Source organism: Anopheles nili, chromosome 3 (genome assembly GCF_943737925.1).
Source record: "Anopheles nili chromosome 3, idAnoNiliSN_F5_01, whole genome shotgun sequence".
In the NCBI taxonomy this organism is placed as follows: domain Eukaryota; kingdom Metazoa; phylum Arthropoda; class Insecta; order Diptera; family Culicidae; genus Anopheles; species Anopheles nili.
Genome location: NC_071292.1, coordinates 30746015 through 30960869, shown reverse-complemented (window position 1 = coordinate 30960869; position 214855 = coordinate 30746015). Strand labels below are relative to the sequence as shown.

Genomic DNA, 214855 nt, shown 5'->3' with positions numbered 1-214855 from the left:
AATGGCAAGTGATGATATAAATTATTGTAATTGATCCCGAAAGCAATTACCGATCGCTCGTAATTATCGTTTCATTCACAGGTTCCCTTTTTTCTTCCTTTCCCTTTGGCCATGTTTTCTTCCCCCTCCCTAGAACAAGTTCCCTTTTTGCCCTCCGACGGTCCCCGCGGACAATTTGAATACACCGCCTGCACTGGGTGGTAATGATCGCGATCGCGCACCAAACCCGACCCCAAACCGGACGCGATCGCGCCACGGCAACGATGACGATTGCCGTTCATCATTGTTGCGCCTCGTGTCCTGCCTTCATTAGGCCTGCGGAACGACGACGGCCCTTTTTACCGCGGACAACATAATCCGGGGCGGAGATTCACCGATTGATACCGGACCGATCGGTCTGCCCTGGTCTGCGCGTGCTGATTTATGGACCGATCGGTGATCAATCATGCGCCGGACCGCGCGATGACTGCGTGTGTGTGTGTACGTGTGTGTGTGCCATCCAGAGCTCTTCGCGGGTCTTCGTGTGAGAGTAAACAAATAATTTAGCCTACAACCGCATTAATGGTGCGCCTCGGCGAGCTCATTAACATTTCTGTCGTTAATTTAATTACACCCCCGGTGGCGGTGGCATCCTGCCCGCGTGCGTCCTCCCACCCCGAAAGGTCCTTGTCCGGGGATGATTTTAGCAAACGACAAAGTTTCTCGCGCCAGTTCCCGTCCGTTCACGGCTGTTCCGTTGGGTTGATTGACAAAGTACAGTTGCGCGCGCGCGCGCGAGCGTCGTGGCGTGGACGTAGCAATTTGCATAGATTCAGTGCGCGACAAATGTGCGGTTGTCTCGGCGGTTGTCGGGCGTGCCTGGACATCGTCCGGTTCCGCGATGGTTGCATCGAGATCGAGGCCGCAAGCAGGCTGTATGACAAATGGATCGCGGTGGCGGCGTTGGTACATGACCCGTTCGGGCTGCGGGAGCTAAAAGCCGGAACCGGTGGGCGGTGGGGGATGGCGAAAATGCTCGAAAAATTAAGGACACCCAGCCCGTTGGGTCAGTATGGGTGGCACTGGGGTGAAATCGCACCGATGAAAACATTCGTCTCATAATTAAGCGCATGATGCATGACGCAGTGGACGCGTTGTGGCGCCTCGACGGCCGCGTAACGTGATATTTTCGCCCGAACATGCTCACAAAAGGTCGGTTGGAATTTGGCAGATTGCTGCTGCATCTGTGGTTTCGACTGACGTGTCCTCCGGCTCACGAAGTTCGCCTTGTTTCGTTGTTTTGTACACGTTTTGGGACGACGGGTGCATGCGAGTTTCCCTGTAAAGTTCAATGTTGTGAGCAAAGCTCTCAAGCTTAAGCACATTCGCCTAGAAAAGTGAACGAACGCTCTCGAAATTGAGCATGTTTTCTTTTTTTTGTGGCATGAAACACAACATACGGTTGAGGTGATTGCGAAAGAGGATGTACATGTACTTAGTCTTGAACAACGTCTCATATTTGGGACAAGGAAAGAGAAACACCCGAACTAAAGCTTGCATGCAATTGGTGCTTATTTAAATTGTTTCAAAATTAGTGAAACAATGATCATACAACCAGCTGTAAACAGCTAACAGTACTTTTTTCCTTTATTAAAAGGCTCGATAGCTTTGGGAAAAAAGTAGATTCTGATGTATGCCTAATACCGCAGGTAATTCCTTGAACTGGATAATTTATTTGTTTAAAATAAATTACTTGATTAATTCTTTCAATTAGATTTGTTTCTTAATTTAGTGGTTTAGTAAAACAAGTTTATTATTTTTAGTTGGCAATTTGAATCCGAAATAATTCAACGTTCATTGAATTGAAATTTAAATCAATCACTGACTTTTCTTCTGTATTAAGAAGTAAAATACCGAAAAAATCTCGAATAATTTTTCGATAATTTTTCGAATAGTTTTTCGCTTCCATATATGCAAATGCGAGCTTCCTTCACATTCATATTATTCAATTGACTAAGAAAAAGCGTAGCTTGATTTACACGATATGATTGATTTCGCTGCGCAGGAAAACGGCCATTACACACGCCTGAATGATCGACGCCCAGGATTTATGTGGTACTCAAAAGCAATGTTTGTTTTTCCTAGCAAAAAATCAAATTTATCCTCATCCACCACCATCGTACTGTCCGCTCTTCTCCACCGACAGATAGTGTCCATAAATTCGGTGCTAAGCACCTCAGACCCGTTCGCAGCTGAACCGACGCTAACGGCGACAACCCGCGGAGTCGAGATGAAATGTTTTATCGAATCGCCGCCACTTGAAATCGGCCAGAAGTCAGCGTTCGTTGGCGAGCCACCGAACGCTCGAAGTTCCCTTTTCCGGCCCGGTACCGACCCAGTCCGGGAAAGGTGACAAAAATCGACTTGGGTGTCAGCAGATTTCGACATCCGATACCACCAACCACGAATTCCGGGCCCGCCGGGAAAGCGCGCACCCAATAATGGCTGGCTCCCGCCCCGTCATAATCGCATTTGCGTGTTGGAGATAAAAAAAAAAAGCCCGACGAACCCCGTTTACCAGAACAACCCCCGGTGGAGGCGCGATCCGTCGGGCGTCCAATAAAATAAACATATCTACAATTTTCAACAATGTCTACCCCTTCGCGTCTCGAAGCCCACCGGTGAAGCCCGCTGTGCCTACGGTAGTATCATATTCATAATTTAATGTGTTTGATCGTTACCGATCGTTGTCCGCTGCATGTCACGCGTTTTGGGAGCCCACCTAGGCGCGAACGATCATCCTCCGATGAGCAGCTGGCTCCGTGATCGGGCGTATGAATTGCTTCAGGCCTCGCCCAAAGGTAGCCGGGCGCTAATTGATTGAAGTGCTGTTCTTGGCCCGAACCGAGACATCACGCTGTTCCCATAAAATACGCATGATTATCGAGCGTGTCGTGCACGGTTTCTTGGGCTAAATTGAAAGAAGGAGAGAGGGAGAGAGAGAAAAAGGAACACCGAGATGAAATAAACCAGCGCCGAAAAGTCCGGAGGCGAGCTGACCAATCGAACCGATTACGCACCCACCGGAGCCGTATGACAGTCGCGATCGCACATTTAAGCAGTGATCCTACCTCCAACGCACAGCTGCCCGGTTTGTCTGCATTTGCATAATCCCAACGTGCGGGTTTGGATCGAGTTGTGGGCTTGAGACCTAGCATTCTTCACCCTGTCGTTGTTAAGAATCTGCCAGATTTGTCGGCGTCATCGAACCTGCTGGCCCACTACCGTTTGGTTTGGCGTGGTTTATCGTCGAATGAGATGTCGCCTCGTGAGTAGGCTCTCTTCAATAAGCGTGTCACAATGACGCCGTCAATTCACACTCCTTACGGAACCGACGCTCGATGGGCCGCCCTTTTGTTCAGACGCATCTAAGCTCACGCTTGCGCCCAAAATCCACAAACCACGGTGACCGTAGAGTGAAGCATCGATTTTTCGTTGGCGAAGCTTTTCGCCAACGGCCCTGGGGATGCTTTTTTCAGGTTTCGGCGGGTTTCGCCAGTTTGCACGCCAACAATGAGAACAATTGTGGTGACAGAACTCACCCGTGGCAAAAACGGGAAGCCAGCTTGCCAGCCCCAAAAAAAAACCCGTGCCAGTCGTCGCTAATTTAGTTGTCATTTCGGGGTGGGTTCGAGGTTTTTAGCCATGGTTCGAAAGTGAAAGCCGTTCGCACACCGGCCGGGTGGCCAACAGCGTAACAGGCGTGCGCATTGTTCAATGCGGTGAGCCTAGGACGACGATTTGGGGTATTCGAGACCCCACGAATAGGTCAGGGCGATGCGCGGCCGCCGAAAGGAAAGGTGACAAAAATTATTTCATTAACATCGCACCATCGCAGCCTCCGGTGTCTCGTTGGGGGAGCCCAACGAATGGGCGCCAGGAGGGAAAATACAAAGGTTTGTTTTATCGTTAGTGCCCGGAATGTTGGGGGTTTCGTTTTCGCGCCTCGTCGGCTGTGAAATTCGATCCATCGGTGATCGCGGTCATCGCGATCTGTTCGGTTTGGGTCCTTCGATGATAAGCCCGTCGATTGGTGGATCCGTATGCGTTTGTGTACGGTGTGCGGAAAGCTAATCCTGCCCCGGGTTGACTCCCGCGCACTGGGAAAAAAAACGCCAGCTAGTAAACGGATCCGAACCGAACCCGGTTGAGCGGAACTTGGTGAGTCTCCTGACAGGGGGTTCGATTGGAAATTCCATCGTTTGACATTCGATAACATGATGAACGTATCGCCCGCGCCAAAGGCTACCACTCTACAGGTCAATAAATTGTGTCGTGCTACTAGACATACGAATTAGCTTTCGCACCCCTTCGCCACGCACCAGCACCAGCCGGGTATCGGGTGACCGTTTTTCACCTTTTCCTAGCCTGCGCGCGTTTTAAAACAATGCTCTTATCCAAGCGCTACCAGACACTTGTAGCGGGTTTGGTTGTGGGAGAAAGAGATAAGCAAGCTGAACAAATGGCCGATCATCCCGTCGATTTGCATTCCCTCTCAATTAAAGCGCATTTAAATGCACGGTGTTTACATTCGAAACATATCGTTAAGCGAAGATGTCAATAAAGCTCGCCGGCCTCTTAGGGCAGGCTTTCTGGAGAACACTCTTTTGGGGAGAAATTAAAAAAAAACACACACACACACCCATAGATTCTAGCGCTGAAACTTTCCTATCCAAAAGAAGCTCCTTGGCATCACAAGCTGAAAAGGGACCGATCGCAAATCTCTCCCTTTCCGATGGTAACATCTCCTTCGGAAGCGCGACAGGATGCTGAGCTCTATGCTGGCGGCTTCCAAGACAGCGGTGGCTTATCACTTATTTATTGAAGTCGTTACGTTTTATTTCCGTAATCTTCCCGCACGCTATCGTATAACCAGTTGCACAGCGTATCATTTCATTAGCGTTACTTCGGATGGATTTTTAAGTAGGATGTGTGAAACCTAATGTGATCGTTTCGTTGGGGTTCAATAAATTGCGCGGTTTAGAGAACCACGTAGGTATAATGGAGCCGGATAGAGCAACGCTTTTTGGCCCCATTCTAAAGCTGCACATAGGGGCTCGGCTGATCGCGTCAGTCGTTGGCAACGACGGTCACAAATTAAGTGCATTGCTCCACCAAATATGGTGCCAACTGTGTGGTCGCGTGGATGCGATATTCCTAGCCCGATTAACAACGTGGCAACGACGGACGGGTCTTCGAAAAGGCCACACGAAGAAAGCACCTCCTTGGGGTGTCATTTGGGTCCGTGTAGGCACACACACACACAAAAACACACAGAGCCTCGTACACGAAAACAGGCCATTTGAAAGACCATTTCGGTTTCTTTTCCCTCGCCTTGCCTCGAAATAATAACGTCAAAATGAGATCATAGATCAATGGAAATATGCAAAAGCGCGCGCGAACCGAAAACATATCCCCCCACCGTTTGCTATATACCGAAAATGCCATAAAACCCACGTACGGATAACGCTTCAATGTAAGGCACTAAAACAGCGCTGGCTCGATCGTGATATCGCCCGCGAATGGGACAGGCACACGCCGGACGGCAAAGATCACCGGTCATTATCATCCGGCCGTCACCGATGCCGATCATCCAATCGCGGTTTGACGACTGTGATGTTGAGGCTTTTTCTTTTCTTTATTTTTTCCTGCTCTCGCTCTCTTTCGATTTGGCTTTACTTTTGTGGCCTCTGCCCTGTCCGGTTCGAACGAATCAATTTCATACCCGAACGCGATGCGCCTCCAACCCGCGGACCAACGAAGCCAAACCCGAAGGACATCTCATGGGGGAAAAGTCATCATCGTACAAGAATGTCCGATTCGACAGCGCACTGATCGTCCCACGCAAGATCGCGACACGCCGATCATCGGTATGGACCAGAACGCATCCCGAGTTGCGCCGTTGCTCACCTGTGGTCCCGAGCACGAGTCGATCATCCATTGCCTCAGCTGCAGGCGCGATATAAACGCGATCGCGCAAAGCAAAACATTCGCCGCGATCGTGCGTTTGTCTCGTTTGCGCATGTGAGGTATTTTTCGTCTTTGTTTTTTTTTTTGCGCTGCCATTGATGATCTCCCAGTGGTAGGTGAGAAAATGACAAACGAAAGACACCCGAAGCCATCCTGCTGAATCCCCCCAGAAGAAGCGCGATCGCACGCACAGGTCTCGATCGAGAGCCCAGAGCAGATGAAGCTCCACTCGATCGCGATACTTTTCTCACTCGAATGCCGCACCAATCGCGCGCGCGCGCGCTAAAGGTGTGAGATTCATTCACCGACCACCGGTTCCGATCTGTCGTAGCATCTTCGCTCGTGACACTTTCCGTCGTTTGCTATCAACGCGTCCGGGCGCCCGAGAAAGGTGGCCTGGCATGAATGGGAGCGACACGATGCGCTCGACGCGAAGAAAATAATCGTCCATCGCCTGTCGGCCATCGCAACGGCCGCTTCGGAACGGTGGTCAGACAGAGCGCACAGCATCCCACTCGGTCCGGTCCGGTGGTCCGAAGAAAAAGCCTACCCAGCCTTGCAGACGATTCGGTCGGGCTTAATCAAACAGTTTATCTAAGTAAACTGACGTTAATGGTTGGGCGCGCGCGCTCGCGCGAACATCGTGTGCTTCGTCCCAGTGTGTGGTGTGTGTTCGCTACCGAGCTTTCGTCCGAAAGCCCTACGATATCCTGCCCTTGCACCGGCGGATTCTTTCGCGCCCCAAACACCGCTCCATTTCGTCGGGTTCGTCGCTTATCTGACGTATGCGCGCGCGCAAGTCTTTTGTTTCCGTCGCGTGGTGCAAACAGTTTCGCCTCGTTTTGACCCTCGTGTAACGTGGTTTTGGGTGGTTTTTATCATTTGCGGGTGTTGTTTGTACATCCCTCCGCCTTCACACCACCTGTGACCCGCATTCCCAGCATGGGATTTAGTGACAATCGCGGCAAAATGAGTGACCTGAACCTGCTGCCCAAGAAGCACACCAACTTCAGCATCGAGCGCATCCTGCTGAAACCACCCTCCGCCGACGGCTCACCACCAGTGGCCATGGCACACTCGACCTCACCCCGTCTCGACCTAATCGCAGAGCAGAAGGTCGACATGACGGTGAAAACGTGCTTCAAATTGGTTCAATCGGTCGGCGAGTCCACGCTGCCTGCGGGACTTACTTCCGCCTGTACGGTCACTCGACCCAGCGGCACTACCGGAACACCGCCGGGGTCGGTACCACCCGGTTCCCCGACACTCCTACTCCCCGGTGAACGCCAACGACCGCTAAACCGTGTTCTGGACAATCCCTGGTGTCCAAGAGGTCCGCTTATGTTCGATCCCAAGCTCATCTCTGCCGGTCCCGGTGTTCACTGTGCTGGCGTTGGTGGCGCCGTCGGACGATCTTCACTCTCCTCCTGTTCACCCCGTGCCCCGTGTGGGGACGGCCCCACCCTACCCGGTTCCCCAACGTCGCGCTCGTCCACCGCATCCTCGGTGTCGTCATTGTCGTCGCCATCATCGTTGGCAGCGACGCTCGTCAAAGCGGAAGTCGAGAGGAAAGTGGTGCTAAGCGCGTATGCTAATAATAGTGTAATTGAACGAAACAGATTATCTATCAATTATCCGTATCCGGTCGGGTTGTTCAATGCGTACGCGTCGGCAGCGGCCGTCGCCGCGGCAGCCGCCACCGTATCATCGGCTCACTTCCATCATCATCATCATCAGCAGCAACAGCAGCAGCAGCAGCAGCAGCCCGACGGCCCGATTCCGGCCACCTTGCTGCCTTCGGTGGCATCCCCGTCGGCATCGGCGATGGCTCCAGTTGGGTTGCGATCTGCGGCCGCGATCCTGGCCAACTCGGCACCGGCTACGACCCCACTTGCGGCAAGTGCCGCTCTGCTTAGCAGTCTCTACCAGCTGCGGAAAAGCGATGAAAATCAGAACAGCATCTTTGACGTTGGCAGTGCGGACGAAGGAGCCTCCGATGGGGGCACGACGGGTGCTTCCGATGGTGGCAAGGATTCGAAACAGGAGCTACTGCATGCGCACCATCTGCATCATCATCATCATCACTTGCACCATCATCACGAGCCGGGAACGGCCGGAAGTGGGGGTGCGGGAAGTACCGCACTTTGCTCCCTCATGTACCCCGATTGCTCGTATCAGTGTGCGATTTGTGACAAGATTTTCGGCACTCAGGATACGCTCATGGTAAGTCAATGCATCGATGATTTTCTTTCACATGATCTTTGTGTTTTGGGTTGTGCTTGCTTGCTAAAGGCATATAGAGTGGTTATATATCATGTTTGGGTTTTTTTTAGTTCCTGTGATGAATTTTGATGGGACTAAGTCTTTTTTACTTGAAATAATTTATTCTATAGCACATATAAACCAAAAAAACGACAAATAGTGCATTTTCTATTGTTTGAAGCATGTAATTAAGCGCCTTTGGTTAATCATCTGAAAACAATGTAATTGATCTGTAACGCACATACTCTTATGCGATTTACATATATTTATACCTGATTCTTCTGGTTTCTGACCACAATGAACCATGATTATTCTTCATTCTGTAGAAAAGTATTCACCGTTTGCATAGCAATCGCATACGACCCATTACAAACCGTAACTATTTGAATGTTTAGAAATCATTTAATTCCTAACATGTCCTTTTAACTTCAGGATGAAGTGAAAGCTGTGTAGCTATATTATGTTTAGTTACACCAGTAGCTTAATGTTCATGCAAAATGCATGGAACAAAATTATGGACAACATGTAACATCAGTTAATCTTCGGAAAGATATAAAAATATATTACATCGCGCTACATGAGATGTTGGATGGATAAAGTATTGTAAATAGTATAACGCATGTCATTCAACAAAACAAAGTTATAGAAAATAATTTATAAATATTTTGTATCCATGCCAAGCTTACATTATTCGCTAGAATATAATGAGCATTGCTATAACAATGGATATTTATTTTATCCTTTGCATTGTTTTTTTTATTGTATACAATAAGATTATATTTTGCGACCAAACATAGGATATAGAATTTACTCAAATCCTCTAATGCCATTTTACGGTTCTTCTGTGATACAAAAAGATTGATTTTAACATGGTAATAGTCCTAGTTGTTGTACTGGACAGTGTGATGTTATAAAAAAGGAATTGAAAAATAATGAAACTCTTTAATATCAGTTAATTTGAGCATTCTATTATTTTTTTATGGGTTGCAGATTGCAAAATTTACAAAACGTTAATGAAAAAAATTTGAGCATTTCGGCTAGACACGAATTCTTATTGAGCATTATGTTATGTATACAAATATACAGGCAAACGTTGAAACAACCATACAGTTTTCTCACATGCTTCTACTACCATGTGCGAATACCAAATGTTGTTAATCATTTTATATAAGAGAATTCCTGCATGAATGATGAATGAAGCTAATGACTGATCAAAATCAAGCATGCCAAAATAATATATTTTCTGCTATTGTAAAATCTTATAGTAGGATTAGATAGAATATTCTCATAGATAGAATCTATAAAATTATAGATTTTCTAATAAAATGCTTGCTGAGCTTTAATACATTTGATTGAATAGATTCATATTCAAACTAGTATTATAAATATTGTTTAACACGGTAATGCTTTAATTTAAATAACACCTTTTTCAAATTTTACTCGACTTTTTTATAAATTTACATTAAAATTTCTAAATAATTTCTCTATTGCTTTTATCGATTGAAATCACAGAAGATTATTTTTCATTGTAATTTGATAATAAGTAATATAAATATAATGATATCATTGTAATAAGTATTGTTTTATTCACTAGAAAATCCTTTTAAATGTGCTATGATATGATGTTACAGCAATCAATATGATTTAACTTATTATTTATTCCATCTTTAAAATCCTAGCTTTCTTCAAAACCCAATCCTCTGATATATCATTAAAGAACCAAGACGTACTGGTCTTATAAATCTTACTCTTATCAGCCCTAAAATGTAAACTATATGGTTGAAAAAATCAAACTTTATCATAGATGTTAAACATCTTCAACCACCGGAGCAGAATTTTCAAACATTTCTTTTTTATTTTTTCTACCAGTCTCATGAAAAGAGCCACAAAACGCCTCGCTTTGAATGTGAAGAGTGCGGCAAAGGATTCTCCCAGCTGAGGAACTATAAATATCACGTATCGGTTCACCGCGGCACCAAGGAGTTCGCAGCCAAGTGTCCCGAGTGCGGCAAGATGTTCAACGACAAGGGCTACCTGAGCAGCCACCTCAAGATTCACCGCAACAAAAAGGAGTACTCGTGTCCGCACTGTCCGAAATCCTTCAACCAGCGGGTGGCGTTCAACATGCACGTTCGCATACATACCGGTACGTATGGCACAGGGATGAATTAACACCGGCAAGGATCTTACCTCGTTTTGTTGCACTTCCGACAGGCGTGAAACCTCACAAGTGCAACGAATGCGGCAAACGATTTTCACGCAAGATGCTCCTCAAGCAACACCTGCGCACCCATTCGGGAGAAAAACCGTATCAGGTACGTGTGTGATTATCGCTGCGGTGATGTGGCACGTTTTAAGTGTAATTCTATTTCCATTTTACCCATCTGCAGTGTTCCGTGTGCGGTAAGAGTTTCGCAGATCGCAGCAATATGACGCTGCACCATCGGTTGCACTCCGGCATCAAACCATTCGCGTGCCCGATCTGCCCGAAAGCGTTCACCAAAAAGCACCACCTCAAGACCCATCTCAACTACCACACGGGCTACAAACCGTACAAATGTCCGCATCCCAACTGCGGCCAGAGCTTCACCCAGTCGAGCAACATGCGGACGCACGCGAAAAAGTGTCAGTTCAAGCCGCCGGATTCGGAGTTCGTCTGATGCTGAGTAGTTGTGATCCTTTCTCCGTAGCTGGGAAAGGCATTCTCCGAAGTGATACTCTTTTTTGACCCCGCTCTTTTTTGTAGCTGTGTCAAGTTGTAGCAAAATATACATTATTTATTTATCGTCAATAAATACGCATTGTTTGTAACAAAAATTATTCGTCGAGTTTAGTTAGTCAAAGCTTATCGTAAGAAAACGCACAAAAATCATAGCTATCTGCTTTGGCCTAGCTATCTAACGGCTTCAGCCGTGTGATAAAATTTTTCGAAACATCTTACGCATTGACAGAAAGCTGTAAATGCTCGCTCAATAGCCCCAATTTTACAATCTGATACAGCGCTATAGCTATAGAATTATAGAAACCCGTAATTCATGTCTACACTGTGACGAAAAAACAACGATCAGGAACAGAATTCATACATCACACGTTTATTTTAAACGATCCTGTTCTGTTGGTATATCAAGTGCTCTCGCTTTTAGCCATCCTAAGCAACTGCAGCAACTTCCTCTTTCACCGGTATTTCCTCGTCCGAAGAGCACACGGTCGGTTTCGCATCATTCGCTTGCACTACTGACCAGGCGAACTCGAACGGGTATCGCATCGGCTTGAACCGTTCCGGCGTATCGTCATCGATGGCAGAAACAACATGCGCCGGTTCGCCCTTCATGTGTATCCGTTCCAAGACGGCCGCATTGTGCGATAACGGATCCAACCCGGTTATGTCGAAGAAGAGGTCTTCCTTGGTTTTCACACCGCTTACGCCACGTTTTGTGAAAAACTGCAAAGAAACGACGCTAGTTACAATCGAAAGGAGATACTCAAAAGGGGAGCGTAACACTTACCGTGCTGATGTTGTCGCAATCCCGCATGAGGAACTCCAATGCGCCTGGATGCGAGGGTTCAACGGATTGTGCCACATCGATGATCCAGCACTGGCCATCGTGAACGAGTATGTTGTACTCGGACAAATCCGCATGTACCAAGCGAGCCTCTTTGTATAGCTTGTGCATGATTTCCACAATCTCTTCGTACTTTAGGCTCAGTTGCACATGCGACAGCACCGCCTCCTTCAGCTTAGGTGCTGGGATCATGCTGTCCCCGACAAACTCCATCACCAGCACGTTCTTCTTCAGTGCTACGATCTTTGGACAACGGATACCGACACGCTGGATTCGATTCAAATTTCGAAACTCCTTCTCTGCCCACATGTTGATGACGGTGCGAGCGTTCTGCTTCGAAAAGCGACCAGCAAATCGGAAATCGTCCTTAATGTATCGATCGCGCTGCTTGAACTCGTTCAGCGTCGTACTGAACACCTTGATGGCAACCTCCTTTGGTGGGGTTGGTTCGTCTTCCTTCAGGTTTGGATTGTACGGGTTCGTCTCGGCGTGGAGAATGACGGCCTCCTTTCCGGTCGAAATCACACCTCCGATCGACTCCAGGAGCTGGTTGTTGATCCACTTGTACAGAATCAACCGGGTCGGTTCGTCCAAACCCATTTCGGCGGTGGCGATATTTTCCTTCCTGTCCTGCGCCTTGTGCTTCGCCTTAGACGTTTTCTTCGAGTGGGATTTAAGCTGGTTGAACACTTTGTTGGATAACTTCATATCAAACCCGGCCGCATCACCGGTAGAAAATTCCGGTGGAAATGACATCACTTTGCAGGCGTTGCTACGACCGCTAATGTCCAGATTGTGCTTCGTCAACATCTCTCCTTGGTCGTTCAACCGAAAGCCCATTCGCGGAAGCAGTTTTTGCTCCTTCTCATTCGTCTCGAACCGGTCCCAGTCTGCTTTCGGATCTATCGGGATTTCAGCGGGTTCCTCGTACAACAAACCTTCCGGAATCACACGAAAATTCTTATACGACACCTTCACCTTGGAATCCTTGTTTCTGTGATTTTCCTCGCGCCTTATCTGATCGTCATACTCAGCATCAAACTGCGCCTGCAACATCTGCGCTATGAAAGCATCGGAATCGATTTCCTTCTGATCTGCCTGCTCAATCGCGCGCAGCACATCGTCCGGCAGGTTTTCCATGGCTTTCCCAGGATCAATCGCTCGGGAACAACCGGCCACCGGCTCCTCGAGCGGTTTCATTACACCCGACGTAGTACTTTTCGACGATGACGGCACCGGTTCTGGCTGTGGTTTCGGTGGGCTCGATAAATTTGGAGCCGGATTCTCCTTCGCTATCAGCTCTTTTGCAAATTCCTCTGACATGATCTCTTGCAGATCCACCGACTCGACGGGTTGTATTTTGGCCCAAGGGGAAGACATTTTGTGTGTTCGTACTTATCGGTAATTTGTTAGTTCTTGCGTGCTGCCTAAAATTCTACTAATGAATATATTTTGCACGGCGATGAAATTTGAAAACGTGACGAAATAGAAATTTGTGTTAAGTGATGAAATAGAATCACAAGTTTGACAATCTACATAAACAATGAATCAATTCACTCGTTGTTTGGCATCACTGCTTGCAAAGATAGTGTTTATACTTTATGTAATAATCTAAAATCATGTTTTAAATAAATCAAATATCTTTATTAAGCAATTTTAAAGGTAATGAAGAAATAAATAATATTTTAAACATCTCATGAATACCTAACAAATGCAATAATAGATGTTTTCTACATAAATATTACGGCACCAACCCTCACTTCTCAAAAGCATGTTTGTAAGACACATGTTCCTTGGATTCATTTCATGCGTTCAATCATGTACTCAAACATAATCTAAAATACATTTTTTGCTAGAAGTTACATATAGGTTCTTGTTACAAACCAATGAAAAAAGTGATAATTTTCTTCAGTCAAGAAAACCATAACGGAAATGAATTTGACATCAATGATATTCAAACACATGGCAGTCAATCTACTACTGCAAATCCAAAGCTGAAAATGTCAACATATGTCGAATTGTGTGTGTATGTTCGGATTGTTTTGGGTGCCATTGTTGATAGTGAGCAAACCTCTTATTCACGTTAGAACATATTTTCAGCCAATTTTCTCGATCTGAATCACATCTTAATTAAAAAGCTGTTATCAAGCCCATCTACACATGGTACGTATACACAACGAGCATGTCATTCGGAGCTAGTCGCTCTGATGCAGTTATCATGCTGCTGATTTTAATATTGTCCTCACTGCAGTGGGTTGTGGCGAAAAAAAGTAACGAATTCTCAGTTGGCTATACCACTTTGCCAAGCAAACACCCAGAGAAAGCTTTTATAATATAGAACAACGCAACACTGGCTACAGTTCAGCCTACAAAAGTATAGGCGAAGGTTATCGGGCACTGGACGCGTAAAACTGCCCGAGTGTGACGCGCTGAAAATCGAAAAATGACGTCGGCTTTGTATTTGGAGCATTACTTGGATGGTGAGTCCGCTGTCTGGCGTCAGGATATGCATCGATATCAAACCACGATAGGTATGTAACGATTGTTGGGGTTCATTTTAGGGTTAGAACATCTACCGAACGAGTTGAAGCGAAATTTCACCTTGATGCGAGACCTGGACTCACGCGCCCAAGTGCTTATGAAATCAATTGATGAGAAAGCGGACGAACTCATGAAGTCAATTATGAACGCGAAGGAGAACATTTCGGACGAGGTGAAGAAGGAAAAACTCCAAGCCATTCAGGACCTGTTCAACAAAGCGAAAGAGTACGGCGATGACAAAGTACAACTGGCGATACAGACGTACGAGCTGGTGGACAAACACATACGTCGGTTGGATTCGGATCTGGCCAGATTCGAAGGAGAAATCCAGGACAAAACCGTTAACGCCCGTGAAAAATCAGAAGAAAATGTCACCAAAAGTAAGTGCACCCTCTACTCGTGGAGAGAGTTTCGGTTTGGTTTTAAATAGAAGTTGTGGTTTTTCCCAATGACTCTGCAGAAGGACGAAAGAAGGTAAAGGATGGGAAGAATGCAGCGAAAAAGAAGCGAACCCATTCCTCCGAAGACGAAGCCAGACCAACCGGTAACGGAGGCGCGGCGAGTAGTGGAACGACCAGTGGGGCTGCCAATTCCAACGGCAAGGGTAAAAATACTAAGAAGCAGAAGGTAAATCAAGAAAAAGAAGGTCGCAAAGGGCAAAATAAGGTAAAATCATTCTTTCATCTCTACATCAAACAAGTATCACACATTATTACGTTGTGTGATAATCTTTTTTTGCTGCTGTTTTTTTTGATAGATTTCTTTGGATTACTTACATTTTACTCTGTATAGTACTGCCTCACATATCGTTGGTTCAATCGCTGATTGTATGGTTTTACTCTTTTAGTTTGGTGTATACAATTTTTCTTGTATAATTTCAATAGTCTAGCTAGCGTCGCATAGTAGCGTTTGATGTTTGTAGTTTGTGGCCGTTTTTTGTAAGGCCAAAGTTACGGGGCTTTATATTTTGCTTTCGTTTGGCTCCCAGCCCACACTACCAATGAAGCGGATCTTCGCTGCTGGGTTTGTCAAAATTCATCTCATACTCGCATGCATGTGGTTCGATAAAACAAATGTTACATTGTTCTGAAGCACCGTGGGCTGCCGAGAAATTTTCTTTTCACGCACTGCTTCCACTTTCAGAAGGGCACAGAAAACGACGACGCTACGCAGGACGGTGGGCATGCTACTCCACATCCCAGCGACGTGTTGGACATGCCAGTGGATCCCAACGAACCCACCTACTGCTTATGCCACCAGGTGTCCTACGGGGAGATGATCGGTTGCGATAACCCAGACGTAAGTCACCAGATTTTACCCCTGACACGGAAGTGTCTTTTTCAACTTTTACTGCTTTACTTTCAGTGCCCCATCGAGTGGTTCCACTTTGCATGTGTTGGCTTGACGATAAAACCGAAAGGAAAATGGTTTTGTCCAAAGTGTTCACAGGATCGGAAGAAAAAGTAAACTCCCTTCACACACACACACACTGCATCGACGCGCGCACGGGGAATCCCGACGTTCGAGTATTCCGTATTAGGCACTTCAATTAATTTATACATACATTTTCTTTCCAATAATACATTGTGCGTTCTCTTCAGACTAGCTTTTATTTAATTGTACAGAACCATTAACTTGATTCGGCGTTTGTCGAATTAGCACTGAAGTTGATAAGGAGTACATAGTTTGTATGATAGATATTGTACAAGAGCGAATGCTGTTGAGAGGCGGAACGAGGCGTAGAAAAGATTTTTTATACAAAATAAATGTTCTGATCTAAGATTTAATGAAAACCCAAGTTTATTTATTGCTGTTAATATTATCTTTATTTTGGTTCATGCGTGTTTACGTCTGCTGGCTACACCCTCAACAACTCCATTTCGCGAACATTCTCTTAAAATTACAAACGATGCCTATGTTTCAGCTCTTCCAATAGGATAGAAGGTGGGCTTCCATATATACCCTAAACGAGAATATTATTTGCTCAAAATTACGGATGATGGCATACTTGGCTGGAATTTCACTCACATGGTTCTTTTTATTTTTTTGTGAAAGAAAAGCTTCCTCCACTTCGGAATATGAATAAGCTTACTGCCGAATAACTTCCGTTTTTCCTATCAAAAATAAACAAAATTTGCTCAAACATATAAGTTTGAATTTGTAAGTATTATTCGAAACGATATGTTTGTTTACCTATAAAATAACGATACATAGAAAATCCTAATCGATGAAATTTCTAAAGGATCAAAAAGAATGAATCTAGACTGGAAATCAAAGGAATCCGTAGAGCCACAGCAATGACTGTATTATAAAAACTTTCGTAAAAATGCTCCTGTGTTCTTAGAATCCTTTTTTAACGATAACGAGACTGTTTTCATTGCGAGATCAGTCCGTATTTGAATACAATCTCGTATGCAATTTAGTATAAAAAGGAATTTAAAAAACATTTCCAGCGCTCACGAAAAAAGGGCCCAAACGGTCTAAAATTGCCGAGATTCGTAACAGGGTCGCATGACAAAAAGAGGCTACCTTTCCTGATCGGTACCAGTTCTGCGGTAGTAAATTCATTAGTATTGGATCTGCTAGCCATTGTCTGTTGACGTAGCACAACCATTGGCTTAGCAGCCTTATCAACCAATTAACATTTTCGAACATGGATTGGAAGTAGCAGCTTATCAGTGAATGGGAGGGGATAATCTGTTATATGTGGGAGTGGATCATCTGTTATATGTGGGAGCGAGACAACCCCATCTTCAACAAGATCGAACGCGTGCAGCCTCCATGCAGCATGATCTCCTGTTACTAGCGTAGCCAAAACCCAGCAAAAATCACTCCGATTTGAGGAGGCATTTTGGAAGATTTGTGGAATATTCAAGCGTTCGACGACTATCTGCGGTAGAGCGGTTTTTCTAAGGGAATCTCGTGGCCCTATGAGACAATGCATGAAGAGAAGGTAGCGTTTGCATCCATCGTTTTTATTTCAAACAGTTTCATAAAATAAACATTGATAAACATTGAGTTACGTCTCAAAAATGCATCAAACACAGCTTACTACTCTGTATTCTGTTCTAAATGTATTATTAATGCGCTTAACTAATGTAACTTCGATTAAATCTACACGACTTTTGGCCACTTAGATCGCTGCCGCCGCCACGTTGTGCGCCTAGAACATAGAAAACAATTGCAAAAGAGATAGAAAGCGGATTACCACGCGCCGGAGCGATCGACGATATGGTATGATAACGCTAAGAGAGCAACCGATTAAATTGGGCAGATGCGTGAAAGCGAGAAGGAATATACGAAATATCGCTTGAGTGACAAACAAAGTTATTTGCGACCGCGTACCAGCTGGAGCAGCCTCCTTGAGTCATGTTCTCCTGTTATCATTTACCGCTTTGGTAGCAAAATCCGACATCGAAAAAGTTTACGCGGCGGAACCTTTTTGTTGGTCGGGTGCTGATGAAAACGAGATTTCATGAGTCAGTGCAAAAAAAGTAGCGAATAAATGGGGTGGCCTGGAGCAGTTGTTAAGGTTTGTTTGATTTTTGGAAGAAGATGACTTAAGTCACGTTTTTTTGTATAAATCCCCCCATTTGCATCTAAAAGCCAGCCCTGATTAATTACGGACAAGGACGGAAAATTTTGTGAAATCAAAGCTTTTTCTCGAAATAGTGTTGGAAAAACGGAGCAATTTTTACAATTTGATCGACAGGAGTACCACCGCCAAGCAGGTGTACTTTAGGTAGCACTTTCTTTATTTATAATTATTTATCTTCGATTGCCTCTACGCATTCAGCAGGATATGAAAGGACTACACACGCTTGCGTTGGTTTATAGAAGGTTTCTTTTTAAAATTTATTTATTTCTAATACTACACGCTAATAAAAAAGATAAGCCATCAGTGTGATCGCTACAGTTTCACTCGTTCTTTGCAATCTCCTCGTTCAGTAATGCTTCGCGACTCGTGTAACCGTCCAACTTGCGGATGATGTACTGAAAGAAGGCAAGTATCGAAAAGGACATCCCGAGGGGCAAGTACGCCGCCTTAATCCAAGCCCACAAGCTGTCCGAAAGTATGAAAGGAGAAAGCAGCAGAATGTAAGTCCTGCATGATGATTTCAACACCGCCCGAGCTACTCACTCGTAAGGATCATCGGAAACAGTAAACGACTCGCTGATCGGCACATCACCGCAATCATCAATGATGACGGGCTTCACCGGATAGTCGTCCGTGTCCGTACGGACCTGTTCGACTTTGTGGACAACACCGTGACCATCCAGGACCTTCCCGAAGATGGTGTGCTTACCATCCAACCAGGGAGCCGGCATGGTCGTGATGTAAAACTGGCATCCGTTGGTGTTGGGACCCCGATTCGCCATCGCTATGAAACCCGAGCAGGTGTGGTTGATGTTAAGATTTTCATCATCAAAGTACTTCCCGTACATGCTGATCGCTCCGTGACCGTCACCGGAAACCACATCACCTCCTGCAAGTACACACGCTTTTCCATCATCAAAGCAACCCACGCACACACGTCCTTACGATGTCACGCGCACCTTGCACCATAAACTTCTGGATGACTCGATGGAACCGGCTGCCCTTGTAGCTGAACCCATCCACACCGTCCATGCACAGGCGCCGGAAGTTGGCCACCGTTTTGGGAGCTTCCTCACCGAACATGCCAATCAGGACACGTCCCGCTTTCTCACCGTCGATGGACACGTCGAGGTACACCTGCGATGTGATCGTGAACGTGGCTGCTTCGATCTGCGGAAAATAATGGTTGACTATTTCCCGTTTCTTAGCAGCAGCACTGGAGTGCAGCAACGTACGTTCGTTGGCAGCCACGCGGGTGATAAAAGAAATATCAAACCAAACCAGTGCCACATTTTCCACGTGTTCGAAAGCTCCTTGGCTCGTTGTTCCGTTTTCGGTTCCGGTCCCAGCACAACGTGTCAGAATCGCGTCCAGCAGGTAAATAGCGGCGTCCGGGTGCTATTGTCCTTCGACAGGCCGCCCAGTACATTAGACAGTGGAACAGGATACCCTAAAAGTGCTAGGCGTAATATCGATTTTAGAGCGCTTTTCAAACGTACATTTTCCAGGGCGGAAAGGCGCCAACGTAGCGTGAGGGAAAATCTCAAAAGGCAACACACAGGGCAGTATTACATCACAACTGCGTGTTAACATCGCGGCATCAGTCCAAAAATTACATCAGCCAGTCGATTTCCACAGTAAGACGGAATTAGAGTGTCGCCTGCAACAGATTATTTTGCACCCATCTTTTATCGTATTCAATGAACATTTTTATCCCGCACTGGCACTGATCATTTCCATCCAACGACGTTCGGTCATCATCACTGTTGCATCATTCGATTCGCGTCGCATTTTTATTTGTTACTTTTATTTTCTGCAATTATCATGTAATCTATATAATTAGTTCATCAATCAATCGGCTTTTGTTTTGTTGTTTTTCGTCCTTTGTCGTCTGCGTCCTGCTGCAACTCTACCCATTTCCATCCTCCTGCTCTGCCGACTAATTATTTTATACCTTCTCTCGCTTTCCTCCATTTACTTATAAGACTCCTATGTACACAATATACACACAAAAAGGTACTTTCTTCATTTGAATTTTGGATGATCACAATTAGTTAATAATAATGTGTATTATTATTTATGCTTCATGGTTTGGTTTTGTGGGGCTATTTGATTCTATTTCACTTGGTATGTTATTTTGTGTTTTACTTGTTCTGTTGTTTGTGAGTTTTGTTTTATGATTTGGCGCAGGTTTCACGCTAACAGTATGCTATGTATCTGCTAACAGTATTCTATGTTCGAGCTAGCCGAACACCACCCTCAATCTCTGTCGGCCACACTTTGTTTTTCACCATTTTCCATAGTGTGGTGTGTTTCAGGATTGGGTAATTAGTAGTAATTCGGTTTCATTTTGCTAGTTTCACTACTTTGAACCATTATCGTATCGGATGGTAGTCGAAATTTGTAGCCCCTGTGTTACAGCGGGTTTGCATAATCGCCTGCCTCTATCTCTCTATTTAAGGTGGTATGTATGTTGCCATGTATAACAACCATCATTTGGCAGATTCGCAACCGCCAAGCCATCCACCCACACTATATGCCAGCAGCAGCGGCAACCGACATTCGATCGTTGTAGTTATTTTGCTAGCTAAAAACTCATTTTACAAGAGCCTCTTCCATCGAGGCTCATTTAAAATCGGCGTGCCACTAGCCACCAATAATCCGGCTGTTTCGAAACAGTCCCCTCTTTGCCACGCGATCGATAGATTTACAATCCAAATGAAAGCATGCGCATAAAGCGCTGCGATGGGGTTTCCCGGTGCTAAAAAAATGAGCTTTTTCTTTAATGTGCATGAATGTTCGCATTTTTACAGTTAACAGATTCGGCACGCACCTCTATGATTAATGCGTAACTAAAACCATTCAACAGCGGTTGTTGTGCTGAACGGGAACGGAAGTAAACTTATATTTGCGCATAACGAAAGCCCTAACTTTCGCCGGAAGGTTGAATGCCACTTCCGTATGAGGATGCCTGATCGCTTAGCCCTGCTTATCTGTTACTCGCTTTTTAAAGTATTTTACACTACCATTTCAGTTTTAGTCTAAACATTCGCAAACTCGCCATTTATTGACATTGCATTTGCGTGCATTTACGAATGGAAAGAAAAAACCAAAAACACAATGAAGCGCCACAACACAATGAATGTTCACGAAACAGCTATGCGTGTGTGTTTGGATTCATCAATTACAGGATTATTCCACTGGATATAGACCAACATTGCTTTCTTTCGTACAGTCTCCCCCGTCAGTCCATCCCCACGCGTCGTACGCTTCCGTCCCTTCCAAGTATATTATGCTATACATGTGTGATTTTTTTTATTTTTGTGGGTTTGGATTTTATTGATCTCACCTTCGTATATAGCTTATATGTACAACGGTTTTATCATACGAAAGTTCTTACACATATCGAAAAACGAAAGAAAAATAATTACAACGAGAGTAAAAAAAGAAAAGGATACAGGGATTTTGCGTAAAAGAGTAAAACAATCACTACACAACTGTAGGAAACTGATTATAGTGTAGGTTCGGCGATCCCTACACAGAACCGGTTAGGTTCCCCTGAATCATGTAACTCCTATTTGCTTATCCCTAGGTATTATTACTTAGTATTTGAATATTTACGACGCCTCCAGATGCCTCTCCATTGACCGCGCATTGCATGCGTTGATTTTATGTTACACTCCCTCCTATGCAATGGTGCCAACGGAAGCAACGGCAAGCGATTCGAATTATACCTTTCTGCCACGTGTAACTCTTACTCGGTGTGTGTGTGTGTTGTTTGTGTGTGTTTATGTATGTGTATATATTTATGTGTGGCTCGCGCATCTCTCTGCCCAGTGTACATATTAATGAACGTGTATTCTTTTTATCTGTTCGTACTGCGGTAATAATATTACTAATGTGTTCAAGTTCACCATACAACTGTTTACTCCACTCCAAACTCGCGCGAACATTCACACGAAGAATGCGAAACAACTATAACCCAACTCTCACTCAAGCTTTCTATCCATCCACTAGTCCACTATCCACGCCCTACAACATCCGGTTGCTGTCACCTCAGCTTCCGCAACCCTCTTAACTTCCTTCACGTGGGCTAACGATACACAACATCATTATATCGAACCTTAGACACTAGATATTATCAATGCGTTTTGTTTTTGCTTTGCCTTCCTACTTTATACAGCTCGTTTTTTTTTAAAGTTTATTCGTCTCCTTAAACATTACGTCGCGCGGCTGCTCCTCAAACACCTATGTACGTGAAAGTGTGTATGTGTGGGTGTGCGCGTGTGTTTGTTGTGTTGTGAATGAGTGTATGTTTGCAGGATAGTTTTTTAAATTTTTCGTTATTATCATCCTTCGAGCGTTTGTTGCCGGATCGAAGGGTATTACTTCTTATATTGTGTCCTCTCTTTGCGGTGTTTCTCGTCGATTTCTTCCTTTTCGTCAAAATTCGGTTTGTCGTCCAACTAAAGAAGTGCATCGTACTAGCTACGTTCGTCTGGTTAAAATGTAGCTACCGCGCTTACACAAATGTAGGATCCGGGAAAGGATCGTGAAGGTGCACTACTAACCCTCTTCTAGTAGGATTTACTTATGTCCGCTATTTATCAACACGTCCAGCGGTACCACCTGCCACGTGCGCAACCAACACAGTCGATAGTCTTTCTGCTTGGCTGCCAAAGCAGCATCATACGCCATCCTCCTCTTTTGCTTTCACTAACACTTCGCATTATTTAAAACCAAGATTTACATGAAACAGCCAATAGTTAGTTGCGCATTCTATGCGACAGTTTGAATTCAGATAATTGTAGTTACTCGTTGTTCTTGCTGATGGTTTGCTATTAACTCGCATGGATAACACACCACTGAAAAACAAAAACGTGCCAAAACGCGATCATCGCCGAAACGTTTACCGAAGCGATGTCATTTGCCTCGATACCTATCCTTGTACTGCCCATCCGGATCGAAGAATCTTTCATCAACATGATTTGCGAGGCAGCGTAGTAATCCACGATCTCAACATCATTGTGATTCGTTCCTTTTTAAGATGGGTTAAAGTAATTTTTAGTAGTTCCATTTTCTTTTCCCTATAGCTTGATGTTTCGCCACGACGTTGGCATTTGTACAGCGCAACATGCCGTGTATGACCGAGCGTGGCATTCCTAGGCCGTGGTGGGTGGTGGTTGCATTCAGAAGTAATACTTAAGACGTATGATAAATCACATTTTGCGGGGCCTTTTGGTTTACATCCATTATATTACTGTTTATATTTTTCTCTCTTCGATTTTAGATTAATAAACGTTCCTTTTACAAACTGCGTGCGTCTTCATGAAATGCCTTGTAAAACCTGTTTAAATTTGCACCTAAAAAGGGACACACTTATGTTGCTTAGTAAATATTTCCTTTCACAACACAATCGCAACGCTTCCACAACACATGTGTGTTATTTCCTACACCTGTAATACCAATTTCATCTCATTTCTCCTCTCTCTCGCTCTCTCTCTCTCTCTCTCTCGAATCCTCTTCATCTCTCTAGCGTTACGGTGAGTGTCTAGTTCGGTTGTTTCTGATTTTTGTTTGATTGTAACAAAATATGTATATCCTTTTGCTTCGCAAACTTCCTAGCTTATTTACACCGTCGCGATGACGATCAACAGATACTGAATGTTCGCCACCCGGTGCATGAGATCCGGTGCGATACGGGCCAGATTTTCGTTAGCAAACTCGCACGACGGGAATATGTGGACGACATAGGCCGCCTGGGCGCTTCCCGGTGGAGCTACGTTGACGATACCGGCTGCCTGCTTCTGCTGCAGATAGGTGATGAAGCCAGTCTGTAGGTTGTTCTGTTGCTGCAACACATCCATTCGGTCTCGCCCACACGGTAACGCTAGCAGCATGCAATGTTCATTGACCATCTAGTGAATAGGTGAACGGAAAATCACAACAACTTATTAGTATCGTTCAAACTGCGAAAGATCTGCAAGTCCGCATGTGCCGGCACTATCATAAAGGACACACTTACCTGCATCTTTCTAGCGACTCCATCAATCTGCGCCGGTTCCAGACGCATTCTCTGTGCGATCCGCAATGGCGATGTCGAACCGTCACTGTTACTCGGCAGCGAGCTTCCAGCCACGTTGGGATTCCCGTACACGAAGTGCATCTGTACTGCGGCGTGATCATTCTTGAGCGCCAACAGTCCTTGCCACATGACCGGGTAACGCTGGAGCAACGCGTCGAGTGAATCCTTCTGCACTGGCGGTGGTGTGGGAGCCACAACGGGTCCACCAACACTTCCGCCAACAGCACCGCTACCACCGATAATGGCTGGGTTGCCTGCTCCGATGATCGGTGAAGTCGCAACCTGAATGTTACGGCCTCCCACAGTCACGGTTTGCGGAACACCCATTACCGGAATCAAACCGGCGTTATGAGCCGGCAGTGGACCGGATGCCGCAGACGAACCATGTCCGAGGGCAACGGGATGAAGCTGTTCGGATAGCTCATGGTCCACGTCAGTACGGTAGTAGTAGCCACTGCCTGGCGGTGGCACCGACGATACTCGTTCCCCTATCAAACGCTGACCGGCAGCCGACTGGACAAGGATCGCTGCTGTAGAAACCGCCTGCTGCTGTTGTTGCTGTTCTCGCTCACGCTGCATATGCAACATGGACGCTGGCGAAGCCGATGGTGGAGGTGTTGGACTCGGCGTGACCGAATAGGATGGCGCTCCGGCGTAGTTCGCCGTCGACAGGTTATGTGGACGATGTGCCGGTGGAGGTTCTGTGCTCAGAGCACGCGATCCACCACCGTTGGGTCCTCCAATCGTTGGTTCGTAGTATCGAGCATTCAGTGACTCCGGATAGGGATGCGGTATCCGAGCGCTTCCCATGTACACCTGGGCTCCTTGCGGGGAATCTGTGGGGAAAAAATTCAGAACATTAAACACATGTTGAAATCACGTGTCCACTCTGTTCCAGCGTGCGTTTGTTGTACTTACCGGTGACACGATCCCCGGGACTTTGCAGGCTGAGCGGCACGGCGGTCGTGCGGGGTCCGCTGGAAGGTCGGCGCAGCTCCAACGGGGGACTGGCAGCAACCGTTTCCTCCATCTCGGACAGCTCCCGCATGGGTGACCTGCTGAGGGATACAACAGAGAGATCGATAGTACCGTCGTGATTGCTGACGATTCGTTGCTCCTCTTCGATCTCTGACCGGTCGAACTGTACCGTGCCATACCTTGGAATAGGGATGTTGCTACGGTACATGTACTTCACGTAGTCCCTAGGCATTCCTCCGCGGAAACCACCATCTGGTCCCTGTTGGTGTTGGATTACGACGCGACGCAAACAACAGGGCACATAAATGAAGAAAAGATGAAAAAAAGAAAAGAATTTGTTAATATGATGTGCATTTTTTAATCATCCAGGAATTTAAATGAAACAAATTACATCTAGCTATTGTTTAAAATAAAGAGAAAAAAATCTGGAGCAACAACGAAACAAGTCGAAACGTTCTAATGACAGAAAACAGAACGATAGTATCGTACATGAACCGGTGTTATGGGAGACGTTTGCTGATGAGCTGGTGGTGGGCTTTGGCCTCGATTGATGAATCCACTCAATTCACCGCGCTGCAGTAGATCAAAAAGGTGCAGCACAGTAACGAGAAATGGGCCAAGCAGCGTCCACAAGTACGAGAGATTAAAGTTAACGGTCAATTGATTATTCATGCAGGTTAGCAATGTGAGATAGCCCCCTGTTAGCATATTGAACCTATTCTAGGTGACGCTACTTACCAAGTTGGTCGCTTCGTAGACCGTTCCCTGCGGTGTGAGAATATGCCGCTGAATAGTAGCTTGCGGTAGCTGCGAATGACCCGGTTGTCCTTGGGGGCTCATCGTTGGCAAAGCCACACGTGTGCTGCTTGCACCTGTGATTTAAAATAAGAAATCATTTTGAAACCGATCGTTTAACAATCTCTAGCGCGCTGCTTATCTACAGAGCCATTGATGAGTTTTAATACATACCCGTAACAATCGGTTGTTGCCCTTGAAGATGGGATTGTTTGAGCGGAGGACTGGCAACCGCACCGGTTAATATCTGCGGAGCCTGATGCAGATGTGGAGACATGCCTTTCGTCGGTGGCACTTGCTGCTGAGGCTGCTGTTGCGCCGGAGGCGATGGTGTCGATACGTGATGGTTGGACAGCTTGGTTAATCCGACCGGTTGTAGTGAACCTGGCGGCGGTTGATGTTGTGGAGCTGACGCAGAAGTCGGGCTAGACGAGTTGACACCCTGCTGCTGCTGCTGTTGTTGTTGCAAGGGAAGTCCCGGTGCTGATTGGATTTGCACAATCTTGCCTCCAGCTGTCGGTACCTGATGTATGATTGGAGTTTTCCCGGCGATCATATGCAACGCGACCGGTGCACCTTCAGTAGGTTTGTGGTGTTGCAATTGCGGCTGTTGCTGCACTACTGAAGTAGCCTGTTGCACTATCTTATGCTGAACCGTAGTTATCGCACCTTTATGCACGATCGTCGGTTGCCCAGCCTGTTGCACTGTTTGGTAGTGTACAGGCACACCTCCTGGTCCACCGGTAGTAATCTGAATCGTTTGACCAGTCGTCGTGTGCTTTCCGATGACATGTTGCTGAACTTGTGATGGTATAGCACCAATTCCAACCGATGACGGTGGTCCTTGCTGGCCAGCGACTGCTGGTTGTTGAACGATTTTACTACCGCTTTGTAGAACGGTCGTGTAACCGACCGGTACCGGTTGCTGATGCATCGCCCCGCTAGGTTCACCTGCGACAGCAACCGCTGCCTTTCCACGGTGGATTATTATTTGCTGAGGAGAGCTTCCGACAGTGCTTTGCACCACGTGTTGCGATGGTTTGTGCGATTGTTGTTGTGGTTGCTGCTGAAGACCCTGCTGTTGTTGTTGCTGCGATCCTTGCAATTGTTTTGCATTGCCAATAACAACCTGTTGTTGCTGCTGTTGTTGTTGCAAACGAGGCGACATTTGAACAGCGGTTGCCGGATGCATAGTTGACGGGATGTTGATCAGCAGATTGCCTGTGCCAGTGTGTTGATGCAGCTGGATATTATTTCCAACACCACCAGGGACTGGTTGCTGCACGTTCGCACCAGGCATGGCTTTGCCACTGATAATGGTAGTTTGCTTCCCTGCCACTGCCATCGTATGCTGTTGCGGATGGCCCGGAAGCGCGTTTTGTATTATAATTTGTTGTTGCTGTCCACTGCCGAGCGCTGTTGTAGTTGTGGCTTGCGTAGTCAACTTCAGTGGTGTTGATGTTGTTGTTGGATGAACCGTCTTAATGCCGACCATGGAGCCGGAAGGTACGAATGTTGTACCTTGTTGCGGTGTTATCACTCCAGCTTGTTGGCCAGGTTTGATTACAATCTGTTGCTGTTGTTGTGGCAAGGGGGACTGTTGCTGCTGTAACGCTTGCTGAGAATTCAACACATGCGCCTTTAGCGTGTGTGGCTTTGTGGCGACGGGCTGTTGTTGATGTTGCATGGGCACAGCCGCTATCGTTTTACTGGCAGGCAATTGCATGCCTGTCGCAGATGTAGGAGACGAAACCGATCCGGTTGTCGGAACGTGATTCGGGATATTGGGAGAACCACTGTTTGGCAACATGACGGGTGGTGTAGGCGATGCGGCATTGGGTGTACTTCCAGCTGATTTCAGCTGTTCGGCGGCAGCAGCTGCACTCTGTACGGCAGCCGCTGCTATCACCTTCTTCAGCGGTTGTGGTGCATTCGGCAAAGGAACATATTGGCCTTCCTTGCTGTGGCGCATAACTGCCATTTCACCCGTTACGGGATCGACAAGTGCGAGAGAGTTCGGTTGCGATGTGTTTCCGATCTCTGCCGGTGCCTTCGCTTCATCCGTTGATTTAGATTTCTCAGAGATTGATTTGTCCGCCACGGACGCAGTTTCGTTAGGACGGGACACCTGCACACTAGGCGTCACAGGGGTGGTTGCAGATAGCGTACCGGCTACCTGCTTTTCGTCCGTCACCTTCTGATCGGCCTGTGTTTTGCTAACGACCGTAGTGCTGGCACCAGGTGGAGTGACTGGTGGTGACGTTCCTGCCGCTGTTTGCTGAGGTTTCTCATCACTGCTATCGGTAGAGGTTTCGGAAATCTTCCTGTCCTTGTTCTTCCGCGTGCTGCGAGGCGATTTACGCATATCACCTCCACTGGTAGCGACTGAAAGCGAAAAATAATCATCGTCAGATGATAAACTCTTACAATGCGTTATTATTAAAGGCTTACCATTGACAGCCGTTGCATTCTGCCGCGTTGTTCTGCGTGTCGTGTGTTGTTGCAATTCACCTGTTCCTCCAGGCGAGGCAGCAATAATCTGCTGCTGTACGACCACCTGTGGTTGTACCAATCCTCCCACTTGGTTGACGGTCACAGCAGTCGACTGTGGTTGCTGCTGCTGCTGAGCAACAGGAACTGAGGACGTTTGTGAAGACTGAATGTTGGCCGGGACTGTGGGTCCCGTTTGATGTTGTGCTTGCTGCGATACACCACTTCCTGCTACCTTCGGCGAAGGACCATTACGTATTACGTCCTCAATTATATCATCCACCGTGCTACGTCCATCCTTCTCCAGCAGTCGTCTAGACTTCCTAGTGTTTGCTGCAGCAGCGACAGCAGCGGCTGATAGTGGACCAGGTGGATTCGCAGCGAGCACAGCTTCATCCTTCTCGATGTCCAGTGGTACGCGAACAGCATTTGCTTCACCAGACGCTTGAGACGACGCTGTGGTCGACGGTTGTTGTTGTTGGTTTAACTGTTGTTGTGTTTGTGACATCAAGAGCACATTTGCCGTTGAGGATCCTTGTTGCGGAGCCATTGTGACAGCTGTGGTTGATGGCGTTCCCACGTTTGCTGATGCAGCGACATTGCCCAATGTGGCAACTGACGAGGACGTCACAATCGTGGTGCTGTTAGTGCTGGTAGTGCTTGAGTTGGTCGAAGCTTGCGATGTCACTGAAGCAGTACTTGTACTAGTTGCCGTAGATACCGTGGTAGCTGCGGCCTGGTTCTTGATGGTCAAAATTAACCGTGGACGAGCGCCATCTGCACCAGCACCTGTCAGCAGCTTCTCGGAATTGGACACTTCCTCTCCTGAATCGTCGTGGAACTCATACACATCTGAGGAACCGCCTTGCATGCCAGCTGCTCTAGCACCACCGGCTGCTCTAGGTGTTCCTGGTGCCGGTGATGTTCCGGATGGTAACACCGGAGTAGTGGTCACAGTATGTGGTACGTTTACCATTCCTGTCACTCCTCCACCACGTGCTCCACCACCTCGACCACCACGACCCCGTTTAACACCAGGTGTTTTACCACCACGAGTTCGGGTTTGGATGTTAGTCTCCGTAGTCGCCAGTTCTGAGACAGCCGGAATTGTTTTCTCGCTATGAGCACTTTCGGACGTTTTGCGACCTCCTCGTCGACCACCACGCTTGCCAGTGCGAGTTACATTTTCCTTCTCTATTTCACTGCTCGCGGTGTCATCACACTCCTCTTCATCGCCCGTCGGTGCGCTGGACCCACCAATGGGACGCTGATGTATCTGATCGTCAGTTGGACCGGAAGCCACCTTGGACGTTTCCTTTGTGGATTCTTCGACACTCATGGCTTCTTCGTTAGCCGACGATTTGGTGCGCTTACCAGCGTTGTGGTCGTCCTTTGCCAATTCTTCCTTGTTGGATAGCGAAGGCTTCATGGCATCCTCGCAACCACCCTTAGCCACCATTTCGATCGTGGATGCTTGTTTATCCACAACACCAGCACCACTTGCGGTCGTAGTTGGTTGCGAAGAAGATGATTCGTCTTCCGAACACAGCGCATCCACCTTTTTGATCACCGAATCGATGTTGATCTCCTTCGCAGACCAGCAATCACTATCTTCCTTCGAGTCCGTCTCCTGTTCATCCACGTTGATCGACTGGACAGATGTTGACGGTGGTTTCGTTTCGTCCAACAGCGACGTTGGCTTGCGGCCAGTGTCGTTAGGACCTTTTCCTTCCACGCCTTTGTCTTTCTTCTCCGTTATTGATTTTACAGAGCCGGCATTAGCTTCATTGGTTGGTGTCTTCGCTAAGTCATCGGAGACAAACAGTGGTTTTGAAACCAACCCCGTCGCGATCGGTGTTCCCGATTGATGGTTAGGGTTGCTCATGATCGTCGATATGACGTTTGTGCCAACACCGATCAGAGGAGTTGTTGTAGTATCGAGTTGCTTAGCCTTTGCAACGATCACGTTGGAAGCCTCAGCGAAAGATTTCTGATACACTGGAGCCATCGACGTAACCACGATGGGTTGTGATTGCGTAGTGACGGTGTTTGTACCAGTTCCAATAGCTTGAGATTGTTGTTTCGATTGCATAACAGATGGAATTGTTGTTGGATGGGAAACCTTAACAGGCGTTCCTACTGGGTTGGACGACGTAGTGACTGTCGTATGAGCCGATTTCATCGACGATTCTAGCGATTTGGTGGCGGTATGCATGGCATAAGATGTCGTTACAGACGCCGTAGAGGTCATTGTATTGGAATTTGAAACATTTATAATGTTAGCCTTAGTTGGAGTGGAGTCTAACCCAACCGTAGCCGGCACCGACGATGCTCCCGGAACTGCAGCAATGGCCGTAATGATGCGCGTCATCGACACAGGACTTCCACCGGTGTTGTACTGCGTTTTCATCGGTGGATGTTCGTTGGTCTTTGAGGAACCACCACCAGCTACAGCTGTAGGTTTTACTTGCGCTGTTACCACCGGCAAACGCTGTCCCGGTGATGAATGATGATGGTGAAGGTACTGTTGTCCTGCCACCGCCGTAGGTGTCAAGGATTTCTGTGCAAGGAAACCCGGTTGTCCAACTGACGTACCAGTCGCTGAGGAAGCGTTGGGCGAGTGCATGACAATATGCGCACCATGGTGAATGATCATAGGACTTCCACCTGGTTGCATGATGGGACTCAGTTGTGGTGATTGACGATTGCTCGTGCTGGATCCTTGCCTCAAGGTGGTTGGAGAGGACGTTCGTGCAAATGGAGAATGTGGCGCAATCTGTAGTTTGGGCGATTGTACGCTGGTACCACCGGTTATTGATGGCGACGACGGTACAATTGCACGAGGTGATGCATCTGCTGCTGTCGCCACTGGATGGTACATAATTGGGTGCTGTTCCGGAATGGTGATAGTTGGCGGTGTCTGCACAACGTACTGTTGTCGAACGATCGGTGGTGTTGTTGGATGATGTTGAGCCGAAATGGACACAGTAGTTGGCGGTTGTTGGGGCGACTGGCCAGTATTGATTGGACGCGTGCTTGGCGCGGTAGCAACCTTCACAACGGACTGATTCATCGTGGTTGCTGCCGTTGTACTGTAGCTGCTGACAACGACCCTTGGTTTCAAATCGGATTGCCCGATGACGGAATTTATCGTCGTACGGTGTTCGCGTTCCTTTATCGCGGTAGTAGACACTGGTATGACGACTTTTTGATTCGACAAGTTCGCCGTATACCCTCCGTCACTCACAGCGCTTGATGGCTTCGAGGTTGGGTCTGCTTTTGAAGATTCTTTCGTAGTCACCGTCGTTGTTCTGGTGAATTTTGATGATGCTTGATCACCCATCAAACTGCGCGAAGGAGACGAATCGTTGCCAAGATCCACATTCTTTCCTGGTGTGTCGGGCATATCCAATTTTCCTCTTGAATCATTCTTCTTCGCAGAACTGCCATTGTCAGGAACAACGTTCGCGTTAGTAGGACTTCCACTTAGTTTGTTGAGCTGCGCTCCTTCGATCAACGGTTTGCCTAGTTGGCTAAGATCGACATCAGGAGTTTTCGGTGGGTTGTCAAAGCGCAGCAAACTAGACGGATGGTCGTCATCTAAGTTTGTATCCTCTGTATCGGTATCGATCTGCAGATCGTGCTCTGACTGCGGAGTATCTGCTTCTTTGATGTCGAGCTCCTCCGCATTCAGACTCATGATTGCCTTCTTCATTTCTTCGTCGTCTTCCTCCGGTATCTGCGGTGGCTCTTCCGCGTGCAATTGGGACGATAGCTGCTCCTCCTCTACCGGATCGCTGTACATATCGCAAAAATCGGGAGTGTTCGAAGATGTACCAAAGCTTTCGCCCAACAATGCCGCGACAGCGTCTTCCGTTTCTTCCTGAGAAATGAGCACCCGAGATTTTTCCTCAGGGAGAAGATGTTTCGAATCATCACCCTTCTGGTTCAATTGATCGCGCTGTTTGTGATCAACATCTTTACCGGAGACCACTTTGCCATGTTCCGATTTGACCATCTTCTCGGTGAATTCTCCGGAAATCGACATAACCGCCTTTTCGTGTAGTTGCTTATCGAGGTCGACACCGTGTCCAGCCGGTCCGAAATGTTTTCCGCTTCGCCCGTCACCTTTATGCTTTACACTTGCAGACACCGACGTTTTGATTATGGATTTTTCATCGTGCCCGAAGGAGTTTTGCGATTTTTGCATACTTGATGCTTCTTCTAGTTCGTAGGTGGGCGTAGAACATACTATATCGCGATTGCCTCTTGTCAACGATGGCAACGGAGAGGACGAAGATGGAGCTCGTCCATCATCTGTTGCTGCGCCAGCAGATTCGCGGGCATTTGTTTGTGCCGTTAACTGCTGCTTATTCGACGGTGGAGGGCTTTCATCTAGCAAACACGGCAAACTTGGTGAAGGTTTGCTGAGGTTGTGCTTGGAATCCTCCTGCTGAGCTGATATAATATCAAGTGAAAGCTTGTTAATGGAGGGAGTAACGGGCGTCGTTGTCGGTGGTTGCGGTTGTGGATGACTGTTTGCTTGACTGCTGCTGGTGTTAGATGCACTACTCGCCAAACCACCCTGGGATACACTACTACTATTTCCGACCAGGGTACCTACAACAGCACAATTCAACCCAGTGCTATTAATGGCGGAACTATTGGTAGCAGCGTTACTACTGCCGATAGTTCCTGGGTTACTAGTGGTATTGTGATGATGTTTATGCTTCTCGTCCTTTCCGCGTTTCTTTTTCTTCTTCTTTTCCTTTCGACCGTGCTCAGACGATGCAACTGACAGCGATTCTTTCTTTTCGCTGTACGACATCTCCATGCTGTCATCTCCGTCAGTATAGCGAAATACATCCAGCACATCAACGGACGGTCGCTTTCCACTCAAGGACACGCTGACCACCGTCGAAGCGGGAGATATATCGTCCGCCTTCTGATCAGTATCGCTCATCAGTTGTGCCTCTAGCGCTCGTCCTGCCTCGTCAAGATCGACACTATTTTCGTCCTCTTTAAGCATCACCATAGAAGCGCGCAGCTTTTCACGATCACGTCTCTTCTTTTCCTTGCTGCGTTTACGTGATTCCTTGTCAATTGAGGTGTCTCCGCTGGTTGCCGATGCTGATGCAGAGACTACTTCTAACTTTTCGCTCTTATTCAGATGTTGCTTTTCTTCTACAGCACCACTAGCATATCCGACAGTCTGTGACTCAAGAGGTACAACAGCCACATTGGGTTTAACGGGTTCTGGCGTATCCTTGACATCGGAATGCTTGACAACCGATCGCGCATCCTCATCTTTTGTATCGTCAGGCTCTTCCGAACCCTGCTTGCCACGGGAAGCTTCCGTTTCCACAGACGAGTGTTGCGATTCTTCATCTGAAATCGGGCCAAACAATTCCATGTCGAGGAATTTGCTGTTCGCACTGCTAGAACCATTTCCACCACCAACTGCACTACTAGTGCTACCGCTCATACCACCGCTATTCGTATCTTTATGACGATTTTTCGACTTCTTCGACCGGCTCGAAGAGGAAGACGATGTCTTCTCACTTTCCTCCTTTGTGCGGTCGCGTCGTTTGTCCTTCTTGCCTCCGCTGTGTTTCTTCTTGTTGTAAGACGTCGAATGATGATCTTCTGAAGACAATTTCTTTGGCTCATCTGCCAACGATAAACCACCTGTAGCAGCATTACCAGTAGGATGACTACTCTCAATGCAAGATGGGGTCGCCAACGGTGCACTGCTCGCATTTCCACCAACAGTAGCCACTGGCATCGAGGAGTTCGTGGTTGAAGCTGTAATTCCACTACTTCCAATGTTCTCGGTTTTGGATGTTGAATGACTCTCCTTTTCAGATTGCTCGTAGCTGCCACTTCCGTCGAGGGTTTTGTTACGTTTCTGCTTCTTCTTGTGGCGTTTCTTCGACTCAGAATGACTCAATTCCGTTTTCACTGCCAACTGCAGCGTTAGATCACCACCATCCGAACCTGATTGATCGCATAGGTGTTGCTGGCGTTCTTTGAACGCTTTATACGAAATCACGTTATCGATTGGGTCACGTTTGATCGATGTTACCGGCATTGCCATATGTGCCGAAGAAGTAGCCACAATAGCATTCGGCTGTGGATATTCCGATTTGATCACTGTTTTTACCAGGTCGTCATCCGATATATCACTGGCAATGAGTGTGAAGGCTGATTGTGGTTTACGTTCACTACCGCCCACGGTTGTCAACGGAGTACCAACATCAGGCTTCGTAGAGGGTGACAGTGGCGTCGTCGACACGACCGTCATAGATATTAATTTTTTATCCTCCACTACGCTTTCATCCTCGCTTTTAATTTCCTTTTTGATCTTAATGTCCAGTTGACCACCAGATTGGCTTTGCGTATCATTCATTGCAGCACTACCAGCAAACATACGGCCGATGTTATCGTTGATGTGATCGAACTCAGCATCCGAGATCATGCTGTTTTCCAATCCAGCGCTATCCAGCAAACCTTTGGACTTTGTTCGTTCGCGTGCCATCGAATCGTCGTCCGTATCCGTATCCGATTGAATCCGCGTAGAACGCGAGCTTTTGCGAGATGATTTCTTATCCTCACCTGAGCTGCGGCGACGATTCTTCTCGTGATACTGTAGCTGCTGCTTTTGCTGCAACTGACGCTCTCGATTTTTGTCCCGATCATCATTATTGTGAAGCATCATGTTACCACCACCCTCACTGCTCTCCTCATCGCACAGATCGTTCAAACGATCGCGATTCAACATCGCCCGATGCTGATGGTGATGATGATGCGTATGATCCTCGTCCGAATCCGAAGCTAACGAGGAGTCTTTGAAATTTCGCCGCGAGCGAGGAGTCGTCGGTACGTGATCTTCATCATCGGTTGTAGTCACCATGCCACTCTTGTTGTGGTCCTTGTGATGATGGTTGTACTTGCTGTTGATCGTCGTGTCCGAGTTCATAGCTTCCGAATCGGAATCATCACCCTCTTCCCAACTCTTTGAGCGGTTTTTACCCTCTCGCTTGGCGCGACACTGCTTGAGCTGGGAAAATTTGGCTTTGATCTTCTTTTCCTCTTCCTGTTTTTGCATATTCTTGCAAGAACGAGCCTTCACTTTGTCGTACATGGAAATGTTTGGACCATCGTCGGGAATGTCGAAGATGGAGTGCTTCTTCGGCTCATCCGAATCGTCCGTATCGGAACTGTTCGCCTTCCGGCTGCTGTTTGAGCGACACTTTTTCTTCTCTTTTCCCTCTTCAGCTGACGACTCCGCGCGGCTGACGGGTTGCGAGGACTTGCGATCAATTCTGCCACCAACAGTACTTCCGCTACAGTTGAGCTTGCTCGTTGCCAATTTGTACTCAGCCGCATCCAAACCCATTCCTGCAGCTAGCAAACTTGAACCGTGGTAGCGCTGCTTCGCAAACTCTTGCAATTCTTTCCGCTCTTTTTTGTAACGTATGCGATTTTGCTCTTCTTCGTCGCTTGTCGATCGGTTTTCGGTGTAGCTATCCGCAGTAAAGTTAGCACTGAGCGTGTTTTCCTTGTCACGCGATGGATCACGATTTTTCTTCGACTTGTGCTTGTCGTGGTAGCGCTCCTTACGCTTATGATGGTGCGAAATGCTGCCACTTCCGCTTCCAGCTGTGGTGACACTGGCACCTCCAGCACTAGCCGTAGAGTGATGATCATCACCTGACAGCATGATCTCCTTACGACGCTCTTCAAGCAAATATGCCTGCTGCTGTTGGTGCTGGTGTTTGTCGGAGACATGATTTTCCGCATGCTTGCCGGCACCTACGGAAGAAGATCCTTTTTCGCTAGCGTTTGTAACGTTCGGTGTCAATGAGTTAGTAGTAGTATTCGTTCCACTTCCACTACTCGATTTGGACGACACTTTCTCGGAGCGATGATTATGATGATTGCTTCCTCCTTCAGCCACTCGACTGCTCGACTTGTGATGATGGTACTTGCTGCTTTCTCTCCGGCTTTCTTTACCAGAGTCCCGTCTTTCGCTGTTCTTCGAACCGTTACCACTAGCAGATCCTGTGCTGATTGCGTTACCGTCTTGTGTGCTAGAGCGTATCTTTTTTAGAACCGCAGCATCTTCCAGCGTCGATTCGATGCTGTCTTGCGAACTAAGCCGCCGCTTGGAGGAACTTCTAGCTGGGGATCCACTGCCAGCCGAGTTCACGCGATCCCGGCGATCTTTATCGGACGATCGCTCCCGGTGGTGATGGTGATAATGCTGCTGCGAAGGATCATCATGATGTGGGTAATGATGATGATTCTTTTGAGTAGAAGAGGAATCTTTTTGCTGTTCACTTTCACTAGCGATACCACCACCGCTTGCTTTCGTCGAACGGCGATCCTTTTCCTGCTCCTTCTCAATCTCATCTCCGCGTTTTTGATTATCTTTTCGGTCCTTTTCCTCACCATGACGATCGCTATCCTTTTCGCGATGATCCACATGACCACTTGTGCTATCCTCTTTGTTTTTCCGCGATTCTCCACCATCGTTACTAGGACGATCCTCACGATCTTTATCTCTTCGTTTCGATGATGTCGTGCTGTTGCCTCCAGAAGCCGCTGAAGCTGCCTCTTGCTTCAAACGATCAAACTCATCACGATAGTTGTTGTTGACAGCCGAGGATCCACCTCCGGTAGCGAAATGATCATTACCAGCCGGCGGTAACACGTGGTTGCGATCATGTTCCTTGTACGAACTCTTCACGTTACTGTTTGCTGTACCACTGCTACTGCTGCTATTGCTACTGACACTGTCACTATGATGACGGTGGCTGTGATGGCCACTGCTACTTCCGCTACTCCGGTGCCCATGATCACCCCCACTGTGATGGTGGTGGTGATGATGATGGTGATGGGAATTCGATTTACTTGACTTGCTGGAGTGCTTCGATGACGATGATGATGATGGTGTTGTCGCAACAGGTACTGCAGCTTCCTCAGGTTCGTCCACTGCAGGTAACGCGGCACTTCCGCTGACAGACCCGGTAGCAGGATTAGGTGACGATACCACGCTCGACGAGGACGTCGATGAGGTAGACGATGCGGTGGACAATTTTCGGCGATCTTTGTGATGCTTACTGCTGGCGCTCTTGCTGCCACCACTTGCGGGTTCTTCCTTTTGCGAGGAGGATCCGGTTCCCGATCCGCTATTACTACTGGAATGCATATTGGGTAGCTCATCGGGCGGTGAAGGGGCATCACCGACGCCACTTTTCACCGTACCCACGTTTGTACTTCCCGGCACGTTGTTCGTTCTCGCATTATTGCTGCTACTGGTACTCTTCACAACCGCTTTAGTGTTACTACTATTGGACGACACTACCGTTGACGATGACGAAAAAGAAGAAGCCGACGCGCTGGCAGACACAGAAGAGGACACTTTCTGTGGCTGGGTGGTGGTGTGTGTAATATTCGCTACTGTCGTTCCTGCTACGTCCGACAATACGACAGCAGACGCTGAAGACAAATGATTAACACCAATATCAGTGCTAGTGTTGCCGCTACTGCTACTGCTGCTACCACTATTTAGATTACTACTATTGTTTATTAAATTATTGTTGTTACCGCTAGCGTTTGTACTTGTTTTTTCCGTTAAACTAATACTTTTATTTAAAACATTGGTCTTTGGTTTACTGGTTGACGACGACAACGATGACGACGACGACGACGACGACGACGACGACGAAGATAGTGAAGTGGCGACAACATGAGCAACTGTTGCGGTAGCTGAATGCGTCGCATTGTTCGTAGCAGCATTTGTCGATAGTATTGTCGAAGAAGCAACAGCCACAGCTGAAGCAGCCGCTGACACACCGCTTCCAGTGTGCGATGAACTTCTACTATTTGTCGTACTGTTACAACTATTATTAATATTAACGGACGGGGACGACATTACTGTTGTGGCGGCGTTGTTGCCGCTGCTGTTGCTATTGCTATTGCTGCTACCGGTGTTGTTGTTAGGCAGTGTACTAGAGAGGTTGTTGCTGCTGCTAGCCACCAGAGACGATTTCGACTCTGCCGTCGTCGTCGCTTGTGACGCGTTTGAAGACGCAATTGAAGTCGTAGTTCCAGTGCCACTGCTGCTGCTCGTGGTTGTCGTCGTACCAGCAGTGGATCCAGAAGACGGTGATACGGATTGCTGCGAAGCCAATGGTGGATGACTGGGAAAAGGATACTGGAGGCAAGATTTTACCGACGGGTTTGGGCTATTGTACGGTTGTGGGCTATTCATTGGTGACACGGACGCACTGCCCACACGCTGCATGTTGCTGGCTGCTGCTGCTGCTGCTGCCACCGTTGCCGGTGAAGCTCCAGTCGTTACAGTGGTTGCAAATGCTGCGATTGATGCTGCTGCTGCTGTTGCAGCCGCAGTTAGAATGGGTACACTTGGTTGGGCTGGTGTCGTCGGTTGTGGAACAGTCGATGCGGAGAGTGTGGATTTCACTGAGCTTAGGTGTACCGGGGATGCGCTAGTACTGGACGATGACGCAGCCAGTGAAACTACTGGGTTTGCTATAATTGGCGCATTTGTCGGTGCCGGGCCCATTCCCGGTGCAGGTGATGCACTGCCAATAGCGGAAGATGGGGCGGTGTTTCCCAGCACAGCTGCGATCGTACCGGCTGCAGCCAAGGTGGTACTGTTCTTCGAGTAGTTGGAAAAATCACGTGGCTCATACTTGTCGTCAATGTTCTCTAGCCGCTTGAGATCTTCGTCAAAGATCGACTTCTTCGAGAGCACGGATTTGACGATATCCGATGGAGGAAGTTCATGGACGTCGAGATCGAGAAACTTGTGCCGGAAGGAGGACGATGCCGTGCTCGCCAATGCAGAGGAGGAGGTAGACGACGATCCAACCGACAGAGGCGATTGTAGATGATGAGCCGATTGGTGATGGTGGTGGTGGTTGTTCAGCAGGTTGCTACCCACGCTGTTGGCATGATAGGACTGCTGCTGTTGCGGTTGCTGATGATGGTGATGGTGGTGATGGGAGGAATGATGGTTTGAGTAGCCTTTACTGCTTCCTGAATGTGGATAGTGATGACGATCGTTCAAGAAGTGAAGATCATTCGAACTGCTGCCACTTCCGACGATTCCAACAGCATTGTTCACCGCGGAACCGGAAGTGCTACCATTACCACCAACGACGACACTGTTCGTTGCCAACCGACCAACAGAAGCGGCTTGCGTGCTACCGGACCATTTTTCAAACTTTTCGTCCAACGTCTTGATGCGTTCGTCAAGTGACAGGTCAAGATCACTCGAATCGCTGGATGTGGAACTGACAGATGGAGCACGAGGTGGGGGACTTGCCGGAACCATTTCATTCGTTGTCTCCAACAGCAACGCATTGCTGGCGCTCGCTTGCACTAAGCTGCTATTTCCGGTCGATGACGCCACCGATGCATTCGTTGTGCAAGCGTTCAGAGGCAATTGCAATTTGGACGATGCAATGCCAGCCGGCGGTGGGCTCGACAGGGCGCTGTTGCTGTTCTGCAGACTAGAATTGTTTGTAATAGTCGAATGGCCATGATTGCTACCGGAATTGGACAAGCCTCCCGTCGTACCAAATGACCCCGATGTCGTGGAAGCAACAACGGAATTTGCTCCTGCGCCCTGCCTATCCGCGGAGGACGACGATGAGGACGATGAGGACGACGAGGACGACGAAGACGCCGAGTTCCCGGTGGTCGAAGTTCCCAACGTCGTCGACGATGAGCCTCCCGCCGTCTGCTGTTGCTGTAGCGTATTGAGACGGTTCTGTTGCAACACTTGCACCGCAAACCGGGGCAGAGGTAATACGAGCGGTTCCTGATTGTACGATCGCGCCGTCGGGATCCGGCGGGGTTCGCTCGGGAGCAAGTTTTCCGGTCGCTCGTCACACAGTGGCGTCCCGGGACGAGATCCGTCCGCGCTTTCTCCACCACTAGCCTCATGAGAATGTATCGAGTGCAGCTGATGACCGCGTCCTCGTGACGAATGATGATGTTCGTTCGACGTGGATAAGCTACCCGCTCCTCCGCCACTACCACTAGTAGATCCTCCCGTAACTCCCGATCCGCCACTTCCTGCTGATGTGCTGCTGCTGCTGTTACTACTGCTGTTCGCATTGCTAGCTGCGGTTCCGGACGGCATCGCCGACAGATTGCTACCAGCAGCGTTTCCTCCACCATCGGAGAGCATTTTTCGTCGCTTGCTCAGGTGATGCGAGTACAGCGAATGATTGTTGCTGCTGCCACCATCCAGGTGTGATTGTTGCATATTGGAAGCACTGATACCGCTAATGCTACTGCTGCTACCGTGTCGCTGGTGGAGCGATGAGTTATCGGTGGATGGTCTCCGGCTGTGGCTGCCTGATCCTGAGCCGCCCATCGAGGAGGACGACGAGGACGATTGCTTCGATGACTGCAGGAGGTTACATTCGGACAGCCGGCGGACTTCCATCGATTTTCGGTGCGTCAGCGCGGACGACGATTGGATGCCACTGATGGACGAGCCAATACTCCCCACACCACCGGGGCCACCACCACCACCTACTCCTCCTCCGCCGCTATCACTGTTACTATGGTGGAGGTGATGATGATGATGATGGTGACCGTAATGGTGCAGACTACCGCCACTGCTACTGTTGCTGTTCATGGCAGCACTGCCACCGGAAGTGCCACTACCACCGACAGCCGTTGTGCCGGGCGAAGGATCGCGAAGATGGTGATCCCGGTGGTCGCGGTCTCGATCAGAATCGCTACCATGATGCTGATGGTGGTGATGATGGTGATTGTGGTGCCCGTCCGAGTTGTATTTGATACGCTTCTTCGGGCTCACCAGCTCATCGCCACTGGACGGGCATTCTTCTAGCTGTTCTAGTATATGTACACGCTCCTTCTGCAGGTAGCGCATGTTGCTGCTATCACCACCTGTAAACGAGAGAAGCAGAACAATGTTTAAGATGTCATCCCCCAACCGTAAGGTGCTTCTCAGCAAGATCAATCAATAAAGATCGCATAGATACCTGAGCTTTTTTCACTGCGCTTTCGTAGACTACTTCCGGTGGATGACGGTGACGAGTCGACATCCCCACCCAGGCGGGATTGGATCGAGGATGCGAGAAAGCTACTTCCTCCTCCAAGGACACCACCACCAGTAGCTGGAGGTGAATCGGACGATGCTGGATGATGGAGATGATGGTGATCATGGCGACTTCCAGACAATCGATCATGGCGACTGTAGCTACTACTCGAGCCAGAAGCAGCATTTCCGGTACCAGAATTGTTGCTGCCTCCTCCGCCTCCGCCTCCGCCGCCGCTGCCAATGTTGTTATGCTCGTGATGATCGTACCGATCATCCTCATGCGTCGAGCTTGCAGCTGATCCTTGACTGTACTCGTCGTAGCTGCGAAATCTCCGTTCACTGACAGCTCCCGGAGTTCCACTAACACCACCTTCCGCGTAGTAGTCATCACTCGAGTACCGCACTATTCTCGCTCGCGAGGACGACGATGACGAGGATCCACCATTGCCACTTCCTCCACCTACACCTCCGGACCCACTGTTACCGCCCCGTGCACTACCACCACTACCAACACCGGCGCCAACCGCCGCGGATGTCGCAGAGGACGCCGATGAGGACGAAAGTGATAGCGGGTCAACGCGGGGCGAGGCACCACCTGCCACCGTGCCAGCATTTGTACCCGACCCGGAACCACCACCGAGACTGAGCGGATGGCCAGGCCGGCTGAAGGAAGAACCGGATCGGTTCCGGCTCGAACTATTGCTACTACTACTGTTGACGCTCGCCGAGTTAGCGCCACTCGTGCTGTTGCTATTACTAACACTACCACTACCACCGCTATTACCATTAGCGCCGCCGCTTGTCGCGATTCCTGTAACGCTCCCGCCGAACCGGGGCGATCCGAAGGACGACGATATGCTGCTGCTACCAGCGATACTACCGCCGCCACCACTTCCGGGCTGCTGCTGCTGTTGCTTATCTAACTTATCGAAAAATGCCTCCTGACACTCGCGTGACGCAAAGTCCACCTGCAGCTTGCGGCCGCGCAACATCACGCCGCGCATCTCCTTCACAGCCGCCTGCGCCTGCTGCACCTGCTCGTAGTACACGAGTGCCAGCTTGCGGTCCCGGTCGACGCTCACCTGCGACACCGTACCAAAGTGGTTGAACTGCGCCGCCAGGTAGCTCTCGCTCGCACTATCCGATACCCCGTCCAGCCACACGCAGTTCGTGGGCATCGATTTGCCGAACCCGAGCTTAATGCGATTGCTCCCGAGATGCTCACCGTCCATCTTCCGTATCGCTTGCACTACACTCACTATGTCCGAATATTGACAGAACGCGTACGCGCTCACACCCTGCTTCTTGATGTCTATCTCAATGATCTCACCGAAACACTCGAACTGCTTGCGCAACTCACTCCCGGTAATGTCCTTCTCGAGGTTGCCGACAAACAGCGTCCGCGTCGACTTCGGGTGGTACTCATCCAGCTCCGCCTCGTACGGTCGGAACTCGTTGTCGTCGACGTCGTAGTAGCCCGCGTACGGTGCCACCTCTATCTTGCAGCCGAAGAACAGCTTATCGTGGGACACCTCCAGAGCTTTGTCGACATCTTCCGGCTTCTTGAAGCAGACGAGCGCGTACCGGTCGGTGCTCTGGCCGACCACCTTCACCCACGTCACTTTGCCGTGCTTCTTGTACTCGTGGAACAGGCCATCCTTCAGCGAGGTGTCGGATGAGCGAGCCGGCAGGTTGCGCACGCAAATCGCCAGCGGCCGGTTGTCGTCCGAGTGGCAGTTGATTAGGCTCGTGCCGCTACTGCTGCTGCCGTTGACGAGCCCACCACCTGCTGCTGCTGCTGCTGTTGTTGCTGCTCCTCCTCCTCCGCCGCCGCCGCCGCCTCCACCAGCACCACCGCCGCTAGCGGGAGTTGTTGCTGCTCCGCTAGCAGTCGAAGTTGTCGCGGTGTTGCTGCTGTTTCCTCCTCCACCACCGCCGCCAAGCGCAACACCAGCGTTGATGTTGATGGAATTACAGGCGGAACCGCTAGAACTGCTGCTGCTGGAATTGCTGCTGCTGCTGCTGCTGCTGCTGCTGCTGCTGCTGCTACTGCTACCTTGATTGCCTGATCCGTTAGCTGCATTATTAGCGTTACCGCCGCCCAAGCCGCCACTGCTGCTGTTGCTACTTCCGACGTGCGGTGTTGTCGCTGCTGGCAAAGCAGAAGATGCTGCTGCTGCTGCTGCGGCTGTTGCTGCTGCTGCTGCGGCTGCCGCTGCTGCTACTGTTGCTGCCGTCGAGATGGCCGACTGCAGCAGAGTTCGACCGCTGTTTACTGCGGTGGTTGCTGATGGCGACGAGCAGTTTGCAGCAGCATCAACGCGGCCATAGGGCGACGGCAACGATGGCAGCAGTCCACCAGATGATGCCCCTCCGGTACCACTACCGCTGCTGCCACTGCCACCACGCCCCCCTGAATGGTTCGTCGTCGTGCCAGCTTCAACTGCTTGGGTCGGCACCCCACCACCACTGTGCGTTGATGAGGAGCACGAGGACGAACTGCTGCTGGGCGAGCGGGATCGCGATCGCGACGCAGACCGCCGATGGTGCCTGTGGTGATGCTGGTTTTGATGCAACACCGGCAGTTGTTGTTGTTGTTGGTGGTGGTGTTGATGATGCAGCCGTTCGTTGCGATCAACACCGCCGGTTCCACCGCTATTCAGCAGATGCAAATGATGCGTCACTGGTGGCTGATAATGGCCGTGGGAGGCCGAATTTGACAGCACCGGAGACGAGTGGCGCGACGACGAATGATGGTGGTTTTGGTGGTGATTGTGGCCGCTGTTGTGGTGCGTGTGTGGGTGGTGGTGATGCAGGTGCAGCTCGTTTGGCGCTTCCGACTCGGAACCGGCCCGATGGGACTTCGGGAGTGATTGTTGCGATTTTTTCTTCACAGCATAACCATCGTAGTTGTTGTTGTTGATGGTGTTGTTGTTGTTAACATTGTTCACACTGCTTGCACCGATGCTGTAGCCCTGGCCAGCAACTCCTCCTCCACTGTCTGGCGTCTGTGTGGGTGCTGGAATCGAGCCGGAGGGATGCTGATGGGAGCCCTGGGAGATCGATGTTGGGCTGTTATCGTTGCTGCTGGCACCACTGCTATACCAACTGCTGCTACCGCTGCCAGATGGTAATCGCGGATGGTTGATCGATGATCTGTGTTGAAGAATTTCGGGAAAGGGGAAAACGGATGTTAGAAGCATTAAAACTGCACGAAACCGTTCGGCTAAATATATGATTTGCTGTTTTTGTGCTTAAATGACGAAAAGGAGCCCTGGGCAGTGTTTAAAATTATTTGCCAAACTTGGGAATATGAGAAGGCAAAATCGACCCTCAGTCAATTGAATTCGCTAAACCTCTCGATCGACTTCACTAAATGATACCCGACAGCGCAATATTCTGTTACGAGGTTTAATTTGGGGTATAAATTTCATATTAAGCTTGCCACTTCAGCATTTTTCACGCTCTTTCATGAATCCTTTGTGTCAAATAGTTTGAATACTAATCCTTATAATTTGTTTCATGCACACTTTTCTTTGGTAACACCAAGCACAATCTTCTGCATTGTTTCGTACGGTTAACTGTTTCATTCATAGTTTCAACGCACAACATAACAAGTTCTATTTTACGTACTACACTTTCAGCTTTAAAAAAACACATTCGTCCTTTTCGGACGGGATCTTTATGGCACTCCCGCACACGAGCTATCACACAAACAATTATTTTTTCTTTTTCTATTCGAATAACATATTGTTAACGATAGATCATGGAATATATATATGCTATCGTTTCGATTAATATACGATTTAGCTCATTTCCAAGACAGGGACACTATGAAAAAACGGTGGAAGAGAAAATGACGGCAACGGGGGCGGTGACGGCGGAACCAAATGAAGGGTTTGATGGTGAAATGTCAGGAAAGTGATAACTCTAACACTTTGGACACTGCCATATCTGTAGGTAGAAAAAAACGAGAGAAAAAGAGAAAAGAGAAAAAATAATAATGTAAAATTTATACTGCATAAAAAACGAATAAGTAAAGCACAGCTTAACTTAGGATACAAAATTTGAAAAAATAATTCAAAGCAACTCGTATCTTTGCAGGAAAGAAAGAATTTCAAAGTTTAATCATTTTAACAGAGGACATATCATAAAACAGACTGAATTTCAAAACGATAAAAAACAATATTAGAATGAAAGAACAAACAAACCCAAAACAAAACAACATGTAAATGATAAGTTGGATATGGTTATTGGATATTAGATTTTCTGTACAAAAAAACGTACAAACGTAAACAGCTTCTATATTAAACCAAATAACCCAGATATTATAAGATACCCATCACAAACCTTAGAAACTGTAGCAAACGTTGCATTGCGCTACTAATCTAAGCAAAAAATGCATCTGTAACATTTGATTTAGTGTTCCACAGCCTTATAATACATCGAACCATGTGTACATTAATAAATGCATCAAAAAACTGATAGAAAATATGCGATAATACAAGGTATTGTAGATTAAATGTAAATTAAAGCATCGTGACAATAAATGGAAATCAATATACACCTTTGCAGACCACACTAGGAAAACTTATGTGAAATATTACATGTGTGTATTTCAAAGCAGTTAATGTCCATCAACTTAAAATTAAAAAAAATGACATATTAATTCTGCTTGTCTAACATTAAATTTGAAGAACCACAAAGCAGCTTAAAAAAGAATAAACCCTTTGGTTATTTTTTGTAGCAATTCGTTTCAAAGCATATCCTCTCTCTTTCAATAATAATATCGTATTTAGTCTGCAGTCACTTCAAAATTTCTTGCAATGCAATAATTTAACAAACGAAATCATTCATTCACAGTTCATTAGGCAGACTGCTTTTCCATTCTATGCCGAGCCGCATTATTTTCTAGTTTGCGTTTCTTTATCCTACTCCTTCATCATATGCCAATGGAATATGGAATTATAAACGTCATCAGTTATGTGTCTGTAACTTTTCGATAAATTTAGTTACAGAATTCTCCAAACCTGAATAACGTAGCCCTCTTCATTACCCTAAAATCGTCGACGTAAATTCATCGAAACATTAGCAGCACGCAGCACGTGAAGTACCAGGCGCCTCCATTTCCCAGCAGCTATTTTCCCACCGGTGACTCAGACTCAGCTGCCTGATCAACCGGAACCGTGTAACAAACCCAGAAACGCAGAGAATTGCCAACCTGCTTTGCGGAAGTATAAATATATCCATACGCGAATATGCACGTGTGAGCGAGCAAAATCTCATCGCAGCCATTATCTATGTTTCTTCTTCCAGCGCTCATCTGTTCGTGCTTGGCATTCCGGGATAGTAGCTACAAAGTATACAGCACACGACAACGTTTTGTATGTAGCCAGCAACCGACTGAACACATCGTAATAGCTCGTGTGAAGCAGAGCTATCGAAAAGGCACACATTCCGTAAAACTGAGACACTGAGCATGGAAAATATGTGGTCTTCTTGATGATATTTTACAGATAATTTCTATCGTTCCTCTGGTTCAAGAAGAATGAAACATTTTCGCCCGGAAAACATAACCAAAATCGGTCGTCCTTTATAGGGCTCTCAGACAGGAGACTAGATACGCACCCATACACCTACAGAATAGCTACGAAATATACAGGATAGCTTCCCCGCGACAGTTTACTGAACCAAACACACGAACTGTCATCAAAATCATCGAAATCAAGGTGGATGTTGAACAGTGCGCATGTACGTCCGTGTCACTGCCCATGGAGACCTTCATTTCCCCATGCGAGCTACGGTTTTCTCTCGTACACCTGCTCCTCCCTGCATGGGAACAGAAAAATGACTAGAAAACACCCCCACACGTAACCTCCAGAAACCGTAACTCTCGGTTGCTGCTCCCCAGGCACACAAACTCAATATTCGTTAAAGCCCCCTGTTCAGAACACATAAAGCAACGACGTCGTTCCCATAATCCGCGCTCCAGGCTGCGCTCGTGTCCTGGAAAGTAATGTGTCATGCGGCAGCTAATGCCACGTCTTGGTAGTGGTGTATTGGTGTACTCACGATGTGTGATGGGAGGTAAACTGCCCCGTTTTAGGGACGGTGCACTGGGCACAGCTGATAAGAGATATTGTAACGCAAAGCACGCGCGCGCGTGGTGTAGTTGTGTGCGAATTGTGAAGGTGTGTGTAGGTGTACATTGTACCCGTCTGTTCGTATGTGTGCGCGAGTGAACGCCTTGCTCGGGGTCAGTGGTCCTGCGCAGTACCAACCACCACGCTATTCGTCATTATCCTTCCTGAGAGCGCCTGGAGCCGCTTAAATTCTTCTGCCGTAAAATTAATGACTATCAGCCCTGCCCCGGCCAGGCCCACTATATCCCATTATCCTTCTGCACAGCTACTTCCACAGTAAAATTGGCGGATCTATGGAAAATGATGCATCGGATCGTCCCAACACGAGCGCAGGACGTGGATGAATGCAAACAGTATGACGTCAGTCGGGCAGGACAAGCAAATCTATCCTTTTCACCCTCCGGCTCCGGTTGGTATTAACAGGGTTTAGTGTTATTTTACCAGGCACCAAAATTGTATTTTTATCAATTGGGAACAAGGTATTCAATAAGCGGATAAAAGGATTCTAAACGCATTCGTCGAAATTCGTTCAAATTAAAATATCTTAGCCAAACAACAAAATGAGTCGAAAACCTTTCCTAGAATGATGAAAATTTATGAATTTCTGGATTATTTGGCCGCAGCTTATTAAAAGGTCCATTATTTCCATAGTTTCTATAATTAGTTCCTAGTTACTGGCTCTCATAATTGCAGTTTACCATTCTCTTTGAAGAAGAATTATGCCAGCGAAAACTTTTCTTAAAGCTTCTGTGGTGGTTTCGCATGTTCTCTTAAGAGCGAAACATAACAGATGAACTGTTTACACGAAGAATAAATTTAGCCCTCTATTGCTCTCAGACTTTTACAGTTTTCTGCCATTCCAACTTATTTTGGCTGGTTTATAGTAACGTATGTATACTCTTCTCTCACCGCGAGAAAAAAAAATCAAGCCTCTAGCATACAATGTTTTCTCTATCATATCTTAAGAACAACATCTGTTATTCATTTCCAGCCTATGTGCTGGTTGCTTCTATTTATAATTATCCTTTCAATCATAACAAATCCTTTTCTCTTTAAATTTGAGAAGGATCTTAAGATGCAAGCAATTACCTATAGTACTTAACAACATAATATTAAAATTACTAATCTATATTTGCACATACAGAAAACAATGTAAATAAATCAACATAAGATATTTTGTTCTGTTTCTTCTACAATGTTTGAGCAGCTATAGATTATATACGAGTCAGTCTGTTCAGTTATTTTCCGATAGACAAACGTTCATGCATTTCAGCAATAGATCCACGAAATGTGTAGACTCACAACGTTGAGCATCACGTTATGTATACAAAAAATCCGAACAAAGGCTGAACGAACTCTATACTCCGCTCATGGGGTCCGAGGCGAAATGGCAAATGCTAAGGATTACGGAAGCAATCATGGGAGGCACCCCCAGAGAATGCTCGTTAAGAACCTTAAGGGAGCTTTGTCCGCATCCATTAAACCCTGCTTTATGGAGCAAACCCATCGTAGCAGCATTAGATCCGAAACCAATGCGCACATCTCTCTCTCTCTCTCTCTCTCTCTCCCTTTTACTCTGCTTTTGTTCTCTTTATCTCTGCCAAATACCGATTCCAACATTTTCGCATAAGAACGAACTTTGTAAATAAAGAATCTGAGTGATATGTAAAATAATCAATTGTATGTTGCTACATACATGAAAATTTCGATCATCGTGAAAAATGTGCTTTTATATAGTGATTATGTGAACTATAATTAACAGAGTTCCTTCAAGTTTTTATTCTATTGGTTACAACTTGACCTCATAAAAGTAGTATTTGTTCCACTCCATGCTGCGCAGGGTAGAACTTTGCTGTCATTTAACGCTCGATCTAGCTATAAGGTTATGGTCACAGCAACACACCACTATCGTCAGCATGAAAGTTCAAAATGGTATAGAACGCGAAGAAGATTAATGCTGTAAAACGCAATATCCAGCAAGCCAGCAGCTCGAAGAAAAATGACACAAACCATTTGAGGGTCATTTATGCGTTTTAGACGATAGCGCAGGCAATTATGGACCATTATACCCGACTACTAGCGCAGAAAAAAAGATTAAAATCAGATACAATAAAATGATGATGGTTATGACGAGATAGATGACAATGATGATGAGGCGAAAATGAAATGCATATGCTTTTTTCTGGACGTTTTAGTAATCTAGCATAAGGTAAGATGAGATCCGAGGACACACTGAAAATTGCATACCGGGTTTCCATCGTTTCGTAGACGTACTTCTTTGCCTTAATAAAATGAAGTAATTCATTGGTAGGACTCTAGCTATTTCATAGATAATAACATGGACTAAAACAACGGTATATTGCAATAGATTGTTCCAATGTCACCGTTGTTTCCCGCTGCGTGAAACGGACAAACAAGAAATCTCTAGAAAGCGATATAAAATAATATAAAACCAAGGGCTGGTGGCATCTCCGAAACTGAACATTATATACAACAGCCATCGCAGTCACAACACGTGTATTTAACCAAAGTTATGTACATAGAAGAAAAATTCGTCCAAAAAAAATTGAAAAACAAATGATAAACATTCGACACGGGCTCTCGCTCCCTCTCATTAGGATTGCAACATCACTGAGAGCTCATGTTTTTACAAGAGAAACCATTACTACTACGTAGGTGTGGGAACTTTGGACTTTTCCGTTTTTCCGCAAGACGACTGCCGGAAAGGCCGTCCTTTTTTCGAGGATTCCGAACTGTCATTCTCGTTCGACGCTCACACCCATTCTAACGGGGTTTCATGGATCAACATCCTTTCAGAGACCATTCACAGGCAGCTGCCAGGTTTTCGCACACTACCATATAGCAGGAAAATCGCTAGAGAGTGCAACACACTGTTCAGAGCGGGAGAGACAGATGAGGACCACAACATTGGAGATATCTGAGAGGATTGCCACAGTGGTGTTAGTCGCCGAAACTAACACCATTTCGCAGGGAATGCTTTTCCCGGGACGTAAATATCTCATTTTACAGCATTATATGGGTTTAAAAAAAGCTAACAGACACAAACGAGATTTCCAAGTAAAGGAGCGGCTTTAGAAATCAAATGTAACTCCTCGGAAAAAAATGAAAAAAAAATTCATTGCTTCTATAGAGGTTTTTCCAATGCAATGTTTTATACCATTAAGAATCGAACTTAGCTGCAAAAATGGTATCGACTTTCATCGAATAATGAATTATTGATAGATAGATCTTGTTTAGATTCAATATCCATTCGAAAGAATAATATCCTTAATCCCTTCCATGCGAGCAGATAACAAATTAAATTCAAATTACATTCAAGGAAATTAGCATTGAGTTAACATTGATCAACTCCTAGAATTTTACATCTCCACGAACCTATGTTGGTTCGATTGAGGAAAAACCACTCCAACAGGAAATAATGTTGTGTTTTCCTCGATATGGAAACATTGTTCCAATCGAACTGCTACATTTTCGTAACGATCAAACAAGTTCGAGGAACAAAAAACAAGCCACCCATATTGAACGACAGAAATCGCTTTGAATCGATAATTCAAATCATTCTTCGCGGAAATTCCTATTGTTCGATCGCTGATGATGAGCCACTGCAAACAATCACCACATTCAAACAACTTGGTTGTGTAATATCTGTCTATTGACGAATTCAGGCACCCCCGGTCGGTGGCATGAGTCAGAAGCAGCTTATGTCAATTCCAACGCAGCTAATACACACATATAACTCGACCGGTACGGTAAAATCCATTCACCAAGCAGTGGCCAAGGTAAGCCACATGAACGGTATGCCGCCCGCCGCGTGCTGTGCATGAAAAACCGTTGTTTAACGATCGACGAAGCAACCGAAAAAGCCCACGAACGATCGAACTTGCGGTGGAAGAGGGGCCTAAGCTGAGCCAAGAAAACCCACAACAACAACAACGTCGTAGCCTCCTTTTTCCCGCAAACAGGCCCCACACCTAAGCTTGGCAAGCGAAAAACACATCATCCCCAAACCACCCCCACCCCCACCCCAACGCATACGCATGTGTGTATGTTTTATGATACAATCGGTACCTTCGTCTATGCTACCAAATACGACCGCAGACGGCTTAGAGAGTTGATCGAGAGGAACACACACACACACACGCGCCTCATGATGGACGCCAAGTGATCGACAACCAGAGGGTAGAGGGGGGGGGGGGTTGCCGATGGCCACGGGTGGGTGATAGCCTCCTTCTATTCAACCGAGGTTCAATGCACTCGAAAGTTGTCCAAGGCCTCCGTTTGCCCGAGTGCGCTCGCGAACCACCACCACCACCGCCACCCTACCCCACACCATCAACAATCGTAGAGGAGCCTTGCCTTAAATCCCCCACCCCACTAGCTGGCTTTTCCCGTACGCTGCCAAGCACCCACACATACATGCGCGCATAACGGGCCACACGAAGTGCATTGTGCAGACGGGTCCGGTAAGCGGCAGAAGGGGCTCGAGGCACGAGGCTGCATCATAATAAGGGGTGGCTTTGGGGCTCTCTTGTATGGGTGGCTTTGGCTGGCAAATATATATTGTTACGGTGAACGGTGTCCGGTACCGTTTGTTGTGACGGGCGAGCCGTGCCAAATAAAGAAAAAGAGAGAGAAAGACAGGACGAATGGGCTACGAGAAGAAGGATAAAACGTGAGGCACCGTGTAGTGGATACTAAAATCGAAGCGAGGAGTAGTGAGTACAAAAAAAAGTATGACTTAAAAATTGGACCTATATGCCATAGCTTTATGCTGCGTGAACAAATAAACGACACTTCATGATAAAAATTCATGATTTCTAATCCGAAATAACTCAAAGCACAATAGTTGCAATGCAACATAAAGCTAAAAATATTATTATGATATATTGCAAAAAGACTTCTTAAACAAATGATAATTGAAATAAAAGGTTACAATATTGTAAAAATGGAAAAAAGACAGCCTCTTCTACGAGAGCGTAAATCACCAAATCATGCCAAAAACCACCCGACTTGCAAGACAAACGAGCAAGGAGATGCTGCCATTTTCAGCTCCTTTCATTCCCACATGCACCTCTCCCCTGATCGCGACCACACACACACACACATGAGCTCCCATTGTTCGCCACTAAACCGTTGCATTCCCTCCGCCAAAAAAAAACTGAGAGGTGCAAAAGAAGCATGAACTCAAACGAAGTCGAGGACGCGGCCAGACAGCAACAACAGCAGCGCGCCAACAACCAACAACAACAGCACCACATACCTCAAGAAACCCGCCACAACCACACACATATGCACCTCTGTGAAGCTGCACATGCACACAAGCTAACGGTGCATTTAAGGGTACACGCGCGCGCGCGCGAAATGCAGCGTCTCGCGTGCTGAATCACGCGTCCTGCCCATGCATCGGAACCACGCGCATAAAAAGGTGCAACACGCGACTCGCGAGCACGAGGCCAAGTCTCAGCACCAGCAACGACAGTTGCAGACGGAAATAAAAGCCGCCTCGGGAGTGTGTTCGATGCAATTGGTGACATCCTCGCGTGGACGGGAAGCTAAATCTTGGGGGCTAATTGGTCGCGATGTGGACAAAGAGTGTCGCGGCAAGAAAACTAGAGCATCGCGTGGAGACTTCCTCGCCATTTCGCGAACGTTGATTGACTGATTGACAGGCGTTAGAAGGTCCTCCACTAGTCGGCGAGAGAGTACCGTTGAGGACAACGAAACACAACAAACCGTTGTACAGAGACGCGATAACATCTTTCTCGATACGCTTGCTTTTGTTAAATAATAAAATTTAGAACTACAAAGCCCAGAAAAAGAGAGCACGCTATTGAAGTAAGCATAACAGCACATAGTTGTTGTTTTTTATGCGCTAGCGCCATGCTCCAGCATCAGCGATCACACAATCGTTAAATCAGCAACGCGAGGCAGATGAAGAGATTAAAACACGCATTATGATTTTCCACGGCCCATCCCATAAGTGCAGCGCAACCATGGGGCCGGAACACAACGGTGAATATGTTTTTACTGCTCACATATGCGCGCATCCCTAACGATGAATGCATCCCGCCGATGATACACACCCAAGCGCATCTGGCTGAATTCTCGGTGTACGGGCAACTTCATTCGTTCCAAGCTGCAAACCGATTGCAAATGTGGTTTTTAAATGCCTTCCAGCGGGCTGTAAATGGCGAAAAATGTTTTAAACTCTTCGCATCGACATCGACACATGAAAGACCCCCTCGGAGGCTGCCTGGCGTCAAGCTTTATGGCCCAATAATGGCATACGGCAGGGCCCCAACGGGTTCTATTCCCATATTCCAAGAGGTACGGCTCATCTAGGGCCTTCGCAACTCCTTCGCACGAGGTTCGAGGAGCGGCCATAAAAATAACGTTCCCGCAAAACCCGTTCACAGACCATAGGAACTCGCGGAGCAATAAAAGAAACACATGCTCCAAAACAGCGAACGAGATGGGCGAGAAAATCCCAACCACCCCTGGTTTGCTGCACGCCAATGCACAGATCGAATGCATCTGTTTCGAGTGCATACGGGTTTAGAATGTTTGTGCATACACATGATTTCATGCACATAAATCATGCGCTAGTTTATGCACCTTGCTCCCTCTCTTGAGCCATGGGGGGTTGTAAAAATATCTCGTTTTATTGCATCACGAATCGGCGGTGTGGACAAATCGAAAATGAACTGTAACAGATGCAGCGCGTTCTGCTTCATAAACAGGATAAGGACGCGATCGTTTTTATTGTTATTTGATTACTCTTTGTGGCCATTTTGCTATTGCTTGCCCGTTGTGCAATCTTTCGTGCCGGCGGTTATGCCATGTGCTTGGTTAACCATGGTTAGTAGTCTTTTTATAGACCACTAGTTATCCGCAAAGTGTCATTTAAGGCGTATGACAGAAGCCGTGAGAGCTGCGAAGAGTGGGTTTCGATCTCTACTGGATCATACGTAGCATTTTTACGCTGATCGGTTGCAACTGCAGTTGTAAAATCAGACAAGAAATAGGAATCGAATCCACCCCGATGCGATGCAAATCAATTGCAATTGATGCAAAAAGTGGTGTCTCGAGGCAAATACAACCAACTGCTAATAATCGTTTGCAAGTCTTTTTGTTGGTTTGCTGATCAGATCAGCTGTTTGAACAGCACTGTGGTTTATGGACGATGATTTAGTTAGGGATTATTGGCGATAAAAGTACGGATGTAAACAAAGCTTTATTTGAAATTTAAGGGATTTATAAAGTGATAACTACATTATCATTTGCGTATCACGAACATGTTCTATATGTCAAATTCAAACCTTTTAAATAATTTTCCAATTACATACATAGTCAGCAATCGATATAACTATCGTTTCAACGCATGTGTAGGAAAACTCTTCTGCTTAGATTTTTGTAACTTAATAAGTTTTTCCCAAGCGAAAAGTAGTTCTTATGCACGGGAAAGTGGGTAATTTCATATTCATAATCGTTTGTTCTAAATTAATTTAATTTTTATCATATGTTGAGATATTGATGTACGCTTCACTGCTAACCCAGAAGGTAAACTTATGATTAAGTTAGTTTCATGTCATAAGGAAAGTTGGTAGCTATTAATGACAATGAAAATTATATTAAAAGGCCACACCCTTTAGGACCTTCACGAGCAGCACGACTTTGAACGTCGGTAGACGCTATATAGTTGCTATATCGCTATTAAATTGCAGTTAAATCTGCTTGCTCTTTCTTGTCTATCGCGAGTTTCCCAATTAGACATTAACCAAACCAAAAGGTTATTAAGTTATTAAGGTTATCGAATATAAAAGGTTCGATGCTTAAAATGCTTTGGGTGTCTTACCCTTCTACATAACACATAATGGAAAGACCACTGTTGTAGTGACATTCAAATCTTGAAAGGTGCAAGCAATCGATGCAGCCATTCGCTTCAAATCAATCTGCGAGTCTTCCTCTAAAATCTTGCCCTTCATAATACAATTCTCAGGTTACCTCCTTGACAACTGCTTCTAATTCCATTGTTTGCTGTTTTACAATTATTTTCTTGAGAGATTTTGATACACTGGCAAACTGTTCATTAAACATTAGAAAAGAAACTGTAAAATCCTCGCTGCACAGTAATGATAGCCTACAAAATTTAACCGAAGGAAGAGTTTCTACCCAAAAGACAACGTACAATAACAAACTAATTTTTACCGTAACCTTTATCATCTCGAGGTGAGTCAAAAATGGCACCTAAAACATCCGACTAAACATTGTCGTCGCACGATCGACTCTTGACTTAGTACAAGAAGTAGCTAAGGATGAGATTCCTTCCCAGTACAAGCCCGACATTTGATCTTCCTTTTGTAGCAGACTGATGCGGTTCCTTGTTGCAACAGCCGGCACGTGTAATCTCGAATAAACGACAACTAGGAACTCCTCCCTAGAGGTTGTGGTCGGTGTACATTAACACCAACCAGGTCATCCTTCCTCATGTTCCACAACCACGGAGTGCACGCGTGGTAAATGTCAAAAGTAACCAAAGTCAACGACAATTTTTGCTGTCGGTTCGGTATGTTCTGGCCAAGACAAGCCCCATCTTTCTTTCCAGTGTTCAAATGGGGGGGCACATAAGTAGCAACAAACAAGTTGAAAAACTATCGTAGAGAGAATCATTAAGGCACAACGGAGTGAGGCAATTTTTGCGGCCATTGGTTAGTTAAAGATCGTGACTGAAGCTTGCGGCACATTCGTCTAAAAGGTCAGGAAACCCATACGTGACTTAGAACGTGCCGGCCTGAGTTACGTTGCTAAATCAGCTACCGTGCGAACAATACGTAACAAGGGGAAAACGCTCATTAAGTGTTTTCCTATATGTTAACTAGAAGCAATATTTTGACCTGGATCAATTTTATAGGTAGTTTAAATCCCGTCACCGAGTAGAAATACCTCTAGAGACCACAACTTTCGAAGAGGGAACGGTTCTCACATGATGCATTGCTAGTTGTTTTATATTATAAGCATTTTCTAGCAAAACGTTCTAAAATATTTTGATGAAACAGCTTTCACAAGAGTGTAACGAGAATACGTGTAAAAGAAATCTCATCAGTCTTTACTTTGTGTTGTGACTTTGATGTTAGTAATTGAACTTTAGTATTATGTTAGTAATAAAAGCAGCAAAAATACAAAATACGAAAACAAAGACAGGACAGAAAAAAATAACAAAAAAAGTAAAATTTTAAGACTGCACCTTGTAACACAGAAATGTGTATCTTTAAAATACAAAATATACAGACACTTCGGTTTGTAACACGATATATATGGTTACGGAAAATACATTACATAATTGGGTTACACGAAACATACGCCATGGTACGGAGAGAAGGAATTTACACGATATTTCTGACTGACAATATCAGACTGGCTTCAGTATTGTAGGAAGCTTTAAAGATTTACTATTGGACAGCTGTGCGAGCCTTTTTGAATGCATACTAGACTAGTACATCAAACTTGCCAACTGGAACTTCAAAATTTACCTGAAACGACAAAGAGAAAAAATACATCATTAGGATACACATTTTTACAAAAATCATTCGAAATTATTAAGCCTACACGTTAAATTTACGAATTATAATATAGAACATGTGCATGAAACATAATACGATAGATTGTCAGTAGGAAAGGTATATTCTCACATGAAAAATATACCACAATAGATAAATAGAGAACTATTCGCAAAAGGAATTTGTCCGTTCGAGTAGAGGCTCTCCCACTCCTAAACATGTTACAAAAATGCACCTCGCCTTGTGAAGAAAGCTGCGTTATTCGTAACAGCACACAATTGGGCATATAATGCCACATGATGACCTCCGCCGAGTTGAGGTGACGAAGGCGAGAAAGCGTGATACTAGACCACCGACCACCGGGGCACAATGGGGTCCCGTAAGTTTTCCCGCTCCCACTCGACATTTCAGCCTCATTTGTAAGGCATTCGGATGGCCGTAAGTTGGTTGTTTCGCGGTGGAAAACCCGCCCCGATTCCAAGCGCCAAAGCGCGCGCTATTGTTTTTACGATGAAAGAGAAGGAAAAGGCAGCGCGCGGGTGTGTATCGTCATTTATCGGGCTTTGTTATTCCGCATGGGCTGCACACGTTTGGAAAGCGAACTTTAACATAGTTTCATGCTCGAGTATTTTCATTCCCGCCACAAACTGGGTGCGGAGAACCCATTCACGATCGTTCCACCGTTTGTATTTCGTATTTACCGCGAACTGACTAATTCCGGTGCGAAGACGTATACAATTTACAAGCAATGTCGTCACACTATTAATTGCGAGTCTTTGATTTGTGATAAAAAACGCCTTCCTTCATCTTATTCACATTTTAAAATTGCATCACACTACATATATCAAATATTAAAATATGATAATAAGCTAGATCTGAAAAAAACATATTTAAAACAACGAAAGTCATGTGCATGCTATTTGATAGGATTCTCACTATCATGTTCTAACAATATACTAGATTTGTTGAAACGCCCAATTATAAACTAATTTAAAATATTTTTCTTCACTTTTGGCTTACTCTTTCCCCTCTCTTTCTACCATCTTTCGTTCTCTTTACTTCTCTATTCAGACAACTAAACACCCTCCGAGACAAGGGAAATAATTCATCGTGCCAACAACGCAATCAGTCTCGCCGGCCAAAGAGCACGTGTTTGTAATGTCGCGATTGCTGCATCCAGCAAATGATAAACAGTACGAGCGTATTCGCACGTCGCATTTCGACAAGGCCCGCTTAACGTGCGCGCGCAATACTTTGCTTTGATGGTAGTTTCACGCGGCACCCGTCACCAACACCAAAAAGAAGCTAATCTATGGCTGTTATCAGGGAAGTGGCAGCGAATCGGGGCTGTTGCGGAAACAAGGCGCATATCATCTTTTAGGGGTCATCTCGGCCTGGTGCTTGACGACAACGTGATTCTTGAACATTCTTCCGAGCGCTATAAACGGTGTTGAAACACATGCGTTTTTACTGATGGGATCTATTCAAAATAGCTGTTTATTATGATGTAAAAACTCCATGACGTTTTCAATGCTAGTTGTAATGGAGATTTGTTTTTCTGTGTTAGTTTAATAAGTACTATTTCAACCTCACTTGTGATTTTTTTTTCGACAAGCCATGATCATTGACAACGTATCGTAAGTTATTTCGATCAAAAAATGTTCTTTAGGTACTATTTCAGGTCTACAGCTTTGTGTGACATAACTAATGCGATTGACGTAACTGATAAGCGTAGTACAACTACAACAACTTTAGTGGGACATCAGCCATATACTAATGGTCATCGATCAGCAGATTGATGGTTGAATTGGATTTCAGCTTCATGAATTACTGCTTCAATTGATGCCATTCTCTGTTAGCATACGCAATCTTCTTGTCATTAAGGTGACATTTAAAGCACGACATGACGTAACGCATACGATCCTATGTTTTTAATCACCAGCATCGTCGTAACAGCTAGTTTTCACGCGTTTGTTTGAAGCACAAAATATGATACGGACACAAGCGAACGCTGAAAGGCTCACCCTGTTTTTAGTCTAATGGAAGATAAACAACAGCTTATCATATTGCAAGCTTGGATGGTAGCAAAATTGCAGTTCTCGGCCACACGTCATTTGGGCAAGCCCATGACCAGTGATCGGAGCCAAAGTACACACACCCATCGAGCAGTGCTGGCGTAACAAATGCAGAATGTACATCGTTTGCTATCTTGACAGGTGAATCGATTTGTTAATGATCAAACCTATCCAAACCAAGCTGCCAGGCGATGGTACTGGTAAGAGGTTAGATTAATGTGTGAATCGCCTTGAAGATCCTTTGACAGCTGGTGAGCTGTTAATATACTTTCGCAAACAATAAAAAACTTGCTCCTTGAAGCATTTAGGCACCGCCTCATTTTACAAAAAGAAACTCGCCGAACAGATTTTCGTTTACGACTTTAATAGCTTAATATAATACTTAATTTAATACTTTCGCCTAACATCAATAAAAGTGTAAAAAAAGGTATAATAATAAATATACAGTGTTTCTTGGATACTCTGCTCTAAATGCTCCAAAAAATTACCAGAATTTATATTAAATTCAACTTAAATTTTAAGCCTAGTCGAATGACATTGACATTGTTGAAGAATACAAGCTGATTCAATCTGCATGTTCAAATAAAGAAAATAATATAAAAAACTTAGTTTTAAAACAGTTAACCTTGTTTCAAAACAAACAATAATGTCTAGCAATATTTAAAAATTCTTTATATTGAAGAAAAAATAATGAAAACAAAAAAAAACAAGCATAGTAGCCGTTTATTACGGAAATGCAGACATTTTAGTAAGATGCAGATATTTTAGTAAGATTGTCAAATGTTAACCCAAAAGGAAACGAATGCATATGACCAACGACTCTGTTAATAGATAGCAGAAAAGATCTCTTGCAATGGACGAAGAAGGAAGTGCTTTGAATGTTTTCGTTTACATTTCAACTCTCTCTTTGTGTATTTCTCGTATAGCATAATAAGAGCATCCTGTCTCTGTAGATGAAGTATTCCTTCACGTCAGCGCTATCGAAAAGAGAAGCCATTTTCATTCCTTCCCGCGGAAGAACAGAGCGCCTTCCGCCGTCTTTAGTTCTATATTGACAGAATATAAAAGATTCCCGCTTTCGTTGCATGTTTGCTTTGCCTCTTTCTCCTCAATGGCACCCAGCGATGGAAAATGCATGAAGTAAACCCTCTGCCCCTGTCAGAAGCTCCGGAATCGAACACCAAAGAACCTTCGCAATGGTGTGTGTAAAGAAGAGCCCCGACCACACCACTCGAAAAGAACAACGTTTTCTCAAAAGCAAATGCATTGCTGTGCCTTCTTCCTACTGGCGAGATAATGCACAACGATATTGCTGACGGCGCTGTACAGATGGCGATCGAAAATGGAGATGCATTTACCTCCCACGTCGAGCGGCCATTTAGCTGTTTGGAATCCGAAAAAAACCCTCTGCTTCGACAGCGCGTTTGCTCGCGTTTGTTGGGGGTGATGCAAGGAAAAAGAATCCCTTCTTAATCTCCACAACTCTCGCGTTCATCAGCCTTCTCCATTGCATCCAGTGGGCTGATCACTATTTACCGCGAGCGGCGGCAAATGTAGCCACGCAGACAGTCATCATTTGCATACAAAAATTACACTTAAACAGCTCACAGCATTCCAGTTTATCCCACTCCCAACTTTGACGAGCTGGAGAGAATTACAATATGTATTTTATGGTAATTGGTAAAAGCACAATTTACATTCCATAAATCCCCACGCGTACCTGCACACACTGGCAGCGCGAACTGCCCCCCACACACGAGAACATTTTATTGCTTCACTTCAGAATGTTGAGGTGGCGTGGTACAAAAATAAATCAACAAAAATGGCCCATCTGTATCCTACTCGGGAATGGTATCGGTACGCCAACAGAACAAAATAAAATGCTAGATGAAAAGCTGTACGCAAATGCAAGCAATGAATCTATTACTGCTTTTTCCTGGTACATAAATTAGTTTGCGAACCATTTCAATCAAGTTTCTTGGACAAAACGAACATCTGCAGCATTTCTTCTGTGATAATGTAAATGCGAAGGCGATGCATATTCTACCTCGCTTGTAGGTTGCTTCCGGTGAAGAATACGATTTTTTTTTAAATTTAACTGAGCATAACTTAAAATAAAATTTCCTCTCAAATGCTGCAACAATTCATCCCACAAAACCTCACTCAAGGGTAACTTTAGGCTAGAAGCTACATCACATAACATGATTGAGCCTACATTCTCATGGGTGCAGGACACCTCACCATGATCTCTCTTCAAATTCAAAGACAACTGCAGAAAGGTTCTTGCTTATCCTTGTGCCGACACCATCATGCTTATTTGCATAATAGTACAAGCAGTACATCTGGATTGCAGTCTCTGGGGACGAAAATCAAATTCTCCAAACAGGTCACGAGCTACAAGCGCTGCTGACCATCAATTCCAAAGGATAGGCCCGGACACCAGAAAACCATTTATTAAACCTTCGCCAACAGAGACCCTGTGTGAAAATGATTGCGATTGAAACGAATGACGAAGGATCGAACAGCAAAGCTACGCAAGTCTGCACACGAAGGTTTCTCCACAAACTAATGGGTGGTTGGATCCTACAATATCAAGCAGACGAACGGAAAGCAGTTGCTTGATTCGAGAGCCACTGTTACGAGAAGACAATCCGGAAACTTCCAGGGTCGGAAAATGTGTCGCCTTCTCGACAGGATTCACCACAAGGGAAAAGCGCAACGAGTACGGAGCATGGACGCTAAAACCAATTGCTCACTCGAACCAAGACATTCACTATTGGTTAGAAGAGACGAAAGAGGATTCACGGTTTTGGCCACAGGAGATACAAAGAAAAATTAAAATGGATGACGGGTGTCGATAAAACATATTTCCGCTTTATTTTTCATTGCATTTTTCACAGAAAATTAACTCCATTCTTGCTTTTTCTCTAGCAGGCAAACGGGGAAGTGTATCCTGTCGTACATCCGTTATAACAATAATCAAGCAATTGTGCCTTGTAGATTGAAAATATACATTAAAAAATCAAATAGCAATAAAAAATATAAAATAATCTCATGTATATAATATACAACAATATTAAAATACAACGTGAATGGGAAAGGAAATTCAAAGAACCACTACATCTAGGGAATTTTAAAAGCACATTCGATGAGAATTGATGGTGCTTAAAAGAGATATTGCTGCAAAAGCCATGGCATGCTGTGACTGCAGGATGACATTGATTCGTGATATTGATTGACAGAGTACGATGTCGAATCGAGGATTTTACGCGTTGTCTTTGGAGTCACATGCACGTACCATAAACCTTTACTCGTCCGAACGTTTCTGGTGTAGTGTGTGGGCTGTATCTACGCGAATACACGCGCATGCTGGATTGGAAAAAAGGACTCATTCGTCCATGCACTCGCTGTGTGTTCATCTATCTAGTTTGTCAGGGATAATATATCAAACCTGACCATTATTGGCGCTTCTGAAGCAGAAATTTGAAACGTGTTGGCAACTGACATCAGTACACAATTGTGCGTATAAGGCTGTCCTCTGTACGGGAAACAGTTTTGCTCTAGGATACAATTTTCAAATAATAAATACGATGGTTATGCAATATTCTAATTTAATCCAAGAAAAAGGAAAAATTATAGAAAATATACGACTATAAACCGATCTATTGACGTAATTGTCGTAATTTAGGGAGAAACCTTAAATAACAACCCATACTATTTTTCTGATAAAAATTGTATTCCCAACTCGAATTTAAATCACAAATGATAAAAGACAATACGACACAAAAACATAAGAAATTGACCAGGAGCTATTATGACTATCCCTTTGTTTTCATTTCATGTATCGTAACTGGAATGTAACAAACAAAATTAATAATATGTAAAAGTAGTAACATTTACATAAAATTATGTAGTATAAATACAAATTGTATCTTATTTGATTCATTTCAAACGGCTTAAAATGAGCATTGATCGTTTTACTTGAAAGTACAACATGAAGAAGAAATGGAGAAGAAAATGTGACTGTTTTTGTTTCATCTAGTAAAATCTTGTTACTACAAATCAACCTTATTTTATCTTATTGTCAGAGGAAGTGCAATGAATCGAAACCAATACGATCGCAACTGATCGTACCAAAGCACCACCAACTCAAGTAAAGAGAAAGTAGGCCGACATCTCACTGTCGGTCATCGTCGACACGAAACAGACTAAAGCAGAGAAATAACAATGAATCCATTGCCAAAGACAATCGACAAAAGCCTTCAGCAAAACCTTCGTCGAGTAAGTAATCATATCCTGATCTATGAATATGTGACACATTGGAATCATATGCTTTTTTTATACTTTGTGTTAAAATATATAATAACCTTGTTCACAAAACTAAATGAAATGCATTGCAGAATAATGGGTGCGGCGCTTAAAAGGGTAGCTAATAATAAAACATGCTGAAATAATTTTTCATGTCGCTTAGGACGTTTGACAACAGCCGCGAGGAAAAAGTAATCTACCAGACGGGTCCAGACCGCAAAAAACACATCCACCCATACAAGGAGAATTGACCTAAACTTTCTATGCAAATTACGCTCATTAGCAAAACCTGTTCTGTAAACCCGTCTCCGAAGAGACGACGACAACGACAACAACAACACAACCCCCGAGCGGCGGATTTGCTTCAGCACGGAGCGGTTGTAACCTGTTCTGTTTTTTATTAACGCGTGACTAATATATTCGCTAAGGGAAGATTTTTCGTCAAATGTAATGTTTTTTTTGTGTAAAGTTCTACGAACAAATGCCAACTACGAACAAATAGCACAGAAGTGTCGACAAAGTAATAACAAAATTAACAGTTGTACAACTTTTTGTGAATCACATTTTAAAACATAAATGATAACTGCTAAATTATAGATATAATAGATACTTAGAAATAAAATTCTACCTGCAAATGCCAACAATATAAGCGTGATTTAACAATTTTCATTAATATGATAAATTGTAACATATACAATCTGAAAAAAAACACCAAAAAAATGTACCAAAACAACAACTATTAAAATCTACAAATGAGTTATCGACCGTCCTTGTTATCCTCAGCAATAATAATTTTATATTTAAAAATATAAAGTTCTAAATATCTTTAAAAATGAACCATTATATGCAGCACCTTCAATTACAGCTTCTCGATTATATTATGTCTGATCCCAAGAATACTCCCATATAAAATCAAAGTGTTTTTAGAGGGTTAAAATCTATTCATCACAACAGGCTAATAATTTGTTCAACTGTTTCCTGTTATCAAGTGCATCGGGGCTATAAAAACTTGAACAAACAATTCCACCATGACGGTAACCAATTGTGTCTGGGTTTTGCTAAGCAATTTACTTCTCGGCCATTGAGAATTGCGGAAGTATCGAAGAAGAAAAACTTCCTGCATCAAAATGTGATTGCTATAACAGTAAAAAGGCTCGGTTTGAGGTGGACAATGTCCTATCAATAATCTGATGACACACAGTGTCGTGGTTAATAGAACCATATTGGTTTACTTTTCTAACTAATTAGTGGGTACTTCAAAATTCTAATTTCATAACAATAGATTACCATTAACGTAATAATATGTAATTCAATTAAATCTAAATGCATTGCAAACACAACGAAAATGGGGACAAATATTTCCAACTAATTGAATCGATTGATTTCGTCATATGGCAAATGTTCGTTTCGAAACGAACGTTCCGAAAATTTGCTACACCACAATTTACTCATCATTGAGCTTTATTATTTTAAAAAGGAACATTTTTCAGTTCTTACTTCCTACAGAAAGCAACCACCTAAGCTTTTAATAGCACCTTTATTTTAGCCTTAGGCATTCAATTTCACACATCAAAAATACAAATCTCGATTGGGCAGTACAACAATATATATTCAACTTGTTTTAACAATATAAGCATCATAAACAAAAATACGTATGATGACGGAAAACTATAGCAAAAATCGATCCATCCACGGTTTAGAACTGGAATCTTGGATGACCGGCTCCAGTACACATTCTACTCATCAGCATTCCTTTTATTTATTGAAACAAATATCATCGCTACCGCAAAAATATAAACAACCACGAATTGCACCTATTTTAATGGCACATTCCATTCGCTAGATCAAAACGAATTGGAATGTCACTTTATTCGTGCACGTTCTTCCGCAACAATGAACAAATGCAACCGAACATACACAAAAGCGTGTGGACGTTTGTCTACCATGAGTTCTATTCAAATTATAATTCGATGGAACACACAAATGATTTACAAAAGAAGAAGCAACAAAACGCATCGTTGAGACTGAAACGTGTCATGACAAAGTTCTTGCTTATTTATCTATTCTCAAGCATTAGATATAGGAAGCTGCCTCATGAAACCGTAATAGTACCTTAAAGAAGTTTATATATGTTAAGTATTCGGGTCTTCAATTTTGATCATTCTCTCGACCATAGATACATAACAAACATAAATCCATTTACATACATAACAAACATAAATATAGGAAACGAGGGCTTAGTAAAGCTTCTTTGATCTTAGTTAAAAAAAATTACACGCTACGAGATTAAAGAAATCTCGAACAGAGAAAGCATATCTTCAACTACAAAGTTAAGAAACGCTTTCGTAATCTACAAACACAATCTAAAGCAGCATTTGTACAGTTACTAAATTTACAATCAACTTTATCTATTCCTGACACCTATGTCTTAAATTGACATACCGGTAATTTCTCTCAACATCATGTAATTATAACCTGTAGTCTTTACAAATTTCATAATACCTTTAAGGCATTAAAAACAAGTATGAAAATATTATTGTTCAACAAAATTTAAATTATTAACTCTTATTATTCTGTTGCGTGAAGTCAACTTCAACCATTGGCGGAAACAATGCTACTTCTTGCAGTTGCATTTTTTGCCCTCCTCAAAAATGAGTACAAATTGCATGCCGCCTCTCAATTCCACGATCACTGGCAGGGGGTCAGGCGGTCGTTGCCCTCTCCTTGAGCCATGTTGGGGCTGCATGTTACTACCGTACGCATGTGTTCGTTTATTGAATGCTGCTGGTTTTTTCCTTCAACCCCATCAACACGGCTCCATTGGACCGTTTGGACTGGTGCACGCATTTTGGACTGTTTTTGGCAGCCAGCCAGCCACGAGACGATAAGACCCTCTCAGTTGGTTGGTTGCCCGCGAAATCTCAACCCGTGCGCCAAATTATCAAGCTTGTCTCAATTGGACACCAAGAAGAATAAAACATGGCAGTCTGCTGCGTGCTCTCATGTCGTTTTTTTTTTCAGTGAATGCTTCAAACCTCCTCGCTGGCAGTACCAAAAAGGGATTATGACACATACACAAACTCATCTTGACAACTCGCACGGACGGTGTTCGGTGGGTGGGTTATGTGGGACTATGTCACGATGAAGATTTTAACACAAAAATTGAACAACAAACAAGCCCATACGGCGCGCAGGGAGACCTTGTTTGGCAGATTTCCCCGCGTTTTCTGTTTGACCACCAACGAACCATGGACAGGGACAGAAGAACCATGAAGGTGAATGGACGCGAACGATGAAATGTGACGATAGTAAACAAACTGTAAACCAGCGGACAAAACGCGTACAAACACTCGGCCCTGGCCAGTCCAACCAATTGACGCTTTTGAAATGTACACACTCTCAGCTCGTACGCGCGGCCAAATAAACGTCAACAGGAACGCTCAAAAAAAAAGAAATCTCTTTACAGTGCCAGTTGTATTTACAAATCTTCAATTCGAATAATCATTTAGTCGTAAAGGTGAGAAATTGTTGAATCAAAACGATAACCCGCAATCACCTGTTGAATGTTCGAATGTCTTAAAATTTACATCGTTGGGAAGACGGTGTCTTAATTTTATATCGCAAAAGACTACAAAAATTTCCGACTCACGCCGGCTGATTGGCAAGCAGACGTGAATGTCTCATTGTAGATTCATTACTGTTTTCTTGCCACTTACATCACCTTTTCCGTTTGTTCAACCTACGGTGTCGTTAGAGGAATACCTTATGCGAACGTTAAACATTTAGGTTGGTGTGAAAGGGACAAAAAACGAATAGTACAGGAGACGATCGACAACTGCTCATTCAATAGCACCTCCAGCTGCATTGATATCTCTAACCCCTATTGGTAACGTAATCGCTTGTGAGTGGTGCAAGAAGGCATAGTTAAATATTTTGATTCGTTGCGACACCACTCCCACGTGTCCAACAAATCTGGCTTAGGTTGCTTCTGTTACTGCACCGACTAGACGAGTGGCTTTGTGCTCGGGGTTTATCCTCATTGTACGCTTTACCGATAAGGAGTCCAGGGTTGAAATAGCATGAATATAAATGCCCCGCTTCTTAAACAGACTTTCATACCTAGGCTTAAAAAAATAGCTACACTAGTTGAGAGAGGAAAAAAGCAAGATGGCGATTCAAATTTATGATACTACTGCCTTTAATATGCAAAGAGCAGCAATATTTATGAAAAAATATGATCCCCCGTGGCTGCCCTGTGCCTTCATAAAAATACGTACGCTTTCTCATGCCCCGAAGAAGATACAAAAACCTAAAGCCGTTAGGATGCGTCATACTTGATCGTCGCGAGACGTTTGAGAATCAAATACAGTCACATCTTTTCGCTTCAGAAGGGGGCCAAACTTCACTTCAGAAAGCGGCCACGTATTTAGAACCGCAAACGCAACGCATAGGTACAAAGGGCACTCGGTGCATCGAAGTTCAGCTTATGTCACGTTATACGATGACAAAAAGGGCGTCGAAAGGGGTGCGTTTGGCTGTTGGGTGGCAGTAACTCGTGTTTGTCCGTGAAGCCCTTCGCTTTAGGTCGAAAGAGAGATTTCAAAGACGCGAACGCGAACGTTCGTGTCTCGTTTAATCGCGTTCTATTACATGCATGAGATACAGACAGATGCTTCTTTTCGACTCGTCTCTCATACAACAGACGAATTAGAAGATAGTATTAAAAACGTAGACAAGAGTTGCCTGATTTAGGCTTCAGCGGATTGCACAAAAGGGCAACAAAAATGCACAAAACATAATTCCTCTGGCAGTATTCTTCAGGAATTAACACAAAAAAATGAACCATATTTTAGGTTTCAAACAGCAACGAAACCACACACCCATGCAACCCATCAAGAAAATGCGATCGCGGTGAAATATATTATTGTCAACGATCGCGAAGGTAAAAGGATAAGAAAAACCACCAACAGTGGGGGAAAACCGAGGCGAATCAACAGAGCTGTTGACTCACACACTTGTCATGCTCTTTTTCACAAAAGACGGCTCTTTTTGTGCCGGCATACGCACGAGTATTGGTGACCATCCGACAATGCACGCTCGTTGATGAGCGCGAGAAGTGGGTAAGTTTTCGGAAATATAATAGTAAAAAGCAGCTTAAACGGGGCCACTAGAAAATAAAGCATCATAAAAAACAGACGCACTCATATCAACGTAAAAATACGTACACATAGCCAGCAAAGCCGTACAAACAATAAATGCCTTGTGGCGATGGTGAAATGTTTCGAGGAAAAAAAGGGAGCAAAAGAAAAATGAAAAATGAACAACAACAAAATCAGACAAAATACAAAAAGAGAAAAAAGAAGCTTTATGCGAAAAATATAGACCGAAAGACGGAAAGAAAGTAAGCGAGGGATAACAAAAAAACCAACAAGACGATTCAAAGAGCAAAACGAAAGGCGCAGAAAACAGGCGAGAAAGAGCACGCAACATGACAGCAAAACACGCACGTTCGCACACGGCTATTTCAGGTGCTTCAGGCGGGCTCTGCCAGTCGTGTGGAAACGAGCCAGAGCACAGGCTCCCACTCTTGGAGAAAAGGGACAGAAAAGTAAATAAAAAAAAACAAGTTCGAGCAGGGTTCAGTGACCGCCAGGCGCGTCGCACACATGATGATGGAGAAGGCAAAGTGTGTTTAATTATGCTAATGCGGCTCTCCCCAGAGAAGCTGCCCTCGATGATCCTCTCGATGTCTGCAAAAGACCATCCCTGCCTGTAACAAAAGAGGGCGTCTTTTCGCAGACAGGATCTTATGATCCATCCTGGGGAAAGTCACCCTCAGTTGCTATTGCGAATAGGTTTATCTGGTGGACAACAGACATACAAGGACTATTATTATACACATTGCGACGATCAAGGCTCACCGTAGATGTTTGTTATACGTTTACCCAGAAGAATAGTAAACGAGAGAGCGATTAAAGCAAAAAAAATGAAAGAGCAAGACGGTGCGCCACCGATAGCAAAGGCGTGCATACTCCACCATGAAAAGTCGGAGATCGGAGATCGAACATGATCGAGTGTATGGCGCGCAAAAAGAGAAGAAAAAAACATCCAACCGAAGTCCATCTGATTGCGTAATTCATGAAATGCACAAGAGAATGGCGCGAACACACCAACACATGCCCACACAGGTGGTGGGTCAGCCATCGGTCGCGGTTTGACCAACATTCACACATGCCACTCGGGCAGCGCGCGCAACTTCGTGTGCAGCCTATTTTGGGAACTGCATGCATTGATCTCGCGTGAACCGAAACCGATCGATCTTCAGGGCCTTTGCGATCGGTGGTTTGAACGCTCTCTATCTCACGTGAAAGAAAAAAAAACCCACGAGAGCCACGCATCTTTGGAAAAATTCACTCATCACACGCACACCGCGCAGTGAAAAAATAGAAAATTAATTAAATTTTTACAACAATCTCGAATAACCATCTCGGAGTATATTTTTTAGACCATAAACTTATGTTCCAATGGCCTCTGGGTTGGCAATTCCGAAAACCCTCCGGCTCCAAAAAGCAAGTAGAAAGGTAGCCGAGATTGGGCAGGAAACAGAGCTCGTAACAAATAGCACTAATAGAAGAAAACCCAAAAGGAGAGCAACAAAGCGGTTGGCCTGCCGCTAGAAAAAGGTCAGTGATCTCTACGGAACAGCTGGTGCAAGAGTGTGTATGATTCACGATCGTGTGATGACAGAGAGAAAAAGAGAATCAACGATCCAAAGCAGAGCAATAAGTGGATAGTTACATTTTTTTCAAATTCGCTAGAATTATATAAAAAGGCTTTGTAATATATTTTTCATAACTTTTGTCTATCAACTGATCAACCCGAAAATAATATTACAAAAACCGGTTTTAATTTCCCCTTCTGTGAACAGATGGTAGAATAGCTAACATTTCTGTTAAAATTATCAAAAAAATATTGTCATAAAAGTAGTAAAACTCACAGAATATGGAATTCAAATAACATCAGATACACACCTGAAAAGAAAAAAGAAAATAGGACATTAGTAAAAGTTACAAATTTAGTACTTTAATCACAATTTAGAGTAAGATGATATCAAGATAAGGAACGATCATATATAATATTGGCATGAGTAAGATTAAACAATAAAAATGAAATCAATGGGGATGTCCTGTACGAAATAATTGGGAAAAATCCATGCTTAAAATGAAAAAATTCCTATAATTACACGAAATGCCTACTTAGAAATATGAAGCTAAGCTTTTCTTACACGTAATTTAATTTAATTATCTAGTTCTCGAATGAACCAGAGAGTCTAGAGGCTACTCTATGAAAAACCAAATTCCGCTGCCATAAAAGGAGAAGGCAATGAGCATAGAGACGCATAAGCACTTTCAACGCATTACTACATTACGCAACATTCATTCGCTCAATCTATTATGCTAAAGCATATTAGGCAGCTGGGAGCTCGATGTTGCGAAAATTCTACGCCAAAAGACGCATTTGAAAAAATGAGTTGAATGAAAAAGCACTACGAATCACGACGCTATGGTGTTGTCCGATTTGCGCTTGTGTTGACGACCTCTTCAACAAATGATCTGCGGTATTAGTGAGACAGTAGAGACATACTAGTCTTGTGACCTCTGCCTTGGCGACATGGCGACTGAGAAGAAGCTTCAAATAATTCCCATCTGCTTTTTACGTCTATGTTATCATGTTTAGATATGTTGTAAACGGACGCTCGATGGCAATGATTTTTCGATGAATACAAATAGCATAAGTATTATTTAATTTTGCCAAGCGTTTTCACATCAAGAAGTACCGATAAACATCAAACAATTTTAACAGTTGTAACATCAATAGATTTTACCTTTGAACAAGATGAATCTATTTACAAATTTCAAACATTTATCGACTAAATTCATCTTTGATTAAAACATCGACTAGATAATGTATATAGAATATATTTTCCGCTTACAGATCCCATTCCGAAAAAATAAAAAATATATGAACAACAACTATCGATCTACAAATAAACCGGATTCAATCAACAAAAATAATATCTCAGTCTACCGATTGATATTACATAAGCTTAAAAGTTCGAGAGAACCCTATTTCATCCTTTACTGTCTTATTTATCATTAAACACCGCACACTAACATGCCTGATGTACCGTGACATATGAGCGTCCTTTACTTGCTTTACCATCGCTTAAATAAACATCATAGATAAATTGCCAAACATCATAGAATATTTTTCGTCTCATTTGAGTCGTCTCCCCTGCAGCCTTGAGACAGGGAAACTCATCTTTTCTCGATGTTTTTCCTCGAAGACGCCAACAGAAAAATGACAGCATCCACCACAGTGAATGCGTCTAAAAATACACGAAGAAAACTCCGTTTAGGTGTCGATTTTATTCGGAATATGTTACGAAAAAATAAAACCAAATTTGAAATGAAATCACGCATCCCGACAATCTTTCAAGATGTGAGGATTGATGCGAAAAAAAATTATTTTCGAAAATTATGGGTGATATACAAAGCATTAGCAAAAGGTCAATGATATGTTGCACGTTTAAAGTTACCAGCAATTAATCTAATGTACTCAGACATGTCATGGTAAATTCTTTCAAAAAACATTAATTAGTTAAAGAAAGAAAAAATGAAACTTCCCATAAGGGTTGCGCGTTCTGTTCCTCGTCACATCCAACGCATTTTACACTCTCTGATAAATCGTCATGAAAAACAGATGTTACCGAGACTTGAAGATTGCTACGTTGCTCATTTCGCCTAACAAACACAGAAAATCTGAAGTAGGGGATGTATCGAGAAATGATCAGCCAAAAATGTGAGGCAAAAAATGGCAAAAATAGAACAAAAAGCCACACTGGCGGCGCACGTGACACATGACACGACCGAAATTGCTTCCCATCATTTGCCGTATGTGTTTTCTCGGCGAATACAAACGCGACAGGACGCGCCAATTAAGAGTAAAAATGACTTTGTAGATTTTAACGCGTCATACCTAATCGTACGACGGTAGCGCGCGCGTCTGAAACGGAATTTAAGTAATAAAATTGAAAACGATGTTTTTTCATCTCTAAATATACACACACGATCACTTTTGTGTGAGAGAATCATCAGACCGAACACCGGGGTCGCAGGTCTTTTGCCGGTAGCAAATTCTGTGCAAAATACAGTATGAAGCGCCGATGAGCAGAACTCTTTTATGCGTTTCTTGAGCAAAAATAACGCTTTCTCCATTCTCGTGAGCCAAAAATAAACAAATGAGCCCCGCATTTCCCGCGGCTTGGAAGGAAATACATTCTCCTTTTTCAAATGCAGCCGCGGCGCGACTTAAAAGAGATAAAAATCTGAACCCGACCAAAGAGAGAGACAAAAAAACAAATCCCCAAGCGCCAAAACACTTGAACACACACACTCGAAATGATCAGTTTGTAACATTTTGCTGTCATTGCGCGAACTTTCTGGGTTCGGTTTCGAATCCGCGCTGGCAGAAACCCAAATGGAAATCTTGAGTTTTCTATTTACTAGAATGTAATACATTGTTCCTTTTTTGGCCGCAACGTGGGCAACTATTTTAGAAAACAACAGCCATTATTGTGTAGCGATTGATAATGATGTTTTATTTAAAAGCAGCATGAATTCATGCAAAAATTGTTACTTATACTTTAAGCACACTGCTGCTAAATGTACTAATTGAATGAAATTAATTTTGAAACAGTAAAAAGATACGTAGTTTTTTATTATGAATAATTAAAATTCGAGAGACATTTCGCGACAGTCATATTTCAAGCAGTGTATTCCACGAAAAAAATCATTAAACCCTACCCTAACAATCCGCCTGCTCAGTTATGCATAGGTAGGTTCAGTTAGTTCGTTGGGGACTGCCGAATTTCACATTTATAACCCACCACACCGAGAGAGGGCACAGTAAGATAACATCATGACCCCGGGGGAGAACATTGAGCCGGCGAAAAATCCCTCCTCGGAAAGGGGGCTGAGAAGCAACACGATCTAGCTAAGTGGAAATGCGGACCACCCCAATTGGGAGGGGTCGACTGGAACGCGGTGTTGCCAAGTCACGCAACTCCTCTTCTGGATCGCGATCTACGCCGGAACAGAACGGACGCAAGGTGCGATGGAAAGTCACCGGGAGGAAGAGAGAAGTCCACTTGATCAAGGAATAAAAGAAGAAGCTGAGCTAGGAAAAAATCTTCCCCCGTGTGTTGAAAAGAGACAGAACCCCGAGAAAGAACAGATGATCATTCAAGAGGAACAGCACAGTGAAGCGAACGCAACAACACAATCAACCGAAGCTGTATAATGAGTGTGCGGCGCTGTTGCCAACAACATTGTTGCTCATCGTGGCTCGTTGGTTCACGAAGGCCCTATTTCAGTGTGTTCATTTAGTAGAACTCCGGTATACGTTTGATATTACCTGAAGAAGTGCAGTAAAAGTTTCCAGAGAGTAGCTGATGAATACTCGAGAGAAGAATCGCTGCTATTCACATGCTATCTAGCGTACTCACACACATGCATCTGAAGCCTAACGCAGATGAAACTCATCCGTTGTTCTAGCTTGAAAACCCCACAGAAGCTGTACTCGTTCTTTTTCGGGAGGTGATTGTGACCACCAAAAAACCCCTTTTAAAGCGAGGCAAGCTGACGGTTGAGTTTACATTTGAAACCCCTCCTTTTGCGCTGGACGTAGGTTCGCAAAATGGAGGTTTTTGTTTCTAATTGCACCGTAACAATGCAATTGTGGTGTACACGCATTCACATACGACTCAAACACGCCATCTTCCCTGACAAGGGAGCAGGAATGTACGATCTTCCCAGAGATACGCCAAACGAAAGAGAGATTATCGCAACGGGGCCCAGTGAGTGACGCATTCTCTCTAAAATTAATTCTTATCCATTCGACAAACGCAAATCGTAGCACACGTAGCAAAGCAAGGCTACGTTTACTAATCTGATGAGATTGTTCGTTGGTCGGCATGAGGCAGCCCAGACTCAGCTGGGGTTTTGTGCAACACGCAATTTCCTTGCGTCGGGTAGATTAGAACGTATTGTTAGAAAACCGCACGTTATGACAGCTGCTGCTGTGGAATGTTTTCTCAATTAGTCATGTGTTTACAAAGCTCCTGAGTTAAAACTGAGCGCAATGAGATACGCAAAAATGAGATACTTCAAATCTAACATTTATGTGGAGATGATACCAGCATAAAACCTCCAAAAAACACCTGCTTCATGAAAAAAGGAAATAAAATGGAAAACCAAAAAAAAGCGGCTGATTTTCAAGATTGTTATACCGTTTGTCTCTTTTTATTGTTTTTGCGCTTTTTTCCCGCCCGTTTCCATAGAACCAAAAAAACGCACTCAGTGAGTGCGCGTTCGTCTGCTAACGAATCAAAAGTTCTTACCGCTCATCCATGGCAGTGAAAATCCGCGCTTATCCCACCACTAGTACACGTCGTCGTCTTTCCACTTGCCAAAGAAACGACGATAGCGGGGAGGATAAAGGTACAGCGGAGAGGTACGGTAAAAAAACCACGCCACAATAAAGCGAAAAAGAAAATAAACGAGATTTCTTCGCATAAATATAATTGGCTCATTAGATCCGACAATCACCGTACTTCTCTCTTCCCACAACTTTGCCCATCCATCCATCAGCATAAAGGAACATACAGCACACAACGTCATCATCATCGTCATTCTTGTAGAGGACGAGTTTTCGGAAGGATGTGTGCGCTAGTCTTGCTCATTCATTCGTCTCCCCTTTCGCTCTCTCCTCAGTGTTGGAGGGAATATTTCTTCATCCTCTTGACGATCGCGCGCTACCCCTCATCTACTCTACCCCATCATCCCTGCAGCACTTTATTCTTGCACCCTATTCATCTATTACTTCAGATCTCGTATAGTCTGCGCGCGCCCGCCTTTATTCTTTTGCTGCTCCCGTCCATCGTATAAACCCCATTATCATCGCAGCACACAACTGTGTGAAATGGCGTAGTAGCTCTTGCGATCGAGAAGGCAATATCGCGTGAAGAAGATCACCAGCCGGGCAAACACACGGTGGAGTACCCAGTTGTAACTACGCGCGCGGCCAACGCCGCTATATACGTAACTCTCCCAATGGTTGTTCACGATCGCCGTCATACTCTGGCGAAGTGTGCGTGTGTGGGTTTTCCCGCGATCGACTACACCACATAACGAAAGAAAACTATCGCCCCACCGATGGGTCCGCCTCCACACAGAAACCCACCCAGCCGGAGAGAGAAAGAGAAAGAGAGAGCTTGATCGCCACACACCACACACCAGGCAAAACAAACAGCAGGCGCGATCGCGCGCTATATTTCAACGGTACACAGAGCGTGTGCGTGAGAGTGAGCGAGAGCAACCTTCTCATCGCATCGCAGTGCCACTTACGGTGCAAATCAACATCAGCAACAACAGCACCACCCGTCCTACAGACCAGGGGATGAAAAAACCCACCCCAAGCAACAAACACGTACACACACAGCAGTGAGCCACGGATTTGGCAACAGCGCACAGCTCTTGGTGGTTTTGTGAAACGTTGTGTATGCGCGGTGTGTCGCTCTTTCCTGTTTGCGAAATACACAATGTTCGAGCGCGTTTTTTTTTTGGTAAAGAATCGAAGAAGACGACCCCACTGGATAGACACCGTGCAAAGGGAGGCTGCTGGCGCAATGCATTGCTGTTGCTGTAGGTATGTAAACGTGGCAACAGCGCCAACACACACCACAGCTGGGCCAGCGAGAGCAACACCGCGAGGGAGTTTGGGTTGGTTTCTCGCTTGCCTTTTTGCTGCTGCTGTTGATGCTCCATTCGAAGCGTTGAAGTCGACGACGAGTGGCTGGGATTTCTTGGCCGTGTGTTGAGAAGAAAAGTGGTGCCCCGAGTTTCCGTTCTTTTAAGTGAAATGTCGTCTTGAGGTTCCTTTTTAAAACCACATTGTAACGCGAGGGGGTTAATTTTCGCCGGATGTGGGAGAGAGAACTTTGGTGCTATCGGTCTGTGTTTTTTGCTCTATCAATTCTACCCCAAACAAATGTCCTTCTCAAAACGATCTCTACTACATGCACACACGCCTTAAGTCAATCCCATCCACCACCCTCTCAAACAACCCCTTTTCTTACGTAAATATTTTCCCCATTTATTGCAAAAATACGGCTTCTTTCGAGTGCGTCAAATACGACGCTCACTGCACGTGACTCTAACCCGCCCCCCGTTTGCTCCATCATTTCCCCTTTTCCGAGCGCACCTTCCACACACATCTAACCTCGAATTCCACAAAAGCACGTGTTTTACACAACGTGTCACCCCCCCTGCTCGAAGTGTTATCAACGGTTTTACGCATTTTTGCAACCCTTTTCTGCGGAAAGGCACTGCGTGAGTGCACTTCCGGGACTGTTGTAGAAACTTCTCGCAAATGGGGCGAAAGGGACGAACCGTGGTTTTGGCAAATATCAGAACAGCCACGCGTCATTAAACACACGCGCATTGATTACCCACCCCGTTTGTGTGGTGGTGTTGTGCATTTACATCGCAAACAAAACACACTAAAAGCGAGGGGCACATAGTGTCGAGAACACCGTCAATTCCTTCCATTATCCTTCAAGCAAAGGATGCCAATGACTGCGTCCATTACAAAAGAGGAAAGCGTGCAAACGCTACTCAGTTCCCTCTTCTGTAGACGTGGTTGCGTGGTTGCCACTCGACGGTGTTATGAAGCAACAACGTAGTAACAAACTACCAAAACTCATTGACATAGTGACGTCATCGCGCATAGACACCCCCATCCACCCTCTCTAGTTACACCTGGCGCTTTTAGCGTAAAATACAGCGTTTTTTCTCTTTCCCTCTTTGGGGCCGTTCTTTTTTCTCCCTATCTATAACACGACGGAAGTAGTGAGTTGGCACACTCACGCACACCTAGTTGGGCAGTAGGGGGTGGGTTTTTCGAACAAAACACACGTTTATAATTAGTTCTGATGCGGTGCAATATGGGACGTGAGCGAGGGAATTAGCTTATGAGAGATTGGACACATATTTATTTACAATTTACTGAGGTTTCAGATAAACCCATTAAATATTTCATAAGTATGAGTTAAGCAAATTGTTATATAAATAAAATAGCTTAAAATAAAGTTTTAGAAAACATTCCAAAGCATGAAAAATAGCTTTCTCATTCCAATATACCAAAAATCCATTGTTAAATGAAACATCTTTTTAAAACTATATTCCTACTACAGCGCTTTTGTTTTCGAAAGCAAAAAATGCATGCCATACTCATATCATCAACAACGCCCCATTCATTTCGTCGATTCTGCCGCATTCTATTGGAAGCATATCCTGTTTCACGATAAGCTAGACATAGTTCAAAAGTATTGCCCAATCGATCGTTCGAAGTGTTGCGCCAAAATGTGCCAGAGAACGTTGTACAACAAGCTAAAGCGTATTTCGAGCATTGAACTAACGAATATCACCGTGAAACCGTTGTGTCTCCGTTTCCCCGATTTTCTTCCTCACACAACACCAACCGTACGTGCCCAGGTGTGTGCCTCATCCATCGCTATCACACGTTTGCCGCCGACTGCTATTTAATTAAAGCGAACATACCACCCCCCCACCCTCCACTCAATCATTCCTCCCCTACACCCACCCACTCCCTCGTAATCAATCATCAACTATTATTATCGCAGTGGATATCGGGTCGCTCCTCGCAAACTCCTTCTCGTGCCCTCCTCGGTAACGCCAATGAGCGTCAGTGATGACGATGACGTTTTGCTGATGGTTGGTGTTTGTTGTTCGTTTCTGCGTCCCATTTGTCTGATGGAATGAATAATTGTGTATAGCGTGGAAAATTTATTTGCTTTCAATTCCGCATTTGCCGTGCTCGATCGAACGAATTCCATCCTTATTTCTGTCTTGAAGGGGAGGAAATGGAGGTTTGCGGCAGGAGGGAAACATTCGAATCCAGCACACATGCTGGAAAACAATAGGAACGGAAATGTGGAGCAGCATAAGTGAAGTGTGCCGATATGAGTGAATGTCGCGCGTTTTCGAGTATGTGTGGAATTGTTCCACCTAAGCTGGAAGGCACAAATTTGGTCCAATTTAATTCGAAGTTACACTTCCGGTGTCACGGGAAGGGTTGGTAAATTAATGAACCTTTTTAGATATTAATTGCTCCAAGATGCTACTTTTGTTCTCGAAGATGTACTCTATTCCATTAAGTATATGTGCTTTGATAAATACACAAACTTGTTAGAGCACTTTTAAAAAATTCTTTCCATAAATAATCAAACATTAAAACTTGCAGAACTCAGCAATTGAACATTGCTTGAAACAATTGAATTTTGGGGTATGTTTTATAGTCTCTGGCAACATTGATATAGTTACCAGATCCACATATCTCCATCCATCATTAAAAGAGACTAAGTAAGTCAATAGGCGCACACAGATACCGATTCCGATACCGATAGTAGCAATAGAGCAACGTGAGCACAATTTCCGTACACAAGTGGTCGAAAACTCCGACCAAATTGCATGCAATGTCACTAACAGCAACCAATCCAAAAAAAAACCACCCTCCTAACCTAAAAAGAGGGTGGCATTATCCCAAATTCATGCTAGAGTCGTGTAGTTCTGCGGTGGACTCTCGGCCGCACAAACATGATTTCGCAATTTGCAACTTTGTTGCTGCACTTTCCGAGAACGGCGTGTAAATTGCTGCCGGCTCCCTTGGGTTGATGATGCGTTGGTTGCAGGTCCATTTCCTTCACTCGTTGAAACCTGTCCCTGCCACTGGAGACACATTAAATTTGGTGCTCTTTCTTCTCGTTCTCGTTTTAGTGGAGATCTGGCTCGATGAAGATTGATTATAAGTTTGGAACCTGAGGAAAATGGACTATTTTATTAATAGCATCTTCCGGAGGGCTAGCAAAAAGCAAATGACAATTCTCTTTGTTCTGATAAAGACGGAAGACTTGTTCTAAGCGCAAAATTTAGCAATGGAAATCCTCTAAACATTTACTGCGCTTTTCAATTTGCCAGCAAAAATAACTTTTGTTCGAATGTTCGTAATATATGGCTTGAAAAATACGATTAAGATTAAACTAGTTCAATCGAATGCATCAATAGTATTAAAATATTCAAAATGGTGTACAATATACCCCATAAGCTTGCAAAGATTATCAGTTATAAAAAGAGCTTCTTTTAAAAGAAACCTTTCCAAGAATGTTTATTCCGCTAAAATACCAGGCAGGCGCGCATGAAATGATCAACAAAAACAACTTTACCACAAAGCACAATAAAGCAGCGATCATAATACATAGCGAGTGAAAGAGAAAGAACGGCGTAATGTGATACGTAATTAGAAAGGCATAGTAATAGGCTCCCGGCAGAACAGGTTCACAATCTCCAACAAGAGAAGGCAACGGCAAGGTATCTACAGCTATAGTAAACACAAGATGAACACATCATCGTCACCCATCCATCAGGAGTTTTTTGTAGAATAATTGTGCGCTAAAAATGTAAGGTGTGTGCGTTTCATGACTGGATTTTCTCTCCCAAGGATCAACAGCATTGTGGAAAACCAAAACAAACCGGTCCTTTACGCTTTTCTTTGTCCAAGCTAGCTGCTGTTATTTTTTGTTAACGTAAAGCGAACCTTCAAAAGGAAACCGACTGTTTATAAACCAGTTGGGTGATGCACGATTCATGGTTATACCTATGTTTTCATCAGGCTGCTGTTATGCCTTGTAGTTAAAAGCGCTAGAGTCCATTAAGATAGCACCTTTGACCTTCTTGTGAAGGTTAATCTACCTCTAACACCTAAGAATACGAACACTTATCAGTCTCCATCAACAGCCTGGTAAAAGAAGATTTATTGATTGTCTCCTCGGAAAAGCAACGGAAGGTTCTTCCGTAAGCAAATTGCATTCCTTGATCCTTCACTAAGAGATGACATTGAGGGCAATAAATATGTAATGATACACCAATGCTAGCCAGAAGCGAAAGAGCACATACCATAACTCGATCAACAGGATCTCAATCATCAACTGCATGCACGGGGAAAAGCAAACCGTACATGAGATTAATCACAATGGGGCCTCATAAAATTGGCCCTCAAAGCGGGGTTGGCAATAAAGCCTGCCAGTTATGCTCAAGTGCTGTTAGAAGCTGACCTCCAGGAAAATCCCTCACAATCCTGCTTGGAGATAGAATCTAGAAAACAAACCCCCCAAGAGCTGCTGCCGTTTGTTGGCTCAAGCAAAGTCATAGCGAGCTACCAATAAAACAATCTTCCAAAGCTCACGATCAACTGCTGCACAAACCTTATCCGGTATAGGGAAATAACGATTCCATGGGCGCATCAGTCTTACCTGCAAACGAAGAAAACAGAGAAAAACTCCATGAAGACACACTCGCGAATGAAGACGATTAAGATTAGTTGGCTTGATAAAAAGGGCACGTCCTATCCGGTAGTGGTGGGTGCATCGAATGGGAGAGTTAGTGCATTTGAAAACGAGTGAAATGTGAAAATGCCAAACGGAAAACACACACACACACCGATATACGGCCAACAAAGCCAACACATGTAACAGCAAAGAGGAATGGAAGCAGAGCAAAAGAGCCACAATTTTGCCCTCTTTCAAATGTAGTGTTTTTTTGCGATTCGATTGGGAAGAATCGAGCGGGAAATGAGGATCACGGCAACAACCGCGTCACGACTGAAGCATATTTCACTTCAAAACACAGCTAGATACTGTGCGAAGATATAAGCCCTTCTTGGATGGCATATCCATTTTCTCCTCTACCTCGGTGTAGCTTCTTTTGAAGCCCCATCTCAGACGGACAGACGGAAAAACACAAGAAGCCTATGCACCAGCGGTTGCTCCTGTTTAGCCGGCTTCTGCAGTCATGGAAATGGGGAACGAGTTTTGTCACGTTTGCCTCGCGTGTATAAAGGGTTTAGACTTGCCTTCAACTATCAACCCGAGCCCCCTTCTTCAAGCTGATTCCATGCATCTAACACAAAAGTAATGATCTTTAAATGTCATCTCACGGGCGGAAGATACTGACGAGAAAATGAACATAAAAAGAGGACAATTTTTATATACGACATACTGCGAAAGAAAATGAAGATCATGTACGTTTATGAACACGTACATATATGAGGTTCTTTCTGATTTTAGTCAGTAAACTGTCCAGTCGTTTAACTCTGCCTCAAATATAGCAGCCTCTAAATGACATTTAGATTTTTAAACTGTCATTATGTTACATACAAAAATAATTTTAAAAACCTTAATATGCACCTTATTCTGCTCATCAGTGATATGCGTAAAAGTACAATATATAAAAGTTAAAAAAAAAACGGTTGCCCAAAAAGCAATACCGAAAGAGCAACTTTTTAAAAATAAAAGTCACGAACCGGAGCGAGTTCTTTTTTGATATAATAACCACACAAGAAAAAAAAACTCCCGGTGTGGCGAATGTTGAAGTACACGTTCCGATACCAATTTGAGAATTATTATTATGGAAATAAGCAATGGTACAATACATCATTTTAACGCTCGAAACCCTTTCATCTGAAATTCCGGCTTATTCCTGGCTTTTCGCCCTCCCGCCACGAGTTCTTGCATTTTCCGTTCAGCTAAAGCGACGCATCTACAAAGTGTATACTCTGCTTCACACGGTGTAGAATATTCAACGACGCGAAACGAGATCTCTACCAGATCCACTTTAAGGCCCTCCTTTCTTCTGCGCCCGTCAGCTAGCTTTAGTGATTTCTCTTTTTATTTCCTTTTTCCTGTTGAACCATAATTCTATTTGCTGCGGTAGGGAACGGAACGGTTCTCTCCGTGTGTTTCACTCATGCAGAGGTTTGTGAATGTTGGCCCTTGAATGCTAAAAGAAGACCAACAGCTAATGCGGACTCGTTGAGGAAGTTGATTAACGGAACAAAAAAAATATATTTCATAATTGAGACTAATTCAACGTTATAGAGTTTTGTCCGTCACCTCCATCTATATTTATAGAAATAAAATAACAACTATTCAAACTGACAAAGCTGTTTGAAAGGTGACGTGTCCACAGCGCGGATGGAAGCTTAACAATTCCTCTATTTTCAAACACAAAATTAAAAAAAAAACAACTCAACTATGTACATTATGCAACAGCTGCTTCGACAACCGTTACACGGAGAGGTTCGAACAGCATGGCGTGTTATGCTATAACAACAAATATGAGTGTACCCACGGGGTGCAGTGCCTCCTGGAAACAAAAAAAAACTGGCTACGAGATCCTTCGATTCAAGGTCATAACAACGGCACTCCCCGTGAGCCATTCTTCCTGTGGGTCGGGGTCTGTTGCGTGTCTGTCTATCGATCGGTCGCGTTGTCGGATAAAAATACAATCGTCTGGCTACTTTTTTTGTATCTATTCCATTGCTCTACCAATCAACAGATCGTATATTTTGGACTCGTATATCGACGCATACAGCATATGAAGTAGCATTCTTGTTAGGCATTGGTTTCCTGATTGTTGCTTCTTAAGCGTTTCATGAAAAAAAAAACATACGATGATCGACAATTATTTAGCATTTTGCGTCGTGATGAAAAAAGAGCGAGTTTTAACATCGAAAATAAAAGTCGACATATTTATTATTTTTTGTTTAAATACTCAAAATGTATGGCATTGCCTTTCTAGCGATAATCACGACATGCGTGACGTAAAACCCGCATGACTTGACAAACGATGGAATTCATGACATGAAAGCTTCATGCAGTCAACATAACACTCGTCAAAAACCAATTATATCCACGATGCGATGATATACGACACATTGATCTCGGTAGCGAACATTATACAAAATGGAATAACATCTTCCGGAAGTGAAACAAAGGCACAACGGTGGTGTGGTGGTGGCTTTTCTCATTCCTGCCACAAAAACGAATCTAGAAAGCTGTTGTGCTCTCTCTCTCTCTCTCTCTCTTCGTCGCATTACACTCGCCTTCCCAAACAATTCGTTGCATTATTCGCCATTGTTTATTTCCACCGGCCCGCATACACCATCACGTAGGGGGGGTGGAAAGCAGAAAAGAACACACGGAACGAAGGGCATCACAGCCAGCACTGGGCCGCTTAACCAGCACACCATTTTCAAGTGCACTTGTGCCCTAAGGGCCCCCTCAATACATTCCGTCAGACAGTAGGAGCTGGGAAAGCGATGGAAGGATGCGGGAAAAAGGGTCCCAATCAAATCAATCGACCCTAAGTGCATCACACATACACACAAACACATGCATGCGAGCGTTCGGTTGTGTCTGTGGAGGAAGAGAGGTTGTTCCTCGCATGCGTTTGACCATTTCAAGGACTTTCCACGGCTCCCAACCGGGCCAATGCAAACAACGCAGGCGCAAGTAAAAAGGCAAACATGAAGATTGGGTGGGGGCCCTTTTTGCGGAAAGGGGTGCGGTTGACGAAGGGCTCTCCGTAAGGGTGCACCACCCCACCAACCTACAGATTGGGCTGCTAGCAGGAAATGCAACGCATTCCTCCTCGCTACTACCTCCTCGTTACTGTCTTCCACCTTTGGGCGTCTGTCTCCCCACGTAACATGGGCACACACACAAGCAGGGAGGAAATTTAAATGCGTCACACTGCGACGCTGCCAAGGGGCAAACATTGCTTTCACCTGCTTTTCTCCACGAACAAATAAGCGGTTAGCTGCCGGTAGAAGGGGTGTGACGAGTTATTCTAACATAAATATAATGCCTCTGTCGCTTTCGACAAAATTAATTCAATTTATTAACATTAGAATATTAATAGTAAGTTGTTTTTATTTTATTTTATTTCGCATTTAAAATGGAGACAAAGCACGATAACTCTTAATCTCTTGCCATGCGCCATCGACAGCTAACAAGCCGGTTTTAACGTGGCGCAAGACGTAGGCGTGCAAAATTGACTTTGAAATCTGGTTCCGGGCTTCAACGCTTAACCATCCTCCGGAGCTCGATGCCAGGCAAGAAACAACAAATCCTGATTCAGCGACTCCACTAGTGTGTGGGCGGCTTTAGCAAGTGGCGCCCGTGGTACGAGGAAATAGGAGATGGAAAGGCAAAATATAGCTGCAGTAGCGCCGAAGGACCAGTTTTGAGGCAAAACTCGTTCCCGGTTTGACCTAATAAAGCTGCTAAAGTAGGTAAAACCGAGCGCGCGACCAACGCACCAAAATCGATTGAGTCACCATATTCGCGGATGGGAGTTTTTAGTGCAAACAAGTTTTATTGCTAGAAAACCGAGTATTTGCAGGTATCGCGACTAAAACAAGTTGGGCTAACTAACGATTCATCAAAAGGGCATATGAGAGGAAAGCCAATGGAGGTGTATAAATTAAACATCTGTTCTAACAAATATAATAAAAAAAGGAGGGAGCTTTTTTCTCTATTTCGTAAAAAAAAATAAAAATGCCATCAGCATATAAGTCCATTCAAATACTAATAATATATTTATATTTAGCCTCTACGAAGCATAAACATGATCAAAAAAAACATTAATGACCTAAGTGTTAATGCAATAAGTCATATCTCAAAATACAATGGCATCTATTCAGTTATAGAAGACTTGCTAGACAAATCATGCTTAGAAATAAGTTCAATGCCGAACTATGACACAGAAATTGAATCGGTTCATCTGGTCGCTCGTCTAGATAATTCCGTGCCTTTATGAAACTCCAGCTGTTCAAGTAAAGAACAGTAGCATATATATAAGAACCCTTCTCCGAAGCATTGAAAATATCTACAGAAGTTCCGCTCCACTTTTAGCTTCTCCTCTGAAACTCACTTTGATCGTGTTTGCTTTTGAACATAATTCAACAACCAGATAAGACATGCATCATAGACACAGCCCACAATCGGTGGGTTTTGTTATCGTGAACGGTTTTAAAAGAACATTTCATGGAAACCGAGTAACACGACGATGCCTTTCTGACAGATATATGCACAAAGCAGCACATTTTGCTGCAAAAATCTGCATTCAACCAGGCAACGCATTTATTCTAGACTTTCTGAGGCAACGATATCAGCGACGTTTTCATGACTTCTCCTTGTTTTATTTGTGCTTCATCTGCCATGTGCAAACGAATGACACATCCCATCGTTTGATTATTCTTTCAGCTGATTGTAACTCATTTGTAGCAGGGGTAGTATAACAAAATGTAGCTTTTAATCTACTATAACAATTCGAGCTAGCAGAGTACAGTGCCTCGAAAAAGAGCGTATTACTGTAAATCCAAATGGCGTCGTTAAAATACGTAAATCAGAGGCCCGGACACACATTGTCCATTTCCGGTCCTTCCGCCAGGAGCAGGCACACCACAAAACCCCACTGCCGTCGAAAAATACACGAATCAACCCCAGAGAGCCCGGTTAAATCCGGGAGCCCGCACAATAGTTTTTACATTTCTCTTGTAATGGAAAACCCATTACCCCACATGGGAGTGGAGTGAAATGGAAGAAGGAAGCTCGTGTCATGGGCGTACGATGTGTGTCGCTAAATGGACGGAAGTGGGCATTAGCATGTAGTCCGCGAACACACACCTCCTCAGAGACTTCTCTCTCTAATGCGCTTTTTTCCAACATACTCAGATTATTTATACTACCAAACGAACACGTGAGTCGTTTTGAACGTAGTTTTGGGCGTCGTTATTGGGCATTTCATATTCAAATTAAAGCGATTTAAAAGCAGTTAAGTGTTCAGCTACATCTCAGGCGAAAATCCTCCTCGTGGTGTTGCTGCTATACATGTGAGAGGGTAGTGTGTTGGATAGGGAAGAACGTCAAAAAGGTGTATAATTTATCATACAAGATACAAAATGACAGACCTTTTGCAAGAGAAGTGTGTATTTTATGGGATGTTGCAATGCAAAAACATCAAACCTTTCCCTCTAATGAAAGGGTAATGAGTGAAAGATAAGTCCTCGCTGCTTTTCCCAACATTACTGGACAGCGAATTTGAACGAAAATAACCTCACTTCCAGTTACGAACCCACCACCACACAGGAAGAAGGCGTTCTACAGCTGCCAGCCAGGGTGGAAAGTAGAAGAATCTTTTTACCTTTCTTCTATTGGCAATCGATTCTTGGACGTTACAACAAACCGAGGAAAAGCAGCAACCATCGGTGGACGGTGTGAGCTGCTTGCTGCTGGATCGGATGGTGCGATATGGAAAATTACGACACAACACACACACAAGCTAGCGCATGCAAGAGCTCGCTGGTCCTGTCACACAGCACCGTAGAAAGACCTCCGTTGGTGACGTGTTGGTGTTGATGTAGTAGTAACAGCGAGCTCTCCGTGCCTGGCCAAGTAAGTGCGCGCTGGCTGCTGCTGCTGCTGCTGCTGACCGTATCGATTCGTCTCCTTTGGTCAGGGAAAAAACGCACATCCTTGCGACATGTGTGTAAAAAAAGGCGGTAGTCAAAGCGAGAGCGAGACAAGGATATGTGCTCTTTCACTCGTATGGAACCGCACCGTCGTGCTTCGTTGTGCGTGCCTCATGGACAGGCACAGCAAAACCCCCCCCCGGTTGAAGGGCGTTCACGCAAGGGACGACGCACCGGCGAAGGAAAGAGAGTGGAGTGCTGCTGCAGCAGAGAAAGAGAGAGAGAGAGAGTGATCGAGAGAGCACAAGCAAGATAGGGTCGTCGATTGCCGCGACCGAAAACAGAGGACAAATAAAGTAAGAGAAAAAAAAGCACCTAAAAAGATGAACCACCGTTTTCCACTTTTCTCTCTCTCTCTCACTCACTCTTTCCGTAGGGCTTCCAACGTCCCACTTCCAACATACTCGCGTGCGCCCTTCCACAGTGCACACACTAATAAAGAAAACAAGCGCTACGCGCGGAAAGGATGGTGGTTGAGCTCTGCTGCCATCGGCGCGTCGTCATCGTTCGTCAAGTCGTTGCCTCATCATATTGCAACGCGCAAGAAATACACGGTTGTTTATGGGCCCAGAAGGTGGAAGGGGGACACAAGAGTGCAGCACTACCTCACGCGGGCGAATCAACCCACAAACCCCCAGCTCCCCGGCATCCAAAAAGGTGGTGGAAGAAAAAGCGCAAAATCATACACACAGCACAAGCGTCCATGTTGGGCGCGAAAGAAGAAGCAAAGAGACATTGAGAACGAACGGCGAGAAGAGAGAAGTATGACCACTCGAGCGCTCTGTCTCGCTCGCACTACAGAGTCGCTAAAAGCGGGTGAACACACCGATAAAATCCCAGGCATGACGACGATTGCTGCCGCTACTTTTCTGGTAGCGCCTTTTTGCCTGGCTGCTTGGTTGCATGCACACACACGCACACACATGATTGCGAGCCACACTAAAACCCTGGAATCAAGCAAAACCACCGGCAGGGCAGCAGCAGAGCACACACACAGCGCCCAAGGCACATTGCTATCCCTCGCGAACAACGGTCGTTGTTCGGCTGAGCGCTTATTCCAATCGCCATCTCGCTTACTCTCACGCTCTCAGGCTCGTGCATTTCGTACGATCGTCTGCGCAGACTCGAGCACGCACTCGCTCGCTTGCTCTCTCTCTCTCTAGCTCACGTAACAGCTCTCATGCGGGTTCGCTTACTCCGACGGGTACACAACGAGCGTCCAATTAAAATCAATATACTAACCCTACGGAAAACATCGGTCCACGTAGAGCGTTTTTCTCCCTTTCCATCAACCCGCCGCCATCGACACACCAGTACTTCTGCTACTTTCGCTCTCGCTCTCTCTCTCTCACTCGTCTTTCATCTCTCGCACTCGCGCTCGAGAGACCAAGGAAGCGGATCAAAAACAAGCATACACACACAACCCGCTTACCCACTCACCCCCAGCCCAACCCATACGATGATCCACCCAAAAAACCCCACATCTGCCCTTCAACTCCCTTTTCCGACGTTTCCGCACACACCAACACACATTGTTTTGACGCTTCAGCTCACTCCGCAAACCATGGGCCAGTGGTGCGAAAGAGAGCACGTCACCCCAGCAACGCCATCTGCCAGAGAGAGAGAGAGAGAGAATGTGCACGCACGCGATGGAGCACTGCATTCTCGCTCTCTTTCGCACTACTTCAAAACCGGCAATTCTCATCAAGCTCCCCCTTAGCGAAAGGAAGGAGGACGACAGAGAGGCCGCTCTCTTGAGGCTCAAACGCTATGACGCAGATAGCTCCGACTTCAAGCGGTACTTCCACACGGCGTTGAATTTCCGTCGACACGGAACGATGGACGGGCTTTGAGTCTGAAGGAGGGAGAAAAAAAAACAAACACAATCGGGGCCTCGCTAACAAGAAGACACAGCCAGTCCCAGCGACGGTGTTTTGCTGCGGCTGTTGTTGCTGTTGATGACACTGCAAATGTGCTTGAGCAGGCCAGCACTATGGTGGTTGGTGGTGAGAGCGAGACATACGGGCCCGAGAGTGGTGCCGCGCCATAACGCATGACGAAGCGCATCCGGGAAGGTGTGTAAAAGGAACATACACACACACACCGGTGGAACGCCAAGATGATCGGGTTGAAGAAAGGAGGACAGAGCGGATTTCGCTTGTTTGTCCTGCTTGCACTTGCTGCGGTGATCTCATGCGTGCTCTATCGCTCTCACACAGCACGCCTGTAGCAACCAACGAAGAAGCTCTCAACAAAAACAAAATGCCCCCAGTAAAATGCGATCGCAAACTGATTCCCACTTCTGCAGGGCGTTGTGCGTGTGTGTGTATGTGGCTCGCAGGAACACACGTTCTGCTACACTCCACAGAGCCTTCTAGAGTGAGCAAAAAAACATCAATCCACAACAAAAGAAGAAGCACACATTTCCAACAATTTCCAAACGCAAAAAGGTCCTCAGCCTGGCGCGCGCGTTCGTTGGTTGCTGCGAAAACAGCGGAGGAAAAAAAACGGAACAATCCTCGCAACCACACGCGAGAGAGCGAAAGCGGCAATCGAACAAGCTTTCTCGCTCACACTCCACTGTGGGAGAGAGCAAGACGAAGCACACCATCTGCGCTATCTCCGTTACGCTGCTGTCATTTTGTCAAGCTCGAATGGCGATTTCCGAGACGACATATTGAGCGCGAGCGTGTGTGCGTGTCATCATCGTCCACTGTCCACGGGTAGTGGTTTTTCGTCGCTGATATTTGATATTTCTCTACCGCTGCTGGCTGGCTGCTTGGCAAGCCAAATGTCCTTCTCGAATGGCGCGGGTTTAGCAGTCATCTTAAGGGCTTTGGAATTTTACTTATACTAGGAATAACACACACGTGGGGTGTTGTGAAGAATTTGCACGAAAAAGTAATGGCTTCATACAGCGCAAAAAAAAACATGTGAAGTCTCATCCGCAGTTAGCCGCAGCTTTTCCATTTGCGGCGTTCTTTTCTCTGCGGGCTCTTACGGTAAAAACAGACCCCGCCGAATTGTCCAAAATGTGTATGTCGCAGAACGAAGGAGGGTATTACAACATCCCATACAAAATAAAAGGGCAACGCGTCTTCAACGACAAGCACAAAAAAACAGGAACTTTATCCAAATGCGCCAGAGAGCGTAGAAGAAAAAAGGAAGCGCAAAAGCAAATCCGCAATGAAACTGGATCGGAAAAAGGGAACCTCTACTGTAGAATGTTGTACAGCAGCCCCGTGGCCACGGGGGGTGAGAAAAAAACGTAAGCTTCCTATACTTCCTGCCCTTTTCTACATCCTTTCTTTCCCTTCCACGTTCGATTTCTCGTACGGACGTCATAAACTCTCGTTTGTCTTCCTGCAGTTTTCCGCATATTCCCGTGCCCTAGCTAAGTGTGTGTGTGCCAGGGACGACGTGTATTTGGTATAGCCCGGCATTGTGGGCATTGCTTTACACGAGGAGAGTTTCATCTTCCCTTCAGGGTCCTCTCCACAGCAGCTTCCACTTTCTTACAACGACCTTTTGTGCAGGCGCGCCTGGAGTGTGGCCCTGAACAAAGTTGTGCTTGAGAAAACGGGGGAAAAAATGTCCTTACACACACACACACACATGCGCACGCGGGCTTCTCGTATGAAAGACTCCGGTACTTCTGCTGTGTGAACTTCTGCTTGCCCTTCTACTGCGGGGCTCGCAGAGATCGCGACCAAGGATGAGGCAAAAAAAACCCTCTCGAGAGGACTAAGGCTTGTTTGCACAGAGGACACGCGGTTCTCGGCTCAGTAAGATGGGAAAAAAATCCCCAGGGCGGAAAAGCCCTTCGCATGAGAGATATGTTCGCTGCAGCAAAACAAGCGACAAACACACACACACTCATACACACACCGGGGGGGGGGGGGGGCATGGTCCTAGCCAAGGAGAGAAATTCCGCACAGGGAATTTATAGAATCTCGTCGTACGATCTTCTACACAAGGCGAAAGGCCAGCTCAGAACAGAACCGAGATACCATCCAGAGTGAACTGGCAAGAACCGATTCGGGTGGGACCGTTCTGTGTAACATGTTCGTCAGTGGTGCGCAAGGCTGGCCGGTTGTGTTAGTATTCCTCACTCTAGAGACTGGGATTCATCATCTATGAGGAGAAGAATTTAATGCTTCCCAAAAGATGTACACTACGCTTCGAAGGATAATGATTTCGGAGTTACAATCAGCATAGCATGCAAAAGCATCCTTCAAGCAAGCGCTGTTTTTTTAAGCTAGTCGAATGTAATAGGATTCTAATTCCCAAGCCAGAGCAAATGCACCATACAAAGTACTATAAAAGTATCACACATTCGCAGAAGATGCAAATATTTTACAATGTAAAATTAGGCAACACATTGCCTTGGCAATAACACATACAAATTCAGACAACTTTACGTGGCAGTGAATGTCTTTACAGAGACGAGAAATAGACAATGTCACAGGCATCTCAGAGGCATTCTCCAAGGACCATAAACCGACATGAAACACCTTCCCCCCGAGATCAATAACATTCGCAACACAAATGCAGCAGCGAAGGATAGATAGTGTGGATATTCGAAAAGCGAACATCATTTTTCGTACCGTTTGGATTAGGATTTTGTTCCAACAACAGCTCAGGACAACCAAACTAAGCTGCAAGCAATACTTTCTGATTCAATGTCTCTCTTTCTCTCTGTGTCCCTCTTCCAGGGTAGTTCCAAGCGCTGTGGAAGGCAAATAAAATTGAGAACCCAAAGAAGCAGCACTTCTCGCGCATTAACAGGTGCATACCGCGGGTGCGAGCGAGACAGCGTATGGGAGTAAAATTCTGACGCGTGCAAAAACGAGACGCAAGAAGGAAACTGGCCCAGGCGCTACTGGAAGAAGAACAGCAGCAGAACGAGAAGAGCCTCTCTCTCTCTCTCTCTCTCTCTCTCGTATACGCACACGTTTCGTCCTGATCATTACCGGACGGACGTAGCGGACTACACCAAAAGCTGACTGTGGGGACTTTAGCGCGTACACAATTCGCTACAGAAGAACGAAATCCTCCAACATATGGGTAGTAAACTCATCCCAAAACGAGGAGGTGTTGGGGGAGTAAGCGGGAAAAGGAAGCCGCCCAAGAACACCATCGTGATGATGACGAAGAAACAACGGCCAAATTGGACATACCGCGCAAAATTTTCCCACCTTCGAATGAGTGCAAACGAGCCGGCAAAAGATGCTCTTTCTTTCTCCCTCGCTCTAGCTTATTTCTTCGAGCCACAGCCCTGCCAGCAGCAGGCTATGGATTTGCTCTATGGCTGTGTTAGTGCCGTTGCCAGTTAGTGGCATGGAAACAACACCGGGCTTTCAACGCATGGGAGAGATATTTGGAATATAATTTTTTCGACGTATTTTCGGTGGAAAAACCCATCTTTTTGAGGTGTCAAAAGCGTACTCCAAACTCTCCATCATAAAGAACTACTTTTCACCGAAATGCAGGTAAAATAAGCGTACAGCTCGAATGTTCCGCCGGGTGTATTTCTGGAAGTTTTCAACCGAGAGCTATAGACGCTTTCAGCAGGCGATTTCAGGCCGGACGAAATCCCAGTCCACGATGGGCTCGGGGTTCCGGAACAATCGCACAGATAGCTCGCTTCCCAGGAAAGGGCCCATGCACACATGCCCGACAAGGGTAGCTGCGGGTGTGCCTGTGCCTAAACGAAACGGATGTGCGCTCCAGCGAGAGCGAGAAAAAGAGAGCATCGAACTTCAAATTAATGATTTTCTGCAATGGCGCTGGGTAACGCGCGCGCCGCGGCCGGTTTCCTGCAAGAGTATGTGACACACACAACGCTCCGTGGCACATCTCCACACACGGTACGCGCGCTCCACATCAAGAGCTGCAAAACAAGAGACGGCGAATGGCCATCTCTCGCTCACTCCCGGGGCCGGGCACGGGGCAACGATTTCGTCATTCCATTTACAACCAACAACCCATTTCTGCTGCTGCTGCTGCTGCCTTTGACTGCCAGCGAGGCGCTTCCCATCGTTTACTTTCTGCTGCTATTCTTCTCCCGCTATCTTATCTACCGACGAGGCGAACATAAGCGTACGCAGCTCGTGGAAGGGAGAAACAAAAAAAAGAAGAAAAGAGCACACAACGGGAGCGAGAAGAAGAGGAAAAACAGGCTTTCGTCGACGCGGCCCATAATAATATCCGTACGAAGCGAAGCGGTCGTCTGTTGAGGGCTTTCATTCTCGCACACGCTTCGAGCTACCCATCCCGCTTTGGCCCATACGCACTCGACTCTTGGTTGTTCCGCGCGGCGCACACGCACACCAGCGCACAACGTTTGTGTACCCGTGCGGTGGCAATCGAACCGAAGCGATCGTACGATGGCAAGGGAAGAGAGAGCGCACGCAAAACGGGCTTAACAGCCTGCAGATCGCTGTTGCGCGAGCGAGACAGAGCGAATGAGCTGCATTAGCGCGAGCGGGAAAGCAATAGCTCCCGACCGAGCGAACGAACGATGCCGAGAGCCGAGGGAGATAGTGAGATACAAATAAAATGTACTAACCCTACGGAAAACATCGGTCCATGCTATTACGTGTGTGCTTTTTTTCATTCAATTATTTATCGATTTTCAACTCCAAAATTAGTAAAATTGTATAATTTCAATATTCTTTCGCAAACCACGGAGGTATACAAACGTCCGTATGAATTCGGATAACAAAAGCAGACACTAGAATTCTTTAAAAAAGCCACCACAAAACGTACTGTTTGACAGGCGCTCCAAATCCAGCGAAAGATATTTCTATCAATTTCAAATCAATGCTAGGAAGGGCTTTTGAGTTATATATATGCGTATTTAACTGGTAATATATTTGTTTTGAGCTTCGTGGTTTTACATAAGCATTGTCCAATGATTTAAACCAAAGCCAATATGTCAAAACAGGCGGCCCAGTAGTACATGAGGAAAAGCAATAAATAATCCTTCATACTTGGTGGATGCATCAAAAACTATTTGTTAGTGTCGATGGCACTAAAATACGTTAATGCGCCACTATTCGTGCCTCGACTTGTGCTTCATTGTATTATCTGATAAGCTCATAACCAACAAATGAAACAATCGTTGATTTCGTTGACAAAAGGACACACCAGAAGGTAGGATATTACTAAACGTTGCGAAATTCAACGAACCCGGCCGCCCTCTGGATTACGCGATTTCCTTTCGCGTATAGGAAAATGTACTCCAATAATGTAAAGCATAACAATCTCCCTCCGTTCGGTGTGTGGTAAGAGGATCTACTTTTGCTGGAATTCCCATACCGTGTGTGTTTGTGTGTCTTGTCTAACGAGAAAGTTACAGAACAGGAAGCCTGTGTTGGAGAATAATGGCAATATCTAAAAGCCCGGTAGCGACTGCTGTGTGGGCTTTTCTTGCAACACATAACGATGTGGTATGACAAATGGAACGTTAATTCGCGTTTTTATTGAACACACATCGCAGGATTGCCTTTTACTGCTCTCCCAGACTCACTGGCGAGGAGCAAGAGGGCTTTTCGTTCGTTTTCATAGCACTAGCAGCAGAAACATGTGCATCGCTCGTGCAAGAACCCAACCAAGTACGCCAGGGAGAAAGAACGATGTTGTAGAAATGCATCGGTTTTATATTTATTGGCGCTGGGCGCTTTATTGGTTTCACATATGAATTACACCAACCGACTGCCTGCATAGAACGAAGGATGAGAGGCTCACTCCTTGCTATTGCTTCACATTTGTATGCCTTATAGGTTCGCTACATTTATTGGTATCATTTTCCTTCATTCACAGTATGATAAAGTTATTGTTAGACCATTCCAACGGTGGCTGATGCAAGAATGTAATCATATAAACTGGGCTCAAGAATGGCATTCGAGAACCGAGATGTGTACATCTTTCACAAAAGGATTTATACTCAGCAATCGAAAAGAAATGCTTCAAAATTTAATAAATGCTCTGGTCTTCCCAGAATGAGAAAATCTTCTCAGTAAATTGTTGAAAAAATCGTTACGAATGCATTCAGCAAATTTCTTGGCAAGCAAAAACCTTCTCAAACCCTTCTCTTGCTTTCTGGTGCATCATAATGTGAGCTTTACTGAGACATGGATCCAGGGTAGTTATTCACACCCAGAAGGAACATAAAAAACACACACACCCAGTAGGTTGAGAAACGGTGGCTGATTTATATCATATGCCCCCTTTTTTCCCAGGCATCTTTCACTTACTCATCAGCACACGATCATCAATCGTGATGGAAGCTATTTTCCCCTAAATCAAGCATAGGAAAATATGCCTACCCCATCGACGAGAAGGAAGCTGCTGAACCAAGCAACGCACAATTCGAGGGAATAGGGATTAAACCTAACGAAGAATTCCTCTACTGTCCGCAGATGTTCGTAATAGGGTGTGTTATGGGAAATCGCTGTCAGCTCTTCCCGCGAGAAATTTTCCATAAGGATAACAAATACGACGTAAGCTGTTTCTTAATACTGCCACGGTACAGCAGCTGCATGAGGGAATAATACATCGTACGTACAAATATCGAGAACTATTATTGACAGAAAGCAGTTTAGAAGCAATTGGCTAAAATGTAATAGATTTAGCAAAATATGGACTGTTGCAAACTAGTCTGTTTCAAGTATCAGAGGCAAAAGGTTTTAACTAGAACATTGTAGGAGGAAATATTTCTTACTTTTAAGAAGAGAAGGACTTATCGAACTTAGTCCTTAGTGTAACACATGTGGGAGATAAGTAATAGTACGTATATGAGTTCTAAAATGAAACCTAAACCTAATACGAAATGAAAAATTGCATACATCTTCAGGCTGACAATCAGGACTACAAGTCATGTGAGCGTTTTTATACCATATTTGCTAGCATAAACACAATTTATACGAAAAACAAAATCAGCTTACCTTTTAAAATGATCCCTTATCTTGTCCTCTCGCACAGTTTCGGGTAAGTTTCCAACCCACAGATGTCGAGTCTCGCGAACCATTTTCCAGCCTCTGGTGCTTCATGGAGGCGGATCGTGCGGGGTTTGGTTCGGGCGCGTATGAGGGAAACAATCGATCGATCGGATGCGTGCGTGCGCGCGTGTTGACGCGCCCCACTTGCGTAGTTGTGTATGTATGTATATGTGTGCGTGCGTGTGTGTGCGCGCGAGTGTGATCAGCGACGTGTCCTCGCGCGCGCGTTCGCAAGCAAACAACAATTTACACGACAAAAGGATGGTCAGGAAGGAGCAAAGAGCAGCAGTAGTGTTGCAGCCACCAAACAACACCTTCACGGCGAGGTGGGAAAAAAATCAACTCCAAACCAACAGAAGGATCCGCACGGGGCGTATCTTGAGATGATTGATTGGACGACTGTGGGTGAGGTTGTTGCAAAAGCAAAAGCAAAAAAAAAAATGGGGATGAAATTGATGGGCGAAGGAAACGATTCCTTTCGGCCGAGGGATCGGTCTTCTTCTCGTCTGGGTTGTGTTTGCTCCTACCCCTTTTTGCGTCTGTATGTCGCGCGGTTTCGCCTAGCTTATTGCGATTTCCTTGCCTTTTTCGCACTAGGATCGACGTTTTCACGGCACTCGTCGGCACACGCACTATTTATCGCAACACCCTAACGAGGAGGTTTAAGGGAACGACGAGAAGGATGCAAAAAGGACGAATTCCTGCTTGCGTGGGCGCGTGCAACTTTTCTCGTTGACTGCAGTGTTTCTTTTTTTGTTGTTGTTGCGTGTATGTGTGTTATCGAGAAGAGCCCGCGCTAGTAGAATGAAAAAACGCACTGCTGCTGGCTGCGAAGATCGTGTTGTTGAAGGCGTCGCTCTGCTGATCGCGACACCTTCTCATATTCGCCGTTCGACGAGGATCCTCGTGTTTTTTAACGCGCTCCAACGCGTGGACGATGGGCGCATCCTGCCTTCATCCTGCCGCCCCGCCCGTAAGGATCACGCCACCATCGTGGAGGCGTTGCCACGTCTCACTGGTGAGGCGCAGCCCTTCAACACACACGTGAGAAACTGCACCATTGTGAACCCATTCGTGGGGGGAAATCACTCTCGTCACACACTTTAGAACCGGTGTGGAGGAAGAGGACCGGTGTGGCGGGGGACTGGGGGGAGGAGAGCTTCGATTTACAAGAACAAAACGACCCCCGCAGATTCTAGGAAGTAGTGGCCGCACCGCACCTACTCACTCGCACCGCACTCACCTTCTCTTTCTTCTTTTTTTTCTTTCTTCCACACTTCCTTCGACAAGGCTCAACGTGACTTGATCGATTTTTTGCTTGGGCTTGCCTTTTTTTCTTTTACTGCCCTTTCACTGGGACTTCATTCGGAGAGGAGTATCGCATTTGAAACTTTTTTTACTGCTTTATAAACCACTCTACTTTTTTTTGCCTAACACACACTTCCTCTCTCGCTCTCTCTCTCACAGGCGCGCTTTTTCTGCACTTTGCACTGGCAAACTTTTAGCGAGAAAAAAAAGGGTGAAAAACATGAAAAATGCAGCTCGATCGATTTCGCGCACTTAATACGCCACACCACTCTCGAACACGACGACGACGGCGACGTACACACACATCTCACTCGTTGCCTCCTTTTTTCGCTCGCTCTCTTTCTCTCTCTCTCTCTCTCTCACACACCGCCTTGCCCGCCCATACACTTCCGCTGAGAAACTGCCTAAACCCGAAAACAAAAAGGTGCGGCCAGGGCGAGGGCGCCTCAAAAGCAGGACTCTTTGCAGCGACACTTTCAGGATAAATTTGACGCAACCGAAAACAGCGACAACGACCGTTTTGACACCTTCGACAGCGCGAACCGACGACGACGCGGATGGCAAGGTTGGTGACGGTGCATCATCATTACTGCTACGACCGGGAAAGCGCCGCGTTTTCCATTCGTCACACAAAACGCAATAGACTTTTCCCGGTTTTCCCTTCCGCTGGCACGGTTCTGGGGGCTCGGTTTGCCTTTTTCCTTCGCACGGTCAGCGACCACCGGGGGGGTTTGGTGGAGAAACCGAACTAATGAGCGCACCACCGCGTTTTCCTCTCCCCCGCAGCTCCAAGAACTAAACAACACACCCTCTCCTTGCTTCCTTCCCAATTCTTTTCCGCTCGTGATCCGCCCTTCAACCGGGGCGCGCTGTCGCGGTGAAAATTGCCGCGATCCGGGAGGGTGGATTCCGAGTGGACGGAAGGCCCCGGGAATTTATTTTTTTTTTTACAACTAAACAGCACTGTAACGAATGACCTACCCCACCCACCGCGTGCACGGCTTATTGCCCACACCCGAAAAACTGCACCACTATATTACCTCCTTGCCGCCGTAGATTCGCCAGGCTTTGGCTGCTCACTTTAGGTTAAAGAATGCACACCACTACCTTTCGCTCTTTTCTCCCTGGTTCGAGCTATTGGACCAAGGAAACCGTCGAAGAGGGGGGAAGGTGAAAAATCAGCACGAGCGCCTTTCTTCTCCCCGCTTTTCAAAGGTAGGAGCCAGAAACAATCACACAATCACATACTAGTATCATTCTTCCATGCACGGTGAACACATTACAGCTGCTGAAAGGAACGGGTGGCACATAAGAAAGAGAGAAAAAAAAACTATTAAGCTTGAGGGCTTAAAAACTGCGACGACACCAGGCAGGCACACCGAGCAACGATGATGATGCCGATGTATATTCCCAAGAAAATTACGCCTTCTCAACGAAAGCTCTAATTCGTTGTTCGGATTTTTGGTATGAGGGTTTTCGGAATTATATGGCTAAATGTAAAGTCTATCGGGGACTGTAAACTGTGTGCACGGTGGTGATGATGATGGGAAACTTAACGCATTTCGAGCGACTTCCGACAGTCGTTGAAGTTACCTGTGGAAAAAGAGAACAATAATGTAAAATTATTTCCGAGCTAACGTATACAATCACTCATGCACACTAGCAGCAACGTTGACAGTTAGGAACTTATAAAACAATATGGCTGCGTTGGACTACAAGATATGGTTTACAATGAAGCAAGCCATGCATGGATAGATTGAGAATGTACATATTTGCATGATTTCTAGACAAAAACCAAAGAATGCAATTCCAAATAAGCAAAAAATAAAATTCAAGCTGTCTCGAGTGTTTTTTAACATCTTATAACTTAACGTTAACTAAATTATATTCAAAAAGAAGCAAATATAGAAGGCTCAAAAAAACAAAACGCTTACCAACGCTCACGTATCGTGCGAGGAAAAAAAAATTAATAGCACACATCTTTTTCCCGTACATCGTTACATGCCATTGCGCCTTCTCTTTCTCACTGCTACGCACAGCCGTTGGCCTGACACACCACCCGAATACCACCGTAGAACTCTAATGCCGAAAACTACACACGTTTCTTTCTCTTCGTTTTCTTCGATCCGTCCCAGCCAACGCCACACCAATGGCGGGCGATACAGACCCACCGTGTTGCCGTCAGGGCAATCTTCTTCTTCGTAGCTCGGTATTACGGAAGCTCTTCCTTGTACGTGGGGTCTTTCTCTCTCTCTCTCGCTTTCGCTTTAGAACAGCTTGTTCGCTGTTTCGGTTGCACTCTCACGAACGGGTACACGCGTTTTAGCCTACCCCTACCTAACCAATACGGTTCATTTGTTCTGGAGAATATCTCAATATATACCGGTAAATTTCAATTGGAGTTCTGTTTAAGGCGCATATTACAACTACACAGCTTATTTCACAATTCGTTTCACTTTTTGCTGAGCCACAAAACCGATTACAAGCGGATACTGTGACTTCCGTCGAACTCCTGATAGCGTTCCTTTCCTAGGCCGTATTACTGGCACGATTTTGAATTGTTCTTGATAGATAAAGGACACAAGCATGCTCGAACGCACGCATTACACACCGCAAATGTAATTTTCCCCTAGCACGGGTTCACACACACACCCCCTCACGTGCGCACGTAGGCAGGATTTCGAGCTTACGATCTTCTTCGGAGTGAAGAAACGGGAACCTTTCGCTTCAACGGTCTATTCACAAATAAATAAAAATGAGAGAGAGGCCCATCAGCGAGGCATGACTGTATCAAACAGTTCCGAATGTGGAAAAGAGAAAGCGCCACCACCGCACACACGCCAAACGGAGTAAGAAGATCTCTCACGAGAGAGAATTTGTGAGAGAGATACGAAAAAGTGGTACCTGTGTACCAGAATGAGCTGAGAAATGCATCGAAGCAACTTCTTAGGCCCTGGTCCATACAAATTGGTGAATACACTCTAAAAATGAAGCACATAAACAAAAACCTGGAACATACTATATGAAATATATTTAATTACAGTTGTTTTGAAAGCTTTAATCCTGCCAATATAATCAATCTCGGATTTTGCGCTTCACTGATGGCTTATATTAACTTATTAAATGATATAGAAAGAGCAAAATCGAAAATTCTAAACGTGATTCCCGGCAACGTGTTTGATACACGTTGGTCAACGAACAGTGCCTTAGAACTCTTTCTCGAAGGCCATCTTTCATTCTGTCATATTATTCGAATATCGAAACTCACGTGCCATACTCACCATAGTGAGCACAGATGATGTGGTGAATTTAGAGCACATTCGGTCGCCATATTCGTTTTGAATTGACGTTAAAGTGATCAGCTATTTAGCATTTAGCCGGCATTTTATTATTTATGAAGGAAGTTCATTCTATTAAGCTAAACAAAACAATTAATCCGGTTTTTTGAAATCAAACCAAAGCATTATTCTTATAAGCCAACAGATTTTCATTTAAATTGTTAAGGATTTTTTTTCTCTCATTTTGAAATGTTGTCAAGCATGTCCCTTTGCGTTCCCATTGCTCTCCTTGAGCAAAACTAAGTTGGACAAACGTCAAATCAGCACATTTATCAAAATAAAGTACGGAAAAGCTATTGAAAAATGTCTAATTTTGTGATAAATGGTTAGTCTAAAGCGCATCCCAGATGAAGTTTAGTTCTATGTTACATTAAACATTGCGATGTGTATTTATTTTTCAGGTCTATTAAAATCACGTAATCCATTGCTCACGTTTCGCCGGTTCCGGGGAAAGATAAACATCCAGCGACCGCGGGCGCCGCATTACGAGAGGGCACGGGTCCTCGAAGCTATTAAACCTTTCTATAAAACTCCGGACTTTGATGCTCCATGTATCGATGCAGAAAGGGAAAAGAAAAACAAAACTCTCGACAATCCTTATGAAACCATCATTGCGAGGGAGGCTCGAAATTGGTTTGAGCACAGTAAACTAGTCATACTGCTGCATGTCAATTCGATCAAGCAGGAGGATATGTTCAAGACACAGGTAGCACTGCATCGGCACAACGTTTCAGTGAAAGTGTATGGCAAATCGGTAATGCGTAAGGCGGTCGAAGATTCGCGGTTTGAAGCAATTTTACCCCTGTTCGAAGCTAAAACAGCTATCGTCTTCTGCCCGGAGCAGCAGAAAATTAAACAAGTGTTAAACATCCTTAAGAAGGCACCTCAGCTGGTTTTGATGTGTGGTATTGTCGAAGGAAGGCTGCTTAGTAAGAATGAGCTACAAACATATGCTACGATGCCAGATCTGACCACGGTTCGAGCGCAGTTTGCGGCCATACTGGATAGCGTCGGTGGTAAGATCGTCGGTGATCTACAGTGTCATCAGAACCAGCTGGTCAATATGCTAGATTCATACTCAAAAAGTGAGTCACAAACAAGCGATGCAAGTCCTAGTACTCCCGACAATGCAGCAGTTACCAGCTAAGTCGTAAATCATAGGAAAGAAATTAACAAGTAGTACCACGAGCATCGTCAAGAAATATAGCTGTAAATGTTTCGTAAGCGAGAAAAAATTATTTTTTTCTTTTTAGCATCAATCAATCAAAAATAAGTAAATTTTAGATTGTTCTTTGGAAATGGAAGAGTGTTTCGTTAGTAAAGAACCTTCGTAGAAAACAAGTAGTAAAAATCACACTTTTTAAAACAGCACGAAGGGCACGTGGATTGGAAGCATGGACCGTACATAACGTTTGTTGCTAGTCCTGACGGTCTAAGCCTTTATTAATCGTCATGATACGATCTTTATCAGCAAAATGCTCTATATTTCTATAGTCCTTCTTGCAAAAAATCATATAACATCTTGCTTAAAAGTTTTCTCTAATATTTTCTCTCTCCAACTTCACCTTATCAAACATGTGATCCAATGTTTCAAAAGAAAACGACATGTTCTGTTGTTTGTTTTTATTGTTTGCATATTTTAGCTCTACTACTATTGCATAAGTTAAGGAATGCACTGACGTAACCAAATTTTTCCTTCTCCGTTAGGTTGAAAATTTGGTTCGAAAATTGTTCGCCAGTCTCGTCAGTGTCTCCGCGGCATCGATTTCCTCCTTCTGGTGGCCAAGGGAGACCACAGTTGCAACTGGTTCACAGTACACCGAGGGTGACGAATAGGTATCACTTGTACCACCACCAATGTCGTAGTAAGTGCCGTCCGGTTCATAACGCCTTTTTGTAGACGATTGTTTGCTGCGATTGTGAAGAAATGGATAACATGAAAGTTAAAAGCAGTCCACCAAACCGTGTGATGGACGTGATGATTAGAACCAAACCTACCCTGAGCTTTCCCAATCGATGTAGTTATGCTTGGAAGGTGTAAACTTGGCGGCACTTTCCAACCACTTCGACAATGATGGTGGCCCACGCAACACGGCTGATTCACAACTCATTTGCTGCGTGTGCAACTGCAGTTCGTGACCGCGCACGTGAGGACAATGCTTCTGCTGAAACGGTATCGCAGCCATCAGCACCGGCATTACGGCGGGTGTTGGATCATCCACCGGTTTCAGCTCCCCGAGATCTCGCAGGTACTTCTCCATGATGCTGCTCTTATACTTACTCGATCTCGATCGCCCACTGGCGATCGTCGGTACCGTCGTTGACGACAGGGTTGTGGTTGGTGTGAGGTAGAGTGTTCCACCGTTTGGAACCTCTTTTGCGTACGTTCGACCATAGTGAGGATGAGCCGCGGTCAAAATGAGTGGTTCTAACTGTGCACCACTTTCTGGACCGTAGCTTCCATCGAACGGTGTGATCTAAGGAGTTGAAAAAATGGGTTAGAAAGTACGAAGAGCCAGGACGAGTCTTGAGCATCCTTACGCACCTTGTAGCATCTGGTTTCTTCCGGTATGCCGAACACGGTTTCATAGTTCCGCGGGGTGTAGCAATGATCGAAACAGAACGCTGTTTGTGGATAACTGTCTCGTACATCCTCACCGTTTGGACATTCCTCACCCCGATCGTACTCCGCAAGTCTCATGTAACTTGCGTACTTTCTGCAGTCAGCATTGTTGATAGGACGGGATTCGTTATTGTTATTATCGCTACCACAATCCGTGTCGGTGTACGTATCGTATATGCTACCGTAAGGTGGTGTAGCACTTCTCGCGGAATAATCTTGCGCACATCCTGCCGATACATGCTGAAAATGAAGGGTATGATGTTGCTGCCTTGAATGCTGATGCTGCCGATGGTGATGATGCTGTTGATGCTGATGTTCGCCGGCTGGGGGCGTCCGAGAACCCTGGGAATCTGCTCCATTCTCGCCCCAAATGCTGTCGTTCGAGCAGATGCTGAATTGCTCCACATTCCCCCGGGCGTTGGTGTTGTAGTTTTTGATCAGATTGCCCCAGGTTTTGCGGATCGGATCGTTGCCAGAGTTCTTCAGCTTTCGCCGCCAATTCGCGAACCAATTGCAGATCTGTGTGTACGTCAAACCCGTCTCGATGGCAAGCAACTTCTTCTCCTCCCGATTCGGGTAGGGATTCTCGCGACGGCGCACCAACCAATCCTTCAACATGCGCTTGATTTCCGGCGTAAAAAGTCGCTTCACCGGTCGGTGGTTGTCTCCGGGTGGCCATGCTTTTCTGAAAGCACACAAAGCTTGATGTTAAGCGATCACTTCGTTCAAACTTCCTTTTTGCAAAAGTACACCCTGCATGCTGTTAGTGCTCAAATGAAATACCACTTGCATTGTTGCGCATCTGACACGCACATGATAATAAGTGTTTTGTGACACGTGGTGAGATAGCTTCGCGTCGATGTAAGTTCGATGGCTTCAAAAGCAACAAACGGATACGACACTCTGATTCGGTTGCGATCGTCGATCGTGCGTCGTCTTTGTTTGTGATGTCAAGCCACGGGATCGTTAGCAGGCATGCTTGGCGCATTTAATCAGCGCACGAACACACCAAAAGCGTGGATGATGTTAGATCAGATGACTAGAACGGCACGATCGCGTACGCTCTCGTTCGATCGAGCGTATGAGATGAATCGAGATGCTGATGATATGTATATGCTTGGTAAACTTTCTCTCACTCTCACTGCTCTCTCACACGCGGCCACACGCAACAACGCCGTCACGTCACGAACCTACTGCGCTTACGATTTCGCACCGGACGCGAAGGTTTGTCCATGTTTTATTTGTTTCTGTGTTTGCGCCTCTTCTATTTTGGCGCGCCGATGGGTGACTGATCGTGCGTAATTTCGCGATCTGCTTCCTTACAGTTTTATCGAGTATTTTGTTGTTGTTGTTTTTTTTATTTCGTTACCTTTTGGCGGTGGATAGAAAAGAAAGAAAGACAACGATATGAGATTTAATTTGATAAAACCAGCACGCCCCCAATTCGTTGGGATGCGTTGATAATGGCGGGCAAACTCTAGGCGTATTTAGATTCCTGAACCTGTTCACTCTTCCTTTGCACTGGTCTTGCCTTTAAAGAGATTCCACTGCCAAATGGTATTTTTAGCGGGAGAGAATAATGGTGCTGTTTTATTTTTTGAATGTTGTAAATCTGTCTGTTTTTGTCTTCACTACCAGCAAGTTAGTGGCGCATTATTTTGTTTTTTTTTGTGTTTTTCAAAATCTTTCCCACTCTAGATGTAGACAAACTGTCCAATTGGCGGAGTGAAGGAAAAATTGCACTTACGCAAACTTTAAAGACTGTTTTTTTGTCCAATCCAATCTGATTGATCACTACGAAACTGCTTTAGTAGGCACCTGAATAGGCTAAGTAGTCGAACCACACTGACGAATGATTCCGCGAGTGGACAGTGACGGTAAGCGAAAAAACATGAATCCGTTGGGTTGAAGAACGAAAAAAGCAAGTCCTTCTGTCGTTACCCGCTGGTGACTATGTTTTTTGAGGATAAAGATAGATCGCACCACCACTAACACTGACGATGGCATGAAAAAGAACAACAAAATAAAGTAACACAATCGAACCGTGAGCGCGCGCGGGCAATAAGTCTATATTTTTGCGCTTACTACCCTCTAAACGATTCTATAAGCATACGATAATAATTTTCGTGTTTTAATTTACGACAGCATTATCTTAGGATCTTGGAAGGTATTGCTTTGTTCATCGGAAGTGAACAATGTTGATCAGATTCAGACGGCAGAAAATATTCATTTGGTGTACCAGAAAGCGTGTATTTAAATTTCATTGTAAATTTTTCCTCACGTCATGGCATATGAAAAAGCTGGTGGAGGCGCCAACCAGTGAAGGCGTGCAGGTACAGCACGGTGGACGAGGGATTATTATTTTTAGCACTTTGTGCAGCGCACCATTAAGCGCAGCTCTTCGCCCAGCCTGTACGGGCGTCTCGAAAAAAACATGATCTTGTAAAGGCCACCCTTGTGTTGGAAGGATGCGCTTGTTTTGTGTACCACGATCGCTGCCGTTCGATTGGTTGGTCACAAAATAAGAAAGGGACCTGTTTGCATAGATATTGTGGCACACAGGTGGTAGTTATGGCGTTAGCACTTCTATAGATTTTTCGTTTTTCCATCACCCCCACTAGTGTCCTTTTGATAGGTGTTAAATCGCCAAACGGATGTCATTGGCATTCCCCAAACAAACATCTTCTTTCACCTGTTCAAGAAACATTTTTCCCAATCTAAAAAGCTTTACTGCTACACCTGTACACCTGTTCTAATCCAGAAAACAAGACTCATAGAGGAGTGCAGAGAAGATTGGGATAAAAATAATCACTTTCTTTACACTAAGCTATTGATCGTCATAACGAATCATCGATTGATCGTGATCTTAACAAAAATATACTTTAAAGTGTTTTTTCTCTCACACTCGTTTGCACATACCACAGATAGTCTGATTAGATGATCCTCACAAAAAGTAACTAAAATATCCGAATGCAAAGTGGCGACTGCGAGGTACGCTGCTGTGCCTGTTACGATCTCATCCTATCAGAGCTCTGTCTCCGCTCAACGATCATGGCGGAGAGAGAGTGTTTCGACCATCACGATCACTATTCGACCCCCACTCGCGTTCACAAGTCGTCTATGGTTCAACAGCGTCGAGGGAGGTTGTATTTCGGTTGAGAATTGTGAACTTGCGAGTTTTTCTCGTCTGTTGACACACGATAGCTTATCTGAAAACCACTGAGTTTCCGAGCAGAATGCTGAAAGTGTATGCGCTGTCTCATGTTTTCTGCCGTTTGTTCGGTAAGTTAACGCCACCAAAACATCATGCTGGTTGTGCCTTTGGCATAGTTTTGAATACGTGAAACCGTCTTGGTGTTGATTCCATTTTTTTTTGGGTTTTTTTTCTACCGAACCGAAGCTCGCAACACCAGCTGAGATTTGTCCGATCAACAGTTGTTTCGTGACGGTATGAAACGTTGTCTTGCGTGCAACACGTGAGATTCGCTAACCTGATGTGAATTCTATTTGTGAATACTCGGAGAAATAGAGAGCATCTTGGACACGAACAAAAAACATGTCTTTTGACTTGAAAAAAAGGTTCTTCGATCATGCTTTTCGATTACGAGGTTAGTAATGTATTTGTTAAGTATCCGAAACTCCGTGGTGCTAAGAAGGTAGATATAATTGTGGAAAAAATTATTGACCCAAATAAAAAAGGGAAATAAAAGAATTGAAGATTTGTTTCTTATGTTGTGCACGTAACAATGTTTTTGAAAAGACATTTCTCACTTTTCGCTCATACAAATAGTTTCAAACAGATAAATAGAATTGGAGATAAGATAATACATTTTCAATCAATCAGGATTCCCTAGTGTTACATCTTTGAATACAGTAAATGTTAAATCAGATTTCTGTTAAACAGAAATATAAAATCAGTTACCGCTTGTATGGGAGCGGAAATAGCAAACGAATGTCAATGTCCTGCGAATTGTTTGCTGAGAGAGATTAGGTCGTTTGTTTGACGCAAGCATGTACCGAGAGCTAACAAAAACTTAATATTAGGCACCTGTTGTGCGCTTGTATTGTAAGAAGACCATATATATTTTTAATTCTTTCATGTAAACCTGCGCAAAGAGCTCCGTTTAAAATAGCGTAAACTAAGCGGACAAATTTTGATTCATATGTTGCTCGAAAAATTTGAAGCATGCTCACTTTCCGTTCTCAGCAACAGATGGCGGTAGTGAGCACGACTCACAATTAAAATTTCGAGCAGTTTTTTGATTTCGTTTGATTGCGTTAAAAACCGCGCGTAATCAAGAAAGATGAAAAGATGTGATGCAATACTAAGCAATTCGACGTGTAACTAGAGTAATGAGGACATATTGTTTCATAGATTGTAAGAGTAAATATGAAATTTATTAGTATATTTTTTATCGGGTAAAATTTGTTAAATTAGAGGCTTTTTATATTCCTTGTAGAAGCTAGGTGATGATTTGTACAGTATTGTTTGTATAGCTTCCAAAATATGTATTATTGCAATCCCTACAAATATATTTTAACTATCGTATAACAGTTTGCAGGCATGTTTGTTTTCTTTTTTGCCATTGCTAGCTTTTCCAAAAGCATGAATGATACTGCCGTCTGTGCTACATATCAAGCAAATTTCAAGTTTTGGATTTAGATAATAAAGCTCAGTTTAAGTAACGAACAAATTAATTTCATGGAAAGTTCACTATCAGATATCAAATTTGTATAACTGTTAACTTATCAGCTTTAACTGTCTGTTAAGGCATATTTGAAACTAAGTACTGTATTAAGCTAACCAATTAAATTTACCGACTTAGGATTAAAAATAATAAAATAAAGAATCATGATAAAAACATAAAAAACCAACCATACAATTTATAAATTGTAACAGTATTAGCAAAACTACTTTTGAAACTTACATAGGCCATGTTGTTGCCACGTGTTGTCACGGACTGTAGCCTTCGTCATAGTCGTTTACGCTTCAAATATGAGATAGTTAAGGCCTTTGACTCATGCTATCGGCGCACCTCGACATCTCAAGTACTGTTGCAAAAATGGCATCAGAAGGGAAAATTACCAAAAACCTATCACATCTTTCAATTGAAGAGAAGAAGCAATTCTTCGATTCGTTCGACATGGTGCAAACCGACTGTGATGGTAACGTGATCTGCGTATCGATACTGTTTTTTTAGCAGTTTCTTTTATAAAGTGCTATAATTTAAGGTGTCCTGTGGCTGCTGGGAGACGTTTTTCCGGGTGTGGAAAAAGCAATTCAGGCTTTACGCACCATCGGGAAACGCGTTGTGTTCGTTTCCAACAACAGTTCAAGAACGATGGATGACTACAGGGCGAAGGTGATTAAGTTAACCGACCACACGGTAGAGGATGGCGATATCATACATCCGGCCAAGATAGTGATCGAGTATTTGCGGGAGCAAAAATTTGATGCGCTGTGCTATGTGATTGGAAGTTCCAATTTCAAATCGTGCCTCAGAGAAGCCGGTTTCCAGGTGCTCGACGGGGTATGTAATTGTTTTTTTTTTATAAATAGGGAAAGTTATTTGTTGTTTTAATAATTGCTTTATCAATGTAATTTTTTAACATCCATACACAAAGCCGGACAATCCAGTGAATGAATCTGCAAAAGAGGTAATTGCGACGATCAACGACAAGCAACCCGTTAAAGCGGTGATAGTAGATTTTGATTACAACTGCAACAACATCAAGCTGCTGCGAGCTCAACTGTACCTTCAGCAAGGTGCTTGTTTCATCGTTGGAGCGATAAATAAAGTTATACCATTGAGTCCCGAGATGCGTTTGATCGGACCCGGATGGTACGTGGATATTCTGCGGAATACTACCAAAAGGAAACCGATCGTCCTGGGAAAACCGAGTCCTGATATGAGCAGATTGGTGAAACGTATGTACAAAATCGACGATCCTCAGCGCGTGCTGTTTGTTGGCGATCAACCGGAAATGGACGTCAAGTTTGGACATATTTCAAATTTCCAAACGCTGTTAGTTGGCACCGGAGGAGTCAAAGAAGAGGATTTAGTACAAAATTTTAGTTGCTCTGATGAAACTCCTGACTTTTACATTCGTTCTTTTGCCGATTTAGACCAGATTGTGCGAGAAGTTGTAAACTATAAAACTAATCATGAGATGTAAACGATAGATCCGTTTGATAAAACCTAAAAAACTTCGTTCATAATGGTTGTTGATCAATGTATCGCTTTTTTATGTTCAATTTTTCTTGTTAAGTATTGATTTTGAAAATATCAGATTTGAACCACGTTTAGTCGGCTTTGCTTCAGCTAACTCAGTGCCTCAGATTCATATCATTTGTCTGAAGGGCATCTGCAGTACATACAAAAGTGTAACAAGACACATCGGAGTATTCAAAAATGCATGCGTGTGGTTCTTACGGTGGTCTATCTTAAACATTCATCTTTTCTTTATGATGCAAAATTCGAAAACCTTGAACTCTCGTACCAAAAATACTAGAACGAGTTGTATGTAGGAGAGTTTGAAGCTGGATTTAGGAATACAACAAGCTTTCAAATGGTATGGTAATAGAGACAAAATTGAATTTAAATAAGGTCGAATAGACCGGTTATATCGAAGAAAAATCGAACCGACTATTTAGTCCGTATTCAAGTATTTATCTTTTTGTATCAAGTTTGAAGTATCGTTCTTTTATGAAAGATTTACTGCCATTAAAAGGTTTCTTGTCCTACTCAAACTGTTACATTACTTAGTGCATATAATTCCTAAGATATACATTGTATGCTTAAAGTTTTTTTTTGCAACTATGGGTTTTATTGGCTTGGCCTTAGTAAATATATTTTTAAAAAACCAATACCCTTTTAAAATTACTGAATGTTTTATCGTTAATCGGTTGAAACTAATTCAGCAATACATTTTGCTTGAACTAAGATTTATTAGTAGAAAGGAAATATTTTTAAAATAACTTTCATTAGATATTTCTTAACATTAAAACATAAAGCATATATTCGGTATTTGGTAATAACAAATTTTTCTAACCCAAACTAACACAACATCAAGACTCACATTGCACGTATGATAAATGCTTATCAGTAGGATACAAATGCATGTGGGGTTTTCCCCAATCAACTGTATACGTGAGGGTATACGATGCATTCCAGCCGGTAAACAATGATTCACGCGACTGTGTAGTTTATTGTTTTTTTTAACGATTGGATAAGAAAATCTGTTGAGTTTCATTACTTTTTGCATAATAAGGTAGTTAATTTAAACATTAAATTGTCATCAACGGCTTATAAATTGACCCCTAAATCATAAAGCTATATAATTTTTTTCCGTGATATAGATACATGCCATAATGCACATAACATTCATTGTATGTTGTTCATAATATGACACCAAACTGAAGAAAAAAAATATAGTTGTTAAAATTACGTATTCATTTGTAAACAATAGATTACACATGATTACATGCTGTTATTTTATAGTCTCCCCTCAGATGCCGGTTGAGAATGTAGGGGTGAAATAGGACTCCACGATAATATTGTTGATAGAAGCGAACACTTGTATTAGTAATGGCGCCAATGTGTACTATGATCTAATGCCGTTTGAATGGTCAACTTTCAAAAAGAGAATCTAGAAATCAACACGTTAGCCGTTACTAAATAGGTGGTTGAATCGATTAAAATAATCTAATAGTAGATAGTAAAATGCCCAATAAAACCAACGTTTTTGAATGATGTTGGAAAATGTTTTTGAAGCCGTTTTGCCTGGTGTCGCGTGAAACATCATAAACTGAATTGATAACCACGTCGTCACATTGTCCGGCGGATCCAGCTGTGGTTGCTCGAAACGCCGCCTTCGTAATAGTCAATGCCTGGACTCTCGTTGTGAGTAAACATTTAGGGTGCGCCTCGCAAGCTGAAGTGTTGTTGCAAAAAATGGCGATGGATGGAAAAATTACCAAAAACCTCTCACTTCTCTCGATTGAAGAGAAGGAACGATTCTTCGATTCGTTCGACATGCTGCAAACCGACTGTGATGGTAAAGTGGCCTGTGTTTGGATTCCAAGCAGTTTCTTTCATAATGTTCCATGATTTAAGGTGTCCTGTGGACGCTGAGAGACCTTTTTCCTGGTGCAGAAAAAGCAATTCGGGCACTGCGCACCAACGGGAAACGCGTTGTGTTCGTTTCCAACAACAGTGTAAGGACGATGGACGACTACAGGACGAAGGTGAATAAGCTAACCGACCACACGGTAGATGATAGCGACATCATACACCCGGCCAAGATAGTGATCGAATATTTGCGCGAGCGGAAGTTCGATGCACTCTGCTATGTGATTGGAAGTTCCAATTTCAAGTCGTGTCTCAGAGAAGCCGGCTTCCAGGTGCTCGATGGGGTATGTGCCATGCTGAACGAGTTGCTGCTTTCTGTTTCTTATTGTTTTAATAATATTAAATTTTCTGTGCATGTAGCCAGAGGAGCCGGTGGCCGAATCCATCAAAGAGGTCGCTGTGGTTATCAACGATGGCAAACCCGTTAAGGCGGTCATAATGGACTTTGACTTCAACTGCAACAACATCAAGCTGCTGCGAGCTCAGCTTTATCTTCAACACGACGCCTTATTTATCGCCGGTGCGATGGACAAAATCTTACCGGTGGGACCCCAGATGCGACTAATCGGACCCGGCTGGTACGTGGAAACTGTGCAGAAAGTGGCCGACCGGAAGCCAATCGTGCTTGGGAAACCGGGGCGTGATATGAGCAGACTGTTGAAGCGCATGTTTGCCATCGAAGATCCCCGCCGGGTGCTGTTTGTGGGCGACCAGCCAGATATGGACGTGAAGTTTGGACATGTGTCCAATTTCCAAACGCTGTTGGTTGGCACCGGAGGAGTTAAAGAGGAGGATTTGAAGAATTTTACCGATAAGCAGGACGAAATACCGGACTATTATATCGGTGCTTTTGCCGATCTGGAACAGATAGTGCGGGAGGTTGTGGATTACAAAGCAGGGAAACTACAGGTTCATCTTTAAAATACATCTTCTTCTTATTATGCATACCTTAAGCATATTAGGCTAGTCAATAATAATATAGGTAATAATAAATTGAATAATGATGTTACAGAATCTTGATTTTTCATGCGAAGCAACGCTTTAACTTCCAGCTTTGCGACTAATGACGTAAACCACGCATTCGTTATCAGAAGGAACCGTTTAGCGTTATCATTCGTTATCTCACAACTGCGAATACCCCAGCTGTTTTAGGCTATAAGTTACAGAGCTGTGCCCGCAGCCGCGTCTCGAGACAATTATATAGTACATAGAAAAGGATTTAGTGTTGCACAGCGTTACTGTTGACCGTATTTTATAAGCACCTTTTAACACACAAGTTTGGATTGTAAAAGTGTTCATTGCATATCCATTGCTTATCTTCAACGCTTTCTAGCACATTTAGTGCTTAAAGTATTTTCACCGCATTTGTTTCTTGGTGGCCGCCCAGCAACTTGTAACCAATTAAACGATCATCCGTTTTGCGCGTTACGCAAACGAGAGTTTCTGTCTCATGCAACCGTGTACGTCGCTCTATTACCCAGTTTGCATTGATTCAGTCAGTTCTATGCCAGCAAACGAACGCTAAATTAATCATCTTATTGATTGGCTTGACCTGAAGCCAGCCCGAGAATAAAGACGATTGGTTTTATCGAGTGTTATTTAATTTTCTAAATTAAATTACTTGTAGTTCATTTCGGTGTAAATAAATACTTTTCCATTCATTTTCGCCATGTCGTGAACTGGGTGAAGCAGTTCAACGCCCGTAATCATTCATTGAATAAAAATGCGAGATTAGTCATTGAGCGCCTCACCAAAAGCCATGTGTACGCCGCGGAAATAAGCGCGAATTTCGGTTGATTCCGCAAACCCACGAGAACCAGAGTGACGACGTATCGCATACATGGGAGGTGCGCCGGAAGAGTGCCGGTACAACACCGAGAACCACGGTCACGTCTCGTAGCGAGGGTCCACATCGGCCGCAGAACACCGGCACATAGAGAAAGAGCGCAAATGTTACGCCATCAACAACGAGTCACAAACCACCAGGAGCCGATGCGCGCAGAAGGTACCAAGCGGTCGAACATGCGCTCGAGCTCCGGCGTACGCCATCAATTCGCCTCGATGATGACGACGGGGCGCGCTGACGCTGTTGGTGCTGTGTTGCCGCGATTGCTGCCATAATCGTTGTACGCGGGGTTTGCTTTCTCATCCGACCACGTGGTGCTCGGCGTAGGTCGCGCTAGACTCGTACAACGCAGGCAGGATTCGGGTGAAAAAAATGCCAGGGTCGCAGCAGTTGCGGAGGCACCCATGCGAGGCAGCGCGTTGGCGCTATTTCAATCCATTTCCGATTGCCAGAAGCAAAGGCTGCGTGCACGGGGCAGTGTTGCCATAGTGGCGCAAAATCATCACACGAGTTGCTGCACACGCGTATTTCGTTATTTATTTTTCACACATCGTGTGTAGCGTGGAAAATTACAACTGTGGACTTTTATGTTGCGTAAAAATGTATCGAACGTGCTTACTACCTGCAAGTTGGGGTTTGAGTGCCCAAACATATTTAAAAATGAAATAAACATGTCAAATTTGGTGGGTTGACAACTTGGATGCAGCGCCAACCGATCTGGCAACCGGGAGCGTACGCGATCTACCCGGAGTCTGCGAGAGAGTTCGCACCGCGATTGTGGCGTTCTAGGTTCCTTTTATGCTCAGGAGCGCAGCGAATTTGGCAGGTCTCCGCTGGGTCTATTTAGTACAGTGGTACAGGGCCATATCGCAATCGTCATGCTCGTTCGCGGGCAATTCTGGCGTGATCAATTTCAATTTCGCGCTCTAACAGGAGCGCATCGTCGTAGCAAGCGAATGGTGAGTATTCCGCTTGCGCTTGCTTGCAAGCTGTCTCTCTCGCCGGATGCTACCTTTCTCGTTTCGGGCATGCGCAGTACGGCTTTCAGCACACAGTGGGCTTCAATAGCGCCCGTGTATTGAATAAAATTGTAATGTTATAAATTTAATTTGCATTAATATTTTTTTTAATTAACATTTAATTTAGTACAACGTGTCTCAAATATTTATTTTCTAATATCAAAGTAAATGTATTATAGATTTTTAATATTTCAGTAATTTCATCAATTTTTATCGCTATAAATGTAAATTTTATGAGTATTTCGAGCTATTTCTAAACCATATATAAATCAACATGATATTCCTGGAACGAATATATAGAACCTGTGAAAATACCTATTACTGTTAATGATTTAGGATTAAAAATTAACATGTTGCATTCTTCCAATATATAACATAAAATACATTACATTTTATTGATGTTAATAAAAAATGAGTTATTTGAAAAACATTTGAAATTATGTCTTTTATTTCATTTTATTATGAGTTACACTAAGCGTTGGATATAAACAAATAAATTTCATCAACCGACAGACCAGTGTGCGGCCAAGACTCAGCCAGCGTGTAAACATCAAGTTCGAGCCAGGCACATTACCAAGGGCACAGTTGCCCTACCAGCCGTAGTAGGAGGCTGCTAGAAGATGAACGCATTATGTTCCAACACCGTCGTACGGTGACGACGCTCGGTACCGTGGCCTGAATGGTGCGCATTTTCTGATCGGTCTCTTTTTATCGCTACCAGTGCTGCATGCGAGAAGAGGCTGTCTGTTCAACCGTGGCCCAAACTGGTCGCAGAGCGCAGTTGCGAAACGAACAGTGAACACACGCGTTGAGCACATGGCCAAAATGTTACCGTCGTTCGATGAATTCGTCATTTTGGGGACAATATTTTTCTCATGACTTTGGGATTGCACTCATTTAGTGAAAGGAAAATAATGTCATACGAAGCATCATCAATTTGTGAATTTTTGTTATTATTTACCGGATTTTCCAGTTAATCGGTTAATGCGATGGATTCCGAATGCTACATTGTGTGTTTGCCCACTATCCAACGATGAACAGTACGAAAGAGAAGGGAAAAAACGGAGCATCGCCATTGGTGGAACAGTTTGCTCGTTTCTTGCACACATGGCGTTGCTAAGCGATCGATCAAGCAAACCGGTATCGCCTGGTAGCAGGAGGTGCTCATGAACAACCGTTTGGCGCGAACAAATGAAGGGGGAACGTTTCCATCAGCCGTCCGGCGAACGAAGCAGCACTTTTTTTGCATTTCAATCAGGTGCTCAGGGGCGAAGCAATGGATGTCGGCGAAACGGCCGCGCTAAGGCGAAGCGAAAAACACGTTCGCGGTCGAATCCCCAGCAGCGTTGTCGAACATCGGCGTAGACGGAACACGGTTTCGATTACTGGTCAGGCGCGCAGCACCTGAAGCGGTGAATTACGGGCACCATAGCGCGTATCCGGCAACTTGTCTGTTCGCTCTACACACATGTTGCGTTCAACCTTGAGGACCAGCCACCACTCCGGTGTCCGTTGGCGTTGATTCGCGGTCGACAATCGGTGTCCGTTTCGATTTCGGGGAACCTGACCGAGAACCGAAGCTGCTGCTGCTGTTGCTGCTGCTGCACTCGGACGGACGCCGTTCGACAGGATGGCTTCAGAGGCCGTCAAAATCGGGACAATGGGACGAATTGTATCCGGAGCGCAGCCCCGGAGGTAGCTTTGGCTGCTGTGAATTGCAGCGAGCGTGGTTGGGTCTCCTCACAGCGTGTGCGCAGGTGAGCTTGAAGACGTTTGTCGCGTCGGATTCCGAAACGGTGCTGTTTGTCATTTTATTTTCTCGATGGGGAGCAAAACAAAGCACAATATATGTATGAAAAAGTAATATTTTAACAGCTGTAGAAACGGTTGAGTGGTTCAGAATTGGCTTCTTTTGCCATTAGTGGTTTGATTTGAATTCACGTGTCTTTTCAGTCGAATAAAACATCAATTGCACATAAATGGAGACAGGTTTCGTTCGCCAGCCAGTTTTGAAGGAGACTATTTTGATTATAAAAATTATTCGCACCTTATTTCTAACTAACATTTGTACAAAAGAACAGCAAATTTAATTCATTATGGATAATTTAGGAATTTGTAAGATGCTACAGTATTTATATTTTATTTCATTTTTTTTTAAATTCTGATTCAACATAATTATAATCTTACATTCAGAAACACAGTAATGTATTTTGTTTGATTATTGAGGTGGGAATTGGTAGCAATTGTAAATAGTATTTGAAATAAACATAATCTTGCGTATCATAGTCACGTTATAAAAAGTCAGTGGTTTTACAAAATTTAATTTATAAAATAAAATAACAAACGAGAAATGTATGGAAATGTATCAAGGTTTTATTAGAACGTTTTTACATATGTATTTTCTCTGTTATACTTTACTTTTTTTTATTATATGCCGTTGCTTTTTTCATTGCTTTTCTTATTGTTTTCCACATTAGCGTTTCATGGAAATACTTCAATTTTGTTGTTGCGTGAGTTCGTTCGCTGGTGGATATAGATGTACATTAAATTTGAAATAGAAAAGAAGCAACACGTTATCTGCCTTTCATTATCTCTTCCGTACTAAGTTGCCAGTTGAAAGTGCCAGTTTTAATTAGTCTTTCATTTTCGGTGGACAAAATCGACCGCGGTTTCATTTAAGTTACATCTTATGATACTATTTTACACATATAACAACCACGATTATGTTCAGTACCCTTTGATCGATTTGTAACGAATTTTATCACTATATTTTATCACTATATTTAGAGCAATAATGAATGTTTTTCAAACTTTTCGCGCATCATGCATCGTTCATTCTAATCCTTCGTGGCAGGAAATGGACCCCAATGAGCACGCATCCCAGAAGTAGCTTCAGAATTCCCACACCGACGAACATGGAACCGAGAAAGTGATTCCGGGCGCCCATCCATGATGGCGAGCTAAGAACGATGGATTTCCGGCCACCAAACGAAACCACCGGATACGCATAACGTATATGCAGGGCATAACTCCCACTGGGTAACCCCCGTTCAAAAGGCACCACAGAGTGATCCACACGACGATGCCGCTTACGGAAGCTGGGCAAAGCCGCCGAACGCATCCAGTTGATGAGGTCCTCGTTCTGGAAGCCATTGTTCTCGGGATTGGCGGGATCTAGCTCCCAGAGTTCCCTCGACCAGGACGGTGGTCGAGAGATGTTGTGGGCTTCCAACGCTTCCCGCAGATCCACATCCGGTGGGTTTCGAAATTTAAGCTCACGTTCATGCGCCCAAACGGATCCTCCACCGACAAGTGGCACAAGCCGTCGTGAAGGAAGCTGATGCAGGCTGAACGAATCGTTGAAGATAGCATTCGCGATCAAACCGCACGGTGCCACAGGGCGCGTTTGATTGTTGTGCTCTGTGTAGCGATACGGGTCGCAGTATGGTGATGGATCTTTATCAATGTTCCCACGTAGCTGGCCATCGTCACGGGACCTCACAAACATCCGGTGGTTTTGGTGGAAGTTCTCTAAGCCGTAGTAGAAGAACACATCCCGCGGAAAGTGCTGCTCGAGGGTGATCTCGACGATACACTCACACGTGCCACCATGTTGCCAGCTAAGGATTTCTGCACAACTTCTGTTCAGGTGATCCTGGTGCGCTACACAGTGGGTGTAGTCTAGCGAGAACTCAGGTGTATCGAGCGACACATGCAAGAGAACGCTTCCGATGCAAATGAAAATGATCCCAAATGCTATCAGCACTGGAGACATCACTCGAGGTGTCCAGTTCGGTTGACAAACGGGAAGTCGTTGTTGATAAAAGGCACTTTCGGTGGGTCTCCGGGAGCTCTTCACTGGACGATCAGCACCAACGTTTGCGCTTGAATCCATGGCGAACACTTCTTGGCTACAGTTTCCCACAAACAATGGATAAATTAGGCTTCCAGTTGAGGTAAAAGAAACGTAGTAGCCTATGACGATGCACGTGCCGATTGCTATGATGTCATTTTGTGCAGCTTCAGCGTTGATAGCGACGTTGCATTCTCATCTTCCAGTATGCTTGGCACGCTGAAATGAAACTGTACACAAAAAAGACTTCTAGTAATAGCGGAAGCAGTTTACAGACGACCTCACTACATCGGACTAAATGCATACGTCTAGCTATACGTGTGACTAACCTCTGGGTAGGCTGCCCATTATCGCTATGTAAAGCCGTATTAGCGGAAGCGAGTGATAGTCAGCGGCAAGAATGTGAGCGTTATCTGTGTTCCTGTGGTATAGGTATTTTTTGAATCTCAAAAAAAATGTTTGGGACCGAAAAATAGCAGATAAGATTTTTAACTGCACCTAAGGGTTAGGCGATGTAAAATGCTCGATGGTAGACGAACAATTAGTGCTATAAGCTTAGGTATCGCAAAATGGACGAGACAGTGCTGATTAAAAGCTATTTTGTCTCGTGTATTAAGTTGGATTGTGTTGTAAGTTGGTTATTATATTTATATTTATATATATTTATATTATTTTGAGTAATCAATTAATTGTTGTTTTTTTGCAGCTTAATTCTTCCAAATCATAAATTTATAGTAGAAAAAATTATAGTAGAAAAAAATGTGCTAAGAGATACGCGAGAAAAATATGCAAGGATCTTTATCGTCTTTGGTATTTATATTTGATGCACAAAATCATATGATATTGATGTGTTACATCCGACTGGTTTTAGGTGATATTACGCCCCATATTTGATACTTCGAAATGATGCATAGTTAAATCATTTGTGCATTGCCCCCCACAGGGATGGAGGAGAGCATTTGGCAGCTAGTAAGGGCAGACAAATAGCGACATTTTTTTGGAGATACGCCTGCCATTCTTTTCAAACCACTCCACGAAGACAATGCGGTATTCTTGACTGCTGGGTTGCGCGAAAAACAGTACGCACCAAACCAGCGCCATGTAACGGGCGAAAATGAATGGCCAAACGTAAGGAGTTTTGAATATCCGTGCAACGGGGCCATATGAGCCCCGCACTCGGATTCGAACATCGCCAATTCCACCGAAGGTCCGTACATTGTAGCTACAAAGTGGCGAGTGTCGGACGCCGAGCCAGGCGTAAACCGTGCCACCTCTACATCGGCCAACACCGGCTGGTCGATAAGGATTCGCAATGGTTCGGAACGGCACGGGAAGCATCCGGAACGGCACGTTCAACCAGACGGAACGCATCTGGTACACTGCATCCGGGCTGGGGCATCGTCCCAGGCACCGCAGGACAGGCTTGGTAGGGCTGGTAAAATTCAATTTTCGTCCGAACAATAAAGCGAGCCGCCGGGAGGATCTGCGAACTCCCGTGGTGGAGTACGCCGGTCTCGAATGCTGCGATACGGCTGCCACCTCGAGCTCGGGGGCAATTATTCTCGTTCTTATTTACACTTCGCGTGGTATGGTGACGGAGATTGTGGGAAGGTTTTTGCTTTGGCGTCTCGGAACCATTCTAGGATCACAATCGTGAGCCACCGGTGAGAAGGGATGCACAACAGCTCCAGTTGACGTTGACGGATGTCTAATGGTGCGCAAGAGCCATTCGAGGAAGCTCTATTTCGCCGGGTGCACGATAAAGTGTGGCGTTCTGCTGCCACCAACGATGGTAGTTCTGGTCGTCGGGACATTCGGTGACATTAGCCGAGGGGCGGCTAATTTAGTCTAAATTTGTGTTTCAACAATGTTAGCCTCACTCGGGTGGAGATGTGCTCGGGAAAACTGTCGAAAGGTCACGATAAGAAAGGGTAACCATTTCATTCGAAACAAACGTGTGGCATGTGCAAAAACGGACGTACCTTTACCGACAAGCTGCACGGTGGAAATCAGATGGGAAATTTTCCGAGAAAACCTTTTTCCTTGGATTGAAGAGTCAGGGCGCCAGAGTCAACCGTGTAATGCACTCGCAAGTCCTTTGTGAGCTCATTCAACGGTGAAGCGTTTCCCTGCGGTAAATACCCAACAAACGCAGTTAAGCTCGTCAGCAAATATCCATTTCCTGTTTTTCCTTGCCGGGGCTATGACCACAGTCTCTAGGACGACGGACGGATGCTGCGGCTGTTTCTGAGACTGCCGATGTGGATAATAAAAATGCAAAGAAGAGAGAGAGAGAGAGAGAGAGAGAGAGAGAGAGAGAGAGAAAAAAAAGTAGATAAAAAGCACACCCCCCCACGAAACACACCCCTTCATAATGCGGCCGAGGAGCAGAATGGTTGGCAGAAGTGTACGGTTGTGGTGTGCCCACACGACCGCTAGTGCCAGTGAAGCCGGTAGTTGATGAAGTGCACATCTGTTTCATTTGCATAAAGTAATAAGCCAAGAGAAATGGCCATATTAAAAAGACGTTAATTTTTTTTTTGCTGTTGTTGTTGCGGTCTCTGGCAACTCACTCTCGGCTTCCGTGGGCGCGTGTAAGCACTGCGAGGGTGTATTAGAGACTAGCGGAAGCAATTTTGCGTGTCAGCTAGGGTGAACTGGTTGGAAAAGGGCCTGGTTCCTTGCGCTGTCAAGCTGCCGTAAATCTTAAGCCATGGTCGGGTAGATAAGCGCGAGAAGTAAGATGTAGCAACGGACCATAAAGCGCAAGGACTTTCGCTCCTAGATCGGTTACGTTTTGGTGATATATGCACCAAGGGAAGCGTTTCAAATGCCAAACCGTGCTATTAGCGAATGGTACATAATTAATTTTAATTAAAATAAACATTTAATAACACAGTTTGGCTCTCTTTATTTTAAACAAATTAATTGAACAATTTTTTTACTCTAAATCCTATGTTGAAGAACATATGGCATTTGCGTAATTTATACATTTATAAGTTCTTTCAGGTATTGTTTAAAGATACCTGGATATTTTGTTAAGACCAGACGAAAGCGAAAAATTTCGCAACACAAAATATACCCCACCTTTTGGTGTGTTTCAATGCATTCGTTTGATCAATATTAATCAGAATGGTGTAATTTATTCCGGTGCAGCGTCTTTCGGCCATTATTTAAGAACACAACTCATGCAACATCCACCATTCGGGATCGTTTGCTGTGACAACTTCCAACCGGGCCCTTGTTTATGCCATCGACTGCGAACACCCCAGTCGCGACCGTGACTGATCGGTCCTCGGAGAATTTGGGCTAAATTGAGACTTCCTTTTCAGATGCGCCCTTGTTTTCCCTCAGGATGAAATCGAGAAACAAGCCGAAAAAAAAACGCGGTAATAATTTGTAATGCGTTTGGAAATGGGTATATCATCGGTGAGAGTTTTGTAATGAAATGTCGCTGTCACCGGTTGCTAAGCGACGAGCGCACCGTGACGAACGAAGGACATTAGCTCTCCATGTGCCGAGCAGCCCCAGAGCAGCCAAGGTTAAGCGCGGTGTGCGTTTAGCGCGTCCCGAAAGTTATGATATTTTAAAATGGAATTGAAAATACTGTCCCCATGCCGTGCCGAGGTGTCGGGACGCTCGTAATGGCCCCACTCTAGGTAGGTGGTGTGAGTCGCCTTCCGTGCTCAGCCGTGCTCGCGGGTCGCTCGATTGTGGCGTGAAAAATGTGCAAGTTTTGATTTCGATCAACGTCACCCGGGACGCGTTCCTTGTTTTTTTTTTCACTTCTGTTTTTCGTGTGTGTGTTTTTTTTCTTCCTTCACACCCAGCCACGGCTCGGGTTGGCCGCAATTTTGTTTTTGGTCATTTTGGTTGAAATGCGACCGAAAACAAGAAAACAGGGTCATGCCAACCTGTCAAGCAAACTGATCCGCTGTTTATCGAAATAACTTACGCCGGGTGAGTTCGCGGGTGCGTACGTGTCCGCTCGAGTGGTTCACATGTCCACAGCTTCTGGTGGCCAATCTCGGTGCCGGAAGGATGGTGCTCGGAAGGAAGGATAATTGGGTCACCGACATGCCGCCGGCTTTGAGCTTGTGACCCCACGAAGGACACCCATTCGAGGCAGCTGTCGTATTGTTTTATCTGACTAATTTGCGATGCGCATACGCCGATCGAATCGATTTCCGCTCGCAAGGTTGGTTTGCAAGACAGCCATAATGGGCAATTTGTCATGTACTTTGAGTGAAAATTGTTGTATCCCTTTTGTTTTTCCTCTTGTGCGTAAGATTTCCATGACGTGTCGTTGCCATAGTAACATCCATATATATTTACTGTTTCGCAACTGCAGTGAGCAGCAGCTGAAATTACCTGACAGCTGAATGTTTAGCATTGTTTTCAATAATATTTATATACCAACCGGCCTAATGTCAATACTAAAACTGTCTTTTAGGTTTAGAATTCCCATATAATATGATCATTAAATTACTCAACTGTCACAGCAACATTTTTGCTGCATCAAATTCCTTCATAAAATTGTTAATTGTTAATCAGCTGTTCTTTCACATGTAAAAATCGCTCATTTTTATGCACCAAAGCTGACATTAAATTTGACATCAGGCTGCAAAGGAATCAGAAAAATGAGAGCAACTTTCCAGGCGCTGCGAACCAACCGCATAGCAGCGGTTTTCATTCCCAAAGTCCACCATGCTTTTGTTAATATAATCAACGTTCTAAATTAATGCTTAGCTGCCTCTTCGCACCACTGCAATGAACATTCCTGCGGGCAAGGTGCATATAACACTTTATCGCACCTAATTGCAGCCGCACGCTTCTAAGGCAAGAACCCATGTTCTAAGGCACGCAGACGCCTGTTGGGTCCTTCGCATTATCGCGCATCGTACTGCTGCGTGACGAATTTCACAGCCAGCACTCGCCTTATTAGACGCGATCGTCTTAGGAAGCCCGAGCCCGGTTTGAGCACCATTTCAAACTAATACCCAGTGCCAGGGATCGATCGATAAGAAACCCACGAGACAGCTGTGTCGAGTTGAACGGTGGAACAACGAACGAAACTAAGGCAAACGCATCTCACCGTGCAGACGGAAAAGTAATTGCACACTGCGTGCTTCGATGCGCGATCATCATCAGACGCGATCGGTGCGCACTTGAAGTGTCCGGCGTTTGATCGAAGCGTCCCTCGGGCACTCCCGGGGGCTGTTCCACCACCGGATGGGTGAATTCGCCTGCCGAAAGTGGATCAAAAATTGGCAGCAAAAAGGCGTTACATGGGGCGCGCGCAATTTCATGCACATTGAGGAACACCCGGCCCGTGGGCCGATGGCCAACAAACCAACGAAAGCAAAAAAAATGAAACAACGAAGAAAAAAAAACATCGAACCAGCAACTGCATGCCCCCAAGGGGAGGTCCTTGCGGGATAAAAGTGAATTTTTCACCTTTACCAAGCCGCTATCGGACGAGATCGGGCGTCTCGCTGGTGTCTGGCGGCGCATGCCAGCGCACTTGGTCTGGCCTTTTCCCTTTGAAGCCGGGCGTTCTTTCCCTTTCGATAACCTAGTAATTACGGAAGGACGACGAGTGCCGGTGCAGTTGCAGTGTGTGCTGCCGCCGCCGGTGGTTCGATGCTCCAGAACGGTTCCAGAACGCGTTACGGCTCGTTACCCAGCGAGGCCATCGGTCGTTCTGCACGCACCCAAACACGTGGTGCAAGTGCAGCATAATTGGTGCATATCAGAACGGAAGTTGGGAGCCGTGCGACAAAAGCACGCTTGATCCTGCTTGATCCCTTTTTTCGACGAATTCCGCATCTGCCCCCAAGGGGAAGGCCCGGTTCAACCGGTTTTGCGTGCCGTCAACATTCTAATGATGCGCAAGTGCAAGCGCAAGGACGTTTCCGTTCGATTGGATGGCCAATTGAAAAAAGACCCACCTTTGAAATAATTGCATTCGTGTGCGGACAATGTGTGGGGTTTTTTTGTTGTTGCTTTCGCTCGGGAAAATGGGTGAGTGTAAAAAGAACTTCGAGATCGAGATGTAGAGTGCAGCATTAGACGCAAATCGAACGTCGGCTGGTGGCGAATAAGCGCCGACTGGGCTTGGCCGGGCAAAAAGGACGTGCGGCGAGGTGAGTAATTTGTTAACAGATAATGATAATCATTACCCACGGTCAGGATGGCAAGAGATCGTCCCTCGCGCAAGAGATCGTCAAATTCGGGCCCGGGGTCCGGTGCTTATGATACACATTTTGCAACAAAAAGGGCGCAATTTCGCGCACGGTTCTCGATTGCGCGAATTGCGCGGTGGCGAAGGTTAAGTGTTTTTAATGAGATGCCCCGTCATTACCGAAACAGGTGATACGAGGCGACGGCACACCCTGGGCAGAAAGGGATGTTTTTGGGATTGCTCGTGTGTTTTTTGGGTATTTCGAGTCGGTTTTTGGCTTGGCTGTGGGAACGAACGAGCGAAGATAGGGAGCATGAGCGAATGAGCGAGGCCACAGCAATTCAATGTTAAAATTGATATGCATCGTAAAACGCATCTGGGAAAAAGTGTAACGCCGACGGCAACGCGCGACAGACACTTCGGTGCACTTGTCTAATGAAGATCGGGGATAATTAAAAGAAATGCTTACGAGTGGCAGCCGGTGGTTGTTTTATTAGCAGCACATGTTCAAGAGTGCTGATCTCATGTTCTACCCGGTACCGGTGGGGTGCAGGTAGCCGGGGCAAATGGTAGAAATATTCACGTTTTGTGATTATGGACACCATCGGGGTGGCAATTTACGGTTGAAAAACGAGCAGCATTAATAAGGTTTGGCGAGGAGTGCGAAGCGGTGGAAAACATGCGCCAGTTGCTTCGAAATTTATGCTCAATGAAATGCGTTATATGCGTGCTAAAATTCGTCGCCATGGCGGAAGATGAATGTAGTCTTGAGAACAAGAAAAAAAATGGGCTGCCGAAATGTGTAATTTTATATACCGTGCGAATAATGGACAGCGACAAATATCGGATGTCTATGAAATGCAAACTAAAACGCTTATGCAAAACCATAGAAAAACGTTATATTTTTATTAGAATGCTGCAAATGATTTTTATCTTCAAATTTTATTGAATTTTTACAAGAAATTAAAGTTAACAACGAAAAATATACATATTTGTTTCCTCATGTTTCCAGCTAATGCGATGATGTTTATTCAAGTAATATATATTTTAAACATTTGTTTAAATTAACCAATTCATTAATACATTAATTAAATAAACAAACCTCAAATAATATGAAGTAGATTATCCGGGAATAAAGATTGTTTATCAACTTTTAGTTTAAAAATTTGTTTTAAAACATATTTACAATCATACGTGAGTACGATGTGTAACATAGTAAGGTAGATGGATATTAACTCTATTTATTAAACATATTTTGATGAAATGTATTTTGATTGTTTCCATGCTCGAGCCTTAGAACTCGTAATATGCTCCAGAAATTGCATGCAGCAACAAAACCATTGGGATTTATTTATGCTGAACTCTCCAATCCAACCGTGAGATTAGCCAACTCCACAGCTAAACGTAACATGATAACAGTTTTCGACTTCTTCCCCCAGTACACCGGGTCGCGGAATGACGTGTGTCGCGACCCACATTGCCGCCCCCCCAAAGAGGACGACCTTTCACGACACGATGGCCACGGACTCCCGGTGTTACCTTGTACCAGAATGCGGTTCAATCGACCACTTTCACCATCCTGTCATCGAAAGCGAGTGGGCCAAACGGGAAGTCACGCAAAACACGCCAACGTACAAACGGAAGTCGGCCAGAACTCGACGCGACAGACTCGATCACTGGGGGTTGCGATGATGTCCTCAGGCGGAGGTTTTGCGGTTGGTGGCTCGGTCTCGATCGTGCTCGATTTAAATCCGTCCAACGATTGTAACTCACGGCTTGACCAGAAGTTGCCCAACGTCGAGGATCGCACGGTAGGCAAAAATACACGCGCGCGCGCGCGCCCGCGATGACAGTTCTCAGTTGTCACGAGGACGTGGTGCCGCGTCCGTTCACCAGTTTGCCTGAAGAACTGCCTGTCTGCCAGCAGCCTGCCCGTGTGTTTGGCGACAAATGACACACGGCACCGGTCGGTGCGGTTCGAGAGAAGACGACCATACCGCGCTCATACGGCGGGTCCGTGATTCAGTAAATTAAATTTTCATTTGAAACGAAAATAAAATTTTTCACAGATGTTTAACGGCTTGGAAAGTCAGCTGTGGCGGTGGCGGCGATGGTGCCGTTGGTGATGCGTAAGTGCCAGTGCAGATGCTGACAGTCCGTTCGGCCAATTGTCGAGGAAGTTGTGAAGTAAATGGGACTGCAGCGTGGGTCCCATCCTCGTGGTAGATGGTTCACCTCTCGTGCACACTTTCGCCTTCCCATTTGGGGGTTGAAGATGGGACACGCGGGTGGAAAATGTGGAAAAACGAATCTCCGGAAATCTGCACAACGAAAGCAGGCTGGCTATAAAATCAAGAGCCATTACTTGCAAGGTGTCCTGCACATCTCGCTGCCCACACATTGCACAATTGCCTCAAACGTTCGGGAGGGTGGATGAAAGAAAGTAACAAAAAAAAGACACCCCATTTTCACGCATTTATCGTCAACGATCGCCCGATCCCACCCCAAATAGGAAACACGATTCTCATCCCCCCCAGCAGCAGACGTAGCAATGTTTACACTTCTGGAAAACGTACGCGAATAAATTTAGCAGATAATTTGTCAGCACCGCACCAGCCCCGAATCACACAGACACACACACCCCTAAGACCGGGTGTCGCATGTGCAGCGGAACGTCTAGCGCCTCATAAGCTGCACAAACATTGCATGGTGGTGCATATGCGTGGCGAAAATCGTTTGTTATTTGCACAATGTAGCCCCGTGCGGTTCGGCGGAGTTTGCGGGATTCACTTCACGGCTCGGCGGTGTCGTAAGTAGGCTAATAAGAGCAGTGAAAAGCCATTAAAGTGTCGCGGTTGCATCCACTGTCGGTTCGCTCGTCTGCCGCGGTTCGGTTCGTTTGCATTATTCGTGCTTATGTGCATGCGTGTCTCGGCATGGGTTGGTCGTCTCGCGCGCGCGGGATGCTTCAAATTCTCAACAACGTAAAAAAAAGTCAACTCAACCGGGCAGAAGAACAGACCAGACTGCAAAAGAGAGCGTGTGTGTGAGAGAGAGAGAAGGAAGCAAAAAACGAGAACGTCCCCGCGAATCAATGGTACGTCGCAAAATGTTGGTAAAATAAACATACTAATTTAAATTTGGTCCACCCGGTCCGTTGCGCAGGCTGGCGCGCCAATTCGGCAGCCACGTCATCGAAATCGTAACTGGCACCGGCACCGTGTGCTTACTTTCATTAAAACCCCTTCTGGCTGGCGGTCCTGCGGGTGATCATTCGCCTTCACGAGTACCACGATCCTGCCGGCAGGTTAGTGACTCTGGGACTTTTTGCGGCAGACTCCCCCATCAAGTAGGCCTTTTTTTTGGCCAGACCCCAGCCGGATGCCTCGGAAACGGATCGGTTATATTTTCCGTTTTTGATAAATTAAGTGAATTTTAATCACCACCCGACAGGATGAATTATGGCGATCGTAAAGTTGTGTACTCGTGGCTCGATGTATTGCCGGGGTTTGGGGTCGACAAATTGGCCACCAAACCGCGGCCAGACGTATATCGGGGTCGCGGCTGTCCGACCTCGGTTTCGGTCTCGAAAGAGGACACTTTTGGATTACCATTGGACAGCCGGATTCGCCCGTACCGGGTTTCGGTAGGGATCTTTGGATCTTTGGTCTTGGGTTCTCGCGGAAAGTCAAGGTTACGGAGGTTGAGCCGGTCGGTGTCGTCGGTCGGTGTTTTTTTTTGTGGCCACCGTGGTGAGAATTTCGTGCACCATAAATTATCGCTGCACAGCCGAACGTTTAATTCGAACGTTAAATTTCCCAACGACGTTAAGCGCGGACGTTTAAACGCGTTTTAAACGCGTACGCGCTTTTTCACCAACACCAGCTGAGATTGCAGGCGTTTATGGGCGAAAAAATGGCACCCATTCCGATCCCGATTGGATTATGATTTCGTGTTGTGTGGTTGTGTTGCTTGCTTTATGCTTTATGCTACTGGCATAACACCAACGTGCATAAGAATGCATCGCGTTACATCGGCAGCAGGGAAATATAATCGTTCCCGCATTGCAGTCGTTGCGAGTCGGCACACAAAAAAAAAAAAAACGACGGCCACTACGACGTTGTAATTTATTTCCTTTCACCTTCTGGAATTCCCTGGAATAGGCCATTCTAAGTGACGAAGGGAGCCAACAAAAAAAAAACGCACGTCCCCCGGAAGCCAGGACAATGGCAATAAGCCTCCCCGATGGGGAGGAGGAAAAGAAAAAAAGGCTCGTACGGTCCGTAAATCATCCGATGGCCAGTCGGTTACATTAATTTTTACAGCTCCAAATCCGGAACCGGAACCGGAAGCAATGTCTTAATCCGACTGCTACTGGCAGTGCGCACTGCGAGACAGTGTGTCTGTTGTAATGCAACCCGGCGAGTTTGGTGCATTGGGAGGCCGTTTTTTTTTTCTCGTGTCACACCAAACGACCAAAAGGAACTTAAAAAAAAGGCCCCAGGCGCAAAAAAAAAAAACACCTCAATAACTCTACGAATGGTTGGCCTACGCTGTCATCCATTATTTTTTATTCCTTCCCGGGTGCATTTTACGATGCATTCTCTCTACGATGCGGACGCCTCGTAGGCATTTTCCCGGCGATGTTTCGCTCTTTGGTGCAGGCCGTTTGAACGAACGTTTCAATCGACTAACGCATCGTACACCAAATGGGTCCCATCGGAACAGGTCGCCCCCAGTCGTGGCAGTCCTTAGTCAGGGGGTTTTCTTTCTTTTCTCTCGCTTCTCGCTCGTTTTCTGGTTCGCGTGGTGCAACGCTGCACAGGTTCAGCCGGGTGCGTGTGTGTATAAATATAAATGCATATCTGTCGTTACATTTATTACACAACCTATTACCGATGTTCTCCGCGGGTTCTAAACGATTTTTTTTCTCTCCCTATTGCACCCTGTTGCTCTAACTCCGGCACCGAGCGGAAGTGTGCACCGTTTGTGGTTCGTCCGTTTGTCACCGGTTGTGCACATTATCCACCCTTATGGCTTCGGGAATCAGAACCTCCTTCGAGCACGTGCCAGGATTGGATGCGCGGGACCGCGTGGTTTCGTTCGTGTCGTTTCATTGAGCTGCCGCCGGGCAATCCTTGGACCCACCACGGGCTTGGCAGACCCGTGCGGGAAACGGGACTGTTTGGAAATATCCATCATCAAGGTACGCGCGCGTGCGAGACAGGCGGTATGCGCCAGTGCGCGACCATTTCCTGGGGACGGCTTGCGTGGTTTATATTTAACCACCAAATAAGGCAGTACCGTACCGTGGTGTGGCCGTGTGTCTGGGCGGTCCCGTGACACGAGCCGGCGCGTCGTGACGGATGTGGTGCAGCCGCCGGCTGGTTTGCTGGCCGACGATGAAACCGACGCCGACGCCACCGTCAAGGGTCTTGTGGTTTTTGTCAACGGGCTAGGAACGGCGCGGAACGCGAACATGTTATTCATTAAAATCTATTAAAAGTGTACCGCCGAATTCAACCCACTCTGTCGGCGGCGTCGTCGTCGTCGTCGTCGCTGGGATCGGTTTGTTTTCACGCCAATTTTAGAAGTTGGAGTCACGTTCCAACTACTGTCCACGCGCGCTAACACCAATTTTGGGCTGAATGAATGATGCTTCGTTACGATCCACCTATGAGAGTGGGCCAGTGATCGCTGGAAAATGGGCAATTAAAATGCGTGCAGTTTTCCATTACTCAGGACACCATTTCAGGACATTCTTTTGAAAGAAAATCACCTGTCTTATCAGGATGTGACCTTGAAGAGTGACCTCTAGCAAGTTTTTGGTAACGCCTGCTTTGTTAAACCAACTTGTACTAAAACTGTACTAAACCGTACTAATTCGCAACACTCGTTGCAAAATGGCTGCCCCGGGAGGTGATCTAGCTCACAAAGCGATCGCGAATTCCTTCCACCATTGCCACAAACCGTACGTGCGTGACAGGAAGTGATGTCTGAGCGTTTTCCTGCCTCCGGAAACCCGTCCCACCATTCGTTCCCACCCCTTCCGTGAGCCCATCCATAGCCCTTCTAATGCGCGTCGTATCATCTTGCGTGACGATCATAATCACACGTCTGGCACCGATGGTGGTTCGTATCCCTTCACGAGCGCATCTAGATCGCGGTTCCATTTCGAGCGTTTGCAATCTCCCGGACAGATGCGTGCGATGTTTCGGGGAGGACACCCCTAATGGGGGTGGGAGATGAGGCTTCTATTTGTTTAAACCGGCGCGACACGCATCTAGCGACCCTACGCGAGATCGCTAAGCACACATTCGCGGTTAAATCGGGAAGCTGCGGCTCGAGAATAAAAAAAAAAGCAGCAAAAAATCACACACTGGAAACCCGGGAGCCACCGGAGCCGTTTCACTAGAACATGACACATATGTTGATTCCATTGGGAGAGTGGCGAAGAACGAAAAAAAAATACAAAGCAGCCCCGGATCAACACGACCGCAAAAAAAGAAAACCTGCGCCTCTTGTGCTCCCTGGGCGGAGTGGAATCTGTTTCGAAACACAGACGAGCCGGTAAAAATAGTGCGGCCTGGACGAAAGGCGAAGTGCAGCCGGCAACCCCCACGGCAACACCTCGACTATGCATGTGAAATGTTTAACAGATGTTTCCCGTAGCCTTCGATCAAACCGCCGCTCGACGATCGAGATCTCGACGCGCGCTTGTTGCGTGAAAAGCACGTGGAAAAGCGCCAAACCGGGGCTGAACCGGGCCATCCCGGGGCGGGAAAATCACTCGCCGCGGCCACATGGCTTGTAGCGTTGTCTCGTAGGATCGATTACCCCATTCATCAGAAAATTTCAACGGTTCGGGTGCGGCTTGTGACCAGCGCGTCCTGGCTGGGAAAACCCCGAACCGCACCGAAACGCGCGGAGCGCTTTTCTCGGTTCATTTTTCATTACGCCGACCGACCAGCGCCATTTGCTTTTTTCCCTTCTTCTTCTGCTTCTCGCGAAGGCGGCGTTAATTGGTTCGTAACAAAGCGTCTGGAATGTGTAAGCACGCCCGGTTTAAGTGCGAGATAGCTCGCGTTTTACGGTGGGATTGCAGCCGCACGCCAGTCAACGCAGACAACGGTGATGAATGAATTCCAATTACTGCTTGTAAACTTGTAAACCCGGCCGCGTACTAATGTTGCGCCTTCGAGATCAGGTCGTGTGTGTTTGACTCGCGTTTTTCCTTAACTCCTTGGTGAATTGCGGCTGTGGAAAGGAAATGATAAGTATTTTTTTTTACTCGTCAGCTACTTATCTCCCCACACAGCAGATGTTCGGTGCTCGAGCACCGGGCGCGACGGCAGTATCATTTTCACGCAATTTACACGCATTGGTGCATCTGTCTAATGCACACAGTTACACGTTTTTTTGCTTTGGTAATGAGACGATATAGGATATCGCGTGTCTGCGGTTTAAAAAAAACCGTTCCGTTTAAAACGTCTCGCAGCACATGGGCGAAACCTTTACAACATTTTCTTCCGGTGCGCTCGGGGGGAAAAAAAAAGAAAACATCTGAACGAAAATGAGCCGAGCATCGAAACATCCTTCAGCTCGTAAATCAATCCGTGCAAGGTGGACAAACCCTACCGAACGTGGGTTTGAAGTAAGGGCATTTTAAGTAAGCAAAAATTGATTTTTAATCACTTGCATGCGGCAGAACGAGCGCTGATGTGAGCTGTTTATTGATTTTAATTGGCGTTTCGGAGGAAAAAGCGAACGTATCATGCTCGTTGCTTGCGTGCTTGAGTGTCTCCACCGGTCCTCTTTTTTTTCTCTAAACCATTTGCATCGTCACACGGGCGCATTTGCGCATGCATGCATAAATATTCTAATCACTCCATTGCCCATCGAGTCCATCGAGCCCATCGAGTCGAGGCTGATGCGTTCTGCACCTTGCGGCAGTAAAACCAAACGATGGCAGCCAAAGTGTGTGGCAGAAAAAAAGGACACTAAAAAAAAAAAAAGAAAACCCGAACACCGAAAGGCTCCTTGCAGGTCCTTGTCGACGATTCCCCGAGTCCGCGTCTTCATATTCATCAACTAATTTGATGGTTATAGCAGCCGCCTTTCCACGCCGAGGTGTGTGCTGTTGTCGATCGATTGTTTCACTTGCAATCATGCGGCCTGCAACCAGCAACGCGCGGCGATCGTAAAAACTTGCCCAATAAATTCCCGCAGTATGCGCCATGCGGCGCAAAAGGGAAGAAAACACATGTGGCAGCTTCACTGGACTCGTTTTTTTTTTCTTCTGCCTACTTTGATCCTGGCTCCTTGGGAAGGAAACGAGCCTCAGTTAGCGAGCAGACGAGCTGTTTGGCTCAATTTTACGACGGTCATCTTCTGGTCAGCGTGAAGCTACGAATAAAGTTTTACTAGTTGGCGGTTTGCTGGCATCGAGCGGTTTTCCCGGGGAGCGGGATTGTCATTCTTCATTCCACTGTTTTACCCCGTGAAGCCCCCGTTCGGTGCTTATCCTGTGCCTTGCGTGCCCTCACAGGTGGACAGGAGGTTGGATCACGAAATTAAGCATCTTTCGTTTGCACACCCCAAAACGGTCAGTTTCCTTTGGCCGGTGCAACCCGGGGACGTTCGCTTTCCGGCCAATCGATCGGACGTGCATCCCGACGAAACAGGAAACGTGCAAGAAAGAGACGCAGCCAACGATGGCGAAAGGGACGGTTCAGGGTCCGGTTCGCTCATAAAAAAAGTACCTTCCGAACCACGACGTACGACGCTTTTATGGTTATTATTGTGTGGCGTAAAAATGTTTACGCGTCCAGCATATAATCGACGTGCTGACGATGGGTTTGAGACGCCCGATTGGGCGTCGTTTGTTGAAGTTGTCTTTTTTTCTTTATTTTTTGGAGGGGATTGTCATCGTCTCCGGTCTTTCCTGGCCATCCGGAACTAACCGTTTCGTGGTGTGGCTGTTCGCGAATGCACACCGTCGGTGTGGCGAATTTATCGCAACCGATGAGCAAGCTGTATGGGGCGCGTTTCGGTGGTGATGATAAAAATCACCCTACCGTTTTGTTCCTGCGAACGCTGGAGGGTGAATTCCTTCCCGCACGACGTATGACGCCCGAGTGTGTTTAGGCATCTGGAGGAGCTGGGCGCGCTAGATTGGGCAATGAAAAGAGAACACTCGAAGAAAGAAAAAAAAGGAGCAAACCCTTCAGGCAGGCAACCGCAAGTCATCGCAATTGCAAACCATCCTTCAAAAGGAGTCGCCTCTCCATCGCGAGTCGCGGCCTGCAATTAGCTGAGCGTGAGCTTTTGCGTCCGTTCGTCCTGCGAGAAGAATGTGAAAACGGAAGTGTATCGCTTTCCGTTGCCGGCCAGTACGCGAGTGCAATGCGCACCTCAGCTGGTGCGAGCAGATGAAAGCCATCAAAATTTGCTCAAAAACTTGATCCACCTGCAGGCAGCGTTTCTCGAGTTGGGTCCCTCAGTTTGTGGCTTTTTTTTTGTGTGTGCGCCTTCGATATGGTTCGCTTTTTTTTTTTTTGGTTTGTCTCAACCGGGTAGATGGACGTAATTAATATTAGCTGCTTGATGCGTGCGTCCGGCCACGAAATTACAGGCCTCCTTTCACCGCATCAATTTCGCTTATTTGTGTATAAATCAAGTGCGATCGGGAAATTGCACGTTTTTGTCTGTCTCGTCTGTTCCCGTGCGCCATCCGCGTTCAGGTTTGGCTCATTAACGCGCCTCTAAGCATTGGGTTCAATCGGGCAAATACACCATCGAAAAGTGCTAGCAGAAAACGCCTTTCTTTCGCTCACGTTGGCACACATTGGCTCTATTTGCTTTAGCTTGTGGAGCATTTCTTCGAAAATGGTACCGAAAATTTATCCAATTGCCGCGAGTATCGGAGTAATATATATTTCCCCAAAAACCGATCCGCGTTCCAGGAAAGCGGGGCTTTGAAGTGTCGAACGTGTTGGGCCAACTGTACAAACGATCGTGCAACATTTTCCCAAAGCCCGCTGTCTAGTTGGAGCGGCGTGTGGAGAAACACGCCACTGTCCTTACGCGCCAGTGCCGCGAGAAATATGGAAGTGCTGTTTTTTCTTCTTTTCTTCTTTTTCTTCCTCTCCCAGCGCTCCCAGGCGTGTTTATTTTCACAGCTGGATCTTGGCAAAAGTCTCAGACAATATACAATCTTTTCTGGATGCGCTAAGATTTTCCGTTTTTCCAGCAGAATCATCTCTCCCCAGCCCCATTTAGCCACTCCGGGGGCGGTTCCGAAATCATAAAAACAAAATTAGTATCACCACCCGACCCGGGGGTCGTCTTTGGGCCGCCGGAACCCATTCGTATGGCCATTTTCCACAGCGAAAGGAGACCCTGGTGCGCTTGGGTGCTCCAACACTCCGGTGGGCATATGGAAACGATTTTCACATGTGTACACACGATGAGTGGTCCTTCGCTGGCGGGAAAATAGAGAGAGAGAGAGAGAGAGAGAGAGAGAGAGAGAGAGAGCAAGAGATCAGAAGCCAATCGCGCGAAACACCAATTAATCAAACTAGATCAAACAAACACCCGGTTTGGGTCTGGTGCTGCTGCTGTTGCTGCTGCTGCTGGAACGCTTGGTAAACAGATGGAAAACCGGAACGGAAGTGTGCTGGCAAACTGTGTGAAGGGGGGTTGTCTGCTGGTTTAGTTGGAATGGTTCTTCCCAAGCCACAAATCATATCGGATTCGAGGATTTCTTCCTCACCTTGGGGGATGACTGAATGGGGTGCAGTTGATTGAAGGAACTTCGTGTCTAGAAATGTCGATCTGAGAAAGAACGCCGAATGGGAGCTCGCGGAAGACGTGGTGTAATGTTTTTTAAACAACAAATCGGCGTGCTAGAGTGCATGAATTATGTCCGAAATTAAGAAGCCTTTGAGTAGAAATGGTTTTTCTATGGTTTTTGAAAAATTTAGCACAAAAAGCAAGGCGTTCGAAGCACAGGAAGTTAACTAATTATACTAATTCTACAATATCTTCTCTGCACAACATCTTCTCTATTGCAATGCTCTTGAGTATCACTATGCCTTGAGTATCACACCTTTATATCTCTTCCTAATGTTTTTTTTCTCAATTATTGTGTTTAGGCTTATTTTAAATAGCTTCAAGAGTCTTTAGGTTTCAGAACATGGTATACATTTCTATCGTAGACCTAAAAACTATTAAACTAAACATTAAAATAGTAAGAAATCTAATCAAAGTGCTAAGGTTTTTTGACAGATGACGTCGCTCGCATTTCCTGTTTTTCCTGGAGCAGGCCAAGGTCAATAAGCAGTTGTAGCACCTGAAAAGTAAGTATTTGGAGTTTACTCGTGAAGCAGCCATCAATAGGAATTAACTAGATGCACAGCTAGATCAAACGACCCCATTCTTTCGCTTGAATCAACATCTCAAATCGTCTTCCCTTAGACAGTAAAAATCCATTAATCGTGCATTGGCTGCAAAAGGACACCTACTACACTCGCGAACGTGGGCGAACGCGCGCGAAACATCCTTACAACAGCTCTCTGTAAAACACCGGCTTCGGTTGTCGTTTTTTTTTGTTTGGAAGAGATGGATTCCCGCAGCTGATTCGCTTCGCATTGTTCACACAAACCGTGGGTTGTTGCGTGCCTTTGAACTCGCGGCGTTTGACAAACGACACCCAGCGGGCGTCGGCGTTCCAGCCACCATTTGACGTCAACCGAAAGTGTCTCAGTGGGCGGTTAGCAGCATTCTGGCCACGAGAAGCTAGCATGAGACTTGGTGGTTGCTGAGGAGGGTGCAAAAAAAAACAACAACACCACAACAACATATTGCACAGAAAGCGCAGCTTAACGGCTACAACATCGCTGCGGACGACATCGGCGCCCTTGACACAGGTGCGCTGGTGCGGTGTGTCCTGTTTCCGAGAAAATGGATTTGTTAACCAATCGCACACCGACACACGGACACGCCGGGTCCGGGCGCGCAGAACATATGGATTAAACAGCTGTGCCGAGTCGGCGGAAAAGTGGCCAGATCGTTCGTGTCGTTTCGCCAATGTCGACTCCAAACCTCCTCGTGCACATGGCGCACGGGCGGATATAATGATGACAGCAAAAAAAAAGCTAGCAAGATGGTAAACAATTCCGCAAACAAGCACCACCGCACGTTGGGTCGCTTTAATGCGACGGAATGTTTTATCCTTGGCCTGGCGCGAACAAATAAAGCCACACATCGCGTCGAGTGCGTCTTTGTGCTTGCGGTAGCTAAATGGGGTTGAATTCGACGCCCGTAATGTGGTGGTTAATTTGGTTAAGCATTTAACCATTATGCTGCAATAATGGTGGATTGTTTATAACAATTGATTGTGCGCGCGAGCCGATTTTTGGGTGGTTGTATTTTGCACTAATCTCGTTAGTAATATTCTCACACCACCCGCGAACGCTGGAACTGGCTCATCGGCGCTGGGTAAATGAAGATAAATGAGCCAAGCTGCGGTTGTTTCGGATGCTCTGCTCGATCATCCTGCGGTGGTAAAACACGCGCAGCAAAATGTCAGTTGGCGCTAGAAATTGTCCAACTCGTCGCACGCCGTGCTATATTTATATGAACAGGTGGCATCGAGCTGGGCTAGCCTTTGGGAACAATCGATTGTTTGATTGCATGTGTTTCTGTCGCTCGGTGTGTGTGTGTGGGAATGCGATCTATTTTCTTCCGGCCGGTCACCAGGCACAAAATATAACTGACTGCTCTTTCCCGCCGGCTGAAGGACATACGCAAGCGCTAAATTTAGCGGAAACCCCATTCCTTTGCCAAGAGGGTGCGTACAAAGTTGCAGCAGCTGGACAAACGTGTGGGGGCTGGCGTGTGTGGCGAAATTGTGGAGAAAGAAAACAATTTGCAACCGGGTTGGGTGCTGACAGATTTGAGCAAAAAAAAAGGGGTGATAATATGGAAAAGAGAGATTGTTTTTGCAAGCAAATCCAAGAGCAAGTACGTCGTCATTCGATTTATGGATGAAACGGCTCGAGATGAGCTGCAAAATAAATGCAAAAAAATTGCAGAGTAGGTTGACATATTGCAAGTGGTTTTTCTGTTGATGATTTAAAAATCAATGTAGCAAAAAAGAAAAAAAAATTAAAATTTGACTAATTTTGATAAGGAATTACGATTCGAATTATACAAGCTATGGTGCGAGGAGGACTATGACTGTGTTACATCATTTATTAATCAAAAATACGTTAGAATAATTGTTAAAAACGAATCTGCATATCAACCAAAATAAAATTGCATATTATGCTGCAAAAAATAGCATTAATTTAAAAAAAAGAAGTGCATATTAATCTATGAAGTTCGTAAGTTAATTCAAGATGGCCATGTCCAATACTGCCATTGAGTGAAAATAAGAAATAAATGAAGGAGAAGTAGGGTGTTTTCAATATTTTTGATACATATATCATTTTTTATTGTACGCAGAGCTTTCTTACATTGACCTGCATCATTATGTTCTGCACGCATGAACATTGTCGTTGCGATAAACGGCGTCATAAATTAACGTAACAAACCGTAAGCTACAGTATCGTACAAATAACGCCAAACTTTACCACGCAACATGAGCAAAAATACAATAAAAAAACATCGCCAATATTAGAAGACACCATTCGCCTGCGTACAGCACATCTCCTGCCACCCTGAGGCAGCATTTATGAGCGTCCCATCACGCTTGGCGCACCTTACCCGTCGCAACAAAAAGATTGCTTTCCGGCAAACCGTGAAGCTCGTTTCATTAGCACGGCCATTACCCGTGGGATGGTCGGCCGCCAGGAAAGCTCCCCTCCATCGATGGCAAGAAGACAGAATGCGCTTGAGGGTGTCACGATGATTTATCGTTCAGGTTCAGGTTTATCTCCGTTTTGTTGCTGAAACGCTCGGCACGCACGAGATTACCCTCCGTTCGAGGCAATCGCCCACGGATCGCGGCCCTTCGAAGCTCCAAATTCGCACTATTGCGTCGGGCCAATCTACCGAGGTTCATTGCGTATCGGAACCGAGACACACAGCCAGTCGGTTGGTTCCCACCATCGCCCGGGCCAGTTGTGCAATTTTAATAATCGTTTTCGGGACCTCGGCTCGGCCCCAGTTCCCACCTGGAAAAATGCAACCATTCGACAAGCAGTGGACGAGCAACTATAAACACACCCCCGCTGGCGGTTTTCGGACGGAAATGGTGCCGTGCGTTTCGGGTGCGTGTGTGCGTTCGCATAATGTATGCAGATCCTGTCCCATTTAGCTGGGAATGGGAAGCTCGACGCGGCTTAAGACAAGATAAGACAAAACAGGGTGTGTGCGTGTGTGAGGAGGGAAAAGATTAAAACGAAACCACCGAAGCCTCCGCACCGATTGATGATTAAGATAATTGCCCGATGGCGGCATGGCGAAGCATGATAACTCATTATTGGTGCCTTTTTATTTGTCTTGATTGGCTTCCACGGTGCCGGGTGGATCGCATCTTTTTTTTTTTTTTTTTACGACCACTGGGGTGGTTTGGTGAAACGGTCACGGGTGGATGGGTGGAAAAGCCGCAACCTGCGGCGGTGGGAAATACCGCGAAAGGATCGAGTTGGTTTGAGGTTTCTCGCTCGCGTATTACATGAACCCCGGGCCGCGAAAGTTTTTGCCGAGCTGCAGGTTGCGATGGACTCGAAAGGAAACGCGATGAGATGGAGCCTAATCTTGGAGCCACACCTGATACAGGGCGCTGGTCGGTTGGTTGAGTGTGAACCGCACTGAACGAGCGCCCAATTTCTGGTCAGCTTGGGACCCCTAAACGAAGCGCATAAATCAATTCACGGCCGGTGTCCCGGACGCTGGCGCTCGCTTGATGGCCGATTTATGGTTCCTCGAGTTCCAGCCTCGAGAGGGATGGTGCGAGACCGATTTCCGTCTTGCGAGGCCAGATTAATGTCCGCCGATGGTACGATGGTAGCATCGCAATCATAGGCGCCTTCGGTCGGTTGGATCCGCCAACCGGAAAGTCGTTAACCGCGAGCGATCAATAAGGCTCCGCGAAGGCTTCGCCTCTAATTTGGCGGCTAATGAAGTAGTAAAGCGCCGATGAGTGCGATGCAGATGGACCTTTTGGTAGTGTGTACGGAATGCAGGAGCATATTTTAGCTGCGGCTATTTTATGGCTCAAAACGCGAGGGAACCCAACGCAGCGAAAACGGTAGCCGATGGGCGCAGTAAAACGAGGGCAGATGATTCACGGATGTATGCAACCTAATGAGTGTAGCGAGTCGTGTGGTGGTGTGGAGCATTGTAAAAAGGATCGTAAAATTATTAGGCGTTTTTGTGATGTATTGAGAAAAAAAATTCATTAGGTTGGCGTTTGAATTTGCATTTCCACCGTTGTTTTTCGTTTTATGAACAGCATAGTTTTGTGACTAGTTTTAGCGATTCGCTTGATTAATACGCGTTCAAATTGAGATATAAAAATATGGATTAGTTCAAAGCTTTTCATAAACGTGAAAGAAGAGTTGGTTATAATCTTGACGAAGTAATGTACGTTAAAATGTAATAAAAGTAAAATAAAAGACGATATTATAGCTTTTGAAACAGTTAAGCCGATAGCTGTGTAGACTTAAATATGTTGTGATCAATGTTAAAAACATACCTTTTAAATAAAAATGCAGACGATGTTGAAATATTTGACCAAGTATTTAAGCTAATTTGGTGTATCGAGGAAGCTCGCTTACTATCAGATATTGATGAGCAAGCTTGATTAAAATCATTCATTTTGCCGCCGAATGAGGTTGATTTAAATGGAAAATTTGGAGTCCAATGAAGAAAAGGACAGTTTTTTTTTAATATTATCACTTTTACATGTGTCGTGTGTCAAATATATCAAATAGTACGTATGAAAAAATACAATAATAATATACGAAAAACACAATAGATTTTTTACTATTAGATTTAGAACTATAATTTAGATTATAATTAAGATTTAGAACTATAATTGGGTCGTTGAAGAAGGGCTTCCAAAATGAACCAACAAGAAGATTTTGATGAAAAAATGTCCTTCCTCAATGATCAACGATAAATCCTGCACCGATTATAAGAAATGTTGGTATCGTAATCCTAGCACTAAAAAATCTCTTCCCCTGGAAAAGGCTTCGCCGCTGCTATATTTATAAATTAGTTCAACGTTTAACGACAGCTAAATACACCTCTGTCTTATCTACTGACATAAATACCCTACCAATTATCACGAGGGCAAACAAAATGACGTCCAATGCGATCGAGCCGCGGCCGTGTTGAGGCTACAAATTAAATTGATTAGCCGATTTTAAATAAATAATTGGAAATCACCGGCTAACCGGAGCGGCAATTTCCTGCCACCATGTCAGCTCCAAAAAACAGCCGGCAGAGTTCACATTCAATTATACGCCAAAAATCATTCACTCGCCGATTCCTGTTGATCCTACGCCGCTTATTAGCTGCAGATTTGGTTCGAGTCCCGCAAGGGGTTTCGATCGGTGAGTAAGGATCGATGAGCATAAATCGAACAAATCGAGAACCCAGGGCTGTCCCGGTAGCTGTCGCCACTAAATTGGTTCCATTCATTAAACCGATGTTTGCGCATTATCGTTTTTCGGCCCGACCACTTATAATGGGGACCAAATGCACACACTCTCGCGCGTTTTTTAGTCCCCCACCCTCATTTTGGGATGGCTAATTCCGCGAAGTAGCGAGTCGGAGTCCTGCAGAAAAAGGATATCATAATTTAATACGATTTAAATTACAGTGTGCACCCGGGCGGGGCATGATTCGCTCGGAGGGTTACGGCTGGTCTCGGCTCGCTCAGGAGATGCCACAATCGCAAAATCCGACCCTAAATGCCACCGATGGGAGCCTTGAGACGACTCCCCCAACAACACCGCCGGTGAATTTCGGTGATTATCGTCCCGTGGGGCGACGAGTTAGAGCACCAGCGCCACCGGAGGCGAAGCTAAATTGGACTATTTTAAAAGCTAATTCTGACTACCCCCAAATCAAGATATCCTTGGCATCCGCGGATCTCGTGCCGGATGAACGTTCGTCGCCTTGCTACGCTGGACATGCGCTGGGTTAAGCGATCCACCGCTAATTAATTCCATCTTAATCGTTCTCGATCGCCGCCCCAACCATTTGGTGCACGTTTGGCGGGGTCATTACGGGTCCGAACGGGTGAGCGAAAAATGCAGTAGCGAAAGAAGTCGTGTCCCGTTCGAGCCGGAATCTTCGCTCCCAGACTGACACGGTCACGAGTTCCCGTGGGCGATCTATCGCGACGCAAAACCAGGACCAGGCAAACTGCAAGTGATGCAGTGATTCGCGGCCACCGTTTGTGATCTTCTTTCGCAACGAACGAAGTGGCCAAATTGGGCTTTGATTGTGGGAAGATGGAAAAAGGGGATTTTCCTCGCTCAGGGTTTTTGTGCGAGCGACCCTTCTTGCCTAAAGCGTTCTATTTCGCTAGTCGCAGCTTCGCAAAGCAATCAACGCGAAACCGGGTTGCTAGGGAAATTGCATGTTTGCGTGCGCTCGTGGTTATGGTGGGAACATTCGAACATTCCGCCTGAACCGCGGGTTTCTGCGTCTTTTCGTTCGCTCGACCGTTCGACCGTTCGGGGTACTTGCCTGCGAGGCATCTCGAACATCTGAATTAGGGTCCGTCGCTAGCTCGTCGCTCGATTAGGCCTAAGGACGGTCGATGCAAAAGGTGCATCTCTGTCTTACACCTCGGATTGGTTGCAAATCAGCCCAAGAACGCACACGGGAAGGATTCACGGTTTACGGATTGCGTTGTGTCTCGCCTAACGCCCCAGGAGACACGGGTGTTGGTCAAGTTTTTGGATGGGTTTACGATTTACCAGCAAAAATGACCATCTTGACGGGGTAAGGAGTCTTTCGTTGCGTTGCCATTCTGGTGACGATCTGGTGGCTGGTCGACGCAGGATGACGCAGGTACGTCTGATTATTAGAGCCAGCCATCGTTGGCTACCAGGACGCGCTTCCTGGCAGACCTTTTTCAACCACAATAATTTAGCCAACCACCGCTCGCAGGCAAGCAGATGTTGTTTTTCACCTCACTCGAGCTCATTTGAACCACCCAGCCGGCGGGATGCACATTTTTGCATACATTTTAGCTACATTTAAAGTTTGCGATTAGATAGTTCGCCAAAACCGTCCAGCGAAACAGGACACCGTTGGGGTGCTGAAAAACAAGACGAGAAGCACCGAAATGATAGAAATTAGCCGGAGAGTAAAGCGAAGGGTGAAAAAAAAAACATATATAATGCTGCCCTTCTAATGACGCCCCGTCACGAACGATCGAGTGCGTCTACGAAGGTCCTGTTGTGGAGCTAAACGGAGCGAGCCACCGTGGCCGAAAGGACATTTGCATTCGATTATGCGAAACTGACTTGCCGTGCGGTGGAATGCGATTTTGTGAGTGGCTCTGTTGCTGCATCAAAAAAGGTGCATCCCTACCGGAATTTGTCGGCAGCCGATTACGGTGCGATTCAGTTTAGAATTTTGAATCGAGATGATATATGCTAATCGCTTTGATTCGAGCGTGCATATCCTTGCCCGAGCGTTATGATGATATCATTCGCAAGGAACGATTTATCGGATCGAATTATGTGCGGATTTCTGTGAAATATTTGTCGATTTTCATTGATGCGATTGGCTTCTGGGGAGTGTTTTGCATAATCTTTGACTTTTGGAGGAGACAAAAAAAACATTGCTAGGGCGTGTGGTGCCGGGGTGTGTTATTAAATCGTTTAAATAAACGTTTCCGAGATGACGATTTCACGGCAATTTAAGCTCGATGCCAATCAATAGCGAAGCGGATCATTGCTCTTAAACTGGGCAGCATGATCGGTGAATTGGGGAGCAATTTTTTTCTTTTGTAAATTGGAATTCCTGACGCATATGAGAAAATGTTACATTTTCCAAAAACATATACCAAAGGGTTAGCGAAGGGCTGCTTCAGCTCAAAACATCTGCCAAAATCGATCGATCGGAGCGTCTTGTTTCGCCTAACTCCTCTCTAAAACTGTTCATTAGCTAATCGCTTATCCCGTTAGAAGAATGTTTCGATGCATTTAGATGTTTTTTTTTTGCACCCCAGCTTAAACAACATTGCGGTTTCGCTGCATTCTAACGGTATCGTGGGCGCTTCCCACACTCTTCGGCGATCAATACGGTCCGATCATCGTCCCACGATCACCCCGAGGCGATGGTTTGGGCTTTTTGGAGCGAAAATTGGCACGTTGGCGGCATACCAACGTGGTTGCAAAAATTCTGGTAGCAAAACATGTTGCCTAATTTCCAGGCGTCCCTGTTCGAGCGCCGATTTGCGGTTCGATCTTTTTCGAGGGTAATTTCGGTGCTGCGCTTACAACAGACGGCCCTTTTTGCGATCAGCTGAAAGCAACCACCGAAGGCACTCCCCGTGGTGCAACGGGCGAAAGGATAACAGGATGCGTCGACTTTTTGAATGCGACGCGGTAATCCGACCGGTCGGTTCAACAACGAAAAAAAAGGGGGCGAATTTAGAAAAAAAAACACCGAACCAGCACAAGGAAATAGAGACCAACTGTTCGGTAACGGCGATCGGACCGCTGACTGAAGCGATCTGTGGCACATTTTTGCTAGCCCACTCTTCCGCAGGGCGTCACGTCAGGACTACCTCATTTGGTGTGCCTCTTCTCGCTCTACGCTATTGTTCGCTCGTTTTCGTCAACGGTTCGAGATTGCGAGCAACGCACAAAAGGAAAATTCGGCTTGGCGCCAAAGCAATTTCGCTCTGACCGCCGCGCGTCTGCACGGCCCTTCAGGGAGTTTTCCGAAGGTCGTCCTTTTGGGCAGTGCCGATCGCCAGTGGCCGTGGCGTTTTGTGTGTCCTTGAAGGTTTCCTTCGCCGGCTTTTCGCCAAGTCACTTTCGCGTTGGTTGCGCTTCCCTGAGCTTCGTCGCCTGGCATACCTGACACCTTGACGCCTGAGCGCTTTCCTTCGTGATCGCCTTTTAGGGCCTCGCTTCGATGGTTCCACCTCCGTTATGTGGGCTTGAGACCCGACACAGGATGCACCGCAGCGTCTCCTTTCACGTCCGATCTAATAAGTAGGTTAAAAAGTTAAGTGGCGATTTCTACTAGCCCTATGGTGCGCATTCTTCACCTTCCGCTAGAAGGCCTTTTGCGTGGTCCTTTTTCTTGCCCTCTCGCCTAAAGTTGAGCATGATAACATTTGTTTGAAGTCAGGCTTGAAGCAAACCGATGATTTGGGTGAGATAAAGCGTGTTGATGGATTGGGTCAACCTGTTCCGCCGGGTACGTGCCGGTGATCCTGCCCCGGTGTTCGATCTAACGGACCGAATCGGTATCAGCTGGAATTGGGTCCTTTGCGCAGACCACAAGGACACAACCGCCAGGACGTGGGGCAACAGCTGTTGGACGAGGATTGGGTGTCCCCGGGGTGGACGAAATTCCGGCACGGATGACAGAAATTCGCTCGTCCTGTCTCAGGTGCGGAGTGGCTCATGTTTCAACTGTGGTCGGGTCAATCATCCTATGTATATAAATTTTGTTCACGCGTCCTTACGCCCTTGCGAAGAGTAGAAGCACTTTTGCTAATGGTCGCTAAACATGGGCAAAAGGACGATGGGCACTTGAAAGGTGTGGCACATAAATGGCCACTCGAGGAATTAAACCCAGTGGGGGTTTTTAGAAGAGAAGGTTCCCTCGAGTGATCTACACATTTTGAAGATGCTCCTACTCAAATGGTCTGGTTTCATTAAACAAGGACATCGAGAGGACATTCTGCCATAGGAAATACAGTGCTAATTCAAAGACAATTTTATGGGTTACGGCGATAGTTCTTCAAGTGCTTCTCTGGCTTTATGTTATGCATTTGTACGCAGCATTTATTATCCTTGAGCGACGTTTGACCGACTCCCGAACGAATGAATCCTTGCTGCTGCTGGCAACCGAAGGACGCAGGTATGCAAATGACGATGATTAGGATTTTCGACTTCGACGGCTCTTCTGGGACTTTGACGACCCTGCATGCTCTCTCCCAATCTCTCGAATGTGCTCTTGAAGCTTCTTCGGGCTCTCGTGGTACTATAAATCCACGAGAAGCCACCGGAATAAGTGCACCATGATTGAGCACCGAAAAAAAGGGCACACCCTGGGTAGCGGCCCTGCTGCGCTCACAGTAAACGGGTAAAGCGCCAGGCCCTAGAATCAGCACAATGGCTTTAGGCCACCATAAACGTGGGCCAAACGGGGCCGTTGCCGAGAAATTTCGAACCCCATAAATCAATCGCCTCACGAAAACGGGCCCGAAGCGAAGCGGCCTGCCCGTGGTTGGTGTAGAAAGGCAAGCAAATAACCTCCACCCGCGGTGTCACTGGCGCCAAAATCAATTCCGATAACCAAATGAACCGTCTGGGGTTTTTTTTTTCGGCCCGATGCCCGAATGGAAGACGATGGTTTTATGCCCCGCGGAGCCGGAACGAGGGCGAGCGGTCCCAAAATCCCTGGAGGGATGACAATTCGCAGACCGGCATCCCGGTGTCCCTACGTGCGCCTTTGCCATTGGCCCTCGGAGCGACCTTTTGCGACTACCGATGCGTGATAGGGAATCTCACGACATCTCGGGACGGTACGGGGTTTGTACAAGGCGAAGGAATGCCACGAAGCTGGCGGACTGCCGGTGCTGCAGGACTACCATAAACGTAACTGAAACAAATTTCTTTACAACGGGGTACCCCCCGTGCGGACACGAGGATATCATCGAGTCCGAGATCTTCGAGTGAAATGGGTTTCCTTGTCGAAAAAGAGAGAGAAAGAGAAAAAGCAACAGATGCGCCAAAAGTGCGAGAAAAAGGGACACTAAGACGCTCCGTTGCGTTTCGTAAAACCCGCAAAAAAATAAAAAAACAGAACGGAACAGAACGCCAACCGAGAGAGAAGGCAGGCTCGAGGCAAGCGCTCGGAAAATAAATTGCCCTTTTTGCTTTTTCGCCATTGTCCTTCTTTGGGATGCGCCTCGGCTGATGGGCCTTAACGCCACCAACCGGCAGCACCACCAACACTTTGCCACTGGGCTTGTCCTGGGCTGCTGGGCACCCGCTGTGGAGCGGATTTCATCCGCCTGGCCGAAAAACAAAAAAAAAGAAAACCCCTTACGCAGGGTCCTTGAGCGACTTCCCTGCGCACGCGGAGATTGCCATCAACGAGACGCCGCCGGTTTGGGGACACCAAAAACCGTGCCCTAAAATGGCAAACAGCCCAAAATCTGCACACTCAACCGAAAGGTCAGCGTTGTCTGGCGGTGTTTCGATAGGGCCAGGCATTCTTGCTTGCTTGCTTGCCCACCACAAGCCCTTGGGGTTCGTTCGTTCGGTCATTTGCGTGAGCTCAAGCGAGCGGGAAATTTCCAACACTCTACGCGCTTTTCCGGTCGCGTTCAGTTCGAAGGTGCGAAATTGAAAGCCCACTTTCGGTGGTGGAGTTACGCCTCGAGTGCGTAAACATTGAAACAATTGCTGTACAGAGCCGTGGTTGCGATGAAAACCCCGTTTTTTTTTCTCTCGTACCCACTGGCGGCACATTCGGGGCGCATATGTGTGTCTGCTGGCTTTTTGCTTTTCCCAAAAGCACACACACACGCAAGCGGTCACCAAATAAAACACCATCTGGTGTAATGGAGCGCAGGCGAAGTTTCTCACCATCTCTTACCCGGCCGGGCGTCAGAAATGAATGCCGAAAGATTTGAAATGTGTTCAGCAAATGGCCCTGGCGTGGTGCACACAATTGTCATCAAGATGTGTTTCGATGGCGCGCACTCGGAGCGGTTTCCGTTTTCGAGGGCACATGAACAGGACGATGTGTGCAACATTGTATGCGCTGCAGGATCGTGAGAAAGTACTACGGGAAAGCGATCGTAAAAAGCGATCATAAAACACGGTTCAGCTCCGCATTGTGCGCGTTAGCGAGTGAACGCTTGCCGAAGTGCGCCGATTGGGATTGGAGAAAATTTGGTGGAAAATTAAGCTTCATTTGCTACGGCTTTTCGAAGGGGGTTTATTACCGAATATGCTTTACAATTTAGTCATTGTGATCGGAATCGGTGAAATTTTCAGCAACTTTGTACACAATAAGCGGTTGCTGGAGGATGCGAGATCAATAAAACATCTCTCCCACGATGAAGGCACCAGGCGATTTGATGGTGAGTTTGGATCGTATATCATTTGTCTAGCAAGAAGCGTGAAACAATGCAGAATGCTGAAAACCTTCTACTATGTATGTCCTTCAAATTTACGGTAATTATCCATGAGATATAAAAATTATGTTTGTTGTACCCCTTTTTTTGGGTTTCCCGTTCCAGATCACGAAAATTTGTTGAAAAGGCTTCGTTAATGAATGCTATTTTTATGATGAACAATTTACATCAAGGTCGATAAGGAAATCTGTCTAATTTTAATATATACCGATCATATTCATAGGAAATATATTCAATTTCAGGAAGTTACTTTAATCAAGTTTTCTATTTATATTGTTTGCATGCGCTCCATGTACAATCGTTTCAATTCATTTCACTTACGTTTACTAAAGTGTTGTGTTACGCTTTTGTGAAGAATCCACTTAATACTTCCTCAAACACAACGAACGTGTAACGTGTGCTAAGCGATGGGCTTCATTTTCTGCCCCAGAAATATATCATTTCCAAATTATATTCTTCCCTCCCAGCAAGCGCTCCGCAAGAAAGCGACATGGCTAGATATTTACCAAACAGCCATCTGTCTTTGCTAATGAACGCCGGCATCTGGCACGAATAGGCGAAAGGATATCGCGGTAAACACGAAACACGTCGACACAGGCAGAACCCCTCGACGGTACTTACGGAAGCTCAAATACGGATGCCACTTGCTCATCGCGGCCATCATCTTCACTTTAGGTGAAGCTTCTTAGATCGAACGAAGCTGACTACTTAATTTGTAATTTAACTTAATGCCATGCTCCATCTGGTTCGAACAGGACGAGAAGGTGAAGTGTGCCATCCTTTGCGGCTCGTTCCGGTTGTGGAGAAGCAAAGGACGCTCGGTTTTGGGCACATCTGTGTCACCATAGCCCCAGGACCTCGGTTGCTACGGGGTTGCCTTAAGACGATTTGTCGCCATCGTCACCCAACGGGCCGTTGTTCCTGTCTGTCCCCAGCTGGACGAAGTCCTGAACGACCGAGAAGGAAGAAAAAAAAACATGAATAATGTAGTCATTACGGTGCGTTTCGAGAAGCGTAAGGACCAGACTTCGCAAGCGGAAGCCATGCTCAATCGCCCATGGGGACACGCATTTTTTGTGTTGCTTTGAAAGAAAACTCGCGGAACGAACCACCGAAAGTGCCGTTATTTCGCGATACCGTAAATGACCTTCCTGGGCTTCTTCTGGCCCGGGTGATCATCTGGGACCGGCTGCGTCCAAACCGACCGGCCCCTGAATCCTTCGCGGGCATTAAGGGCACTTGTGCTTAAGTATGGCAAATAGTTGAATGAATTGGCTCGCATCGATGACACGCGCTGGCAAAAAGGCTGGATCCTGTTTGGGGTGTTTAACGGTAGTTTCGGCAGGTTCTCCGCAGGTTTTTTTTTTTTCACAAGTTCAGTTCAGCCCAACTGGCCGATGGGAAGGGCTTGCGATAACCCTGAAGGGAGCGAAATTTATGCAGCATTAATTTGCCACCACAATGTTGTCAGGATACCGCTTTTTTATACTCTTCTCTCTCTCTCTCTCTCTCTCTCTCTCTCTCTCTTTATCGCGTTACCAAATTGAAACAACTGATGCAAGGACAAGGCATACGTGTGAAGCACGTGTCCCGTATTTAAAAAAAACGTATGAGTGCACAAAAAAAACCAGCACCAAATGTTCTGCTGGCTGGTTTTTTTTTGCTCAATCGTTCAGAACAACCGAAAAGGTCACGCAGCATGATGAAAAACGAGCGAGTTCTGCCCAATTTCTAATGGATGGGGCAAGTGCAACAGGTTGAACATTTTGCCACTGCCAATCAATGGAATTCATCGCTCGCAGGAATCCGTCCGCTTCGCCGCGCTGATGGATGACGAAGCACACACACACACACACACACGCAAACTAGCCGCGGTAAACCCTGATTTTTTTTTATTTCTCCCTTAAGGTCAATCCATCAGCGAGCCCAGATTGGGGCGCGATTGCATCGACGCAATTTTGGCAGGCAGGAATTTGGCAAATATACACATCCCAACCAACGCAACGATCGCAGCTAGCAGCTGCTCGGATCGCAGCTAATGATCGCAGGCTGCTAGACGGAACGCGGATCGCGAATCACTGCACCAAGGGGCCTGTGCTTGGGGGGTTTTTTTTTCTTTAAACTAGCGCTAACGGTTGCGAACGCAATATCATAATTAAAGACGCCAAACTGCCGGCAGCTCGGCAGCATCAAACCTACAATTAACCAGGCCTTGGTCGCTGCGAAACGATCGCGCACATGGACATGGCCTAATGAACCGCGGTATAAATGATGCATCCGCTCGTAGCCGCCAAAGTGGCCAGATTCGCGGCGCTGTCTGTGACCGTTGTTGGCGGTTTGATGCATCTAGATGCAGCTAGGCTAGGCTAGTTAGCAGGTGCTTGGCTACCTGTTGCGGCCCGCTGACCTTTCGCGTGCGGACGTCGCGACGTGGACGCTCGTTTAGGGATTCCAATTATGCGCAGCTCGTTGAGGCACTCCTTGCGCGGTCTGGACACATTCCAATTCCCCGGTGTGGCGAGTCATTACCGGAATGGGGACAAATTGATGGGCGAAATGAAATTTGATGACGCTTTTGTGCGGGACGGATTTGTGCGCCACGTACAGCTGGTGCGAGATGCATCTACAAGCGGGAGATCATATGAATTTAGCACCTTGTGCAGTGGGTTTTGATCTGCGGCGCATTGGACGTTCAGGGGATCGTTCTTTAGAAGTGAATGTGTGTATTTATGCCCGAAAGATGCTAGTAAAATATTGCTACCAGCTTTAGCAAAAGTAGCAGAGATAATGATAGTTGCTAGGGCGAGGCATATATTTTGCTATATTACATAAAACATTGATCGCATAGAGAAATTATAGAGCAGTTACTGCGAAATAAAAATTACAATAACGACTAGTGCCACTTTGTTGAAACATTTTTAAACTTTTCAATAAAATTCAAAGCTTCCAAAAGTAATACAGAGAATAGTAGCAAAGTTAATGTTAGTTGCTAGGACGAGAAATATATTTTGCTTTATTACATAAAACATTGATCGCATAGAGAAATTATAGAGGAGTTACTGCTAAATAAAAATTATAATAAAGACTGGTGCCACTCTGTTGAAACATTTTTAAACATTTCAACAAAATTCAAAGCTTCATAAAAATAACACAGGGAATACTTTGCTATTTCGAAAATGACGCTCCCAAAAATGATTCACTAGCTGTTAAAGGCTTTGTATTATTGCATTGTGGCACATCAGAAGAAACAAAATCGGCGGTTTCGGTAGCAGTTGCATGAATTAGCCACGCCGGTAATTGCGTGAAGAAAGCCAACTGTAAACACAGCCCAAGATCAAAAGCGCAATGTGCACACGGGATGTGGTACGAATTGATCTCAAACAATCGAGAACCAACCCGAACCCTATCATAAATAGAAACTCTTTACGTCCGCTCCCTACAAACACGCAGCCATAAAGATGTAGCACCTGCTAACCTGCTAATGCCTTTTGGGACACCTTTGAGCAATGGTGGCAGCACTCGGCACAGGTCCTGTGTTTTTTGGCCCTTCCCGAGGACGTGTGGTTCGTTGGCAGGATCTGAGAGAAAATGAAGAAAAAAAAGGCAACACTTGGCATCCTTAATCGAGCCGCTACGCATTCGGCTTATCGTTTCTAACGTTTTCGCCGCATGCCACACGGGAAACTGCGTCTGGGAAGGATCACCACTCTAATGATCCCATAAACGCGATTCGCCGATGTGGTGCACTTTAGCACGTGGTGTGGTGGATTCTAGACGACGCACTAGACGGGTTCTGGGCGCAAGGCGACACGCTGGCAACAACGGCAACTTAGTCGGAACGGAACGGAAAAGGGAAGCAAACATTGAGATAATAACAATAATAATAATAACACAAACGCAGCAAGGAACGAGCGCAAAAGGTGCACACCAGAACCGTTGCGCCAGGCGGCTTGCGCAAACGGCAAACGGAACGCACCTGATCGACGAAAGGTGGCCGAGTTTTGGGGCGTGTGGCTTTTTTGTTGTTGTTCTTGTTGTTCTTGTTTTTTTTTCTTCCGTGCGCTCCATTTCAATTTCCACCGTTCGGCAGACGGTGGTGGCGTTTGCCTGAAGGTCTCGTTATTAGAAAATTGATTCATCTGGCCCAAATGGGTTGGTGCTGAAAGGTCTCTGTTTGAACATGTGCGCTGGCGCTGAGAATATGGGCCTGATATCGCTAGTCGCTCGTTGTCAAGATGAGTGGTTTTTTTTCTCGAACCCATTCCCATGCTTGAAAGAGCATTTTTGAAAAAGGTAATATTCGTTACGAGGTGTTGTTCTAGCTGTGCATCTCCACGTGGCTAATAAGATGCGTGCTCGAGGTGTTCCATTGCTTTGATAAAGCTAATGATGGAGCCATCTGGAACCATGTAAAAGTCCGTCAAAGATGTAACGAAGTACGTCCTGTGACACACGACGTCTCCCACGTCCAACTTCAAACGGTGCGCGGAATCTGCGGTTCCGCGGACACGACGCGCGTCGTAAATAGATATTTATACATTTATCGCACGCCGTGCTGTCGCTGGGTGATAAATGTGGTTCACGGCAACCCGTGCAGGTCTCGCCGGGGTGGGCCTCTAGGGTCAATCGGTCGCTGGGTTGATCGTGCGATGAAAAAAAGTCAAACATATAAATTAATAAATTTTATGAACCCAAAAACCAGATGTCATTCGCGGTGCGTGGAGTGCGCACGAGCAGCTCGTGAATATTGGGAAATGGTTGTGGCGTTTTTATAGTTTTTTTTCTTCTCTCCATCCAACGGATGGTGCGTTCAAGGGGCAAAAAGTAAAAACTCCTCACGCATCACCAAAAAGGGCCGCTGCGTCACGTGGTGCTGTTGACAGTTGTCGAAGAAGTTGTCGGTCCTGAGAACGTCCGTCTTTCTTCGCGCGTTGTTGTCAGGCAGGTGTACACGCGAGCAGATAAATCACTCACAAACGCAACCGAAAAACGTGCGTGTAACCAGCAACAACCAGCTGATTTTACGCATGATTGAAGCGTCGTCTAATCGAAATCATTTATCGCCGCAAACGGCTGCTTGTTTCAAGCGCTCCATCACACTCCATAAACGCTCGTTAGTTTAACGCACTCGCACAAACCGAGCTGCTCTCTCTCTTTCGCAGCGTTTTCTGCGCTTTCAACAACTCAATCACTCAAAAACTAATGAAACAATTTTTAGCCAATTTCAAACCCCCATTCTCTGGTGGTGCCTCTCAACCCGCTAAGCTGGAGGGTCCTGGCGTTGATGACATTTGTGCGCCATTCGTTCACCCGCCATTCGTGCAATATATAAAGCAAAACGTGGACTCGCGTGAATTCGCGAACCCTAAGTCAGGCGCGCATTTGTGGTGATAATTAATTTCCGACCCGACAGGGCTCCTGCCGGCTGGAATGTGCGGGGTCTGCCAAAGCCATTATCGTCGGGAGTCTGCCAAAACGGACGGAGTGAAGGTTTGCGTTTGTGGCGCGAAGGGGAATTGCGCTTATCCGCGTGGTCCTTCCCGGGCGTGGTGTTCGATTCGGTGTATCCTAACGCTGGCAATAATTTGCCGGCGATCGCCGCCGGCCCTCAGTCGCGGACGGACGGAAGCCTCGAAATGTGTCCATTCACCGCACACCGCGGAATGGATCGCCTTCGTTCGCTTGTGCGGATCGCTCGCTTGCGATTAACACCTGCGGCAGATTCTTCCGAAATTACCCAATCGCAAGCGGGTAGCATGTGTTATCGGGTGGGGTGGAATGCACCGAGCGACGAGGTGCATAAAAATGATGCCGGGACGATGGTGCGCCTGGACCGAACTTAGGATTCCTGCGTCGGGCAGCATAGGAAGTGCATTAAAAGTTAATGCATTAGTTCGGTTGCCAGTTTGCGTTCAAACAGGTTTGCGCACCGTGGTGGCCAAGCTGAATGGTGGATTGCAGGTTGGTTTGAATTGCCGTCAAAAATTAGCCACTTTCGTATCGGGAAGGTGTCCATTCGGAGGTCCTTTTTTTTTTGGGTCGGGCACGATCTTAGACAGTGCCGGGCGTCTGCCGGGCGACGGAGTTTGAAGGGAAGAGAAAAATGACTTTCGTAAAAAAAAATTAAAACGCCATTTGCATCTTGTAGCGACATGTTCCCGGAGGAGATATGCCTCGCGATGGTCGTTGGGCGAAACGGTGTGATGAGCAATCGAACGGACCCGATAGGAAGCTGAGTCCTTGGGCTCATCAAGCGGGTGATTATTCAATTTTTGAGTCGAAATTACTCTTCTTTACTGAGAACCTAAGGGCCGTTTTTCATGAAATGCTTTTATCACAACAAAAGCACATTGTGTAACGAACGAGAATCTAAATATATTCAAGGTCTAAATTCATTGAAAAAAAATCAGCCACACAAAAGTAGCTCTTGTTGAGTAGCTACGTTAGATTCCTTGGCAAACCTTGCGACAAACGCAAACGCAGCACTTGATAATAAGCGTTTTCGGGGCTTCTGTCGTTGCCACTTCCCGGTCGGGCTATTATCCGGTTGTCTTGCTTTGTTCGCAGCCCCCAGCGCTCGGTCCCAAAAAACCCGAAAGAGCGGGACCTAAAACTGATGCCAATGCAAGTTGACGTTATAAAACCATTTTCTAATTACTTCCTCCCCGGTTGGAGCTGCCGAAACGGACGGCTGAGCTCTGGACCCGGATGGTACGAATTAGCGACACAGGCCGGAATCCGCCACTTCGCTTGGTTTTTGTTGCCAGTTTTGGCTTCCTTTTTTTCTTTCGCTCGTTTGAAAGCGCAAGAGATGAGGCTCGTGCTCGTGGTGTGTGGCGGATGTTGCAAAAAAAAAACCACCCCAACTCGAGGCAAGCCTACCCTCAACGAGAACCGGATGGGGAAGGCTCGTGTTCGCCGAATGTTCCTAAGGAGGCAACAGCGGAAAACGAAAATCTAAACTCGCTCTCGCTAAAACGGCCCATCGCTGCACAAGGAACCCGGGATGGGTGAAAAACCGCGAAGACGAGCGGTCGCGAATGCAAATCGGTGAAGGCGTCTTTGGTGAGACTTGGGGACTCATGGCTAGCCTGAGGCGATGCGACACAGCAAACGAGAACGGCAGATGTGGTGCCTAATAAATCATCGAATACGTTTCAATTTCACGAAACTCCGGCAGATGAGCCTTTGCGGAAGGACTCGTCAGTCGCGAACGATTGGAAAAAGGGGGAAAGGCAGCGAAGGAACTCAAACCCGCGATCCGGCAAAATGACTCATTAAGGTTGATGGTGAAAATAAAACGGAAACGGCCAGTGCCGTCCAAATTAAGAGCTGGCGCGTCACCGTTTCCGCGATCCGGCCGTGCGCGCGTTTGGCGTTGTCAAAGCGTTTGTTTATTTTACGCAAGCGGCCCATTATGGCTGCTGCTGCTCTCTCACACGCACGCGAGAGTGTTGATGGAGTTTTACAACACTCGGTGGCAGCAATGCAGGCGGCTTCGAGGACGTGAACCGGATGGCGAAAGGGTAAAATGTGCATCTTCGCGGAACTGAGGTCGTAAAAGTGCCCGAAACTCGGGGCAGCCATTAAGTGTGCTTGTGTGCGAGTGCGAGTGAGACTTGGAAACTCTATTTAAAAATGAATAAAATTTTAATAACAGCCCAAGCCTGACCTGTTTAGAAGCAGCCTTTGGATGCATCCATGCACAGGGATGGGATGCAACTGCAGCGTGTCGTTAAAATGCGCTACGAAAGCGAAATGGAGCCACCATAATGCGAACAAGATGGACCATTTGATGGTGAACGAGACGACCAAAGGTATTGTTTTTCGATTTCAAAAAGACGCGACGAAGAAACTTCCTCATGCTAATGAGCGAGCAGTTTGAGTAAGTGAGAAGATCATGATATGAAACTCTAATTAGAAACGAGCGAAGGCCTCGTAGAGAAGGTTTTGTGAAGTAAAATGCATTGGTTCCGGATTTGTGGAGATGCTGATATCAGTATTGGTGGCGCTTGAGCTTTCTTTAATGATTGTGTTAATGGAATCAGAATTGCGTTCTTTAAGATATCGAAAGCTATCGCATGAGGAAACGATCCCCTTGCTGGCAATAATGAGCACAGTAATCGCTGCTATTAGCTTGATCGGCTTCAAAGCATTTCTCAATTATTCCCCACAGCACCAGGGACACAATAAATTTCCTCGCTAGTTCCTCAAAGATGCCATCGGCAAGATCAGAGCAGCATGGTGGGAAAGCCGACGTCAGCCAGCTTCCAGAATCGATTCCACACATGATGATTCCATGCGCCAGCCGGTTCGCGCGTTTGTTGATCTACCGCGTAAAAATAGCTCGATGCTTCACTGCTTATGAGCATTCGCCAGAGCCAGCCGTCGCATGGTTCAACGACACTCGTCAGAAGTAGTCCCCACTAGTCTCGCGTCACATTAAAAACCCCGAGGTTGGCCAGAATTTGGACAACTGTCATCGGGCGGTTCGGTACGGTTCCACTGGATGGGTGACAACATGATTCATCGGTTACGGTGCCATTATTAGATAACCAGATGCCGCGACACCCAGCGCCAACATCGGCAGCATAACCACCGCATACGTTTTCCCTCTCGAATACGTAAACAAACATGCTTGAACGGCGAGATGTGCCGGTGTGTGGGTCAGCTCATGTGGATGAACGCGCTTCAACGACGGCAAAACAGTGCCGGAATCAACCGGAACCGACAAAACAAGAAGAGAGATAGATTTCCACCACGGAGCCCCGGGAAAAGAGGCCAGATCCGTTCTGGTCGCTTTATCGATGGGTGCGGATGGAGTTGACGTGGCTGTTCGTTGAGGTTGCTGGACGTGGATCACTCCATCGTGTGATGTGGTTCCTCGGTGAAGCAGGAAGCTGGAACTGGAAACTCCGTGCACGAGGGTGAGGGTGATTTTTCCACGCGCAGCTGGATGTTGGCGGCCGTGCTCGAGAACACATGCCTGCTGGTTGCTTGTATATATATAGATATCCCGGCGGATCTGGCATCTTTGGTGCGGTGAGTTGCTTCCTGTGTCGTTTACCCTTCCGGTGTGGCATTTAGAGGAGGATGTGTGTTTGGCAAGACACAAGAAGGCAGACATCAGCAGAGCAAAGCCCTGGGGGACATGAGGGTGACGAATTCGTTCCACTGAGAGCGCTGGAACACGTTGGTAAATTGGGAAAAAACAGAGTGGAATCAATGTACCCATAATTCATAGCTCGTAAGCTTGAAATAATGTGTTTAATATGGCCTTCGAAATTCGATCATTAAGCTGAAGCTGTGTAGTTGCATTTTACATCAATTTTAAGATCATAATTGCATCCTTTTAAAGGCATATTTTGACTTGACTTGATATGCCTTTTTCGAATTTTATCGATAAACTAGAGCTGTGTGCTTTTAAAATCAATATTTACATCATAATTTCATCACTTCAATGGCTTCTTTTGCGCTGATTTCAAATGCCTTTTTATCTCAATTTCCGTTGCAAATTCCTCGATCGATCGTACAAAAACACCTTTAAAACAAATTGATCGCTGCCGTAAATTGGGCATAAAATTGAGAGAAAAAATCACCTTCAACCGCAGTCAATGCCTTCCGAACAGGACCCGATCGAGGAATATCTTTTCCCAACCCAACGACGTGGGAGTCCTCCCAGCGAGGACGCATCTCCCTGCGCCAATGAGTAACATATTGCAACGGTTCTGTTTGATAAACAAATACACCACGTTGCACCGCGGAATCCGATTCCCTAACGAGCTGCTCAACGCGTACGGCAAACGTGCACAATCCATCGCAAGGAGTCACGATTCCTCGGAACCCAGCACCCTCCGAGGGTAGAAGCAAACCCTCAGGGTGTGTGCAGGAAGCGAGACAACCCAAAAGGGTTCCATATGTGTCTGCAGCCCCCGAAACAAACGCCGAAACAACGCAATCTGGTGGTAAAGAACGCAGCAACGCCCGAAAGTGAATCCCTTCGGTGTTTGGCCGGTGCACGTGTTTGCCTGCAAATATGAGCCATACCGAGCTAAACCGCTGACGAGATGATGAAGTGTTTACGTTCCAGAAGCAGTATGGAATGGGCCCTGGGCTGCCAGCATGTTTGTATGTTTGTACATGCGGCTTCTGGTGCGCTCCGGTTGCGATCGTCGGTTGTTCGATCTTTCGTTCGGAGCCGTAACGCGCCCAAGTGCCGTGTTTGCGTTTCGCGAACCGGGTTTTTTGGGAGATTATGTTGCAAACATATGCCCTACAGCCGGGCTACCGACGGAGCATGATCGGTTCACGATCCACGGGTCCATGTGTGGGCCAGCGCGCGATCTTGCATCCATTTCCAACAGAGGCCTTTTGCTGGCTAATAGGCCACATCAAGTGGATGGTTTCGAGAGGCAGAAAGACGTGAGAAGCAATTGCAAACACACAGACACACACACGTGTGTCCTACCCATCCACGCCTTTTGAGAGCTGGCGCAGCTTGAATCGATAAAAGATCGCAATCCCTCTGTGGTAAAGGATGGTTTTTTTGTCTCTTCTCGAACGATTCTCAAGAAACCGACCACACAAGGGTCCAACCAGCCGGTTGGGTTGAAGGCTCTTGAGCGCCATGCTCCACGGAAACCACGCTCAAGACCAGCGGCATTTTTCTATCACCCAAAAGGCCGGTGAAGACACCCGCAAGGAGCAATTATCCTGGTGGGTTAGTCGAGCGCGCTTGAGCAAACGTGGTGACATGATCGGGCAGTTCCAGAGCGACACAACTCTTCTGGTTGAGCCTCGGTGCGCCTCGGTTTTTGTGATTTAATTGTCATGAATTATCGAGCTCCCCTACTGGCGTCGATGGTTTTTCAACGAGCAGCCGGCCCAAACATGGGTTCCGATGGAGGCGCAACCAGTGGGAGACCAAAAATCAGCGCGTTTGAACGGCGCGAGTGGACACACTTGATCGTTCTTGCGAGGCGTCCCAGAATTTTGGTTGGATCAACGATCGCTCGTGTGTGATCGAGTGTGGTGGGAATGGATTAGGTCGTGGAACTGTCGTCGTCGGCGGTGATTTTGAGCGCTGTTCGAGGCAGAACTTGCCGCCACGTGAAGTGGCTTTGGGCGAGTGGGCTTTGGTGTGTGGACCACTTGAGTCCGTGTGCGCGCTGCTCGTGCTTTTCTATTTTCCGGCGAAGGCGTTGAAAACGCTCAAGTACTTCTTGGGCGGTTTCCAAGCGAATTGAATCGTCCGCTGCGCCATTGGGGCCTTGGAGGGCAAAGGTTCTGTGACGAGAAGCGTGAAGCGTGGGGCAAACGAATGTGGGAAGCGTGGTGAGAAATGAAGATGTGAGAATGAAGAAGTTGTTTCAAATTGTTTAATTATTTTGTGTTTACAAAGCAATTTGTTTAGCGTTACGTTTTGCTTCTACATTGATATTAGCTAATTTACAGCTACGAAATAAGCTCTTCCAACTTCGAATTGAATCATTTGATCTTTCTTATTGCTAATCAAAAACAATTAGTGCAAATAAGGACACAAAAATGACAATATATTGTTGTAGATCTCCACAAAACTGATATTAATAATCGGTTAAGATGGTTTTAGCAACAAAGAAACAAGTTTACATGCATTTGCCGTGTTCAAATTGACAAAAAGAATCCTTTAGTGCATATTTTTCTACTTCAACTCATTTGTTGCTAAAACCATATGTAAGTGCAGTAAATATTCAAAAAACCATAAAATGTGTAACTACAATATTCGAGCGCACCCGATATTGAGCAGCTAACTGGACGCAAGCTTTTGTTCGCAAACGCTACTCCCAGGGCGATCCTGGCAAGGATGTCGTTTCGGAGACCACCATCCTGCACCGTGCAATCTCGAGGACCGCCATAAACCATAATCCAGCTTACCATTCGACACACCTGGGTTTGACGTTGGCCATTGGCTTGCCACGAAAGAGTTTTGTCAGCTGAAGGCGTTTCCTGTTCATTAAAAACACCCGCTCGTCCTGCGAGCTGCCCGTGCGTTCAAATTACCTTCCGAGAGCGAAACGCTGCGCGTCGATAAATATCTCATTTGCTTTCCTGGCCCATTCTCTACCCGCTGCTCGTAGGGCTGTGTAGGGCTTTTCTTGGGCGAGTGAAGCCAACTGAGAGAGAGAGAGAAAGAAGGAAAAAAATGTGTCAGTGCGAATGTTTATGATTTACAACTTTTCGTTGGACCATAACCAGCACTTGTTACGCTTTTCCGCCGGTTGATGTCTTTGCCCATTGTTTTAAGAACGCCCCCGGCCTGAGCACCACGGTGCCTGCCCTGCTTTGGGAGGTTTGCTCTTTGTTTTCTAATCCGCACCGAACACAGGGACAATCGTTAAAGGGGCCAGATTTTGGCTGGCACATGGCTTAACGGTCGGGGTTCGGGCGAATTCCTTCGAATGGGCAGTGAAACAGCTTGATTGTTGAGCACATTCCCTGGCCGGGATGGTTGGCACTCTAACTTTTATCATCCCTCTTGAGTTCTTTTGTTGGCTCAAGTGGATATTATGATAGATTTAGGATTATGGCATACATGCACAAAACGGGTCAGTGAACGAGCCTCCTGGAGCTGACCAGACGGAGGATTACTGCGAGCGCCCCCTGGAGATACCTGCGACGGACGGAGTTTGCTTCTGTCGCATCGAAAGGACAAACTTGCCGCATGCAGTTGCAGTGCTTGAAGTTGCAGATGAAGAGCAAGTGTAAAATTAATATGATATTTGATTCACTCAGCTTCACTGTTCGTCTCCGTAGCTTGAAAAGTGTTTAGACATTTGAATAATTTACATACATGCATCCATTGAATCTTCTAACATAAATTAACAAATGTCATTGGCATAGCTTTATAAGTAGGCCATGCTTTTACTTTCGTTAAAAACGACATAATGACATTTCAATTTTTCTCATAGCATTTATGGACAATAGTAGCAGGTCCTTACATTAATTGCTGTTAAGAAATTTCACGTATTAACATGTGATCTCAGGAATCTGGAATCGAATATCGTATTGTGATTGATTGTTTCCAAATAAAAAAGAAGAAAAAAACGATTGAATCAAATTACAATACACTACACTACATGTAGGTTATGGCTGAATGATTATTTTTATAGTAGTATGCTGAAATATGAGATGAACAGTATTTATAATGTATTAAAGCGCGTTATTATTTTCACCCTTATTCCTTCTCATAATACAGTACTCTCGTCACTCAGAAACCCAGCAAAAGTAGCTCCCAGGGCTCTAGAAACACCCAAACCCGTAAGTTTTATTCAATTTCCAACATCATTCAAACACACCCACAAAACTCGAATTCGAGTTTCTAAACCAAGCACATCTCCAACGCGCCCACCAAACGCCCCGAAACCGTCGAAAACGCCATGAGAACGAGTAAGTGAAGCTGTCCCGCCAAAAAAGCAACGACAAAAAAATACCACAACCGGAAAACATGTGTGAAGACACGTCTTACTCGTCGCCACCGCAGCCACGCAGGGTCCTCATCGCTCGAAACTCAAGTATATTCCAACCAACTACAATTGCACGAAACTGCCATCTCGCGGTGCCGGGTTTGGGAAACTGTTGAACATTGCGCCCCGTTCACTCGAGCCCCGTCGACTCGGCAAGGATGGGTGGGTTTTTCGGGCGAGAAAACTCTCAACTTTCTGCCCAACGAAAGGGCCCATGTGCCCAAGTGGTTGCGATTGGTTCCCGCTACAAAGTCGCACCGAATTTGGCTCGCATATACGGTGTCCGTGATGACCGTTTTTTCGCCGATCGATGAGGTGTTTGGTTTACTTTCCGCGCTCGTTTTTAGCAAGTGCTGCTTAGGAAGTGGTCACGAAATCAATATTTGCCAGCTGAACGCCGGTTCCCGGACCATTTGACCCCCGGACGACACGCTCAGATTCGCCGCCAGTCGGTGCATGACATTCGTGTAAAAGCGAGAGAGAAAAAAAATGTGAACGGCTAGCCTTTCTGCGTGTGATAAATGACTGACCGGGTCGGGGCATTTTTCTGCCTCATGTCGAGTATTAAATATCAGACTAATGATGCCGCTGGTCGACCGGGGCGGGCGCTTGGGCTCTTGGGAAAGAGAGCCGAAAATTAGTTACCATCGCAAGACATCGGGTTGCTGGATCCTTCTAACATCTGCATCTGGCCCTGCCGAGGCCAACGCACGTACGAAGAAAAAAAAAAACGGGAACACAAAAACGAACCATCGTTTCCTACGTTCCCGGGCGCTTTTTTTCGTTGAGCCCTTCGGAGTGTTTATGCTCTTTCGCGCAGAAAATGACGTAAACAAGCCATAAATTGAGCATTCGCTGATTCGTACGAGAAGGGATTAGCTTTGCCAGCCTCCGTTAGGATTTCCATCGGCGTCTTTTTTCTTTTTTTTTTTGGCATGCAGCGAGTCGGGCGGAATATTTGCATTCTGTGCAGTTATATTCCCATCCCTTCGGTGGCATGTTCCAGTTTCGACTCGCAAACATATGCTGACGCGGGCAGTCCTTAGAGCGGCGTGTTATGAATGAAATGCGTTTCTTTGCGTGCTGGGTATCTTTTTTTTTTTGGTGTGTTTCCTGAAAAGCAGCAGTCGCAGCAGTCGCAGCCAGTCGTATTAGCGTGCCAGCATAAGGCATCCTAAACCGATGGGATGAGAAAAAGTTTCGTTCTGAATGTGGTCCGCAACAGGAAAGGGAAAGTCAACCCTCCGAACCGAACAATAGGACTCTACAGCTGGTATCAGCTGGCAGTGGTGTAGATGAAATAAAAAAAATGCACGCTCCAAAGTAAAAAGTCAGGTGTTTCAAGAATAGACGGCTCCGGCAGGATGCCACAAAACCATCCGTTCGCTTGGGCAAACCGAACGCGAACGGAAAAGTGAACCATTTTAACGGTCAGTTTTTCTTCCCCACCTGAGGGTTGCATTTGTATATTTGTTTGAGGGCATAACCAAAAGAAGAAAAAAAAAACAGCGCACACACCGGGTACTGCCGGCGGTGTTGCGCAGGAATGCCACTGGCGTTTTCGTCCGTGTTCGGTGAACCGGCAAAAAAGAAAAAAAAGGGGCCTATCGGACGCACCTTGAACGAAAGGCACGCTTTCGGTGAAATTTGCCACCGTATGTGCCGCAGAACAGGTGTGCCCCCTGCGAGGATCGTTTGCGTTCGGGTTCTTCATCGCGCTCGATCGATCAACATTCTTCGACGGGGGATGGATCGCTGATCGCAGCTGGGAACTTCCCCCGTGAACGGTGTTGCGATGCTCGATGGATAGAGCGATGAAACCCAGCGTCACCCGGTGTTCGAGAAGGGAGAGCTGATAAATAGTAGAAGAAAAAAAAACCCCCACCACCGGTGCAAGTCGCATTACCCGTGAATTTTGGGGATTCTGCCAGGTGCCTCTTTTTTTGGATGTCCCAGAGACTGATGGTGCGACATCCGTTCTCGCTCTTGTGCACCTTTTTCCATTCGCAGCTTCTTAAAGATAGGCACCAGGGACAGCCTGACTGCGTAAGTGGAACCCGTAAGGGGCCAAAGAACCCGTCAATTTATAGGGCACGTACTTGAAGTATGCGACCCGTAACCTTAAACGCGAAAGCCCACGAGGTACGTAATCCTGTGCGTATTGTTTCAACAGATTTGCGATAATCCTTTAGACTCCCGCCATATGCCAAATGACGATCGGTGCGGGATCGATTCAAGGGCTTGTGGGTATTCCCGGAATATCGCTACATTCACAAAGGCGAGTCGTGGCCTCGACTTTGATGCTATTTGTTCCATCACATCCATACTGGGTGCAGCTTTCGTTCTAATGAGCCGTCTAATGGTGCCACTTTTGAAGTGAAAAATGTGAATCGTTTGCTTTCTACCCTTCTCAGCACACAGCTCCCGACACTTGTCTGTGGCGAAATGGTTGAGGTCAACTGTGCACCATGTGTTGCACCATCACGCATTGCACCAGCAACCAAGCAGGAAGCTTTCATGTCGCCGTCTCAAGTCAGCAAGACAGCAAGGCGAACGCTTGTTGGCCGGATTAGGTGATCTCGGGTTACAGGCGCAGGCAAACCCGGTGTCGGTTACTCGGGCTGGGTTCTGTTGGGCACAAATTCCGGGAACAGCTGAGGATGCCTCAAGGACCTTCGGTAACGGTGGATGATGGCGAAGGCAGGACATTTGGGCGATTTGTGGCCGCCCGATCGAAGTCGAACTGCCGGATGTGTCAATCGGCAGCACGGGAAGGATTGTACCGTTTTTCGAAAGGAGCCAAAGGGAATCGAAAAACAAAAAAAATGAAGATCCTAATCGACTTAATGACGTTCATCTCATCGTTCACGCGCGTTGGACCAATGGAAAACGAAACACAAACCGGTCCCAAACGGGCGCTTGGCGTTGGAGTTGGTTTTAAAAATGCCATCCTAAGGCGAGTGCCACACACCGCGGTTGCGGGAAGTTATCCTTGATTTACTGGCGGGCGGAAGGACACCCGGGACAATCGTCTTTGGTCGCGGAGTCGACGAGGAGCTTACAAAATTAGTCACATAAATTATCGCTAGCGGGAAAAGGTTTCGCTCCGCCTTCGGTCAGCCTTGGTGCAATGTAAATATGTACGGTTCTGTTGCGCGTGTGTGTTTTGGGCTTTTGTCCGATTTCCTTGACGAAATTGGATAGATCGATATCGCCCGGGTGCCGGGTGAAGTGTTTCCCGGACGCGCCGATGACTGCAACGCGTTTAAAGCGGTTTTTTTTCGGTGCGTGTGTGGAAATGAATGATAAAATAAAAAAAAAAAACCCCAACACCACACACAAGCGCTTGGGCGGACATGTGCGCACATAAAAACGTGCACACACACACACACACACACACACACGTGGATATCGTGCGGCAACTGCCGAAAAACCCTTCGCCTGATCGTGGCAGATGAAGTGGGATCGCTCTGTGGCGATGGCACGGAGCAAAACGATGGCTTAACGGAGCGCGATGCCGCGACAGCCGAAACAGCAGTTTGCGGTGAAAAACATCTGCCCTTGAGGGGTCTGGCGTGGCACCACAACACAACACAGGAGGATCGCACAAGGAACAGGCGATGACGATTGTGCCGCGCATCGGTGGCCGCCATTGCACCGTAGCGTTTTGGGTCGGTTTCTAATGAAACCATTAGCGAAACTAATTTACGGCGCACAAGGCGGCGATGAAGACGCAATGCCTGCAGCCGTCCTGTTGCTGCTGCAAGGCCACGCGCATGCGTCTGTGTGTGTTTGTGTGTGTGTGATGCAGCAGGATGCACGGAACCGGATGTGCAATCCTGGCGCGAGTTAACACTTCCACTTGGTGTAAGGGTTTTTGAGAGTTCGGATTCCTCGGACAGAGTAACGTTGTAGTTATGAGCTAAACTGAGAGTGTCTTTATTTTTACATTTTTGTCTTTTTATATGCTAAAATGTTTCTATATTACAATGTGTGGGAACGGGATGGATGGCTGAGGACATGTTGTTTTGTTGGTGGTCTGGAATACCTGAAGTTTTGGCGGGTGCATATGTTTATTCGGATTCCAGGGGAATTCCAGTACGGGTTGGCGGATGCATATGTTCATTCAGGTGCAAGGGTACAGGTGATTAGTTTTTATGTCGCTGATCAGGTAAGCGGTTGCTTATTCGTCTCAGGCCTTTCCATTATTGTAGATATTGTAAAAAATAGAGGGTACGTGACGATGGATGATAACTCGCCCCTCCTTAAATTTTAAGGCTCCGTCCGAAAAACTGCCATTATCGTCGGCGGTTTAATGGTATCGGTCTGGATTTCTTGTTGGGGTTGCTACAAAATCACATGCTGCTTGCTGTCCTCGTAGAAGGGCTGGGACACATTCGCCGTTATCTTCTTGCAATTCTTTTAAATCATAGATATACTTGTTGCCGTTTGGTATGATGAAGAGTTGGGAGTTTAGGGATAGGTAAAATTGTTTGGCTACATGAATTTTCTTATTCCTATTTGTTATACTGTGCAATTCTATTTTCTTATATACATCGTTTGTTGTTTTTGGACAGCAGATTATGAATAACATTTCGTCTTTTTTAGTGGCTATTTTTGTGCTCGTGTATGATAACGCATCCGAAATTGTTTCGACAGGAAGATTTTGTTTTCTTATATCACTAATTAATAAATCTATTTCGCTTTTACTTAGTATGCGAGGATAAATTTATGAAGATTTTATTTTTAAATCACTCTTGTGGATCCTTTTTCCTTCTTTAGTTAAAACAGTGGTTCTATTAACCTTCTCTATCTCTACCTTCCTATACGGTTTGGCTTGCTTAAGCCTTCGTTTTGTTTTCATATATGCCTGGGAATTTACAGTTATAGTTTTGGGTTTTCGTGTTTTGTTGTGGTACTTTATATCCTTGTCCTGCTTTATTTTTAATTTAGTTTGAACTTTTTGTAAGATTTTAGGAGTGCTTTCGGTAGGTGTTATGATTTCGATAGGACTAAAGTTAGTACAGGAATGTATGGAATGGTTGTATTTATGAATTGCCATCGTTACCAAATCTAAAACGGATTTGTAAGGATGTTCAGTTTTTGTTATACGATATATTTCTAGTAAAGTTGAATGGAACCTTTCAACTACACCATTCATTTCGCTCCTTCCAGTAGCTGTCAAATAAGGAGTAATTCCATATCTATTAAAAAAATCTGTGATTTCCCGTGAATTAAATGACTTTTCTCCGTCTATAACAATAATGTCTGGAGGTCTATGTTTTAGTATTACATCTTGTAAAGCAGGTAATACATCAACAATGGCTCTAGAGCCTATTTTTACTGCTTGTGCATATTTTGAAAATTTATCGACACAAGTTAAAAAGTAATGGTTTTCCAAGAAAAGGATGTCGATATGCAATATCTCAAAAGGTGTTTTTGGTAAAGGGGTTTTTTGCATTGGTGGATTTATTGGGTTTCTGTCATACTTGCATTCGTTGCATGTGCGGCAATTGCGTATGAAATATTTGATTTGTGCTGACATTCTTGGAAAATAATACTGCTTGAGGATTTGAGTTCTGTTTTCTTCGTATCCTCTATGTGCCCTACTATGTTCTTTACTTATTATATCTTGCTGATCGTTCTGGTTTTCTACATCTTGCAGTAATTTTTGTGTAAAACGAATTTTTAGCATATTTTGTCTTCCAAAATTTTGTTTATATACCTCCTGTATTTTTCCCATCAAAGATTCACTGGTGGATATTCCATTCAATTTTGAAAAATCAAAATGTGTTTTCAAAACATTCAGTAAGCTTTGATCATTAGTGTTAGAGATCGTGATATGCTTTCGAATGATGTTTGGGAATGGTTGAGTAGTAGAAATTTTATCGCATCCTTCATTTAAAATAACTTGATGTCTGAATGCATTTAAAGGGGCTTCGGTTGATGGAATGTAAAAATTATCACTTTCGTTTGCAGAGTGCTGAGTGGCGGTCATAGAATAAACCATGCGACTCAAAGCATCTGCTACTACGTTAGTTTTCCCTGGCTTATAAATAATTTCGTAGTCGTGTTCTTCCAAATATGCTTTCCATCGTTTTAGTTTGGCGTTAGTATTTTTTTGAGACAGTGTAAACGTGAGGGGTTGATGGTCTGTTAGGATTTTGAATTTAGCACCATATAGATAATTACGGAAGATTTTTAATGCCCAAATTATTGCAAGCATTTCTTTCTCTGGTACTGAATAAGATTCTTCTGTTTTAGTAAGTGAACGCGAACCGAAATGAATAGGTTTGTCCTTCCCTAACTCTCCTTGCGAGAGAACAGCTCCAATGGCAAAATCAGAAGCATCTGTTGTTAAAATGAAGGGTTGACTATAATCTGGGTAGATTAAAATATCTGACGATGATAAAATTGTTTTCATTTTTTCAAAACATTCAACCTGTGCCAATGATAAAGTTATCTTTCTATTCGAGGTGCAATTCTTTTCGCCTCTTAGAGAGCTGGTTAATGGTTTCGCTATTTTAGCAAAATCTCGAATGAATCTTCTATAGTACCCCATCAGTCCTAAGAACGATCGAAGTTGTTTTATTGTTTTTGGAACAGGAAACGTTCTTATCGATTCTATTTTGTTGTTGTTCGGTTTTATACCCTCACTCGAGACTATATGTCCAAGAAATTCAATTTCCTTATGTAGAAATTCTGATTTATCTAACTGGACTTTCAGATTTGCTTTATTTAGCGTATCGAGAATAATGCTTAAATTGTGCAGATGCTCTTTTACGGATTTCCCAAATACGATAACATCGTCCATATAAATATAGCAAATTTTTCCTATAAATTCTCTAAGGACATCGTCTAAAGCACGTTGGAAAATTGCTGGAGCATTTTTTAGTCCAAATGGCATACGGATGAACTCGTATTTTCCATTATTTATCGAGAACGCTGTTTTTTCGATATCCGCAGGTTTCATCTTAATTTGATGGAATCCTGATGCAAGATCCAAAGATGAGAAAAATTGTTGCCCTTTCAATTGATCCAATACATAGGATATTTCTGGCATTGGGTACCGATCACTTATTGTTTTCTCATTTAGTTTCCTATAGTCGATCACCATTCTAAATTTTTTTTGTCCTGAAGCATCATTCTTTTTTGGTACTATCCAGACAGGAGAAGTCCAAGCCGATCTGGATGGTCTAATTATACCTGAATCCAAGAGGTTTTTTATTTGATCGTTTACTTCGGCTGTATACGCTGCGGGATACGGGTACACTTTCTGATGTACGGGAATATCGTCAGTAGTATTTATTGTACACTCTACGTTAGTTGTACATGACAAAGCCAAGTCTGGTTTGTGGAAAACATTATTATTTTTGCTCAATACTTCTTTTAGCATATCCTGTTGTGGTGAATCAAGATGATCTACCCGAAAATCCACAAGATGATTTTCTCTCACAGCTTGATAGGAGTGTAAAGGGATGGTAAATGGCAATCCACTGTCGGTGATAATTGTAAGGATATTATTTTTAAAGCATAATTGAGCTTCAAGCGTTTTTAAAATTGACGTACCAAGAATTCCAAAGAAGAATGAATGAAAATCGTGCATAATAAATTGAAATTTTATGCTAGATCTAGGGTAAAAAAATGCAATGTCAATGGCCGAAGTAGCGTTAAATTTGCCTGTGGCACTTTTTATACTACAAGAAGAATGCTCGTATGGTTTTGAGTGCATGTAGGCATGTGCGAGTTTGGGCGATATTAGATTAACATTAGACCCACTATCTATTAAAAATGGAAATTCTCCCTGTGTTGTCCGCAAAAAGATGTATGGGAGGAATGGCTTCACCATTTTGCGGCCCAATCTAAAAAATGATTCTCTTCTTGGTACATGTTATTAGTTGGTTCATAAGTTGGTCTTAAATTTCCATTAATTTCCGTTTCGTTTAATGGTGGTGCTCCTGCAACATAGTCTAACGGAGCATCTACTGCATATGTTTGCCTTTGTTTTCCTGTTCCCTTACGTTCCTGACTTCTATTTGCATAATTAAGGGATTTCGATCGTATAGATGGATCTACTTCCATAGGCACTGGATAGCCGTTATTATTTTGCTCAGCTGGATTTTTTCTAATGTTATAATTATTTGGTATATTAATATTTTGGCCATATTGATTGGCTGGACCAATATATTCTCGATTTGTATGATTCCTAGTGTGACTATACTGAGGGGTGGGAAAATTATTCCTTGGATGGAAATTTTGGCCTTGATTCGAAAAATTTCTAGGCGGCAAGGGTGGTTCTGGGTAGTTTTGGCTATAATAACCAGTCCTCCTAGAAGGTGGTGTATAAAGGTCTCGAGGTTTGGGAATGTGGTTAAAACGAGGTTCAGATTTGAATGGTGCTGACCTCAAATTCATATTGCAGTATTCTAAACAATAATTATAAGCCGCGTTTAAATTTGACGGATTATTATTTTTTAGCAAAAAACAGAGAGGATTATCCAAACCTCTTATAAAGCAATCCAAAGCTTTCTCTCGGAAGTATGTTGAATAGGCTTCGAAATTAGCAGCGTATTTCGGATCGGTTTGAGCTTGAGTGATTATAGCGTTCTGTAGATCGTTTACTCTACTGAAATAACTGCTCAGACTTTCACCCTGTTTCTTGCTGATCGCGCTGAGTTCGTGATCCAGCGTTTTCAATTCCCTTTTATCCTTATAGTAGAGGAGTAGGGTTGATTTAATAAGTGACCAACCACTTGTAACACAGTTAGAGTTTAATACGTCAGCTGCTTCGCCCTTAATTTTCCGCCTTATTGTACCTTCGATCACGTGGTAGGCTGCGGAATCCCTCGGAAGTTTAGCGTACATTTGTAGTATGTGTTCTACTTCCATCACCCATCTCATTAATTCACTAGCTTTACCATCAAAAACTGGTAACTCTTTGACAAAATCTGGGATTTTACCCACTTGGATATACTCCTCATAGGACATGGTGTTTTCTGTGACCATTCTGTTTTTAAAATATGCTTCCTGTCTTTTCTTTTTCCTATCAAAATTTTTAGTCATACACCTTGGAATGCACTTTTTTGAATTGATTCGTGTGATTACTATCAGGTTTAAGATTCTAATTTTTTTAAATCCCTGGGAAATTTCTTGAATTGTTTTCTTCACTTTTTTATCGTTCACTAATCTAGCTTAAAAAAAATAAGGTGACTCACAGTAAAACCAATGTAAAACTGATGAAGCTCATGCTCTGTCGTTCTTCGAGGCTGCTTGATGCTTCGGGTGGTCCTTTTTGGATGGTGGTCCTACTACGGGTCCTCGGCTTCTTTCGGAAGAAATGTTCGCGAATTGCAGTATCCGGTGATCTTGTTAGGTGGTGGTCCTTCGTCGTTTGTGCAGGGTTTATATTTTCAAATCACCTCACTTTGATTTCAGGTCCCTATTCGGGCGCCAGTTAACACTTCCACTTGGTGTAAGGGTTTTTGAGAGTTCGGATTCCTCGGACAGAGTAACGTTGTAGTTATGAGCTAAACTGAGAGTGTCTTTATTTTTACATTTTTGTCTTTTTATATGCTAAAATGTTTCTATATTACAATGTGTGGGAACGGGATGGATGGCTGAGGACATGTTGTTTTGTTGGTGGTCTGGAATACCTGAAGTTTTGGCGGGTGCATATGTTTATTCGGATTCCAGGGGAATTCCAGTACGGGTTGGCGGATGCATATGTTCATTCAGGTGCAAGGGTACAGGTGATTAGTTTTTATGTCGCTGATCAGGTAAGCGGTTGCTTATTCGTCTCAGGCCTTTCCATTATTGTAGATATTGTAAAAAATAGAGGGTACGTGACGATGGATGATAACTCGCGCAATCGATGGTGCAGATACATGGTTGCGAATTCGAAGGCGCGCTCGATCAAATGTCGAGCGAAATATTGATGGATGGTTGGCCGTCGAATTCGAACGCCGAAAGTGGGGCTGGTGTTCGGAAGTGATTGCCTGGCCGATGGTGATGGTGATGATGTAGCGCTGGCGTCCTGAGCTACACGAAAAGTTACTTCATTGTGCACTTGAATGCACCGCCGTGTGCATCCAAAAAGGGTGCACATTTTTGTTGCAACTGCGGGGAAGTGTTTGAAATGTTTTAGATCGAGTACAGGATGATGGATTGATCACCGGATTACGGTGCTCGTCGGTCTTATCTAACGACAAGGGCATACATTTTAAAACAAAGATCCTTTGCATCGTGTAAGGATGCTTCTATTAGTGATACGAATAAAGATTGTGAGGAATTATTCGTAGTTGTACAACTTATTTGCATGTTTTGAGATAATCGATCTTTCATTTTATCTCAATTTCAGTTTTTGAGGCCAGATATATGCCTTAAAAAATGCTTTCAGATGCCAAACATATTTATTGTTTCTTATTTTCCTGTGAATATTCAGCTCATGAGCCACCTTTTCAAAGCTATACTCAACGTGAAGTATTTTTGAACCCTAAAAAAAAGTGAGAAATATTCCATGAAACACCCACCCAACTGCCAGTCATCGCACACCCGAATGTCGCAATGCTTTCTCCGCTCATCCAGAACACGTCGATCGGGCAACATAATTAGAGTGTGCGCAGTTCCAACCGCAAACATTCCATAATTAGCAGCACCCAGCCGGCCGAAAACGAAACGGCCCCATTGATTGATCAATTTGAGCCGCCCAACCTGGCCACATCCCGGCGATATTCTCCAACATTCCGCACCGCACTGCAGCGTCATTACCAATTCGATAGCATAAACGTTACCCCGCGGAGTGTGATAATTACCGATCGCCAACCCGTAATCAGCGTCCTTGTAATCGCCGCTAAACGGGTTCGATTCGATTTATTCAATTACAGCCAGGCTTCGGGAAAGGGAAGCAAATCACCAGCCATTCCAGAGGGGCAGTATCTGGGAGGAGGATCAGCGAGCAATATCGGGGTGATTCAGACCAAAAGTACGGAGCATTCCAAACGCACGAATTCGGCAACCCCGACAGCTCTTATTTGCCCAACGGGGGAAAAAAAAAGATCGATTCCGCGTGAGCGATCAACCGAAGATCGAAGACACCATAATTACCGTAGCCGGTCGATTCGACAACTAAGACTCGTTATGCGTGTGTGTACGTGTGTGTGTGTTTGCCCCCCGTGTCCAGAGACAAGTGGTCTGTGAACTAAGGGCGGCATATTAGAGTGGTATGGTACGCCCGCACCCGCAATCAACCCTGAACGGGCATCATCTTTAATAACAACCTTTCGGAGCGAGCTGATCGACACCACCGGCTGGGTCGATGTTTATGGTTTGTTGCGCTCTGTGCATCCCAACGTTTGGGGCAGCCAATCTCGGTCTACCACAGGGTGTTCTGAGGCGTGTTTGCATCATCTCTCTCTCTTTTTGTTGTTGTTGCTGGCCCAAAACGGCTCCGGCTTCGAAATCAAATTCTGAAAGTGATTGGTCATTAAACCGCGATCGGCAAGCGATGGGCTGCTGTGAAGATGAAGCAAAAAAAAAAGCCCCCGCTTCTCTCGGTTTTTTGAAGGATTAGATGGATCTCGATCGTGCCCGGCACGGTACCGGAGGGAATGGAACATAATCCCGACTCCTTCGCAATCCATTTTCGTTAGTATTCCGACGTCGCAAAGCCGCTGCCGGGTGCTGTGACGCTGATCATGTTTCAGATGGGGGTTGGTATTTCTTTTCCATTTCGTTTTCTTTTCGCTGCGGATCTTACGACCTCCGGTTCGAGAGGATCGTGTGTTGGGAAGAAGGAGTCCCGATCGCGATCCCGGTTTGCGAAACCGGAGTTTCTCTGAGTCTGAGCACATGAGGGGTTAAACGAACCAACCGTTGGGTTCGTTCGCTAGCCACAAAAATAACACCGCTCGTTTTCTGATCGTTCACCCTCCTGGACGTTGACTCGACACCAGCAATTCTGCCAGCTGAAGCTGAAGGGTTAAAGTGTAAATGTGGTGCAATAAAACTGCGCTTTTAACAACCACGCGGCTACTCTTAATCCCGGAGAAGGCCAAACGATTGTGTCAAACGGTGAGCAGTGGTCAAGATGGATCAGCTAATGCATTGAAAACGCCCTCACGCGGGAGTCAAAATTCCACTCGCCACACACCCAAACCATTCGAGTTCCAACGCGCGCACAGGTTAAGTACTGGAAAAGGGTGTCTAATTTTCTTTTCCTCTCTCTTATTCGTTACTCATTCCCAGCCGGCCCTCCTATGGGTCGTATCGGCGCCATAAACCGAGCTGCGAGAGAATAAAGCACCATTCCCCTGGACCGTCACGGTGTGGATCCAAAAGGTCCGATTGAAAAGGTACAACCGATCGCGGGATGGCGGGTATTTCGGTGCCATTTCCCACACGAGCACTTCACACTTGTGCCGGACCTGACACCTGAACAAAGTTTTGGATCCTTTCTATGGCGTCCGAGGCCATAGTGTCGAGAGTCGATCTCGCAGTCTTGGGATTTCAAGACCTCCGTTAGGGTTTGTGGCGGTTTCACAGCTCACACTCAAACAAACCAGCTTGTTTGATGATTTCACTCGTGACATCACAGCTCGGATGGGGATGAGAATTGTTCTGGTTTATTTATTCGATTGTCTCTCATTCGGGTTGCGCTCGCAGACAGGTCGAACACCTGCACGGGTCAGAAGAACCAGGTACAAGGGGTGTTGTCAGCTGCCGAACCCGCCAAAAAAATGGTGACTGTGACGTATCGTCTCAGGAGACGGACAGCAGCCTGGCAGGATGTGCGTAGGTCAGGTTAAAAATACACCCAACAATCGTGGAAAAACCGACACGACGTAATTTTCCGTCACGTGTTTCATCACCACAATCCTTTTGCGGGTGTTTCGGGTGAAGCGGTCAAAACAACTCATAAAGTGTGCTGAAAACACAAGTGGCGAGTGTGATAAGTTAACGTTCCTAACCTTATCCACGTTTCGGAGGCGTGTTTTCGTTAATTGCCGCTACTCAATGGCTAGGGATAGGTGGCTGAGAAAGTGCTCTGATTTATACGACCCGTTTCGGCAATTTAGAAAACCATCGCTCTCGCACCGTACAATTCTTATCAATTATGAAACCCCAGCGCGACGTCCGTCATCCTCAATATGTTGCCGCGACGTTTCGCTAATTAGCATGTTCCCGTGCGGCTACGGCAACCCGGGTCTCATTGCAATGGGGTGAGCAATTTGTAACACTCCCCTTAATTATACCTGACCGCATCGCATCGCGTATCGAGTTTCACCTGTCGGGTGCATGTGTGCGCAATGGGGTGTGGGTTTTGTTTTTTCGCTTTTCTTTTGCAACTCGAACACACACACACACACACACGTGCGGTTCCTAATTTCGGTGTCGCCCATCGGTGAGGTCTTCAGCAGGTTTCTCGGGAAAGATTGTGTCGAGGAAAACCTTCGAAAATAGCACACGTTTGGTGTTCTGGCGAGGTCGGCGAGGTTTGTCTGAATGCCGGAAGTGTCCGAAGGGTGGTGTGCTCGTCCCTGTCCCGATCCGTTTTCAGCCAGCATCCAATGCTTGACCATCGCATTCCCCGTAGCATAGCGCTGGTGAGTGACGGAGGCACAACATAGAACACAGTGGCAAGAAAGCAGCCGAAAGCAAATAACGCCTCAAAGGAACAACGCGATCAGGCGGGAAGCTGCTTCAGATGCGGGGTTCGCGCTCGTGTGACTTCGACACGTTCAAAAGTGACAAAACTGACACGTTCACTGCGTGCCAGATGGGGAGTCGTACGGAGTGAACAAACACAAAAAAAAAACGAACAAAAAAGTGGACGCATTTCGCGGCCCGCCATCGTTTTCGTCTAATTCGAAAAACCTCAAACGGGAGACCTTTTGGGGAGACCTTCGCGCGAGACGTGTGAATCGAAGATATTTCATACCAATTATCTCCGCCCGCCATCGCGACCGTCGCGAGGACACGTTTATGCTGCTGCTGGGTGGAAATGCGTTCCGATGCTCGCCAAAAATCATGCACGCTATCGGATCCTGTCGATCGCCCGTCAACTGGTGCGTTTCCTCGACGTTTTGTCGGTGCTGCAGCTGCCGAGATTGCCGTTGTGGTTCGCTTCGAGCTACCGGAGCTGGCTCAACAGTCAGTTGCGTGAAGCATTCGGTGTTCGAGTTGGGAGGCTTTTTTTTGCTTGCTTGCCGCAGGTATATCGCCCCCATTCCAGGGGATGAATCCCGGGGGCGCGAACGGACCATTTTCGTCGCGAATCGTCGCATTCCGGAACGTATTTGAACGGTGTTAAAATGCGACCGGAACGTGTGAAATAAAAGAAGGAAAACAAAAAGTGCATAAGCATCACCGCTGGAAGCCACGTCACCGTTACCGGCAGGTTGTGGAAGGCTTTCTGAAAGGTCGCTCGGTGAAATCTCGGGTTGCCCGCGCGAGACAGTTTTTCCGCAAACCAAAGCGGCACATTTCGTGACGATAACGGCTGACCGCGGGACTGCATTCGATGCATTTGTCGATTGTCGGTTGGTAAAATGTTTCGCATTGCTTGCACCGAATTTCGGCAGGTACGGATGGCGTGAAGGTGTTGGAGGTGTTTTGCCAGAATTCCGAGTATGCAGAAGCGAGAGCATGAGTTGTAAGATTCACGCTCGCAAACACGGGAATATTGTGTCGATCGCTTATCTGCATTTTTGATGCACTCCGGGCCCACGGCTTTGAAGGTCATTTAGAGAATGAGTGGTCGGCGATCGCACACGCGTTTTGTGTTTTGCCATTAGCCATCAATGGGTAAAAAAGTGCATGGAAAAAAACGGTCTGATTGTTGGAATTTTGCTCAAATAACTAATTATGATTTTGGCGTTCTACTTTGTGGGTCACATGAAGGTTGCTTTTTGAATTTATCTGCTTGTTGAGTGTGAAAATGGTCTTGAATTTCACTTACAATTGTGAATTTTGGATATATTTTCATGAATATGTTTGTTGATGAAAGCCAGTACAATATATTGATTATTTTATACTTTCATTAAATGATTTTAAATATGCGTCATGTCATAAACTTAAACGGGAACCTAGATCCAACGGCACGTTTTCCTGTGAAGCCACATTAAGGCTGAGACGTGCACTTTATAATATCACCTGTGTGAGGTATGAATAATAATTTGATCGCAGGATGGTGCGGGATTGTAATGATTCATCTGGCTTCCCCGATGTTGATCGATTCAAAGAACCACACAGATCACGTCACCACTTTCGAATCAAGAGAGCATCTAGACGTGTTGGCATCAATTCGTGCAGCGGAAATGTCTTTAATTTGAAGATTTTCAGACAGGTTTCCAGCACAAAGATTAGTAGATTTGGTACATTTTCAACTCCAAGGACAATTTTAAACAGAAATGTGGCAAAGAAAAGTAATCAAAAAGAGGCAATAAAGTTGACTTCTACAGTTTAAGCAGAAGAACTGGTCGCAACATTCGCTTGAAACATTTAAAATTGATTTATTCGTGCAGATCACATGAAATGAGCTCGCCAAAAGCGAACGCAAAGTCAATCGCCCCCAAAATCCCGGCCCAACACGAACGATGTGGCAAAGATTTTCCTTTCTTTTTTCCCCTCATTTTAGAGGCCATTAGGAGCGGTGATGTTTTACTTTTTGTTTTTAGCTCTTCCGCCGGGTCGGGGCCGATTTTAGAACCTTGTTTGATCTGGTGAAATAGTGGCGCGCTCTTCCCGATAAGTAGTAAATCCGGGCCTGTTGCCACCATTTCCCGGTAGAAACCGAAGATGGCATTCGAATTTTCCAATGTCTTTTCCGCCACGTGTTCGAACCATCCGGCGATCGAGCGAAAGGAAACAAATTTCACGGAAGCAATAAACTGGTTGTTTATGAAGCGGCTCGCTCGATTGCAGACAGCAGTCAACACTCATCAAATGAACGCCGCGGATGGCGGGAAAGAAAAATATGCCGCTGCCGGATGGAACGATGCCCTGCAAGGAATGGATGCCCCTTTGCAAAGGCAGGTTGGCCGGGGAATCGAACACTTTTACGATACAACAACGCGCCACACCAAAAACTGCCTATCTCGAAGCCAGCTCGAAGTGCAGTGTGGCCTAAGCCCAATGGTGACCCCCCGAAATGGTCGGTTAATGCACATGTGAACATGTGTTTTTAATAAGGATATTAAGCCATAAAACGTGGGTTCCGTTTCGCGCAGGTTTGGCTTTTTTTTTGTTTGAGTTTGGGTGCCTTTTTTTTGTTGTTGTTCTTTTCCCCCCACATTGGGCCCGATCTCCGCACATGTTGGGTGCATCTTGAACGAATTCTCCATGCTCGATGTTGCAAGGAAGCCTGCATAACGTTATTGTTGTTGTTAGCTTCCAGTAGCTTAAGCCATTCCGCGAGTGCAGCAATGTGGCTCGTGATGAGGTCCCACAAGGATTACATTTGGCAATGGTAGAGTTGTAAAAAAGCCTCACTTACTTGGTTTATTGATCAATGTTTTTATTCCACCAACAAGCGGCAGTATTTCGAGAGATCGCGGAATAATGATGCACGAAATAACACCAGTAGCTTTGGTAGAGGACGAAGCCTTCATTGCGCTTATTTCCATAAACCATCTGCCAGCTGTAAGTAGGTTCTCAGCCACTATGAATTAATAACCGCACTTACATGGAAGGCGCGTACTACAGCTCCCAGAATCCGTTTCTATGGCGACGCTTGCAAATGACATCATGAAAGTGGCGTGAACATTGGCCACTGGACGACGATGGCATCTTTATCTTAGCAGGCGGTAGCATTTGCATGCGTAATTTAGCTTCCTTGGTGACGCAAAATAATCGAATGTCTTGGCCCCGATGGTCAACCGGCTGCACGGGATTTGCCCATGACCGTCGATCGCATGACGCACATTTCAGCACACGCAGCGGATCTGTACTTTACGGGGAAGTGATTTAATTCTGCGAGACATTAGAATAGAATTGCTCGAACTGCAGATAAAATTTATCGCCTCTAGGGAACGGCTCGGTAGGGTTCAGGCAGCGAGTAGATAAATTTATCGATGAATAAATAAATGTCACATTAGGCGATAGAAATCGGCATAATTTACTTGAACGTTTTTCCTTCACGTTTTGCAGTCAACAACCATTTGCTTCATTTAATTGTTTGCGCCTATTAGCAATGTTTTCAAACAAAAAACCTTAGCAAAACAGTCCACCCCCAATTACCGGCCGAGAGTTTGACTCTGGCAGCTAAATCTTATGTGCGGGAATTCCTGCTGCTGGCTCGGATGGAAATCATATGTTTCGCCTCTCAACGCCAAGGTGCGGCATAATGTGTATAAGTTATACCACCCTCGATGCTATTGGCCCGGCACAACGAAGCCCCCTCACATGTGGGCCAGCTGTTCACACTCTCTCGACGCCCGTCATTAGGATCCGTTCCGAAAACCCCTTTCCACCATCTTCCGGTTTTCCAGCCAAGCCGGGATGCGCATATGTGTGGGGATGCGTCCTACAAAAGCGCCCTCTGGTTTTGCATACGTACCGCACATGGTTGAGCAGAGTGAGTGAGAAAATTTGCCACGCAACGGGTTCTTGGGATGAGTTTCTGCGGGACATGCTGACGCGGGACATGCGGTTCACATCCGTTTCCGTCTTTGTAGAAACGTCCAAAAACGCAATATGCATCGCCTTAGTTCACCGTGAGCTGAGAAGGAACTCGAAGGACGTTCGAACAGACGAAGAAGCCAACCCACTCTGGGGCGTCTGCAGTTTTACTTCCGAAATGTGGTGATACCTTGGAAGTGTGCGATTTTTTCTTGTTGTATCCTTCTCTTCTTCATTCATTCATTGTGGAGAAGTCTCGCGCAGACGATTTCTTCGAACGTTTGGCTCGCAAACGCGCACATGTGGCCATGCGGTGGGAGTTTTATGAGTTTCTGTACCCGGGTTGGCTGCGAAGCTGGGATGGGATCTAGCAGGAAGTTCTGGCAGAATCTGGTCTTTGCAACGGTGTTTGCCGGCGCATCTGAGCACGGAAACACACATGTAGCACATTACGCTGGCGGTTGCGAGAGTGAATCCTTCGCATTTGCTGGCAATTTCGCCAATATGCCACCGGCAAAGTCATAACGCGCAGAGCACAAGGCTGTTTTTGGACAGAGGCGAAGATGTGTTGATCGCTCGCAACAACATTGTTCTGTCGAGTGGGGGTAATATTTACGACCTCCAGTTATTCTCGCCGACATCGGCCTCGGTTTCTTGTGGCTAATCGTGGTATCTTTGAGCGATTTTCCAGCCACAGCGCGTGGCGGTTTGAGGGAGGGATTGTGCCGGCGATTTGCTGGCGTCGAGTGGTGGGAATTTACGCTGCACAATGCTCTATCAACGTTTGCCAAACATTTGCGATGACATTCTGGACCTCGGTGTCCGTGGGGGGCTCTATTTACTGACGAAAACGCTCTATGGAAGAAGCATGCGTCCCCTGAAAGGTCACGGAAAAGACAGTGGAAAATCTCCTGCCCACGGGAGAACGGGTTTCGGCGAAGTGTTCGCTTGTTTGCTCAGGGGACGGATGGATAAGTTTCGTCCTAATCAGCCAGCTGAACTGGATAAGCTCGACAAGGACGCGTGGGCTCGATAACGCAACCTTTGCGACCAGCCACAACAGTCTGCCTGGCGTAAAGCGCAACTAAAAATAACACAACATCCACTTCCATGTTTATTGTTGAGCTATTTTAAGCTCGCAGGTGTTAATCACGCAAACGATGGGCGACGTTTTATTTCCGTGCCATGTTTCGTAGGCGAATGGGTGTTAATGTATTGTGTTCTTAATATGTTTATCTCCGTGGGGACAGAATAAAAATGCGCCATGGCGTGTACGTGTTCTTTGGCAAAAAAATAAAAAAGATCGTTCTTTTTTTGAATCGGCGTGAGTCAACGCGCGCCTGGTAATCGTATCGCCAGCGGAATTTTTGCAACCGCCGGAAAGTCGGAAACGAAATGGAAAGCATAGAAATTATGCTCTCTCTCGCACACCCCTACGCATTGGCAGTGGCTGTGGGCGCTCTGCACCTGAGAATGCACCGGCTTCCCGTGGCTGGCGTCTGAGTTTTCCAGACCCGCGGAGATAAACAAAGTAGCAAGTGCAAGGCGAGCGCGAAAGAGCGAGCTGATGGGACGGTGCGAATGCACCCGCGAGTACAAATGCACCCGGTGTCGTGTGTGAGAGTGGGAGAGAGAGAGCAAACGAGAGAGAGAGCGTTTAAAGGTGAGAGAAGCAAAACTCGCTCGAAAAATGCATGGCTGAGAGCGAGCAGCCGTTCGCTTGCAGGGTTGGCAAAGAGACCGGACGAAAGTGACTACTTTAATTTTTTTTATATTAATTTCGAATTATGAGTAAGTTTATCTGGAAAATAAATATTATGTAATCAATAATCGTAATTAATTCCACATCAGTTGAGACGATCAATACATGATTTTTTTCTGTACCAACATTTACAGTAATTTTACAATTTTACAGTAATTTCTTAACCTAATTTCTAACCAGCAATTTCTTAATTTCTGAACTGTGAGATTTTGTATACTACACCTTTACGAATATCGTTACTACACATACTTAAAGTGAAATTTATACAACTTCAAAGCCACAAGCAGCTGATTGCTCGCGCGAAGAACGGAAGATGCACTTCCAGCTTGCTTCGCCAACCCTGCAACTCACGCGCGTTCGCAGCATCTCGACGCTTCGTGTTCGGTGTCCGGTGTTGTTGATTTTCAGTTGAATTTATGCTTTCGTGACGGCCGGTTGCAAAACGCAGCAGTTGTGCGTGGTTGTGCACAACAAATCGAGAGATAGAACGCGCATCCATCGGTCCGATTCAACACCTGTGGCCTATCGGGAGTATCGACCTGAGCCCCCTCGTGAGTGTGTGTGCCATATCCTGAAGGACTTTAAGCTCGTCACCTCGCACTGTGCCTCCGAACGTCTCGAACCGGAAACACGGCACGGAGGTTCCTTCCGCAACGCCGGAAGTGCACGTAAAAAAGTGAAGTTTAAAAATTTTCCGTTGAACCGTTTGTGTGATCAGTGAGGCGCATCTGGAGTACTAAAAGTGCATTTCCTGCTGACGATCAACGCACAACGCGAACGTGTGTCCTCGCACCGAAAGGATTCTCGACGACCGGCGTTCGTTCGTGTGCTTGTAGGGGGAAAAAAAGCACCCCCGAAAATACACCCCCGTTTCCGGTGGATTTTCCCGACCTGGAAAGGAAAAGGTGACAGTGATTCCATTTTTTCTCGGGCAAAACCTATTCACCCCCGCGAGTGCGAAGTGCATGTGTGTGTGTGTGTGTGCTGATGTGTGTGTGTGTGTGCATGATTGTCGTACTTGCGTTTGTGTGTTAGCGCTGGCGCGCCAGTGAGCCAGTAAGTTTTGGGGGAGCTAAGGAGAGCGAGAAAAAGCGAAGAAGGGCGAGAAAAAAAAAACGGCAACCCAACCCCGGAGGAAGGAGCACAGATAAAAATAAAGCAAGCGATAAGCAAACAACGACAGATAGCTAGGAGCCCGAAGAAAACGACTAACGACGTCAAACGGAACCGACCAAAACGCTATCGCGCACCGGTCAAGTGCTGTGACATAAGGCGGTCGCGGTGCAGGAATAAGTTAGAGAATTAATAACAAAAAAAAAGAAGGGATAAAGCAAAAATTCCCGACCCCAAGAGCGTGTGGAGAAAACTGCCGGAATACGCCAGTGAGCGTTTCGCAAAATCAGTGCAACGGTGCAACAAAGTTGCGGCGTGAAAAACAACCCTCCGAAGGTCCCAAAAGCAGAGGTTCCAAATGTGGTCCGAGGCGATGAGCACGTTGGCCAAGATGTACCCGAAGCTGAGCGCTGTCGAGCTGTCAGCGATCCTGATGAAAGGTAGGTTTTGAGCTCACAACCCCCCCCCCCGATGCAGGTGCATCGTGCCTTTGTGTGCTTTTTTTTCTTCTTTTTTTGAGAGAAAACGGACCCTTTTTTCGCGCCACCAACTCGCGAGTTGCCCACGTGCAAAGGCCACGCTGTGCGTGTATTTATCTTTGGCGGGATCGAGCGGAAGCAATTAAACGCCTGCTAACGACAGCTGCCACGAGTTTCGCTCATATTCCATCATCGTCGCTCGAGATGGGGGTGGGTTTCCTCGAGCTAAAACCCCAGCAAAGGGTGGGCTGCCCGGTAATTGCCGCCACCCGGTCGACGTCGGCGTAATTATGTCATTTATTAGTGGCGCCTTTTGCGTTCGGATTTTAATTGGTGACCACCTTGGAAGGGTGCTTGCTTTCCAGCCCGGCCCGTAGGGTTGGAGCCTGCGTTGGAATGTGTCCACACCTCGTGCGCTCGTCGCCCGTAAATCACTCAATTCGCACAAATCGTTTGCAGCTGGACAGGACCTGGTGTGGTGTCGCAGAGAAACCGGTACGTGTCTCGGTACGTGCGCGTTCTGTTCATCAACCCTGGGACAGGCGCGGTCGTTTGAAGGCGATGATCATGCGCCATCACGGCTCACCGGACGGTGGTTTGCATTTAATTAACCTCCGGCCTGGCCTGGGCAACTCAGGCGGGTTGTCTCGAAACAACCAAGCCACACCGGATGTTCACTTCAAACGTCACGAGACGTGGCCTTTATCACGGCAAGAGGCGCATGAAAGTTCTTTCTCCAAATTTATATTTAGACCGGATGTGCACGATGCACCCGGGAGTGCGTGATTAATTTGGTTTCTTCTGGGAATTGAGCACGCGATCGGGTTCTGGGTTCCTGGCGCATCATAATTCTCTAATCCCGCACGGCGCTGACCTGCGAGAAGATCCCTTCGTTCTGAAGCGCGGTTCTCGTTGCGGTTCTTGGAAGGTGCAGCCTGAGATCGCGCTAGATACCCATGCCATTCTTATGAATGGGTGGCGCACATCCGACGTCGACCGAGACCGGCGGGTATAATTATAGAAGCTGAGCCGTCGCAAAATGCGTTTGCCATGGTCCGGAAAGAGAACGGGCCACATTTCGGAGGCCACAAGCGAGACCAAAAGTGGAACTGCTAATAAACGGGGCCCGCCTAGCGCTGGCCCTAAGGGAGGGAGTTTTGTGGCTTTTGGCCAACCAAAACGGAGCCATCAGGGCGGAATTATGGGGTTTCTTTGGGGATGGGTTAAATGCGAACTTCCGCAGAACTGCGAAACAAAAATTGGGAATGGGGATCGCAAGATGAATGACGTGCACGATCCTTTTCTGCCGCTGGAGCGAGCCTCCATTTGGGGCTGATCTTTCCCACGCCAGGATGAGTTTAGTTTCTTTCCTAAAAAACAAAACTCACTCTCTGCAGCACGTTTGGGCATTGCTCGTACGATAATCGACCCGAGAATGTTGACCAGCTTAAGCAAGCGGCTAAAAATAAACCCCAAAAAAACGCCCGTTTGCAACGAGCGGGTTCTGTGTGCATCGCCACAATTTAACCCGGTACTCCAGACGTATCAAAAACCGACGTGACGTCGCCCAGACTCATCCCAGACACCCCAAAAAGCTGCACACATCGCCATCGACAAACCGACCTTTTACGCAAGGCTTCACGTGCTTCATCCGTTCGTCCGAAACCAACCCGGACCAGAGGGACCAGATGTTCAAACAAACGCCTCGCTTATCATTTGTTTGCTCATTTTCCGCCACCATTCAGCCAGCCAGCTTCCTCCACGGGCGTCGATTTGCGCACGATAATCCTCGCAACGCCTCGGTGGTTGAGTTGCGATACGCGGCCACAAGAGTTCTGCCAGCTGGACGATCGATTCTGAGGAATTCGATGCCAGCAAACAACCGTCCGGTGTCACAACGCGTGTCTTCGGCGGTCAATCGGATCCGTTGTGTGAGCGCGCGCGCGCAACCGTCTCAGGAAGTTAGGGACCGTCTCTGGAACGCATCAAAGGCTTACCGAGCCGGCGATTATTAATGGACCGCTTGAAGAAGCCTTCTGGCGTGTTGGGAAAATTGTGGAATAAATAAAAAAGAAAACACCCGTCCTCAAAAAAAAAACCAGCTATCTAAATCCATTCCCGTGGGACCTGGGGACCTACTCCAGCGTGTCCTGTGTGCGGGATAATTTGTCATTGTGTGCGGGTTGTGTCAACGGTTTCTGCTCGCTCGCGTCCCGCGTGCGGGATTTATTTGCGCCTGTCCGTCGATGAAGTTGTCGGCGCTCACGTCTCAGTGGCGAATGTTTACAAACGCTTCAACTAGCGAGCCGGTTTCGTGGACACCCGGCGATATTGGCGCGTGTTGCATAGTTTCTGCCTCGGGCTGATGGATCACCGGCCCCGGACGCCATCCGTCACGTGCCGACGTCGCGTGGGCGTGGGTGGGTCGGAAAATGGAAAATTCCCAAACTTCGTGGGCGGCGTTTTGGGCGGCTTTGTCGGGCCGGGAGTTTTGACAGCGCGTGGACATTCCAACGCGACAATCGAACGAGCGTTTGGGTGAGTTTTTCCGGGGGCGCAGATGAGACGATTTTTAACGGTCAAAGTGGAGAATGTTGAAGCGTGAAAAACAAGCGAAGGAATGTGAGCTCGACGGTGCTACTCTCGTGCGAGACAGTGGATGTATGAACACGTTTGTTGAATGTGGCCACGAGACGGTGTCGTGGCCCTTTTGACGGGAGTGATGCCCTCACACCCAAAGCAGCATGTGCATTTTATGGCCTCCCTCGAGCCGGGGGGCCAAAAAGTGCGAAAACCGCAGTAGGCGAGGCGCAGGTGGTGCACATTTCGAGGCGGAGATAATTTATATCGCCACCGGGCGCGATCCGTTCCGGTTGCCGTTTAGCGCGTGGTTGGTTAATTAAGGACGACCATCGAGCTGTGGAGTTGGGTGGCTGAGATTTACTTTCAAATTTCCTAGTGACTGGGCGGGGAGGAGGATTTTCGCGGCTGCGTTTTCCCGCCCGTAAGGACCCCGTTCGGGAAAACGACGCGCTCGATTACCTACGCGGTAGGGCCAATAAAATCTTTATGATTCCATCCGAAGGGGTTTGCGTTTGCGTTGGCGAAACCGAACGGGTTTTCGCGTTTCCGTCGTCGTCGTCGTCGTTGTCCTTGCACACGTTTACGAGCGGCCCTAAATCTTCCCCAGGGCGGGATGATTATTTTATTCGCAGTAAAACTTTACAATTCTCACACCCATCCCCCACCGGGAGCGTACATTTGCATTTTTGGGTTTTTAATGCGTTTCGATACTTTGTTCCACTTCGTTACGCCGCTGGTGGGGTTGCAGTGTGAGCTTTTCGCGCGCCCCCCACCAAACGCCAGTGAACGAGAGTTTTCCCACGTGGTGAAGGTGTCCTACGTGGGTTTGGCATTCATCGAGCACGGATCGAGCACGGATCGAGCACGGAACACGAAATTAATAAAGGACTGCAAAATCTGAGACTCCAACGCGACGCGAACCAGCCTTTTTTCTTTTTTCTGGGTGCCCTTTTATCCAGCGCCTTCCCACCGGGATGTCGGCTCTGTTGCATCCTTTTTCTTCTCTCTCCTTGTCTTGTCGGTCGAAGATGGAGCCGGCATTCGGGCGCCAATCGACCCGCCCGGTCAGTCGCCAGCGAAAAGATGCAAACCCACCGATAGTGGCTTCGGGTGTAGGATGTTTTCTTTATGCCCGTCTCTTTCGACTCACGCTCCGTTTCAGTCGGGCGTGCGGAGTTTGACCCAAAAGGTTGGCCAAGGAAGCAGCAGCTCAAGACCACAATCACGAAGGCGAAGATGCGCCAGTCGCCAAAAACCGCAGCATGCAAAAGCCCTCACCAGCAGCGTTGGCATTTTTGGGGCCACGATCTTCGCGGTCAGTTGGTGTCCCTATTTTTGCCGCTCGGCCCTTTCGGGAAGCAGAACGACCGAGATGGGAGCATTTTGATTCCTCTTTATATCGCCCTCCACCTCCGGTTTCGATCGTTCCGGAATGTAATCAATCGCACACATAGATCTGCACTCGAGTGGAGTCTTCGGTTTTCGCAAATTAAATTAAACCCATCTTCCCGTGCGGCCGTGGGTGCCAATGAAACGAAGCAAGAAGGCTCGCATCCTTTGGTCCTTACGGTGAAGGTGCCCTCGTGCCCGGGAAGACCGTATCGAGCCTCTTCCGAGAAGTAACGGGCCACCGGGTGGTTCGGCAAAATGCAATCAACGGTGGATTGCTGGAAATAGGATTTAGGGAATCGGTTTCCTTCTTCTGCTTGGTGGTGGTTTTATTGAGCGTCAAGCCTTGTCCTGTCTCGATGGTGGCTTCCAGCTGGCGCCGTAACATCGCGAACGTGATCCTGCCAGAGGTCAATGTAACGAGCTGAACTCGCAAAAACACCCTCCCAGCACCGGCACCTGTCAACAAGGGAATCTTTTTCCGGGATGCACTTGCACCGGGTGCATTCACTGCAACACGCTGGGGTGTTGCATCCCGGGCAGCATATGGCGTCGCCGGAATCACCCTGTTTCAAGAAGGCAGCTTAGGGGGGCCGATGGGAGAGCGTTAAGTTACAATTTATTTTCCCAACTTGCCACGTTCCTTTCGTTCCGCCGGTTTCGGAACCGGGAAGTTCGCCCGTTGCAGGCACGCAGGAAGCCGATTAAGTAAATATAAATACGCAAACAAATTGGCAGTTTATTTAGCCGGCTCGGGAGAGGGAACGAAAACGAGAGAGAGAGAGAGAGTGAGAGAGGGAGTGAAAAATAAAACCCTTTTGCGAAACAAACCCTGCGTGTTGATGAAGCCTTGGATTGGGTTCGCGAAAGGCAGCGATCGATTGGATTTAAGGGAAGTTTGCTCGTTTCGTCCCTTTTGGAAGGGTGGCTTGTTTACAGCAACATGCGGTCGATTGGTTGTTTGGTTCGTTTGGTTCAAACCACCATAAATCGCCCCGGCTCTTATGACGCGTAGAAAGGGGCCAATAAACAATGAAAATCTCGAGTACGGGTCAAACCGGTGGCTGGTGGCGCCTTAAGACGTGTCTGCTCGAAGAAGAAAACACGACGATTACGTCTACGAGGGTGCAAAAGAGGCGCCACATTGACCAAACGCATTCACGCACTCACGGCATGCAGTCGGAAGTGCATCGGGAGATGTTTAGAACCGATGCAAAACCGATGCAAAACCGATGCTGATGGTGCCTCAATTTGCATTGTAAAGCAAACACGAATCCCCCATGCCAGAATAGGGACACCTTGGGTGCAGGTATTTCCAACCCCAACCGTTTTAATTCCGTTATTGCACATGGCACGGAACGTACGCGAAAAAAAAAGGTGGCTACACACGCTACGCGAGCGCACGGGGGAATAAATTACTGTCAATTTATTAACATGATGCAATTTTCACCCGTAATTGCTCGCGACGCACAAACCGAAGGGAACGAGGTCGCGACGTGACCCACTGCAGTTGCGAACCCGCGCGAACTCGCAAGCAAAAGGATGCGCTCGGTAACGCGACGTAACGCGCGTTACGTCGTTACGCGCGTGCTTCCGGGGAGAGCGATCGAATACGTCTAAAAAGGGTTGCGTAACGCGTTGTTCGCACGTGTAGGGGTGTGATTTATGGACCGAAGCAAGGGTGGAGCGAATTGTAGAACTTTATGATACAGTGGAATTCCGTTTTTTTTTTCCCTCTGATCGACCCGGGTTTAATCAGCGCCAGCGCTGTGCTGGCGTTAAATGACCGAAACGCGAACCGGAACCAGATGTTCCTGATGGGCTTCGGTGTCTCTTTCTGTCAAGCCTTTTCTTCGCCATCGGCAGCGGGAAGCTTTGTTTTGCTGGACGTCTAACGAACGTCGTCCAGCGACCCCCTTGTGGCAGCTAATTAGACACCGGAAGGAATTAAAGGAATAATCCTCCCCACCACGTGGAAAAAGGACACACCGAAAGGACATCCGTCAGGGTGGGGTCATTTCCTAATTAATTGATCAGTGAATTGTGGGGCAGATGGGAGGAAAACTCGTCTCGAGACGGGCGTGATTTTTCCTGCACGCGGGCTGCTCGTTAGCCGATCGAAGTGGTTCGATCTCGTGAGCTAATGGATTTGAGGAACGATGGCAGTCGGCTAGTAGTGCCCGGATTGGGGGGGAAAAAAAGACGCCCCATAAAATGGCGAATAAAACGCGACGCAAATTGCTTTTCCCGTTCAATCAACTTTCCCGTGGACGCGGCGGGTTCGCGCCGCGACATCGTTCGTTAATTTAATATTAAAATATACATATTTCTTTTTGGCGCATCGGGCGGCAGACACCGACCGGTCAAAAGATGGTTGAAACCAAGCGGCAGAAGAAGCGCCAGAGGAGCGAGAGAAAGAGCAAAAACAAAAGAAGATAACAACAAGAAGAACGAAGACGACGAAAAAAAATGGTCCCAAATATTTTCTTCCCACTCTACGATGCCGCGGCGGAGATTTTTATTATTTTCGCTTATTTTATGCCACCCCATTCATCCCCCACACACAAAAAAAAAAAAACACCATCCCTTTCGCGTCTGCAGCATTTTCGGGGCCACCTTTTCCGTCCGCTCTTCCACGCGGACGGAGACATGCATTCATTCCACCAAACTCGACGCCCGAAAGTGTTGATCATTATCTCAGCGACGGCGACGACGGTGTGCCAGAGCAGCAGCCGAACCGAAACTGCATGCAAAATAAGTGCATTCGCACTGATTTGGCGTGAAAGGACGGGCTCCGGTCTCTCCTCGTTCACCGCCCCAGGCCGTGTCACCCGGGCTTGGGTTGGGTTGGGCTGGGTTTCGAAAACGTGTGGAAAAGCCATTGTGTGGAGCCAGAGACGAGACAGCGCACATTCGGCGATTATTTATGAACTCCCCAAAATCCGACCCCGAGGGGGCGCCGCCGTCGGTGCTGTGTGTGTGTGTGTGAGTGTGTGTGGGTGTCATGGAATGTTGGCACGAAAGTGGGCGAACTGCAGCGATTCCGAGAGAGCGATCCCGGCGTCAGAAGTGAGGTTTCATTTCGCAGATGTCGGGTGGCTGCTTTTTGCTTCTTCCGGGCGCGACATCCTTTTAAGGAGGCACACGATTGTCTTTCGGCGAGACGTAATGACCGCGGGTGGGACGGAAAAGGGCCACCGAGGATTCTCTGTCTCGCTCTCTTCCTTTTCGCGAGTGGCACAATCTGGCGCCGGCAATCGTGCGCGATATGGAACAATAGGGTCTGAGCCGCGTGTGTGTGTGGGTTCGTCTCGAGGAGGGTTTTTTTTGTTTTATTTGTTATTCCAAAGACAAAAAATCCTACCGATGACCAGATGGCTGTCCCTTTTCGTGGTGCGGCCAAAACGCGTCGAAAAGGTCGCGCCGGAAACGAACGGAAAACGAAGGAAGGAAAAGACGCTCGTTGGTGAATTTGAAAAGAGCGATTTCGCTCGCTTTTTGACGCCACCAAAATGGGCCGTTTTGAAGGGCCTCTGATTCGCGTTTTAGCTAACCTGCGACTGATTTCGAATGGACGTGAAAATGGCTTCGATTCGATCCCAACCTCCTGTGAGGTCAGCCTGGGGCCAAGCGCCAGGTGTGCGGCATTTACATGTTAATTCACGGCAACCCCGTAAAGGGCTGCAGTGGCCATTGCAGCGTAATTTATATGCACTCGTGTAAACGTCAGCCCCGCCAGTGGAACGTGGATTGCAATTCGCATTTCGCATGAAGGAGGCGCTTAAAGTGGTGTCGCGACGTCTTATAAATAATTTCATCGGCAACGGCTCGGCCGTTGGTGGCTGATGAGAATTAATTACTCGCGCATAATTCAATCGAACTGGTCGTCGGACCCACACACACACAGGAAGGAAGTGCCATCGCGGGAAGTCGACGCTGTTCGAGCGAAGTGCGAATGATGGGTTTCCCGCGCGAGTGCTAGGGTTTTTTTTCCGAATGGGGGTGGGCTTTCAAAGATGGCGGCTTTTTGGATAAAAAAGGGGGGGTTGCGTGCGTTATGATTGGTTTCGCTTATCTCGACGATCTCGACGATCTCGACGATCTCACGACGCAGAAACTGCATTCCTTCGGCGCCTGGCCTCTTCGGGCTCGTGGCGTCAACGTTCGCGTCCACGCGATTGTTGAAAAAGACGCACCAAAACGATGAGCAGCGAAGAGAAGGCGTCCTCCTGCCGCCCCGGTCGGTTCGGTATTCATTTGCATAAATTTGCGTGCCCCCACCATTCCCCCTCCTCTAAAACCACCTCCAGTGGACAACTCCCTCATCGTTTGGTGAGTCGTTTATGGCGCTTTGGTGCCGAATGACAATCTCTAGCTACCCCCTATTGACAGCTGTGCGCTTGAAACAATATTCCGGCACCCGGTCTGGCCCCATCTGCGCTCACAGGGTGCCCACGGGCCATAAAGAAAACATAAACAAACATAAATTATACTTAGAAGCCGCCGTTGCTGCCATCGTCGTCGTCGTCGTCGTCGTCGTCGTCGTTGTCGTTTCTCGGACGCGCCGGCGCTTGTGCCTTTTGGGGGGGAGGGCAGGCGACTAATTAGGGGTTGGTAGAGGTGGGTGCTGGTGGGACCTTGCACCTTCTCTCAGCCCCCTCCCATCTACCATTACATTCCATCAGTGGCGCCTGCGAGGATCGCACTAAACTAATCTTGCGCTTAGCCACCGTGGCGGCGCATTCCTCCAGAGATGATCGCCTTAATGGGGTGTGACGGGGGATGGTGGTGGTGGAGGGACGGTGGAGAAGGGGTGTAATTTTTCGTAGTCTCCTTTATCCTCCCAGCTTCACACCCCCTCCCACGTGGCGTCGTCGTTTCGCGATAAATATTTTAACATTATCGTGCTAGAGAAATGTGTCATCGGTTCAATTAATTCGGCGCGCTTGCCTGATATGTGCGGTTCGGGCGATCGGGAGAGGCCATGGGGGGGGAACTGAAGAACGGCCGTTTGGGTATCTCCGATAAATCTTCCTTTGCGAGTTGAAAGAGATTCTCCCGGCACGGCTTTGGCTGTCATAAATTAGCGGCAAAAAGGCGGGCATCAACGGGCGATCGCCGCCACCAAAAAACGGCCATGTTTCCGTTGTTTTTGGGGGAGCATATTATTTTGTTTTTTTTTTTTTGGGAACTGTGTGTGTTGTCTCAGTCTCGTCCGTGATTTTCGGGGTCTTTCGCGTGACGTTGAAAGACACCAACAAGTCTCCTGCGTACGCAAGCCCATCACGAGGTTGAGACGAGAGATTCTCACGTGTCATGGAGGTGTTGGACGTTACGTCATTTTGGATGGACCAAACGGGAGCATATTCTGGAGTGAGGGGGAAGGGAAGGTGTAAACGGACCCCGTGCTACTGCTTCCGGTTGATGAGGCGGTTATTTCCAGTGTTATTCGAGCCACTTCGAGCCACCTGGGTGGAGATTTCCAGTCACAACATTTAAGCAACATCGAGTTTTTATTAATCCCACATTCCTTTCTTTCTCTCTCTCTCTCTCTCACACACCTTTAGGAGCCGCCATGTCCGCATCACTAGAGCGCGATTCGGGCTTTAACTCGGGCAGCTCGGAACACGAGGACGACCTCAAATCGCTAGATCAAAGCTCACGCGACGGTCTTATCAGTCCCGAAAACAGCTCCGAAGACTCCGTTCCGGAAGTGAAACTACCCACGTCGAGTGTCGTCGTACCCGCGTCCGGTGCGTTGGTGAAAAACAAACGCAAAAGTTCCGAACCCCTGCGAGTTGTCGCGGAAACGGAGCTATTAGGACCACTAAAGAAGCGCATCCGTTACGCGGACGATCAAAAACCCATCGAAGAGCAACGACAGCAACCTCATCAACCTCATCGTCAATCGCGTCCCGAACGGGAAGATCTCGATGCAAGCTCACCGGCATCCTGCTCACGGACCACCACAAGCCCCTTCCGTCCATGGGCACCTTCGGCAATTTCTCCCTTCGCGGCACCACCATTTCCCAGCCCAGCTGATCTGCTCGTACGTCATCCAGCCGTCACCACGCTGCACCGGGCGGTTAATTTGAAGCCACTGGAACAACTCCAACCCCTAGCCCTGGTGGCTAAGAGAAGCTCAGAATCGACGATCATCACCCCGCGATCACCACAACACACCCCCGACTGGAAACTGCACGTCCTGCCACCCTCCGAGGACTCGTTCGTACCACCCCGGGCACCACCTTCGCTCGATGACACCACGGAATCGCTCGGTGAGCTCGAATCCTCGGGAGCTTCCGGTGGAAAATCTACCTCCACGAGTGCCGCAGCATGTGCGCAAACGCGCAACTACAAAAACATGACACGCGAACGAAGGATCGAAGCAAACGCACGTGAACGCACGCGTGTACACACGATTTCGGCGGCGTATGAGAAGCTGCGGCGCGCCATTCCGGCGTACTCGAACGCGCAGAAACTGTCCAAGTTGTCGATCCTGCGCATCGCGTGCTCGTACATCCTTACGCTTAGCCGAATGGCCGGTGAGGACTACAGCGAGGACGCATCCGAACCATCGATCGCCGAGTGCGTCGAGATGGTGACGAAAACGATCCAGACGGAGGGCAAGATCCGGAAGAAGAAGGACGACTGAGGGCACTTTGGGTCTTTGTGGCGCCCGAAGGGCGTCCAATGCGCTATTTATTTCGTAGTGTTCTGGATTCCTCCCCTACGGTGGGGATCGATTCGTGCCGGGAGGTCCTTCTGCACGCGGGAAAATCAGTACAAACAAGCGACTTGAAGCGAGCATTTCGGGTGCCAAACACACACACACATACATTGATGACAATAAGCGATCGAGTGATCGTGCCAGTGGAGAGAGAGAGACGGAATTGCAAAGTACAAGCAGAAAAGGGACGCCTTGTGGGCTATCGAAACCAAATTTGTGCATCCCTCAGCCCGTCCGGGTAGCGGCCAGCATAACGTAGTGCCATAACGTGTAATAAGCGCTAAAAGTGAGGAGAAACAAAAAAAGTAACGGCTCGAAAAGGGAGGACACTCAACAAGGTACAAGCACATTCAGGGAAAACGGGGCAGTGTCATATAACGTACCTATCGCGCCTGGTTAACTGAAAAGCCGAAATAGTCCATGCCCCGTTTAACGCTACGCTCATTATCATCTCGCCTGTCGCGGTCGGAAAAAGCCGCGCTTAGTCACGAACGGCGAGAATGGGGGAGAAAGTTGCCGGGCGCGCCGTCTCAGTCGCGCAGTTGTTTGAGAGTGTTTTGCTTTAAAATAAGAAAAACTTCGCAACGAACCCTCTAATCCGTGGCCTCAGAAGCAACCCTGAGTCATGCGTGACTCCCGCGCGGGTTTTCGCGAGTCGAGATGGGGGGGTTTTTCTTCATTTTCTTCTTCTTCTTTTTGTTTCCTGTAAATATTTGCGTTTATGTTTTAGAAACAGAAAGCATCGGTTAGGTTAGGGACCCCGCACGCGGTCGAGGTTTAAGATTGTTTTTTATTTTTGTATTGCTTTTTTGTAATACTTACAAGTAAACGGTACCTTAGGTGGGTAAGGCTAAACTATACATACAAATATTGTGATCGAACTGGTGAAATCGAAATGATCTACGAAGCAACTACAAGTTTGTGAAGACCGTGAACGTGAAAACTCAAGTAAAGTGGAAGTAAACCCATGCTGGAAATAAAATATTTTTGTATGAAATCATTCTAAACCACGTCGTTGTGTTTCATTTTTTGTGGAGGGGAGGCTTTTTGTGGAGTCCACGCATTGATGACAAATGGGAAGGATCGTTCACTTATCTGAGGTTTGGAACAGAGCGCCTCATGCAGCTGGTCAGTAGCCTTCTGAAGGTGTTTCCATCACTTATCTTCTCTCCTTCAACCCAATTCGAAACGGGGCAAAATGTGAGATGTCGCGTTTGACATTGAGAAGGTCAAATGGTGGAAGAAGATGAAACAGTTCGAACAACCCACGCGCGCGTTCATCGATCGGTGTCGATCAGGTGTCGACTGGAAGCAGGAAGCACAGTGAAAAACATTGGCAAACATCAGCACAACAACTGTTCATATTCGCAACACGGTGCGCGATAACGCGCTGTTCCACGCGTTGTCTCTGCCCATATCAACGGGACGTGGCCTTATCGTGGCCACGCAGAGAGGCTTTAAGGAACACCTGTTACGTTTTATTTTTCGTTCGCACGTCAACGTTGTCCCTTGCATCACTCGAGCGGTTAGTGTGGCTGGGGGGTTTTTTTTTCTGCATATAAAGAGCCATTTTCCCGCAGCTGGCCACACCCAGGAAAAATCACCCCAATTACACCGATCAACAGGCGGTGATAGGGCGCCATATTGCCAACGGAAAACCGCAGTTCCATCGATGAGCCCTTAAGCACGATTGCTTTATCGCAAGCCACTCGCCAAAACCCCACTAGGGGATGGTGAAGCAAACGGACACCAAAAAAAAAAACACAACACCGACCGCGAACCAGTTGGCCTACCGAAGCGGTCGGATATCGCACCAGGTGTGATAAGTCGCAAGCTCACACACACAAAACGGTACGCCGAAGAGGTCGATTTCGTCCCAACTGTGCTGATAAAGGGTTTGCCGGTTGCCTGCAACACTTGGGCGTTATCGGACGGAGGCTCTTGAGTGCGGCCGTCCTAAAACCAACGTACGGGTGCAACTGGACTGGCTCGAGTGCTGCTACACTTGAGATCGGTGCATTCGTCCTCGCGCGAACAGGTTGCATTCGAGCTTGAGTGTGTGATTTTGTGTTTGCGAATTGCGCAAAACACCTCCACCTTGAGAGGGAAAATCACCTTCAGGATGCTTCCGCCATTACGCGTCGATTAAGAACTTCCCAACCGATGTGCTTGTGTCGAGGGCTGAACCTTTACGCTTGTGAACCGGCGATAGTTTATAGCTTAATGCAACGAAGTATCCGGTTACGAACCATCCAACCTCAGCAAGAGACGGAGCATTCCTTTGGCCGGCACTGGTGGGTGGAATGGCGAATAAAAATATCCTGCACCGACGTCGGAACGGGTGTTAACCGGTAGTGCTGCAACCGAATGCACTTGCACTTCCGTTGAGTGACAGCAGCGAAGTAGGCGAGAAAAAAAAGGGAACGCCGTCACCAATAATGACTTTTAAATCGGGCCCAAAAACTGCAGTTCATTTTCGCGTTTCGTGCCAAGGAGGATTTTTCACGATGACTAATTTGACGGTTGACGGTTGAGAGGTTTTTGCTTGTTGCAATTATGCTTGCCCAGAAGCGAATGTGAAACGTCCCAGATGGTGGATGTTGAGTCAGCTTGAGCTTGAGGGTCAGCATCGTTCGAAACTAGTTTGTTGCCACTGGCTTGTGGGATTGTACCTTCGAGGTAGGAAAGTAGATCAAAATAAGGAACTTCCTTGATCGAATGATTGTTTTACACGAATTCTGACAAGTTACAACATTGAATATGAAAGAAGGGGGAATTTTATGAAATATTTTCTCTGTTAAAACATTCACTTGTGAATCATTGTGCTTTACTGCAAGTTGTTTACGAACCTCTTTCACCCGATCGTGGTGATTTTTTTGACTTCGGAAAACCCCATGACAATTCACTTACGTCACACCACGGGGGAATAAATGAATTAACAATCTCCCCCCGGGGCGGTGGGCCACTCTCATTGAAATGCGACCGAAAACCGATCGCATCCCTTTTCACGTCCCATACGACAGGTGGGAAAGCGAAATAGAGACAAAACCGAACCTGCGCGCCAGCGTGTGTGTGTGTAATGAAATCATCTTTCCGGTTCGAGTTGATGATTCACTTTACTTGCACGTCCGGCAATGCATTGCTCGGCTGTGGCGCGAAGTTTACATATTCAACTGCGCGAGAACCACCGGAGTAGAAGTGAAAAAAGGACGAACCGGGTGAATGCTTATCACGACTCCAAAAAGGACCCCACCACTGGGTGGAGTGAGAGAATGAAAGAAAAAACAAACCCCAAACGCCGCCCAGACGTGGACCAATCAATTCCGCAAAATTATCGCCGCTTATGATCGCAACTTATGCTCGCCGGTGCGTCAGAAGTAGACAGGCGCAAAAAGGACCTTTTTCAGCGGGCAAAACAATCGCCCGGGTCGGGAGCCGTTTCTCGCTTCGCTGCTCCAGGCTTTGGCTGCTAAATAAAGACGAATGCGTTCGAGATCGTCGCGATCGCGTCAACGAGCCCGTGCGATCGACAGGATCTTGCTCGCGCGCGCTCGCGTTCGATGCGTAAGAGCGGTTGTTGAAGCGGGTCCCGATCCGAATGTGCGATGAGATTGATTGGTTTTTATCTGCCGTCCTAAATCAGCGCATCAGCGCCGAGTCTCCGGTGAACCGGTTTTTCCACGCGGTGCGACTTGAGTGGAAAATTTTTGCCTTTACGCGCTCGCTTTTGCACGTCGCGCTCGAGTTGTGGCTCGATGGGTTTTGCCATCGATCAGGATGCGGCCGAACTGCAGGAGCCAACCGAAGGAGCCAGCCAGTAGCGAGGAATATATTCTCACCGGAAAAGGGGATCTTGGATTGCTTGTTTTTTTTTGTTTGCTTTTGTTCTCCACCGACCCTGACTGATTGGATTGCGAGCACTGAGTCGAGACACCGCAAGGATGAGCTGGAACGCAAGAAGGCAAGCAGGAATCCGCTGCCTCCAATGCGTTCGCCGATTTTGGGCCCCTCGAGGGGGCGCGATATATAAAAGGATCACTAAGTTATGTATCGCGGAACCATCCGCTTCGCGATTGGCGATCGAAAAGATCGGTGATAAAAATGAAAGAGCAAAAAACAGTCGAACAGTCGCGAACGGAAGTCGTACAGTAAACGGACGGGCATCGAAAATCATCGAGATCGTTATCGGGCTGGCGGGAGATGCTTTTTTCTATCTTCTTCCTCTTCTTCTTCTTATTTCTCGGCTTCGTCTTCTTCTTCTTCATTCGTCGAGCTTTTCCTTTTGCTCCACGCTGCTGTCGCTCAACGGCTTTGCTCCATTTCGGTAGCTGGCTGAATGGCTCCCGTCGGGTTGTGTTGAAATGTTTGTGGTTTTTGGGAGGATTTTCGTTTTTTTTTGTTTGCGGTTCCAGCGAGCTAATTAAAAGCACTTTTTAGCTACAGCGAAATATTACACTGATTGGGTGGAAAGATAAAAGCGCCGGGGGGAATGCCTTTAAACTACTTTTCACCGGAAACATAGACAACGTACTATCATTTTATGGGGGTGGTTTTTCGTAAATTAACTTAAGCTTAAACTTCGTCACGAAATGTAAAATTGAGTATTTATTGTTTTTTGTTATATTGATATCCATTCGATCCGCTGGTCAATAGGGGCTTCTATTGAAGAAGTTATTTGCTGCTTTCGTAAGGAAAAAAAATGAATCTCAAATTTTGTCATTTTTAACAAGTGTGATAAATTGCTTTTTTATGTGCTTGGAATATAAACCCCAGCTGAATATAAAGAAAGTTGGTGCTACTAAACTATTAAAAGTGTTTAAACATTTAATAAAGTTTATTTTTGTTTTTGAAAACTGACCATTTATGCTATTCAAATTGATGAGAATGCTATTCCAAGTGAAAAATAGCACAAATAAACACAATAAAGTTTTATAAATAATTCATTTTTGCCTGGTCAAGTTTTTGATAAGCTTTTATTATATATCATAACATTATTTACGAGAAAGCAGTAATTACAGATTGCTGCAATGAAAACTGTCCTATTTAATTACGACCCATGCGAAGGTTCGACGGTTCCTATCACGCGATTCAGATCAACTCGCGCAACAGGCAGGATTCATTTCATAGGAAAAAAGGAGAGACACACCGATTATCAACTCTCGAAAGCGACGATCGTTTCCTCATCCACTCATCCACACTAAACGGCCCAAAATCCGTGATAAATGCCGCATCAAACGACGCGGACCACCGTGCTGCTGGTCATAAGTTTAAGGATTTCGATCCTGATCATCGGTACACCGACAGAGCCCCGATCGATAATTAATGTTATGTTGTGGTTGAGGATGAGGTTGAACGACGAACCTCCACAAGATGGCCCATTACAAGGTTGAATTGCTGGCGTACGTGCAAGTGTACGAGGTTTGGAAGGAAAACTGTCCTTCTTTTGTGGGCGTACTACTCTCTCTCACTCACTCTCTTTCTCGCTCTCTCGCGGGAAGGATAAACATGAATGATTCGATCATTAGAAACCTATTTACGCCCCAACTTACCGATGATCCGTGCGAACCCTGAAAAAAAGCCGGAACTGGCCTTGGTTTTCCCACCGATCGGCCCCATGGCTGAGGCCGGATCCTTAAAAAGGGTCTCCCGCCTGGTGCCAACGACGGTGCCATCCACGGAGGTCAGCTCATAACTTACGGTATTAATTTGTTATTGTCGCTCTGGTTTCGCGGTGAATGGTGACACGCCAGGCCGCCCTGGCGCATCCAACCCAGCACTTGGCAAGGCTTTGGTTCGATTTCCGGCTCGACTTCAACGGGGACCCTGGTCGTGCGGGCCCCGTGTGGGCTCTCGATCGGCGGGAAACAACCGGATCGACGCGAGACAACCTCCATAAATTCGTATTAATGTTGTCGATTTTAATTAGCACCATTCATCGCCCCACCGTCGCCCGGTCCGGGAGCCATATTTTTGGGACTAATTTTCGTATTATGCGCGAGATTAGCATCGTCTTGCCGCGCGTTTCAATGCCGGCTGTCGAGCTGGAGATACTCCAACGGTCCATCGGTCCAGGTGGATCGCTGATGGAGCCGGAGGCCACGTAGACCATGCTGTCTTGCACGCTAGCTGATAGAAATGATGGTCCTCCGTGGGTTGGAAGCGAATCAACGCGCGCTCCGTGAGCAAGTGACCCGGCCCAGTTGCTGTGGATTTCTATTCCACAGCTCCGCTTTATCTCAAACGAGCCGTTTTGCACGGACAGTAAAATCGAATAAATTGTGCCCAGCGACTCCGCGCGATCCTCACACATCAATCCAATCATTTAATTGTGGGCGTCTGCACGCAAAACTCCATCGATCGACATTTTTCCCACACAAACCAAACAGGATGGCAGGAAAATGTCACGGTCCGTTGCGTTTCCAAAATGACGGCGCGTGAAGAAAAAGCACCACGCCGGAATCTGGAAAGTCTAGTTTGCTGGAATCCCCCGTTGTTGTTGGTTGTTCTCGAAGTTTGCGCAGCTTTGCCAGCGGCTCGATTCGCTTCTTCACCCGCCCGGAGGCGAAAAATCCACGCTCATACGATTAAATAATTTACTACCGCTTCGGTGGGCATAAACCGCATAAACCACGCCGCTTTTATGTGGCGCTGTGTGTGTGTGTGTGATGCGCAACTCGACTAAACGCGGCCTCAGGCGTCGGTTTTCACTGGGCAGAGATTTATGTGGCGGGCGCATTAGAAACCGTGTGCGAGCGCTCTGCGATTTTCCCTCGCGCCAGGGTGAGCTGACGACAAATTAATGCTAAACAAATGCATCTATTTTCAGTTCGACGAGACACGCCGCGGCGTCACGCGAGATGCTGCTCTTCTCGGTTTTGTGCTAAAGTGCAGCTGCACACGCTCGATGCACTCGATGCGCTCGATGCGCTCGATCGTCCCGTGAGTGGGTGTATATCCGGGCACCAGGGAGGTGTGTGTGTGTGTGTGCCCCGGTCGGTATGTCATTTTAGTATCTTTTTCTTTTCTCGCGATGGGGCGCATTTGTAAAAGGCTGAGGGCGTGAAAACAGATGCGCCACATCGTTGGGGGGTTGGCGCGCAAACAAACCGTACAAAGTGACCCACCCCACACCACCCACCCCACCCCACCGACACATTGCGGACCGTCAAGTGGACAGCCAACAATTACGGGCAATAAAAATCGTATTTACCTTCATCCCTTCGAGCGAACGCGTCGTAATACCAGGTGAGTGCGGAAGTTCGACCGTGTGCTGGACCTTGGCAAACACTGGGCCTGGGCTTGGGTGGGTGTGTTTTTTTTCCTCTTCTATCTCTCACTCAAACACCCTCCGTTGTTTGCCTCGCGGTTGCCATCAATCCACTAAACGGCGTCATCTGGAGCGAAATTTCACAGATCGCTCGCGAGACCTTCGCGGCGCCGTCAAATCGCTCGGAAATCGGAAGCAAACGGAGAAAACGTGACATCTTGCGGGTGCTTGTGCGGGGTAGAGGTGTTTAAGGCGGTGCCACCTTTTCGAAGGGTGTTGTGGGGTGGGGGTGTGAAGGGCAGAAGACACTGACCTGTGTGTGTGTGTGTGTAGATACCCCACTTTGGCATCGACGACACCCTTTTGCTTACTTCCTTTCCGTACCACGTGGCTTCTTGTTCAGGGCGCGCGTTTCTAGTCGGTTGCTCAAATACATTGTGTGCTGTTTGGCTCACACACGGCTCTGAGAGGGCGGTATATGTGTGTGTGTGTATGCAACAGCTGTGAACATTAGCGGTTGCTGGCAGGTGAGAAAAGGTGCAGCCTGGGCCTCGAGGTTTTCGAGGTGGCAACTGCAGTTAGTAGAGTTGTACCGCCGTTGCAGTCCTTGTTTGTCGCAATGGCTTCCAGGTGAAGGCGCGTTTCCGAGCAATTAGCGTACAGGCTGGGCCCGAAATTTCCGGCACAATTCCGGCCTGCCAGTTGGCAACACAGACAACAAGTGGAATGAGCATTTGGTGTTACAGTTGTTTGATCGCATTGGTGGAGCGATCGGAAGCATTATTTAGGTCGCCGGTTTTTGGTTATGTCATTAGCTGTTTTAGCTGGTGTTAAGGAATAATCCATCATTATGGAAGAGGCACAAAATAACGACTGAAAACGGGATGATGATACGTTTTATAATTATTTTTAGGGAATTTTTTAAACTTCAATACCCCATGAAGTGGCCTTTCAAAATTATATTGACTTTGCGATGCAGTTTGTGTAAAATTCACATCAAACTTCTTTAAAAATCCCCCTCAAAAAGCAGTTTTCGAAAGGTGTTGAAGGTATCATTTCAGGTTTTCAAATGCATATTCCATGGACCTGCCTGCATCAAGCATCGTCCCCGAGCAAAGAGTGCAACATTTTAAGCGTTCAGTTTAGCAACAACAAAAAAATCGTCTATCGAAGAATGCGCTGATAACGCACAAAACCGGTTACGTACTGTACAGTGCCTACCGACCTGTAAGCAACCCGATGCAGCTGACTCTGCTGACCAAGAAGGCATGTATGGCTCAACCCACGGGATCGTGCCGAGGGCGCGTGCTTGTGTGGGTGGCCCGTGTCACGGAAGTGCCCATCGAACCCGGGGTGGAAAAGCTGCCAATCCGCGGTTGGAATGTCGACTAGTGCTCCCAGGCCACGAGGTTGTGTGATATATTTGCAACGCGTGACATGCATCAAGTACGACGCCCTGCCTTCTCGCGGAACAGCGAATACGATTAGCATTAGCTGCCGCAGGAGTTGGTTGGAGAAATTTGATTAGAATCGAGCAGCCTGTTTGTGCAGCTGTTGCGCTATTGAGTTGCACATGGATTGAAAAGCGTCTAGAAAAGCTCTAGATCGAGCTTACCTACAGCTCTGGGCCTAAAAGGTTGCTAATTCTACATGTCCAGAGGGTGAAACGTACCCGATCGTGTAAACTACGATCACTCGAGTCGTAAGAAGTCCCCGGAACTTATCAATCGCTACCACGCCAATCAATGCAGATGGTCAGTACGTGCCACGAGTTGTGGTCGGTTGCAATTGCCGTTTGGTCGCACACAAACGCTGGTAGTCCTTCGTGGCCATCGAGCGGTGTGGCGTGGTGTGCCTGCAAAATTAATAAATGATATTTTATGCTAATCGAAATCGCACTAATCGCCATAACGCTTCTGCAGGTCCGGCAGGTCCCGTCGTTGGGTTGGGTTGGGTTGGGTCTCGGTAGGTCTCGTGGGGCCGCAACAAACGAAAAAAAAACACTCCACGCGAAGGAAACTTTGTAATTGACACCGTTCCGAGGCCTGGCTGGAAGTTGTCACCGACTACCGCCCAAGGTTGCCCGGGCCAGCAAAGGCCTAGGCCCGTTCCTAGGGCGTGTGGCGTCCCACCCGGTCGGTTTGATGGACTACAAATTTATTGTCTAGTCCACTAACACCGATTGTGCGCGGTGTTGCACTTCCTGGAGCCATGACCGGGCCTCGGACACGAACCGGAGTTCTGCTCGCGGGGACGTTTGGAAACGATGACAAATTATTCACGCGCGTTCGTTAATGCCTAGCGAGATTGATTAGCTTCTTGCTGGCGGGCAAAGTGTCGCCGCCGGTCGAGTTGGATGGAAAGGATGCGCAATAGGATGCGCGAGAAAGGAGGAAAAAACAAAATGACACCCCACGCTGGTGACAGTGCAAATGTCGCGGGCTGATTCATGGCGCGTATTGGGCGACGTGCGAAATCCTTGCGAGATGAAAATAAATCGTCGCTCAACGGGGCGATAAAGACGTACGCATAAATTACCACCATGGCACCATGGTGAGCCGGATGGTCAAAGCAGGTGTTAGACAAATCTGCCCGTCCTCGTATTGAATGGTTGGAAAGCTCTTGGCAAATTAAAAACAAAAAAAAAACCATCCGTTCGTGTCAATGAGAATTACGGACGACTGACATTTACTGAGAGCCATCGTCAGCGGTCAAGGATGCATTGCTAGTGAGCGGTGGTATGGGTGAGCATCTGGGAAAAAATTAACGATGATGGCGCTTTCGATCGCCATGGTGGCTCCAGCAAACTTGAATTAACTAGCCATCAGTAGCTTATAAATGGATTCCAATCGCAGAACAACGCCGTGGACCTCGCCTAATCAGTTGGGTATTTTTTGAGAATATTTAAAAGTTATTTTTAAAAATCATGCTATAAACAATATTGGGTTTGAAATTGCTGTTGTTTTTGCAAAAACTGCAATAATATGCACCTTTTAATATCCCTTTCTTACAGTTCCTTACTTTGACAGCCAGCTATTTTATAAATTTTGAGGCTAAATTTCTGTGTATGTAATAACAAGCTATATAAATTTATGTTATTTTAAACCTCTAACCTAGAATTTCTTTCTATTCCATTGAGCTCTTTCTTTTAGGAGTTACATTACAGCGAATATTGTCCCTGCCTTTGCAAAATGAAATTTGAACCATAAATATACTATTCACTTTCCTGAATTTGCTCAATCCAATCGATTGTTGGTAGAACCACGACAAAACTCCTTATGAATTATGATTCCCTCGCCCATCTCGCTTATCGCATTAGCATTCGCTTTCAGCCACCGGTCATCCACCTCGCTAATGCGCAATTCCCGCGGCTCATTACGCTCCTTGCCCGGTCTGATCGACTCCAGACAAATCGGTAACAGTGCACCATTATTAAATGCATCGCATTGCGATCATACCATACCCGGCCAGCGCAGCGCACCGGAATGCGAAATCGAAACAGTCCGTTTTTCAGTCCATCTCCCCGACAAACGACCCCTAAAAAGGAGCCAAGAAAGACGGCCACCGAAAGGCCTGTGTCAACGAAGTAAAAAAAAAAAGAAAAAGGACCCTAGATCGGGTGAAGTTGGGTGGATAAAAACACACGCACGCACGCACGCACACGCTAGACCTGCATCATCTCAATCACTTAATTGTGGTCGAATAATCGAATTGACAGTTTGTCAAACCCGCCCGATTTGCGGTGCGCTCGATGCGAGATGTGCATTGTAAAATTTCGCGCGCGCGCGCGCTACCAACGAAACACAGACGCTCCTTCCCAAGCGTGGTCAGAATCGTGGAGCAAGCACGAAGATCTTCAACGAGCAAGAAAAAAAAAAGGCTGCATACCAAGCGAAGGACAATGCATATGCAAGTGTTCCCTGCGACGAGCGCCACCCCGGTGACGCCATTTAATGAAGAGCGTTTGGTGCATTAATTGCTTATTTTTATCGCGTTCCATCGATTTATGATCATTAATGCAGACCCCGGCGATTTTTGTGCCGGCGCTCGAATTGGAAGGGAGTTTCTGTTCCTTTTCTCTCTCTCTTTCTCGCTCACCCTTTCAGAGCGCTGGGTTTGCGTTGTGGTCCTTTCTGTGGTGGTTTTTGCACCGGTTATTGTTCTCCCGAAAGGGGAGCTTTTGGAAGCACAGTGTTCCGGCACAGGCTTGATACGGATATGGTGCTGAATTGTAGCAATGGCTCAAGCGTCTGATTGCAGCAGCAGACGGATGAGTCGGAGAGTGATGGCCCTCCAAAGGGTTGGTGGAGAATTTGCTCACGAAAGAGCCCGAAACCCGAATTAAGGCGATAAAGATCACCCAAGCAGTGAACTGCATCATAGCAGCGAAAAAAAAAGGAGGCTCAAAAAGCTCTCGATCGCACGGATCGAAATGCTAATACGCAATCAAAACCAAAGTGAACGCGTTCGCGTAACTGCGCCCAGGAAAAAGCGCCCACCTCGATCGCGGTGGTCAACCGGTTGTGGCTGCAACAGCGGGCGTAAATGCACGTTTATTGCGATTCGATATTTTGACAGAATCACGGAAGATCTTGAAATGTGCCTGTCAAAGGGATGGAATTTTTTTTTCGCCCTTACACTTCTCCCTTACGCTTGCAACGGCACGACGACCCGAGCTGGGCTGATTGATTAGTGTGCGGTTGATCAAATTGACAAACGGGTAAGGTGCGTTTTCGAACTCGGTTTTGTGAGTCCCTCCCAAAAAGAGAAAAAGAAAAGGTGATTGTACGCGAAACAGGACGTTTAATTATAACAACTGCGAAGGGCACACCGTGATAAGGATACATTAGACTCACCGCTCAGACACCATGGTTTAAACAGGTCGCCGTTGTTCGATGGCCAACTCGTTAGTCTCCGGCTCCAGAGGGTCACCACAAAGTCACCAGTTGGCCATCCAAACCGGCAAGAATACAGCCTGTGGTGGCTAGCAAAAATAAATCAAAATCCACAACAAAACCGGCCGCCAGCGAATCCTTAACCACGCCGCGGGAACAACGATCATTATCGAACCGAAACAATGGACCATTATTATTGTAATTTAGTCCGTACGCTAGCATACGCGCGTTCCGCGACATCGAACCGTGCGCGGATCGATCGTGCGTAAGTGTTTGCGAGCAAACCCGCCGAGGTGACCACCGTTTTTGGTGGGCCCGTTTGCTGTGGCGTTCTGCAGATCGGTGAACTGCAGGCGAAAACCCGGTCGCAATTCTTAACAACATCATTATGGACCTGTTAAGCGCCTAAATGAGCCGCCAAAAGAACGTGGGCTTTCGGTCGGGGAGATGGTGCGCGAGCTGGCATAAAATGGGACGTTCCCGTTTCTTTTGGTTGGGGCGCCAGGCGATCGCAACGGATCGTGACGGTCCTCCATAATTAAACATTCAGCGGTAAAAAAAGGGAGCTCGTTTGGTAACCCTTCAGTGTGCAGGAACGAGTGGGATTTGTCAGGGTTTTTTAAAAGACTTGCGCGAATAAATTCGATGACGATAAGTTGGGCATAGAAAGAAGGCAAACATCGGTTCTAAGCGCATGGATCTCGTCAACTGCAAAAAGGTACGTCAATGTTAAACCGCGGCTTTAACAACAATCATTCTCTCTCTCCCTTCGTTCAGTGAAGGGTTTTCCCGCGAGCAAGCAGATAAATTTTGAATAAAGAGCACCACAACCGACAAACGAACACCGAAACGATAGCCGGTCGGTCCCATAAAGCGGTTGTCGTGAAAACTCGAAAATTAAACGCAACCACCGCCCGGTTATGAGTCGTCGGAGAATCCGATAGTATTTTTTTGTTGTTACTCGGTGTCATTTTGCGGTGGCGGCTTTTGCTCTGACTCAGTGGCCACCATCGAGCCTTGATTGATTCGTTGGCGGTGCGATTTAAAATTCGGCGCATAGCGCTACGCTTTAATGATGGGTTATGAATGTAAAGTGCACCTCGTACGATGCGCGAGATTCATCGCTGTGCCCCGGCGCATCGGTGCCCCGAAAAAGGAGAAATTTTGCTGCACGAGGCTACCCACGAGGCGAAGCCAAAGCCGGTTGCGTTATTGGGTGCATTTATTTTATTTTTTTTTTTCGCTACCTACTCCCAAGCCACTAGGGTGACTAAAGAAGGAGCCCTCAGGCTGGGCCAGATTGGAAGGTCATCAGGGGGCGATCGAGCGGTCGAGGCATCTGATTGAAATATTTTCTCAGCACTTCAGCGACGACACGCAATAACCACGCTCATAATGACATTTATTATTTTCTAATTAATGCTCGCACCGCAAGCCGTGCCGCAGGTTTTCGCAAACCTGTCCGGAACTAGCCGTCAGATGGCAAGGGACATTAATTTCTACCGTATCTTTCTTTTGCTCCCGTTTTTTTTTGGTTCAAAATTATTATGATCATTGCAGTGCGCGCGTAAAATGTGTGTCAAGGATCTCCTGTCTGCGTGGCCGGATCGTTTGCGCGATTGCATGGCTTTGGTATTTTATTCTTCGAGCAATTATTGGAAAGCATCGGCAGGAATCTAGCAGCGCTTTAAAAGGAAGGTTGAGCCGTTTAAGGTTGTGTTTATTTTTCCCTTAGCACACATAAACTAGTCAGGTGCTTTCCATTTATGAAAGGTGAATAAGAAAACGTGTTTATCTGGCGTGCTTTGGAAGCTCCTGGGGAAAAATAGTGGCCTTTTTTGTGTCTATACTTTTTTGCATTCTAAGGATGCTTTAAAGATTCAATCGTAACGGACAGAGATGACTCATTTGATACATTCCGTTGAAATTAAACGAGTTTTGAGCGCAATAAATGCTCGCTGTAAAAACAGTGGCTTATCGCATACGGCCCAAAAAAGCTATTTAAATTTAAATTACTGTGTCGTTCTTGTTTCATTCTAGAATATTTCACGCATTTGAATGGTTTACGTTACAATTAATGGTTGATTAGGAATGTGCGAAAATTATTTTTTAATGGTTATTCTGGAAATTTGCACATCGCTTTTTTATTTCTCAATTACAGTTAGCTTTCTAAGTCAAGCATTAGTATTCAAACCAAAAACAAATGATTGAAATTGTCCGATAATTTAATTGTACAATAAAACACTTTTGAGACCTTTAATCTAATTGCAAAAAAACATTCAAAACACCAATAAGCAATCACCTCGCGATCACCACAGCTCTTATTCCGTTAGAAACGCTCCCTTTTTTTTCCTGAAACTCGTCCACGTAAGAGAAATTTCTAATTGACAGTTATTACTAATCATCCAGTCAGCATCTCAACGGCGACAGTGTCCCAACCGACCGGATTCGTTAATTGTTCGTTTCAGCTGCACCCCAGCACGGCAAACACTTGCGCACCTTTACGCAGCGAGCTTCCGACAGGTTTTCCAGCAAATCCAGCGTGTCGGAGCGTGTCATTTCGCGCGGACTCCCTGGAGCCCGTTGGAGCCCACGGCTGCCCAAATGTCGGACGGGCGAGTTTCATCGTCATCGTCGCCATTCAAACCATTCAAGCCGTCAACGAGGCGGCACGGGAAATGCAAAACTAGCATCGGCAACTCACGGGCACGGGCGCGACGCCAACGCCAAACGGCGCAGTTGACCGTAATTAATGACTGCGATCAAATCAATTACGATCGTGTCCCGCGACACGCTCTCAGGGTGCGGTACGGCTTGTCTTTCTTCCCTTTTTTTTTTGTTCGTCCACCAGACGCCACCGGTGCAGAACTAGCGAGTCGGGTGGCCAAAATGGGTGCGAGAGAAAATGAGTCCCCACCGGGGGCGACATCGATTGGCGGCCATCTGTAATTAGTCCTGACAGTTTCGACGCCAGCCGCCTGTCGGCCAGACGGCATTGGTTTGCATCGAGAGCCTTTACGCGGAAGATGCACACCGTACAGGAAGGAAGCGCGATCGTGTGCAGCCGGAGTTGGGTTGATTTGCCTGGATTTGCCGATGGGGGCATATTTTTAGATCCAATCTGGTGCCTTCACCGGAACAACCTAGACCGGTGGCAAATGCGGTGGACCCTATAAATAAAGTGATTGCTCGATAATGAGCTGCTGCCGCGGGTGCATATGTTGGACGATTTTTCATCCGTCCGGCAGCATCCAGATAGAGCCTCTCGTAACGAGCTCGGCAGCAGCGCAAGGAAGTGAGCCACTTGAGCACTAAATTGAGAAGATTACAACACGTGCACGGGGGCAACAAAAAAAAAAGTCACCAGCAAAATACGCCTCCCGTGAGGTCCATCGGGAGGTCATCAGACGGATTGATGAAACATTTTGATTTGAAATCCAACCCACCCGAGCAGAACACCAGAATCGCATGTTGTTGTGGAGGGTGGCGAAAAACCAACCACCAAAGTGATGCATACTCGTTTTTGTTTTGTCCCCCAAACCAAGGCACACTCTGATTGTGGGTCTATCGTCTCGATCGTAGGGCGCTGTTTGCTTGACCAAACGTCCCATGGACGCGTTTTTCCAAGACTCGCTACGCACCAATTCCCGGGTTCGGATGGCGTGCGTTTTTTGTGTGTGTTTTCTTCCACGCCAAAGCCTTTTTTTTCTCGCGTGATAGCGATCGATGGTTCAGGAACGCTCGAGGTTGCGCTGGATTGGCAATCGCACAAACAACTCCAGCTCGTGGAGCCTGATTCGGAGTTCAAACGCGCCTCCGCTGGAGCACGATAAGAGACGGTTTCGTTTCCGCTGATGACAAATGCGCGGAAAACCGATGGGGTTTCGTTTTTGCCACCTTCCACAATCGCGTCTGATCGAAATTTAATCGCAGAAGAACGGTTGTGTTTTTTTTGCTGACACAATCCCCCCAAAAACTTACTGCTTGTGCGCATCGTTCGATGCGGATGAGCTCGTTTCAAACGATCGCATGGGAGATTTGCGTGCGTGATCCCTTTGGCCCATGGATGCCTCGATCGTACGAAAAAAAAAAACACACACAAACGAGCTTGTTATGTCTTCGGTGCCATGCGCTTTTCGTGGTCCATTTGCCCTCTGCGTGATTTAATCGAGCGGTTTTAAAACCCGACCAGCAAAGACACCCACACGTCATTCGGTGGATTCTAGACACCTCGAAAGCCCTCAACCAGGTGTTGATCGTGATGCAAATTAAGCTTGGCACCATGTTTACGACCATAACCGGCGATGCCCGGATGTAACTCGCTTCATGAAACGGGCTTTAAAAAAAAAAACCTGCGGCCTATCCGGGAGAAGACTCACAGCCTCCACACAAAAGGGAGCACGGATTGGATTTCCACTGACATAAATGTTTTCCCTCGAACGCGCGTGGAATGCCAGGCGCGTTAACACCCGCACCGGCTTTCCGTGTGCCTGTGTTTCGTGGTAGCCCATTAGGATCACGTTTCACGCACCTGCGGTGGATCCCATTGGTCATGCCGGCGAGAAAGCGCGCTCGGCAAAGTTCATAATGTCGTTTGATGGATGGATACGATGGCACCGCGAACACAGGACCCGGGCATAATGCTGCGATCACCGAACGAGAGCATTGGCTCACGGGGCGTCACGATGCGATGCTTAATCAGGTGCGAATAGATGCAAATTTATGGAAATACCGGCGGACCCTAAACTTGAGAATCAAAATGTCGCCCGAATCGCGGGATGCGGGCTGTGATTATGGATTCACCGATCGCGATCGGTGCGGATGGGTGGCGTGATTTATGGTACACGTTGCGATTAGGAATGGGATGCCAGGATCGATAATTATGGCCCATCGATGGCTACCAGTGTGTGGCCCAATCAGTTGACATTTACGACGCGATAAAGATGTTCGGCGCGATCATGCAAACGAGGTCACGTGCAGCTGATCGTGCGGGGTTTATGGTCGTTGTTTCAACGCTCGAAACGGGCTGCGAGTGTTCTTTCGCCGCGTACTTTTGGCCGGCAGCCAAGTGCTCGATTGCGACGTTTAAAGCGACTCAAGTTCAACCGGCTACGGGTGTTTGGAAACGCGATCGTGCACAATTTCGCGCGATCGTCGTCCCCTGGCACGTGCGTGGGTGTCTCACTAAAGCACAAGCGCTATTGCGTTCGATCCTCATTCCACGGTAGATTCGAAAAATTCAAAAACCACCGCGGCGTGAAAGTGTTGTGACATCTCCGGCAGACGATCGAACGACAACGGGCGGCAAATTTATTCATAATGCAATCTGCTACGCCCTGCGATCGACATTCGATTCGTCCGTCGGTCGGTCCGTCGGTCCGTCGGTGGCCAAGGCATCCGCAGTAATTCCTCCCGACATGGTGGGTTGTCATTAGGACGCTGGTCCCATGTCCTGCCCAGCCGCTTTCGTTCGGCTTAGTCGCGCAAGATATCCAGCAAGGCAGCGGGCGCATAACTTACGTACGACGATCGCCAACGATCGCCAACGATCGGTTGTACCGGTTAGGGGGCGCTATGGGATCGCATTGGAAATTTGGGAGGATTCGTACGATGGACGGACGTGAAATAATGATACCCGACCCGACGCTTGGCGAGCGCATCGTAACATGGGAGAAAAATGTGCCCGTGTCAGCGTACCGATCGCGCATCGATCCACTGCCCGGTTCGGCCGCGTCCAATATCATAAAATATTAATTAATGATATTTTACAAACTGCAAACTGGCTCGATCGACAACAGGTTTCGGGTAGTAGCTGTCTGCTCGACCCCCCTCGATACCCGGAGATCGAGCACCGTTTGAATTTGGTAAAATATTTCGAATAAAGTTATGACAGCGGCTCGCCGGCCAGTGGTGTTGGGTTTTTGGCCAGCGCCAGGTTTTCGCCGGCATCCCGAGTACCATATCGAGTGTCATTCGATTCGGGAGTTTATTGTCGGGTGTTTTTCGTTTTGTCAATTTGTTTTCCAATTTTTTATTTTAATTTAAAGCTGATCTTGTTTCCTCAGTCGCTGCGTTGGTAGGCTGCTTCATCTCACTCTCACGGCTCTGTAGCCAGTGCCGTTGGTTCATCTTGTATGATTCGATTTCACAATTTCACCAAGAAAATCCCCCGTGTGCTTAGGGCGACTAATCTGCGGTCTAGACGCTTGGTAACATTTCTAGGTCACCGATGGCGTGATGCAGCTGTACAAACAGGCAGACGCAGGTCGCCGATCACCTGTGCCAGGACGATGTCACAACATCGCCTCAGACTCTGGAACCGAATCGACAGAAAAAGCAAAACATCCATCTGTCTAGACGGGAACGTCTCACTTGGATGCTCGAAAACTGATTACAGCCGTTCTGTCAAAGCAAAACACTTGCGATCTAGCGCCAAACGAGAGGTGCTTATTTTTGGGGAGACCCTTAGAGGTCATCTACGGCCACCAAAACCGGCCATCAACCGAGCGAACTAGTTCGAGCTAGCTTCGGGAAGGCTCTGGAAGCTTCACGGAGCGTCTGGATCGTGTTCTTATCTGGCACGAAAGAGGGTTTTTTTTTGTCACACTGAAACGTGCCCCCATTTCACAAGATTGACCAACAGAAAGAAAGACTGCACTATCGATCGGCATTCGAACATCGGCCTCACGAACATCGCTCGATATCGCCAGCAGGCGCATCGGCATCCAATGTCGATTGAAATTCATCGGCGGTGCCGCGAAAGCGAGCAAAAAGCTGCGTTTCTTACAAGCCAACTTCATGTTTTACAAGATGACAATGTTGAACAATCACTTGTTACGCCACATTTCATATGCGAACGCCGAAACCGAGCAGCAGCTGAGCTGCCCAGACTCGGTGGGAATCGCAACCCCCTGGGTGCGGTGGTGCGCAATTTATTACCAACAAATGGCAACAATAACTGGCAATGCGACAAAACCGGCACAACCACGGAAGGGGCAGGCGCACACCACGACCACAGAAGGACACCAGACATCATAACCTGTCCCTGTTGGCAGCATCCATCATGGGGCTATCGATTCCCGGTGCAGTTCACAAAACTGCATTCCCCGAAACCCGAAGGCGCATGTATCAAAAACTCGTCAAATGATAAATGGTTTTATTATGCGAAAAATGCTCGCTCCCCGCCCCAAAACCTTCCCAATCTTTTCCCCGGGACGGTGCCCCGGGTGATGCTCGCGTCTTGCGAGATTTCATATTTGTTCCTATCACATACTTATCGCATCGCAATACCACCGGTAGGCGCGCTGGTTTGTGGTGGAAAACCTCCGGCGAATCACCTCAAAAGCGCGTGCACATGGTTCTGAAGTTTGGACACGCTCCTGGAGGGCGCACACCGGCTTTCAGGCAGTAGCCCAGAAAGCAGTAGTTCCGTCCATCCGTCAGTGTCCTCGACAGGGCATGGTGCGGCTTAGGGTGGTTTTGCGCACGGTGCACAAACCGAAGGCAACAAAAAAAATGTGAAGCGCCGCCTCGAGCCGGTCCGGGGAGACGAACGCGAAATTATGTTTCATAAATTATATTATTGTCATATTTCCACTGTCCGGCGCGGTTCTCTTCACTAATCAACCGCGAGCCATCATCCGTCGTGCCGTTGCGCTTAGTGTCTTGTTTTTGGTTAGTTTCGTTTCGTTTTCTCTGCTGTTTTGATGTGTTTTTTTACGCTTTTAGCCAGCGCCATCGTCCTTCAGGAGTGAAGACAGGAGGCGAATATCTTCCGATCGAGAGAACGCATTGTCCTCAAGGTACGTTGGAAAGGTGCATCATCTTCTGCTGGGGTTGTGCTGCTGGTGGAGTAAATTCCTGCTCGACGGAAGCTGATCGCTTTTGGAAGCGGAATAACGAGTGCTCGTTGAAATTTAAGATTCTTTCGGTGGCAGAGCGGTCGTTATGCGATTGGGCGTTGGAAATGAAGCGCTTGGGAAGATCAGCTAACTAACTTAATTATATTTTGCGCGTTTTTAATCAATCCTTCTACGGATTTAACTTCTACGGCAACAGTTTTCAAAGTGAAGGTTTTAATTATGAAAATATTTGAACGATCAATCAATTAAAAAGCATTATTTTGAATTGCCATTTTTTAAATGACCGAAAAGTTGGCCCAGTAGATCATCAGATATATTACAAAATAATCAAGGTTTCAAGGATATCTGAGAGAATATATTTACTCATGTCATAGAAAAATTAAGCAATAATCATAATTAAGACATTTATGTGTCAAATACAGATACTTTTCTTAAAAACCGATTAATAAAATAGTTTGATTTAATAGAAATAAAATTTCATATCTTAATTTATAATCATTTTATTATCTTGTAGTGAATTGCAACTAATTTGTTCGATTATCAGATCCGAGCTTTTGATGACAAATACTTTTACTCTTTTAATTTTAGAACCTAATATCATTATTTGCTTTGTAAAAGCAAAATTACACACTCTAAAGTCTAGACTGTTCAGCATCGTTTAAGATAACGCGAGTTCCCTTGAACAGCTTCTAGGCGTATCTAATTCGGCAGACGAAAAAAAAAACTCACAATTTACACACCGTTTACCCGCCCGTAGACTCGCAGTCCGTCTGTGACGACCCATTTCCTGGGCACGTGTCGCCCAAATAAAAAAAAAAGCAATGAAAAAAGGGAGGAAAAAAGTCTCACACCGCTATTGCGACGCAAAGCGCCCACAAAACGCCCAGACGCACTAGACTTATCTTGAATCATCACATTAGCACAATCGCCACGTCACGGGCACGTAATTCGAGCCGGTCGTCTGCGCCCGTGCCGGTGATGGTGTGATCGCGAAGAACGGACACACGACTTCCGACAGCTATGCAAGCAATGGAGGACGACGCAATGGAAAACTGTCAAATTATGTGTTGATAAACCGTCTGCGCACGGGTGTACTGATGACGATCGATGTGTACAATGACAGCCGCGTCACATGGATGCGAAAACGTAGCCAATACTGCGCTAATCACGGCGCTAAAGAACCAACCATCGGATGGACGGATGGGGCATAAGGCAGGTCTGTAATAAAGCTAACGTCGCGTTATAACATTATCACCTCGATCACCGTCCAGCAAGCGTGTTGATCTTTCGATCATTTCGATGGCCTGCCGTGACACGATCGTGAAGCTTATTGGGATCGTTTACTCGGGTGACACTTTCACAGCTGGACTACGCGAAATCTGACCACCATGGATAAGAGTTTCCGGTAATTCCCGGGTGGGGTGGTGCTAATAACGTGACGTCAGCTGTTGACACACTGAAAATAGATCGTCGTAGTGGTGGCGCAGGTGTAGTGCACCATTTTGTTGTGACTGACACGGTGATGGAGATGGGTTGAAGAAACGGTTGAAGAAACGAGAGCGGCGCTAAACGTCACAGGGTGCTAATTAGAAGTAGCTTTAACTAACCGTTAGCACGGCCGTTGCAGGTTTTTAGTGGTAAATGTTTACGTGCAATTGGTTGAGGATGATCCGGGCGTGTCATGGCATCCTAGTTGGCGTTTTAAAAATGTCCTTCGCAATGAGGGATCATCATTATGATGGCTTTTTTCGCAAGGAAACTCAAGTAACCTAAATGTACATCTGATATAATAAATTATGGTTGTTAAAACCAGATAAAATGATTTTTTTTTATATTACAATAAATATTAGTGGGACAACTAATCAGCCCAGCATTAAAATTGACAATGAAAAGCTGTTTGAAACATTTCTTGTAGCCAGATAATGTGCAAC

At 46.2% G+C, this 214855-nt stretch overlaps 11 protein-coding genes across 13 annotated transcripts; 6 read left to right on the top strand and 5 right to left on the bottom strand.

The window, feature by feature from the left end:
* Positions 1–6951: 6951 nt before the first annotated feature.
* Positions 6952–10931, top strand: LOC128726548 (zinc finger and BTB domain-containing protein 17-like). The gene is made up of 4 exons (XM_053820362.1): positions 6952–8232; positions 10141–10417; positions 10486–10586; positions 10662–10931. Exons 1-4 carry the CDS (start codon positions 6952–6954, stop codon positions 10929–10931), a joined length of 1929 nt encoding a protein of 642 aa, XP_053676337.1.
* A 421-nt stretch (positions 10932–11352) lies between these two features.
* On the bottom strand, positions 11353–13214 carry LOC128726020 (serine/threonine-protein kinase RIO3). The gene is made up of 2 exons (XM_053819800.1): positions 11778–13214; positions 11353–11713 (listed from the first exon to the last, which is right to left on the bottom strand). Exons 1-2 carry the CDS (start codon positions 13212–13214, stop codon positions 11420–11422), a joined length of 1731 nt encoding a protein of 576 aa, XP_053675775.1. The 3' UTR covers positions 11353–11419.
* A 932-nt stretch (positions 13215–14146) lies between these two features.
* On the top strand, positions 14147–16083 carry LOC128725177 (inhibitor of growth protein 4). Of its 2 annotated transcripts, none has more exons than XM_053818901.1 (5): positions 14147–14314; positions 14396–14755; positions 14836–15002; positions 15519–15674; positions 15741–16083. In XM_053818901.1, exons 1-5 carry the CDS (start codon positions 14278–14280, stop codon positions 15840–15842), a joined length of 822 nt encoding a protein of 273 aa, XP_053674876.1. In that variant the 5' UTR covers positions 14147–14277; the 3' UTR covers positions 15843–16083. The 2 variants fall into 2 exon arrangements, with proteins under 2 accessions (XP_053674876.1, XP_053674875.1); XM_053818900.1 differs by having other exon boundaries at positions 14836–15041.
* A 2173-nt stretch (positions 16084–18256) lies between these two features.
* LOC128725957 (peptidyl-prolyl cis-trans isomerase, rhodopsin-specific isozyme) lies at positions 18257–19342 on the bottom strand. Its single transcript, XM_053819730.1, has 4 exons — positions 19209–19342; positions 18933–19143; positions 18517–18862; positions 18257–18438 (listed from the first exon to the last, which is right to left on the bottom strand). The coding sequence occupies exons 1-4, from the start codon at positions 19263–19265 to the stop codon at positions 18294–18296; spliced, it is 759 nt and encodes a 252-aa protein (XP_053675705.1). The 5' UTR covers positions 19266–19342; the 3' UTR covers positions 18257–18293.
* Positions 19343–19775: 433 nt separating this feature from the next.
* On the bottom strand, positions 19776–98386 carry LOC128725387 (protein split ends). Of its 2 annotated transcripts, XM_053819128.1 has the most exons (10): positions 96002–96084; positions 41377–44591; positions 28283–41281; positions 26006–28216; positions 25775–25908; positions 25526–25609; positions 25216–25295; positions 24977–25116; positions 23999–24894; positions 19776–23891 (listed from the first exon to the last, which is right to left on the bottom strand). In XM_053819128.1, exons 1-10 carry the CDS (start codon positions 96082–96084, stop codon positions 23604–23606), a joined length of 20130 nt encoding a protein of 6709 aa, XP_053675103.1. In that variant the 3' UTR covers positions 19776–23603. The 2 variants fall into 2 exon arrangements, 1 of the variants encoding a protein (XP_053675103.1); XR_008410818.1 differs by lacking the exons at positions 19776–23891; positions 23999–24894; positions 24977–25116; ... (4 more) ...; positions 28283–41281; positions 96002–96084 and adding an exon at positions 97299–98386 and having other exon boundaries at positions 44465–44591.
* Positions 98387–101004: 2618 nt separating this feature from the next.
* On the top strand, positions 101005–101878 carry LOC128726305 (39S ribosomal protein L10, mitochondrial). Its single transcript, XM_053820108.1, has 2 exons — positions 101005–101026; positions 101103–101878. Exons 1-2 carry the CDS (start codon positions 101005–101007, stop codon positions 101846–101848), a joined length of 768 nt encoding a protein of 255 aa, XP_053676083.1. The 3' UTR covers positions 101849–101878.
* Positions 101879–102404: 526 nt separating this feature from the next.
* Positions 102405–104558, bottom strand: LOC128726651 (uncharacterized). The gene is given in 4 exon segments (XM_053820471.1): positions 102405–102612; positions 102700–103180; positions 103183–104009; positions 104515–104558. Coding segments are annotated over 4 exon segments (1560 nt in total).
* A 3829-nt stretch (positions 104559–108387) lies between these two features.
* On the top strand, positions 108388–109501 carry LOC128724058 (uncharacterized). The gene is made up of 3 exons (XM_053817822.1): positions 108388–108490; positions 108557–108855; positions 108950–109501. Exons 1-3 carry the CDS (start codon positions 108388–108390, stop codon positions 109499–109501), a joined length of 954 nt encoding a protein of 317 aa, XP_053673797.1.
* Positions 109502–111279: 1778 nt separating this feature from the next.
* LOC128725745 (uncharacterized) lies at positions 111280–112463 on the top strand. The gene is made up of 3 exons (XM_053819512.1): positions 111280–111382; positions 111442–111740; positions 111817–112463. Exons 1-3 carry the CDS (start codon positions 111280–111282, stop codon positions 112375–112377), a joined length of 963 nt encoding a protein of 320 aa, XP_053675487.1. The 3' UTR covers positions 112378–112463.
* A 3247-nt stretch (positions 112464–115710) lies between these two features.
* Positions 115711–118096, bottom strand: LOC128724057 (cell cycle control protein 50A-like). Its single transcript, XM_053817821.1, has 2 exons — positions 117415–118096; positions 115711–115781 (listed from the first exon to the last, which is right to left on the bottom strand). Exons 1-2 carry the CDS (start codon positions 118094–118096, stop codon positions 115711–115713), a joined length of 753 nt encoding a protein of 250 aa, XP_053673796.1.
* Positions 118097–181342: 63246 nt separating this feature from the next.
* On the top strand, positions 181343–193052 carry LOC128722705 (transcription factor Atoh8). The gene is made up of 2 exons (XM_053816381.1): positions 181343–182159; positions 191738–193052. The coding sequence occupies exons 1-2, from the start codon at positions 182078–182080 to the stop codon at positions 192823–192825; spliced, it is 1170 nt and encodes a 389-aa protein (XP_053672356.1). The 5' UTR covers positions 181343–182077; the 3' UTR covers positions 192826–193052.
* The last annotated feature ends 21803 nt before the right edge of the window (positions 193053–214855 follow it).

Bases quoted from the DNA above. Each gene is read 5' to 3' on its own strand.
- LOC128726548 (XM_053820362.1), top strand. From the start codon at position 6,952: ATGGGATTTAGTGACAATCGCGGCAAAATGAGTGACCTGAACCTGCTG. The intron at 8,233-10,140 runs GTAAGTCAATGC...TTTTTCTACCAG, and splicing joins GCACTCAGGATACGCTCATG to TCTCATGAAAAGAGCCACAA. The intron at 10,418-10,485 runs GTACGTATGGCA...CACTTCCGACAG, and splicing joins GCACGTTCGCATACATACCG to GCGTGAAACCTCACAAGTGC.
- LOC128726020 (XM_053819800.1), bottom strand. From the start codon at position 13,214: ATGTCTTCCCCTTGGGCCAAAATACAACCCGTCGAGTCGGTGGATCTG. The intron at 11,714-11,777 runs GTAAGTGTTACG...GTTTCTTTGCAG, and splicing joins ATTGCGACAACATCAGCACG to TTTTTCACAAAACGTGGCGT.
- LOC128725177 (XM_053818900.1), top strand. From the start codon at position 14,278: ATGACGTCGGCTTTGTATTTGGAGCATTACTTGGATG. The intron at 14,315-14,395 runs GTGAGTCCGCTG...GGTTCATTTTAG, and splicing joins TTTGGAGCATTACTTGGATG to GGTTAGAACATCTACCGAAC. The intron at 15,042-15,518 runs GTAAAATCATTC...TTCCACTTTCAG, and splicing joins GTCGCAAAGGGCAAAATAAG to AAGGGCACAGAAAACGACGA.
- LOC128725957 (XM_053819730.1), bottom strand. From the start codon at position 19,265: ATGTGGCACTGGTTTGGTTTGATATTTCTTTTATCACCCGCGTGGCTG. The intron at 18,863-18,932 runs GTGCGCGTGACA...GTGTACTTGCAG, and splicing joins CCAGAAGTTTATGGTGCAAG to GAGGTGATGTGGTTTCCGGT. The intron at 18,439-18,516 runs GTGAGTAGCTCG...ACTTTCGGACAG, and splicing joins GTTTCCGATGATCCTTACGA to CTTGTGGGCTTGGATTAAGG.
- LOC128725387 (XM_053819128.1), bottom strand. From the start codon at position 96,084: ATGGTTCGCGAGACTCGACATCTGTGGGTTGGAAACTTACCCGAAACT. The intron at 25,909-26,005 runs GTATGTATTAAA...TTTAAATCACAG, and splicing joins GCAACAACCGATTGTTACGG to GTGCAAGCAGCACACGTGTG. The intron at 25,610-25,774 runs GTAAGTAGCGTC...GATCTACTGCAG, and splicing joins TCTACGAAGCGACCAACTTG to CGCGGTGAATTGAGTGGATT.
- LOC128726305 (XM_053820108.1), top strand. From the start codon at position 101,005: ATGTCTAATTTTGTGATAAATG. The intron at 101,027-101,102 runs GTTAGTCTAAAG...TTTATTTTTCAG, and splicing joins GTCTAATTTTGTGATAAATG to GTCTATTAAAATCACGTAAT.
- LOC128724058 (XM_053817822.1), top strand. From the start codon at position 108,388: ATGGCATCAGAAGGGAAAATTACCAAAAACCTATCACATCTTTCAATT. The intron at 108,491-108,556 runs GTAACGTGATCT...CTATAATTTAAG, and splicing joins GGTGCAAACCGACTGTGATG to GTGTCCTGTGGCTGCTGGGA. The intron at 108,856-108,949 runs GTATGTAATTGT...CCATACACAAAG, and splicing joins GTTTCCAGGTGCTCGACGGG to CCGGACAATCCAGTGAATGA.
- LOC128725745 (XM_053819512.1), top strand. From the start codon at position 111,280: ATGGCGATGGATGGAAAAATTACCAAAAACCTCTCACTTCTCTCGATT. The intron at 111,383-111,441 runs GTAAAGTGGCCT...CCATGATTTAAG, and splicing joins GCTGCAAACCGACTGTGATG to GTGTCCTGTGGACGCTGAGA. The intron at 111,741-111,816 runs GTATGTGCCATG...CTGTGCATGTAG, and splicing joins GCTTCCAGGTGCTCGATGGG to CCAGAGGAGCCGGTGGCCGA.
- LOC128724057 (XM_053817821.1), bottom strand. From the start codon at position 118,096: ATGTCTCCAGTGCTGATAGCATTTGGGATCATTTTCATTTGCATCGGA. The intron at 115,782-117,414 runs GTAAGCGGCATC...ACATGTGTGTAG, and splicing joins GGCGGCTTTGCCCAGCTTCC to AGCGAACAGACAAGTTGCCG.
- LOC128722705 (XM_053816381.1), top strand. From the start codon at position 182,078: ATGTGGTCCGAGGCGATGAGCACGTTGGCCAAGATGTACCCGAAGCTG. The intron at 182,160-191,737 runs GTAGGTTTTGAG...ACACACCTTTAG, and splicing joins GTCAGCGATCCTGATGAAAG to GAGCCGCCATGTCCGCATCA.